This window comes from Ranitomeya imitator, chromosome 1 (assembly GCF_032444005.1).
Source record: "Ranitomeya imitator isolate aRanImi1 chromosome 1, aRanImi1.pri, whole genome shotgun sequence".
Lineage (NCBI taxonomy): Eukaryota > Metazoa > Chordata > Amphibia > Anura > Dendrobatidae > Ranitomeya > Ranitomeya imitator.
Genome location: NC_091282.1, coordinates 703,598,951 through 703,887,308, shown reverse-complemented (window position 1 = coordinate 703,887,308; position 288,358 = coordinate 703,598,951). Strand labels below are relative to the sequence as shown.

General features: G+C 45.6%; 1 protein-coding gene and 1 pseudogene across 1 annotated transcript; one reads left to right on the top strand and one right to left on the bottom strand.

Annotated features, from left to right (window-relative positions):
• Positions 1-69,017: 69,017 nt before the first annotated feature.
• On the bottom strand, positions 69,018-219,775 carry LOC138643049 (carbohydrate sulfotransferase 9-like). Its single transcript, XM_069731764.1, has 3 exons — positions 219,694-219,775; positions 158,486-158,630; positions 69,018-72,266 (listed from the first exon to the last, which is right to left on the bottom strand). The coding sequence occupies exons 2-3, from the start codon at positions 158,583-158,585 to the stop codon at positions 71,410-71,412; spliced, it is 957 nt and encodes a 318-aa protein (XP_069587865.1). The 5' UTR covers positions 158,586-158,630; positions 219,694-219,775; the 3' UTR covers positions 69,018-71,409.
• Positions 103,521-105,055, top strand: LOC138657530 (posterior protein-like; annotated as a pseudogene).
• Positions 219,776-288,358: the final 68,583 nt, after the last annotated feature.

Below are 288,358 nucleotides of genomic sequence, written 5' to 3'. Positions count from 1 at the left end.
TGGTTTCGTACCTTCCGGGCTCTAAAAATGTGAAGGCGGATGCCCTGTCTAGGAGTTTTGTGCCCGATTCTCCGGCTTTGTCTGAGCCGGCAGGTATTCTCAAAGAGGGGGTAATTTTGTCTGCCATCTCCCCTGATTTGCGGCGGGTGCTGCAAAAATTTCAGGCTAATAGACCTGACCGTTGCCCAGCGGAGAAACTGTTTGTCCCTGATAGGTAGACGAATAAAGTTATCTCTGAGGTTCATTGTTCGGTGTTGGCTGGTCATCCTGGAATCTTTGGTACCAGAGATTTGGTGGCTAGATCTTTTTGGTGGCCGTCTCTGTCGCGGGATGTGCGTTCTTTTGTGCAGTCCTGTGGGATTTGTGCTCGGGCTAAGCCCTGCTGTTCTCGTGCCAGTGGGTTGCTTTTGCCCTTGCCGGTCCCGAAGAGGCCTTGGACACATATCTCTATGGATTTTATTTCGGATCTCCCCGTCTCTCAAAGAATGTCGGTCATTTGGGTGGTTTGTGATCGCTTCTCTAAGATGGTCCATTTGGTGCCCTTGTCTAGATTGCCTTCCTCCTCTGATTTGGTGCCATTGTTTTTTCAGCATGTGGTTCGTTTACATGGCATTCCGGAGAACATCGTTTCTGACAGAGGTTCCCAGTTTGTTTCGAGGTTTTGGCGAGCCTTTTGTGCTAGGATGGGCATTGATTTGTCTTTTTCCTCGGCTTTCCATCCTCAGACAAATGGCCAGACTGAACGAACCAATCAGACCTTGGAAACATATCTGAGATGTTTTGTTTCTGCTGATCAGGATGATTGGGTGTCCTTTTTGCCTTTGGCTGAGTTCGCCCTTAATAATCGGGCCAGCTCGGCTACTTTGGTTTCGCCGTTTTTCTGCAATTCCGGGTTCCATCCTCGTTTCTCTTCAGGGCAGGTTGAGTCTTCGGACTGTCCTGGTGTGGATACTGTGGTGGATAGGTTGCAGCAGATTTGGACTCATGTGGTGGACAATCTGACTTTGTCCCAGGAGAAGGCTCAACGTTTCGCTAACCGCAGGCGCTGTGTGGGTCCCCGACTTCGTGTTGGGGATTTGGTTTGGTTGTCATCTCGTTATATTCCTATGAAGGTTTCCTCTCCTAAATTTAAGCCTCGTTTTATTGGTCCATATAGGATTTCTGAGGTTCTTAATCCTGTGTCTTTTCGTTTGACTCTTCCTGCTTCTTTTTCCATCCATAACGTGTTCCATAGGGCATTGTTGCGGAGATACGTGGCACCTGTGGTTCCATCTATTGATCCTCCTGCTCCAGTTTTGGTTGAAGGGGAATTGGAGTATATTGTATAGAAGATTTTGGATTCTCGTGTTTCGAGATGGAAACTCCAGTATTTGGTTAAGTGGAAGGGTTATGGTCAGGAAGATAATTCCTGGGTCTTTGCCTCTGATGTCCATGCTGCCGATCTGGTTCGTGCCTTTCATGTGGCTCATCCTGGTCGGCCTGGGGGCTCTGGTGAGGGTTCGGTGACCCCTCCTCAAGGGGGGAGAAATGTTGTGAATTCTGTGGCCAAGCTCCCTCCTGTGGTCGTGAGTGTTACTGCGGCTGGTTCTGTCTATAAGCTTCCTTTGGTGGATGAGAGTGGTACTGCGGCTTCTGAGTTTCCTTCCTCAGGTGATGAGGTTAAGTCGTTAGGTGCTGCTCTATTTAACTCCACCTGGTGCTATGATCCTGGCCTCCAGTCAATGTTCTAGTATTGGTCTTGCTTCCTCCTGGATCGTTCCTGTGGTCTGTCTATCCTGCATAAGCTAAGTTCTGCTTATGCTATTTTTGTTTGCTATATTTTCTGTCCAGCTTGCTATATTGGTTTTTCTTGCTTGCTGGAAGCTCTGAGACGCAGAGGGAGCACCTCCGTACCGTTAGTCGGTGCGGAGGGTCTTTTTGCCCCTCTGCGTGGTTGTTTGTAGGTTTTTGTGTTGACCGCAAAGCTATCTTTCCTATCCTCGGTCTATTCAGTAAGTCGGGCCTCACTTTGCTAAATCTATTGCATCTCTGTGTTTGTATTTCATCTTTACTCGCAGTCATTATATGTGGGGGGCTGCCTTTTCCTTTGGGGAATTTCTCTGAGGCAAGGTAGGCTTATTTTTCTATCTTCAGGGCTAGTTAGTTTCTCAGGCTGTGCCGAGTTGCATAGGGAGCGTTAGGCGCAATCCACGGCTACCTCTAGTGTGGTGTGATAGGATTAGGGATTGCGGTCAGCAGAGTTTCCATGTCTCAGAGCTCGTCATATGTTTTTGGTAAATGTCAGGTCACTTGTGTGCTCTGAACTTCAAGGTCCATTGTGGTTCTGAATTACCTGTTCATAACAGTTAGTACAATAAACCTAATTTCAAGGCAGAAACATTACTGCGTCCAACAGTTATTAGATATATGAAACTGAAATAGCTGTTGCAAAAAAACCAATTTTTATAAAACATTAAGCTTAAGATTATTAGGGGTGCCCAAACTTTTTCATATAACTGTATATATATATATATATATATATATATATATATTTTAAAGTTGTTTTTATTTTTAGTGAGATTAGTTAAAAAGTATATTAAAATAAGGCTGGCTTCACACTTGCATAGGGCAGAGCTACAGAGGGCTGTGTAGTTCCTCCTTTAAGCCCCACCCACTTCCACACCTATTCCATTCAGCTACACCTACATTGGCATGCATCCTGCGTACCTATCTTTAACATTGGGTACACATGCATCGTTTTGACGCTGCGCTGACCGCAACAAAATAACACACACAAAGCGTCAAGCTATATAGAAGGGACCACCGCTATGAATAAGTACAAATATATACATTTCATAATGTCAACCAAAGAACACCACACAATGAAAATCACTTAAAACCTAAACTTAATCATGGTTTCCAGAATGGAAACACCCCCCTGGACATGAATGTGATAGGAAACGATATACAGATAAAAGTGTAACAGTAAGTGGTAAACTAGAACGACAATAATTCAAAAAACATATCCGTCATATACATAAACATATAGAGGCAATAGTATCAAAAGATAATATTTGGCATGAATCCTTAAAGCATAATTCACCTATCAATATACCACTACTGCATTGATCATACATGAATATAATGATATGGTACAGCTCGCAGCAAGATTGAGGATGAATGAAAAATATTTTTTACATAATATGCAGAAAAATTATTACTACTAATGAACTCCTGGATCATTACATGACCTGTGGACAAATTAATGAGTGATAGTTCAACTAGGTGAGCCCAGATCATGAGGTCAAATGATCCCTAAGGATGTAAGAAAAATATTATTTATGGGCAAAAATCGCCCACCAAAATCATATACCCAATCTGATCAAACATATGTATGCTGGTATGGCACAGCTCACAGTATGAAAGAACAAAGGTGCCTTACATAGTATATAAACCACATAACGCTGCTGATTAACACCTGGATCATTACATGCAGTGACGCTGCTACCATGAGGCGATTTGAGCTCTTTGGCTCAGGCGGCAGAAGAGAGGGGGCGGCAGATTCTGTAGTATTATACTCACCTGCTCCTGGCGCTGCGTGTTGTGAATTCTGTGGCTGAGTTCACTTCTGTGGTCACAAGTGGTATTGCAGTCTCTGGGCTTCCTCCCTCAGGTGTTTTGGTGAGCTCGTTGGCTGCCTTGCTATTTAGCTCCACCTGAGTCTGTCTTCCTTGCTCCTTGTCAATGTTCCAGTGTTGGATCTGAGCTACTGCATCTTTCCTTGGGCCTGCTGCTCTGCTAGATAAGTGCTTCTAGTTTGTTTTCTGTTTTTTCTGTCCAGCTTGCTATTAACTTTTGCTGGAAGCTCTGAGAAGCAAAGGGGTGCACCGCCGTGCTGTTAGTTCGGCACGGTGGGTCTTTTTGCCCCTTTGCGTGGTTTTCGTTTTAGGGTTTTTTGTAGACTGCATAGTTCTCTTTGCTATCCTCGCTCTGTCTAGAATATCGGGCCTCACTTTGCTGAATCTATTTCATTCCTACGTTTGTCTTTTCATCTTGCTAACAGTCATTATATGTGGGGGGCTGCCTATTCCTTTGGGGTATTTCTCTGAGGTAAGTCAGGCTTGTATTTCTATCTTCAGGCTAGTCAGCTCCTCAGGCAGTGCCGAGTTGCATAGGTAGTGATAGGCGCAATCCACTGCTGCTTATAGTTGTGTGAGGATAGATCAGGTACTGCAGTCTACAGAGATTCCACGTCTCAGAGCTCGTCCTATTGTTTTTGGTTATTGCCAGATCTCTGTATGTGCGCTGATTACTGCACGCTGTGTTGCCTGATTGCCAGCCATAACAGTACAAGGAGCCACACCAATGATTCCCAATAGAGGGAAAAAAGAAATCCTGACATCATTTTTTTTTAGCTCTGTCTTCAGTCTTTTTTTTCCCCTAGACATTAGAGTGCTTCAGGACACAGCTGTGGACATGGATATTCAGGCTCTGTGCTCCTCAATGGATAATCTCGTTGTAAATGTACAAAAGATTCAAGATACTATTGATCAGAAATCGATGCTAGAACCAAGAATTCCGATTCCTGATTTGTTTTTTGGTGACAGAACTAAGTTCCTGAGCTTCAGAAATAATTGTAAGCTATTTTTGGCCTTGAAACCTCATTCTTCTGGTAATCCTATTCAACAGGTTTTGATTATTATTTCTTTTTTGCGCGGCGACCCACAGGACTGGGCGTTTTCTCTTGCACCAGGAGATTCTGCATTGAGTAATGTTGATGCATTTTTCCAGGCGCTGGGATTGCTTTACGATGAGCCTAATTCAGTGGATCAGGCTGAGAAAAATCTGCTGGCTTTATGCCAGGGTCAGGATGATGTAGAAGTATATTGTCAGAAATTTAGGAAGTGGTCAGTACTCACTCTGTGGAATGAATCTGCACTGGCGGCTTTGTTCAGAAAGGGTCTCTCTGAAGCTCTTAAGGATGTCATGGTGGGATTTCCTATGCCTGCTGGTTTGAATGAGTCTATGTCCTTGGCCATTCAGATCGGTCGTCGCTTGCGCGAGCGTAAATCTGTGCACCATCTGGCGGTATTGTCTGAGAGTAAACCTGAGCCTATGCAGTGCGACAGGACTATGACTAAAGTAGAACGGCAAGAACACAGACGTCTGAACAGACTGTGTTTCTATTGTGGTGATTCTACTCATGCTATTTCTAATTGTCCTAAACGCACTAGGCGGTTCAATAGCTCTGCCGTTATTGGTACTGTACAGTCCAAATTCCTTTTGTCCATTACCTTAATGTGCTCTTTGTCATCGTATTCTGTCATGGCGTTTGTGGATTCAGGCGCTGCCCTGAATCTGATGGATTTGGATTATGCTAAACGTTGTGGATTTTTCTTGGAGCCTTTGCGGTGTCCTATTCCGTTGAGAGGAATTGATGCTACACCTTTGGCCAAGAATAAGCCTCAGTACTGGGCCCAGCTGACCATGTGCATGGCTCCTGCACATCAGGAAGTTATTCGCTTTCTGGTACTGCATAATTTGCATGATGTGGTCGTGTTGGGGTTGCCATGGCTACAAACCCATAATCCAGTATTGGATTGGAACTCTATGTCGGTAACCAGCTGGGGTTGTCAGGGAGTACATGGTGATGTTCCATTTTTGTCTATTTCGTCATCCATTCCTTCTGACATCCCAGAGTTCTTGTCGGACTTTCAGGATGTATTTGAAGAGTCCAAGTCTGATGCCCTACCTCCGCATAGGAATTGTGATTGTGCTATCGATTTGATTCCTGGTAGTAAATTCCCTAAGGGTCGTTTATTTAATTTGTCCGTACCTGAACACACCGCTATGCGCAGTTATGTGAAGGAGTCCCTGGAGAAGGGACATATTCGCCCATCGTCGTCACCATTGGGAGCAGGGTTCTTTTTTGTAGCCAAGAAGGATGGTTCGCTAAGACCGTGTATTGATTACCGCCTTCTTAATAAGATCACTGTTAAGTTTCAGTATCCCTTGCCATTGATTTCTGACTTGTTTGCTCGGATTAAGGGGGCTAGTTGGTTTACTAAGATTGATCTTCGTGGTGCGTATAATCTGGTGAGAATCAGGCAGGGAGATGAATGGAAAACGGCATTTAATACGCCCGAGGGCCATTTTGAGTATCTGGTGATGCCGTTCGGACTTGCCAATGCTCCATCTGTTTTTCAGTCTTTTATGCATGACATTTTCCGTGAGTATCTGGATAAATTCTTGATTGTTTACTTGGATGACATTTTGATCTTCTCAGATGATTGGGAGTCTCATGTGAAGCAAGTCAGAATGGTTTTCCAGGTACTGCGTGCTAATTCCTTGTTCGTGAAGGGATCAAAGTGTCTCTTCGGTGTGCAGAAAGTTTCATTTTTGGGGTTCATCTTTTCCCCTTCTACTATCGAGATGGATCCGGTTAAGGTTCAGGCCATCCAGGATTGGACTCAGCCGACATCTCTAAAAAGTCTGCAGAAATTCCTGGGCTTTGCTAATTTTTATCGTCGCTTCATCTGTAATTTTTCTAGCATTGCCAGACCATTGACCGATTTGACCAAGAAGGGTGCTGATTTGGTTAATTGGTCTTCTGCTGCCGTGGAAGCTTTTCAGGAGTTGAAGCGTCGTTTTTGCTGTGCCCCTGTGTTGTGTCAACCTGATGTTTCTCTTCCGTTCCAGGTCGAGGTTGATGCTTCTGAGATTGGTGCAGGGGCGGTTTTGTCACAGAGAGGTTCTGGTGGCTCAGTGTTCAAACCATGTGCTTTCTTTTCCAGGAAATTTTCTGCTGCTGAGCGTAATTATGATGTGGGCAACCGAGAGTTGCTGGCCATGAAGTGGGCATTCGAGGAGTGGCGTCATTGGCTTGAGGGTGCTAAGCATCGCGTGGTGGTTTTGACTGATCATAAGAACCTTACTTATCTTGAGTCTGCCAAGCGCTTGAATCCTAGACAGGCCCGTTGGTCGTTATTTTTTGCTCGTTTTGATTTTGTGATTTCATACCTTCCGGGCTCTAAAAATGTGAAGGCGGATGCTCTGTCTAGGAGTTTTGTGCCCGACTCTCCGGGGTTATCTGAGCCGGCGAGTATCCTCAAGGAAGGAGTCATTGTGTCTGCCATCTCCCCTGATTTGCGGAGAGTGTTGCAGAAATTTCAGGCTAATAAACCTGATCGTTGTCCGGCCGAGAAACTGTTCGTCCCTGATAGGTGGACTAGTAAAGTTATCTCTGAACTTCATTGTTCGGTGCTGGCCGGTCATCCAGGAATCTTTGGTACCAGGGAGTTGGTTGCTAGATCCTTCTGGTGGCCATCTCTGTCACGGGATGTGCGTGCTTTTGTGCAGTCCTGTGGAATTTGTGCTAGGGCTAAGCCCTGCTGTTCACGTGCCAGTGGGTTGCTTTTGCCCTTGCCGGTCCCGAAGAGGCCTTGGACACATATTTCGATGGATTTCATTTCTGACCTTCCCGTTTCTCAAAAAATGTCGGTCATTTGGGTGGTCTGTGATCGCTTTTCTAAAATGGTCCATCTGGTGCCCTTGGTTAAATTGCCTTCCTCCTCTGATTTGGTGCCTTTGTTCTTCCAGCATGTGGTTCGTTTACATGGCATTCCTGAGAATATTGTTTCTGACAGAGGTTCCCAGTTTGTCTCGAGGTTCTGGCGAGCCTTTTGTGGTAGGATGGACATTGACCTATCTTTCTCCTCGGCCTTCCATCCTCAGACTAATGGCCAGACCGAACGAACCAATCAGACCTTGGAAACATATCTGAGATGTTTTGTTTCCGCTGACCAGGATGATTGGGTGTCATTTTTGCCGTTGGCTGAGTTCGCCCTTAATAATCGGGCCAGCTCAGCTACCTTGGTCTCTCCATTTTTCTGCAATTCTGGGTTCCATCCTCGTTTCTCTTCAGGACAGGTTGAGTCTTCGGACTGTCCTGGTGTGGATTCTGTGGTGGACAGGTTGCAGCAGATCTGGACTCAGGTAGTGGGCAATTTGACCTTGTCCCAGGAGAAGGCTCAGCTTTTCGCTAATCGCAGACGCCGTGTGGGACCCTGACTTCGTGTTGGGGATCTGGTTTGGTTATCTTCTCGTCATATTCCTATGAAGGTTTCCTCTCCTAAATTTAAACCTCGTTTTATTGGTCCGTATAGGATTTCTGAGATTCTCAATCCGGTGTCTTTTCGTCTGATCCTCCCAGACTCCTTTTCCATACATAATGTATTCCATAGGTCGTTGTTGAGGACATACGTGGCACCTATGGTTCCATCTGTGGAGCCTCCTGCCCCTGTTTTGGTGGAGGGGGAATTGGAGTATATTGTGGAGAAGATTTTGGATTCTCGTGTCTCTAGACGGAAACTCCAGTATCTGGTCAAATGGAAGGGTTATGCTCAGGAAGATAATTCCTGGGTTTTTGCCTCTGATGTCCATGCCCCAGATCTTGTTCGTGCCTTTCATGTGGCTCATCCTGGTCAGCCTGGGGGTTCTGGTGAGGGTTCGGTGACCCCTCCTCAAGGGGGGGGTACTGTTGTGAATTCTGTGGCTGAGTTCACTTCTGTGGTCACAAGTGGTATTGCAGTCTCTGGGCTTCCTCCCTCAGGTGTTTTGGTGAGCTCGTTGGCTGCCTTGCTATTTAGCTCCACCTGAGTCTGTCTTCCTTGCTCCTTGTCAATGTTCCAGTGTTGGATCTGAGCTACTGCATCTTTCCTTGGGCCTGCTGCTCTGCTAGATAAGTGCTTCTAGTTTGTTTTCTGTTTTTTCTGTCCAGCTTGCTATTAACTTTTGCTGGAAGCTCTGAGAAGCAAAGGGGTGCACCGCCGTGCTGTTAGTTCGGCACGGTGGGTCTTTTTGCCCCTTTGCGTGGTTTTCGTTTTAGGGTTTTTTGTAGACTGCATAGTTCTCTTTGCTATCCTCGCTCTGTCTAGAATATCGGGCCTCACTTTGCTGAATCTATTTCATTCCTACGTTTGTCTTTTCATCTTGCTAACAGTCATTATATGTGGGGGGCTGCCTATTCCTTTGGGGTATTTCTCTGAGGTAAGTCAGGCTTGTATTTCTATCTTCAGGCTAGTCAGCTCCTCAGGCAGTGCCGAGTTGCATAGGTAGTGATAGGCGCAATCCACTGCTGCTTATAGTTGTGTGAGGATAGATCAGGTACTGCAGTCTACAGAGATTCCACGTCTCAGAGCTCGTCCTATTGTTTTTGGTTATTGCCAGATCTCTGTATGTGCGCTGATTACTGCACGCTGTGTTGCCTGATTGCCAGCCATAACAGCTGCGTCCCTGCTTCTTCCAGCGCTGCAGATTCTTCCTGTGCTGAGCGGTCACATGGTACCACTGATTACAGAAATGAATATGCGGCTCCACCTCCCATAGGGGTGGAGCCGCATATTCATTTCTGTAATGATCGGTAACTGTGACCGCTCAGCACAGGAAGAAGATGCAGCGGTGGAAGAAGCAGGGACGCAGCGCCAGGAGCAGGTGAGTATACGGGGAGGGGGAGTGCAGCGCTGCGCGATATTTACCTGCTCCTCGCTCCGGTGCGGCTCCGTCTTCAGCATCCTCTGGCAGTGACGTTCAGGTCAGAAGGCGCGGTGACATAGTCAGTGCGCGCTGTTGTGAATTCCGCTCTTGGGTTCCCTCCGGTGGTTGAAGATGGGAATGCAGTTGTCTTTGAGTCTCAGTCCTGGCCAGGTGTATCTGATAATTACAATTCAGACTGGGATATGTAGGTGTGCAGGATCCTTTAGCCCTTGCCAGTTGCCAATGTTCCTTGTGAAGTGATGGATCACTTTCTGGCTTCTCCTGCCTACTGCCAAATTCAGCAAAGATAAGTGTTTGGTTCTTTGTATCAGTGGCACACTGCTGTGTGCTTGTTTCAGTTTTATTCCTGCTCTGATTGTAGGATTCACTGGAGTTGCAGATTTACGCTCCTACATCTATTAGTTAGATGTAGGAAGTTTTTGTAATTTCTGCTGTGGATGTTGTTTGAAGGGTTTTATACTGACCGCACAGAACTCTGTTCTATCCTGTCCTATCTAGCTAGTGTGGCCTCCTGTGCTAAATTCTGTTTTCTGCCTGTGTATGTTTTTTCCTCTCCGACTCACTGCCAATATTTGTGGGGGGCTGTCTATCCTTTGGGGATTTTCTCTGAGGCAAGATAGTATTCCTCTTTCCATCTTTAGGGGTAATTAGTCCTCCGGCTGTGACGAGGTGTCTAGGTGTGTTAGGTACACTCCACGGCTACTTCTAGTTGCGGTGTTAAGTTCAGGATTGCGGTCAGTACAGTGGCCACCATCTCCAGTGAAAGTTTTCATGCAGCTCTAAAGTCACCGGATCATAACAGCACGCCCTCTGCTGAACGTCAGTGCCGAAGACGGAGCCGCACGAGGAGCAGGTAAAAGTGCCGGGGTCCTGAGCGAAGAGAGGTGAGTAAGTAATTTTTGGAGCGTCTTATGGGACCCTTCATGAACTGTATGGAGCATTATATGGGGCTCCTGATTCAATATGGATATTCAAAAACACTTAACCTACTGATGTCTCAATTAATTTTACTTTTATTGGTATCTATTTTTACTTTTGAAATTTACCGGTAGCTGCTGCATTTTCCACCCTAGGCTTATACTCGAGTCATTAAGTTTTCCCAGTTTTTTGTGGCAAAATTAGGGGGGTCGGTTTATACTACTCGGGTCGGCTTATACTCGAGTATATACGGTAACTGGATTTGCGCTGCTAGGTTTTTTTGTTTTTTTTTATAAAACTCCGGGGTCAAGTGCCCGCCCCCCCTCCTCCCTCCCTCCTTCCCGCCCCCCCTCCTCCCTCCCTCCTTCCCGCCCCCCCTCCAGCAGGGACTGTGTGGGGGGTGCCATTTTTCCGTTCGCCTCAGGCAGCAGAGAGGCTAGGTTCACCCCTGATTACATGACAGAGATATAACCCACAGGGAGATTAATGAATGATGATATAACCCATAAGGAGATTAATGAATGATGATTTACCTAAGTGAGCAAAAATAGAAGGGGACAAATAGACTAAAGAAGTCACACAAAATATATAGATATTATATGTGGGTGACAATCATCCACCCAGATCACATGTACACTCTGTCCCAAGGGACTACCAGGCTCTGTACATGAACAATTTACGATACAGGTGATTTCATGCCCCCTGGACCTCTGGGTGATAGGTATCATGGTCATGCTCTCTGGGCTTTGCTAATCTCAGCATTCCCTGTGCTATTGTACGGTATCTTGGCTCAAGATATCTTGGTATCTTGGAGCGATCTAATAACCATGTATAAGTATATAAGGGGACAATACAAATATCTAGCTGAGGATCTGTTTATACCAAGGAAGGTGACGGGCACAAGGGGGCATTCTTTGCGTCTGGAGGAGAGAAGGTTTTTCCACCAACATAGAAGAGGATTCTTTACTGTTAGGGCAGTGAGAATCTGGAATTGCTTGCCTGAGGAGTTGGTGATGGCGAACTCAGTCGAGGGGTTCAAGAGAGGCCTGGATGTCTTCCTGGAGCAGAACAATATTGTATCATACAATTATTAGGTTCTGTAGAAGGACGTAGATCTGGGGATTTATTATGATGGAATATAGGCTGAACTGGATGGACAAATGTCTTTTTTCGGCCTTACTAACTATGTTACTATGTTACTATGTTACCTGCATCGTAAGTCACCTTTGTTCTTTCATACTGTGAGCTGTGCCATACTAGCATACATATGTTTGATCAGATTGGGTATATGATTTTGTTGGGCGATTTTTGCCCATAAATAATATTTTTCTTATATCCTTAGGGATCATTTGACCTCATGATCTGGGCTCACCTAGTTGAACTATCACTCATTAATTTGTTCACAGGTCATGTAATGATTCAGGAGTTAATTAGTAGTAATATTTTTTCTGCATATTATGTAAAAAATATTTTTCATTCATCCTCAATCTTGCTGCGAGCTGTACCATATCATTATATTCATGTATGATCAATGCAGTAGTGGTATCTTGATAGGTGAATTATGCTTTGAGGATTCATGCCAAACATTATCTTGTGATACTATTACCTCTATATGTTTATGTATATGACGGATATGTTTTTTAAATTATCGTTCTAGTTTACCACTTACTGTTACACTTTTATCTGTATATCGTTTCCTATCACATTCATGTCCAGGGGGGTGGTTTCCATTTTGGAACCCATGATTAAGTTTAGGTTTTAAGTGATTTTAATTGTGTGGTGTTCTTTGGTTGACATAATAAAATGTATATATTTGTACTTATTCATAGCGGTGGTCCCTTCTATATAGCTTGACGCTTTGTGTGTGTTTTTCTGTACTCTTATATGTCAGGCTCAGGGTTGACCCCCTTTTTTTGCTGCTATTATGCCTTGATGATGCCCTCCATTCTCTCTTGACCGCAACAAAATGCAACATGTTGCGTTCGGCGCAGTGTCAAAACAACGCATGCTGAGGCTTCATCAGCCTAAGAAAGGTGAAGAATAAGATAGAGGGGACAGGAATTTACAGGTGAAATTTGCAGAATACGGTAATTTTTATAACATTCAAAAATTGCACAATGGCATATTGCTAGGACATGATGGCATATTATCGAAAAAAAAAAAATTCCTTGATTTAAAGTGCATAAATAAAAAGGTGTAATACAGATTGAAGTAAAGGTACTTATAATCAATTGTATCCATTGCACAATCCTACTGTAATAAAGCAATATTTGATTTTTATAAAATGAGTATATGCATTTGGTAAACAATAATATTTGTCCTTTTCCCCATTGAGCTATGTGCCCACGTTGCAGAAATGCTGCGGAATTGTCCGCAGCATTTTCGCAACTCCTTGCCGCGGGTAAAACGCATGCGGAATTTGCATTTGTTTTCCAGCAAAACACAAGCGTTTTTAGCTTGCAAAATGCTAGCGTTTTCCAAGCGATGCTTCAAATTTGATTAACAGATTGGTCACACTTGTCAAGCATAGTGCTTGACAAGTGTGACCATCTTTTTACTATTGATGCTGCATATGCAGCATCAGTAGTAAAAGAATTTTAAAAATAATAAAAAAACTAAAAAAATATAATTATTCTCACCTTCCGATCTCCTCAGCGGCGCTCCCGGTACATTCTGCTCCCAGGGATGCTTTGCGCGATAGACCTTTGTGACGTCACAGTCGTGTGACCGCGACGTCATCGCAGGTGATTCGTGCAATGCATCCCTGGGAACGGAAGCTGCCGCGTGCACCGCTGAGAGATGGGAGGACTTCCGGGGCCATCAGAAGGTAAGTATATCCCTATTTTTTATTTTAATTCTTTTTTTTTTTTTTTACAGAAAAATGGTTCCCAAGGGCCTGGATGAGCGCTCACTTTATGCATGGTGGGCATAGCCACATGCCTAAAGTGAGCACTTCAATGCAATCCTGTGGCTGCGGAATCGCTGGAAAAATCTGCATCATGGGCACAGCAACTGTGGAATTCCATAGGATTGCATGGGAATGTAGTTTTTAAGCATTTTTATGCCTTTCTGCTGCGGCAAAAAACGCAGCAGAAATGCATAAAAAACGCAATGAGGGCACACAGCCTTATAGCTTTTCAAAAAGAAGAAATGGCTTTGTTTAAAATGTGGAGCAAAAAATGTACAAGGTGCTAATGCAGTGCATTTGGTTGTGACTGAACAGATCAGGGTCAGATCTGGCTCCAAGAGGCAGACATATAACAGACCTTATAATATGTGCAGGCAGTATTAGAAGCCCACATTCATTGGTAGTTTTAGAGTATGAAGAAAAAAAGAGAGAAAAAGAAAAACTTGGGGAGAGAAATTGAAAAACTGAAGTTATTACCTGAGTATCAAGCAATTGGTGGTAGTAATATAATTCGGTCCCTCTGCGGGGCGTAAATAAAACTGTAAGGCCAGTCTCACACATCCAGATAATTCCGGTACCGGAAAAATCGGTACCGCAATTATCTGTGTCCGTGTGCCGCTGCGTTTCTGTGGTACATCAGTGTGGCACACGGGCAGCACACGTGTGCCGCCTGTGTGCCCACTGGGTACCACACGCACCGTGCCGGAGACAGCGCTAAAGTTTAGCGCTGTCCCCTGCATCGTGCTGAAGCCCCATTCATATCTTCTGTGCAGCACCGTTTGCTGTAAAGAAGATATGAATAATCCATTTTTTTAGTGGTTTTTCTTTCGTGTTTAAAATAAAGCTCCATGTCCCCACCCCCTGTGCGCCCTCGACCCCCATCCCCCCCCCCCCCCCCCCGTTCTGAAAATACTCACCCAGCTCCCTCGTTGGCTGTCGCTGCTTCCTGTTCTGGCCGCATCTTCTCCTGCATACGGTCACGTGGGGCCGCCGATTTCAGTCATGAATATGCGGCTCCACCTCCCATAGGGGTGGAGCCGCATATTCATTACTGTAAATGAGGCCGGTTTCACGCATCAGTGGCTCCGGTACGTGAGGTGACAGTTTCCTCACGTACCGGAGCCACTGACACACGTAGACACATTAAAGTCAATGCATCTGTGCAGATGTCATTGATTTTTTGCGTACCGTGTCTCCGTGTGCCAAACACGGAGACATGTCAGTGTTCGTGGGAGCGCACGTATTACACGGACCCATTAAAGTCAATGGGTCCATGTAAAACACGTACCGCACACGGACGTTGTCCATGTGCAGTCCGTGTGCCGTGCAGGAGACAGTGCTACATTAAGCGCTGTCCCCCTCACTAGTGCTGAAGCTGCGATTCATATCTTCCCTGCAGCAGCGTTTGCTGCAGGGAAGAAATGAATATTAGTGTGTAAAAGGCAGATCCAGGTCCCCACCCTGTGGGATCCCTCGCCGCAGCGTCCTCTCCTGGCCGCATCGTCTCCTGTATGCGGTCACGTGGGGTCGCCGATTACAATCATGAATATGCGGCTCCACCTCCCAAAGGGGTGGAGCCGCATATTCAGTACTGTAAATGAGCGGCCCCACGTGACCGCATACAGGAGACGATGCGACCAGGAGAGGACGCTGCGGCGAGGGATCCGGAAGCTAGGTGAGTATTTTAATCACAGCGGGGGGGGGGGGAGGGGGGGAGCGCACAGGGGGTGGGAGGGCGGGGCCCTGGATCTGTATTTTACACACTAATATTCATATCTTCCCTGCTGCAGGGAAGATATGAATGGGGATTCTGTTATGTATGCTAATGACAGGTGTTATGAAGGCAATCCAGAAACACAGTGTGCTTAGCGATCAGAGCGCACACAGTGATCTGACAAATACCCAAAAATACAAGAACGAGCTCTGAGACGTGGAAACTCTGTAGACTGCACACCTGATCCTATCCTAAACACAACTAAAAGCGGCTGTGGATTGCGCCTAACAACTACCTAGGCAACTCGGCACAGCCTAAGAAACTAGCTAGCCTGAAGATAGAAAAATAGGCCTGACTTGCGCCAGAGAAATTCCCCAAAGGAAAAGGCAGCCCCCCACATATAATGACTGTGAGTAAGATGAAAAGACAAAACGTAGGGATGAAATAGATTCAGCAAAGTGGGGCCCGATATTCTAGGACAGAGCGAGGACAGTAAAGCGAACTTTGCAGTCTACAAAAAACCCTAAAGCAGAACCACGCAAAGGGGGCAAAAAAAACCCACCGTGCCGAACTAACCGCACGGCGGTACACCCTTTGCGTCCCAGAGCTTCCAGCAAAACAAAAGACAAGCTGGACAGAAAAAAAGCAACAAAAAAGCAAAAGCACTTAGCTATACAGAGCAGCAGGTCACAGGAACAATCAGGAGAAGCTCAGATCCAACACTGAAACATTGACAAGGAGCAAGGATAGCAGCATCAGGCGGAGTTAAGTAATGAAGCAGTTAACGAGCTCACCAGAACACCTGAGGGAGGAAGCTCAGAAGCTGCAGTACCACTTGTGACCACAGGAGTAAATTCAGCCACAGAATTCACAACAGTACCCCCCCCCCCTTGAGGAGGGGTCACCGAACCCTCACCAGAGCCCCCAGGCCGACCAGGATGAGCCGCATGAAAGGCACGAACAAGATCGGAAGCATGAACATCAGAGGCAAAAACCCAGGAATTATCTTCCTGAGCATAACCCTTCCATTTAACCAGATACTGGAGTTTCCGTCTAGAAACACGAGAATCCAAAATCTTCTCCACAATATACTCCAATTCCCCCTCCACCAAAACCGGGGCAGGAGGCTCAACAGATGGAACCATAGGTGCCACGTATCTCCGCAACAACGACCTATGGAATACATTATGTATGGAAAAGAAGTCTGGGAGGGTCAAACGAAAAGACACAGGATTGAGAACCTCAGAAATCCTATACGGACCAATAAAACGAGGTTTAAATTTAGGAGAGGAAACCTTCATAGGAATATGACGAGAAGATAACCAAACCAGATCCCCAACACGAAGTCGGGGACCCACACGGCGTCTGCGATTAGCGAAAAGTTGAGCTTTCTCCTGGGACAAGATCAAATTGTCCACTACCTGAGTCCAGATCTGCTGCAACCTATCCACCACAGAATCCACACCAGGACAGTCCGAAGACTCAACCTGTCCTGAAGAGAAACGAGGATGGAACCTAGAATTGCAGAAAAATGGAGAAACCAAGGTAGCCGAGCTGGCCCGATTATTAAGGGCGAACTCAGCCAACGGCAAAAAGGACACCCAATCATCCTGGTCTGCAGAAACAAAACATCTCAGATATGTTTCCAAGGTCTGATTGGTTTGTTCGGTCTGGCCATTAGTCTGAGGATGGAAAGCCGAGGAAAAGGATAGGTCAATGCCCATCCTACCACAAAAGGCTCGCCAAAACCTTGAAACAAACTGGGAACCTCTGTCAGAAACAATATTCTCAGGAATGCCATGCAACCGAACCACATGCTGAAAGAACAAAGGTACCAAATCAGAGGAGGAAGGCAATTTAGCCAAGGGCACCAGATGGACCATTTTAGAAAAGCGATCACAGACCACCCAAATGACTGACATCTTTTGAGAAACGGGAAGGTCAGAAATGAAATCCATCGAAATATGTGTCCAAGGCCTCTTTGGGACCGGCAAGGGCAAAAGCAACCCACTGGCACGAGAACAGCAGGGCTTAGCCCTAGCACAAATCCCACAGGACTGCACAAAAGTACGTACATCCCGTGACAGAGATGGCCACCAGAAGGATCTAGCCACTAACTCTCTGGTACCAAAGATTCCAGGATGACCAGCCAACACCGAACAATGAAGTTCAGAGATAAGTTTATTAGTCCACCTATCAGGGACGAACAGTTTCTCTGCTGGACAACGATCAGGTTTATTCGCCTGAAATTTTTGCAGCACCCGCCGCAAATCAGGGGAGATGGCAGACACAATGACTCCTTCCTTGAGGATACCCGCTGGCTCAGATAAACCCGGAGAGTCGGGCACAAAACTCCTAGACAGAGCATCCGCCTTCACATTTTTAGAGCCCGGAAGGTACGAAATCACAAAGTCGAAGCGGGCAAAAAATAACGACCAACGGGCCTGTCTAGGATTCAAGCGCTTGGCAGACTCGAGATAAGTCAAGTTCTTATGATCAGTCAATACCACCACGCGATGCTTAGCTCCTTCAAGCCAATGACGCCACTCCTCGAATGCCCACTTCATGGCCAGCAACTCTCGATTGCCCACATCATAATTACGCTCAGCGGGCGAAAACTTCCTGGAAAAGAAAGCACATGGTTTCATCACTGAGCAATCAGAACCTCTCTGTGACAAAACCGCCCCTGCTCCAATCTCAGAAGCATCAACCTCGACCTGGAACGGAAGAGAAACATCTGGCTGACACAACACAGGGGCAGAACAAAAACGACGCTTCAACTCCTGAAAAGCTTCCACAGCAGCAGAAGACCAATTAACCAAATCAGCACCCTTCTTGGTCAAATCGGTCAATGGTTTGGCAATGCTAGAAAAATTACAGATGAAGCGACAATAAAAATTAGCAAAGCCCAGGAACTTTTGCAGACTTTTCAGAGATGTCGGCTGAATCCAATCCTGGATGGCTTGGACCTTAACTGGATCCATCTCGATAGTAGAAGGGGTAAAGATGAACCCCAAAAATGAAACTTTCTGCACACCGAAGAGACACTTTGATCCCTTCACAAACAAAGAGTTAGCACGCAGGACCTGAAAAACCATTCTGACCTGCTTCACATGAGACTCCCAATCATCTGAGAAGATCAAAATGTCATCCAAGTAAACAATCAGGAATTTATCCAGATACTCACGGAAGATGTCATGCATAAAACACTGAAACACAGATGGAGCATTGGCAAGTCCGAACGGCATCACTAGATACTCAAAATGACCCTTGGGCGTATTGAATGCAGTTTTCCATTCATCTCCTTGCCTGATTCTCACCAGATTATACGCACCACGAAGATCTATCTTAGTGAACCAATTAGCCCCCTTAATCTGAGCAAACAAGTCAGATAACAATGGCAAGGGATACTGAAATTTAACAGTGATCTTATTAAGAAGGCGGTAATCAATACACGGTCTCAGCGAACCATCCTTCTTGGCTACAAAGAAGAACCCTGCTCCCAGTGGTGATGACGATGGGCGAATATGTCCCTTCTCCAGGGATTCCTTCACATAACTGCGCATAGCGGCGTGTTCGGGCACGGATAAATTAAATAATCGACCTTTAGGGAATTTACTACCAGGAATCAAATTGATAGCACAATCACAATCCCTATGCGGAGGTAGAGCATCGGACCTGGACTCTTCAAATACATCCTGATAATCAGACAAGAACTCTGGGACCTCAGAAGGGGTGGATGACGAAATCGACAAAAATGGAACATCACCATGTACCCCCTGACAACCCCAGCTGGATACCGACATGGAATTCCAATCCAATACTGGATTATGGGTTTGTAGCCATGGCAACCCCAACACGACCACATCATGCAGATTATGCAACACCAGAAAGCGAATAACTTCCTGATGTGCAGGAGCCATGCACATGGTCAGCTGGGCCCAGTATTGAGGTTTATTCTTGGCCAAAGGTGTAGCATCAATTCCTCTCAATGGAATAGGACACCGCAAAGGCTCCAAGAAAAACCCACAACGTTTAGCATAATCCAAATCCATCAGATTCAGGGCAGCGCCCGAATCCACAAACGCCATGACAGAAAACGACGACAAAGAGCATATCAAGGTAATGGACAGAAGGAATTTGGACTGTACAGTACCAATGACGGCAGACCTAGCGGACCGCTTAGTGCGCTTAGGACAATCAGAAATAGCATGAGTGGAATCACCACAGTAGAAACACAGACCATTCAGACGTCTGTATTCCTGCCGTTCAACTCTAGTCATAGTCCTATCGCACTGCATAGGCTCAGGTTTAACCTCAGGCAGTACCGCCAAATGGTGCACAGATTTACGCTCGCGCAAGCGTCGACCGATCTGAATGGCCAAAGACAAAGACTCATTCAAACCAGCAGGCATAGGAAATCCCACCATGACATCCTTAAGAGCCTCAGAGAGACCCTTTCTGAACAAAGCTGCCAGCGCAGATTCATTCCACTGAGTGAGTACTGACCATTTCCTAAATTTCTGACAATATACTTCTATATCATCCTGACCCTGGCACAAAGCCAGCAAATTTTTCTCAGCCTGATCCACTGAATTAGGCTCATCGTACAGCAATCCGAGCGCCAGGAAAAACGCATCGACACTACTCAATGCAGGGTCTCCTGGCGCAAGAGAAAATGCCCAGTCTTGAGGGTCGCCGCGCAAAAAAGAAATAATAATCAAAACCTGTTGAATAGGATTACCAGAAGAATGAGGTTTCAAGGCCAGAAATAGCTTACAATTATTTTTGAAACTTAGAAACTTAGTTCTATCTCCAAAAAACAAATCAGGAATAGGAATTCTTGGTTCTAACATAGATTTCTGATCAATAGTATCTTGAATTTTTTGTACATTTATAACGAGATTAGACCCTGAATATCCATGTCCACACCTGTGTCCAGAATCACCCAAATGTCTAGGGGAAAAAAAAAAAAAAGTGAACACAGAGCAGAGAAAAAAAAAAAAAAAATGATGTCAGAACTTTTTCTTTCCCTCTATTGAGAATCATTAGTTAGGCTCCTTGTACTGTTATGTATGCTAATGACAGGTGTTATGAAGGCAATCCAGAAACACAGTGTGCTTAGCGATCAGAGCGCACACAGTGATCTGACAAATACCCAAAAATACAAGAACGAGCTCTGAGACGTGGAAACTCTGTAGACTGCACACCTGATCCTATCCTAAACACAACTAAAAGCGGCTGTGGATTGCGCCTAACAACTACCTAGGCAACTCGGCACAGCCTAAGAAACTAGCTAGCCTGAAGATAGAAAAATAGGCCTGACTTGCCCCAGAGAAATTCCCCAAAGGAAAAGGCAGCCCCCCACATATAATGACTGTGAGTAAGATGAAAAGACAAAACGTAGGGATGAAATAGATTCAGCAAAGTGGGGCCCGATATTCTAGGACAGAGCGAGGACAGTAAAGCGAACTTTGCAGTCTACAAAAAACCCTAAAGCAGAACCACGCAAAGGGGGCAAAAAAAACCCACCGTGCCGAACTAACCGCACGGCGGTACACCCTTTGCGTCCCAGAGCTTCCAGCAAAACAAAAGACAAGCTGGACAGAAAAAAAGCAACAAAAAAGCAAAAGCACTTAGCTATACAGAGCAGCAGGTCACAGGAACAATCAGGAGAAGCTCAGATCCAACACTGAAACATTGACAAGGAGCAAGGATAGCAGCATCAGGCGGAGTTAAGTAATGAAGCAGTTAACGAGCTCACCAGAACACCTGAGGGAGGAAGCTCAGAAGCTGCAGTACCACTTGTGACCACAGGAGTGAATTCAGCCACAGAATTCACAACAGGATTCCCCATTAGCGCTGTCTCCGGCACGGTGCATGTGGTACCCAGTGGGCAAACGGGCGACACGTGTGCCACGTGTGCACACGGACACGGATAACTCCAGTACCGTTTTTGTACGGTACTGGAATTATCTGGACGTGTGAAACCGGCCTAAGGCGGTATGTACATGGTCATATATCCACTCGGTATAAACTCCGAGCTGTAAAAAGTTGTGATATGGCATGCATAAAAGTGTGTGTGGTCCTCTGCCACTTCTGTATGTTTCTGATTTATTGTCTGTAAGAAAAAAAAAATGTTTCAGTGTTATGTTCCATCTGGTCCAGAATTATATGGACAGTGACAGAATCTTTGTGATTTGGGCTCTGCATTACACTATTTTTTATCTAAATTAAACAAATGAGATGCAATTGAAGTGTAGACTTTGAGGTTAGTTAAGGGGGTCAAACAAAAATATCTTGTGAGACGTTTATGAACTGCAACCATTTTTCTTCAAAATTCAGAGGCTCAAAATTAATTGGACAAATTAACTTTTCCATAAACATAATTTTCATTTTTAATACTTTGTAGAAAATTCTTTGCAGGCAATGACTGCCTGAAGTCTGGAAGCCATGAACATCCCAAACACTGGGTTTCCTTCTTTGTGATGATTTGCCAGGCCTTTACTGCAGCTGACTTCAGTTGTTGCTTGTCTGTGGGGCTTTCTGCCTTAAAGGGCCTCTGTCACCCCCTCCAGCCGTTATAAACTAAAAGAGCCACCTTGTGCAGCAGTAGTGCTGCATTCTAACAAGGTGGCTCTTTTAGTTTTTGGTGCATTTATTCCCAAAATAAAGCGTTTTATAACTTCTCCAAAATTCCTGTCTTTAGACAGGGAGGCAGGTCTTAACCCCCTGCTTGAAACGCCACACTGCCGTCACTCAAAGCTTCAGGGGCCCCGGGCGCCGCCCCCTCCGCTCTGTTTTCCCATGAAATCCGGCGCCTGCGCTGTTTAGTACTGGCTGGTGCAGGCGCAGTCTGCAAGACTGGATGTGACGTCAGACGGCCAGAGCTCACTGCGCCTGCACCAGCCAGTACTAAACAGCGCAGGCGCCGGATTTCATGGGAAAACAGCGCGGAGGGGGGTAGCGCCCCTGAAGATTTGAGTGACGGCAGTGTGGCGTTTCAAGCAGGGGGGTTAAGACCCGCCTCCCTGTCTAAAATGAAAAACACCAAAAAAGGACACATTCAAGAAAAAACACCAAAAACAGGCAAAGATGCTTACCTGTCTAAATAGGCCTCAATACAAATGCACAAGCAGGGTGCTGCGGACCCAAACAAAATAGCAAATGCACAGGTGCAATACCTAATGAAACAGCCAGCCTTCAATAAGGGTTTGGCCGTGTGGTACACCAATGCACTAAGATAAAATACTCTGTATGTGGCGTGTTCACACAAGGAATACAAAGCATCTGGCTACAGCCTATTAATAACGCCCTATGGCGGGCTGCCCAGTGCTAAAATGCATGAATAGAGGCCACAGTGTACAGAACAATTTGGGCCCAGCTGCACCCTGCAAAAAATATACGTGCAAAAAAACCAAACATATAAATATATGTAAGGTATTAGTTGATATTAGGGCTATAATATGGAAGCTGGCAACCCACGCCAAGGGTCCTTACGTATTGCCAGTCCTACTCTAACATGAAAAACACCAAAAAAGGACATATTCAAGAAAAAACACCAAAAACAGGCAAAGATGCTTACCTGTCTAAATAGGCCTCAATACAAATGCACAAGCAGGGTGCAGCGGACCCAAACAAAATAGCATGGCCCGCCCATTCCCCAGACCTGAATCCGATTGAACACATCTGGGACATCATGTCTCGCACCATCCACCAATGTCACGTTGCACCACAGACTGTCCAGGAGTTGCCAGATGCGATAGTCCAGGTCTGGGAGGAGATTCCTCAGGAGACCATCTGCCGCCTCATCAGGAGCATACCCAGGCATTTTAGGGAGGTCATACCGGCACATGGAGGCCACACACACTACTGAGCATAATTTCCTTTTCTTGAGGCATTTCCACTGAAGTTGGATCAGCCTGTAACTTCATTTTCCACTTTGATTTTGAGCATGAATCCAACTCCAGACCTCCATGGGATATTAGTTGTGATTTAGGTTGATAATTTTTAGGTTTTATTGTTTTCAACACATTCCACTATGTAATGAATAAAGATTTACAACTGGAATATTTCATTCAGTGATACCTAGGATGTGGAATTTTAGTGTTCCCTTTATTTTTTTGAGCAGTGTATATCTAGCTCCAGGTATCAGTGGCTAGCAATTTTTTTTTTCAGCATTATTACAAAGCAATCCACATTTGCCTGTTGAAAATGCAGACTACTGCCAGATAAATGGCACTATATAAATATATAATAATTTTATTATTATTATTATTATTATTATCATTGCGCTAAATATTTTAAAATTTTAATCCTCCAAATAACTTTTTTTGCAGTGTCATAGCCTACTTCTTGACACATTTTGGTGGGCCCCCCAAAAAATCCAGGCCACATATTTAAGGCTACGTTCACATTTGCGTTGTTCGGCGACGCAACGCACAACGCATGCAAAACGCATTGTTTTGTGATGCATGCATCCATTTTTAGCATGATTTTTGGCGCAAAAAAAATGCAACATGCAGCGTCCTCTGCGGCCTGACGCTTGCGCCAAAAAAGACGCATGCGTCACAAAACGCAACACAACGCATGTCCATGCACCCCCCATGTTAAATATAGGGGCGTATATAGCGATGCCCAAATATTTGAGCAGCCACGGTCACATGAAGGCCTACGGTGGGAAAGTGTCATAAAAGGTGGATGATAATGAAACACAATTGCCAGAAAGTCAGGAGGAGGACCAGGGTGCGGATGTGGAAGACGAGGTGGTGGATGATATAGTAACTGATCCAACCTGGCAGGAGGACATGCAGAGCGAGGACAGCAGCACACATGGGGAAGGAGGCATAGCACCTCAACAGGCAGGAAAAAGCAGTGTGGTGGCCGCAGATAGAAGGCGTGCATCCGTTCCCCGTAACACCAACATGACAGATGTTGTCATTTCAACTTTTAGGTCTTCTAGAGTCTGGTTGATTTTTAAAGACTTTGCCGATAACCCCAAACAGGCCATTTGCACCAACTGCCATGCCTGCATCAGCAGGGGTAGCAAACCAGCCTTACCACCACCAGCATGATCAGGCACATGGCAGCAAAGCACCCTACTTTGTGGGCCGAACCCCAGGCTCCAGGAACAGTGTCTGCTGGTGACACCACTGCTTCTTCCAATGTTTTGCGTGCAAGCCAATCCCCTGTCCTTGGTGCATGCGAAGATGCCTCATGCCCTGCACCTGTCGCTGCCCACAGTCAACTAGCACCATCACCAAGCACTTCAACATCTTTGTCCCAGCGCAGCCTTCATTTATCCATACCCCAGTCATTGGAACGCAAGCAGAAATACACAGCCAACGCCCCACAGGCCACAGTGCTAAATTAACACATTTCTCATCTGCTTGCGGTTGAAATGTTGCCTTTTAGGCTTGTGGAGATGGAAGCTTTCATCAACCTGATGGCAGCGGCTATCCTAACGTACTTGGTCCCCAGTCACCACTATTTCTTCCGGTGTGCCATACCGGCATTACACCAGCACGTGTCCCACAACATTACCCGTGCCCTCAACAATGCTGTTACTGAGAAAGTCCACCTAACCACGGACACGTGGACAAGTGCTTGTGGGCAGGGAGGGTACACCTCACTGATGCACACTGAGTTAACATAGTGGAAGCCGGGACCCAGTTGGACCTTGGGATGGAACACGCCCTTCCAATGCCGAGAATTGCGGGCCCTACATCAGCCAGGGTTGCCCCCACAGTCTACAGCTCCTGCACCTCCTCCTCCTCCTCTTCAGCCTCCATCTCTGAAATGAGCACATCAGTCACAAGCTGGAAGCACTGCAGCACTGCCTCAGCCAAGCGGCAACAGGCTGTGCTGAAGCTAATCTGCTTAGGTGACAAATCGCACAATGCTGAAGAGTTGTGGACTGCTCTGAAAGAGCAGTTAGATTTGTGGCTGACACCGCTAAACCTACAGCCAGGCATGGTCATGTGTGACAATGGCTGGAACTTGGTGGCGGCTCTGAAGCGAGGTGAACTCACACACATACCATGGCCCATGTGCATAACCTCGTCGTTCAGCGGCTTCTCAAAAGCTACCCGAAGCTGCCAGGTCTGCTTGTGATAGTACGCCACCTGTGTGCCCATTTTAGAAAGTCAGCTACAGCTTCAGCCGCCCTTGTCGTGCTTCAGCAGCGTTTGCAGCTTCTGGCTGACCGACTGGTGTGTGAATTCCCCACATGTTGGAACTCTACACTGCATATGTTGGAAAGGATTTGTGAGCAGAAGAGGGCAGTTGTTGACTACCAGTATCAACAAGGCCGTCGTTATTCAGTTCAGACTCCACACATAAGACCTCAGGAGTGGACATGGATGTCAGACATATGTACCATCCTACAAAACTTTGAGGACTCCACCAAGATGGTGAGCGTCAATGACGCAATAATTAGCATCACCATCCCACTTCTCTGCATTCTGAAATGCTCTCTGCTCACAATGAAAGGGGATGCATTGCAGGCGGAGCATGAGGACATGGAGCAAGGAACCATACAGGGTGATTAGACACAGCTCAGCCTCATGTCATTCCAACTTGGATTGGTAGACAAGGAGGAAGAGGAGGAGGAAGAACAGGAGCTACTTTCATGCGCTATAGACGGAGCTGCAAGCACAACTGTCATACCGTCTGTTCAGCATGCATGGCCTGAGGAAAAGGAGGAGGAGGAGCTGGAGGAGGAGGACAGCATGGTCAGTCGTGAGGACACGGAAGTCTTGCCTTTTAGCAGTCTGGCACGCATGACTGACTTTATGTTGCGCTGCCTTTCCCGTGACCCTCGCATTATGAACATTTTCAGTGGCACTCATTACTGGTTGGTGACACTTCTAGACCCACGCTACAAGGAGAACTTTTAATCTCTTATTCCAGAGGCTGACAGGTCTACTAAAATGGTGCAGTACCCGAGGGTAGGGTTGAGTGAAACGGGTCGAAAATATTCAAAAGTCGCCGACTTTTGGCAAGGTCGGGTTTCATGAAACCCGACCCCTGTGTGGGGTCGGCCATGAAGTCGGCGATCTTTTGAATCTAGAATCGGAATTCCGATACCGATTCCCGATATGTTTAAGATATCGGGAATTGGTATCGGAATTCAGATTTAAGTGTAAAATAAAGAATTAAAATAAAAAATATCGCAATACTTACCCTCTGACGCGCCCTGGTACTAACCGGGAACCTTCCTTCCTTAGAATCAGCCTTCCAGGACCTTGCGGTGACGTCGCGGCTTGTGATTGGCCGCGTGGCCGCCCATGTGACCGCTCGCGCGACCAATCACAAGCCGCAACGTCACCGCGACGTCACCGAAGGTCCTGGAAGGGCTGATTCTTAGGAAGGAAGGCTGCCGGAAAGAAGCAGGGCGCGTCCGAGGGTGAGTATATTCCTATTCCTATTAGGTATATACTCACCCTCGGACGCGCCCTGCTTCTTTCCGACAGCCTTCCTTCCTAAGAATCAGCCCTTCCAGGACCTTCGGTGACGTCGCGGCTTGTGATTGGTCGCGCGAGCGGTCACATGGACGGCCGCGCGGCCAATCACAAGCCGCGACGTCACCGCGACGTCACCGCAAGGTCCTGGAAGGCTGATTCTAAGGAAGGAAGGTTCCCGGTTAGTACCAGGGTGCGTCAGAGGGTAAGTATTGCGATATTTTTTATTTTAATTCTTTATTTTACACTAAAATATGGATCGCAGGGCCTGAAGGAGAGTTTCCGCTCCTTCAGACCCTGGGAACCATGGAAACCCAATGCACTGCATTGGGTTTCGAGTTTCGGCCGACCCCGACCCCGACTTTTTTATAGGATCGGCCGATTTCACTCGACCCGACTTTTGAAAAAGTCGGGTTTCGTGAAACCCGACCCGATCCTATAAAAGTAAAGGTCGCTCAACCCTACCCGAGGGTACTAACAGGTAATCTGGGCGTATTGTGGACTAGAACAGTCTTCTAGATTTCTATAATACCATCAACAACGTTAGATCAGAGCTATCATACACACTATCATACCATCATGATGAAATCAATTTTTTAGACACCAAAATACTTAAAGACACCCAGGGCCTACTTAACACGGACATGTAATCCAAATCCACTGACTGCAACAGCCTCCTCCTATACAATAGCTGCCACCCCAAATCCACCAAGAACAGCCTTCCCAGATCACAATTCAAAAGGGTGACCAGAATTGTATCCAATTCAATCAGTAGAGCAACTAGACTAGACTGCAAGAGATGGCTGACAAATTTAGAGTTTGCAACTATCCTATAGAACTCCTAAACATTGAAACTGTCAAAGTACTAAATGAGACTGATGATGCCACCATATCCACCTACAAAACTCCAAGACTTCCTTTGTCCACAACCATAACCCCACAATGCGTAGGATTTGTCTGGACAAAAGAACACGGGCACTTTCCCATGTTTAAATTGCATGAGCTGTTCTAACATCATAAAGGGCAATGAGGTGGTTCATCCCCGCACCAGCAAATCATACCCCATTAAAGATTATTATACATGCGAAACGAATTTTGTGGTTTATATTGTCAAATGCTCATGCGGGCTACTATACGTGGGTGAGACAACCCAGGCTTTTAGAGATCGCATTTCCAGCCATAAATCCACCATTAGGTGTGAGAAAGTATGGCTACCATTACCAGCACATTTTAAAGAAGCCAAACATAGTGTAGCCCAGCTTAGATTTCAAGTTATTGAAAAGGTCCCCAGACCTAGAAAGGGCAGAAATCATGGATTCAAGCTTCAGGAGGCTAATTTGCATATTCCAGGTGCCTTCTGGGAGAAGCGAAGTCTCCCTAAGCTAGAAGATCGTTGGGTACAGCCGGGACCAGCTGCTTCGAAAGCAGCACCAAACCAGGGATTCAAGCTTCAGGAGGCTAATTTGCATATTCCAGGTGCCTTCTGGGAGAAGCGAAGTCTCCCTAAGCTAGAAGATCGTTGGGTACAGCCGGGACCAGCTGCTTCGAAAGCAGCACCAAACCAGGGATTCAAGCTTCAGGAGGCTAATTTGCATATTCCAGGTGCCTTCTGGGAGAAGCGAAGTCTCCCTAAGCTAGAAGATCGTTGGGTACAGCCGGGACCAGCTGCTTCGAAAGCAGCACCAAACCAGGGATTCAAGCTTCAGGAGGCTAATTTGCATATTCCAGGTGCCTTCTGGGAGAAGCGAAGTCTCCCTAAGCTAGAAGATCGTTGGGTACAGCCGGGACCAGCTGCTTCGAAAGCAGCACCAAACCAGGGATTCAAGCTTCAGGAGGCTAATTTGCATATTCCAGGTGCCTTCTGGGAGAAGCGAAGTCTCCCTAAGCTAGAAGATCGTTGGGTACAGCCGGGACCAGCTGCTTCGAAAGCAGCACCAAACCAGGGATTCAAGCTTCAGGAGGCTAATTTGCATATTCCAGGTGCCTTCTGGGAGAAGCGAAGTCTCCCTAAGCTAGAAGATCGTTGGGTACAGCCGGGACCAGCTGCTTCGAAAGCAGCACCAAACCAGGGATTCAAGCTTCAGGAGGCTAATTTGCATATTCCAGGTGCCTTCTGGGAGAAGCGAAGTCTCCCTAAGCTAGAAGATCGTTGGGTACAGCCGGGACCAGCTGCTTCGAAAGCAGCACCAAACCAGGGATTCAAGCTTCAGGAGGCTAATTTGCATATTCCAGGTGCCTTCTGGGAGAAGCGAAGTCTCCCTAAGCTAGAAGATCGTTGGGTACAGCCGGGACCAGCTGCTTCGAAAGCAGCACCAAACCAGGGATTCAAGCTTCAGGAGGCTAATTTGCATATTCCAGGTGCCTTCTGGGAGAAGCGAAGTCTCCCTAAGCTAGAAGATCGTTGGGTACAGCCCGGACCAGCTGCTTCGAAAGCAGCACCAAACCAGGGATTCAAGCTTCAGGAGGCTAATTTGCATATTCCAGGTGCCTTCTGGGAGAAGCGAAGTCTCCCTAAGCTAGAAGATCGTTGGGTACAGCCGGGACCAGCTGCTTCGAAAGCAGCACCAAACCAGGGATTCAAGCTTCAGGAGGCTAATTTGCATATTCCAGGTGCCTTCTGGGAGAAGCGAAGTCTCCCTAAGCTAGAAGATCGTTGGGTACAGCCGGGACCAGCTGCTTCGAAAGCAGCACCAAACCAGGGATTCAAGCTTCAGGAGGCTAATTTGCATATTCCAGGTGCCTTCTGGGAGAAGCGAAGTCTCCCTAAGATAGAAGATCGTTGGGTACAGCCGGGACCAGCTGCTTCGAAAGCAGCACCAAACCAGGGATTCAAGCTTCAGGAGGCTAATTTGCATATTCCAGGTGCCTTCTGGGAGAAGCGAAGTCTCCCTAAGCTAGAAGATCGTTGGGTACAGCCGGGACCAGCTGCTTCGAAAGCAGCACCAAACCAGGGATTCAAGCTTCAGGAGGCTAATTTGCATATTCCAGGTGCCTTCTGGGAGAAGCGAAGTCTCCCTAAGCTAGAAGATCGTTGGGTACAGCCGGGACCAGCTGCTTCGAAAGCAGCACCAAACCAGGGATTCAAGCTTCAGGAGGCTAATTTGCATATTCCAGGTGCCTTCTGGGAGAAGCGAAGTCTCCCTAAGCTAGAAGATCGTTGGGTACAGCCGGGACCAGCTGCTTCGAAAGCAGCACCAAACCAGGGATTCAAGCTTCAGGAGGCTAATTTGCATATTCCAGGTGCCTTCTGGGAGAAGCGAAGTCTCCCTAAGCTAGAAGATCGTTGGGTACAGCCGGGACCAGCTGCTTCGAAAGCAGCACCAAACCAGGGATTCAAGCTTCAGGAGGCTAATTTGCATATTCCAGGTGCCTTCTGGGAGAAGCGAAGTCTCCCTAAGCTAGAAGATCGTTGGGTACAGCCGGGACCAGCTGCTTCGAAAGCAGCACCAAACCAGGGATTCAAGCTTCAGGAGGCTAATTTGCATATTCCAGGTGCCTTCTGGGAGAAGCGAAGTCTCCCTAAGCTAGAAGATCGTTGTGTACAGCCGGGACCAGCTGCTTCGAAAGCAGCACCAAACCAGGGATTCAAGCTTCAGGAGGCTAATTTGCATATTCCAGGTGCCTTCTGGGAGAAGCGAAGTCTCCCTAAGCTAGAAGATCGTTGGGTACAGCCGGGACCAGCTGCTTCGAAAGCAGCACCAAACCAGGGATTCAAGCTTCAGGAGGCTAATTTGCATATTCCAGGTGCCTTCTGGGAGAAGCGAAGTCTCCCTAAGCTAGAAGATCGTTGGGTACAGCCGGGACCAGCTGCTTCGAAAGCAGCACCAAACCAGGGATTCAAGCTTCAGGAGGCTAATTTGCATATTCCAGGTGCCTTCTGGGAGAAGCGAAGTCTCCCTAAGCTAGAAGATCGTTGGGTACAGCCGGGACCAGCTGCTTCGAAAGCAGCACCAAACCAGGGATTCAAGCTTCAGGAGGCTAATTTGCATATTCCAGGTGCCTTCTGGGAGAAGCGAAGTCTCCCTAAGCTAGAAGATCGTTGGGTACAGCCGGGACCAGCTGCTTCGAAAGCAGCACCAAACCAGGGATTCAAGCTTCAGGAGGCTAATTTGCATATTCCAGGTGCCTTCTGGGAGAAGCGAAGTCTCCCTAAGCTAGAAGATCGTTGGGTACAGCCGGGACCAGCTGCTTCGAAAGCATCACCAAACCAGGGATTCAAGCTTCAGGAGGCTAATTTGCATATTCCAGGTGCCTTCTGGGAGAAGCGAAGTCTCCCTAAGCTAGAAGATCGTTGGGTACAGCCGGGACCAGCTGCTTCGAAAGCAGCACCAAACCAGGGATTCAAGCTTCAGGAGGCTAATTTGCATATTCCAGGTGCCTTCTGGGAGAAGCGAAGTCTCCCTAAGCTAGAAGATCGTTGGGTACAGCCGGGACCAGCTGCTTCGAAAGCATCACCAAACCAGGGATTCAAGCTTCAGGAGGCTAATTTGCATATTCCAGGTGCCTTCTGGGAGAAGCGAAGTCTCCCTAAGCTAGAAGATCGTTGGGTACAGCCGGGACCAGCTGCTTCGAAAGCATCACCAAACCAGGGATTCAAGCTTCAGGAGGCTAATTTGCATATTCCAGGTGCCTTCTGGGAGAAGCGAAGTCTCCCTAAGCTAGAAGATCGTTGGGTACAGCCGGGACCAGCTGCTTCGAAAGCATCACCAAACCAGGGATTCAAGCTTCAGGAGGCTAATTTGCATATTCCAGGTGCCTTCTGGGAGAAGCGAAGTCTCCCTAAGCTAGAAGATCGTTGGGTACAGCCGGGACCAGCTGCTTCGAAAGCATCACCAAACCAGGGATTCAAGCTTCAGGAGGCTAATTTGCATATTCCAGGTGCCTTCTGGGAGAAGCGAAGTCTCCCTAAGCTAGAAGATCGTTGGGTACAGCCGGGACCAGCTGCTTCGAAAGCATCACCAAACCAGGGATTCAAGCTTCAGGAGGCTAATTTGCATATTCCAGGTGCCTTCTGGGAGAAGCGAAGTCTCCCTAAGCTAGAAGATCGTTGGGTACAGCCGGGACCAGCTGCTTCGAAAGCATCACCAAACCAGGGATTCAAGCTTCAGGAGGCTAATTTGCATATTCCAGGTGCCTTCTGGGAGAAGCGAAGTCTCCCTAAGCTAGAAGATCGTTGGGTACAGCCGGGACCAGCTGCTTCGAAAGCATCACCAAACCAGGGATTCAAGCTTCAGGAGGCTAATTTGCATATTCCAGGTGCCTTCTGGGAGAAGCGAAGTCTCCCTAAGCTAGAAGATCGTTGGGTACAGCCGGGACCAGCTGCTTCGAAAGCAGCACCAAACCAGGGATTCAAGCTTCAGGAGGCTAATTTGCATATTCCAGGTGCCTTCTGGGAGAAGCGAAGTCTCCCTAAGCTAGAAGATCGTTGGGTACAGCCGGGACCAGCTGCTTCGAAAGCAGCACCAAACCAGGGATTCAAGCTTCAGGAGGCTAATTTGCATATTCCAGGTGCCTTCTGGGAGAAGCGAAGTCTCCCTAAGCTAGAAGATCGTTGGGTACAGCCGGGACCAGCTGCTTCGAAAGCAGCACCAAACCAGGGATTCAAGCTTCAGGAGGCTAATTTGCATATTCCAGGTGCCTTCTGGGAGAAGCGAAGTCTCCCTAAGCTAGAAGATCGTTGGGTACAGCCGGGACCAGCTGCTTCGAAAGCATCACCAAACCAGGGATTCAAGCTTCAGGAGGCTAATTTGCATATTCCAGGTGCCTTCTGGGAGAAGCGAAGTCTCCCTAAGCTAGAAGATCGTTGGGTACAGCCGGGACCAGCTGCTTCGAAAGCATCACCAAACCAGGGATTCAAGCTTCAGGAGGCTAATTTGCATATTCCAGGTGCCTTCTGGGAGAAGCGAAGTCTCCCTAAGCTAGAAGATCGTTGGGTACAGCCGGGACCAGCTGCTTCGAAAGCATCACCAAACCAGGGATTCAAGCTTCAGGAGGCTAATTTGCATATTCCAGGTGCCTTCTGGGAGAAGCGAAGTCTCCCTAAGCTAGAAGATCGTTGGGTACAGCCGGGACCAGCTGCTTCGAAAGCATCACCAAACCAGGGATTCAAGCTTCAGGAGGCTAATTTGCATATTCCAGGTGCCTTCTGGGAGAAGCGAAGTCTCCCTAAGCTAGAAGATCGTTGGGTACAGCCGGGACCAGCTGCTTCGAAAGCATCACCAAACCAGGGATTCAAGCTTCAGGAGGCTAATTTGCATATTCCAGGTGCCTTCTGGGAGAAGCGAAGTCTCCCTAAGCTAGAAGATCGTTGGGTACAGCCGGGACCAGCTGCTTCGAAAGCATCACCAAACCAGGGATTCAAGCTTCAGGAGGCTAATTTGCATATTCCAGGTGCCTTCTGGGAGAAGCGAAGTCTCCCTAAGCTAGAAGATCGTTGGGTACAGCCGGGACCAGCTGCTTCGAAAGCATCACCAAACCAGGGATTCAAGCTTCAGGAGGCTAATTTGCATATTCCAGGTGCCTTCTGGGAGAAGCGAAGTCTCCCTAAGCTAGAAGATCGTTGGGTACAGCCGGGACCAGCTGCTTCGAAAGCATCACCAAACCAGGGATTCAAGCTTCAGGAGGCTAATTTGCATATTCCAGGTGCCTTCTGGGAGAAGCGAAGTCTCCCTAAGCTAGAAGATCGTTGGGTACAGCCGGGACCAGCTGCTTCGAAAGCATCACCAAACCAGGGATTCAAGCTTCAGGAGGCTAATTTGCATATTCCAGGTGCCTTCTGGGAGAAGCGAAGTCTCCCTAAGCTAGAAGATCGTTGGGTACAGCCGGGACCAGCTGCTTCGAAAGCATCACCAAACCAGGGATTCAAGCTTCAGGAGGCTAATTTGCATATTCCAGGTGCCTTCTGGGAGAAGCGAAGTCTCCCTAAGCTAGAAGATCGTTGGGTACAGCCGGGACCAGCTGCTTCGAAAGCATCACCAAACCAGGGATTCAAGCTTCAGGAGGCTAATTTGCATATTCCAGGTGCCTTCTGGGAGAAGCGAAGTCTCCCTAAGCTAGAAGATCGTTGGGTACAGCCGGGACCAGCTGCTTCGAAAGCATCACCAAACCAGGGATTCAAGCTTCAGGAGGCTAATTTGCATATTCCAGGTGCCTTCTGGGAGAAGCGAAGTCTCCCTAAGCTAGAAGATCGTTGGGTACAGCCGGGACCAGCTGCTTCGAAAGCATCACCAAACCAGGGATTCAAGCTTCAGGAGGCTAATTTGCATATTCCAGGTGCCTTCTGGGAGAAGCGAAGTCTCCCTAAGCTAGAAGATCGTTGGGTACAGCCGGGACCAGCTGCTTCGAAAGCATCACCAAACCAGGGATTCAAGCTTCAGGAGGCTAATTTGCATATTCCAGGTGCCTTCTGGGAGAAGCGAAGTCTCCCTAAGCTAGAAGATCGTTGGGTACAGCCGGGACCAGCTGCTTCGAAAGCATCACCAAACCAGGGATTCAAGCTTCAGGAGGCTTTTGCCTGTAGGACATTATTGCAAGAGAGCTTGGCTGAGTAGATTACACAAGAAGGAAAACACACAGCAAGTCAGCAGGATCTAGGAGCAACATGGCAGATGTGACAACCTACATGGTGAGCTGCAGCATGTGCTACATGTTCACAGATCGACCAGAAGAAGAATCCAATTTCACCTGTCAGAAGTGTAGACTAGTGGCCCTTTTAGAAGAAAAGGTGCGGGGTCTGGAAGAAAGAATAGCAACTTTGAAACTCATCAAAGAGAATGAAGACTTTCTAGACAGAACAGAAGCATCTCTACTGGTCACAGAAGGTGCAAAAAGTGTCAGAGAACCTCCAAAAGCAGATGAGTGGAAGCATGTGACCAAAAGAAGCAAGAAGACCATGGAGAAATCACCAACCACACAACTGAAGAACCGATATCAAATCTTTGTAGAGGATGAAGATGGCACACCTAAGAATGAAGCAATACCAGCAAGCAAAAAAGAAAAGGGCACACAGCAACAAGTGACAGCAAAAAGTACAGCCAAGAAGCAACGAAGAGTGGTGGTGGTGGGAGACTCACTACTGAGAGGCACCGAAGCAGCCATCTGCAGACCGGACATAACTGCAAGAGAAGTATGCTGCCTTCCAGGTGCGATGATCAAGGATGTGACCGATAGGATACCAAAGCTCTTCAGCTCCAAGGACGTCCACCCATTTCTTCTGATACATGTTGGCACCAATGACACGGCAAGGAAGGACCTACCGACAATCTGCAAGGACTTTGAAGAGTTGGGGAAGAAAGTAAAGGAACTGGATGCACAGGTAGTTTTTTCTTCTATCCTTCCAGTAGACGGGCATGGCACCAGGAGATGGAACAGGATCCTTGATGCAAACAACTGGCTAAGACGATGGTGCAGACAACAAGGATTTGGATTCCTGGACCACGGTGTGAATTACTGGTATGATGGACTCCTCGCCAGAGACGGACTACACCTCAACAAACCTGGGAAACACACATTCGCCAGAAGACTCGCTACACTCATCAGGAGGGCGTTAAACTAGAAGAAGAGGGGACGGGAAGAAAAACATTAGACTCGAACAAAGACGACCCAGGAAAACATACTCAGAAGGGAGGTAAGAACATTTCTAAAACAATCCACAGTGAGGAGATTGGAACAAAACAAAATCCTCTAAACTGCATGCTCGCAAACGCCAGAAGCCTGACAAACAAGATGGAAGAACTAGAAGCAGAAATATCTACAGGTAACTTTGACATAGTGGGAATAACCGAGACATGGTTAGATGAAAGCTATGACTGGGCAGTTAACTTACAGGGTTACAGTCTGTTTAGAAAGGATCGTAAAAATCGGAGAGGAGGAGGGGTTTGTCTCTATGTAAAGTCTTGTCTAAAGTCCACTTTAAGGGAGGATATTAGCGAAGGGAATGAGGATGTCGAGTCCATATGGGTTGAAATTCATGGAGGGAAAAATGGTAACAAAATTCTCATTGGGGTCTGTTACAAACCCCCAAATATTACAGAAAGCATGGAAAGTCTACTTCTAAAGCAGATAGATGAAGCTGCAACCCATAATGAGGTCCTGGTTATGGGGGACTTTAACTACCCGGATATTAACTGGGAAACAGAAACCTGTGAAACCCATAAAGGCAACAGGTTTCTGCTAATAACCAAGAAAAATTATCTTTCACAATTGGTGCAGAATCCAACCAGAGGAGCAGCACTTTTAGACCTAATACTATCTAATAGACCTGACAGAATAACAAATCTGCAGGTGGTTGGGCATTTAGGAAATAGCGACCACAATATTGTGCAGTTTCACCTGTCTTTCACTAGGGGGACTTGTCAGGGAGTCACAAAAACATTGAACTTTAGGAAGGCAAAGTTTGAACAGCTTAGAGATGCCCTTAATCTGGTAGATTGGGACAATATCCTCAGAAATGAGAATACAGATAATAAATGGGAAATGTTTAAGAACATCCTAAATAGGCAGTGTAAGCGGTTTATACCTTGTGGGAATAAAAGGACTAGAAATAGGAAAAACCCAATGTGGCTAAACAAAGAAGTAAGACAGGCAATTAACAGTAAAAAGAAAGCATTTGCACTACTAAAGCAGGATGGCACCATTGAAGCTCTAAAAAACTATAGGGAGAAAAATACTTCTCCCTATAGTTCTCCCTATAGTTCTCCCTAAAAAAAATCTAAAAAACTAATTAAAGCTGCCAAAAAGGAAACAGAGAAGCACATTGCTAAGGAGAGTAAAACTAATCCCAAACTGTTCTTCAACTATATCAATAGTAAAAGAATAAAAACTGAAAATGTAGGCCCCTTAAAAAATAGTGAGGAAAGAATGGTTGTAGATGACGAGGAAAAAGCTAACATATTAAACACCTTCTTCTCCACGGTATTCACGGTGGAAAATGAAATGCTAGGTGAAATCCCAAGAAACAATGAAAACCCTATATTAAGGGTCACCAATCTAACCCAAGAAGAGGTGCGAAACCGGCTAAATAAGATTAAAATAGATAAATCTCCGGGTCCGGATGGCATACACCCACGAGTACTAAGAGAACTAAGTAATGTAATAGATAAACCATTATTTCTTATTTTTAGTGACTCTATAGCGACAGGGTCTGTTCCGCAGGACTGGCGCATAGCAAATGTGGTGCCAATATTGAAAAAGGGCTCTAAAAGTGAACCTGGAAATTATAGGCCAGTAAGTCTAACCTCTATTGTTGGTAAAATATTTGAAGGGTTTCTGAGGGATGTTATTCTGGATTATCTCAATCAGAATAACTGTTTAACTCCATATCAGCATGGGTTTATGAGAAATCGCTCCTGTCAAACCAATCTAATCAGTTTTTATGAAGAGGTAAGCTATAGACTGGACCACGGTGAGTCATTGGACGTGGTATATCTCGATTTTTCCAAAGCGTTTGATACCGTGCCGCACAAGAGGTTGGTACACAAAATGAGAATGCTTGGTCTGGGGGAAAATGTGTGTAAATGGGTTAGTAACTGGCTTAGTGATAGAAAGCAGAGGGTGGTTATAAATGGTATAGTCTCTAACTGGGTCGCTGTGACCAGTGGGGTACCGCAGGGGTCAGTATTGGGACCTGTTCTCTTCAACATATTCATTAATGATCTGGTAGAAGGTTTACACAGTAAAATATCGATATTTGCAGATGATACAAAACTATGTAAAGCAGTTAATACAAGAGAAGATAGTATTCTGCTACAGATGGATCTGGATAAGTTGGAAACTTGGGCTGAAAGGTGGCAGATGAGGTTTAACAATGATAAATAAAGGTTATACACATGGGAAGAGGGAATCAATATCACCATTACACACTGAACGGGAAACCACTGGGTAAATCTGACAGGGAGAAGGACTTGGGGATCCTAGTTAATGATAAACTTACCTGGAGCAGCCAGTGCCAGGCAGCAGCTGCCAAGGCAAACAGGATCATGGGGTGCATTAAAAGAGGTCTGGATACACATGATGAGAGCATTATACTGCCTCTGTACAAATCCCTAGTTAGACCGCACATGGAGTACTGTGTCCAGTTTTGGGCACCAGTGCTCAGGAAGGATATAATGGAACTAGAGAGAGTACAAAGGAGGGCAACAAAATTAATAAAGGGGATGGGAGAACTACAATACCCAGATAGATTAGCGAAATTAGGATTATTTAGTCTGGAAAAAAGACGACTGAGGGGCGATCTAATAACCATGTATAAGTATATAAGGGGACAATACAAATATCTCGCTGAGGATCTGTTTATACCAAGGAAGGTGACGGGCACAAGGGGGCATTCTTTGCGTCTGGAGGAGAGAAGGTTTTTCCACCAACATAGAAGAGGATTCTTTACTGTTAGGGCAGTGAGAATCTGGAATTGCTTGCCTGAGGAGGTGGTGATGGCGAACTCAGTCGAGGGGTTCAAGAGAGGCCTGGATGTCTTCCTGGAGCAGAACAATATTGTATCATACAATTATTAGGTTCTGTAGAAGGACGTAGATCTGGGTTTTTATTATGATGGAATATAGGCTGAACTGGATGGACAAATGTCTTTTTTCGGCCTTACGAACTATGTTACTATGTTACTATGTATGTCTAGCTGTTAAAACAGCGTGAAACTTACTGGATCTACTGTTATGATCTGGTGGTCAGGACAATAATGGACCTGGTGGTTAAGAGCACACGGAATGACCTGATAGTTACTGATAATAAGGACGAGCTCTGGGACGTGGGAACTCTGCTGACCGCAATCCCTAAACCTATCAAACACACTAGAAATAGCCGTGGATTGCGCCTAACGCTCCCTATGCAACTCGGCACAGCCTAAGAAACTAGCTAGCCCTGAAGATAGAAAAATAAAGCCTACCTTGCCTCAGAGAAATTCCCCAAAGGAAAAGGCAGCCCCCCACATATAATGACTGTGAGTAAAGATGAAAATACAAACACAGAGATGAAATAGATTTAGCAAAGTGAGGCCCGACTTACTGAACAGACTGAGGATAGGAAAGGTTACTTTGCGGTCAGCACAAAAACCTACAAAAAGACCACGCAGAGGGCGCAAAAAGACCCTCCGCACCGACTCACGGTGCGGAGGCGCTCCCTCTGCGTCCCAGAGCTTCCAGCAAGCAAGACAACAAATTAAATAGCAAGCTGGACAGAAAAATAGCAAACCAAAGAAATACAAGCTGGAACTTAGCTTCTGATGGGAAGACAGGTCACAAGAACGATCCAGGAGTGAACAGACCAATACTGGAACATTGACAGGTGGCATGGAGCAAAGATCTAAGTGGAGTAAAATAGAGCAGCAGCTAACGAATTAACCCCGTCACCTGTGAAACTCAGAAACACCCACCAGAGGAAGTCCATGGACAGAACCAGCCGAAGTACCATTCATGACCACAGGAGGGAGCCCGACAACAGAATTCACAACAGTACCCCCCCCTTGAGGAGGGGTCACTGAACCCTCACCAGAGCCCCCAGGCCGACCAGGATGAGCCAAATGAAAGGCACGAACCAGATCGGCAGCATGAACATCAGAGGCAAAAACCCAGGAATTATCTTCATAACCATAACCCTTCCACTTGACCAGGTACTGGAGTTTCCGTCTCGAAACACGAGAATCCAAAATCTTCTCCACCACATACTCCAACTCCCCCTCAACTAACACCGGGGCAGGAGGATCAACGGATGGAACCACAGGCGCCACGTATCTCCGCAATAACCACCTATGGAACACATTATGGATGGCAAAAGAAGCAGGAAGGGCCAAACGAAATGACACAGGATTGATAACCTCAGAAATCTTATATGGACCAATGAAACGAGGCTTAAATTTAGGAGAAGAAACCTTCATAGGAACATAACGAGACGACAACCAAACCAAATCCCCAACACGAAGTCGGGGACCCACACAGCGCCGGCGGTTAGCGAAACGTTGAGCCTTCTCCTGGGACAATGTCAAATTGTCCACCACATGAGTCCAAATCTGCTGCAACCTATCCACCACAGTATCTACACCAGGACAGTCTGAAGACTCAACCTGCCCTGAAGAGAAACGAGGATGGAAACCAGGATTGCAAAAAAACGGCGAAACCAAAGTGGCCGAGCTGGCCCGATTATTAAGGGCGAACTCAGCCAACGGCAAAAAGGACACCCAATCATCCTGATCAGCAGAAACAAAGCATCTCAGATATGTTTCCAAAGTTTGATTAGTTCGTTCGGTTTGGCCATTTGTCTGAGGATGGAAAGCCGGGGAAAAAGACAAATCAATGCCCATCCTAGCACAAAAGGATCGCCAAAACCTTGAAACAAACTGGGAACCTCTGTCAGAAATGATGTTCTCCGGGATACCATGTAAACGAACCACATGCTGGAAAAATAATGGCACCAAATCAGAGGAGGAAGGCAATTTAGACAAAGGTACCAAATGGACCATCTTAGAAAAGCGATCACAAACCACCCAAATGACCAACATCTTTTGAGAGACGGGGAGATCCTAAATAAAATCCATAGAAATATGCGTCCAGGGCCTCTTCGGGACCGGCAAGGGCAAAAGCAACCCACTGGCACGAGAACAGCAGGGCTTAGCCCGAGCACAAGTCCCACAGGACTGCACAAAAGAACGCACATCCCGCGACAAAGACGGCCACCAGAAGGATCTAGCCACCAAATCTCTGGTACCAAAAATTCCAGGATGCCCAGCCAACACTGAACAATGAATCTCAGAGATAACTCTACTAGTCCATCTATCAGGGACAAACAGTTTCTCCGCTGGGCAACGGTCAGGTCTATCAGCCTGAAATTTTTGCAGCACCTGCCGCAAATCAGGGGAGATGGCAGTCAAAATTACCCCCTCTTTGAGAATACCCGCCGGCTCAGGAACACCCGGAGAGTCAGGCACAAAACTCCTTGACAGGGCCTCAGCCTTCACATTCTTAGAGCCCGGAAGGTACGAAACCACAAAATCAAAACGGGAGAAAAATAGCGACCATCGAGCCTGTCTCGGATTCAACCGTTTGGCAGACTTAAGATAAGTCAAATTCTTGTGATCTGTCAAGACCACCACGCGATGCTTGGCTCCTTCCAGCCAATGACGCCACTCCTCGAATGCCCACTTCATGGCCAACAATTCACGATTACCAACATCATAGTTACGCTCAGCAGGCGAAAACTTTCTAGAAAAGAAAGCACATGGCTTCATCACCGAGCCCTCAGAACTTCTTTGCGACAAAACAGCCCCTGCTCCAATCTCAGAAGCATCAACCTCAACCTGAAACGGAAGCGAAACATCTGGCTGGCACAACACAGGGGCAGAAGAAAAACGACGCTTCAACTCCTGAAAAGCCTCTACAGCCGCAGAAGACCAATTGACCACATCAGCACCCTTCTTGGTCAAATCAGTCAACGGTTTAGCAACAGTAGAAAAATTAGCAATGAAGCGCCGATAAAATTTAGCAAAGCCCAGGAACTTTTGCAGGCTCTTCACAGATGTCGGCTGAGTCCAATCGTAAATGGCCTGGACTTTAACAGGGTCCATCTCGATAGTAGAAGGGGAAAAAATGAACCCCAAAAATGAAACCTTCTGAACTCCAAAGAGACACTTTGACCCCTTCACAAACAAGGAAATCGCACGAAGGACCTGGAACACCATTCTGACCTGCTTCACATGAGACTCCCAATCATCCGAAAAGACCAAAATATCATCCAAATACACAATCAGGAATTTATCCAGGTACTCTCGGAAGATGTCATGCATAAAGGACTGAAATACTGATGGAGCATTGGAAAGCCCGAATGGCATAACCAGGTACTCAAAATGGCCCTCGGGCGTATTAAATGCTGTTTTCCATTCATCGCCTTGTTTAATACGCACAAGATTATACGCCCCTCGAAGATCTATCTTGGTGAACCAACTAGCCCCTTTAATACGAGCAAACAAATCAGACAGCAACGGCAAAGGATACTGAAATTTGACTGTAATTTTATTAAGAAGGCGGTAATCAATACAAGGTCTCAAAGAACCATCCTTCTTGGCCACAAAAAAGAACCCTGCTCCTAACGGTGATGACGACGGGCGAATATGGCCTTTCTCCAAGGATTCCTTTATATAACTCCGCATAGCGGCGTGTTCTGGCACAGATAAATTGAACAATCGGCCCTTAGGAAACTTACTACCAGGAATCAAATTAATTGCACAATCGCAATCCCTATGAGGAGGTAGGGCACTGGCTTTGGGCTCATCAAATACATCCCGATAATCCGACAAAAACTCTGGAACTTCAGAAGGAGTGGAAGACGAAATAGACAAAAATGGAACATCACCATGTACCCCCTGGCAACCCCAGCTGGACACAGACATAGATTTCCAGTCCAATACTGGATTATAAACCTGTGGCCATGGCAACCCCAAAACGACCACATCATGCAGATTATGCAACACCAGAAAGCGGATATCCTCCTGATGTGCAGGAGTCATCACAGTGGGCAGCACGGTGGCGCAGTGGTTAGCACTACAGCCTTGCAGCGCTGGGGTCCTGGGTTCTAATCCCACCCAGGACAACATCTTCAAAGAGTTTGTATGTTCTCTCCGTGTTTGCGTGGGTTTCCTCCGGGCACTCCGGTTTCCTCCCACATTCCAAAGACATACTGATAGGAATTCTAGATTGTGAGCCCAATCGGGGACAGTGATGATAATGTGTGCAAACTGTAAAGCGCTGCGGAATATGTTATGTTAAGATTATTTATTATTAATTGGGTCCAATACTGAGGCTTATTCTTGGCCAAAGGCGTAGCATCAATTCCTCTCAATGGAATAGGATACTGCAAGGGCTCCAAGAAAAAACCACAGCGCCTAGCATACTCCAAGTCCATCAAATTCAGGGCAGCGCCTGAATCCACAAATGCCATAACAGAATAGGATGACAAAGAGCAAATCAGAGTAACAGACAATAGAAATTTAGACTGTACCGTACCAATGGTGGCAGACCTAGCGAACCGCTTAGTGCGCTTAGGACAATCGGAGATAGCATGAGTGGAATCACCACAGTAAAAACATAGCCCATTCCGACGTCTGTGTTCTTGCCGTTCAGCTCTGGTCAAAGTCCTATCACATTGCATAGGCTCAGGCCCATGCTCAGATAGTACCGCCAAATGGTGCACAGCTTTATGCTCACGCAAGCGTCGATCGATCTGAATGGCCAAGGACATAGACTCATTCAGACCAGCAGGCATGGGAAACCCCACCATGACATCCTTAAGGGCTTCAGAGAGACCCGTTCTGAAGATTGCTGCCAGGGCACATTCATTCCACTGAGTGAGCACAGACCACTTTCTAAACTTCTGACAATATATCTCCGCTTCATCCTGACCCTGACACAGAGCCAGCAAGATTTTCTCTGCCTGATCCACTGAATTAGGTTCGTCATAAAGCAATCCAAGCGCCAGGAAAAATGCATCAACATCACGCAATGCCGGATCTCCTGGCGCAAGGGAAAATGCCCAGTCTTGAGGGTCACCACGTAACAAAGAAATAATGATCTTTACTTGTTGAACAGGGTCACCTGAGGAGCGAGGTTTCAAGGCAAGAAACAATTTACAATTATTTTTGAAATTCAAGAACTTAGATCTATCACCAAAAAACAAATCAGGAATTGGAATCCTAGGCTCTGACATCGGATTCTGAACCACAAAATCTTGAATGTTTTGTATCCTTGTAGTGAGATTATCCATCCAAGAGGACAGACCTTGAATGTCCATGTCCACACCAGTGTCCCGAACCACCCAGAGGCAAAGGGGAAAACAGAGACAAAACACACTGCAAAGAAAAAAAAATGGTCTCAGAACTTCTCTTATCCCTCTATTGAGATGCATTAGTACTTTGGGCCACCTGTACTGTTATGACCTGGTGGTCAGGACAATAATGGACCTGGTGGTTAAGAGCACACAGAATGACCTGATAGTTACTGATAATAAGGACGAGCTCTGGGACGTGGGAACTCTGCTGACCGCAATCCCTAAACCTATCAAACACACTAGAAATAGCCGTGGATTGCGCCTAACGCTCCCTATGCAACTCGGCACAGCCTAAGAAACTAGCTAGCCCTGAAGATAGAAAAATAAAGCCTACCTTGCCTCAGAGAAATTCCCCAAAGGAAAAGGCAGCCCCCCACATATAATGACTGTGAGTAAAGATGAAAATACAAACACAGAGATTAAATAGATTTAGCAAAGTGAGGCCCGACTTACGGAACAGACCGAGGATAGGAAAGGTTACTTTGCGGTCAGCACAAAAACCTACAAAAAGACCACGCAGAGGGCGCAAAAAGACCCTCCGCACCGACTCACGGTGCAGAGGCGCTCCCTCTGCGTCCCAGAGCTTCCAGCAAGCAAGACAACAAATTAAATAGCAAGCTGGACAGAAAAATAGCAAACCAAAGAAATACAAGCTGGAACTTAGCTTCTGATGGGAAGAAATGTTCTACCAATCTGTAGTGGCAAGTGCCATCTTTTTTGCAATCACGTGCTGGGGTAGTAGTGTGCGGGCCTCTGATGCTAATAAGCTGAATAAGATTATCAAGAAGGCAAGTTCTGCTGTGGGCTGTAATCTGGACTCTTTTGGGGAGGTAGTGGAGAGAAGAACTCTGAAAAAGTGTATGGCAATTATGAACAATAATGCACATCCATTATATGAGCTATTCATGAGACAGAAGAGCACCTTCAGTAACCGGTTAATACTTCTGAGGTGTAAGAAGGAAAAATATAGGAAATCGTTTGTGCCAACTGCCATGGGGATGTACAACAATAACATTAGGGTTAAAGCACCAAGGTGATAGTCTACTTATTTCTCTACATTTCAGTTCACTCATTGTGTATGTCCTATTCTAATGTATAATGTTCTTCTGTCAACAAACTGTCATGTCAACTATGTAATTCCTTTATGATTTTTATGATTTAAGTTGTGCTGCTGTGATACCATAATTTCCCACGGGATCAATAAAGTGTATCGTATCGTATCGTATCGTAAGACAGGTCACAAGAACGATCCAGGAGTGAACAGACCAATACTGGAACATTGACAGGTGGCATGGAGCAAAGATCCAAGTGGAGTAAAATAGAGCAGCAGCTAACGAATTAACCCCGTCACCTGTGAAACTCAGAAACACCCACAAGAGGAAGTCCATGGACAGAACCAGCCGAAGTACCATTCATGACCACAGGAGGGAGCCCGACAACAGAATTCACAACAATCTACACCCTTGATACCCTGTACCCTAAAAGATTAAACCGGGAAATAGATTGGCTAACGTAAATTTGATTTTCTTTCCCTTAGGTGACTTGACTTGTTGCACATGTAGTCACGGCACTTTTTGCATACTCAAGATGGTAAGACTCATACCCCTCACTAGGTTCTCATTAGTTCCCTAATTATTTATTTTCATTTTTATATTTATTTTTATTTTCATTTCTCATTCTTTATTTTTTATTTCTACGTTTATTTTCAATTCTATTTTTTTTTTCAAATCTCCCCCCTTCAGTTTTGGACTACTACTTTATTTGCCTATTTATTAACTGATTTGTTTTCATGTGATTATTTCCCTTTCTGTTATTGTATTTAATAAAATTACATCCTCTTCTTCCATCCTCATATTATTAATCTATCCGGATTCTCCCTTATCATTTTATGGCATGTTTTTATACTATATCAACCTCTGATTATGTGTATCCATGTGAAGGGCTCTATATAATTGCATGCCACATAAGTCATTGCACAGCGTACATACACTCTATCTGTAGATATCTTGACTCACTGCGCAGGCGCCCAACTCTACCCCTTTCACATGACCATCTTCATGTCATCTTTATGACAACACACTAACACACTTTTCATAGACGCACCGTCAGTGGATAAACAAACCCAGTCACATGATCAGCCAGGGCCTTTTATGGCAGCGCAGCCTTCACTGCCCTAGTTACCCCGCGCTCACACACGTGTACCAGCGTCTCCTACTTGTCCACCAATGCCGGCTCCTGCAGCTGCGTCTTTCACTCACTCCTGGGGTACAACTGTACCTGTATCTACAACTGTGCTACCGCCATTGGATGTGAGCAGACTAAAGGTACCTTCACACTAAGCGACGCTGCAGCGATACCGACAATGATGTTGATCGCTGCAGTGTCGCTGTTTGGTCGCTGGAGAGCTGTCACACAGACAGCTCTCCAGTGACCAACGATCCCGAGGTCCCCGGTAACCAGGGTAAACATCAGGTTACTAAGCGCAGGGCCGCGCTTAGTAACCCGATGTTTACCATGGTTACCATCGTAAAAGTAAAAAAACAAACACTACATACTTACCTTCCGCTGTCTGTCCCCGGCGCTCTGCTTTCCTGCACTGACTGTGAGCACAGCGGCCGGAAAGCAGAGCGGTGACGTCACCGCTCTGCTTTCCGGCTGGCCGACGCTGACACAGGATGCAGGAGGAGTGCAGAGAAGCAGAGCGCCGGGGACAGACAGCAGAAGGTAAGTATGTAGTGTTTGTTTTTTTTACTTTTACGCTGGTAACCAGGGTAAACATCGGGTTACTGAGCGCGGCCCTGCGCTTAGTAACCCGATGTTTACCCTGGTTACCAGTGAAGACATCGCTGAATCGGCGTCACACACGTCGATTCAGCGATGTCTGCAAGGAGTCCAGCAACGAAATAAAGTTCTGGACTTTCTGCAGCGACCAACGACATCACAGCAGGATCCTGATCGCTGCTGTGTGTCAAACTGAACGATATCGCTAGCCAGGACGCTGCAACGTCACGGATCGCTAGCGATATCGTTGTGAAGTTGTTTAGTGTGAAGGTACCTTAATACCCTAAAAGATAAGTAATCCTGCATTTTCATACTTATATAGACTAATTGTATCTGTTAATCTCTTCCACATATATATACTTCAGTTGGCCCCCCAACCTATATGACAGCGCCGCCCTGTTTATCTGAATCTGCCTCAGACACAATATACGTGGCAGCATTTCCTAAATAGCCATTGGTGTCGGCTTCTGCTACAACGCTATCCAGCTGTGTCATGGGAACAATCATGTCTGCATGCACAACTTTACCACTTACGGAAGTGAGCCAACCATATTTTAAACATAATTATCCCTATACTTTCCGATGGGTCCGCATTCATTATATATTTTCTTTTTTTTAGCTACATTCTTCTAGACATATATAATCAGTGTGGCATCATTTTTGACCCTTGTGCATAACCTCCCCCATTTTGGTAAATATAACCCCTTTTTTTCCCTTTTTGTTTCCTTTTTTTCTTTTTCACCCTTTTCTCTTATCAGCTACTTCTCATCTCCCCTGGTAAACATTGTGGTTTTTGTATATAATAAACTACATTCTTCTCCGGCATCCACTCTATTACATCCTAAACTCACTCATTACAGTGGATCACCGGTTATTGACCTAGGCATGTTTAAAACGTTATCTCACTGTTCTTTATCAATTTCAGCAGGACTTTGTCTATTCACTCTTTCTCCGACCATCCACATTGACATTTCGTGTTCTGATCTAGAGAACACGGGGGTACCATACATACTCGAGTATAAGCCGTCCCGAGTATAAGCCGACCCCCCTAATTTTGCCACAAAAACTGGGAAAACTTATTGACTCGAGTATAAGCCTAGGGTGGAAATGCAGCAGCTACCGGTGAATTTCAAAAATAAAAATAGATGCTCCATACCGTTCATTATTGCCCCATAAGATGCTCCATATAAAGCTGTGCCACATATAATGCTGCATACTGTTCATTATTGCCCCATAGATGCTCCATATAAAGCTGTGCCACATATAATGCTCCATACTGTTCATTATTGCCCCATAGAAGCTCCATATAAAGCTGTGCCACATATAATGCTCCATACTGTTCATTATGGCCCCATAGAAGCTCCATATAAAGCTGTGCCACATATAATGTTCTGCACCGTTCATTATGGCCCCATATAAAGCTGTGCCACATATATTGCTCCATACTGTTCATTATGGCCCCATAGATGCTCCACATAAAGCTGTGCCATATATAATGCTCTGCACCGTTCATTATGGCCCCATAGATGCTCCATATAAAGCTGTGCCCCATATATAATGCTCTGCACCGTTCATTATGGCCCCATAGATGCTCCATATAAAGCTGTGCCCCATATAGAATGCTCTGCACTGTTCATTATGACCCCATAGATGCTCCAGATAAAGCTGTGCCATATATAATGTTCTGCACCGTTCATTATGGCACCATAGATCATCCAGATAAAGCTGTGCCATATATAATGCTCCTGCTGCAATAAAAAAAAAAATCACATACTCACCTCTCTTCGCTCAATACGCCGGCACTTTCAATATTTACCTGCTCCTCGTGCGGCTCCGTCTCCAGCACTGACGGTCAGCAGAGGGCGTGCACTGACTACGTCACCGCGCCCTCTGACCTGAGCGTCACAGCCAGAGGACGCTGGAGACGGAGCCGCACCGGAATAAGGAGCAGGTAAATATCGCGCAGCGCTCCCCTCCCCGTATACTTACCTGCTCCTGGCACGGTCCCTGCAGTCCCTGCTTCTCCTGGCGCTGCATCTTCTTCCTGTATTGAGCGGTCACAGTTACTGATCATTACAGTAATGAATATGCGGCTCCACCTCTATGGGAGGTGGAGCCGCATATTCATTACTGTAATAAGCAGTACCATGTGACTGCTCAGTACAGGAAGAATCTTCAGCGCTGGAAGAAGCAGGGACGCGCAGGGACCACGCCAGCAGTAGGTAAGTATAACTAGACAGCCCCCGCTCCCCCTCCCCTGCCGACCCCCAGGTATGACTCTAGTATATGCCAAGAGGGGGACTTTCAGCCCCCAAAAATGGGCTGAAAATCTCGGCTTATACTCGAGTATATACGGTAATTGAGACATCAGTAGTTTAAGTGTTTTTAAATATCCATATTGAATCAGGAGCCCCATAAAATGCTCCATACAGTTCATGATGGCCCCATAAGATGCTCCATACAAAATACGCCCAATATAATGCATCATACAGTTTATGATGGGCTCCATAAGATGCTTCATATTAAAATATGCCCCATATAATGCTGCACAAATGCTGATTATGGCCCCATAAGATGCTCCATAGACACATTTGCCCCGTATAATGCTCCACAAATGTGGATTATGGCCAGAGATATTTGCCCCATATAATGCTGCACATGGCCCCATACAGATATTTGCCCCATATAGTGCTGCACATAGCCCCATAAGATGCTCCATACAGATATTTGCCCCATATAATGGTGCACATGGCCCCATACAGATATTTGCCTCATATAATGCTGCACATAGCCCCATAAGATGCTCCATACAGATAATTGCCCCATTTAGTGCTGCACATGGCCTTATAAGATGCTCCATACAGATAATTGCCCCATATAACGCTGCACATGGCCCCATAAGATGCTCCATAGAGATATTTGCCCCCATGTAATGCTGCACATGGCCCCATAAGATGCTCCATACAGATATTTGCCCCATATGCTGTTGCTGCGATTAAAAAAATAAAAAATCACATACTCACCTCTCAGGCCCCCGGCACTTGCTATATTCACCTGCTCCCCGTTCCACTGCCTACCGCCGCTGTGTCTTCTCCGTCCTGTGCACTGACGTACAGGCAGATGGCGGCACGCACTAATCGCGTCATCATGCCCTTTGACCTGAGCGTCACTGCAGAGGATGTGGAAGACACAGCAGCGCCGATGGTGGAAGCAGCATTCGCAAGTGCGGCACTGTGCGCAACTAGTGCACTAAATCTTTTATTTAGTTTTTCCATGGCACCACAAGTGTGGATCCGAGAAGTAGTGGGTCTAGAGGGACTCTAACCCCGTGTCCTGTGACCCAACACTAGCATTCTTTCTGCGATATTGCGGCTCTGTGACGCAACTTGGTCCATCTCAAATTCATGCTGGGTGACGTTAACCCGTGTGTCTTCTTACTATACCACCATATACTGTCCGCCAATACCGAGCAGCAGGTAAAATCTCTGCACAGTAGACCCCGGACTGCGAACACACCTTATAGCTTCCTTTATATTATTTGGTGCGTTCCGCCAGCCCTAATAGAGGGTCAACGTATTCCGTGATGCAACAGTCACTCTAATTTTTTGCAAGGGTGTTTATGATGTCCGTAAATAAGTAAAAAAAAAAATATGTGTACCTTCCAGGGGGAAATGTTTGTCAGCCCTTACACTTAGTCTATGGGCATTACAAGTATAGGAGACCTATAGGGTGAGTATATTCCTATTAGGTATATACTCACCCTCGGACGCGCCCTGCTTCTTTCCGGCAGCCTTCCTTCCTAAGAATCAGCGCTTCCAGGACCTTCGGTGACGTCGCGGTGACGTCACGGCTTCTGATTGGTCGCGCGAGCGGTCACATGGGCGTCGCGCGACCAATCACAAGCCGCGACGTCACCGCGACGTCACCGCAAGGTCCTGGAAGCGCTGATTCGAAGGAAGGAAGGTTCCCGGTTAGTACCAGGGCACGTCAGAGGGTAAGTATAGCGATATTTTTTATTTTTATTCTTTATTTTACACTTAAATATGGATCGCAGGGCCTGAAGGAGAGTTTCCGCTCCTTCAGACCCTGGGAACCATTGGAAACCCAATGCACTGCATTGGGCTTCGAGTTTCGGCCGACCCCGACCCCGACTTTTTTATAGGATCGGCCGATTTCACTCGACCCGACTTTTGAAAAAGTCGGGTTTCGTGAAACCCGACCCGATCCTATAAAAGTAAAAGTCGCTCAACACTACTGATCATTACTAAAAAAAAACAAAAACACAATAGTAAGTGACATTATACACAAGAACTCTATTCACTGTCAGTGTACAGGTAATACAGTGATCACCAATGATATTATACACAGAAGCTCTGTACATAGTATACAGTGTCAGTGTACAGGTAATACCATGATCACTGGTGACATTATACACAGGAGCTCTGTATATAGTGTACAGGTAATACAGTGATCACCAGTAACATTATACACAGGACCTCTGTATACAGTGTCAGTGTACAGATAATATAGTGATCACAGGTGACATTATACACATGAGCTGTGTACAGAGTATGCAGTGTATAGTGTCAGTGTACAGTTAAAATACTGACTCACCAGTGACATTTCTAGCTGAAATCTTTCATCTTTGCTTTTCTTTTCATGCAGCGCAGACCACCATCACTTCTTCCAGCCAGGACTCATCTCTGCATAAAATAACACAGTTATCCAGAGCACTTCTTCCAGAGCACATTCCCCTCTTTTTCCCTTTCTTCTACACTACACATATGAATTCAGAGGTGCACCCACAATCAATATATTGGTTATTATGCAACTCACCATTCCAAATATAAATTATAATCAACCACTGAGCCCCTTCTAGCTATAGATAGCCACTTTCCCCACCTAATAAATATATAAATTAATTAGCATCTATACTCTTTCCCCCAATTCATTACCAGTCACTGCATACTCAATGCCCCCCACTACGTAGCTCCTGCTCCCCCGACCAATTTTATTTACATGCCCCTTCCACCCCAATTCATTGTCATGTCTTCTCTCTCCCACACTTTATTCATTATCAACAGCTCTACCCTCACATTCAATACATCATTTACTCCCCCACCCTCAAAATTCATCATTATTTGCTCTCTCCCGATCATCATTTGCTCTCCCCATCCCCACTTCAATTCAAGTTCTGTCCCTCTTCCCTCACTCTCAATTCATCATTTGCAGTGTCCCGTCCTCCTCCCCCACTTCATTATGTGCAGTCTCCCTTTAACCCCCCTCCCCACATCATGTGCAGTCCCCCTTTATCCCCCCTCCCAACATTATCATGTGCAGTCCCCCTTTAACCCACTCCCCACATCATCATGTGCAGTCCCCCTTTAACCCCTTTCTGACATCGGACGTACTATCCCGTCGAGGTGGGGTGGGCCCCCATGACCATGGACGGGATAGTACATCCAGCGCGATCGGCGGCGCTCACGGGGGGAGCGCCGCCGATCGCGGCCGGGTGTCAGCTGCCTATCGCAGCTGACATCCGGCACTATGTGCCAGGAGCGGTCACGGACCGCCCCCGGCACATTAACCCCTGGCACACCGCGATCAAAGATGATCGCGATGTGCCGGCGGTGCAGGGAAGCATCGCGCAGGGAGGGGGCTCCCTGCGGGCTTCCCTGAGCCCCCCGCAGCAACGCGATGTGATCGCATTGCTGCGAGGGTCTTACCTCCCTCCCTGCCTGTTCCAGACCCGGATCCAAGATGGCCGCGGATCCGGGTCCTGCAGGGAGGGAGGTGGCTTGACAGAGCCTGCTCAGAGCAGGCACTGTGACGCAGGCTGCACTGCTATCAGATCGGTGATCTGACAGAGTGCTGTGCAAACTGTCAGATCACCGATCTGTGATGGCCCCCCCTGGGACAAAGTAAAAAAGTAAAAAAACATAAAAAAATGATATAAATGAGGTGTCGCTGTAATCGTACTGACCCGAAGAATAAAACTGCTTTATCAATTTTACCAAACGCGGAACGGTATAAACGCCTCCCCCAAAAGAAATTCATGAATAGCTGGTTTTTGGTCATTCTGCCTCACAAAAATCGGAATAAAAAGCGATCAAAAAATGTCACGGGCCCGAAAATGTTACCAATAAAAACGTCAACTCGTCCCGCAAAAAACAAGACCTCACATGACTCTGTGGACCAAAATATGGAAAAATTATAGCTCTCAAAATGTGGTAACGCCAAAAATATTTTTTGCAATAAAAAGCGTCTTTCAGTGTGTGACGGCTGCCAATCATAAAAATCCGCTAAATAACCCGCTATAAAAGTAAATCAAACCCCCCTTCATCACCCCCTTAGTTAGGGAAAAATTAAAAAAATGTATTTATTTCCATTTTCCCATTAGGGTTAGGGTTAGGGCTAGGGTTAGGGCTAGGGCTAGGGTTAGGGCTAGGGTTAGGGCTAGGGTTAGGGCTAGGGTTAGGGTTAGGGCTAGGGTTAGGGTTAGGGTTAGGGCTAGGGTTAGGGCTAGGGTTACGGCTACAGTTTGGGTTGGGGCTAAAGTTAGGGTTCGGGTTGGGGCTAAAGTTACAGTTAGGGTTTAGATTACATTTACAGTTGGGAATAGGGTTGGGATTAGGGTTAGGGGTGTGTCAGGGTTAGAGGTGTGGTTAGGGTTACTGTTGGGATTAGGGTTAGGGGTGTGTTTGGATTAGGGTTTCAGTTATAATTGTGGGGTTTCCACTGTTTAGGCACATCAGGGGCTCTCCAAACGCGACATGGCGTCCGATCTCAATTCCAGCCAATTCTGCGTTGAAAAAGTAAAACAGTGCTTCTTCCCTTCCGAGCTCTCCCGTGTGCCCAAACAGGGGTTTACCCCAACATATGGGGTATCAGCGTACTCAGGACAAATAGGACAACAACTTTTGGGGTCCAATTTCTCCTGTTACCCTTGGGAAAATACAAAACTGGGGGCTAAAAAATAATTTTTGTGGGAAAAAAAGATTTTTTATTTTCACGGCTCTGCGTTATAAACTGTAGTGAAACACTTGGGGGTTCAAAGTTCTCACAACACATCTAGAAAATACAAAACTGGGGGCTAAAAAATAATTTTTGTGGGAAAAAATTTTTGTTTTATTTTTACGTCTCTCCATTATAAACTTCTGTGAAGCCCTTGGTGGGTCAAAGCGCTCAGCACGCATCTAAATAAGTTCCTAAGGGGGTCTACTTTCCAAAATGGTGTCACTTGTGGGGGGTTTCTACTGTTTAGGTACATCAGGGGCTCTGCAAACGCAATGTGACACCTGCAGACCATTCCATCTAAGTCTGCATTCAAATGGCACTCCTTCCCTTCCGAGCCCTCCCATGTGCCCAAACAGTGGTTCCCCCCACATATGGTGTATCATCGCACTCAGGACAAATTGGGCAACAAATTTTGGGGTCCAATTTCTCCTGTTACCCTCGGGAAAATACAAAACAGGGGCTAAAAAAATAATTTTTGTGGGAAAAAAATTTTGTTTTATTTTTACGGCTCTGCATTATAAACTTCTGTGAAGCACTTGGTGGGTCAAAGTGCTCACCACACCTCTAGATAAGTTCCTTAGGGGGTCTACTTTCCAAAATGGTGTCACTTGTGGGGGTTTCAATGTTTAGGCACATCAGTGGCTCTTCAAACGCAACATGGCGTCCCATCTCAATTCCTGTCAATTTTGCATTGAAAAGTCAAACGGCGCTCCTTCCCTTCCGAGCTCTCCCATCCGCCCAAACAGTGGTTTACCCCCACATATGGGCTATCAGCGTACTCAGGACAAATTGTACAACTTTTGGGGTCCAATTTCTTCTCTTACCCTTGGGAAAATAAAAAATTGGGGGCAAAAAGATAATTTTTGTGAAAAAATATGATTTTTTATTTTTACGGTTCTACATTATAAACTTCTGTGAAGCACTTGGTGGGTCAAAGTGCTCACAACACCTCTAGATAAGTTCCTTAGGGGGTCTACTTTCCAAAATGGTGTCACTTGTGGGGGGTTTCAATGTTTAGGCACATCAGGGGCTCTCCAAACGAAACATGGCGTCCCATCTCAATTCCAGTCAATTTTGCATTGAAAAGTCAAATGGCGCTCCTTCGCTTCCGAGCTCTGTCATGCGCCCAAACAGTGGTTTACCCCCACATGTGGGGTATTGGCGTACTCAGGACAAATTGTACAACAATGTTTGGGGTCCATTTTCTCCTGTTACCCTTGGTAAAATAAAACAAATTGGAGCTGAATTAATTTTTTTGTGAAAAAAAGTTAAATGTTCATTTTTATTTAAACATTCAAAAAATTTCTGTGAAGCACCAGAAGGGTTAATAAACTTCTTGAATATGGTTTTGAGCACCTTGAGGGGTGTAGTTTTTAGAATGGTGTCACACTTGGGTATTTTCTATCATATAGACCCCTCAAAATGACTTCAAATGAGATGTGGTCCCTAAAAAAAAATGGTGTTGTAGAAATGAGAAATTGCTGGTCAACTTTTAACCCTTATAACTCCCTAACAAAAAAAATTTTTGGTTCCAAAATTGTGCTGATGTAAAGTAGACATGTGGGAAATGTTACTTATTAAGTATTTTGTGTGACATATCTCTGTGATTTAATTGCATAAAAATTCAAAGTTGGAAAATTGCAAAATTTTCATAATTTTCGCCAAATTTCCGTTTTTTTCACAAATAAATGCTGGTACTATCAAAGAATTTTTACCATTGTCATGAAGTACAATATGTCACGAGAAAACAATGTCAGAATCACTGGGATCCGTTGAAGCGTTCCAGAGTTATAACCTCATAAAGGGACAGTGGTCAGAATTGTAAAAATTGGCCCGGTCATTAACGTGCAAACCACCCTTGGGGGTAAAGGGGTTAACCTCCCTACCCACATCATCATGTGCAATGCCCTTTATCCCCCAATCATCATGTGCAGTCCTCCTTACTCTTTCCCCTGTCATCATGTGCAATTCCTCCTCCTCTCCTCACCCATTTAATTCATTTTGTACAGAAAACAAAAAAGTTTTGTATACTTACCTCACAGTCGCTCTGCAGTAGCGCAGCTCTGACAAAGACAGAGGGAGCAGGAGCTGCGCTGGCAAGGGAAGATGGCAATGCTCAGCTTTGGGAAAGCTCCCAGGCCCCAGCATAGGCTAACAGTATGGCAGTACCAAATTCCTAATAATGGGAACTTTGGTTTCATGTGACCATCCAGGACATCTGTTCAATGGGTTATTGGGGTGCGTGTAACTTTGGTGCAGGGCAGGCCTTGCATTCAATGCATATGCTAACAGTATGACAGTACCAAATGAAAAAAATGGGAACTTTGGTTTCATGTGGCCATCCAGTACGTGGGCTCAAAGGCTTATTGGGGTGCGTGTTACTTTGATAAGGGCAGGCCTTGCATTTAATGCATAGGGAAACACTATGGGAGACTCACTTTCTTATAATGGGAACATTTTTCAGGAGGCCCTCTTGTACGTCTCGTGAAAGAGGTATTGGGGTGTGTTCTAATTTTTGGCAGCTCAGCCACTCACTGCACAGGCAATATCAGTATAGGAGACCCACAGTGTAATAATGGCCCTTTAAGAATATTAATGCTACTGATGCCACTATAAAAATAGGCTTTGTCACTTTAAGAGTCCCTCCTTCAGAAATGAAACAGGATGTGTCAGATGATGTGTCACACATCACATGGCCAGCTAAGGTTGTTCAATGTTACAATGACATTTCCCAGTGAATACATTTGTATTGGTTGAAAGCAATGCAAAAGTTGAAAAACGCATCAAAAACACTACATGTGAACATAGAGCCCCATAGACTTACATTGGGCTCGTTGTTCTTCTTCCCATCATTCTGGTACAGGTTGTTCTTTGTTTTATCTGTCCAAGGAATGCTTTTCCAGAACTGAGCTGGCTTCTTTAGATGTTTTTTTTTTTTTTTTTTAGCAAAGTCTATTCTGTATTACCTATTCTTAAGGCGATTAATGGTTTGCACCTTGTGGTGAACCCTCTGTATTTGCTCTCATTAAGTCCTTTCTTTAAAGTTCCAGCGACAGACATCCAAAATCAGGTTATTGAGTAGACGTTAAAAACTTCATTTTATTTCAATGCCTTTAAAACATGCTGTTAAAATAGTGAGTGATGGATTACGCGTTTTGAACGAAAGTGTTCTTAACCCCTTCCCGAAATGCGCCATACTAGTACTGCTCTGCGGGAACTGAGTTCCCGAAAAACCGCAGTACTAGTACGGTGGCATGATCGCGCGGTCTCACAGTGAGCACCGCGGCGATCGCGTGCGGGCGTCAGCTGTATGTGACAGCTGACACCCCGCAGCAATGCCCATGATGTCAGTAGTGACAGCGACATAGAGGGGCATCGCTCTCCCACCGGAACAACGCAATGCAATCTGGAAGGAGTCCCCGGATCCAAAATGGCCATGGGGCTCCTTCCAGGTCCTTCGCTGAGGTGGAAAGCCTCCTGCATTGCCTGTCAGATCGCTGATCTGATGAAATATAGTGATGTCCCCCGCTGGGACAATGTTATAAAGTGTAAAAAAAAATAAAAAAATAGAACGTGTAAAAAAAATTAAAAATCCCCAAATAAAGAAAAAAAATATATATATTTTCCAATAAATCCATTTATTTATGTAAATAACAAAACAATAAAAGTACACATATTTGGTATCGCTGCGTCCGTAACGACCCGCTCTATAAAACTATCCCACTAGTTAACCCCTTCAGTGAACACTGCTAAAAATAAAATAAAAAGCGAGGCAAAAACAATGCTTTATCATCATACTGCCGAACAAAAAGTGCAATAAAATGTGATCAAAAAGACGGATATAAATAACCATGGTACCACTGAAAATGTCATCTTGTCTCGCAAAAAACAGCTGCCATACAGCATCATCAGCAGAAAAATAAAAAAGTTTTAGCTCTCAGAATAAAGCGATGCAAGAACAATTATTTTTTCTATAGTTTTTATTGTGTAAAAGCGCAAAACATAAAAAAATGATATAAATGAGGTATCGATGTAATCGTACTAACCCGAAGAATAAAGCTGCTTTATCAATTTTACCTCAGGCGGAACTGTATAAATGCTGTTATGACCTGGTGGTCAGGACAATAATGGACCTGGTGGTTAAGAGCACACGGAATGACCTGATAGTTACTGATAATTAAGGACGAGCTCTTGAACAATCGGCCCTTAGGAAACTTACTACCAGGAATCAAATTAATTGCACAATCGCAATCCCTATGAGGAGGTAGGGCACTGGCTTTGGGCTCATCAAATACATCCCGATAATCCGACAAAAACTCTGGAACTTCAGAAGGAGTGGAAGACGAAATAGACAAAAATGGAACATCACCATGTACCCCCTGGCAACCCCAGCTGGACACAGACATAGATTTCCAGTCCAATACTGGATTATGAACCTGTAGCCATGGCAACCCCAAAACGACCACATCATGCAGATTATGCAACACCAGAAAGCGGATATCCTCCTGATGTGCAGGAGCCATGCACATGGTCAATTGGGTCCAGTACTGAGGCTTATTCTTGGCCAAAGGCGTAGCATCAATTCCTCTCAATGGAATAGGATACTGCAAGAGCTCCAAGAAAAAACCACAGCGCCTAGCATACTCCAAGTCCATCAAATTCAGGGCAGCGCCTGAATCCACAAATGCCATAACAGAATAGGATGACAAAGAGCAAATCAGAGTAACAGACAATAGAAATTTAGACTGTACCGTACCAATGGTGACAGACCTAGCGAACCGCTTAGTGCGCTTAGGACAATCGGAGATAGCATGAGTGGAATCACCACAGTAAAAACATAGCCCATTCCGACATCTGTGTTCTTGCCGTTCAGCTCTGGTCAAAGTCCTATCACATTGCATAGGCTCAGGCCCATGCTCAGATAGTACCGCCAAATGGTGCACAGCTTTACGCTCACGCAAGCGTCGATCGATCTGAATGGCCAAGGACATAGACTCATTCAGACCAGCAGGCATGGGAAACCCCACCATGACATCCTTAAGGGCTTCAGAGAGACCCTTTCTGAAGATTGCTGCCAGGGCACATTCATTCCACTGAGTGAGCACAGACCACTTTCTAAACTTCTGACAATATATCTCCGCTTCATCCTGACCCTGACACAGAGCCAGCAAGATTTTCTCTGCCTGATCCACTGAATTAGGTTCGTCATAAAGCAATCCAAGCGCCAGGAAAAACGCATCAACATCACGCAATGCCGGATCTCCTGGCGCCAGGGAAAATGCCCAGTCTTGAGGGTCACCACGTAACAAAGAAATAATGATCTTTACTTGTTGAACAGGGTCACCTGAGGAGCGAGGTTTCAAGGCAAGAAACAATTTACAATTATTTTTGAAATTCAAGAACTTAGATCTATCACCAAAAAACAAATCAGGAATTGGAATCCTAGGCTCTGACATCGGATTCTGAACCACAAAATCTTGAATGTTTTGTACCCTTGTAGTGAGATTATCCATCCAAGAGGACAGACCTTGAATGTCCATGTTTACACCAGTGTCCTGAACCACCCAGAGGTAAAGGGGAAAACAGAGACAAAACACACTGCAGAGAAAAAAAAATGGTCTCAGAACTTATCCCTCTATTGAGATGCATTAGTACTTTGGGCCACCTGTACTGTTATGACCTGGTGGTCAGGACAATAATGGACCTGGTGGTTAAGAGCACACGGAATGACCTGATAGTTACTGATAATTAAGGACGAGCTCTGGGACGTGGGAACTCTGCTGACCGCAATCCCTAATCCTATCAAACACACTAGAAATAGCCGTGGATTGCGCCTAACGCTCCCTATGCAACTCGGCACAGCCTAAGGAACTAGCTAGCCCTGAAGATAGAAAAATAAAGCCTACCTTGCCTCAGAGAAATTCCCCAAAGGAAAAGGCAGCCCCCCACATATAATGACTGTGAGTAAAGATGAAAATACAAACACAGAGATGAAATAGATTTAGCAAAGTGAGGCCCGACTTACTGAACAGACCGAGGATAGGAAAGGTTACTTTGCGGTCAGCACAAAAACCTACAAAAAGACCACGCAGAGGGCGCAAAAAGACCCTCCGCACCGACTCACGGTGCGGAGGCGCTCACTCTGCGTCCCAGAGCTTCCAGCAAGCAAGACAACAATAAAAATAGCAAGCTGGACAAAAAAATAGCAAACCAAAGAAATACAAGCTGGAACTTAGCTTCTGCTGGGAAGACAGGTCACAAGAACGATCCAGGAGTGAACTAGACCAATACTGGAACATTGACAGGTGGCATGGAGCAAAGATCTAAGTGGAGTTAAATAGATCAGCCAGCTAACGAATTAACCTCGTCACCTGTGGAAGGAAACTTAGAAACACCCACCAGAGGAAGTCCATGGACAGAACCAGCTGAAGTACCATTCATGACCACAGGAGGGAGCCCGACAACAGAATTCACAACAGTACCCCCCCTTGAGAAGGGGTCACCGAACCCTCACCAGAGCCCCCCGGCCGACCAGGATGAGCCAAATGAAAGGCACGAACCAGATCGGCAGCATGAACATCAGAGGCAAAAACCCAGGAATTATCTTCCTGACCATAACCTTTCCACTTGACTAGGTACTGGAGTTTCCGTCTCGAAACACGAGAATCCAAAATCTTCTCCACCACATACTCCAACTCCCCCTCAACCAACACCGGGGCAGGAGGATCAACGGATGGAACCACAGGCGCCACGTATCTCCGCAATAACGACCTATGGAACACATTATGGATGGCAAAAGAAGCAGGAAGGGCCAAACGAAATGAATCAAAGTGCTCACCACACATCTAGATTACTTCCTTAGGGGGTCTACTTTCCAAAATGGTGTCACTTGTGGGGGTTTCCACTGTTTAGGCACATCAGGGGCTCTCCAAACACGACATGGTGTCCGATCTCAATTCCAGCCAATTATGCATTGAAAAGTCAAACGGCCCTCCTTCCCTTCCGAGCTCTGCCATGCGCCCAAACAGTGGTTTACCCCCACACACGGGGTTTCAGCGTACTCAGGACAAACTGCACAACAACTTTTGTGGTCCAATTTGTCCTGTTACCCTTGGTAAAATAAAACAAATTGGATCTGAAGTAAAAATTTTGTGAAAAAAGTTAAAATTTTCAATTTTTTTTAAACATTCCAAAAATTCCTGTGAAGCACCTGAAGGGTTAATAAACTTTTTGAATGTGGTTTTGAGTACCTTGAGGGGTGCAGTTTTTAGAATGGTGTCACTTTTGGGCATTTTCTGTCATATAGACCCCTCAAAGTGACTTCAAGTGTGAGGTGGTCCCAAAAAAAATGGTTTTGCAAATTTTGATGTAAAAATGAGAAATCGCTGGTCAACTTTTAACCCTTATAACTTCCTAACAAAAAAATTATGTTTCCAAAATTCTGCTAATGTAAAGCAGACATGTGGGTAATGTTATTTATTAACTATTTTGTATGATATGACTCTCTAATTTAAGGGCATAAAAACTAAAGGTTTAAAAATTGCAACATTTTTGCCAAATTTCTATTTTTTCACAAATAAAAGCAAGTCAAATCAAAGAAATTTTACCACTGTCATAAAGTACAATATGTCACGAGAAAATAATCTCAGAATTACCAGGATCCGTTGAAGCGTTTCAGAGTTATGACCTCATAAAGTGACAGTGGTCAGAATTGAAAAAAATGGCCTGATCAGGAAGTTGAAAACAGGCTTCGGGGTGAAGGGGTTAATCATAACCATATCTGTGATCAGTGAAAAAGCATAGCTAAATAAAAATGGAGGAAAAGGAAATTGGGTGAGCAATTAGTCATGTGAGACAATTATGCTAATGACACAAAACACTAAAACAAAAAAAGCATAATATCATAAATGTAAAAACATGAGTTCAATTCTAATACATAATATCCGTTCTCTTATTCAGTCCAGAAGGAACTCTGGAATTAAACTTGAAAATGAATTGCGCTTCTTTAAAATGCAATACTTTGTCTCTCTCACTGCCTCGATCAACTGATGAGCCGCCTATCTGGTTCATATAAATGCTGGAAACGCCAGTGTGGCTTATGTTGATATATGGACAATTCAAATGAAATCAAAGCCACAGGACTAGAATTGCAGAACATATATATGATGCCACAAATACCACAACAAGAAGTTTATAAGGAGCTTCTTATCATTTTTCATCTGTCCACAAAGGTTGTCTGAACTTTTTTCATGTTCATGCATTAGAGCAGTGCTCCCCAACTCCGGTCCTCAAGAGCCACCAACAGGTCATGTTTTCAGGATTTCCTTAGTATTGCACTGGTGATATTTGCATTACCTGGAAAGGCAATAATTCCATCACCTGTGCAATACTAAGGAAATCCTGAAAACATGACCTGTTGGTGGCTCTTGAGGACCGGAGTTGGGGAGCACTGCATTAGAGGAAGTTCTTATCAGTGATTATGCTTTTGCACTGATCACAGATATGGTTATTATGATTAAGAACACTTTCGTTGGAAACACGTAATCCTTCACTCACTATTTTAACAGCATGTTTTTAACCCATTACTTGCCAAATTAAAATTTTTACAAGTACGGGTTTTGCAGAAAAGGGCGTCCCAACATTCAATAAAAAATGACAATGACATGGGGGCGTGGCTAGCAGCTGAAGGAGCAGGATGTGTTTCCATTGAGCTCCTCTGCTGGCTGCAATTATCCAGCTGAATCTGTGGCTTTAATAGCCCATTCATTGGACCTGAGGGCTTTGTCCACCTCCTTGCTGGCCCAGAGGACTTCTCCGCCTCATCTGACCCACAGATTGGTGTTTGATCGCACTTTCGGTCTGAGGCCTGCACGTGGACTTGAGGCCTGCTGGAGGAGTGCCCTTCTTCCCGTTAGTGGGCTGCATGCAGCGCCAAGCCTGGGGACCCTGCCGGACTAACCTACGGTGGAATCCCCCGTCACCCTTTGCACTTGAGGTCCTGGCTTATCGTTTGGAACGTCCTGCGGTGTCTGGAGGACCGGGACACGGTGCCGGGAGGAGGTAAGAAGACCGGCGGGAGGCGCGCATCCTGCGGCTTCTCTGGCAGCACTTCCCGCAAAACCCTTCACCCGCCGAGACTGCCGCGGCCCTGTCGCATCCTTCGCTGGGGTCACGCTTTGCCACAGGTGACTTAAGTGTGGGTGAGCAGCTTACCTGTGCGCCGCCTCCCTGGGCCGGAGCTGGGTCCTGGCTAAAGATGGCCTAGCGGAGACTTGAGGCCACCTTCTTCTTCTCTGCCTCCTCTTTTCCCGCCACACACCGCCATCTTAGATCTTTAAAGCAGGACCACTGGCGCTCGCGACCTACGGGTGAAGAGGACTTGTTTTCTCGGATCGAGTGCTTACCCCCTGCTATCCCATACCCAAGACAATAACAAGTATAACGTTTTCTGCCTGCCCGTACTCCCTGCTGCTCCATACCCGGCAAAAACAGACACTCCACCATCCTATCCCATTGTGTGATGCGAGACTACCTGCTGTGCTTATTATATATCTCCAATTGACCACTAACTATAACATAAGGGATTTACAGTGTCCTGCTCATCTGCCTTACAAAACTTTACATCCCTAACTTACTGCCAGAGAGACGCTTTTTCAGTTTATTGCAATAAACCGCCTCATATAATATCGAGCATGAAAATCCCTCTGTTGAACAGGCCTAAAACAAAAGGAACCACTACATGGTACTCCTCTGCCACCTAGTGGTAACATAAGATTCTCACTCTGACAGAATGCTTAATGCATTGTAACACCTATATCATCATTTAGGAACCGTGCTTTTGTTAACCAACCACCTAACCCTATATCCAGACATTTGGTGGTAGCCTCCACCATTAACATGCTCACCTAGCTCTTCTCTTCTCATATGCACGAGTGGTGATCTTATTAGTACACGCTATAATTATAAATGATGGTTAAAACAAGTAAAGAGCGTGTTGAAAGCTTGGACACAGCCCTTTACCAAGGCAAGCAGAGTGAGATGGACAAGTTTTTGAAACATAAATCTGCACCGACCCGGGCTACCCCCCAAAATTCTCACTCAAACACAGGCACAGAGGAACGCGACAACGACTCTGACTCGAGTGATGAAGCTACAGGTAGTGACCTTGTCCAATCCGATTCAGGCAAACTCTCTAGATCTTTCCTGAAGAAATCCTTAGCCCAAGCCATGAAACCACTGATTGCTGAAATATCTGGTATGAGAGCAGATTTACTACAAATTGGTAACAGGGTGGAGTCACTTGAGACGTCCCAAACCTCACTGATTGCCCACTCTAATCACATGAAAGATCACTTAGATTTCTATAGAGCACAACTAAATACTTCACTTCTTGCCCTGGAAGACCAGGAGAATCGGAGCTGCAGGAAAAATATAAGAATAAAGGGTATACCTGAGAGTGCCTCCACAGAAATATTGGAAAAGTCAAAAAAGAGATCTTTGCTTTACTACTCCCACAGGAGAGATGCAATCAGATTGTTATAGAAAGAGTGCACAGGTCCCTCAGACCCAAACCAAAATCTGCCGATCCTCCAAGGGATGTGATATGTGGCTTATTGAACTATCTTGATACCTTCGCTATCCTATCAGCTTCTAGAGACACCAAGTCTATCTCTTATGAGGGGGCACCTATTCAGATATACCAGGATATAGCTCCGTCAACTCTAGCAAAGTGAAGGATCCTTAAACCTCTTCTGGATGTTCTGCACTCCAATAAAATACTCTATAAATGGCTGTTCCCGTTTTGCTTGACGGTACATGGAGGTGGAAAACAGGTTACTGTTAGGAGCCCGGGAGATCTGCCCAGAGTGTGGGATACCTTCAATTTAGCTGAAATGGACATTCCCTCGTGGTTGCCCTTAGATATGGACCAACACTCACCCTCTCCTCTTCATGCATTCACTGGTGGTCAGGGCGATTGGTCACCGGTGAAGAGGCACCTGTCCCCTAAACGGGAAAAGCGGAACGAAGAAGAAACCGCCCACCTGAGTTGGTTCAGTATCTCTTGGATACGTCACATGACTCGTGGCCTTATGAGTTCTTACTCACCTGAAATATATGATGGCTCTGTTCTATTCAATATGTTATCTGCTTGTTTGATATTGCTTGATAATATTTTTTCCTCATAATTCACAGACTGCCACTTGTGCATTTGTTATGATTCTGCCTATCTGCAATGGGAGGAAGTTCTGACCCCCTGCCTCTGCAGCGGATAGGTATTTTCTTTGTATATATAAGTTGTATTGCTTTTTTGGTTATTGTTAATATTACTGTCTTCATTGACTTGTTGGTATGGAAAACATACAAAAATCTTTTCACCTTGTTACTTGTACAGCATGAGAAGGGATGACACTCCAGCCACCATAGTAGTGGCTTCTTACAATGTCAAGGGCATAAGATCACCATGAAAGAGAGGTCAAATCATGAATCTCTTGCACTCTAAAAAATCCCATATTGTCTTTCTACAAGAGACACATTTTAAGAGAGATAGAGTCCCGGACATGTCTAGATCTCGCTACCCAACTTGGTTCCACAGCACAGGGGGTTCCAGAGGAGTGAGCATAGCTATAAAAAAAAAAGTACCCTTTGTCCCATACGATAGCCTATCAGATTCAGAGGGTAGATATATTATGCTAAAAGGCCTCTTGGCAAACACTAAAGTCACCTTATGTAATCTTTACGCACCAAATAGGGATCAGGTTAGCTGGTTATGTAAAACGCTAAACACGTTAAAATTGTTCTCTGAAGGTCTTTTAATAGTGGGAGGGGATTTCAACATATCTCTTAACCCATTCTTAGACACATCCTCTGGCAACTCTGCTATCTCCCAAAAAACTCTGAAAAAACTACACCTCTCCCTACAAGCCCTAAATCTATTGATCCCTGGAGAACTCTTTTTCCTTCCCGCAAAGACTATACTTTTTTCTCTCATCCACATAACAGTTACCATAGGATTGACTATTTGCTAATACAATGATCAAACCTCTCATTGGTAAAATCTGCAGAGATTGACATAATTTCCCTCTCGGACCATGCCCCCATTTTCCTTGAGTTGTCCATCTTGAGTTACCCGCTAGGTCTTGGACACTGAACGAGACCTTGCTAGATTCTAGCTTTCAGCTTACAAAGTTATCAGACACTCTTGACCTTTACTTCCAAGAAAACATACAATCAGGCCCACCCATACCTATGGTGTGGGAGTCGCATAAAGCGGTAATAAGAGGGGAGCTCATTGCGTTGGGTTCACATTTAAAGAAAGAGAGGTTGAAACAGACATTACCTATCTTACACCAGATCAACTCTCTTGAAAAGATACACAAAAGGTCTCAGGCAAATGGGACCCAAGAAGAATTGATAACCCTTAGGAATGACCTGAAAAATCTACTGAATATCCAATCGGCTAAAATCTATATGAGGAGCAAACAGGTTCTATCTCCATGGCAATAGAAGCAGCAAACTTATATCTTCTTTGCTCAAGAAACACAAAGATAAGACGTTTATCACACAACTTAAAACCGAGAACGGCTCTTTATTGTCAGAGACTGCTGAAATTGCCAGAGAGTTTAGGTCCTTTTATGAGAATCTCTACAACTTAAGCCCACCAGATCTTGTCCGGGACCCTGTGTCAGCTATCGAGAAAATCAATGAGTTCTTGACTCCTTTAAAACTTCCCAAAATAACTAAAGAGGGTCACCCCTTGTTGACATCCCCCGTTACCTCCAAGGAGATTTTGGACACCCTCTCTACTATCCCCAACCGCAAAGCCCGGGCCCAGACGGTCTCCCTATCATTTATTATAAAAAACTTATAAAACCTTTATTACCCCATTTGGTCACCTTATTTAACTCTTATCATCAAGTTCAACCTATACCTAAACAATCTTTAGAAGCTTTTATTACTGTTCTACCGAAGGAGGGAAAGGACCTTAACCTATGTTCCAGTTATAGGCCAATATCGTTACTCAACGCGGACATTAAACTGTGGGCAAAAATTTTAGCGGGAAGGCTTAGTAACATTTTACCCAAATTGATCCACTCAGACCAGGTGGGTTTTGTTAAGGGTAGGGAAGGCAAGGACAACTCGACCAAAATCATACAAGCTACGATGTTTGCTAAGAGCCGCAGTGTCCCCTTGGTTCTCCTGTCAACAGACGCTGAGAAAGCATTTGACAGGGTGAGCTGGAGATATATGGAAAAAGTTTTAATTAAATTTGGTTTTCCAGAGCAATGTATTTCAGTAATTCTCTCTCTCTATTCCCAACCTACAGTTAGAGTTCGGATTAACGGCACCCTGTCTGATAGCTTTAATATTAATAATGGGACTAGACAGGGTTGCCCGCTATCCCCGTCACTGTTCATACTAGTAATAGAGACGCTGATACAGAGTATTAGACAAGGGGAAGGGATAGAGGGATTGAAAATTGGCTCTGTGGTACTAAAAACACTAGCTTTTGCAGATGATTTGCTCTTCCTCATCTCTAACCCGTTCCAGGCCTTCCCGATTATTCTCAAGATATTTAATCAATTTAGCCTTCTCTCAAATTTTAAAATTAATACGGGGAAATCCAAAGCCCTTAATATCACTCTTTCGAGATCCCAAATAACTACTCTCAGCACCCAGATCCCTTTTTCATGGGCTAAGTCCTCCATTAAATATTTAGGGAAAACCTATAGATCTCTTCCAAGCTAACTACCCTCCATTATTAAAGAGGATTGAGGCTTTGATGAAGTCCTATGGCTTGCCCACGCTATCTTGGATGGGACGTATTAATGTATTCAAGGCATATATTATGCCAATAATACTATATACTATGAATATGGTTCCTATCCGGATACCTTTGACCTACTTTAAGGGACTAAAATCAGCTATTTCTAAATTCAGTCGAAAGTCGAAACCGGCCAGATTACCCTATAAATCAATATCTTATCCCATCTACTCGGGGGGGCTGGGAGTCCCTGATCCTTACATCTACTACAGAGCTGTACATCTTAGCAGATGGCTGAAGGTGATATTATGTTGGAAGGGGGAAGATGGAGACAGCGTCGACCTGGCTCTGCTGGGCCCTCGAGGCATCCCCTACCTTTGGTCCGGAGCTAAGCCGCAAGCCGCTTTTAGGCTAGATGAGGTGACCCTAACAACCTTGACATTAGACACCTTCCCTTCTACGCTGACACCTATTTGCTCTATACCATTTTTGATTGATCCAACTTTTAGGGACCCATATAAATTATGGACGAATCTACCTAAAGAAACCCTAAATGGATTTTATAATAATAAAATTCTCCAGAATGGGACATGGCCTTCAGGCGCACCGGCCCAACCTAAAAATTTCCTTCAAATACTTCATGTCAATTGAACTGTCTCACAGTTTATACAGAAATACCCGACCAGGTCAAATTGGTCTTGGTTGGATGTTTTAACCAAATTTCCGTTTCCACGACTTAACATTATATCCCATATATATTCCCATCTCTCCGCCCCTCCCTTTCCAAATAAACCCTCATTTATATATTCATGGGAATTGGAGCTTGGGATCTCCTTCTCAGAAGATCAAATTTCTAGGATGTTATCTAGTGCTAGAGGTTTTTCTAGGTGTATACTTTTGCAGGAGAATGCATATAAAATCCTGACTAGATGGCACTTAACCCCAGCAAAACTCTTCCAGAGAGGCATCGCTGATAATGAGACCTGCTGGAGATGCCAAAACTCGTTAGGTCATCACACACATATAAAAAGAAAGAACCTGGCACTCAACTTAATGCTCGTGAGATTTTAATGGTAGTAGTAGTAGTAGTAGTAGTCTGAGTAGTAGTCTGAGACAAGCGGGGATTCCGTGTCTGGACACAAGCACAGCACCTATCAGCGTGAATAAGTCCAGTCTGTGTGCCTAAACCTATCTGCGCGAATACTGGACGCAGACCATGCTGTGCCTTATATGACACTACAGTCATTCACTTTTTCATCATAGTACGTAACTGATGAAGGTCCAGATATAGGACCAAAACGTTTTTGGGCTACTACCATTAAAATCTCACGAGCATTAAGTCGAGTGCTAGGTTCTTTCTTTTAGTATCACATGGTGTGGGAACCTACCTGGGCACCACCAGTAGTAGTGCACACGGCTTTATCTTTGAAATCACACACATATATTCTGGGGCTGCCCCAAAATAAGAAACTTCTAGGAGAGTATTGGTTCCATTCTCAAGAAATTGAATTTAATTAAGTCAAACCTACGGGCGGCGGAGGCTCTCCTCTCCTGCCCGTCCTCTAACTATTTACCAAGGAAACATGGCCTTTTCCCTCTCCTAGTAGGTGCCGCTAAACACCTGATTGTGTTACATTGGGGGGACACATCTCCCCCCACTGTATGGGAATGGTATATTAAAGTAGATCAAATCTTACGCCTCGAAGAGTTGTCAAGTTGGGAGGTCTCTAACCATGACTCACATTTGTCCACATGGGCTCCCTGGAAAAAATTTCGGGAAGACAGTGTTCTTAATTGCCCTTAGCATCTTGTTTTACTAGAAAGTTATTCATGCAACATCGATATACCTAATTTCAACAGTATGTAACCATGCCAATAACTATTTTCTGTTTATGTATTTACATGTTATCTTCCCTCTTTCTTGTCCCCTTCCCCCCTTTCCTCGACCCTTCCTCTTCCTTTTTTCCTGCTTCCCTCCAACCCCCATCTTCCCCAACCCTTTACCTTCCCCCCTTCCCTTAATTTTCTGCCTCAATGTCTTTTTGCGCCTGATAATGCTGTTATCACATGTAAAACAGACAAGAGAAAATTCACTTTATTGTTGTAATGTTTATTGTTCCTTTTATAAATAAAGACTTAAAAAAAATGACAATGACGTGATTTCCTATTTTGAAAACATTCATTTTACAAACACAACACAAAAAATTGGACCTAATTATTACAATTATAAAATCTTAGTTGCTAGAAGCTAAAAATTAGGTGTCCCAAAAAAAGGACATTGGTAGATAATGGGAGTCCACTCAATAATCTGATTTTTTATGTCTGTTGCTGGAACGTTTTTTCTTTGATATGCAAAGTATTGTCTGTTGCCACTGTATTGTATTTAGGGAAAGTGAAATACCCCAGGTCAGCCACTAGATGGGGGCACAGAGACTATAGTTTAGCACATAGTACAGTAGGCATAAGGGAACAGGGCATAGCTAGTTATATATAGGAGGGGCACGGTGGGATAAGATGTAGCACACTTCCTGGTGTAGTTAGTTGGGGCCGGGTGCCCGTGTATCTCATATGGGCTGGCTAGCCCAGGGCAACATCGCGCCACGCAACGCTCAAGGAGAATGAGACCCAGCCTATAGCATCCAGGAGTCGGTTCTCATCTGAAGGAACAACAGCAACAGTGCTAGCTGATACAATATTACTGGGACTGTATTTGCTAAGGAGGCTAAACCGTATGGGCAGGTCGCTCATCATGTGGCAGATTTTTGCGTGGGCAGTGGTCCTTAGATCCGGTGCAAAGCGGCTGAGGACACCCCCACATAATGCAAGGAGTCTGGACAGAGAAGACGTTGAGGGACCGAAAGGTATGGTTTATCCTGGGAACAAGCTTAGTGAGAGGGAGAAAATGAAAGGGACAGAAAGAATGTCACCTGTTATGAAGCCTGAGGATGATACTGGAAATGTCTTGGATGTGCTGAGTAAATCCTGTTGATGTTGAAATAAAGCCAGACTGTGTCTCTGTTATTGCGAAACTGCCTGCAATGAGCCCAATACAACTCAGGGGGACCCTGATGGAGCAGAGATACAGTACCCAGGTACGCAGAGGAAGAGACATTACTGTATAGAGAGAGGGGGCCAGGGTGTGATACAGGGATTGCTCTTGGCCATGGCTACCTCCCTGGCCCCATCTCACATATATACACCGTATATTTTATTTAGACAATTAACTCTTTCTTTGTTCTTGCATAAGTTATTTGTTCAAGTTATAGCTAGCCTTTTTTGAAGTAGGTTTCTTCCCGGGTATCAAAGATGATAAAATGGTTGCAGTAAAACATTTCGCTAATTTGCTGCATAACAAAAAAAGCCGTACATTAACTTGTCAAAGATATTACATTGATAGGGTAATGGTATGTTCACACTTAGCCTTTATGCAGTTAATTGTTAAGTACAACACGCAGTGTTTTACAGTACCAGAATAATCACTGAGATATCTGAAATTTCATGCACACACAGCTTTTATTCTGTGCTGCTTTTTTGCCAAGAAGCAGTATGTCAATTCTTTTATCAGTTTAAAACACTGCAAAAACGCTTAAAGTAAAAAAAAGGCACTAAAAAAAGACATGTATTAGTATGCGGCATTTTTCCGCTTACCATTCTGGTTTTGGGTGCAGAAATAAAAAACATTGCAAAAACTCGTGTGAACATACCCTTAGCTTGTTAATGACAGCCAATACGTCTCTTAACTGACCTGAGATATAAGAGAATATCATCCCCATGCAGGTGACAATCCAGCAGTTGTCGGCTGTACACTATAGCTGACAACTTACTGTATCAGCCACGCTCAGTGTTTGCACCGTCCAAATCTGTTTAACCCCTTAAATGCTGCTATCAATAGTGATTACATCATTATAAATAGTAAACAGAGTGTGGGGGCTTCCTCTTTACCCAAACTGGTGCCCTCAGATCATGATTTTGTGGTCCTGATGTTTCCTATGGCAATTCACGACCAAATAGCGGTCTGTCGGCTCTAGTAATCTGTTCTGAAGTTAGAGGCATTTAGTTGGTAAAAATACACATTTTCATTTCTGTCTTACCACTTTGCATTAATTCCTGTAAAGCACCTGAAGGGTTAATAAACTACCTGACAGCAGTTTTTGATATGTCAGGGGGTGCTGTTTTGAAAATGGTATCACGTTTGGGGGTTTCCCAGTATATAGGACCCCTAAAGTCACTTCAAACATGGATAAGTCCCCCAAAAAATAAATTTTGTAAATTTCCTTGAAAAAATTTAAAATTGCTGCTACATTTCCTAAAATGCTAACAAAATAAAATAACATTTTACAAATGATGCTGATGTAAAGCCGACATGAGGGAAATGTAATTTATTAATGGTTTGCTGTGGTATGACCATCTGGATTAAAGGGATAATCATTCAAATCACTGGGATTTGTTGAAGCGTTGCAGAGTTCTTACCACATAAAGTGACACTGGTCAGATTTCAAAAATTTGGCTCCGTCACTAAGGGGTTTAGGAGTTTAGAAATAGTAGTCTGACTATAACCAAATATGGAGAAATCAAGGCTGTAAACGCTGAGAAATTTCCTAAAGAGTATAGGAGGAAGCATTTCCAGGTAACTTATGCTTATGTCTTCATTTGTACGGGACTCATTAGAGTGATGTTTCATTGTGGGGTATTTCAAATTTTTGGGAGCCCTTATAATTTTCAAAACAAAATCTGCATCATCTGCTAAAGTTTCAAACTTGCCAATGAAATCATATTGGATATTGCATGGCTCACATAGTTGATACATTGGCTTCCAGTGAGTGTCTCTATAGTAAGGTTTTTCTTTAGTGATGTAGTTGGCAAACTGTTCAAAAGTAATGTTTGTTTTAGATTGAATCCCAAGTGATTTTTTGATCAGATTTGCAATGGTTTTACTGTAGTAAACATCATCTTTGTGAAGGAACTTGTCTCTGTAGGCTGAAACGACTCTCTCTAGGGGATCTCGAGTGAACATCACTTTAGTATAATTTGCTAGAAACTCTTTCTGACGAGATGGAGGATATGAGCTTAACTTTTTGAGTTGTTTTGAGGTGTGAACTTGGTAATGATGGAGTTCATAAAGAGTGCGGCCAAGTGATTCATTCAGTAATAGTATTATTCTCTTCCAATTAGAGCAGCCCACCTTGGGAACCTCACAGTATATAAACCGATGGCGGTGTTCCACATATAGCTGAGCTGCAACTTTACGGTTTAGTACAAAGGATGAGGTGGAGAGATTTTTGCTCTTGCAGACAGATCTTACAACAGCCTTCCTGCTTTCCTGAGCCTCCACAACTGAATATTGTGGATTATCTGCAAAAAAAATCAAAATAGTTAACACTCATGGTATACGTACATATTCCAACTTCATCATATAAGGCACTGATCACAAGTGTGTTTAAAGGAGTGGAGAAGCTTTCAACACTTCCCCTTGAAGATCTTGTGGTTATATGATGCATTGCCATGTTTTAAATGTTGTTTTGTCTGTTTTGTGGCCTGCAACAATTGGTTAGCTACAGACAGGGTTAACTGTCGTGGTCAGCTATGGGGGAAGGAGTTGCATGGGCAAAAGAAACTCCATTCCTGTTAGGCAGATAGGGAAGAGTGGTAAAAGTAGACAGACCTATGGTCCTAATGTTAGCAGATCTGCATTGAAACGGGTGTTGTGTTCGAAGAAGGGGGACAATACTCAGATAGCACATCTGAAGTAAGCAAGGATTAAGTGGCAGAAAAATTCCTTATCTCAGGCCAGATGTGAGTGTCATAGAGGTGAAGATGGCCAGGCTGGGACACGTGTTCTTCTACGGGGAGAAACTGATAATCCAATGGCAGAATAACGAGTGTGTCACCCTCATCAAATTGACTTTTAGAATAGCAGTAAGGAGATGTAGAGATGCACCTCAGCCGAGGAGATTCTCACACAAAGGGAAGATGGAAATTCCTATGGTCCTTTGCTGGTCTAATGTAACTTGTATCAAAAGTAGTGTACCACCACGTGGTCTTTAAGTGTTGTGCCTGCTGTCTGCTGTATATACTCCTCAGCAGTTTGTTCAATTAAAACAAAATGTATTTTTTCACTCTGGTCTCTCTCATTTATCACTACTTCATCAGATCCTGGTCTTCCATATCAAGCGGCATGATGCAGTCTGCAGTGGTTTATCGTTAAAATAGCAGCACACACTGCCAAGTTCCTTATTTTCCTGTAGCGATTCGTGGATGCGACCCTAAGATGGCCATGTGTCCAACTGGGCAAATTCCTGGAGTGCGGCAACACAGATCTAAAAAGTTACCCTCCAGCCCTGTTTTTTGGCTACAGACCCTTTAAATCTTGACCGCCAGGCATTTAAATTCTGTGCATGTAGACAGTGAATGTGCACACATACATTTACAACTTTTCTGAGGGACTAAAAGGGCTAATCCCAGCATCAGAACATTTTTATGTGGGCAAAGTTCACGCTGTGCTCTGTCTCCGACATCCCAAACTTCCTCAGTGTCCCCAGTGTGTACATGGAATCTTCTCCTCTGTGCGCCCACTCTGGACACGCTATCATTTTCCCACATCTCCAGGATCTGAGGGAATCCTGGCTGAGATGGAACCTCTATTAGTGTATGCAGCAGCCAAAGCCCCGGATATGATGTACAGTGGGGAAAATAAAAGTTTTCCTACCTACAAAGAATGGAGAGGTCTGTAATTTTTTTATCATAGGTACACTTCAAGAGTGAGAGACAGAATCTTAAAAAAAAATCAAAAAAATCACATTGTATGATTTTTACATAATTAATTTCCATTTTATTGCATGAAATAAGTAAAAATATATATAACTATTTGGAAAAGAATACATAGTAACATAGTAACATAGTAACATAGTTAGTAAGGCCGAAAAAAGACATTTGTCCATCCAGTTCAGCCTATATTCCATCATAATAAATACCCAGATCTACGTCCTTCTACAGAACCTAATAATTGTATGATACAATATTGTTCTGCTCCAGGAAGACATCCAGGCCTCTCTTGAACCCCTCGACTGAGTTCGCCATCACCACCTCCTCAGGCAAGCAATTCCAGATTCTCACTGCCCTAACAGTAAAGAATCCTCTTCTATGTTGGTGGAAAAACCTTCTCTCCTCCAGACGCAAAGAATGCCCCCTTGTGCCCGTCACCTTCCTTGGTATAAACAGATCCCCAGCGAGATATTTGTATTGTCCCCTTATATACTTATACATGGTTATTAGATCGCCCCTCAGTCGTCTTTTTTCTAGACTAAATAATCCTAATTTCGCTAATCTATCTGGGTATTGTAGTTCTCCCATCCCCTTTATTAATTTTGTTGCCCTCCTTTGTACTCTCTCTAGTTCCATTATATCCTTCCTGAGCACCGCTGCCCAAAACTGGACACAGTACTCCATGTGCGGTCTAACTAGGGATTTGTACAGAGGCAGTATAATGCTCTCATCATGTGTATCTTTTGTTTACAATTACAGAGGTCAGACATTTCCTGTAGTTCTTGACCAAATATGCACACACAGCAGCAGGGATTTTGTCCCACTCCTCCATACAGATCTTGTTCTGACCATTTATGAGCAGCAGGATAAATATTCATAGCGTAATACCAGTTAAAACCTTTAGAGGTCAGTAGTTGCCCATATATCCTTTTTCTGTATGCATTAGTATCATACCTCCCAACTTTTGAAGATGGGAAAGAGGGACAAAGTTTGCGGTGCGCAATGTGCGCCGCGGTAAATTTGAGGCCACGCCTCTGACCACACCCATTCATAACTAGTCACACCCATATCCACGTCCCAACCACACCCATTTAGCACTGCTGATCACACTGTTTCATAAAGAATAATTATAAACAAAAAAATATGGCCACACAGTGCTCAATACTGTATAATGGCCACACATGATGCTCAATACTGTATAATGGCCACACATGATGCTCCATACTGTATAATGGCCACACATGATGCTCCATACTGTATAATGGCCGCACATGATGCTCCATACTCTATAATGGCCACACATGATGCTCCATACTGTATAATGGCCACACATGATGCTCAATACTGTATAATGGCCGCACATGATGCTCCATACTGTATAATGGCCACACATGATGCTCCATACTGTATAATGACTGCACATGAAGCTCCATACTGTATATGGGCTGCACATGATGCTCCATACTGTATAATGACCGCACATGATGCTCCATACTGTATAATGTCCACACATGATGCTCCATACTGTGTAATGGCCACACAGTGCTCCATACTGTATAATGGCCACACATGATGCTCCATACTGTATAATGGCCACACATGATGCTCCATACTGTATAATGACTGCACATGATGCTCCATACTGTATAATGACTGCACATGATGCTCCATACTGTATAATGACCGCACATGATGCTCTATACTGTATAATGGCCACACATGATGCTTCATACTATATAATGGCCACACAGTGCTCCATACTGTATAATGGCCACACATGATGCTCAATACTGTATAATGGCCACACATGATGCTCCATACTGTATAATGGCTGCACATGATGCTCCATACTGTATAATGACTGCACATGATGCTCCATACTGTATATTGGCTGCACAAGATGCTCCATACTGCATAATGACTGCACATGATGCTCCATACTGTATAATGGCCACACATGATGCTCCATACTGTATAATGGCCACACAGTGCTCCATACTGTATAATAGCTGCACATGATGCTCCATACTGTATAATGACTGCACATGATGCTCCATACTGTATAATGGCCACTGTTGTGAATTCTGTTGTCAAGCTCCCTCCTGTGGTCATGGATGGTACTTCGGCTGTTTCTGTCCATGGGCTTCCTCTGGTGGGTGTGAGTGGAGCTGCGGCTTCTGAGTTTCCTTCTACAGGTGACGAGGTTAATTCGTTAGCTGGCTGATCTATTTAACTCCACCTAGATCATTGCTCCATGCCACCTGCCAATGTTCCAGTATTGGTCTAGCTCTCTCCTGGATCGTTCTTGTGACCTGTCTTCCCAGCTGAAGCTAAGTTACTGCTTGTTTTTCTCTGGTTTGCTATTTTTCTGTCCAGCTTGCTATTTTGATTTTGTCTTGCTTGCTGGAAGCTCTGAGACGCAGAGGGAGCGCCTCCGCACCGTGAGTCGGTGCGGAGGGTCTTTTTGCGCCCTCTGAGTGGTCTTTTTGTAGGTTTTTGTGCTGACCACAAAGTTACCTTTCCTATCCTCTGTCTGTTCAGTAAGTCGGGCCTCACTGTGCTAAATCTATTTCATCTCTGTGTTTGTAATTTTCATCTTTACTCACAGTCATTATATGTGGGGGGCTGCCTTTTCCTTTGGGGAATTTCTCTGAGGCAAGGTAGGCTTTATTTTTCTATCTCTAGGGCTAGCTGGTTTCTTAGGCTGTGTCGAGTTGCATAGGGAGCGTTAGGAGCAATCCACGGCTATTTCTAGTGTGTGTGATAGGATTAGGGATTGCGGTCAGCAGAGTTCCCACGTCTCAGAGCTCGTCCTATGTTATTAGTAACTATCAGGTCATTCCGTGTGCTCTTACCCACTAGGTCCATTATTGTCCTTACCACCAGGTCATAACAGTACAGGTGGCCCAAAGTATTAATGCATCTCAATAGAGGGATAAGAGAAGTTCTGAGACCATTTTTTTTTCTTTGCAGTGTGTTTTGTCTCTCTTTTCCCCTTTACCTCTGGGTGGTTCAGGATACAGGTGTAGATATGGACATTCAAGGTCTGTCCTCTTGTATGAATAATCTCACTGCAAGGGTACAAAACATTCAAGATTTTGTGGTTCAGAATCCGATGTTAGAGCCTAGGATTCCTATTCCTGATTTGTTTTTTGGGGATAGATCTAAGTTTCTGAATTTCAAAAATAATTGTAAATTGTTTCTTGCTTTGAAACCTCGCTCCTCAGGTGACCCTGTTCAACAAGTGAAAATCATTATTTCTATGTTACGTGGTGACCCTCAAGACTGGGCATTTTCCCTTGCGCCAGGAGATCCGGCATTGCGTGATGTTGATGCGTTTTTTCTGGCGCTCAGATTGCTTTATGATGAACCTAATTCAGTGGATCAGGCAGAGAAAATCTTGCTGGCTCTGTGTCAGGGTTAGGATGAGGTAGAAATATATTGTCAGAAGTTTAGGAAGTGGTCTGTACTCACTCAGTGGAATAAATGTGCCCTGGCAGCAATTTTCAGAAAGGGTCTCTCTGAAGCCCTTAAGGATGTCATGGTGGGATTTCCCATGCCTGCTGGTCTGAATGAGTCTATGTCTTTGGCCATTCAGATCGATCGACGCTTGCGTGAGCGTAAAGCTGTGCACCATTTGGCGGTATTATCTGAGCATAGACCTGAGCCTATGCAATGTGATAGGACTTTGACCAGAGCTGAACGGCAAGAACACAGACGTCGGAATGGGCTGTGTTTTTACTGTGGTGATTCCACTCATGCTATCTCCGATTGTCCTAAGCGCACTAAGCGTTTCGCTAGGTCTGCTACCATTGGTACGGTACAGTCGAAATTTCTTTTGTCCGTTACTCTGATTTGCTCTTTGTCATCCTATTCTGTTATGGCATTTGTGGATTAAGGCGCTGCCCTGAATTTGATGGACTTGGAGTTTGCTAGGCGCTGTGGTTTTTTCTTGGAGTCCTTGCAGTATCCTATTCCATTGAGAGGAATTGATGCTACGCCTTTGGCCAAGAATAAGCCTCAGTACTGGACCCAATTGACCATGTGCATGGCTCCTGCACATCAGGAGGATATTCGCTTTTTGGTGTTGCATAATCTGCATGATGTGGTCGTGTTGGGGTTGCCATGGCTACAAGTCCATAATCCAGTATTAGATTGGAAATCCATGTCTGTGTCCAGCTGTGGTTGTCAGGGGGTACATGGTGATGTTCCATTTTTGTCTATTTCGTCATCCACCCCTTCTGAAGTCCCGGAGTTTTTGTCGGATTACCGGGATGTATTTGATGAGCCCAAATCCAGGGCTCTACCTCCTCATAGGGATTGCAATTGTGCTATCAATTTGATTCCTGGTAGTAAGTTTCCTAAGGGCCGACTGTTCAATTTATCTGTGCCAGAGCACGCCGCTATGCGGAGTTATGTAAAGGAAGGAATCCTTGGAGAAGGGTCATATTTGCCCGTCGTCGTCACCATTGGGAGCAGGGTTCTTTTTTGTGGCCAAGAAGGATGGTTCTTTGAGACCTTGTATTGATTACCGCCTTCTTAATAAGATCACAGTCAAATTTCAGTACCTTTTGCCGCTGCTGTCGGATTTATTTGCTCGGATTAAGGGGGCTAGTTGGTTCACCAAGATAGATCTTCGTGATGCGTATAATCTTGTGCGTATTAAACAGGGCGATGAATGGAAAACTGCATTTAATATGCCCGAGGGCCATTTTGAGTACCTGGTTATGCCATTCGGGCTTTCCAATGCTCCATCAGTATTTCAGTCCTTTATGCATGACATCTTCCGAGAGTACCTGGATAAATTCCTGATTGTATATTTGGATGATATTTTGGTATTCTCAGATTATTGGGAGTCTCACGTGAAGCAGGTCAGAATGGTGTTCCAGGTCCTTCGTGCGAATTCTTTGTTTGTGAAGGGGTCAAAGTGTCTCTTTGGAGTTCAGAACGTTTCATTTTTGGGTTTCATTTTTTCTCCTTCTACTATCGAGATGGACCCTGTTAAAGTCCAGGCCATTTATGATTGGACTCAGCCGATATCTGTGAAGAGTCTGCAAAAGTTCCTGGGCTTTGCTAATTTTTATCGTCGCTTCATCAGTAATTTTTCTAGTGGTGCTAAACCGTTGACTGATTTGACCAAGAAGGGTGCTGATGTGGTCAATTGGTCTTCTGTGGCTGTGGAAGCTTTTCAGGAGTTGAAGCGTCGTTTTTCTTCTGCCCCTGTGTTGTGCCAGCCAGATGTTTCGCTTCCGTTTCAGGTCGAGGTTGATGCTTCTGAGATTGGAGCAGGGGCTGTTTTGTCGCAAAAAAGTTCTGATGGCTCGGTGATGAAACCATGTGCCTTCTTTTCTAGAAAGTTTTCGCCTGCTGAACGCAATTATGATGTTGGCAATCGAGAGTTGTTGGCCATGAAGTGGGCATTCGAGGAGTGGCGTCATTGGCTGGAAGGAGCCAAGCATCGCGTGGTGGTCTTGACGGATCACAAGAATTTGACTTATCTCGAGTCTGCCAAACGGTTGAATCCTAGACAGGCTCGTTGGTCGCTATTTTTCTCCCGTTTTGATTTTGTGGTTTCGTACCTTCCAGGCTCTAAGAATGTGAAGGCTTATGCCCTGTCAAGGAGTTTTGTGCCCGACTCTCTGGGTGATCCTGAGCCGGCGGGTATTCTCAAAGAGGGGGTAATTTTGTCTGCCATCTCCCCTGATTTGCGGCGGGTGCTGCAAAAATTTCAGGCTGATAGACCTGACCGTTGCCCAGCGGAGAAACTGTTTGTCCCTGATAAATGGACTAGTAGAGTTATCTCTGAGGTTCATTGTTCGGTGTTGGCTGGTCATCCTGGAATCTTTGGTACCAGAGATTTGGTGGCTAGATCCTTTTGATGGCCGTCTTTGTCGCGGGATGTGCGTTCTTTTGTGCAGTCCTGTGGGATTTGTGCTCGGGCTAAGCCCTGCTGTTCTCGTGCCAGTGGGTTGCTTTTGCACTTGCCGGTCCCGAAGAGGCCCTGGACGCATATCTCTATGGATTTTATTTCGGATCTCCCTGTCTCTCAAAAGATGTCAGTCATTTGGGTGGTCTGTGATCGCTTCTCTAAGATGGTCAATTTGGTACCCTTGTCTAAATTGCCTTCCTCCTCTGATTTGGTGCCATTGTTTTTCCAGCATGTGGTTCGTTTACATGGCTTTCCGGAGAACATCGTTTCGGACAGAGGTTCCGAGTTTGTTTCGAGGTTTTGGCGAGCCTTTTGTGCTAGGATGGGCATTGATTTGTCTTTTTCCTCGGCTTTCCATCCTCAGACAAATGGCCAAACCGAACGAACTAATCAGACTTTGGAAACATATCTGAGATGCTTTGTTTCTGCTGATCAGGATGATTGGGTGTCCTTTTTGCCTTTGGCTGAGTTCGCCCTTAATAATCGGGCCAGCTCGGCTACTTTGGTTTCGCCGTTTTTCTGCAATTCTGGTTTCCATCCTCGTTTCTCTTCAGGGCAGGTTGAGTCTTCGGACTGTCCTGGTGTAGATACTGTGGTGGATAGGTTGCAGCAGATTTGGACTCATGTGGTGGACAATTTGACATTGTCCCAGGAGAAGGCTCAACGTTTCGCTAACCGCCGGCGCTGTGTGGGTCCCCGACTTCGTGTTGGGGATTTGGTTTGGTTGTCATCTCGTTATGTTCCTATGAAGGTTTCCTCTCCTAAGTTTAAGCTTCGTTTCATTGGTCCGTATAAGATTTCTGAGGTTCTCAATCCTGTGTCGTTTCGTTTGACCCTTCCAGCTTCTTTTGCCATCCATAATGTATTCCATAGGTCATTGTTGCGGAGATACGTGGCGCCTGTGGTTCCATCCGTTGATCCTCCTGCCCCGGTGTTGGTTGAGGGGGAGTTGGAGTATGTGGTGGAGAAGATTTTGGATTCTCGTATTTCGAGACGGAAACTCCAGTACCTGGTCAAGTGGAAGGGTTATGGTCAGGAAGATAATTCCTGGGTCTTTGCCTCCGATGTTCATGCTGCCGATCTGGTTCGTGCCTTTCATTTGGCTCGTCCTGGTCGGCCTGGGGGCTCTGGAGAGGGTTCGGTGACCCCTCCTCAAGGGGGGGGTACTGTTGTGAATTCTGTTGTCAAGCTCCCTCCTGTGGTCATGGATGGTACTTCGGCTGGTTCTGTCCATGGGCTTCCTCTGGTGGGTGTGAGTGGAGCTGCGGCTTCTGAGTTTCCTTCTACAAGTGACGAGGTTAATTCGTTAGCTGGCTGCTCTATTTAACTCCACCTAGATCATTGCTCCATGCCACCTGCCAATGTTCCAGTATTGGTCTAGCTCTCTCCTGGATCGTTCTTGTGACCTGTCTTCCCAGCTGAAGCTAAGTTACTGCTTGTTTTTCTCTGGTTTGCTATTTTTCTGTCCAGATTGCTATTTTGATTTTGTCTTGCTTGCTGGAAGCTCTGAGACGCAGAGCCGTGAGTCGGTGCGGAGGGTCTTTTTGCGCCCTCTGCGTGGTCTTTTTGTAGGTTTTTGTGCTGACCACAAAGTTACCTTTCCTATCCTCTGTCTGTTCAGTAAGTTGGGCCTCACTGTGCTAAATCTATTTCATCTCTGTGTTTGTAATTTTCATCTTTACTCACAGTCATTATATGTGGGGGGCTGCCTTTTCCTTTGGGGAATTTCTCTGAGGCAAGGTAGGCTTTATTTTTCTATCTCTAGGGCTAGCTAGTTTCTTAGGCTGTGTCGAGTTGCATAGGGAGCGTTAGGAGCAATCCACGGCTATTTCTAGTGTGTGTGATAGGATTAGGGATTGCGGTCAGCAGAGTTCCCACGTCTCAGAGCTCGTCCTATATTATTAGTAACTATCAGGTCATTCCGTGTGCTCTTACCCACTAGGTCCATTATTGTCCTTACCACCAGGTCATAACAGGCCACACATGATGCTCCATACTGTATAATGGCCACACAGTGCTCCATACTGTATAATGGCTGCACATGATGCTCCATACTGTATAATGACTGCACATGATGCTCCATACTGTATAATGGCCACACATGATGCTCCATACTGTATAATGGCCACACAGTGCTCCATACTGTATAATGGCTGCACATGATGCTCCATACTGTATAATGACTGCACATGATGCTCCATACTGTATAATGGCGGTGGGCTCTGGGTCCCCTATCGCTGAGCATACCAGGTAATGCATGTTATTTTGCTCTGTTACATTTCTTTACCTGCTGGATATCGGGTCATAGTACCAGTGTCTGCTACATCTTTTGCCCATATTTATGGATTGATATCCTGAAATATTTTAATATGGTGTGCTTCGGCTGTGGGTGGTGCCTTGGGCCCTTTGCTCTATGTACTGCCACTTAGTGCTTCACCGTCATATCCGTGTCTCTCTGTACCTGTTTCTATGTATTGATTTTAACTTATATAAATAAAGGTAATATTTTTATGGGATTAATCTGCTTTTTGTGGTGATTAGGATAACTGTTATGTTTGCAGCTGTCCCTATATGGTCCTTGGCATACATACATGGGGTGGCTTATTCGGCTTCTATATATGTACTCCATGTAATAGACTATAATTTTTCCCTGTATGTAAAATGCAAGTTACAACTTTATTGCCTGATGCTCCATACTGCATAATGACTGCACATGATGCTCCATACTGTATAATGGCCACACATGATACTCCATACTGTATAATGGCCACACAGTGCTCCATACTGTATAATGGCTGCACATGATGCTCCATACTGTATAATGACTGCACATGATGCTCCATACTGTATAATGGCCACACATGATGCTCCAAACTGTATAACGGCCACACAGTGCTCCATACTGTATAATGGCTGCACATGATGCTCCATACTGTATAATGACTGCACATGATGCTCCATACTGTATAATGGCCACACATGATGCTCCATACTGTATAATGGCCACACAGTGCTCCATACTGTATAATGACTGCACATGATGCTCCATACTGTATAATGACCGCACATGATGCTCCATACTGTATAATGGCCACACATGATGCTCCATACTATATAATGGCCACACAGTGCTCCATACTGTATAATGGCCACACATGATGCTCAATACTGTATAATGGCCACAAATGATGCTCCATACTGTATAATGACTGCACATGATGCTCCACACTGTATAATGATAATGACCGCACATGATGCTCCATACTGTATAATGACTGCACATGATGCTCCATACTGTATAATGACTGCACATGATGCTCCATACTGTATAATGGCCACACATGATGCTCCATACTGTATAATGGCCACACAGTGCTCCATACTGTATAATGGCCACACAGTGCTCCATACTGTATAATGGCTGCACATGATGCTCCATACTGTATAATGACTGCACATGATGCTCCATACTGTATAATGGCTGCACATGATGCTCCATACTGTATAATGGCCGCACATGATGCTCCATACTGTATAATGGCCACACAGTGCTCTGTTATGACCTGGTGGTCAGGACAATAATGGACCTGGTGGTTAAGAGCACACGGAATGACCTGATAGTTAGTGATAATAAAGGACGAGCTCTAGGACGTGGGAACTCTGCTGACCGCAATCCCTAAACCTATCAACCACACTAGAAATAGCCGTGGATTGCGCCTAACGCTCCCTATGCAACTCGGCACAGCCTAAGAAACTAGCTAGCCCTGAAGATAGGAAAATAAAGCCTACCTTGCCTCAGAGAAATTCCCCAAAGGAAAAGGCAGCCCCCCACATATAATGACTGTGAGTAAAGATGAAAATACAAACACAGAGATGAAATAGATTAAGCATAGTGAGGCCCGACTTACTGAACAGACCGAGGATAGGAAAGGTTACTTTGCGGTCAGCACAAAAACCTACAAAAAGACCACGCAGAGGGCGCAAAAAGACCCTCCGCACCGACTCACGGTGCGGAGGCGCTCCCTCTGCGTCCCAGAGCTTCCAGCAAGCAAGACAACAAATTAAATAGCAAGCTGGACAGAAAAATAGCAAACCAAAGAAATACAAGCTGGAACTTAGCTTCTGATGGGAAGACAGGTCACAAGAACGATCCAGGAGTGAACTAGACCAATACTGGAACATTGACAGGTGGCGTGGAGCAAAGATCTAAGTGGAGTTAAATAGAGCAGCAGCTAACGAATTAACCTCGTCACCTGTGAAAGGAAACTCAGAAACACCCACCAGAGGAAGTCCATGGACAGAACCAGCCGAAGTAACATTCATGACCACAGGAGGGAGCCCGACAACAGAATTCACAACAGTACCCCCCCTTGAGGAGGGGTCACCGAACCCTCACCAGAGCCCCCAGGCCGACCAGGATGAGCCAAATGAAAGGCACGAACCAGATCGGCAGCATGAACATCAGAGGCAAAAACCCAGGAATTATCTTCCTGACCATAACCCTTCCACATGACCAGGTACTGGAGTTTCCGCCTCGAAACACGAGAATCCAAAATCTTCTCCACCACATACTCCAACTCCCCCTCAACTAACACCGGGGCAGGAAGATCAACGGATGGAACCACAGGCGCCACGTATCTCCGCAATAACGACCTATGGAACATATTATGGATGGCAAAAGAAGCAGGAAGGGCCAAACGAAATGACACAGGATTGATAACCTCAGAAATCTTATACGGACCAATGAAACGAGGCTTAAACTTTGGAGAGGAAACCTTCATAGGAACATAACGAGACGACAACCAAACCAAATCCCCAACACGAAGTCGGGGACCCACACAGCGCCGGCGGTTAGCGAAATGTTGAGCCTTCTCCTGGGACAATGTCAAATTGTCCACCACATGAGTCCAAATCTGATGCAACCTATCCACCACAGTATCTACACCAGGACAGTCTGAAGACTCAACCTGCCCTGAAGAGAAACGAGGATGGAAACCAGAATTGCAGAAAAACGGCGAAACCAAAGTAACCGAGCTGGCCCGATTATTAAGGGCGAACTCAGCCAACGGCAAAAAAGGACACCCAATCATCCTGATCAGCAGAAACAAAGCATCTCAGATATGTTTCCAAAGTCTGATTAGTTCGTTCGGTTTGGCCATTTGTCTGAGGATGGAAAGCCGAAGAAAAAGACAAATCAATGCCCATCCTAGCACAAAAGGATCGCCAAAACCTTGAAACAAACTGGGAACCTCTGTCAGAAACGATGTTCTCCGGGATACCATGTAAACGAACCACATGCTGGAAAAATAACGGCACCAAATCAGAGGAGGAAGGCAATTTAGACAAAGGTACCAAATGGACCATCTTAGAAAAGCGATCACAAACCACCCAAATGACCGACATCTTTTGAGAGACGGGGAGATCCGAAATAAAATCCATAGAAATATGCGTCCAGGGCCTCTTCGGGACCGGCAAGGGCAAAAGCAACCCACTGGCACGAGAACAGCAGGGCTTAGCCCGAGCACAAGTCCCACAGAACTGCACAAAAGAATGCACATCCCGCGACAAAGACGGCCACCAGAAGGATCTAGCCACCAAATCTCTGGTACCAAAGATTCCAGGATGCCCAGCCAACACTGAACAATGAATCTCAGAGATAACTCTACTAGTCCATCTATCAGGGACAAACAGTTTCTCCGCTGGGCAACGGTCAGGTCTATCAGCCTGAAATTTTTGCAGCACCCGCCGCAAATCAGGGGAGATGGCAGACAAAATTACCCCCTCTTTGAGAATACCCGCCGGCTCAGGAACACCCGGAGAGTCAGGCACAAAACTCCTTGACAGGGCATCAGCCTTCACATTCTTAGAGCCCGGAAGGTACGAAACCACAAAATCAAAACGGGAGAAAAATAACGACCATCGAGCCTGTCTCGGATGCAACCGTTTGGCAGACTCAAGATAAGTCAAATTCTTGTGATTTGTCAATACCACCACGCGATGCTTGGCTCCTTCCAGCCAATGACGCCACTCCTCGAATGCCCACTTCATGGCCAACAATTCACGATTACCAACATCATAGTTACGCTCAGCAGGCGAAAACTTTCTAGAAAAGAAAGCACATGGCTTCATCACCGAGCCATCAGAACTTCTTTGCGACAAAACAGCCCCTGCTCCAATCTCAGAAGCATCAACCTTAACCTGAAATGGAAGCGAAACATCTGGCTGGCACAACACAGGGGCAGAAGAAAAACGACGCTTTAACTCCTGAAAAGCCTCTACAGCCGCAGAAGACCAATTGACCACATCAGCACCCTTCATGGTCAAATCAGTCAACGGTTTAGCAACAGTAGAAAAATTAGCGATGAAGCGCCGATAAAAATTAGCAAAGCCCAGGAACTTTTGCAGGCTCTTCACAGATGTCGGCTGAGTCAAATCGTAAATGGCCTGGACTTTAACAGGGTCTATCTCGATAGTAGAAGGGGAAAAAATGAACCCCAAAAATGAAACCTTCTGAACTCCAAAGAGACACTTTGACCCCTTCACAAACAAGGAATTCGCACGAAGGACCTGGAACACCATTCTGACCTGCTTCACATGAGACTCCTAATCATCCGAAAAGACCAAAATATCATCCAAATACACAATCAGGAATTTATCCAGGTACTCTCGGAAGATGTCATGCATAAAGGACTGAAATACTGATGGAGCATTGGAAAGCCCGAATGGCATAACCTGGTACTCAAAATGGCCCTCGGGCGTATTAAATGCTGTTTTCCATTCATCGCCTTGTTTAATACGCACAAGATTATACGCCCCTCGAAGATCTATCTTGGTGAACCAACTAGCCCCTTTAATACGAGCAAACAAATCAGACAGCAACGGCAAAGGATACTGAAATTTGACTGTAATTTTATTAAGAAGGCAGTAATCAATACAAGGTCTCAAAGAACCATCCTTCTTGGCCACAAAAAAGAACCCTGCTCCTAACGGTGATGACGACGGGCGAATATGGCCTTTCTCCAAGGATTCCTTTATATAACTCCGCATAGCGGCGTGTTCTGGCACAGATAAATTGAACAATCGGCCCTTAGGAAACTTACTACCAGGAATCAAATTAATTGCACAATCGCAATCCCTATGAGGAGGTAGGGCACTGGCTTTGGGCTCATCAAATACATCCCGATAATCTGACAAAAACTCTGGAACTTCAGAAGGAGTGGAAGACGAAATAGACAAAAATGGAACATCACCATGTACCCCCTCGCAACCCCAGCTGGACACAGACATAGATTTCCAGTCCAATACTGGATTATGAACCTGTAGCCATGGCAACCCCAAAACTACCACATCATGCAGATTATGCAACACCAGAAAGCGGATATCCTCCTGATGGTCAATTGGGTCCAATACTGAGGCTTATTCTTGGCCAAAGGCGTAGCATCAATTCCTCTCAATGGAATAGGATACTGCAAGGGCTCCAAGAAAAAACCACAGCGCCTAGCATACTCCAAGTCCATCAAATTCAGGGCAGCGCCTTAATCCACAAATGCCATAACAGAATAGGATGACAAAGAGCAAATCAGAGTAACAGACAATAGAAATTTAGACTGTACCATACCAATGGTGGCAGACCTAGCGAACCGCTTAGTGCGCTTATGACAATCGGAGATAGCATGAGTGGATTCACCACAGTAAAAACACAGCCCATTCCGACGTCTGTGTTCTTGCCGTTCAGCTCTGGTCAAAGTCCTATCACATTGCATAGGCTCAGGCCCATGCTCAGATAGTACCGCCAAATGGTGCACAGCTTTACGCTCACGCAAGCGTCGATCGATCTGAATGGCCAAGGACATAGACTCATTCAGACCAGCAGGCATGGGAAACCCCACCATGACATCCTTAAGGGCTTCAGAGAGACCCTTTCTGAAGATTGCTGCCAGGGCACATTCATTCCGCTGAGTGAGCACAGACCACTTTCTAAACTTCTGACAATATATCTCCGCTTCATCCTGACCCTGACACAGAGCCAGCAAGATTTTCTCTGCCTGATCCACTGAATTAGGTTCGTCATAAAGCAATCCAAGCGCCAGGAAAAACGCATCAACATCACGCAATGTCGGATCTCCTGGCGCAAGGGAAAATGCCCAGTCTTGAGGGTCCCCATGTAACAAAGAAATAATGATCTTTACTTGTTGAACAGGGTCACCTGAGGAGCGAGGTTTCAAGGCAAGAAACAATTTACAATTATTTTTGAAATTCAAGAACTTAGATCTATCACCAAAAAACAAATCAGGAATAGGAATCTTAGGCTCTGACATCGGATTCTGAACCACAAAATCTTGAATGTTTTGTATCCTTGTAGTGAGATTATCCATCCAAGAGGACAGACCTTGAATGTCCATGTTTACACCAGTGTCCTGAAGCACCCAGAGGTAAAGGGGAAAATTGAGACAAAACACGCTGCAAAGAAAAAAAATGGTCTCAGAACTTCTCTTATCCCTCTATTGAGATGCATTAGTACTTTGGGCCACCTGTACTGTTATGACCTGGTGGTCAGGACAATAATGGACCTGGTGGTTAAGAGCACACGGAATGACCTGATAGTTACTGATAATAAAGGACGAGCTCTGGGACGTGGGAACTCTGCTGACCGCAATCCCTAAACCTATCAACCACACTAGAAATAGCCGTGGATTGCGCCTAACGCTCCCTATGCAACTCGGCACAGCCTAAGAAACTAGCTAGCCCTGAAGATAGGAAAATAAAGCCTACCTTGCCTCAGAGAAATTCCCCAAAGGAAAAGGCAGCCCCCCACATATAATGACTGTGAGTAAAGATGAAAATACAAACACAGAGATGAAATAGATTAAGCAAAGTGAGGCCCGACTTACTGAACAGACCGAGGATAGGAAAGGTTACTTTGCGGTCAGCACAAAAACCTACAAAAAGACCACGCAGAGGGCGCAAAAAGACCCTCCGCACCGACTCACGGTGCGGAGGCGCTCCCTCTGCGTCCCAGAGCTTCCAGCAAGCAAGACAACAAATTAAATAGCAAGCTGGACAGAAAAATAGCAAACCAAAGAAATACAAGCTGGAACTTAGATTCTGATGGGAAGACAGGTCACAAGAACGATCCAGGAGTGAACTAGACCAATACTGGAACATTGACAGGTGGCGTGGAGCTAAGATCTAAGTGGAGTTAAATAGAGCAGCAGCTAACGAATTAACCTCGTCACCTGTGAAAGGAAACTCAGAAACACCCACCAGAGGAAGTCCATGGACAGAACCAGCCGAAGTACCATTCATGACCACAGGAGGGAGCCCGACAACAGAATTCACAACAGTGCTCCATACTGTATAATGGCCACACAGTGCTCCATACTGTATAATGGCTGCACATGATGCTCCATACTGTATAATGACTACACATGATGCTCCATACTGTATAATGACCGCACATGATGCTCCATACTGTATAATGGCCACACATGATGCTCCATACTATATAATGGCTGCACATGATGCTCCATACTGTATAATGACTGCACATGATGCTCCACACTGTATAATGATAATGACCGCACATGATGCTCCATACTGTATAATGACTGCACATGATGCTCCATACTGTATAAAGGCCACACATGATGCTCCATGATGATCCAAAACACCACTCCAAATCTACTCAGGCATTCATGCAGAGGAACAATTACACTGTTCTGGAATGGCCATCCCAGTCCCCCAACCTGAATATCATTGAACATCTGTGGGATCATTTGAAAAGGGCTGTCCATGCTCGGCGACCATCAAACTTAACTGAACTGGAATTGTTTTGTAAAGAGGAATGGTCAAAAATACCTTCATTCAGGATCCAGGAACTCATTAAAAGCTACAGGAAGCAACTAGAGGCTGTTATTTTTGCAAAAGGAGGATCTACTAAATATTAATGTCACTTTTCTGGTGGGGTGCCCATACTTATGCACCTGTCAAATTTTGTTTGAATGCAGATTGCACATTTTCTGTTAGTACAATAAACATCATTTCAAGGCAGAAACATTACTGTGTCCAACAGTTATTAGAGACAGTATATGAAACTGAAATAGCTGTTGCAAAAAAAACAATTTTTATAAAACATTAAGCTTAAGATTAATAACTTTTTCATATAACTGTATCATATACAAGGGACAAATACCACTGCACCATGTCCAAACCACATATTACCACCACATATTGACCAAATAATAGCACATGCAAGGAACAAATGCTGCCATACCATGGCCAGACAACATATTACCACCACATAGTGACTGAATACTAAAATACTGATCAGTAATAAAAAAAACACACAATACTAATATCACCACAAGTGCCATTATACACAGGAGATCTGTACTTAGCATGGAGTGTCTGTTTACAGGTAATACAGTGATCACTGGTGGCATATACACAGGAGCTCTGTGTATAGTGTGTAGGTAACACAGTGATCACTGGTGACTAGTGTTGAGCGATACCTTCCGATATCCAGAAGTATCGGTATCTGATTGGATCGGCCGATATCCCAAAAATATCGGATATCGCCGATACCGATACCTGATACCTACGCAAGTCAATGGGACACAAATATCGGAATGTAAATAAGCCCTTTCTGTCCTTCTACATCCTGTTTAATAGCCAGTAAAGGCTACGCAGACAGCTGTGGGCTGATATTCATAGCAGGCTACAAATATTGGCCCCCGGCCGTCGGCTTTCCCCCTCTGGCGCAGAAAATTGCGCGGGAGTCCACGCCGTTTTTTTTTAAATTAAACGCTCATTAAGGTCTCTTTCACACTTGCGTCGGTACGGTTCCGTCGCTATGCGTCGGGCCGACGTACCGACGCACGTTGTGAAATTTGTGCATGATGTGGGCAGCGGATGCAGCTTTTCAACGCATCCGCTGCCCATTTTGAAGTCCGGGGAGGATGGGGCGGAGTTTTGGTCGCGCATGCGCGGTAGAAAATTGCGGATGCGACTGACAAAAAAAGTTTACTTGAACGTTTTTCGTGTCGACAGTCCGCCAAAACACGATGGATCCGTTGCACGACGGATGCAACGTGTGGCCATCCGTCGTGATCCGTCGCTAATACAAGTCTATGGGTAAAAAACGCATCCTGCGAGCACATTTGCAGGATCCGTTTTTTTCCCAAAACGACAGATTGCGATGGATTGCTAAAAACGCAAGTGTGAAAGTAGCCTTAGAAACATTGGCCTTTCTAATTATATATCTATGGATATATCTATCTATAGATATATTTATAGATAGAGAAAAAAAATAGAGAACAAACGCCAACCAGCACTCCTAATGTGAACACGTGCAATCTGCAAGCCGTATCATATAGATAAAAAAGAACACAGCAGCACATGTACATGAATCTAGGCCATGTGAAAACACAGACAAAGATTCAATATGAATTATACTTCTCAAAAATATTTTTTCACAAAAAAATTTTTTTTTCATAAAACGTACAGTTATAGATGAAATGAGGATTCTTACTGCATAAATTTCATGTGTTTCCCTCAACCACGGCAAGGTGATCTCCCTCTGATGGGTCCTACTCTACCATACATGCCACTCTTGGGCCACCAGGCTACAACTCTGGACAAAACATGTCACTCTGGGCTAAACCAACAATTTATGGGCAGGTAGAGTTAATTACCGCCACCTGCAAGGTCAATGGGAGGAGTGCCATGTTCGGCACGAGCTAGCGACGCGCCGGTGTTTCCTGGCGCGCAGCGGACGCTGCTTGCAGCGTCCGAGGCGCGCCCGCGGTCCGTTCCCCGCTCTCGCAGATCGGGGATCTGCGAGAGCGGGGACGTTACCGCGACCCCGGGACGCGGCCACATTAAAAACATTGCGTTAGCGCAACCCGCTAGCGCTAAACGGGTTGCGCTAACGCAATGTGACCCTAGCCTTAGCCCCTCTCTTCCCACTCCCATGTACCGGTGGGATATGGGGTAATAAGGGGTTAATGTCACCTTGCTATTGTAAGGTGACATTAAGCCGGGTTAATAACGGAGAGGCGTCAATAAGACGCCTATCCATTATTAATCCAATAGTAATAAAGGGTTAATAAAACACGCACACATTAGGAAAAAAGTATTTTAATATTCTTCATTTAACCACACTTACCATACTTCAGTGCCTGCAAAAAAACGTAAAATAATAAACCGTATACTACCTGTCCGCCGTAGTCCAGTTAATAATGAGTGTCCCACGACGATCTCCCCTATAGAACAGTGACATCGGGTGATGTCACTGCTCTATATAGGACCCTCAGTGACACACTGACAGGAGACAATGACTCCTGCAGTGCATCACTGAGGTTACTATAGTTCAAAGTCTCACTTTATGGCAATTGCTGCGTGGGAAAATTTCTCACACAGCAATGCCAAAAGTGAGACTAGGGACTATTTTTTTACAGCGGCGGAAGAATACAGTGCAGAAGGATACCTTCCTCCCGTCATTGGATTCCTGGAGCCCCTGGAGAGCGGTCGCATCAGCTGATGCTGCCGTTGTCCATGGGAGATCGTCGTGGGACACTCGTGGATTTCTGCGGATCAGGGAGTATATTGGTTGTTTGTTATTTTAATATTTTTTACAGATGACACTGGCTTCGGGGATCAAAATGACAAGTAATGGTGAGTATTTAATCTATGTTTAATGTACTGTATGTCTATATGTATGTATTGTATGTAATGTATGAATGTATTGTATGTAGTATGTATTAGTATGTATGTAGTATATAGTATGTATGTAGTATGTATGTATTATGTATGTAGTATGTATGTAGTATGTATATAGTATGTATGTAGTATGTGATATGTAGTATGTATGTAGTATGTATGTAGTATGTACAGTATGTAGTATGTATGTATTATGTATGTAGTATGTATGTAGTGTGTAGTATGTATGTATGTAGTAGGTATGTAGTAGGTATGTAGTGTGCATGTACAGTGGGGCAAAAAAGTATTTAGTCAGTCAGCAATAGTGCAAGTTCCACCACTTAAAAAGATGAGAGGCGTCTGTAATTTACATCATAGGTAGACCTCAACTATGGGAGACAAACTGAGAAAAAAAATCCAGAAAATCACATTGTCTGTTTTTTTAACATTTTATTTGCATATTATGGTGGAAAGTAAGTATTTGGTCAGAAACAAAATTTCATCTCAATACTTTGTAATATATCCTTTGTTGGCAATGACAGAGGTCAAACGTTTTCTGTAAGTCTTCACAAGGTTGCCACACACTGTTGTTGGTATGTTGGCCCATTCCTCCATGCAGATCTCCTCTAGAGCAGTGATGTTTTTGGCTTTTCGCTTGGCAACACGGACTTTCAACTCCCTCCAAAGGTTTTCTATAGGGTTGAGATCTGGAGACTGGCTAGGCCACTCCAGGACCTTGAAATGCTTCTTACGAAGCCACTCCTTCGTTGCCCTGGCGGTGTGCTTTGGATCATTGTCATGTTGAAAGACCCAGCCACGTTTCATCTTCAATGCCCTTGCTGATGGAAGGAGGTTTGCACTCAAAATCTCACGATACATGGCCCCATTCATTCTTTCATGTACCCGGATCAGTCGTTTGGTTTCATCAGACCATAGGACATTCTCCCAAAACTCCTCTGGATCATCCAAATGCTCTCTAGCAAACTTCAGACGGGCCCGGACATGTACTGGCTTAAGCAGTGGGACACGTCTGGCACTGCAGGATCTGAGTCCATGGTGGCGTAGTGTGTTACTTATGGTAGGCCTTGTTACATTGGTCCCAGCTCTCTGCAGTTCATTCACTAGGTCCCCCCGCGTGGTTCTGGGATTTTTGCTCACCGTTCTTGTGATAATTCTGACCCCATGGGGTGGGATTTTGCGTGGAGCCCCAGATCGAGGGAGATTACCAGTGGTCTTGTATGTCTTCCATTTTCTAATTATTGCTCCCACTGTTGATTTCTTCACTCCAAGCTGGTTGGCTATTGCAGATTCAGTCTTCCCAGCCTGGTGCAGGGCTACAATTTTGTTTCTGGTGTCCTTTGACAGCTCTTTGGTCTTCACCATAGTGGAGTTTGGAGTCAGACTGTTTGAGAGTGTGCACAGGTGTCTTTTTATACTGATAACAAGTTTAAACAGGTGCCATTACTACAGGTAATGAGTGGAGGAAAGAGGAGACTCTTAAAGAAGAAGTTACAGGTCTGTGAGAGCCAGAAATCTTGATTGTTTGTTTCTGACCAAATACTTATTTTCCACCATAATATGCAAATAAAATGTTAAAAAAACAGACAATGTGATTTTCTGGATTTTTTTTCTCAGTTTGTCTCCCATAGTTGAGGTCTACCTGTGATGTAAATTACAGACGTCTCTCATCTTTTTAAGTGGTGGAACTTGCACTATTGCTGACTGACTAAATACTTTTTTGCCCCACTGTATGTAGTATGTAGTATGTATGTAGTATGTATGTAGTATGTAGCATGTATGTAGTATGTATGTAGTATGTATGTATGTAGTATGTATGTATGTAGTATGTGTTGGAGAAATCACCACCAACATTTGGCACCCCAGTGGATCGTGGAAAAAACAGCATTTTACCAAGAACCGAGAAGTTCCCCACTGCTTTATCCAAGTGCATGAAAATATCCAATTTTAAGATCAGACAAGAAACCCCTTCTTCAAGGAAACAGACCCAAGGAGAATATCTTATCGGTGAACAAGTGACACGCTGGTTCGTGCAAACTGGAACACCTGAAATATTGACCAGAAGTTCTGTGATATTCTTTATCAGTGAGCGGACGCGCTTAATTGGTAAGCATACAGTCCTTTAATTAGATTTAATACATGCATTATATTTTATGTTTATTAATGTCTTTCTGTTAAGTTTAGGCCTATTGTTATGTCTTTATTTGTTTAAATGTTGTTAAATTGTTGCCGGTAAAGTAAAGGTACTGTCACATTTAGCGACGCTGCAGCGATCTAGACAACGATGCCAATCGCTGCAGCGTCGCTATGTGGTCGCTAGAGAGCTGTCACACAGACAGCTTTCCAGTGACCAACGATGCCGAAGTCCCCGGGTAACCAGGGTAAACATCGGGTTACTAAGCGCAGGGCCGCGCTTAGTAACCCGATGTTTACCCTGGTTACCAGTGTAAATGTAAAAGAAAACAAACACTACATACTTACATTCCGGTGTCTGTCCCCCGGCGTTCTGCTTCCCTGCACTGTGTAAGCGCCAGCCGTAAAGCAGAGCGGTGACGTCACCGCTGTGCTTTACAGCCAGCCGGCGCTCAGTCAGTGCAGGGAAGCAGAACGCCGGGGGACAGACACCGGAATGTACGGTAAGTATGTAGTGTTTGGTTTTTTTTACATTTACACTGGTAACCAGGGTAAACATCGGGTTACTAAGCGCGGCCCTCCGCTTAGTAACCCGATGTTTACCCTGGTTACCAGTGAAGACATCGCTGAATCGGCGTCACACACGCCGATTCAGCGATGTCAGCGGGTGATCCAGCGACGAAATAAAGTTCTGGCCTTTCTGCTCCGACCAACGATGTCACAGCAGAATCCTGATCGCTGCTGCGTGTCAAACACAACGATATCGCTATCCAGGATGCTGCAACGTTACGGATCGCTTTCGTTATCGTTCTAAAGTTGTTCAGTGTGAAGGTACCTTTAGGGTAGCACCCTGTTGATTGCGTTTCTCAAAAGATCTAGAGGATAAAACCAGACATCTCTGAGAAGAAAGTGAGTTAGAGGTTAAAATCTAAATCTCATGTTAAGGGGAAGTAGCCTTAAGATACTTTCACATTGAGCAACTTTAGAACGAGAACGATAGCGATCCGTGACGTTGCAGCGTCCTGGATAGCGATCTCGTTGTGTTTGACACGCAGCAGCGATCATGATCCCGCTGTGACATCGCTGGTCGTAGCTAGAAGTCCGGAACTTTATTTGGTCGTCAGGTTGGCGTGATTCGTCATGTTTGACAGCAAAAGCAACGATGCCTGCAATGTTTTTTCATGGAGCTGACAACCAGCGAGAACGATAAGTATGTCACTTGACATAGGGTATACCAGGGCCGGCGTCAGCACCCGGCGTACCGGGGCAAATGCCGGGGCCCTGAACCAATGGGGGGGCCCACTCATGGCCGGGATACCAGGGAGCCCGGGCTGCTCCTCCAGCAGCTTCGCCACTACTTGAGCTCAGCCGTCACTTAAATAAACATGGCCGCGCACAGTGCACTCTGCAGCAATGTCTCTGCTTCTGCTAGTAATGACGCGGCCGGGCGGACACACAAGCAAAGTTAAAGGCACAGTGTCTGCCTGACCGCATCATTAGTAACAGACACAGCTGCAGTGTGCACTGTGGGTGGCCATGTCTGTTTAAGTGACGGCCATCAATCAAGCAGCACTCCCTCCATATCTACATGCCAGAGGAGCCTGATGGGTGACAAGCCTGGGGGAGGTGAGTGAGGCTTGTGTGTTGTGTCTGTCTGTATGTCTGTGTATGCCTGTATGATGTGCATCTCTGTGTATATCAGTGTGTTTGACTGTACATATTTATGTATTTTTGTGAATTTGTCTTGAAATATATGTATGTAAATATCTGCGTATTGTATGTGTATATCTGTGTATTGTATTTGTGTGCATGTCTGCGTATTGCATGTGTATGTCTGCGTATTGTGTGTGTGTATGTCTGCTTATTGTGTGTGTGTGCGCATGTCTGCATATTGTGTGTGCATGTCTGCGTATTGTGTGTGTGTGTGCGCATGTCTGCATATTGTGTGTGAGGGCATGTCTGAGTGCTGTGTGTGTGCATGTCTGAGTACTGTATGTGTGTGCAGCATGTCTGCGTACTGTATGTGTATGTCTGCGTATTGTGTGTGTGTGTATGTCTGCGTACTGCGCGTGTGTGTGTGTGCGCATGTCTGCGTATTGTGTGTGTGCATGTCTGAGTGCTGCGTGTGTGTGTGCATGTCTGAGTACTGTACGTATGTGTGTGCAGCATGTGTGTGTGTATGTCTGCGTATTTGTGTGTGTGCATGTCTGCATATTGTGTGTGTGTGTGAGTGCGCATGTCTGCGTACTGTAGATGTGTGTGTGTATGTCTGCGTATTGTGTGTGTGCATATCTGCCTATGTGAAGGATGAGGGGGAAGGCTAGGCCCTGTGTAATATATCTATATTTCTCCTCCGTATCTGTGCATCATGAATCGTTGTATGTGGGCCCACTGAGACTCTTTTGCCCGGGGCCCACAAAATCCTGGAGCCGGCCCTGGGGTATACGTGAGTTCCGTGACCTGGAAAAAATTCCCCCGATCCCCTTAAACAGGTCCCATAACAACCTAAAGAATAAACTTCTATCGTACGCAAATCAACAGACTGAGACATATGTTGGATTTAATTGGCCACAGCAGCCATTTTACTAAAATAACAGATAACAGAACTTTTATAACAACCCAGAATAGGAGGGGCGGTCCTCGAAGCCCCAAAATTATAAACCTCAGCATCTCAAATTCCACAATGTTCAGCCCAGGATAAGTCTTACCCCCAGCCGTAAATTACCAGCTCAGGGATAGATAACAACCAATCCTGGTCCACCGAACCCACCCCCATGCCAGGGGCCCATAAATCCACCTCACGCAGAATAACCGGACCGCGCCTTGTTAAATTCTCTCATGGGGGTCCAGGACCTCTCAAGATCCCCCCCCATTGAACCACCATTTACCATTTCCACCGACTTTGAGGACCTCCACCCCCTCCAAACTGCAGTGACAATACCCTAACAGCATTCACAGAACAAAACAAATACATTTAGGCACCTCTTAAAACAGTACCCAAAAAAAACCCTTGCGGGCCGACTTCACACCCATTACTTTAACCAAAAAAGGGAGGGCGGGCGGGAGATTCCTCACTTGTCACGCAGGCACCTAAAATGGATGCCTGCATGAGGAGTGTGCCCCCTTTTATGTGCCCCCTCCCCGCAGTCCCCTAGTTCCACCCCCTACATTCAAAAGATGCCATTAAGCCACCCCTCGTATTCTGATTAACCCTTACCTCTGTACCCTATCTAAACTGCTCCAGCTCCCCAGGTCCCACGTAACCCCGTCATGGCGGCCTCCCCTTAAGTGCCGTGGGCCCCCCAGTACGGCCTTTCTTGACATAGGGTATACGTGAGTTCCGTGACCTGAAAAAAATTCCCCCGATCCCCTTAAACAGGCCCCATAACAACCTAAAGAATAAACTTCTATCGTACGCAAATCAACAGACTGAGACATATGTTGGATTTAATTGGCCACAGCAGCCATTTTATTAAAATAAGAGATAACAGAACTTTTATAACAACCCAGAATAGGAGGGGCGGTCCTCGAAGCCCCAAAGTTATAAACCTCAGCATCCCAAATTCCACAATGTTCAGCCCAGGATAAGTCTTACCCCCAGCCGTAAAGCACCAGCCCAGGGATAGATAACAACCAATCCTGGTCCACCGAACCCACCCCCTTGCCAGGGGCCCATAAATCCACCTCACGCGGGATAACCAAACCGTGCCTTGTTAAATTCTCTCATGGGGGGTCCAGGACCTCTCAAGATCCCCCCCATTGAACCACCAGTTACCATTTCCACCGACTTTGAGGACCTCCACCCCCACCAAGAACACGAATGACACCTTAGCCATTCATAACCTAACCGAAATGCCCCGAAGAAGGCCAAAGAAAAGGCTGCCCGGAACAAAACCACTTCCCATTCGGAAAACACACCTCCTACAACTCCCGACCAATGGCTGAAAGCACCTCATAAGACACGGGTCGCCGACCGTCCGAAGCCTTCCAGCCTTTCTTCCAACCCCGAACAACTTGCCGAACCAAAAAGGATTTTGTTATATTCTTACACCCCCTGCATTTAAGGTTGAAGGCTAGCCCCGCCAAAAACGTATTCAAACGTGTAACAGACCAACCTGCCTCCCAATAATGACCGAGGAACAACAACAAACCATACTCCTCCTCTATATCCTGATCCAAACTTGACATCCAGGATTCCCACAGGCTCCAAGCCTGATTATAATGAGACCAAGATGAGTCCGTGAGCGATTTGGTAAATAACTCCGTTACAGCCCTCGTGGCAGGTTCCACAATTCCACCGGACAATCCAGACCCGCGCTCTCCGCCTGGGGTGCCAAATCTCGGAAAAGCTGCCACTGAAATTGAGAAAGAGCAACATCTATTGGATCAGGCGCTAACAAGCCAACTTCAGATACAATCCATAAATTAAACTTAAGACCCAGGAAAACCAAGTGCTGCAAGACCTTCACTACTGCAGGCGTAGCCGCTGACAACGAGTTTACCGCCGTCACCGTTCCTACATGCTCACAATGAAAAGAAATCTTCAAGTTCCTCAATTTGTCGCCCCACAGGGCCAACGCAGCTACCCTGTGGAACAAATGCAGCAGTAGCCGGTTGTTTGTCAACCCTTCCTCCTTCCATTCTTCTGGCCAAGCCGCTGCTGACCAGCTACCACGAAAGAAAAGACCAAAGCCGCTCTTTTCGACAACATAAACCAAAATGCCCAAGGAGGTGGCATATGCAACAGGCTGAATCCACAGAGATCTGCCATTGTACTCGTCAAGAAAATCCGCCCACACCTTCAAATCATCCCAAAATTCTTTCTTTATCCTGATGAAATGCAAAGGGGACTTTACCCCTACTGTTGCCAAGGATAGGCGGTGGCAGAACGCTCGACCCATCGGTATGATCCTACATGCAAAGTTCAGTTTCCCTAACAACGATTGCAAACCGCGCAAATTTATCTTCTTCAAACCAATCGCATTAACCACATCCTGATGCAACACGGTAAGCTTATCTGCGGGTAGCCTACACTCCATTGCTACCGTGTCAATTTCAATGCCTAGGAAGCTCAATACTGTCACCGGGCCAACTGTTTTGTCCTCCGCTAAAGGCACCCCAAAGTTTTTTGCCACACTCTCCATTGTGTGCAACAAAATCGAGCAATCTGCTGATTCCTCTGGCCCTATAAACAGAAAGTCGTCTAGATAGTGCGAACATGAACGAATCCCAGACACATCTTTCACCACCCATTCTAGGAACGTGCTGAAGGCCTCAAAGTAAGCGCAGGAAATTGAGCAACCCATGGGAAGGCAACGATCAACAAAGAAGCCGCCATCCCAAAAACAACCCAATAAATGCAAATTGTCGGGATGAACTGGCAACAAACGAAAGGCCGCTTCGATGTCAGTCTTTGCCAGCTTAGCCCCCTTTCCGCATGCTCGAACCCACTCCATCGCTGAATCGAATGATAAGTACGACACCGAACTTAACTTGGGATCAATACCATCATTAACCGAAGATTCCTTCGGAAACGATAGGTGATGGATCAACCTAAATTTATTAGGTTCTTTCTTAGGGACCATGCCAAGAGGTGACACCCTCAGATTTGCAAACGGGGGGGGGGGGGGGGAGGGCGACATACGGGCCTGCCATTCTTCCCAGAGCAACTTCTTTATTCAACTTATCTGACACGACCTCCGGGAATTGTAACGCCGATTTCAAATTTTTTCTTTTTAAACTAACGTCCTGCTCAACATAAGGAATTTTGAAACCTTCCTTAAAACCGTCGTGCAATAAAACCGCAGCTGACATATCGGGGTATCTACTTAGAAAGGCCTCCATCACGACCCACTGCACCGGAGTCACCCCTTTTTTCAGCTGAATCTCCACCTTTTTGCCTGTTACCTCTGAAACATTTTGAGGGGCTACGCACCCCCCCGTACGATAAACACTCGTGCCTTAATTTACACTTGCTCCCGAATCTGCATACCCCATCATTGAAGGCGAAACACAGTCCCGTCTGCAAAGCCGCAGAGTGTCCTGACTGTCCCGAACTCCCGGCGCCCCAATGAAAAGGCTGGCTGGTCTGACCTAAACAGGACGGGACCACAACTCTCATCCACAACGCTATGTCCTTGTGATCCCACTTGATATTTGGCCTAAAAGCCTTCCGCTGACGAAACTGTTCGTCATAGCGTAGTCAACCCTGTCCCCCGTAGGTCCTGTAAGCCTCCCCTATGGCATCTAAATAACAGAATAACGCCGAGCAATTTTCCGGGGCATTCTCCCCGATTACGCTAGCCATAATAGCGAAAGCTTGTAGCCAATTTGAAAACGATCTGGGAATCAGTCTATATCTCCGCTTCTCCTCATCCTCTTTCTTAGAGTCCTCCCTTCTAGGTCTGTCCAAGTTAAATCTCTCTAGGGGTAATAGAGAAAATATTTCTATGTACTCCCCCTTCCAGATTTTTTCCCTAACTTCTTGTTTTAAGTGTGCCCCTAACGGGCCTTCAAAGCAGACATAAACCTCCCCCCTAGCCGCATCGTCCAGTTGGGACATCCTCCTTTTCCTTATCCCGCGAAGCTCCTTCACCTGACGCATCAATCCCTGACCCAGGCCCTAAGGATAACACCGGTGCCGCTCCACCATTCTCCCTTGATGAGCACCCACTGTTTGACGCACGACCCGCACTGCTGGACATCCCCATAATCTCAGTCAACTCTCTAGACCCCTCAAACGATCCCGTATTTCCCAACCAAGCTGCTGACCCCCTGCTAAGCCCGAACCCCCACAAGCCCGCTAGCTCCCCTAAACCTCTAAGGATTAAACCCATACCCCCACTAGCGACTCCCGAAGTAATATCAGTATTCCTAGCCTCAGGGGAAACTATGCCTGGCATATTAATCATAGGGAAAATGTTCTCACCTAGCTGCCTGGGTGCTCTGAGCCCAGCAGCCGAAGATCCAGCTCCCAGCCGAAGGTGTCCTGAATCCAGTCCGGCCTGATCCGCGATGATGACCGCCGAACTCCTGGCGGCCGTATCCGTGTGCTGGCGACCTGGCAATGCCGTCGACTTCCCTGGCGCTGCAGATGGGGAATAGGCCGAGCCAGCATCCTGCCGCCCGCTGGAAGATGTGTGGCTCCTTGCCACCGATACGTCCCTGGCATTGCCTCCCGAAGCAACGGAATGTCGCCTGCCAGAAACTGGAAAACCCTGGCCACCACCAGCAGAGGGCGCTGCTCCTGGAAAATCCTGGCCACCACCAGCAGAGGGCACAGCTCCTGGAAAATCCTGGCCACCACCAGCAGAGGGCGCTGCTCCTGAAAAATCCTGGCCACCACCAGCAGAGGGCGCTGATGCTCTGATAACGCCGGAGCTGTGCGCTGCTGAGGGCCACACACTGCTGGCAGAGCCGGCCGGCTGCCTCCCGCATTGTCCCCGCCGCTGAGGGGCCACCGCACCTGACCCCCGTCTACTCAGCTCTCGCTGCCTCCCTCGCTGAGCGGCGCCAGCAGACGTGCTGGCGGCCGCAGTTTTGGCTCCTGCTCCTGTCGCCCCTCGCCACCCGGTCACAGAAGGAGGGGAGGAAGGCTCCACCCCCCCGTGTAGGCCCCGCCGCTCTGGAGGATTCCTCCTGACGCTGCGCTGTGAGGTGGAGGGGCCAGCGCTGCTTACCGGAGGGTCCCCGGAGGGACTCCTGTTTCGGCGCCGGGCCCTTGGGATCACTTCGGGGCTTAGGCGCGCCGGAGGCCTGGTCCTTCGCGGCCGGGGCCCGTCCTGCTGTTCCTGGGAAGATGCCTCGGATGTACCCTGGAGGAGGCTGTTCACCGAAGCATTCAGCCAGTCGGTCCCCTGAGAGCTGCCTGCCGTCCGGAGATGCTGGAGGATCGCCTCAACATCCATGCTGGTTAGTGTAACGGCGATTCCTCACCTAAAATGGATGCCTGCGTGAGGAGCGTGCCCCCTTTTATGTGCCCCCTCCCCGCAGTCCCTTAGTTCCACCCCCTACATTCAAAAGATGCCATTAAGCCACCCCTCGTATTCTGATTAACCCTTACCTCTGTACCCCATCTAAACTGCTCCAACTCCCTAGGTCCCACGTAACCCCATCATGGCAACCTCCCCTTAAGTGCCATGGGCCCCCCAGTACGGCCTTTCTGGATCGCTCCTGCATCGTTCTGGTGTTGCTGTGTTTGACGTCTCCTAGCGACCTAAACAGCGACGCTGCAGCGATCGGCTCGTTGTCTATATCGCTGCAGCGTCGCTTAGTGTAACGGTACCCATATGCTTCAATAGGAGATCACTCTTGGCCTGGATCTTGGATCTGTATTTGATCAAGTGCATAAGATACTGTCAGCCAGATATTGGTAAAGTCACAAGACTCTAGTATTGGAGTGTGACTGCCTGAGGGAAGATTGTATTCAATCTGAGTCCCTGTTTAGTGAAGTGATATTCACTGGTTTCTGTGATGTGTTTAGTTAATTTGTAATTTCTGTTTGAAAAGTTGATTTGTTTATTTTTATTTGTCCTCTGTGAAAATAGTTAGAAATAATTAACCTCTGCTCAGTTTAATGCTTGTGCAGATGATGCATTGACACATCAGTTTAATGACCCAATGAAACAATGTGAAGGGCAGAGTGAGAACAAGATAACAAGAGTTGTCGAAAAAAGAAAGCAAAGAAAGCGAAATTAGCAAATGTATTGTGTATGTTGTTGAAAATGAAAGGAATTGCAGAACAAAAGGAATTGCACTGGTATTCAGAGAAAGCTCAATTAAGAGGTGAGGTGGACAAAATTGAACAGGAAGTCAGTATGGCTATTGCTAGTGCTGAAGATCATAGTTGTGAATGTGGAAATCTAAGGGATGAGGTAGACAATATGATTTACCAAAATTGTGAGTTAGAAGATAAGCTCGAGGAGTATAAGGAAATATGTAAACTTAGGGAACAGTGAATTGCTTTGCTAGAAGAAAAGGAAGCAAAGTATAACAATGTTAGGACAATACTTAGAAATCAGTTGCATGATGCTAATGTAAAACTGGAACTAAAAGAACACGATAATATGTCTTTGAAATCACAGAAAAGTACTAAAGTGAATAATCATTGCTGTAATCAAATGTGCAAATCTAATGACCAGGAAGAAAGAGACTGGAAAAGGGGGGAGGAGCAGCCTGTATGCACTGCTGATAGCCCTGAAGGTAACCCAAATCAGTGTTCCTCTCTCTTTACTCCTGAGTCAGGTAAATTGAGGCAAATGAGGGAGAATTCACTTATAAATAGCAGCAATCAAGTACATTGCACAACACTCACCATACAAGAAAAGACAAACCTATGCCAGATATTAGGGAAATTTGACACAAGCGCATCAGCCATTAGTCTCTCCAATAGGATAGATGCTAGTGACACAATACAATCTAGGTAATAGGGCTGCGTGTGCATTACTTCGGGTATGGCTCCCATCCCAACTCTGTGAAAAGTTGCAGCCTCCTGTAGGATATCACAAAGGATTGTCTGCAGATCTTGGATGCAATTGGGGAAATGCTAGTGACAGAATGGAAGAATTAAAGAGAGTCATGGGAGGACGAGATACAAGAGGTACTAATGCCTTAGAAAATGCAAAACTAAATAGAGGAGATGATCCAATTATTTTCTGCAGTGAATATTTGACATTATAGCGTTTTACCTATAACTGCCCTGACATGTCTCCTGGTGATAACAGTTTTCTATATTCAATGGCTAAAGGTACCGTCACATTAAGCGACGCTGCAGCGATCTAGACAACGATCCCGATCGCTGCAGCGTCGCTGTGTGGTCGCTGGAGAGCTGTCACACAGACAGCTCTCCAGCGACCAACGATGCCGGTCCCCTGGTAACCAGGGTAAACATCGGGTTACTAAGCGCAGGGCCGCGCTTAGTAACCCGATGTTTACCCTGGTTACCAGCGTAAACGTAAAAAAATACAAACACTACATACTTACATTCCGGTGTCTGTCCTCCGGCGCTGTGCTTTCCTGCACTGTCAGCGCCGGCCAGCCGTAAAGCAGAGCGGTGACGTCACCGCTGTGCTTTACGGCTGGCCGGCACTCACAGCCAGTGCAGGAAAGCAGAACGCCGGGGGACAGACACCGGAATGTAAGTATGTAGTGTTTTTTTTTTTAACGTTTACGCTGGTAACCAGGGTAAACATCGGGTTACTAAGCGCGGCCCTGCGCTTAGTAACCGATGTTTACCCTGGTTGCCAGTAAAGACATCGCTAAATCGGCGCCACACACGCCGATTCAGCAATGTCTGCGAGAGGTCTAGCGACGAAATAAAGTGCTGGACTTTCTGCTACGACCACGATGGCACAGCAGGATCCAGATCGCTGCTGCCTGTCAAACTGAACGATATCGCTAGCCAGGATGCTGCAACGTCACAGATCGCTAGCGATCAGTGTGACGGTACCTTAACAAATGCACCTTTGTTGACTATCCAACAAAAGTTGCCTTGAGGAATGCAAATTCCTATCAAGCCTTTGTAAATATATTGAACGAATGGATTCAGGACACGAGTCATGACAGCAAGCCCCAAAGGCGAATCTCAGATAGTCAAAAATGAAGGCAAAATAAGGTTTGTTGGGAAATGTTATAGATGTGCATACACAGGTGACACTATGAAAGAATGCAGAAGTAGTAAAAGAATTATCAATAATAGACCTTTTATTGATAGGAAGCAAAATCAAAAACAAGAACCAAATGCAAGTAATGGAAAGCATAGTCTTCCTGAAGTTACATTACATGGCCCACTTCTGGAAGAGCTGAGGAAGATTGGAAAGGCAATGTCAGGAAAGCCAGAGGAATAAAATATCCCACCTCCAACTAATCCTTATGTAAAACAATAGGGATGTCAGTCCCCAGTGTTGTCCCTAGTGAGTCAGCTTAGCAGGGACAAAGGCGGGAGACTCCTTATTCAGGGTACAGTAGGGGGCCATCTTACAAACATCTTAAGGTACCTTCACACATAACGATATTGTTAACGATATCGTTGCTTTTTGTGACGTAGCAACGATATCGTTAATGAAATCGTTATGTGTGACAGCGACCAACGATCAGGCCCCTGCTGGGAGATCGTTGGTCGCTGAATAAAGTCCAGAACTTTATTTCGTCGCTGGACTCCTGCTGACATCGCTGGATCGGCGTGTGTGACACCGATCCAGCGATGTCTTCACTGGTAACCAGGGTAAACATCGGGTAACTAAGCGCAGAGCCGCGCTTAGTAACCCGATGTTTACCCTGGTTACCATCCTAAAAGTAAAAAAAAACAAACAGTACATACTTACCTACAGCCGTCTGTCCTCCAGCGCTGTGCTCTGCACTCCTCCTGTACTGGCTGTGAGCGTCGGTCAGCCGGAAAGCAGAGCGGTGACGTCACCGCTCTGCTTTCCGGCCGCTGTGCTCACACAGACAGTACAGGAGGAGAGCAGAGCACAGCGCTGGAGGACAGACGGCTGTAGGTAAGTATGTACTGTTTGTTTTTTTTTACTTTTAGGATGGTAACCAGGGTAAACATCGGGTTACTAAGCGCAGCCCTGCGCTTAGTTACCCGATGTTTACCCTGGTTACCGACATCGTTGGTCGCTGGAGAGCGGTCTGTGTGACAGCTCTCCAGCGACCAAACAGCGACGCTGCAGCGATCCGGATTGTTGTCGGTATCGCTACAGCGTCGCTTAATGTGAAGGTACCTTTACTGAATACAGGTGCTGCTGTCAGTTTAACTAATCAGAATTTGAAGATAGATCCTAGTGGTAAACAGATTTTCCTGAGAGGTTTTGGAGGACAATTAGTATCTTCAGAGCAATCTTTGCCAGTAAAGGTACCGTCACACTAGACGATATCGCTAGCGATCCGTGACGTTGCAGCGCCCTCGCTAGCGATATCTTCCAGTGTGACAGGCAGCAGCGATCAGGCCCCTGCTGTGCTGTCGCTGGTCGGGGAAGAAAGTCCAGAACTTTATTTGGTCGCTGGACTCCCCGCAGACATCGCTGAATCGGCGTGTGTGACACCGATTCAGCGATGTCTTCACTGGTAACCAGGGTAAACATCGGGTAACTAAGCGCAGGGCCGCGCTTAGTAACCCGATGTTTACCCTGGTTACCATCCTAAAAGTAAAAAAAAACAAACACTACATACTTACCTACAGCCGTCTGTCCTCCAGCGCTGTGCTCTGCACTCCTCCTGCTCTGGCTGTGAGCGTCGGTCAGCCGGAAAGCAGAGCGGTGGCGTCACTGATCTGCTTTCCGGCCGCTGTGCTCACAGCCAGTACAGGAGGAGTGCAGAGCACAGCGCTGGAGAACAGACGGCTGTAGGTAAGTATGTAGCGTTTGTTTTTTTTTACTTTTAGGATGGTAACCAGGGTAAACATCGGGTTACTAAGCGCGGCCCTGCGCTTAGTTACCCGATGTTTACCCTGGTTACCAGCATCGTTGGTCGCTGGAGAGCTGTCTGTGTGACAGCTCTCCAGCGACCAAACAGCGACGCTGCAGCGATCCGGATCGTTGTCGGTATCGCTGCAGCGTCGCTAAGTGTGACGGTACCTTAAGGCTACGTTCACATTTGCGTTGTTGGGCGCAGCGTCGGCGACGCGATGCAACGCAGCCAACAACGCAAATACACAACGCAGCGTTTTGCAACGTATGCGTTGTCATAAGACCCTACAGATCAAGAATTTCGGCGCAGGGAAAACGCTACAAGAAGTGTCCTCTGTGCCCTGTCTTGTGCGTCTATATGATGGATGCGTCGTAAAACGCAGTACAACGCATACCGGCGCATGTCCATGTGCCCCCCATGTTAAAGATAGGGGCGCATGATGCATGCGTCGGTATGCATCGACGACGCTGCGCCCAGCAACGCAAATGTGAATGTAGCCTAACAATAAACCTAGGAAATCTATGTGTTGAGCATGGCTTATATCTTTCATCAACACATGAAGGTACCATTATTGGGTCAGATGTTATGAAGGAACATGGACTTATTGTGGATTTGTGCAACTGGATGTTGTGGAGAAGATCACGGTATAGAGGCTGTTTAAAGATGGTTACTGACAATTATGGTATTGATTCAATCAAAAGGGCAGAATCTTTAGATTCAGCTATGCTTTTGGGAACAGATGATGAAATATTGGCTGACATCTTGTGGCAGCATAACAATGTGTGGGCAAATTCAAAAACCCAATGTAGAAAAGTGTCTAACATGGTGGTGATGGTAGAGGGTCCTGATCTCCCTCCCCAGAGACAGTATAAAATACCACCAGAAGCAGTCCCATACATTAAGAGAATACTGGACGATTTACTAATTCAAAATGTCATCAGGGAATGCCAATCCACCAATAATGCACCCATATGGCCAGTTAAGAAACCAAATAATTGGCTGAGTCATCTACCTGCGATTCTAATGGCAATACTGGGAATGGATGCAAAGAGCACTGCAATCACCCCTTATCAACTAATGACTGGTAGAGTAATGAACCTTTGCCATCCTGCAGATCGCAAACTTAGTACTCCCATGAGAGAAAGTGCAGAGAAGGAAAAATTCCTGATAGTTACAGGACCAAGTACAAAAGAATTTAAATTTTGCAGCTGCTAATATGGCTCCAAAGGCAAAGGAAGAACCAGGCAAGCCACCAATAAAATTAAAACTAGGTGACAGGGTGATGGTAAAGAATTTTGTACCCAAATCTTCATGGGATGCAAATTGGATAGGACCTTATGTGGTAACTATGACACTGAGTGAACAAGTGGTAAAAGTTAAAAGAATAGATAAGAAAAGCGTCAAATGCATGAAAAGGAGATATATAGAAAAGTGGGTTCATGCAGATCAGTGTAAACGGATATAACTGATAAGAATTTGATGCCGCTCTTGTTCTTGTTTTTCAGGATCCTAAATGAAGAGTGTATTCAAAGATGGAAATTTCTGGATTCTGGATATGAGAATTGCAGCAATTTTGTTGACAATTGGAATCATCAATGCTATGGAATCAACTGACATTGAACACTCTGGAGATATCGATCAGGGTATATTACCCAACGAGGAATATGGGAATGTATTATTTACCGTATATACTCGAGTATAAGCCGAGATTTTCAGCCCAAAATTTTGGGCTGAAAGTGCCCCTCTCGGCTTATACTCGAGTCACGGTAGCGGTGGGGTCGGCGGGTGAGGGGGAGAGGGCGCTGAGGTATACTTACCTGACGCTCCCCCTGTCGTCCCACGGTCTTCTGTGCTGCAGCTTCTTCCCCTCTTCAGCGGTCACGTGGGACCGCTCATTAGAAAAATGAATAGGCGGCTCCACCTCCCATAGGGGTGGAGCCGCGTATTCATTTCTCTAATCAGCGGTGCCGGTGACCGCTGATAGAGAAAGAGGCTGCGGCACCGAAGACCAGCTGTGACAGGCAGAGGGAGCGTCAGGATCGCTGGGACTAGGTAAGTATGTAATATTCACCTGTCCGCGTTCCAGCCGCTGGGCGCCGCTCCATCTTCCCGGCGTCACTCCGCTCTCACTGTTCAGGTCAGAGGGCGCGATGACGCATATAGTGTGCGCGGCGCCCTCTGCCTGATCAGTCACTGCGCAGAGATGCCGGGACCGGACGCAGAGGAGCTGCAATCAAGAGAGGTGAGTATGGCATTTTTTTTTTTTTATTGCAGCAGCAGCAGCAATGGCAGAGCTTTCTATGGCACAGCTATGGGGCAGTACTGAACGGCACACAGCAGTATATGGCAGCTATGGGGCAGTACTGAACGGCACACAGCACTATATGGCAGCTATAGGGCAGTACTGAACGGCACACAGCAGTATATGGCAGCTATGGGGCAGTACTGAACGGCACACAGCACTATATGGCAGCTATGGGGCAGTACTGAACGGCACACAGCACTATATGGCAGCTATAGGGCAGTACTGAACGGCACACAGCAGTATATGGCAGCTATGGGGCAGTACTGAACGGCACACAGCACTATATGGCAGCTATGGGGCAATAATGAACGGTGCAGAGCACTATATGGCAAAGCTTTCTATGGCACATCTATGGGGCAATAATGAACAGTATGGAGCATTATATATGGCACAGCTTTATATGGAGCATCTTATGGGGCAATAATGAACGGTATAGAGCATCTATTTTTATTTTTGAAATTTACCAGTAGCTGCTGCATTTCCTACCCTAGGCTTATACTCGAGTCAATAAGTTTTCCCAGTTTTTTGTGGCAAAATTAGGGGGGTCGGCTTATACTCGGGTCAGCTTATACTCGAGTGTATACGGTACACACCCTGACATAACCATTGATGCAAATAGCGACTATAAAGACAATGGTGTTAAAAGTAGGACAGTAAGACTGATACCAGAGGGTAAAAAGGTACCTGGGAGATATTATCAGGGTACCAGCAATCAGTATAGTGTTGTCTTTTCTTTTGGGAGAGTCAATCATAGCTCTAGTACCCAGAGGTTAACATATATGGAAGGAGTACAAAATATAGATCCAGAATCACTACAGCCATTCATGAGGGATACAGTGTATGTAAATGAAACTGGATACTGGTTGGGGGAAGAGTCTAAGTTACCCAACAAATATGAGGAAAAGGGGATAGATTTGGGGTTTTTTAGTGGCAACTTAAAAGAAGGAGAATATTTATTTGTTTGTATGTGGTAAATATTGGCATAATAATATACTCCCAATGTTCAGGCCAAAAAGGATTACCCTCACATATTGTGAGGCATACATTGGAGATGCTACAGAGGTTGAGATGTCAGTTCAGCAAGGGCCAAATTTTATAATTGGTTCACTGTCTGAGCCATATATGCTATAGAGAAATGGTTGGTTATTGGGCATGTGGAACACCAGAAATAGAGATAGGTGAGATGCACATTATTGATGCCGCTCCAGATTAAATTCACCCATGTGTCACCATCAATGAATCTGACAGCAGTCAGCAGACATTGTACTTAGAACAGGAACACCCTTTACAGGTCAACCTAGATTCTACTCAAACAATTGCTAGTGACGTTCAATATGCGTTTGTCACTTGGCGAGTTAATATCTCCCTATGGCTGAGAAAAACCTACTACCCAATTTGTGCAGGATATACACTAAATCATGTACATGCCCTATATAGATGGTTTACTAATAAAAATGCAGGAAATCAGATAAAACACAATCACAAACTATTTAATTCAAAGAATGACAGAGGGCAAAGAGATACTTTCAGCACACTGTTGGGAGGATTAGGAAAAGGTATGGGTGTCATTAATGAAGTTGATATCAGTAGTTTAAGGACAAAAATAGCAAGAAAGGTTTTGAAATGCAAAGAGAAATCAATGATATAATTAATAATTTGCAACAAGATCATGTAAACACTTATATCGGAGTAGCAAAAGATTTCATCCAACATTTTAAAGAATTAATGGAAGATACGTTGGCAAGAAGTAGGAATATGTCCTAGGCTCTAGTCTCTACACAAGGACAAATGGAATTATCAACTAACATTAAGGTAGCAGTACAATCTATTTATGATGGACAATGGCCATTTGAGTGGTTGTCTCAAGCCACTACTGTGTTACCTGAACTCATGAGTTGTACACATTCAAAATGGTGGGTGAACGCATGGGTTGGGTGCAACAACTATGATTTTGAGAAATGCTATGCTTCTTCATTTATTCCATATACTAATTCACCTTTAGAGCTCATATATAAAGTTAATTCAAAAGGTATTTTAACTGGAGATTCTACATTACTACACCCTAGATTAGAACATCCTCAAGTAATTAGGAGAAATGGAAAGTGGAAACAGGTTGACACTTCTCTATGCATACAAAGGAACCATAATGTTCTATGTATGCCAGGACAGTTTAGGTTAATTGAAGACAAGTGCTGGAATAATTCATCCACTTGTATTCTAGATGGGGAATCAATCTCAAAAGACAAAGCACCAATCTTATATCTAGGGCATCAAAGAGCTTGTTTCTTTCTCCTAAGTACCGCCAATGTATCTATAACAACACAACATTGTTATGTAATGACATCTGTAGCATGGTGCACTCTTAGTGGAGTTACAAAAATCCAGACACCTAACTGGGATTATGTAATTCCTACTATTGCTAATCTGTCAATTGATCTGAAATACCACACTCCAGTTAATTTGCAAGCCTTAAGCCTAGGAATAGGGAAAGAACTCGGAGAATGGTTGGTAAAATTTAATAGGGATGAATATTTATTGATGAAGCTTAATCAAGAAAAGGCAAATGCCACAATTCTATTACATCATGACCAAAATGAACTAAAGGAAGTTACCCATCTGTTGGAAAATAATGCTAAGGGTTATTGGTGGGAGGTAATTTTTGGTCATTCAAATGCAGCAAATGGCATACTGAATTATTTAATCCACCCGATTGTTATATTGCTTATTGTTTCTGTAATTCTAATCCTTTTACAAGTCTATATGTGCTGTGTTACCCGTTACCTATATAGGAAAATTCTGAGTTTAACTGTGAAAGGACAAGCCAATGTCAAAATTGCATCATGTGATACAGATGTACAAATGCCCATTGAATTAAAAGAAATTGTAGTATGTGGGAACTGTGGCAGAAGAGGGCACAGTAAAAAAGGTTGTTTGATTCCAAAACGAAACCTATAGGTAAATCCTAGTACGAAATTGGTATCCTATCACAAATTATGAAATTGTTTGTTTTCTATATGATTTTTGTGTGATGTAATGATCCTATGTATACTTTGAAGTGTATTTTTTTCATGCCTCTTTCAATGTCCTAATAGAAATCAAGTTATAACAAAGTTAATTTTTTTTGGAGTGAATGTTGGCAGCTGGTGAGTGAATATGTCAAGAGTAGACTCCTTGCCCTAAGAAGAATCAACTACAGTGGTGAAGAGGATTCTGGATTTGTGGCCCTTTAACAGTTATATGTGTCCTTCAGACAAGGGGGGTATGTTGGAAGACAACATGGACAATGTGCGTACCATAGAAATATATTGAATTTATGAGTGCTGAATATGTTCAGGATTCTGTTGATGAGATAAACCAGACACAAGACTGTAAACCTATTAGGCGGTCAGGCCTGTGTTCTTTTTTGTGATGTCCTTTGTTTTAGTGATAAGGCAGATGGTGCATCTACCTACGAATTGAATATTGGCCCTAAAGGTACCTTCACACATAACGATTTTGTTAACGATATCGTTGCAACGTCACGCTTTTTGTGACGTAGCAACGATCCCGCTAACGATCTCGTTATGTGTGACAGCGGCCAACGATCAGGCCCCTGCTGGAAGATCGTTGGTCGCTGGGGAATGATCCGGACCTTTTTTTGGTCGCTGATCACCCGCTGTCATCGCTGGATCGGAGTGTGTGACGCCGATCCAGCGATGTGTTCACTTGTAACCAGGGTAAATATCGGGTTACTAAGCGCAGGGCCGCGCTTAGTAACCCGATATTTACCCTAGTTACCATTGTAAAAGTAAAAAAAAAAAAAAACAGTACATACTCACATTCCGATGTGTCACGTCCCCCGCCGTCAGCTTCCCTGCACTGACTGTCAGCGTGCCAGCCATAAAGCAGAGCACAGCGGTGACGTCACCGCTGTGCTCTGCTTTACGGCCGGTGCTGACACAGTCAGTGCGGGAAGCTGACGGCGGGGGACGTTACAGACATCGGAATGTGAGTATGTACTGGTTTTTTTTACTTTTACTTTTACAATGGTAACTAGGGTAAATATCGGGTTACTAAGCGCGGTACTGCACTTAATAACCCAATGTTTACCCTGGTTACCCGGGGACTTCAGCATCGTTGAAGACAGTTTCAACGATGCCGAAGTCTTTCCCCTGATCGTTGGTCGCTGGAGTGAGCTGTCTGTGTGACAGCTCCCCAGCGACCACACAACGACTAACCAACGATCACGGCCAGGTCGTATCGCTGGTCGTGATCGCTGGTAAGTCGTTTAGTGTAACGGTACTTTAAAGCCTAATGGAGGATACAGGTATACACTGTGGAAATCTTGAATGAATAGCCTCTATCCTGTTTGAGACCTATCATTATCTACATATGTACACAACTCCAGTGGGTTTCCATTATAAGCCAGTGGTCCTGAGATAAGGTACCTTCACACATAACGATATTGTTAACGATATCGTTGCAACGTCACTTTTTTGTGACGTAGCAACGATCCCGCTAACGATCTCGTTACATTTGACAGCGACCAACGATCAGGCCCCTGCTGGGAGATCGTTGGTCATGGGGAATGATCAGGACCTTTTTTTGGTCGGTGATCACCCGCTGTCATCGCTGGATCGGTGTGTGTGACGCTGATCCAGCGATGTGTTCACTTGTAACCAGGGTAAACATCGGGTTACTAAGCGCAGGGCCGTGCTTAGTAACCCGATATTTACCCTGGTTACCATTGTAAAAGTAAAAAAAAAAAAAAAAACAGTACATACTTACATTCTGATGTCTGTCACGTCCCCCAGCGTCAGCTTCCCTGCACTGACTGTGAGCGCCGTCCGGAAAGCAGAGCACAGCGGTGACATCACCGCTGTGCTCTGGCTCTGCTTTACGGCCGGCACTGACACAGTCAGTGCGGGAAGCTGACGGCGGGGGACGTGACACATCAGAATGTGAGTATGTAGTGTTTTTTTTTTAACTTTTACAATGGTAACCAGGGTAAATATCGGGTTACTAAGCGCGGCCCTGCCCTTAGTAACCCGATGTTTACCCTGGTTACCCGGGGACTTCGGCATCGTTGAAGACAGTTTCAACGATGCCGAAGTCTTTCCCCTGATCGTTGGTCGCTGGAGGGAGAGAGCTGTCTGTGTAACAGCTCCCCAGCGACCACACAACGACTTACCAACGATCATGGCCAGGTCGTATCGCTGGTCGTGATCGTTGGTAAATCGTTTAGTGTAACGGTACCTATAGACATCCTGCCTTCGGCCTATGGATATGTATATTGCTACACAATGACTGTGGTGTTTGGGTGATAAACCATTGTTCTTTGAATGGACATCTTGGAGCCATCCCAAATGGGGTTGCAGCATCCTACACAAGAACTTTCTTCCCAAATACTAGGATGCCATCTGCAGGAAGGTGATGATTACTGCAGCCAATGACAATGTTCAAATTGCCAATGACAATGTTCACATTGCCGGAAGATTATTGGACATTTGCCACAGAAGATACCAGAAGCAAGGGTGGAGTCATGGCTTGTATGTGGATGTTAAATATTGGTATAAATGGAGGAAGAATCAAGTCTCTCGCTCTCTCTCGCTCTCTCTCTCTCATTATTACCATGAAGAATCCTTCACACGCACAGAGCCCCAGCAGCCCGCACAGACCCCCGGCAGGCCTGTACAGACCCCCGGCTGGCCCACACAGTCCCCCAGCAGGCCCATACAGACCCCCGGCAGGCCCGCACAGACACCCGGCAGGCCCGCACAGATCCCCGGCAGCCCAAACAGAGCTCCGGCAGGCCCGCACAGACCCCCGGCAGCCCGCACAGAGCCCCGACAGGCCAGCACAGACCCCCGGCAGGCACGCACAGACCCCCGGCAGCCCACACAGACCCCCGGCAGGCCCGCACAGACCCCCCACGGTCACGCACAGACCCCACCCGCACACACACACGCAGTCTCTGATTCCGGTATCCGATATCGCAAAAGTATCGGAACTCGGTATCGGAATTCCGATACAGCGAATATCAGCCGATACCCGATATTTGCAGTATCGGAATGCTCAACACTACTGGTGACATTGTACACAGGATCGTTATATATAGTATGAAGTGTATAGTGTCAGTGTACAGGTAACACACTGACTCACCAGTGACGTCTCTAGGTGAAGCCCTTCATCTTTGCATTTCTTCTTCATCCAGCACAGACCGCCGTCACTTCTTCCAGCCAGGGCTCGTCTCTGAAGGAAATTACACAGTTATCTAGAGTTCCACTTGCAGAACACATAACTTTTTTTATTTCCCAAATTCTAAACAACACCAGATGAAGAAAAAAGGGGACAGTGTTGCGCTGCACAGTAACAGGACCGCCTCCCCCATTTTAAATACTATCCTCAAAAAATAAAATAAATAAGTAATAATATCCCCCATCCTGGTCCCGTGTGTCTCATTCCTGACTCCAGCCATATGTTCTCCTGCCTCCACGTGATCTCCCCATCCTGCCCCATCTGTCCCATGATCCTGCCCCATTTGTCCCATGATCTTGCCCCATGATCCTACCCCATCTGCCCCATGATCCTGCCCCATCTGTCTCCATCATATCCATCCTGCACCATGATTTTACACCATCTGTCTCTATCCTGCCCCATGACCCTGCACCATCTGTCTCCAGCCTGCCCCATCTGTCTTCAACCTGCACCATGTTTCCATCCTGCCCCTTGTGTCTCCATCCTGTCCCCTGTGTCTCCAATCCTACCCCATGTATCCATTTTACCCCTTGTCTACATTCTGAACCCGTATCTCCCATCCTGTCTCCATCCCGCCCCTGTGTCTTCCATCCTGCACCCATATCTCCCATCCTGCCCCTGTGTCTCCATTCTGGCCCATGTCTCCAATCCTGCCCCATGTCTCCAATCCTGTCCCCGTTTCTGCAATCCTGTACCTGTTTCTCCCATCCTGCCCCAGTATCTCCCATCCTGCCCATTTGTCTCCTTCCTACCGGTGAAGCATATTGCTTTAAAAAAAAATCCTGCCCCCTGTGTCTCCAATCCTGCTCCCTGTCTCCATTCTGCCTCCGTGTCTCCCATCCTGCCCAGTGTCTCCATTTTGCCCCTTGTCTACATTCTGCCCCTGTATCTGCCATCCTGTCTCCGTGTCTCCCATCCTGCCCCATGTCTCCCATCCTGCCCCTGTGTCTCTATTCTGCCCCGTGTCTCCAATCCTGCCCTGCATCTCCATTCTGCCCCATGTCTCCATTGTGCCCCGTATCTCTATCTTGCCCTGTGTCTCCATTTTGCCCCGTGTCTCCATTCTGCCCCGGTGTCTCCAATCCTGCCCCCATGTCTCCAATCCTTCCCCCTTGTCTCCATTCTGCCCCGTGTCTCCAATACTTCCCCCGTGTCTCCAATCCTGTCCCCGTGTCTCCAATCCTGTTCCCATTTCTCCCATCCTGCCCCAGTGTCTCCCATCCTGCCTCAGTGTCTCCCATCCTGCCTCAGTGTCTCCCATCCTGCCCCAGTGTCCCTGTGTCTCCATTCTGCCCTGGGCAGGATGGAGACACATGGTCCATTTGTCTCTATCCTACCGGTAAAACATTTTGCTTTAAAAAAAATCCTGCCCCCTGTGTCTCCAATCCTGCCCCCTGTCTCCATTCTGCCTCCGTGTCTCCCAACCTGCCTTGTGTCTCCATTTTGCCGCTTGTCTACATTCTGCCCCCGTATCTCCCATCCTGTCTCTGTGTCTCAATCCCGCCCCCTGTCTCCCATCCTTCCCCGTATCTCCATTCTGCCCCGTGTCTCCATTCTGCTCCGGTGTCTCCAATCCTGCCCTGTGTCTCCATTCTGACCCCGTGTCTCCAATCCTGACCCCGTGTCTCCAATCCTGACCCCGTGTCTCCATTCTGCCCCAGTGTCTCCCATCCTGCCCCAGTGTCTCCAATCCTGTCCCCGTGTCTTCATTCTGACCTCGTGTCTCCAATCCTGTGCCCTTGTCTCCAATCCTTTCCCTGTGTCTCCATTCTGACCACGTGTCTCTAATCCTGACCCCACGTCTCCAATCTACCCTCGTGTCTCCAATCCTGCCCCGTGTCTCCATTCTGACCCATGTCTCCAATCCTGACCCCGTGTCTCCAATCCTGTCCCTGTGTCTCCATTCTGCCCCTGTGTCTCCAATCCTGACCCCGTGTCTCCAATCCTGACCCCGTGTCTCCAATCCTGACCCCGTGTCTCCAATCCTGTCTCTGTGTCTACCTTCTGCCCCCATATCTCCCATGCTGTCTCCGTGTTTCCATCCCGGCCCCGTGCCTCCCATCCTGCCCTTGTGTCTCCAATCCTGCCCCGTATCTCCATTCTGCACCCGTGTCTCCATTCTGCCCCCGTGTCTCCAATCCTGTCCCGTGTCTCCATTCTGACCCCGTGTCTCCAATCCTGACCCTGTGTCTCCAATCAGGTGCCCGTGTCTCCATTCTGCCCCAGTGTCTCCCATCCTGCAAAAGTGTCTTCCATCCTGCCCCCGGGCAGGATGGAGACACATGGTCCATGTGTCTCCATCGTGTCGGTGAAACTTATTGCTTTAATAAAAAAAAAATTAAAAAAACAACCTTTTTCTCACCTTGCTGCGCTCCTGCGGCGATGATGATCCCTCCAGACATCTCAGCGCTCACTCGCCGGTGAATGAGAATGACGTCATATAGCCGGCGACATGCGCGCTGACATCCGATTGGCTGGCGGCTTTAACTATTGCCGTGCGGGCCAGGTCCCGGAAGGCAATAGAGTTTAACTGAACCTGAGTCTTGGATGCAGGTTCAGTTACTGAAGCATCAGGGTCCTGCCACAGGGGCCCGAAGGTCAGAAGAGACGGAGCCCGATGCGGGCCCCCTCTGGTTTTCGGGCCCCATATGCCAGTCAGGGCAGTAATGCTCTGATGGCGGCTCTGCCCACTTCACCAATGCATACGCCGCCCCGGTAAGCTATGTTCAGACTATAAGATGGACCCAATTTCGCATTACTTTTTATTTCCTATTTCCATTCTCTAAATTTGGGGTGCATCTTATAGTCTGAAAATATGGTAATAGTTGAATTATGCAAGGATAACCATATAGAGGGCCACACCTAAGGAAATATAAATGCTCAAAATGATCTAAAATAACCCAAATATTTTTAGACCTTCTTTTCCTGTCAAAAAAGCTGGGGTATTAACATTAATTAGGGACGTTTCTTTTCTCTTAATTCAGGAAATCACTGATACCAACGGACGGATTTCATATATTAAAAGGAACCTGTCAGGAGGATTGTGCACAGTAACGTACAGACAGTAGGTTAAACAGACTAATGGAAAACGTATATCAACACCAAAAAGGTACTCTAATATTAATCTCTTTCTGACCTCGGATGGGATAGTACGTCTGAGGTCAGATACCGCGCTTTGATGCAGGGCTCCGGCAGTGAGCCTGCATCAAAGCTGGGACAAGTCAGCTGTTTTGAACAGCTGAAATGTGCCCACAATAGCGGCGGGTGAAATCGCGATTCACCCGCTGCTATTAACTAGTTAAATGCCGCTGTCAAACGCTGACAACGGCATTTAACCGGCGCTTCCGGCCAGGCGGCCGGAAATGAGAGCATCGCCGACCCCCGTCACATGATCGGGGGTCAGCGATACTTCTGCATTGTAACCATAGAGGTCCTTGAGACCTCTATGGTTACTGATGCCGGCCTGCTGTGAGCGCCACCCTGTGGTCGGCGCTCATAGCACACCTGCATTTCTGCTGCATAGCAGCGATCTGATGATCGCTGCTATGTACCAGAGCCGATCGCGTTGTGCCAGCTTCTAGCCTCCCATGGAGGCAATTGAAGCATGGTAAAAGTAAAAAAAAAAGTTTAAAAAAAATGTGAAAAAAAAAATATATATAAAAGTTTAAATCACCCCCCTTTTGCCCCATTCAAAATAAATCAATAAAAAAAATCAAATATACACATATTTGGTATCGCCGCATTTAGAATTGCCCGGTCTATCAATAAAAAAAGGATTAACCTGATCGCTAAACGGCATAGCGAGAAAAAAATTTGAAACGCCAGAATTATGTTTTTTTGGTCGCCGTGACATTGCATTAAAATGCAATAATGGGTGATCAAAAAAAGTATCTGCACCAAAATGGTATCATTAAAACCTCCAGCCCTCACCCGACCCCAGATCATGAAAAATGGAGACGCTACGGGTATCGGAAAATGGCACAATTTTTTTTTTTTGTTAACAAAGTTTGGAATTTTTTTTCACCACTTAGATAAAAGAGAACCTAGCCATGTTTGATGTCTATGAACTCGTACTGACCTGTAAAATCATAATGACAGGTCAGTTTTAGCATTTAGTGAACCTAGTAAAAAAGCCAATCAAAAAACAAGTGTGGGATTGCACTTTTTTTGCAATTTTACCGCACTTGGAATTTTTTTCCTGTTTTCTACTACACGACATGGTAAAACCAATGATGTCGTTCAAAAGCACAACTTGTTTTGCAAAAAATAAGCCCTCATATGGCCATATTGACATAAAAATAAAAAAGTTATGGCTCTGGGAAGGAGGGGAGCGAAAAACGAACACGGAAAAACGGAAAATCCCAAGGTCATGAAGGGGTTAATGGGAGATTTTAAGATTATTCCGGATAAAAATTTAGATACTTCAGCAACATCCAGAGTTCATAGGTTAACCTTAAAAAATTGACAATAAAAGTATTAACTATACAACACATTTAGATGAGTGATGGGCGAGCACTAAAATGCTGTATGTAAGTCTATGAGAAACTTGAGTATTTTTCCCGCGGCCCCCCCAGCGGTCTGCAAAGGGACTAGAAATTGATGGGAACGGGAACAGTGCTCAAATGACATGGGGACCGCATGGGGAAGACCCCTGGAAGCATTTCTGACTCCCAGGTCACTGCTGTGAACAATGTTGTTAGAGTCTTATGACACTTTTACAGACTCAGAATAAAAATGGATTTTCCTGGGAATCATGTTTAGGAACATTTCTTTCCATGGTAATGATTTGTATATAAGGCAAAATAAATAACCAAAACCAAAAATGCTCCTCCACACCTTGGGCTATGTTCACACGTTTCAACCAAGACAAATGCATTAACTGGGAAATGTCATTTTAACATTTTACAACCTTATCTGGCCATGTGGTGTGTGACACATCATCAGACCCATCCTTTATCATTTAAGAAGGAGGGACTGGGAAAGTCAAAGTCTATTTCTATAGGGCCATCAGGCAGCCTTTACTTTTCTTAAAGGGCCAGCAGTTGGCCCTCACTATTCTCAGAGAGCCATCAGCCGGCTATGCTTTGTTGTTCCCATTTAAGGCTGCCGTCACACTATCAGTATTTGGTCAGTATTTTACATCAGTATTTGTAAGCCAAAACCAGGAGTGGAACAATTAGAGGAAAAGTATAATAGAAACATATGCACCAATTCTGCATTTATCACCCACTCCTGGTTTTGGCTTACACATACTGATGTAAAATACTGACCAAATACTGATAGTGTGACGGCAGCCTTATTAAACAGTGGGTCTCCTATCATGTTATTGCGTATGCAGTGGCACGGCTGCCAAAAATTTGGATGCACCCCAATACCCCTTTGAAGAGACGTACAGGAGGGCCTCCTGAAAACAATGTTAACATTATTAGGAAGTGGGTCTCCCATAGTGTTTGCCTATGCAGTGAATGCAATGGCTGCCAAAAATTTGGAGGCACTCCAATGCCCCTTGGAAGAGACGTAGAGGAGGGTCACATAAAAAAAAGTTCCCATTATAAAGGAGCGGGTCTCCAATACTTGTAATGCCCATGCGCTAAGTTTATGGGCTGACAAACATTTGTCCACGGTCACCCTGGTGATATGATGGTGGAGGTTGAGGAGGAGGACAACAGCAAATAGCCCAAATCAGGAAGCGTATACCCATGTGTGGGTGTGAGGAGGTGCATGGGAATAGACCTCCGAAAAAAAAGACACAGGATTTGACTTTATGTTACGCTGCTATCATTCGGTGGTGTTCAGAAGTCTGGCCCAATCCAGCCCTTATTTATTTTTATGAGTCAGCCTGTCAGTATTTTCAGCTGACAGGCAGATGTACTTTTCAGTTATAATTCCACCAGCGGCACTAAAAACCCATGCTGACAAAACGCTACAGGCAGGGCAGGCCAGGACCTCCAATGCATAGAGAGCCAGTTCATGCCACATGTCCAGCTTGGATACCCAATAATTTTAAGGCACAGAGGAATCACCGAGGACTTTGGTACGGTCAGCAAAGCACTCCCTCAGCATCTTCCCAAACTTTGCACTCCTTGTGAGAGTACCCTGTGCCTCAGGGTCACTGCGATGGGAGGGTCTGAGAAAACTCTCCCAGAACTTTGCCAGTGTTCCCCTGCCACTGCTGGATTGGAGTGTCTCCCTCACTTGTACTCCTTGGTTTTCCAACGACCCTGCAGGTCCCTGGCTTCCCCGGCGCTGGCAGCTTCTTCCTGTACTGAGCGGTCACATGATACCGCTCATTACAGTAATGAATATGCGGCTCCACCTCCCATAGAGCTATTCTTAAGCACAACATTGACGGTGCAGAACACCGAGTGCTTAATTTTATATTACCTAAGGTGGTGGATAGCACAGACTGAGTGGATTACCTGGAGCCGGGCAGTTGGGGGGGTCCTTGAAGTTGGTTACAAATTGGTCTGGGGGATCCATTGGGATATGGATTCCTCCTTTTGGTATTAAGTATGGTTCTGGATCTGGTGCAATGTGGAGGGTTGTTTCGGCAAGGGTTTGGTCGGATCCTCAGGAAGTTCAAGTGAACATTGGAACCCTGTGGTTATGGTTCTCCCGAGCCAGTGGGGTAACGGCTGGGAGTAATTGGTACATTTTATGTTCACTTTATGTTTGGTAATCGCCAGATCTTATGAGCTTCAAGGACTCCTCCCAGCGAGCTAAGGTTATTTATGCTTTGTTGGGTTATTGCATGTTTGTTTTAATAAAGGTGTGTATTATTAAAAAAAAAAAGCACTTATTTGTTTCTTTTTTAGTGGTTCCTTGAAGCTAATTATAATTTGGTCAGTAGGGGTAACCATCTCAGGTATGGACCCTCTGTTTAGGGGGGTATTCATCATAGTATGACCCCTTGTGTGGAGGAGTAAACATCTCGGGTATGGCCACTGTTTGGAGGGGTGTACATCATAGTATGACCCCCTGGTATGGAGGGATAACCATCTTGGGTATGGCCCCATGGTGTGGAGGAGTGACCATCGCGGTATGGCCCCCTGGTCTGCAGAAGCATTTATATCTTACAAGACCCTGTTATGGTAAAGTCCCTGTGGTCATGGCAATCATATTCTACATGCATACAAATTGGGTGTTGGACGAGGTCGTGAATAGTACCTGGACAGGTTATATGCCTGGGGTGTTTGACAAGGTCCTGAATTGTACCTGGACAGGTCATATGCCTGGGGTGTTGGACGAGGTCCTGAATAGTACCTGGACAGGTCATATGCCTGGGGTGTTGGACGAGGTCCTGAATAGCATCTGGACAGGTCATATACCTGGGGTGTTGGACTACGTCCTGAATAGCACCTGTACAGGTTATATGCCTGGGGTATTGGACTGACGTCCTGAATAGCACCTGGACAGGTCATATGCCTGGGGTGTTGGACGAGGTCCTGAATAGTACCTGTGACTTGAGAATGCTGAGGCACAGATTTTGACTGTTTATATTGACCAACTCCTATTTCTTTCAAGGTTGTTGTCTGGACAATGCAGTAATCTGGGGCATTAAACTGAAGAGCAATGTACTTAATATGGGTGCCCTGGAGTCAGTGGGAGTGACTAAGGGAAGCATCCCGATGCCCTTGAGCCAGTGGGAGCGCCTAAGGGTGAAGAAATCAAGTGCATTAACACGAAGGGCGATGTGCCTATTTCCAATGCCTTTGTCCCAGTTGGAGAGGGTTAATGGTATACGTTATCAAGTGCCTGTAAAGCAATTAACAATGGCATGGCAAGGTTATTAGTAATGCCTTTGTAGACTTTTCTGCTATAGGCTTATTTCATTTACTATGTCCAAATATTACAGAAATTATTTAAATTATTTAATGATCGGTTATAATGTCAATATTATATTGTGTATGGCTTTTAATTACTCTTTGTTTATAGTATCTTTCTCTTTATATACACTCATCACTTTTTGGGTAGTAATAGTAAGTGGGTTTAAGAATTGGTTACTGCACAGCCCAGCTACTGTATGTAATGGTGGTTTCTAGAACTAAAATCTGTGAATTAGTGAGTTATTAGAGCTGGCTACAATACATGCGGTATAATAGTTTTTGAGGCATCACAGATGTCATTATACAGGTAATACATACATGCTAGCCACCTTAGGGAGAGACCGAAAAGCCAACCAATTCCAGCCCTGTGCTGATGAGGGCCTAAAGCCCGAAACACGTGTCCACAGGTAGGAATTGGTTGGCTGTGTAAATTTAGAAACTAATCCGCAGCATTGCACGCTTGGCGATTCCAAGCGCTGTGGATTAGACAGGGGTGGAAAGAGATGATTTGCATAGCTCCGCCTACTGCAAAGGATTCTGGGTAAACCTGCTATTCTTTGTATTATGCTGCTTGCAAGTACTTTCCGTTTCAGGAAAGCATCCACTATTATACAGGTAGTCAGACTGTGGTTACCCCTTTGTTATGGTTTAGTTTCTGCATTCCCCATTATAGGATCCACATTGTAGTATGTTTAGCGGCTGGTATTTTGCTGTAGTTACCATATTATCGAGCAATAAAATTAATCTGTTGTAGTCCTGGAATTTTGTTCCTTATATGCACAGTCTTTCCATAGCATGCAGAACTGGTTGATTACTTTATTAGGCATGGGTGATGGGGGTCGAGTCCATTCAATGTGTCAAATGGCCTCGCTGGTGGCGGTTTAGGGGGGCCCACAGGAAAATAGAGGTGACAATGGGGGAGGGGACACACAGGAAAATAGAGGTTACACAGTGGGGGAGGGGGCCCACAGGAAAATAGAGGTGACACAGTGGGGGAGGGGGCCCACAGGAAAATAGAGGTGACACAGTGGGGGAGGGGGCCCACAGGAAAATAGAGGTAGCACAGTGGGGGAGGGGGCCCACAGGAAAATAGAGGTAGCACAGTGGGGGAGGGGGCCCACAGGAAAATAGAGGTAGCACAGTGGGGGAGGGGGCCCACAGGATATTGGGTGACACAGTGGGGGAGGGGGCCCACAGGAAAATAGAGGTGACACAGTGGGGGAGGAGGCCCACAGGAAAATAGAGGTGACAATGGGGGAGGGGACACACAGGAAAATAGAGGTGACACAGTGGGGGAGGGGGCCCACAGGAAAATAGAGGTGACACAGTGGGGGAGGGGGCCCACAGGAAAATAGAGGTAGCACAGTGGGGGAGGGGGCCCACAGGAAAATAGAGGTAGCACAGTGGGGGAGGGGGCCCACAGGAAAATAGAGGTAGCACAGTGGGGGAGGTGGCCCACAGGATATTGGGTGACACAGTGGGGGAGGGGGCCCACAGGAAAATAGAGGTGACACAGTGGGGGAGGGGGCCCACAGGAAAATAGAGGTAGCACAGTGGGTGAGGGGGCCCACAGGATATTGGGTGACACAGTGGTGAAGGGGGCCCACAGGAAAATAGAGGTGACACAGTGGGGGAGGGGGCCCACAGGAAAATAGAGGTGACACAGTGGGGGAGGGGGCCCACAGGAAAATAGAGGTGACACAGTGGGGGAGGGGGCCCACAGGAAAATAGAGGTAGCACAGTGGGGAAGGGGGCCCACAGGATATTGGGTGGCACAGTGGTGAAGGGGGTCCTCAGGTAACACCTTTACGACATCAGCCTTACATGTATGGCGCGTGTTAAATGCCAGTGTCAATCTCTGACAGCAGCATATAGCACATGCCAACATGCGTGCGCATCATTCTCTCACCCATTGGCGCCCATGATGTGATTGTGGGTCGCCGATGGGTTGTAATCAGTGGCGTAGGAAGGGGGGTGCGGGGGAGGCGGTCCGCCCCGGGCGGCACAATGCGGGGGGCGGCCGGCGCTGCAGGAGAAAGGAAAAAAAAAAAAAAAAAACCCTTTAAATCTTCGGGCGGCGCCGTCCGCCGCCACGACCAGGCTCCCCCCGCCCCTGGGCCCCCGCCCCCCGCTCTATACTCACCTCTCCTGGTTCCTGCGGCGCCGGCAGCTACAGCGTCCTCTGACTCTGCGACGTCTCAGAGCAGAGGGCGCGATGACGTCACTACTGTGCGCGCCGCTCTGCCTCTCTGTCCTGAGCGTCGCAGAGCCGGAGAGACGCTGACTGCACCGGACCTGCGCTAGGAACGGGAGAGGTGAGGATTTTACTTTTTTTTTTTTCTTTATGTCTGACTCTGGGGGCAATGCTGGAGACCATTGGGCAGATTGCTGGACACACCGGGGCAATACTGGAGACCATGGGGCAGATTGCTGGACACACTGGGGCAATACTGGAGACCATGGGGCAGATTGCTGGACACACTGGGGCAATACTGGAGACCATGGGGCAGATTGCTGGACACACTGGGGCAATACTGGAGACCATGGGGCAGATTGCTGGACACACTGGGGCAATACTGGAGACCATGGGGCAGAATGCTGGACACACTGGGGCAATACTGGAGACCATGGGGCAGAATGCTGGACACACCGGGGCAATACTGGAGACCATGGGGCAGATTGCTGGACACACTGGGGCAATACTGGAGACCATGGGGCAGAATGCTGGACACACCGGGGCAATACTGGAGACCATGGGGCAGATTGCTGGACACACTGGGGCAATACTGAAGACCATGGGGCAGAATGCTGGACACACTGGGGCAATACTGGAGACCATGGGGCAGAATGCTGGACACACTGGGGCAATACAGGAGACCATGGGGCAGATTGCTGGACACACTGGGGCAGATTGCTGGACACACTGGGGGTAATATGCTGGACACACTGGGGGTAATATGCTGGACACAATGGGGGTAATATGCTGGACACACTGGGGCAGATTGCTGGACAACATGGGGGTAATATGCTGGACACACTGGGGCAGATTGCTGGACACACTGGGGGCAGGACTTGGGGCATGATTGGAGACATGGGGCATGATTGGAGACACGGGGCAGGATTGGATCATGGGGCAGGACGGATACGATGGAGGCTGGTGGGGCAGGATGGGGAGATCATATGGGGCAGGATGGGGAGATCATATGGTGTAGAATGGATAGTCATGAGGGCAGGATACGAGAACATATGGCTGGAGCCAGGAATGAGATAAACGGGGCCAGGGTGGGGAATAGTGTTACCATAGGGGCTAATTAAGGGATATTATTACTGCAGTGATGTATTTATTTTATTTTTTGAGTATACTGTTTTAAATGGGGGGGCGGTACTGTTATTGTGCAGAGTGACACTATATCGCCTTTTTGTCTTCATGTGGTGTAATGTAGAAGTTGTGAAAAATTAAGTAATGTGTTCTGCAAGCGGAGCTCGAGATAACTGTGTTATTTCCTGCAGAAACGAGTCCTGGCTGGAAGGAATGATGGCGGTCTGTGCTGGATGAAAGATGAAGGACTTCACCTAGAGACGTCACTGGTGAGTCAGTGTTACCTATACACTGACACTATACACTGTATACTATATACAGAGGTCCTGTGTACAATGTCACCAGTGATCTCTGTATTACCTCTACACAGACACTGCATACTAAGTACAGATCTCCTGTGAATACTGGCACTTATGGTGATAGTATTGTGTTTTTGTTTTTTTATTACTGATCAGTATTGTAGTATTCAGTCACTATGTGGTGGTAATATGTGGTCTGAAAATGGTGTTGTGGTATTTGTCCCTTGTATGTAGTATTATTCGGTCACTATGTGGTCTGGTCACGGTGTGGTGGTATTAAGTCACAGGTTTGGCATGTGGGGGTGACACCATTAGGCCCAGTTTAAGTTCTACAAAACAGGAAAACCATTTTTGGTAACCTTTGTGTGTATTGAGCCGGGGGAGGGGGGGGGGCGCCAAACTCGGGAACAGCCCCGGGCGGCAAAAGCTCTAGCTACGCCTCTGGTTGTAATGACAGCCAGGGGTCTTCTTCCTGTGGCCAGGCTTTAAAGGAGACTGATTTCCGCTATCTGCAGTGATGCTGTGGCATCACTGTATATAATAGCACATGCGATCGGATGATCTCATCCTCATGTCCTCTAACGCTATCTGTACCAGTGAAAGGTAAAAACAAAATTTAAAAAATTCCTAAAAGTTAAAATCACCCCTTTTTATTCAATTGAAAATAAATATATTTAAAAAATAAAAAAAACAACACATATTTGGCATTGCTGGGTTCAGAAACGTCCGATCTATCAAAATATAAAAACAATTAACTCGATCAGTAAACACCGTAAACAGAAACAACTCAAGAATTCCACATGTCCTTTTTTCGGGTCGCCACAATTCCACAAAAAAAAAGCTATAACAAGTGATGAAAAAAATCACACCCATACCAAAATCATACTAATAAAAACAATGTCTCGCCCCCAACAGAAAGCTTCCCTGTGTGTAATAAAATACGCAGCAGTCGCCGTCTTCTGCCGCTGTGTCGTTGCTTCTGTCTTCTTCATTGCAGTGGAATATGGCCACCGGTAAGTATTTTACTACACACACTGGACCTACATTACTGTTCTCATGTGTGGTGTAGTACATAGAGATGTATGTATATATGTATATATATATATATATATATCTGTCAGCTCTCCCGTGTGGTGTAGTATATAGAGGATCTGTCAGCTCTCCTGTGTGGTGTAGTATATAGAGGATCTGTCAGCTCTCCTGTGTGGTGTAGTATATAGAGGATCTGTCAGCTCTCCCGTGTGGTGTAGAATATAGAGGATCTGTCAGCTCTCCTGTATGGTGTAGTATATAGAGGATCTGTCAGCTCTCCTGTGTGTTGTAGTATATAGTGGATCTGTCAGCTCTCCTGTATGGTGTAGTATATAGAGGATTTGTCAGTGGAATATGGCCACCGGTAAGTATTTTACTACACACACTGGACCTACATTACTGTTCTCATGTGTGGTGTAGTATATAGAGATGTATGTATATATGTATATATATATATATATATATATATGTCAGCTCTCCCGTGTGGTGTAGTATATAGAGGATCTGTCAGCTCTCCTGTATGGTGTAGTTTATAGAGGATCTGTCAGCTCTCCTGTATGGTGTTGTATATAGAGGATCTGTCAGCTCTCCCGTGTGGTGTAGTATATAGAGGATCTGTCAGCTCTCCTGTGTGATGTAGTATATAGAGGATCTGTCAGGTCTCCCGTGTAGTGTAGTATATAGAGGATCTGTCAGCTCTCTTGTGTGGTGTAGTATATAGAGGATCTGTCAGCTCTCCCGTGTGGTGCAGTATTTAGAGGATCTGTCAGCTCTCCCGTGTGGTGTAGTATATAGAGGATCTGTCAGCTCTCCTGTGTGATGTAGTATATAGAGGATCTGTCAGGTCTCCCGTGTAGTGTAGTATATAGAGGATCTGTCAGCTCTCTTGTGTGGTGTAGTATATAGAGGATCTGTCAGCTCTCCCATGTGGTGCAGTATATAGAGGATCTGTCAGCTCTCCCGTGTGGTGTAGTATATAGAGGATCTGTCAGCTCTCCCGTGTGGTGTAGTATATAGAGGATCTGTCAGCTCTCCTGTGTGATGTAGTATATAGAGGATCTGTCAGGTCTCCCGTGTAGTGTAGTATATAGAGGATCTGTCAGCTCTCTTGTGTGGTGTAGTATATAGAGGATCTGTCAGCTCTCCCGTGTGGTGCAGTATATAGAGGATCTGTCAGCTCTCCCGTGTGGTGTAGTATATAGAGGATCTGTCGGCTGTTCTGTGTGGTGTAGTATATAGAGGATCTGTCAGCTCTCCTGTGTGGTGTAGTATATAGAGGATCTGTCGGCTGTCCTGTGTGGTGTAGTATATAGAGGATCTGTCAGCTCTCCTGTGTGGTGTAGTATATAGAGGATCTGTCAGCTCTCCTGTGTGGTGTAGTATATAGAGGATCTGTCAGCTCTCCTGTGTGGTGTAGTATATAGAGGATCTGTCAGCTCTCCTGTATGGTGTTGTATATAGAGGATCTGTCAGCTCTCCTGTGTGGTGCAGTATATAGAGGATCTGTCAGCTCTCCTGTGTGGTGTAGTATATAGAGGATCTGTCAGCTCTCCTGTGTAGTATAGAGGATCTGTCAGCTCTCCCGTGTGGTGTAGTATATGGAAGATCTGTCAGCTCTCCTGTGTGGTGTAGTATATAGAGGATCTTTCAGCTCCCCTGTGTGGTGTAGTATATAGAGGATCTCTCAGCTCTCCTGTGTGGTGTAGTATACAGAGGATCTATCCTGTGTGGTGTAGTATATAGAGGATCTGTCAGCTGTCCTATGTGGTGTAGTATATAGAGGATCTGTCAACTCTCCTGTGTGATGTAGTATATAGAGGATCTGTCAGCTCTCCCGTGTGGTGTAGTATATAGAGGATCTATCCTGTGTGGTGTAGTATATAGAGAATCTGTCAGCTCTCCCGTGTGGTGTAGTATATAGGGGATCTGTCAGCTCTCTCCTGTGTGGTGTAGTATATAGAGGATCTGTCAGCTCTCCTATGTGGTGTAGTATATAGAGGATCTGTCAACTCTCCTGTGTGATGTAGTATATAGAGGATCTGTCAGCTCTCCCGTGTGGTGTAGTATATAGAGGATCTATCCTGTGTGGTGTAGTATATAGAGGATCTGTCAGCTCTCCCGTGTGGTGTAGTATATAGGGGATCTGTCAGCTCTCTCCTGTGTGGTGTAGTATATAGAGGATCTGTCAGCTCTCCTGTGTGATGTAGTATACAGAGGATCTATCCTGTGTGGTGTAGTATATAGAGGATCTGTCAGCTGTCCTATGTGGTGTAGAATATAGAGGATCTGTCAGCTGTCCTATGTGGTGTAGTATATAGAGGATCTGTCAGCTCTCCTGTGTGGTGTAGTATATAGAGGATCTGTCAGCTCTCCTGTGTGGTGTAGTATATAGGGGATCTGTCAGCTCTCCCATGTGGTGTAGTATATAGAGGATCTGTCAGCTCTCCCGTGTGGTGTAGTATATAGAGGATCTGTCAGCTCTCCTGTGTGGTGTACAATATAGAGGATCTGTCAGCTCTCCCATGTGGTGTAGTATATAGAGGATCTGTCAGCTCTCCCGTGTGGTGTAATATATAGAGGATCTGTCAGCTCTCCTGTGTGGTGTAGTATATAGAGGATCTGTCAGCTCTCCTGTGTAGTATAGAGGATCTGTCAGCTCTCCCGTGTGGTGTAGTATATGGAAGATCTGTCAGCTCTCCTGTTATGAAAGGTAATTCAGTACCACAATGGACATAGAGGTCAGCGCACATACAGTGACCTGGCAATAACCCAAAAAACAAGAACGAGCTCTGAGACGTGGGAACTCTGTTGACCGCAAACCCTAATCCTCTCCAACCACACTAAAGGCAGCCGTGGATTGCGCCTAACGCTCCCTATGCAACTCGGCACGGCCTGAGAAACTAGCTAGCCTGAAGATAGAAAATAAGCCTACCTTGCCTCAGAGAAATACCCCAAAGGAAAAGGCAGCCCCCACATATAATGACTGAGTTAAGATGAAAAGACAAACGTAGAGATGAAATAGATTTAGCAAAGTGAGGCCCAACTTTCTGAACAGAGCGAGGATAGGAAAGGTAACTTTGCGGTCAACACAAAACCCTACAAAAACCACGCAAAGGGGGCAAAAAGACCCTCCGTACCGAACTAACGGCACGGAGGTACACCCTCTGCGTCCCAGAGCTACCAGCAAGCAGAAAAAAAAAATTGACAAGCTGGACAGAAAAAAATCAGCAAAATAAACTGCAAAGAGGAACTTAGCTATGCAGAGCAGCAGGCCACAGGAACGATCCAGGAGGAAACAGGTCCAATACTAGAACATTGACTGGAGGCCAGCATCAAAGCACTAGGTGGAGTTAAATAGAGCAGCACCTAAAGACTTCACCACATCACCTGAGGAAGGAAACTCAGAAGCCGCAGTACCACTTTCCTCCACCAACGGAAGCTCACAGAGAGAACCAGCCGAAGTACCACTTGTGACCACAGGAGGGAGCTCTGCCACAGAATTCACAACACTCTCCCATGTGGTGTAGTATATAGAGGATCTGTCAGCTCTCCTGTGTGGTATAGAGGATCTGTCAGCTCTCCCGTGTGGTGTAGTATATGGAAGATCTGTCAGCTCTCCTGTATGGTGTAGTATATAGAGGATCTGTCAGCTCCCCTGTGTGGTGTAGTATATAGAGGATCTGTCAGCTCTCCTGTGTGGTGTAGTATACATAGGATCTGTCAGCTGTCCTATGTGGTGTAGTATATAGAGGATCTGTCAGCTCTCCTGTGTGATGTAGTATATAGAGGATCTATCCTGTGTGGTGTAGTATATAGAGGATCTATCCTGTGTGGTGTAGTATATAGAGGATCTGTCAGCTCTCCTGTGTGATGTAGTATATAGAGAATCAATCCTGTGTGGTGTAGTTTATAGAGGATATGTCAGCTCTCCTGTGTGATGTAGTATATAGAGGATCTATCCTGTGTGGTGTAGTATATAGAGGATCTGTCAGCTGTCCTATGTGGTGTAGTATATAGAGGATCTGTCAGCTGTCCTATGTGGTGTAGTATATAGAGGATCTGTCAGCTCTCCTGTGTGGTGTAGTATATAGAGGATCTGTCAGCTCTCCTGTGTGGTGTAGTATATAGAGGATCTGTCAGCTCTCCCATGTGGTGTAGTATATAGAGGATCTTTCAGCTCTCCCGTGTGGTGTAGTATATAGAGGATCTGTCAGCTCTCCTGTGTGGTGTAGTATATAGAGGATCTGTCAGCTCTCCCATGTGGTGTAGTACATAGAGGATCTGTCAGCTCTCCTGTGTGGTGTAGTATATAGAGGATCTGTCGGCTCTCCCATGTGGTGTAGTATATAGAGGATCTGTCAGCTTTCCTGTGTGGTATAGTATATAGAGGATCTGTCAGCTCTCCTGTGTGGTGTAGTATATAGAGGATCTATCCTGTGTGGTGTAGTATATAGAGGATCTATCCTGTGTGGTGTAGTATATAGAGGATCTGTCAGCTCTCCTGTGTGATGTAGTATATAGAGAATCAATCCTGTGTGGTGTAGTTTATAGAGGATATGTCAGCTCTCCTGTGTGATGTAGTATATAGAGGATCTATCCTGTGTGGTGTAGTATATAGAGGATCTGTCAGCTGTCCTATGTGGTGTAGTATATAGAGGATCTGTCAGCTGTCCTATGTGGTGTAGTATATAGAGGATCTGTCAGCTCTCCTGTGTGGTGTAGTATATAGAGGATCTGTCAGCTCTCCTGTGTGGTGTAGTATATAGAGGATCTGTCAGCTCTCCCATGTGGTGTAGTATATAGAGGATCTTTCAGCTCTCCCGTGTGGTGTAGTATATAGAGGATCTGTCAGCTCTCCTGTGTGGTGTAGTATATAGAGGATCTGTCAGCTCTCCCATGTGGTGTAGTACATAGAGGATCTGTCAGCTCTCCTGTGTGGTGTAGTATATAGAGGATCTGTCGGCTCTCCCATGTGGTGTAGTATATAGAGGATCTGTCAGCTTTCCTGTGTGGTATAGTATATAGAGGATCTGTCAGCTCTCCTGTGTGGTGTAGTATATAGAGGATCTGTCAGCTCTCCCATGTGGTGTAGTATATAGAGGATCTGTCAGCTCTCCTGTGTGGTGTTGTATATAGAGGATCTGTCGGCTGTCCTGTGTGGTGTAGTATATAGAGGATCTGTCAGCTCTCATGTGTGGTGTAGTATATAGAGGATCTGTCAGCTCTCCTGTGTGATGTAGTATATAGAGGATCTGTCAGCTCTCCTGTGTGATGTAGTATATAGAGGATCTATCCTGTGTGGTGTAGTATATAGAGGATCTGTCAGCTGTCCTATGTGGTGTAGTATATAGAGGATCTGTCAGCTCTCCTATGTGGTGTAGTATATAGAGGATCTGTCAACTCTCCTGTGTGATGTAGTATATAGAGGATCTGTCAGCTCTCCCGTGTGGTGTAGTATATAGAGGATCTATCCTGTGTGGTGTAGTATATAGAGGATCTGTCAGCTCTCCTGTGTGATGTAGTATACAGAGGATCTATCCTGTGTGGTGTAGTATATAGAGGATCTGTCAGCTGTCCTATGTGGTGTAGTATATAGAGGATCTGTCAGCTGTCCTATGTGCAGAGGCGTAGCTAGAGCTTTTGCCGCCCGGGGCTGTTCCCGAGTTTGGCGCCCCCCCCCCCCCCGGCTCAATACACACAAAGGTTACCAAAAACGGTTTTCCTGTTTTGTAGAACTTAAACTGGGCCTAATGGTGTCACCCCCACATGCCACACCTGTGACTTAATACCACCACACCATGACCAGGCCACATAGTGACCGAATAATACTACATACAAGGGACAAATACCACAACACCATTTCCAGACCACATATTACCACCACATAGTGACTGAATACTACAATACTGATCAGTAATAAAAAAAAAACCACAATACTATCACCATAAGTGCCAGTATTCACAGGAGATCTGTACTTAGTATGCAGTGTCTGTGTAGAGGTAATACAGAGATCACTGGTGACATTATACACAGGACCTCTATATAGTATACAGTGTATAGTGTCAGTGTATAGGTAACACTGACTCACCAGTGACGTCTCTAGGTGAAGTCCTTCATCTTTCATCCAGCACAGACCGCCATCATTCCTTCCAGCCAGGACTCGTTTCTGCAGGAAATAACACAGTTATCTCGAGCTCCGCTTGCAGAACACATTACTTAATTTTTCACAACTTCTACATTACATCACATGAAGAAAAAAAGGTGATATAGTGTCACTCTGCACAGTAACAGGACCGCCCCCCCCATTTAAAACAGTATACTCAAAAAATAAAATAAATACATCACTGCAGTAATAATATCCCTTAATTAGCCCCTATGGTAATAATATTCCCCACCCTGGCCCCGTTTCTCATTCCTGGCTCCAGCCATATGTTCTCGCATCCTGCCCTCATGAGTATCCATTCTACCCCATATGATCTCCACATCCTGCCCCACCAGCCTCCATCGTATCCGTCCTGCCCCATGATCCAATCCTGCCCCGTGTCTCCAATCATGCCCCGTATCTACATTCTGCCCATGCCTCAAGTCCTGCCCCCAGTGTGTCCAGCATATTACCCCCATGTTGTCCAGCAATCTGCCCCAGTGTGTCCAGCATATTACCCCCATGTTGTCCAGCAATCTGCCCCAGTGTGTCCAGCATATTACCCCCAGTGTGTCCAGCAATCTGCCCCAGTATGTCCAGCACTGCCCCCAGTGTGTCCAGCAATCTGCCCCAGTGTCCAGCCTTTCCCCAGTGTGTCCAGCAGTCTGCCCCAGTGTGTCCAGCATATTACCCCCAGTGTCCAGCATTGCCCCAGTGTGTCCAGCATATTACCCCCAGTGTGTCCAGCAATCTGCCCCAGTGTCCAGCATTGCCCCAGTGTGTCCAGAAGTCTGCCCCAGGGTCTCCAGCATTGCCTCAATGTGTCCAGAAATCTGCCCCAGGGTCTCCAGTATTGCCCCAGTGTGTCCAGCAATCTGCCCCATGGTCTCCTGTATTGCCCCAGTGTGTCCAGCATTCTGCCCCATGGTCTCCAGTATTGCCCCGGTGTATCCAGCAATCTGCCCCATGGTCTCCTGTATTGCCCCAGTGTGTCCAGCATTCTGCCCCATGGTCTCCAGTATTGCCCCGGTGTGTCCAGCAATCTGCCCCATGGTCTCCAGTATTGCCCCAGTATGTCCAGAAGACTGCCCAGGGTCTCCAGCATTGCCTCAATGTGTCCTGAAATCTGCCCCATGGTCTCCAGTATTCAGTGTGTCCAGCAATCTGCCCCATAGTCTCCTGTATTGCCCCAGTGTGTCCAGCATTCTGCCCCATGGTCTCCAGTATTTCCCCAGTGTGTCCAGCATTCTGCCCCATGGTCTCCAGTATTGCCCCAGTGTGTCCAGCAATCTGCCCCATGGTCTCCAGTATTTCCCCAGTGTGTCCAGCATTCTGCCCCATGGTCTCCAGTATTGCCCCAGTGTGTCCAGCAATCTGCCCCATGGTCTCCTGTATTGCCCCAGTGTGTCCAGCATTCTGCCACATGGTCTCCTGTATTGCCCCAGTGTGTCCAGCATTCTGCCCCATGGTCTCCAGTATTGCCCCAGTGTGTCCAGCAATCTGCCCCATGGTCTCCTGTATTGCCCCAGTGTGTCCAGCAATCTGCCCCATGGTCTCCTGTATTGCCCCAGTGTGTCCAGCAATCTGCCCCATAGTCTCCTGTATTGCCCCAGTGTGTCCAGCATTCTGCCCATGGTCTCCAGTATTTCCCCAGTGTGTCCAGCATTCTGCCCCATGGTCTCCAGTATTGCCCCAGTGTGTCCAGCAATCTGCCCCATGGTCTCCTGTATTGCCCCAGTGTGTCCAGCATTCTGCCACATGGTCTCCTGTATTGCCCCAGTGTGTCCAGCATTCTGCCCCATGGTCTCCAGTATTACCCCAGTGTGTCCAGCAATCTGCCCCATGGTCTCCTGTATTGCCCCAGTGTGTCCAGCAATCTGCCCCATGGTCTCCTGTATTGCCCCAGTGTGTCCAGCATTCTGCCCCATGGTCTCCAGTATTGCCCCAGTGTGTCCAGCAATCTGCCCCATGGTCTCCTGTATTGCCCCAGTGTGTCCAGCAATCTGCCCCATGGTCTCCTGTATTGCCCCAGTGTGTCCAGCATTCTGCCACATGGTCTCCTGTATTGCCCCAGTGTGTCCAGCAATCTGCCCCATGGTCTCCAGTATTGCCCCAGTGTGTCCAGCAATCTGCCACATTGTCTCCTATATTGCCCCAGTGTGTCCAGCATTCTGCCCCATGGTCTCCAGTATTGCCCCAGTGTGTCCAGCAATCTGCCCCATGGTCTCCTGTATTGCCCCAGTGTGTCCAGCAATCTGCCCCATGGTCTCCTGTATTGCCCCAGTGTGTCCAGCATTCTGCCACATGGTCTCCTGTATTGCCCCAGTGTGTCCAGCAATCTGCCCCATGGTCTCCTGTATTGCCCCAGTGTGTCCAGCATTCTGCCACATGGTCTCCTGTATTGCCCCAGTGTGTCCAGCATTCTGCCCCATGGTCTCCAGTATTGCCCCAGTGTGTCCAGCAATCTGCCCCATGGTCTCCTGTATTGCCCCAGTGTGTCCAGAAATCTGCCCCATGGTCTCCTGTATTGCCCCAGTGTGTCCAGCATTCTGCCACATGGTCTCCTGTATTGCCCCAGTGTGTCCAGCAATCTGCCCCATGGTCTCCAGTATTGCCCCAGTGTGTCCAGCAATCTGCCCCATAGTCTCCTGTATTGCCCCAGTGTGTCCAGCAATCTGCCCCATGGTCTCATGTATTGCCCCAGTGTGTCCAGCAATCTGCCCCATGGTCTCATGTATTGCCCCAGTGTGTCCAGCAATCTGCCCCATGGTCTCCTGTATTGCCCCAGTGTGTCCAGCAATCTGCCCCATAGTCTCCTGTACTGCCCCAGTGTGTCCAGCATTCTGCCCCATGGTCTCCAGCACTGCCCCAGTGTGTCCAGCAATCTGCCCCATGGTCTCCAGTATTGCCCCAGTGTGTCCAGCATTGCCCCAGCCCCAGACAGTCAGACATAAAGAAAAAAAAAAAAAAGTAAAATCCTCACCTCTCCCGTTCCTAGCGCAGGTCCGGTGCAGCCAGTCAGCGTCTCTCCGGCTCTGCGACGCTCAGGACAGAGAGGCAGAGCGGCGCGCACAGTAGTGACGTCATCGCGCCCTCTGCTCTGAGACGTCGCAGAGTCAGAGGACGCTGCAGCTGCCGGCGCCGCAGGAACCAGGAGAGGTGAGTATAGAGCGGGGGGCGGGGTCCGGTGGTGGGGGGAGCTGGCCCTGGTCGTGGCGGCGGACGGCGCCGCCCGAAGATTTAAAGGGGCGTCTTTTTTTTTTTTTTTTTCTTCTCCTGCAGCGCCGGCCGCCCCCCGCATTGTGCCGCCCGGGGCGGACCGCCCCCCCCGCACCCCCCTTCCTACGCCACTGCCTATGTGGTGTAGTATATAGAGGATCTGTCAGCTCTCCTGTGTGGTGTAGTATATAGAAGATCTGTCAGCTCTCCTGTGTGGTGCAGTATATAGAGGATCTGTCAGCTCTCCCGTGTGGTGTAGTATATAGAGGATCTGTCGGCTCTCCCATGTGGTGTAGTATATAGAGGATCTGTCAGCTCTCCCGTGTGGTGTAGTATATAGAGGATCTGTCAGCTCTCCTGTGTGGTGTAGTATATAGAGGATCTGTCAGCTCTCCTGTGTGGTGTAGTATATAGAGGATCTGTCAGCTCTCCCATGTGGTGTAGTATATAGAGGATCTGTCGGCTCTCCCGTGTGGTGTAGTATATAGAGGATCTGTCAGCTCTCCTGTGTGATGTATTATATAGAGGATCTGTCGGCTGTCCTGTGTGGTGTAGTATATAGAGGATCTGTCAGCTCTCATGTGTGGTGTAGTATATAGAGGATCTGTCAGCTCTCCCGTGTGGTGTAGTATACAGAGGATCTGTCAGCTGTCCTATGTGGTGTAGTATATAGAGGATCTGTCAGCTCTCCTGTGTGATGTAGTATATAGAGGATCTATCCTGTGTGGTGTAGTATATAGAGGATCTATCCTGTGTGGTGTAGTATATAGAGGATCTGTCAGCTCTCCTGTGTGATGTAGTATATAGAGGATCTATCCTGTGTGGTGTAATTTATAGAGGATATGTCAGCTCTCCTGTGTGATGTAGTATATAGAGGATCTATCCTGTGTGGTGTAGTATATAGAGGATCTGTCAGCTGTCCTATGTGGAGTAGTATATGGAAGATCTGTCAGCTCTCCTGTATGGTGTAGTATATAGAGGATCTGTCAGCTCCCCTGTGTGGTGTAGTATATAGAGGATCTGTCAGCTCTCCTGTGTGGTGTAGTATACAGAGGATCTGTCAGCTGTCCTATGTGGTGTAGTATATAGAGGATCTGTCAGCTCTCCTGTGTGATGTAGTATATAGAGGATCTATCCTGTGTGGTGTAGTATATAGAGGATCTATCCTGTGTGGTGTAGTATATAGAGGATCTGTCAGCTCTCCTGTGTGATGTAGTATATAGAGGATCTATCCTGTGTGGTGTAGTTTATAGAGGATATGTCAGCTCTCCTGTGTGATGTAGTATATAGAGGATCTATCCTGTGTGGTGTAGTATACAGAGGATCTGTCAGCTGTCCTATGTGGTGTAGTATATAGAGGATCTGTCAGCTGTCCTATGTGGTGTAGTATATAGAGGATCTGTCAGCTCTCCTGTGTGGTGTAGTATATAGAGGATCTGTCAGCTCTCCTGTGTGGTGTAGTATATAGAGGATCTGTCAGCTCTCCCATGTGGTGTAGTATATAGAGGATCTTTCAGCTCTCCCGTGTGGTGTAGTATATAGAGGATCTGTCAGCTCTCCTGTGTGGTGTAGTATATAGAGGATCTGTCGGCTCTCCTGTGTGGTGTAGTATATAGAGGATCTGTCAGCTCTCCCATGTGGTGTAGTACATAGAGGATCTGTCAGCTCTCCTGTGTGGTGTAGTATATAGAGGATCTGTCGGCTCTCCCATGTGGTGTAGTATATAGAGGATCTGTCAGCTTTCCTGTGTGGTATAGTATATAGAGGATCTGTCAGCTCTCCTGTGTGGTGTAGTATATAGAGGATCTGTCAGCTCTCCTGTGTGGTGTAGTATATAGAGGATCTGTCAGCTCTCCCGTGTGGTGTAGTATATAGAGGATCTATCCTGTGTGGTGTAGTATATAGAGGATCTGTCAGCTCTCCTGTGTGATGTAGTATATAGAGGATCTATCCTGTGTGGTGTAGTATATAGAGGATCTATCCTGTGTGGTGTAGTATATAGAGGATCTGTCAGCTCTCCTGTGTGATGTAGTATATAGAGGATCTATCCTGTGTGGTGTAGATTTAAAGGGGCGTCTTTTTTTTTTTTTTCTTCTCCTGCAGCGCCGGCCGCCCCCCGCATTGTGCCGCCCGGGGCGGACCGCCCCCCCGCACCCCCCTTCCTACGCCACTGCCTATGTGGTGTAGTATATAGAGGATCTGTCAGCTCTCCTGTGTGGTGTTGGAGGCGTCGCAGCTACAGCCACAAAATTTTGCACAGTCACACGTCTGGACCCTGAGAGCGTCATAGGCTACGTTGTGAGGTGAAATTTTAACTCCGCACTTTCCAATTCACCAAACTATATTTCTCCTATCTACATAATGGGGAAAAGTGAAAGGAAAAGTGTTGGAGGCAAATTGACAGCTGCCAGATGTGAACAAGGGGGACTTAAAGAATGAGAGCGGTGGCGCAAAAGAGTATATACCGTACAATTGCTAAGGTGGGGCCACGACATGGGATACTCACCACACACGGGGATATGAACACACACACAAAATGCGCCAAACACTACCACGTGCTTGAACACATATACCACCCTCAGCACACATTTCACCACACATACACCAACCTCGCCACATAAAAGTCGAAAGACAAAAGTCGCCGCTCAAAACTCGCCACGCGCAAATCTCGCCACATGCAAAAACTAGGCTCACGCAAAACTCGCCACAAGTGCAAAACTCACCTCATGGAAAACTCGCCACAGCAAAACTTGCACACGCGGAAAAATTGCCACATGCACAAAAGTTGCAACACATGCAAAAGTTGCCTCACACAAAACTTGCACATACTCAAAAGGCACCACACATAAAACTCGCCACACGCAAAACTCACCATGCGCAAAACTTGCTGCACACAACTTGCTACACTAACCTGTCACATGCAACTCGACACACAAAAAGTTGCTACACGCATGTTGCCACACAAAACTCATCTCACAAAAGTCACTACATGCATGTCGCCACACGCAACTCAACACACACAACTTGACAAACGAAACTCGCCCTAAAACACACACAGGTCTGGTATTATCCTTCAAAAATAAAAATCTGATTAATAAGCAGACAAACTACAAGAGCAACAAATGTACCATATAGGAAATACAGCAGCTGTCAGTCACATGACCTGTCTATTATGTGTATGTGTGAGCTAATATATACTGCCAGGGGGAGGGCTTCCTGTTGGCTGGGGATTTATCAGGCTGCCAATTTAGCTTACAAATACTGAGGTAAGAATACTGAGCAAATAACGTGTGAATGAGGTCTAATACAGGAGGAGATGACACACAGGTATATACTATATACAGGGGAGATGACACACAGATATATACTATATACAGGAGAGATGACACACAGGTATATACTATATAGAGGAGGAGATGACATACAGGTACATACTATATACAGGAGCAGATGACCTACAGCTATATACTATATACAGGAGGAGACAACATACAGGTATATACTATATACAGGAGGAGATGACACACAGATATATACTATATACAGGGGAGATGACACACAGGTATATACTATATACAGGAGGAGATGACATAGGTATATACTATATATAGAAGGAGATTACATACAGGTATATACTATATACAGGAGGAGATGACATAGGTATATACTATATATAGAAGGAGATTACATACAGGTATATACTATATATAGGAGGAGATGACATACAGGTATATACTATATACAGGGGAGATGACACACAGCAGGTATGTACTATATACAGGGGAGATGACATACAGGTATATACTATATACAGGAGATGACATGCAGGTGTATACTATATATAAGGGAGATGACAAACATGTATATACTGAGGTGAAAATGAGAGGTGTGCGGTGAAAATGAAAAGGTGTGAGTGCAAAATGAGAGAAGTGAGGGAAAATAGTGGAGTGATCGGAAAATGACAGATGTGAGGTCAAAATGACAAGTGTTAGGGGGAAATGAGAGGAGTGAGGGAGAAAATGAGAGGTGTGAGGGAGAAAATGAGAGATGTGAGGGGGAAAATGAAAGATGTGATTGGGAAAATGAGAGGCGTGATGGGAAAATAAGTGAGGTGCTATAACTAACCACAGATATTTACTATGCCCAGGCAACGCCGGGCTCTTCAGCTAGTATATATATATATATAATGTAGCCATAAATTTTTCCATAATCCCAGGTATCAAAAACTATAATTGCAAAGATAAATAAAAGATACATAAAAGGATATACGATAGCATACAGTAACTGGATAACACCACCCAGTCCTGGCTCTGGCTAGTGATAATGGACTTCTGAATCATATAAAAAAACAATAATTTTGTTGCTCATTTAGACCATCCGGCACAAGAGTTCGAAGTTTGAATATCCATTGACATTCTTTTTGAAGAAGAAGCTTACTGAGATTTCCACCACGTGGGTTACATCGCACTACCTCAAGGACACAAAATGACACTGCTTTGGTATCATTCAGATGAACAGACCTGACATGTTTCGCTAGGGGTGTATCCCTTTTATGCTTTATGTCGCCAAGGTGTTCACCAATATGCCTGCGTAGTTCCCTCTTGGTTTTCCCGATATAGTTAAGTGGACATGCACATGTGCCCATGTACACTACCCCCTCTGCAGAGGCATAGCTACGGGTTCAGCTCAGGGGGGGCGAAACATGTGAGTGGGCCCCTAACAGGCAGACATATCATTAGTCAGGGCCGGCTCCAGGTTTTTGAGGGCCCCGGGCGAAAGAGTCTCAGTGGGCTCCCCCTTTAACACATACCCCGATTCATGATCGCATATAAACACAGCCATGTAGTATATAACACTGCCCACGTAGTATATAGCAGCCCACGTAGCATATAGCAGCCCACATAGCATATAGCAGCCCATGTAGTATATAGCACAGCCCACGTAGTACATAGCAGCGCAGCCCATGTAGTATATAGCAGCCCACGTAGTATATAGCAGCGCAGCCCACGTAGTATATAGCAGCGCAGCCCACGTAGTATATAGCAGCGCAGCCCACATAGTATATAGCAGCGCAGCCGAGCCCACGTAGTATATAGGAGCGCAGCCGAGCCCACGTAGTATATAGCAGCGCAGCCCACGTAGTATATAGCAGCGCAGCCCACGTAGTATATAGCAGCGCAGCCCACGTAGTATATAGCAGCGCAGCCCACGTAGTATATAGCAGCGCAGCCCACATAGTATATAGCAGCGCAGCCCACGTAGTATATAGCAGCGCAAAAAAAAGGGAAGAAGCCAGCACTGCTTATGGTCAGAACGCAATAACTGAAGTGCAATTGCACATAAATTCTAACTGTATTTCAAATATGAGACATTTAGCAAACAATTGATCAATTCTTTGAGCTACCCCGCCCCTTCACGGCATTCTCATAATGGGGTAGTCCTAATCTACGTATTTTATTTACGTTGTGCCATTATGGCCTCCTGAATGTATAAAAAAAAAAAAAAAAAAAAAGGGAAAAAAAAAAAAGGACCACATTAAATGCAAACTGTACCTGGAGCATATAGCAGCGCAGCCCACGTAGTATATAGCAGCGCAGCCCACGTAGTATAGAGCAGCGCAGCCCACGTAGTATATAGCAGCGCAGCCCACATAGTATATAGCAGCGCAGCCCACGTAGTATATAGCAGCGCAGCCTATGTAGTATATAGCAGCGCAGCCCACGTAGTATATAGCAGCGCAGTGTTGTGAATTCTGTTGTCGAGCTCCCTCCTGTGGTCGTGAATGGTACTTCGGCGAGTTCTGTCTATGGGCTCCCTCTGGTGGCTATGAGTGAAGCTGCGGCTTCTGAGGTTCCTTACACAGGTGACGTGGTTTATCCTTTGGTTGGCTGCTCTATTTAACTCCTCTCAGATCGTTACTCCATGCCAGCGATCAATGTTTTTGCATTTGTTCAGTTCACTCCTGGATCTCTCTGGTGACCTGCCTTCTCCTGCAGAAGCTAAGTTCCTGATAGTCATTATGTGTTCACTGTTTTCTTGTCCAGTTGGTTATCATGATTTTGTCTTGCTAGCTGGAAGCTCTGGGATGCAGAGTGGTCCCTCCGCACCGTGAGTCGGTGCGGAGGTCTTTTTTGCACACTCTGCATGGTCTTTTGTAGGTTTTTGTGCTGATTGCAAAGTTACCTTTCCTATCCTCTATTTAGTAAGTCTGGCCTCCCTTTGCTGAAACTTGTTTCATTTCTGCGTTTGTGACTTTCATCTTTACTCACAGTCAATATATGTGGGGGGCTTCCTTTACCTTTGGGGAATTTCTCTGAGGCAAGGTAGGCTTTATTTTCTATCTCTAGGGCTAGATAGTTCTTAGGCTGTGACGAGGCGCCTAGGTCTGGTCAGGAGCGCTCCACGGCTATTTCTAGTGTGTGTGATAGGATTAGGGCTTGCGGTCAGCAGAGTTCCCACATTCCAGAGCTCGTCCTGTATGAGGTTTAACTATCAGGTCATTCCAGGTGCTCCTAACCACCAGGTCATAACAGTACAGCTGGCCCAAAGTATTAATGCATCTCAATAGAGGGATAAGAGAACTTCTGAGACCATTTTTTTTCTTTGCACTGTGTTTTGTTTTTCTTTTCCCCTAGACCTTTGGGTGGTTCAGGACACAGGTGTAGCTATGGACATTCAAGGTCTGACCTCTTGTGTGGATCATCTCACTGCAAGGGTACAAAACATTCAAGATTTTGTGGTTCAGAATCCTATGTTAGAGCCTAGAATTCCTATTCCTGACTTATTTTCTGGGGATAGATCTAGGTTCTTGAATTTCAAAAATAATTGTAAATTGTTTCTGGCTGTGAAACCCCGCTCCTCTGGTGACCCCGCTCAACAAGTAAAAATCATTATTTCTTTGTTGCTTGGTGACCCTCAAGACTGGGCATTTTCCCTTGCGCCAGGAGATCCTGCATTGCGTGATGTTGATGCGTTTTTTCTGGTGCTTGGATTGCTTTATGATGAACCAAATTCAGTGGATCAGGCAGAGAAAATTTTGCTGGCTTTGTGTCAGGGTCAGGATGAAGCGGAGGTGTACTGTCAGAAGTTTAGAAAGTGGTCTGTGCTTACTCAGTGGAATGAATGTGCCCTGGCAGCAATTTTCAGAAAGGGTCTTTCTGAAGCCCTTAAGGATGTCATGGTGGGATTTCCCACGCCTGCTGGTCTGAATGAGTCTATGTCTTTGGCCATTCAGATCGATCGGCGCATGCGTGAGCGCAAAGCTGTGCACCATCTGGCGGTGTTCTCTGAGCATAGGCCTGAGCCTATGCAGTGTGATAGGACTTTGACCAGAGCTGAAAGGCAAGAACACAGACGTCGGAATGGGCTGTGTTTTTACTGTGGTGAATCCACTCATGCTATCTCCGATTGTCCTAAGCGCACTAAGCGGTTCGCTAGGTCTGCCACCATTGGTACGGTACAGTCTAAATTTCTTTTACTCTGATTTGCTCTCTGTCGTCCTATTCTGTAATGGCATTTGTGGATTCATGCGCTGCCCTGAATTTGATGGACCTGGAGTTTGCCAGGCGTGGTTTTTTCTTGGAGCCCTTGCAGCATCCTATTCCATTGAGAGGAATTGATGCTACGCCTTTGGCCAAGAATAAGCCTCAGTACTGGACTCAATTGACCATGTGCATGGCTCCTGCACATCAGGAGGATATTCGCTTTTTGGTGTTACATAATCTGCATGATGTGGTCGTTTTGGGATTGCCATGGCTACAGGTCCATAATCCAGTGTTGGATTGGAAATCTATGTCTGTGTCCGGCTGGGGTTGTCAGGGGGTACATGGTGATTTTCCATTGCTGTCAATTTCGCCTTCCACTCCTTCTGAAGTCCCTGAGTTTTTATCAGATTACCGGGATGTATTTGAGGAGCCTAAATCCGGTGCCCTACCTCCTCATAGGGATTGCGACTGTGCTATTAATTTGATTCCTGGTAGTAAGTTCCCTAAGGGCCGTCTGTTTAATTTATCTGTGCCAGAGCACGCCGCTATGCGGAGTTATATAAAGGAATCCTTGGAGAAGGGTCATATTCGTCCGTCGTCGTCACCATTGGGAGCAGGGTTCTTTTTTGTGGCCAAGAAGGATGGTTCTTTGAGACCTTGTATTGATTACCGCCTCCTTAATAAGATCACAGTCAAATTTCAGTATCCTTTGCCGCTGCTGTCTGATTTGTTTGCTCGGATTAAGGGGGCTAGTTGGTTCACCAAGATATATCTACGTGGCGCGTATAATCTTGTGCGAATTAAACAGGGTGATGAATGGAAAACGGCATTTAATACGCCCGAGGGCCATTTTGAGTACCTGGTTATGCCATTCGGGCTTTCTAATGCTCCATCTGTGTTTCAGTCCTTTATGCATGACATCTTCCGAGAGTACCTGGATAGATTCATGATTGTATATTTGGATGACATTTTGGTCTTTTCGGATGATTGGGAGTCTCATGTGAAGCAGGTCAGAATGGTGTTCCAGGTCCTTCGTGCGAATTCCTTGTTTGTGAAGGGGTCAAAGTGTCTCTTTGGAGTTCAGAAGGTTTCATTTTTGGGTTTCATTTTTTCCCCTTCTACTATCAAGATGGACCCTGTTAAAGTTCAGGCCATTTACGATTGGACTCAGCCGACATCTGTGAAGAGCTTGCAGAAGTTCCTGGGCTTTGCTAATTTTTATCGTCGCTTCATCGCTAATTTTTCCAGTGTTGCTAAACCGTTGACTGATTTGACCAAGAAAGGTGCTGATGTGGTCAATTGGTCCTCTGCGGCTGTAGAGGCCTTTCAGGAGTTGAAGCGACATTTTGCTTCTGCCCCTGTGTTGTACCAGCCAGATGTTTCGCTCCCTTTTCAGGTTGAGGTTGATGCTTCTGAAATTGGAGCAGGGGCTGTTTTGTCGCAAAGAAGTTCTGATGGCTCGGTGATGAAACCCTGTGCCTTCTTTTCTAGAAAATTCTCGCCTGCTGAGCGCAATTATGATGTGGGCAATCGGGAGTTGTTGGCCATGAAGTGGGCATTCGAGGAGTGGTGACATTGGCTTGAAGGAGCTAAACATCGCGTGGTGGTCTTGACGGATCACAAGAATTCAACTTATCTCGAGTCTGCCAAATGGTTGAATCCTAGATAGGCTCGATGGTCGCTCTTTTTCTCCCGTTTTGATTTTGTGGTTTCATACCTTCCGGGATCTAAGAATGTGAAGGCTGACGCCCTGTCAAGGAGTTTTGTGCCTGACTCTCCGGGTGTTCCGGAGCCGGCGGGTATTCTTAAAGAAGGGGTAATTTTGTCTGCCACTTCCCCTGATTTGCGGCGTGTGCTGCAAAAGTTTCAGGCTGATAGACCTGACCGTTGTCCTACGGAGAAACTGTTTGTCCCTGATAGACGGACTAGTAGAGTTATCTCTGAGATTCATTGTTCAGTGTTGGCTGGTCATCCTGGAATCTTTGGTACCAGAGATTTGGTGGCTAGATCCTTTTGGTGGCCTTCTTTGTCACGGGATGTGCGTTCTTTTGTGCAGTCCTGTGGGACTTGTGCTCGGGCTAAGCCCTGCTGTTCTCGTGCCAGTGGGTTGCTTTTGCCCTTGCCGATTCCGAAGAGGCCCTGGACGCATATTTCCATGGATTTTATTTCAGATCTCCCTGTTTCTCAAAGGATGTCGGTCATTTGGGTGGTTTGTGATCGCTTCTCTAAGATGGTCCATTTGGTACGCTTATCTAAATTGCCTTCCTCCTCTGATTTGGTGCCATTGTTTTTCCAGCATGTGGTTCGTTTGCATGGCATTCCAGAGAACATCGTCTCGGACAGAGGTTCCCAGTTTGTTTCGAGGTTTTGGCGGTCCTTTTGCGCTAAGATGGGCATTGATTTGTCTTTTTCTTCGGCTTTCCATCCTCAGACTAATGGCCAAACCGAACGAACTAATCAGACTTTGGAGACATATCTGAGATGCTTTGTTTCTGCTGATCAGGATGATTGGGTGTCCTTCTTGCCTTTGGCTGAGTTCGCCCTCAATAATCGGGCCAGCTCGGCTACTTTAGTTTCTCCTTTTTTCTGTAATTCTGGTTTCCATCCTCGTTTCTCTTCAGGGCAGGTTGAGCTTTCGGACTGTCCTGGTGTGGATGCGGTGGTGGACAGGTTGCAGCGGATTTGGACTCATGTGGTGGACAATTTGACATTGTCCCAGGAGAAGGCTCAACGTTTCGCTAACCGCCGGCGTTGTGTTGGTCCCCGACTTCGTGTTGGGGATTTGGTTTGGTTGTCATCTCGTCACGTTCCTATGAAGGTTTCCTCTCCTAAGTTTAAGCCTCGTTTCATTGGGCCTTATAAGATTTCTGAGGTTCTTAATCCTGTGTCATTTCGTTTGGACCTTCCAGCTTCTTTTGCCATCCATAATGTGTTCCATAGGTCGTTGTTGCAGAGATACGTGGCTCCTGTGGTTCCCTCCGTTGATCCCCCTGCCCCGGTGTTGGTTGGGGGGGAGTTGGAGTATGTGGTGGAGAAGATTTTGGATTCTCGTGTTTCGAGACGGAAACTTCAGTACCTGGTCAAGTGGAAGGGTTATGGTCAGGAAGATAATTCCTGGGTTTTTGCCTCTGCTGTTCATGCTGCCGATCTAGTTCGTGCCTTTCATTTGGCTCATCCTGATCGGCCTGGGGGCTCTGGTGAGGGTTCGGTGACCCCTCCTCAAGGGGGGGGTACTGTTGTGAATTCTGTTGTCGAGCTCCCTCTTGTGGTCATGAATGGTACTTCGGCGAGTTCTGTCTATGGGCTCCCTCTGGTGGCTATGAGTGAAGCTGTGGCTTCTGAGGTTCCTTACACAGGTGACGTGGTTTATCCTTTGGTTGGCTGCTCTATTTAACTCCTCTCAGATCTTTACTCCATGCCAGCGATCAATGTTTTTGCATTTGTTCAGTTCACTCCTGGATCTCTCTGGTGACCTGCCTTCTCCTGCAGAAGCTAAGTTCCTGATAGTCATTATTTGTTCACTGTTTTCTTGTCCAGTTGGTTATCATGATTTTGTCTTGCTAGCTGGAAGCTCTGGGATGCAGAGTGGTCCCTCCGCACCGTGAGTCGGTGCGGAGGTCTTTTTTGCACACTCTGCATGGTCTTTTGTAGGTTTTTGTGCTGATTGCAAAGTTACCTTTCCTATCCTCTGTCTATTTAGTAAGTCTGGCCTCCCTTTGCTGAAACTTGTTTCATTTCTGCGTTTGTGACTTTCATCTTTACTCACAGTCAATATATGTGGGGGGCTTCCTTTACCTTTGGGGAATTTCTCTGAGGCAAGGTAGGCTTTATTTTCTATCTCTAGGGCTAGATAGTTCTTAGGCTGTGACGAGGCGCCTAGGTCTGGTCAGGAGCGCTCCACGGCTATTTCTAGTGTGTGTGATAGGATTAGGGCTTGCGGTCAGCAGAGTTCCCACATTCCAGAGCTCGTCCTGTATGAGGTTTAACTATCAGGTCATTCCAGGTGCTCCTAACTACCAGGTCATAAAAGCGCAGCCCACGTAGTATATAGCAGCGCAGCCCACATAGTATATAGCAGCGCAGCCCACGTAATATATAGCAGCGCAGCCGAGCCCACGCAGTATATAGCAGCGCAGCCCACGTAGTATATAGCAGCGCAGCCCACGTAGTATATAGCAGTGCCACTCACTCAGGCACTGGTAGGACTAGGAGCTCCTCCTGAATCTGCCTCATAACTTCAGCAGCACGGCAGCCAGCCAGGGGCGGAGAGCAGAGCAGAGAACTTGTTCTCTCCGCCCACAAACAATGTCACACTGGCTGCCTTCTCTTAACCCCTATGTGTGCCTGCCTGGCTGCACTCACTGAGTGAGAAGATGCTTGTGTCAGAGCTGGCACATAGGGGTTAAGAGAACGCAGCCAGCAGTGACTTTGTGGGCGGAGAGAGCACGTTATCTCCTGCTCTGCTCTCCCAGCTGTATCTCTGACAGCGTGAGTGGGCCCCCCTCTCTCCCCAGGGCCCCGGCATTTGCCCAGGTGCGCCAGGTGCTGACGCCGGCCCTGTCATTAGTGCAACCTGTGCGGCAGCACATGGGCCCAAGAGTTAAGGGGGCCCATTTCTACCTGTAAATAAGATGCAATTTTGTATTTTTAGAAGTTCTTGGGCTGCAAAGGGCCCATATATTGTTCTTGCACATGGGCCCTTTTCTGTCAGTGTCCACCTGTGGCCCTTAACCATGATTGTAACTACGGTGGGTATAGGGGAACCTCAGGAGATGACCGCACTGTTATTGCAAATAAATCTCTATACAATAACCAGCACTGATATTACCGCCATATGGTAATACCATATAGTGGTAGATACCAGTCCTGCATGACATAGAGAGATCACAGTACAGTTATAGATGGTGACTTACAGAGGGCGTTTTTTTCCGGTGGAGCCATTCACTTTTTCCATCTTTTCCACCTGGCCCAGACTGACAAACTGTGTATACTATTACTTCAACATTTTTCAGTCACCGCTCTGTGCATAGAAGAGTGGCAGCTGTAACTGATGCCCTGGGACAGACTGACAGCCGGTACAGCACTATCTGCCACCCAGTAGTTAGACTTCAATGCTTCGTAAGTGCCTACTTAATATTTAGGAGTCCCCCTACATACAGTAATACTGGCCCCAGCATCGCTGATGAGAGCAGGAGGTCATGTGACGATTTTCTTCTATTGAGAGAAGTCAAACTTGTCTAGTCAACATGTGCAAATAGCAAACGTGGTCGCACGACCGCCTGATCAAACCAGTGGTCTTGGGGTCTCATAACGGCAGGTGCACCCCATCATGATTTGGCAGTCTGTAGAGTGACTGTAGACAATTATCCCAAGCCTTTAATACCTTAAAGGGAACCTGTCACCCCCCCCAGGGCCTATTAAGGTAAAAGAGCCACCTTCTTCAGCACTAAGGCTGCATTCTGTGAAGGAGGCTCTTATGTTTTTTATCCCTTATAATAACGCTGAAATATTAACTTTTATAAATTGTGCGCCATACCTGTATTGAGTCCGAGGGGTACGCTTTCTCCCCCTGACTCGGCCGCTTCCCAGCCGTTCATCATCCCACCGAGCACCGCCTCCTTTCTGTCTTGTGCTGTCACCGGCGCTCTGCAATTATTTCTCGGGCACGCGCAGTGCGCGCTGCCCTGGAACTTATATCAAGTGATGTAAGTAGATTGCACCTGCGCACAGCACCAGATTCCCAGCCCCGCAATGTGAATAAATCATAACACACTGCGGGACGGGATCTCGGTCCTCCGCTACAAGCAGGCGCGATATCAGTACATCAGCTGATGTGAGTTCCAGGGCAGCGCACACGGCGCATGCCTGAAAAATGAGAGCCCAGCCCAGGCATCGGTGCCCGGTGGGATGATGGACGGCTGGGAGGCGGTTGTGTCCGGGGACAAAAGACGTACCCCCCAGACTCAATACAGGTATGGCACGCAATTTATAAAAGTGAATATTCCAACGTTATTAGGGATCAAAAACATAAGAGCCACCTTCACAGAATGCAGCCTTAGTGCTGCTGAAGGTGGCTGGCTCTATTACCTTAATAGGCCCTGGGGGGGGTGACAGGTTCCCTTTAATAATTTAATTATAAGCAATTTATTCTTATAACATAGAATGCAGCCCGTGGTTACTGTATTGTTATACTTGTTAGGGGGCAGACAGACGGACGTATTTCTCATGTGAGGATCGCATCGCAATCCTCGGACTGACCATCGGCTCTCCTGACCTGAGGCTGACAGTTGCATAGTAATTTATCACGCTGTCAAGCTTATGTCAGGAGAGGTGTCAGGGCCAGTCCGAGGATTGCAATGCGATCGTCGCATGAGTTATACAGTGTCTGTCTGAGCCCTTATGTTAATACTTATCCTTGTTATAGTAATATTAACCTTCTTTGCTATGCTTGTTTTACTAATACTTATAAAAGACCCAGCTCACAATAATAAAAAGCCCCTGACCTCCCCATCTTCAGCCCCCAAGACAGCAACTATTAGGGTATGTTTCCAAAGGGCGTATTGCTTGGGTTTTTGCTGGGGATTGGATGCTATGTACATCCGCAGCGTCGAAATCGCAGCTTCCAGATGTTACAGCATAGTGGAGGGGATTTTATGAAATCCCATCTCCACTATGCGTACATAGACGCAGGTGGCAGACCTGCGTAACCGGACATGTGGCGCGTCTTTCTAGACAGCAGCATGTCTATTTATCTTGTGGAGATGCTCCGTCTCCACAAGATAAATAAAACAGTCTATGAATAGGATGCGGTGATTCCACCTGTGCTCAATGAATATATGCGGAATCACCGCATGTACAACAGGGGGCAGCGCTTTGGGCGGAGTGGGGTATCTGCTGCGTCCAAAGTGCTGCCAATTCACCTCGAGGACACATACCCTCACATATGATGGAATATCTCATAACATTAAACAGTATAATAATAATCAGCGCCCCAGTGCCCCCTCACCCACGTCAGCCCTCACAATACCATCAAACTCTCCCATTCACCCCCAGTACCCTGTCCCACTCCCACAATACCACCATCCTCTCTCATTCACCCCCACAGTGCCCTGTCCACCTGCGCACCCACAATAACCCCCATCGTTTCACATTTACCCCACAGTGCCCTGTCCTCTCCCACTTCAGCCCCTACAATACCACAAGCCTCTCACATTCACCCCCACAGTGACCATGATATGCCTAAATCGAATTACTCTAATAAATTCCATCCCCACTTACTGATGACGTTTTCAGGCAGACAGTGAGGAGGAGAACCAGGAAGTGTCCAGATAGATGCAAGGAGGGCACTAGGATCCAGCGTGCCTCAGCCAAACCAAGCGTGCACACTGCACAGCCAGAAAGTAACTGCAGCTCCTGCTGCCAGCCAGGAAGAGATTCCTCCGGTGAGACCACATTGCACTCTGCATGGAGGGGGGTCTGCAGCCGGCATTGTGCTGCTCTCTCCCTGACACCTCAGACTCGGCAGTGGATCTCCCAGTGGGCCCCTTCAGGTGACTGGGCCCAGGGCAAAGGCCCCCTCTGTCCCCCCAGTAGCTACGCTACTGCCCCTCTGTCTTGCAGTTCGCAAAGTCTCTCATGGAATAGATCCTTTCTGATGTGGTACCCTTAAAGAACTTTACCCTTCTCACCCACAGACAGAACTTGCAGTCTCCACATCTAAAGGTACCACAAGGTTTACGGTCTAACCACGTACCAGGTGGTTTCGGTTTTTCATAGACTACGGACCAACCGGTCCTTGATGGATCTACCCTTTCTGTACGTGATCTTAGGAGTCGGTGAAATGAAATCTCTTAATTCGGGATCAGCTTTAAGAATCCCCCAATGTTTCCTGAGGATATTCTGTACCACACTAGATTTGTTGTCAAACATACCAATTATCCTTGGAACATCAGGCTCATCTATTTTAGGTGACGGATGCAGCAGGTCATGCCGACCACACCCTGCCGCATGTCTCCATGCTCTATTCAGAACCACTCCTGGATACCCCCTTTGGCAGAATCTACTTTTCAAATCATGGGCCTGTGAAATGAACTCCTGACTGTCAGAACAATTTCTCCTAGGCAGGAATTGGCCTTTGGGTATACCCCTGCGTAGAGTTCCCGGATGAAAACTATCCCATCTAAGGAGACTATTAGTGGATGTCGGTTTTCTGAATGTCTTAGTGGTGATTCCACCCCTACCATTCTTACTGATGTTGAGGTCAAGAAAATTAATGGAATCCTTATGTATCTCTGGCGTGAATCTCATGTTAATTTCATTCTTATTAATACATGTGATGAAACGATTAAATTCATCAATTGAACCGGTCCATAGAATGAACACATCGTCAATAAATCTTGACCAAAACAGAATATTTGGAAACCACCAGGCCTCCTTCACAAAATCATAGCCTCCCCCACCAGCCCAGGAAGAGGTTGGCATACGATGGGGCACAGGGACTCCCCATCGCGGTCCCCCTGAGCTGGTGGTAGGTCCTCCCATTAAAGAGAAAGCAGTTATGATTTAGAATATAAGTCAGTAGTTCAATGACCAAGTTATTGTGCGGGATACAGTGAGTAGCTCTAGTGTTGAGGAAGAATTTGACATGCCCAGGAAAGCAAACACACACACACAGGAAAACACACACATCCACAGATATAGGAAAACACACATACACACACATAGGAATTATCAAATAGACACAGGATAAAAACCAGGTATTATATATGGAGAGAAGTGGCTAAAATTAAAAAGATACACCCATAAGCTAATATCAATGAAAATACCGGTCACCAACTGTGTCGAGGCAATATAGTGAGATCACTAAAAGGACAAAAAGAACGTGCACCAAATATGGACTAAAAATCCGTAATAAAAATGATGATGGCAGGGAATAATATTTAAAAAAATGATTTTTATTATTATATATAGCAACAGCAATAAGAATAAAGAGATAAAACAACTGTGTATATGTATGTTTTTTACATTCATATGTATATGCACATATCACACACCATATAATTAGTGCAATATATAATTAGCACTTGGCAGGTCAAAAAATGTATATGCTCTGGATACCCCAGTGGACCGAATAAAAAGATATATATAATTATAAGTACCAAAAAAGAGAGACCATATGTCAAAAAATGATACCAAGAACAAATTATGTGAAACAAAAAATAAAAATATATAAAATATAAAAATTATATATATATGTGCATATGTGAATAAACCATATATAATATATATAAGTGATGTGTGTCACATAACAATGGAGGACTTGTGTAAAAGTACCTACAATAGGTGCTAAGGAAAAAATCTTGTGCAATAACTAAATAAAAGGCAGCTTATCATGCAAGCCGTGCTGCACCCACACCGAAAGGAAAGTGCTATTTGAACATATGATCCAGTCTGATCTGATGTCACTTACTTATAAAGCTGGGGAAAATGCTTCCAGGACCGCCAATGTGTGGTGATATGTACCCCGACGCGCGTTTCGGACCCAAGAAAAGTTCCTTCGTCAGGGGGTGTAATGAATCGTGACCGAGGGGCTTATATATTGGATAGAAATGCCGATATCGGCGTCCACAGCATGCACGGCGCATGCACCGCCCAGACAACCCGGAAGTCCCAGGTCCAGCAACATGTGACCGGACGCACATGATAGGACATGGCGTTTCCAAGGACACCGTGGCGCCACAGTCCGGACATCAGAGCGCCAGGCACGCATGCGCACTGCCGCAGGCCCGACATGGGCAGGAAAGTGTAACGATGTATAGTGCCCATCACAGAAGGAGCGCCTGCGCTAACACGGAGCGCCAGAGCGTCCAAACCACAACGCAAGGTAACCACCGCCACAGGGAGCGTAACCATGGCCACCAAACGTCGCAGCCCAAACAGAACGGCGCCGGGCGCGCACGCGCACTGCAAAACTGGGCTATGGAAAAAATGAAAGGTAGTAATAACATCTAGGCTCCAGTACTAGTGTCCACAAAATGTGCAGACACCCACAAATCTTCGTGAGCTCGTGCACAGCAAAAAGAGAGGGATGAGTGTTGTTATGAAATATATATAATATAATAATAATAATAAGGGAAAAAAATCGTGAGTGACAAAAGTGTATAAAAATAGGCCTAATTAGTAGAGGAGATATATATAAGAGTACTATTAATGATATCAGTACTAATAATAATAAAAATAGACTGGCTATGCTACTAGAAACAAATGCTAGTGTCCGCAGTGTGCACATCCCCTCAGACCATCACCGCAAAAAGCAGGATGGCGAGCGAGCACATGCACCACCGCAGGCACAACACTGGCGGGAGTAAAAAAAGGGGGAGGGAAAAAATACTAGAAAAAATAATAATAACAATCATGAAAAAAAGAAGAATATTATACGTATATGCATATATCAAATATATATAGAACGTATATAATAGCACAAAATTACATAGAGAAAAAATTTATACTATACGTTACAATGGTTTATAATATTGGCCTAGTGAAGCGTACCAATATATACAAAAAATGAGAAAAAAAATTGTATAATAGCAGAAAAAATATTATATATATATATATATATATATATATATATATATATATACATGGAAGGAGGACATTAATTATTTCACATAGGTTCATATATGTTTTCTTCCAGAGTGAGCATCCAAATGACAACATCCATGTGATGGAAGGAAGGAACTTACCTTGCGAGTGCCCGTGGCGTTGACCACCTGGGACCCCCATCTCTTTTTTGCAAATGTTTGCATTTTAAAGTGTTTCCAATAAATTGACTTTTTAGAAGATCCATGCTGGAGATTATTTTTTCTTTTTCATTGTAACGTATAGTATACATTTTTTCTCTATGTAATTTTGCGCTATTATATACGTTCTATATATATTTGATATATGCATATACGTATAATATTCTTCTTTTTTTCATCATTGTTATTATTATTTGTTCTAGTATTTTTTCCCTCCCCCTTTTTTTACTCCCGCCAGTGTTGTGCCTGCGGTGGTGCATGTGCTCGCTCGACATCCTGCTTTTTGCGGTGATGGTCTGAGGGGATGTGCACACTGCGGACACTAGCATTTGTTTCTAGTAGCATAGCCAGTCTATTTTTATTATTATTAGTACTGATATCATTAATAGTACTCATATATATCTCCTCTACTAATTAGGCCTATTTTTATACACTTTTGTCACTCACGATTTTTTTCCCTTATTATTATTATATTATATATACTGTATTTCATAACAACACTCATCCCTCTCTTTTTGATGTGCCCGAGCTCACGAAGCTTTGTGGGTGTCTGCACATTTTGTGGACACTAGTACTGGAGCCTAGATGTTATTACTACCTTTCATTTTTTCCATAGCCCAGTTTTGCGGTGCGCATGCGCGCCCGACGCCATTCTGTTTGGGCTGCGACGTTTGGTGGCTATGGTTACGCTCCCTGTGGCGGTGGTTACCTTGCGTTGTGGTTTGGACGCTCTGGCGCTCCGTGTTAGCGCAGGCGCTCCTTCTGTGATGGGCACTATACATCGTTACACTTTCCTGCCCATGTCGGGCCTGCGGCAGTGCGCATGCGTGCCCGGCGCTCTGATGTCCGGACTGTGGCGCCACGGTGTCCTTGGAAACGCCATGTCCTATCATGTGCGTCCGGTCACGTGGTACTGGGCCTGGGACTTCCGGGTTGTCTGGGCGGCGCATGCGCCGTGCATGCTGTGGACGCCGATATCGGCATTTCTATCCGATATATAAGCCCCTCGGTCACGATTCATTACACCCCCTGACAAAGGAACTTTTCTTGGGTCCGAAACGCGCGTCGGGGTACATATCACCACACATTGGCGGTCCTGGAAGCATTTTCCCCAGCTTTATAAGTAAGTGACATCAGATCAGACTGGATCATATGTTCAAATAGCACTTTCCTTTCGGTGTGGGTGCAGCACGGCTTGCATGATAAGCTGCCTTTTATTTAGTTATTGCACAAGATTTTTTCCTTAGCACCTATTGTAGGTACTTTTACACAAGTCCTCCATTGTTATGTGACACACATCACTTATATATATTATATATGGTTTATTCATATACGCACATATATATATAATTTTTATATTTTATATATTTTTATTTTTTGTTTCACATAATTTGTTCTTGGTATCATTTTTTGACATATGGTCTCTCTTTTTTGGTACTTATAATTATATATATCTTTTTATTCGGTCCACTGGGGTATCCAGAGCATATACATTTTTTGACCTGCCAAGTGCTAATTTTATATTGCACTAATTATATGGTGTGTGATATGTGCATATACATATGAATGTAAAAAACATACATATACACAGTTGTTTTATCTCTTTATTCTTATTGCTGTTGCTATATATAATAATAAAAATCATTTTTTTAAATATTGTTCCCTGCCATCATCATTTTTATTACGGATTTTTAGTCCATATTTGGTGCACGTTCTTTTTTACACACATAGGAAACAGCACATACCCAGAAAAAACACATATTCTAATCTGCCATGTTTAATTTAACTGCCCCTCTCCCCCCTGCTACTTAGCACAGCAAACGTTGAGATGGGCAGCTGGAAGGATACCTGAAATGTGCTGGGCAGTGGGCATACAAGGCAGCTACCTCTCATCTTGACCTGGGGTCGGTCCTGTGCTGCTGCTCTGCATGCTGCTGCTCCTCTGGGACATCAGAGACAGATTTGCACATGGAAGAGGAGTATGCTGCGTGCGATCACTATGTAAGTAAGGCTCCTTTCACACTAGCGTCGGAATCTCCCCGTCGCAATGCGTCGGGGAGAGATTCCGACGCTAGCGTTTGCTGCATTGCACAATGGGTACAGCGGATGCATTTTTCCGGCGCATCCGCTGCCCCATTGTAAGGTGCGGGGAGGTGGGGGCGGAGTTCCGGCCACGCAATCCGTCGCAAATGCGTCGTCAATACAAGTCTATGGGGAAAAAACGCATCCTGCAAGCACTTTTGCAGGATGCGTTTTTTCTGCAAAATGATGCATTGTGACGGATTGCAGAAAACGCTAGTGTGAAAGTGGCCTAACGCACCCTCCTTCTCTTCTTAGTTGTGTGCCAGGAGCTGCCCCCTCTCACCACTGCATGGACATTACTGAAGCCGGCCATGGCTCCAGCCACAGGTGAACGCTGCATGTCCTTTCCCCCTGGGCCTGCTCATCACATACTGCTGCAGCCTGCATTTCGGGGCGACTGGAGTGATGATACGACCGTGCACTACTGATGCGCTATGTACTAAAATAACTGCTGGTCCTCCAGCGGCCCTGTGCGGTTGCTTAGGCACCGCCCGGGGGCATATGCATTCCTGCCTCCCGGCCCAGCAAGGACCTGTAGGGGGAGGAACCCGCTGAAAAGAGGACGCACTGACTATATAGCTTATATATCAACCCATTCAGCTCCCCCTACTGTATGATATGGTGTCGGCAGGTTAGTTTGCATTTTCATGGTGACAGGTTCCCTTTAAGTGAATCTTTTTTCCTTTGTAGAGGGGAGTCCTTACCATCCATTCAACATAGAGATGAAACCAATCAGAACCTTTCCCCTTCTCTGACATAAAAAGCCACATGATTTACCTCTCTAGTATGTATTCTCTAGTTATCGGTGCAATAATTTCCTTTCCTGTTTTTTTTTATTACAAGAAACACTTCTTGATAAGACAAGAAACACTTACCATTTCGAAAATAACGTTTGACTTGTTTATAATGTAAAAAAAAGGCAAAAAAGGCAGAAGAGATGATAAGAAGAATTACTTTTTGTTGCAGTTTTCTCATATTGATGTGATGCTAAATATTCCAAAATGATGCCAGCGCTGAACCCTAAAATGATAGAAAAACATTTTAATTGAATGAGTAATAGTTAAAAAAAAAAGTTTTGCGTTTTCTTTCTGTGAAAATAATTTACAGGAAAAGTCAATATATTTTTTATAGACATTCAGTTTTTTGGTTTTTTAACTTTACATAACCAGGCTTCGGTTCAAGGATAAATAAAACGCAGCACAAGCCCAAATAATGCAACCCATCCGTTAGCATAACATGAGTCTTTTTTGGTGGGCTTTTTGAATACGATATTTTTCATTGCTTACTACGGTAATCTTTATTAGTTAATAATAATCTTTATTTTTATATAGCGCTAACATATTCCGCAGCGCTTTACAGTTTTGCACACATTATCAGTTGTAACTATCTGGTAGTAAACAAAACATGTATCTGATATTTATCTTATATTTGCAATTGTAATTACTAGTGATGAGCGAGCGTATCACTATGCTCGGTGAACTCTGTGAGCATCGAGTATTTCCGGGATTATTCGGCGGGAGCTCAGATCTCCGCCCTGCAATTCTGGCACTCTTTAGAGCGCCAATGACAATGCAGGGATTGGCTGCCATGCACTGTAATGCCACAGCCATCTTTGTTGTGGTACTATAGTGATTGACTAACCGCACAGCATCATCAGGTCTATAAGAGACCTGGCTCTGCTCGCCGCATTCTGCTCCTGAATTAAGTAGTGTAGGGAAAGCTGCTGCCAAGATAGGGTCAGAATAGTCCTTTTAATAGTTAGTGTGGGTCTGCTAGTGTTCAGTCCACAAATCCTGAGAAACCAACAGTCCTTTTACGGCTAATTTGGGGGTCCTGAGATTGCAGCACTTGGTAGGCAGGGGAGTCTATGTGCACATATCCACATCAGAGCAAGGCCTGCATGCACTGTATGTGAGTACATAGATCTCACTGTATACTTCAATAAGCTCCATTACTGTCTGCTGCTGCAGCTTATTTAATATATATCTGCAGTTATCTGTGGCCATTTTTTTTTGCAGCTTATACCTGCTCATTTTATTCTAAAGGAATCCATAGCCCCCTTTTTTCTACATTTATTTGCTTGGTCACGCTGCAGACTACAGCCAGGTCATTGTAATAGAAGAGCATGCAAATCTAATCTTTTTTTTTTTTGTCCCAGGCATCAGATGTGAGTGCACCAAAAAATCTGTCCTTTTTTTTTGTACAATCTAATATTTTGTAGAGTCTTACAACTTTTTGGACACCATTTTGCCGCCCCAAACATCTGTAGCTGGCTCCAAAATATTTAGCTACAGTTTTTTGATTTATCACTGTGAGTTTTACGCCACACGCATCACATATCATTGTGCAAAATATTTTTCAATTTTAGTACTCCTTTTTTTGTGTGTGTCATAGCCAACTTGTTGACACAATTTTGGTGTGCCCAAAAAAATCAAGGCCACATTAAGATCAGTCTGTTATCTCTGGCTGATGCCTGGTGTATCTGTGGTGGAAAAATATTTTCTTTTCAGGCATACGTTGCATAGTTCTGTCTGCTAGCCTTGTTCTACTCATTTTTTATTATTTTAAAAAATTCACAAAAAATAATTTAAAAAAATGAAACAGTCTGTTAGGTCAGGCTGAGGCCTGGTGTATCTGTGGTGGAAAAATCTTTAATTCGCAGACATACGTTGCATAGTTCTGTCTGCTAGCCTGGTTCTACTCATTTTTTATTATTTAAAAAAATTCACAAAAAACATTTAAAAAATGATACAGTCTGTTATGTCAGGCTGAGGCCTGGTGTATCTGTGGTGGAAAAATCTTTGCTTCTCAGGCATACCTTTTATAGTTCTGTCTGCTAGCCTTGTTCTACTCAATTTGTATTGTTTTCAAAAATTACCAACAAAGATAAAAAAAATTTATACCGTCTTTTATCTCCGTCAGATGCCTTATGTATCTGTGGTGTCCAAATCTTCGCTTTGCAGGCATACTGATCACATATAATTTTTCTCCAAAAAAATCCATTTGTATTGAGCTTTTCAAATATTTCAGTTGTCCCTTTAAAATGGGGAAGGCAAGGGGCAAGGGACGGGAAGGTGGACATGATGCTGGTGGTGCATGCAGAGGCCGTGGCCAAGCTGAAAGATGGCCACAGCAAAGACCCACATGTTTGCACTCTACCTTCCTGTCCCAGTTTGTGGGGGACCGCAGCACACCACTATTGAAGCCAGAGCAGTGTGAAATGGTTGTTGGTTGGATATTGATAATGCTTCCAGTCACTTAGCCACCACGTCTTCCACACGGTCAAGTCTGAGTAGCTATTATTGTGGACTGGATATTATTCACCCTGATCATCCTTCCTTTCACCATGCCGAGTGCCCTGAGACAACTGATCCCACACTTGGACACTCCAAAGAGCTGTTCAGTTTTCCCTTTAAAGATTCTGGACTCTCGGCCGGTCAACTTGAAGTGGGGCCAGATGAGATCGCATGTAGCAATGCCCAAACATTTGAACAGCCACGGTCACATGAAGGCGATGATGGGAAAGTGTCACAAGAGGTGGACAATGATGAGACACAATTGCCAGAAAGTCAGGAGGAGGAGCAGGGTGCGGATGTGGAAGATGAGGTGCTGGATGACATAGTGACTGACCCAACCTGGCAGGAGGACATGCAGAGCGAGGACAGCAGCACACATGGGGAAGGAAGCATAGCACCCCAACCAGCAAGCAGAAGCAAGGTGGTGGCCGCAGACAGAAGGTGTGCATCCATTCCCCGTAACACCAACATGACGGAAGTTGCGATTCCAACTGTTAGATATTCCCGAGTCTGGTTATTTTTTAAAGACTCTGCCGATAACCCCAAACAGGCCATTTGCAGCACTTGCCATGCCCGCATCAGCAGGGGTAGCAAAACTACCAGCCTGACCACCACCAGCATGATTAGGCACATGGCAGCAAAGCACCCACCTTTGTGGGTCGAACTCCAGGCTCCAGGAACACTGTCTGCAGGTGACAACACTGCTTCTTCCACGGTTTTGCGTAGAAGCCAATCCCCAGTTCACCGTGCCTGTGAAGATCCCTCGGGCCCTGCACAAGTTGTTGCCCACAGTCAACCAGCACCATCATTAAACCCATCCCTATCCTTTTCCAAGCCCGCCTTCAGTTGTCTATACCCCAGTCATTGAAACGCAAGCGGAAATACCCAGCCAATGCACCAAAGTCCACAGTATTTAATTCAAACATTTCTCGTCTGCTTGCGCTTGAAATGTTGCCTTTTAGGCTCTTTGAGACAAAAGCTTTCCACAGCCTGATGGCAGCGGCTGTTATGAACTGGTGGTTTAGGAGCAACATGGGACGAGCTCTGAAGGAGGTGGTACCTGTACTGACCGCAGTCCCTAAGCTCAACACAACACTAGAAGTAGCCGTGGGATGTTCCTGTCACTCCCTAGACACCTCGTCACAGCCTGAGAACTAACTACCCCTAAAGATAGAAACAGGAAAACTATCTTGCCTCAGAGAAAATCCCCAAAGGATAGATAGCCCCCCACAAGTAATGAATGTGAGTGGAGAGGGAAAAGACATACACAGAATGAAACCAGGATGAAGCACAGGAGGCCAGTCTAGCTAGATAGATAGGACAGGATAGAATACTGTGCGGTCAGTATTAAAAACTACAAAAATCCACACAGAGTTTACAAAAATCTCCACACCTGACTAAAGGTGTGGAGGGTAAATCTGCTTCCCAGAGCTTCCAGCTTAACTGAATTAATCCATACTGACAAGCTGGACAAAACATAGAATGCACAGAACGAATAAGTCCACAACATGTGGACAGAAAAGAGCAAAGCAAGGACTTATCTTTGCTGAACTGGTCAGGATATCAGGGAAATCCAAGCAGAGATGTGAATCCAACCAGGAACCATTGACAAGTGGCACTGGCTGAAGGGAAGAGCCAGGCATAAATAGCCGAGCAGAAAGACAGCTGCAGACTGCTAAATCCAAGGAGCAGCCATTCCACTTAAAACCACCGGAGGGAGCCCAAGAGCAGAACTCACAAAAGTGCCACTTACAACCACCGGAGGGAGCCCAAGAGCGGAATTCACAATAGGCGGCCATCCCAAGGTACTCGGTCCCAAGTAGCCACTATTTCTCCCAGTGTGCTGTACCGGCATTAAACCAGCATGTGTCCCACAACATTACCCATGCCCTCAACATTCAACAATGCTGCTACTGGAAAAGTCCACCTAATCACGGACACGTGGACAAGTGCTTGTGGGCAGGGATGGTACATCTCACTGACGGCACACTGGGTTAACATAGTGGAAGCCAGGACCCAGTCGGACCTTGGTATGGAACACATCCTCCCCACCCCAAGGATTGCGGGCCCTATGTCAATCAGGGTTGCCCCCACAGTCTACTGCTCCTGCACCTCCTCCTCCTCTTCAGCCTCCATCTCTGAAATGAACACATCAGTCAATTGCTGGAAGCACTGCTGCACTGCCTCAGCCAAGCAGCAACAGGTTGTGCTGAAGCTAATCTGCATAGGTGACAAACCGCACAATGCAGAAGAGTTGTGGACAGCGCTGAAAGAGCAGTCCGATCTTTGGATGACACTGCTGAACCAACAGCCAGGCGTGATTGTGTGTGACAATGGCTGGAACCTGGTGGCGGCTCTGAGGCAAGGTGAGCTCACACACATACCTTGCCTGGCCCATGTGCTTAACCTCGTGGTTCAATGTTTTCTGTAAAGCTAACTGGAGCTTCCAGATCTGCTTGTGAAAGTACGCCATCTGTGTGCCCATTTTATAAAGTCAGATACAGCTTCAGTCGCCCTTGCCGTGCTTCAGCAGCGTTTGCAGCTTCCGGCTCACCGACTGGTGTGTGATGTCCCCACTCATTTGAAATCTATATAAGAGGATCAACGCAGATCATGAGTAAGACTTCATAGTTGAAACCCGTTGATCCTCCCTACTGGTTTGCCAGGTGTTGGCTATGCAAAGACTTTTTTAAAGAACGATTTATCGCTTCAGTTGTCTAATAAAGTCTCGCAAAGTTTAAACCACCCCTGGCCTTCAGCTGGATAATTTCTCCTCTTATCTCCATTTGCTGTGGGCGCTCACCCCTATCCGTGCTGGGCGTTGGCAGGTCTGGAGATTCCTTCTAAGACCGGTAAGCTGACTACAATTTTTTTTTCCTTTATTATTCATTTCAAATCTACACTACATACGTTGGAAAGGATTTGTGACCAGAAGAGGGCAGTTGTTGACACCAGCATCAATAAGGCCGTCGATATTCAGTTCAGACTCCACACATAAGACCTCAGGAGTCGACATGGATGTCAGACACATGTACCATCCTCCTGAACTTTGAGGACTGCACCAAGATGGTGAGCGGCAATGATGCCATAATTAGCATCACCATCCCGCTTCTCAGCATTCTGAAAAGCTCTCTGCTCACAATTAAAGAAGATGCATTGCAGGCAGAGCACGATGACATGGAACAAGGAACTATAAAGGGTGATTACACTCAGCCCAGCCTCATGTCGTCGCAACATGGATTGGTAGACATTGAGGAGGAGGAAGACCAGGAGCTACTTTGATGCACTATAGACGGTACTACAAGCACAGCTGTCATACCATCTGTTCAGCGGGGATGGCCTGAGGACAGGGAGGGGGACAGCATGGTCAGTCGTCCTGTTTGGGAGGACACAGAACTCTTGCCTGTTAGCAGTCTGGCACGCATGGCTGACTTTATGTTGCGCTGCGTTTCCCGTGACCCTCGCATTATTAAAATTTTTGGTGACACTTCTAGACCCATGCTACAAGGAGAACTTTCAATCTCTTCTGCCAGTGGGAGACAGGTGTACAAAAATGTTGCTGTACTAGAAGGTCCTTGCAGCGGAATTACTGAAAAAATTCCCATGTGAGAACGCTGGCAGCAGATGTCAGAGTTTTTTGTACAACCAAGGAGTCTAAGCGAGTGAGACAGAAGTACTATCCAGCTCAGGCAGGGGAACAATGGCAAAGTTTTGGGACAGTTTTCTCAGACCCTTCCATCGTGCCGGCACAGAGGCAAAGGGTGTTGGCACAAGAAGTGCAATGTTTGGGAAGATGCTGAGGGAGTACCTTGCAGATCGTATAAACGTCCTCCGTGATTCCTCTGTGCCTTTTAATTATTGGGTATCCAAGCTGGACACGTGGCATGAACTGGCTCTCTTCGCCTTGGAGGTCTTGGCCTGCCATGCTGCTAGCATTCTGTCAGAGCGGATTTTTAGTGCCGCTGGTGGAATTATAACAGATAAGTGCATCCGCCTGTCAACTGACAATGCTAACAGGCTGACTCTTATAAAAATGAACAAGACTGGATTGGGCAAGACTTCTGTACACCACTGAATGAAACATCCAAAGATAACCTCAAATACATTGTCTTTTTTGCTGAGGTGTATTCTCATGCACCTCTTCCCAACCACACATGGCTATCCTCTTCCTGATTTGGTCTGTTTGGTGTTATCATCCTCTTTATCCTCATCATCCACAACCAGTACAACATCAGGGTGAACGTATTCCGTGATGCAAAAGTCGCTCAATTTTTGTGCAAGGGTGTTTTTATGATGCCTGTTACTAATTAGAAACCAAAACAAATGTTACTCCCAAGGGGAAACTGTCATCAAAATGAGATGTACGTATATTCTTCCCATTTATTCTTATATTTTCCAGTTTTACTATCTCTGGACCATCCTCTTATGACCTAGTGTATACCTCTAAAATAGAAAAATATTAAAATACTATTATATTACTTTTTTATTTATATCCCTGTCTCTGAGCTGTTGCTATGGACCAACATATCTCGTTGGACATATTCTGGCTTCATATCTATGAACCTGTGTTCGCCCCTCCCTTTTGTTTTTACTTTCATAGGTGGATTCACATCATTTATTTGTTTGATTTCAGTATGATTTATCTTTGTCTCCTCATTCTCCACCACTAGATCACCAGGGTTTACGTGTTCTGTGCTGCTGCAGGCAGTCCAATTTTGGGCAAGTGTGTCTATGATGCCCATAGTATATTTTTAAAAAAGGAATCCCCCATGGGGAAATGTTTGTCACCCCATGCACTGAGTGTATGGGCATTACAAGTCTAGGAGACCCGCTCCTTTACATTGGATCTAGTTTTTAATGAAGCCTTCATCAATGTCTCCTCATTCTCTGCCACTAGATCACCAGGGTTAACGTGTTCTGTGCTGCTACAGGCAGTCCAATTTTTGGCAAGGGTGTCTATGATGCCCATAGTATATTTTTTTAAAATGTACCCCCCATGGGGAAATGTTTTTCAGCCCAAGCACTTCATGTTTGGGCATTACAAGTCTAGGAGACCAGCTCCTTTACATTGGGCCTAGTTTTTTATAAGGCCTTCCTCCACATCTCATCATTCTCTGTTTCTAGAACACCATGGTGAATGCGTTGTATGCTGCTACAGCCATTCAATTTTTGTGTAAGGGTGTTTTTGTGATGCCCATTACCAATTTGAAGCCAAAACAAGTTTTATTCCCCCGGGGGAAAATGTCTTAAAAATGAGATGTACGTATATTCTTCCCATTTTATTTTTATATTTTCCATTTTTCATATCTCTGGACCATCCTCAAATGAGCTAATATATACCTCTACAATACAAAAATATTGAAATACTATTATATTATATTTTAATTTATATCCTTGTCTCTGAGCTGTTGCTAGGGACAAACATATCTCGTTGGACACATTCTGGCTTCATATCTATGAACCTGTGTTCGCCACTCCCTTTTGTTATTTTCTTTCATAGGTGTAGTCACATTTTTTATTTATTTGTTTGATTTCAGTGTGATTTATCTTTATGTCTCCTCATTCCACACCACTAGATCAACAGGGTTTACGTGTTCTGTGCTGCTACAGGCAGTCCAATTTTTGGCAAGGGTGTCTATGATGCCCATAAAATATTTTGAAAAACGGTACCCCCCATGGGGAAATGTTTGTCAGCCCAGGCACTTCGTGTATGGGTGTTACAAGTCTAGGAGACCCATTCTTTAACATTGTGCCTAGTTTTTAATTGTGCTAGTTGGGCAGGGGAGTCTATGTGCACAAATCCACATTACTGCAAGGCTTGCAGGCACTGTATGTGAGTCTATAGATCTCGCTGCATACAACAAAAAGCTCCATTACTGTTTGCTGCTGCATATTTTATAAATACCTAGCTGCAGTTATCCGTGGCAATTTTTTTTTTTAAGGTTATACCTGCTCATTTTATTATAAAGCAACCCAAAGCCCCCTTTTTTCTACATTTATTTGCTTGGTCACGCTGCAGACTACAGCCAGGTTATTGCAATACAAGAGCGTGAAAATATAATTTTGTAACTATTTTTTGGGGGCCCAGGCATCAGATGTGAGTGCGGCAAAAATCTGTCCTTTTTTGATACTATCTAATATTTTGTAGTGTCTTCCAACATTTTTGGACACCATTTTGCTGCCCCGAAAATCTGTAGCTGGCCCAAAAATATTTAGCTACAGTTGTTATATTTATCACTGTGAGTTGTACGCCACACGCATCGCACATCATTGCGCTAAATATCTTAAAATTTTAGTACTCCAATATTTTTTTGGGTGTCATAGCCAACTTTTTGACACAATTTTGGTGTGCCAAAAAAATCAAGGCAACATTTTGATTAGTTTGTTATCTCTGGCTGACACCTGGTGTATCAGTGGTGTCAAAATCCGTGTTTTGCAGGCATACATTGCATTGTTCTGTTTGCTAGCCTTTTTCTACTCAGTATATATTGTTTTCAAAAATTTAACGCGCCTGGTGTATCTGTGGTGTCAAAATCTTCGGTTCGCAGGCATACATTGCATTGTTCTGTCTGCTAGCCTTGGTCTACTCAGTATTTATTGTTTTAGAAAATTGCAAAAAAACCTTAAAGAAAATGTATAAAGTCTGTTATCTTTGTCAGATGCCTGGTGTATCTGTGGTGTCCAAATCTTGCTTTGCACACATTCGTTGTATTTTTCCTTTAAAAAATATTAAATATATATATATATATATATATATATATATATATATATATACAGTACATACCAAAAGTTTGGACCCACCTTCTCATTGAAAGAATTTTCTGTATTTTCATGATTATGAAAACTGTACAAATACATATAAGAAATAAACTTGGCACTCAATTTTTTGAAGAAGGATAAAGTTGTTTATTTCACTTCCTGACAAACAGATCAATTGCTGAACGTTTTCGGTCCAACATGGACCTTCCTCAGAGCAATATAGTTTATCTTGGAAGTATATAGTTAGCCAATTTGTCCTTCAAATAGCATAAGCGGTAGTTGATAAATTGCTGTAGTGCAATAAAGTGGCTGTATACTGTGATAATGATTTTTGCCGCTCCTGGGTGTGGTCTAGATATACTGTGCACGGTATACCTGCTGGCGTCCTATGTCGCTGTGGGGAGCACGCTATGTGTGTAAGATACACTGTGCACGTTACTGTTGCGGCGCTGTTGGCGTCCTATGTCGCTGGGGGAGCGTGCTTATATTCTTATATTTGTTGATACGGGTTGGAGATCCTACTTGAGCACCAGCATCCACCATCTACAGAGTGCCATTTATTCTACATTGAATTGATATGAAAACTGTACATTCACACTGAACGCATCAAAACTATGAATTAACACATGTGGAAATATATAGTTAAACAAAAAAGTATGAAACAACTGAAATTATGTCTTATATTCTAGGTTCTCCAAAGTATTCACCTTTTGCTTTGATGACGCTTTGCTTTGCACACTCTTGGCATTCTCTCGATGAGCTTCAAGAGGTAGTCACCTGGAATGGTTTTCATTTCACATGTGTCCCCTGTCAGGTTTAATAAGTGGGATTTCTTGCCTTATAAATGGGGTTGGGACCATCTGAATAGACTGTTAGAATTTGTATTATGGCAAGAAAAAAGCAGCTAAGTAAAGAAAAACGAGTGGCCATCATTACTTTAAGAAATGAAGGTCAGTTAGTCCGAAATATTGGGAAAACTTTGAAAGTGTCACAAGGGCAGTGGCAAAAACCATCAAGCGCTACAAAGAAACTGGTTCACATGAGGACCGCCCCAGGAAAGGAAGACCAAGAGTCACCTCTGCTTCTGAGGATAAGTTTATCCGAGTTACCAGCCTCAGAAATCGCAGGTTAACAGCAGCTCAGATTAGAAACCAGGTCAATGCCACACAGAGTTCTAGCAGCAGACACACATCTCTACAACAACTGTTAAGTGGAGACTTTGTGCAGCAGGCCTTCATGGTAAAATAGCTGCTAGGAAACCACTGCTAAGGACAGGCAACAAGCAGAAGAGACTTGTTTGGGCTAAAGAACAAAAGGAATGGACATTAGACCAGTGGAAATCTGTGCTTTGGTCTGATGAGTCCAAATTTGAGATCTTTGGTTCCAATCACCGTGTCTTTGTGCGATGTAGAAAAGGTGAACGGATGGACTCTACATGCCTGGTTCCCACTGTGATGCATGGAGGAGGAGGTGTGATGGTGTGGGGGTGCTTTGCTGTTGACACTGTTGGGGATTTATTCAAAATTGAAGGCATACTGAACCAGCATGGCTACCATAGCATCTTGCAGCTGCATGCTATTCCATCCGGTTTGCATTTAGTTGGACCATCATTTAGTTTTCAACAGGACAATGATCCCAAACACACCTCCAGGCTGTGTAAGGGCTATTTGACCAAGAAGGAGAGTGATGGAGTGCTACGCCAGATGACTTGGCCTCCAGAGTCACAAGACCTGAACCCAATCGAGATGGTTTGGGGTGAGCTGGACCGCAGAGTAAAGGCAAAAGGGCCAAAAAGTGCTAAGCATCTCTAGGAACTCCTTCAAGATTGTTGGAAGACCATTCCCGGTGACTACCTCTTGAAGCTCATCAAGAGAATGCCAAGAATGTGCAAAGCAGTCATCAAAGCAAAAGATGGCTACTTTGAAGAACCTAGAATATAAGACATAATTGCAATTGTTTCACACTTTTTTTGTTAATGAATGTGTTAATTCATAGTTTTGATGCCTTCAGTGTGAATGTACAATTTTCACAGTCATGAAAATACAGAAAAATCTTTAAATGAGAAGGTGTGTCCAAACTATTGGTCTGTACTGTATATATCTATATAACTCCGTCAGATGCTTGGTGTGTCTGTGGTCTCCAACTACTTGCTTTTCAGGCATACTGATCACCTATAATTTTTCTCCAAATAAATCCATTTGTATTGAGCTTTTCAAATATTTCAGTTGTCCATTTAAAATGAGCAAGGCAAGGGACGGGGAAGTGGACGTGATGCTGATGGTGCATGCAGAGGACGAGGCCGTGGTCAACCTGAAAGTGGGCTACAACAAAGACCCACATGTTCATGCTCTTCCTTCCTGTCCCAGTTTCTAGGGGACTGCAGCACACCACTATTGAAGCCAGAGCAATGTGAATTGGTTGTTGGTTGGATAGCGGATAATGCTTCCAGTCACTTAGCCACCACCACCACCATGTATTCCACACGGTCTTTCCATTTTTCCTATCTCTGGGCCATCCACTTATGACCTAGTTTATACCTCTTCAATCAAAAAATATTGAAATACTATTATATTTTTATTTATATCCCTGTCTCTGAGCTGTTGCTAGGGGCCAACATATCTCGTTGGACACATTCTGGTTTCATATGTATGAACCTGTGTTCGCCCCTCCTTTTTGTTATTTTCTTTCATAGGTTGATTCACATCTTTTATTCATTTTTTGGATTTCAGTATGATTGATCATTCATTGAGTCTCCTCATTCTCTGCCACTAGATCACCAGGGTTAACGGGTTCTGTGCTACTTCAGCCAGTCCAATTTTTGGCAAGGGTGTCTATGATGCCCATAATATGTTTTTAACAATTTTGCTCCCCCAGGGGGAAATGTTTGTCAGCCCATGCACTTAGTGTATGGGCATTACGAGTCTAGGAGACCCGCTCCTTTAAATTGGGCCAAGTTTTTAATGAGGCCTTCCTGAACGTCTCATCATCCACCGCCACTAGATCACCAGGGTTAACGTGTTCCGTACTGCTACAGCCAGTCTAATTTTTGGCAAGGATGTCTATTGTCTCTATTAAATATTTTTAACAATTTTACTCCCCCAGGGGGAAATGTTAGTGTATGGGCATTACGAGTCTAGGAGACCCACCCCTTTGTAATGGGACAGTTTTTTTTAGGAGGCCCTCCTCAATGTTTCTTCCAAGGGGGGATTGGGGTGCCTGCAAATTTGGGTCAAGGTGGACATTGCATTCAATGCATAAGGAAACTGTGTGGCAGGACCAACTGAAGACTGTGAAGTGGGTTTTCCTGTGGCCTTCCAGTATCTGGGTTCAAAGGCTTATTGGGGTGCATATGACTTGATAGCAGGGCAAGCCTTGCATTCGATGCAACTTTTTTTCAGGAGGCCCTCCTGTACCTTTCGTGAAAGGGTAATGGGTAATTCTTGGCAGCCCAGCCACTCACTGCATAGGCAATAACAGCATAGGAGACCCACTGTTCAATAATGGCCCTTAAGAATATTAATGCCGCCTGATGCCCCTCTAAAAATAGGCTTTGTGACTTTAAGAGTCCCTTCTTCAGAAATGAAACAAGATGTGTCTCCTTATGTGTCACACACTACATGGCCAGCTAGGGTTGTTATGTTACAATGACATTTCCCAGTGAATACATTTGTATTGGTTGAAAGCAATGTTAAAGTTGAAAAACGCATCAAAAACGCTGCGTGTGAACATAGCAAAAGTGGTGGAGGAACATTTTGGTGTGGGATTAATTATTTTGCCTTATATACAAGTCATTACCCTGGAAAGGATGTACCTTAACATATTTCCCACCTAAATCCAAATTGGTTTCGTTTTTCTATGTTTTTTTGGTTCCCGTGTCATTTGAGCAGTGTTTCCTTAATTTTCAGACGTTTTTAGAATTTAAAAGACCGCTTGGGGGTCGCGGTAAAAATACTTGGGTTTCCCATAGACTTACATTGGGCTCTTTGCTCGGGTCGAGTGCCCGAGTATTCCAATTTGCTCGACCTGAGCAATGAGCACTCGAGGATTTTAGTGCTCATCCATCACTAGTAATTACTTGTTTTGTATCTTATCTTTAGTGGACTTTAGTCATGCTGTGCCATAACTGCAAATGTAATTACTTTTTATGTAATTACTTGTTTTGTATCTCATCTTTAGTGGACTTTGGTCATGTTCTGTCATAACTGTTTAGTGAAAAGTTCACTACTGGGATAAGCAAAGTAGTTGTATGCCTCTCGCATTAATAGGCGTCTTTTTGTATCCCCCCCCCGCTTGGAGTTTTTTAGTTGTTCGATACCTGAAACTGATAGAGATGAAATATTGCTATTGTGATGTAAAATGAAATGTTTTGCAGCCATGGGTATATTTCAAGCAGCACTACCCTTATTTTTTATATCTCTAATGTGTGCTCTGATATGCGCATTTTAAGTTTTCTTGTAGTACATCCAACGTACATAAATTACATTTTTTTGGTCTGGATCAATACCCTTGGAGTCGTTATTTGATTTTAATTGTGTTTTTGTGTCTTTTCAGCTCTTTTAGTTTGTAGTAATGGAGGATGATGTTTGCTCTGGACGTGCCTGTCTCCCAAATGTGTTGGCTGCCGGTCACGCACAGCATGATGAAGATTTTCTATATCATCGGCTTGAAAACATCTTTCATAATACTTTATTGCATATTGTATGCCTTTAAATATTTTGATTGTTGATATGTGTTGATTTTTCTTTATATGCATTTAATATGGGTGGGGGGTTCCACATATACATGTTTTATGCCCTTATTTTTGACCATAAATAGCATGGCCGACATCGTGCCAGTGAGTAATGTTAACATTTAGGTTTTTCTTGTTCTAATCCTTTTTTTTCATTTCCCCTTTTTCCTCTTTTTTCTTCCCCCTTTTTCCCTTTTTTCTTTTGCATGTATAAATAGGCAACTCTATTTGATACAACATACATACATATATGCTGTGTGCCGCGCATGCTGTCGGTCCCTCCTGGTTGCCTCCACCCCCGATGGTGTCTTTACAGCGGTGATGCGTGTCATTGACGTCACTGGAACACTTGTTCTTCACATGAATCGCACCCGAGACACTGGAAGTGACAGATCAGCACCGGAAGTTCCGCCACCATGCGCTGATTACTCTACAAGCTCTTTTGATTTCAAACTTCTGATTGGTGAGACTTTCATGCTGGGGGATATTTAAAGCCTTCATTTAGCACAGAAATACTGCCCCCTGAGGAAGCGATAGCGAAATGTGCGTCGGGGCCTCGGCGCGACGCACAGGCATCTAAGACATGGATAAGAGGATTTGATTTGGCCTCATGTCAGCACTGACTGACTTGCATACAAATAGCCTCATTTGGACATACACTTCTGTGGGTCTTTTTTAATGGGATATGGAACTTTCGATGGATGATCTATGTGGTTTATATAAAGTCCCAGTTTACATTTATTAGTATATCCTGTGTGGCTTTTCCTACTTTCCATGCGTCTAAGATTAGGGCATTTGACACAGTTGTCATGTTATTTAGATTATATTGATCCCTGATCTAACCATCTTATGCCCGTGTGGTCGCACCATGGTTGCACTGTTATTCTCTGGTTTTAAACAGTGTGGGTTTTTTTCACTATATGTGTGGTGTAACCTGTTTTATAACAACTCTCTTGCCCTGATTTATTGTATTGAATAAAGTTCTTATTGCACTTTTGTACAAACAGGGTTGAGATTTAATTCTTTGTTATTTAGCATGCACACATATATCTGATTAATTAGCTAGAGATCTAAGCTCCCACATGTTTTTTATTGCTAATCATATTGTATAGTGTCTCTAAAATATGTTTTCCCCATTCTGTTCTGTAGTGTAGTGTAGTGTATTGACTAAAATTTCTAAAAAAAAATTGAAGTGCCTTCATAGTCATAGTGGAAATGCAGGTGTATAACGAGATGACATCGCAACATAGCCATGAATAGTCCCTTTGCCATGTTTTTTTAAATAGCACATCTCTTGAATCCTTCAAATACCGTGGCAATTTTTACACAAGGGGTTGTAGTAGAGAATCTGCCCACTCGCATAGGTGTTCATTAATGGAACCTATTCCTGATACTATGGGTCTCATTGGTGGAATTCCAGTGGTTTTATGTATCTTCGGTAAACATATATTATTGGCAAGACGGGATTTGATACAATCAAAGAGTCTGCTTGCTTTTTTTTGAGTACACCTAAGTTGAGTCCTTCTAGAATAATTTTCTCAATTTCTTCACAGAAGTTGGTTGTTGGATTGTAAGTTAATTTTTCATAGGTGGTTGCGTCTGACAGTAATTCCATCATTTTTTTTTTTATAATCTGCAGAATTCAGAACCACTACCATTCCGCCCTTATCACTTCTCTTGATGACTATATTGGTTATCTTTTTTAATTCTACTAGCGCAGCTGTTTGTTTGGCAGAGAGATTCTTTTTGTATAATTTGTATCCGCTTTGATGCTTCTCTTTTCAAGTTTCTTAGTTCTCTTTCTATAGTTTCTTGAAATGTGTCCATGCATTCCACCCTCGTTTGAATAGGGTAGAAGTAAAGATTTTTCACATTGAGGTATTGAGATTGATGAATTAATTTTACATCACTCTCTTCATTAGGAGACTTGGCTGCAATGAAACAAAGCAGTCATCAAAGCAAAAGGTGACTACTTTGAAGAACCTAGAATATAAGACATAATTTCAGTTGTTTCACACTTTTTTGTTAAGTATATAATTCCACATGTGTTAATTCATAGTTTTGATGCCTTCAGTGTGAATGCACAATTTTCATAGTCATGAAAATACAGAAAAATCTATAAATTAGAAGGTGTGTCCAAACTTTAGTTCTGGACTGTTTGTATCTATATATATAATTGTCTAAGGGTTTTTCTGTCTGTCTGTCTGTCTGTCTTTCTGTCTGTCTGTCCTGGAAATCCCGCGTCTCTGAATGGACGAGGCCGCCAGGCCTCGACCAATCAGCGACGGGCACAGTATCGACGTAGAAATCCCGCGTCTCTGATTGGTCGAGGCCCCCAGGCCTCGACCAATCAGCGACGGGCACAGTGACGATGATGTCATAAAGGACGTAGAAATCCCACGTTTCTGATTCAGCGACGGGCACAGTATCGACGTAGATGTCATAATGGTTGCCATGGCGATGATGATGTCATAAAGGTTGCCTCGACCAATTCCGTCTGTCTGTCTGTCTGTCTGTCTGTCTGTCCTGGAAATTCCGCGTCTCTGATTGGTCGAGGCCGCCAGGCCTCGACCAATCAGAGACCAGCACAGCATCGGCGTAGAAATCCCGCGTCTCTGATTGGTTGCCTCGACCAATCAGCGACGGGCACAGTCTGCCGCGAATTCTGGAATCATCATTGTCTATATACTACGGGGACATGCATTCTAGAATACCCGATGCGTTAGAATCGGGCCACAATCTAGTCTAGTGTATATATATATACTGTATATACGAGTGTATGTGTGTATCGACGATGATCTCAATGGTTGCCATGGCGACGATGATGTCATAAAGGTTGCCATGGCGAAGATGATGTCATAATGGTTGCCATGGTGATGATGATGTCATAATAGGTTGCAATAATGATGGATATGTCATAATGGCAGACATGGTGACGATGATGTCAGAATGGTTGACATGGCGAAGATGATGTAATAATGGGTATATGGGCACGGAAGTATGGGATGGAGGATGTGTGATGGTTATATGGGCACGGGACTATGGGATGGAGGATGTGTGATGGGTATATGGGCACGGGACTATGGGTTGGAGGATATGTATGATGGGAACATGGGCACGGGACTATGGGATGGAGGATGTGTGATGGATATATGGGCATGGGACTATGGGATGGAGGTTATGTATGATGGGTATATGGGCACGGGACTATAAGATGGAGGATATGTATGATGGGTATATGGGCACGGGACTATGGGATGGAGAATAATCATTATAATTTGTTATAACTAACCAGTTACCACTGTTGCAACGTTTCGGCTCAAATTAGCCTTTTTCAAGCTGTGGCAAGAAGGTTTGCTGTGTCTGTTAGTGTAGTGTCCAGAAGCTGGAGGTGCTACCAGGAGACAGGCCAGTACACCAGGAGATGTGGAGGAGGCCATAGGAGGGCAGCAACCCAGCAGCAGGACCGCTACCTCAGCCTTTGTGCAAGGAGGAACAGGTGGAACACTGCCAGAGCCATGCAAAATGACCTCCAGCAGGCCACAAATGTGCATGTGTCTGCACAAACTGTTAAAAACCGACTCCATGAGGATGGTCTGAGTGCCCGACATCCACAGATGGGGTTTGTGCTCACAGACCAACACCATGCAGGATGCTTGGCATTTGCCACACAACACCAGGATTAGCAAATTCGCCACAGACGCCCTGTGCTCTTCACAGATGAAAGCAGGTTCACACTGAGCACATGTGACAGACGTGACAGAGACTGCAGACACCATGGAGAGTGAACTGCTGCCTGCAACATCCTTCAGCATGACCGAATTGGCAGTGGGTCAGTTATGATGTGAGGTGGCATTTCTTTGGAGAGCCGCACAGAGCTCCATGTGCTCACCAGAGGTAGCCTGACTGCCATTAGGTACTGAGATGAGATCCTCAGACCCCTTGTGAGACCATATGCTGGTGCGGTTGGCCCTGGGTTCCTCCTAATACAGGACAATGCCAGACCTCATGTGGCTGGAATGTGTCAGCAGTTCCTGCAAGATGAAGTCATTGAAGCTATGGATTGGCCCACCCGTTCCCCAGACCTGAATCCGATTGAACACATCTGGGACATCATGTCTCACATCAGCCACCAACGTCACGTTGCTCCACAGACTGTCCAGGAGTTGGCGGATGGTTTAGCCCAGGTCTGGGAGGAGATCCCTCAGACCATCTGCTGCATCATCAGGAGCATGCCCAGGCATTGTAGGGAGGTCATACAGGCAGGTGGAGGTAATACACACACTACTGAGCATCAATTCCTTGTCTTGAGGCATTTCCACGGAAGTTGGATCAGCCTGTAACTTCATTTGTCACTTTTGAGCATCATTCCAACTCCAGACCTCCGTGGGATATTAGTTGTGATTTACGTTGATAATTTTTAAGTTTTATTGTTCTCAACACATTCCAATATGTAATGAATAAAGATTTACAACTGGAATATTTCATTCAGTGATATCTAGGATGTGGGATTTTAGGGGTTCCCTTTAATTTTTTTTCTGCAGTGTACATATCTACACAGGACCTCAAATATATATCTTTTCTATGTAGAGGTATATTTCTAATATAGGTAGTAATGAGAACTTTCAATCACCTTTACATCACAACTATAAAGCACTTTCATTCATTCTACATTTCAGACAGGATAAAAAGATAAAAGATAAATGCTAGCAATTCTGTAACCTCATTGCTGCTCCACACCAGTTAAGACCCATGCAAGGCAATAGGACAGCACCGGTACCTGACAGGACATGTACCGATATTACAAGTGTGATGTCGAGGATTCTAGGTCAAAAGACATTAAAAGGAGGTAAAAATAGTTTTTTATTCAGTCCCCCTTAACAGCACCACTATAGAGGGCATCTGCCCTTCAGGGACAGGAAACCTACAGATACAAAAGGATGACACCTCTCCCATCTTTTGGTTTCCTGTCCCTGACGGGGATGCTGTTCCTACAGATACCGGCCGGTAGGTTCAGGTAGCGGAGGGTCCCCTGCCTCGGCCAGTTCGGGGTTCCTGGAAGTGCCACGGTGGGTCCAGGGTGGACTGCACGACAGACGACAGTGAGCGCGTAGGTGGAGCGGTGTCCAGAGAATTATTGTCTCCAGAGAGCCAGCGCCGGAAGAGGTAAGTATGTCCCCTTGGATTTGTGCAGTTCCTGGCGTGCGCTGTCCGGCATGCTGCTGAGGCTCTGTGTGTCCGGGTTCCGGTGCCGTCCGGGGTCAGGTCAGTTGACGCAGCCGGGGCGGTCCAGGGACAGGATTTGGACTAGAGTAGGTGACGCATCCTGGGCGGGCCTCTGACGTGGTCGGCATCCTTAGCTGAAGTTGCCCTAGCGACGCGGCAAAGCCTGGGGATGCTGCCAAGTGCTGACTGGCTCGGTTGATAATGGCACCACGGTTGTGTGCGTGGCTGGGCCTTGGGACTGCGGCCGGGGTTGGGGGCACCGGGATCTAGGGCAGTAGCCAATGTCCCAGTATCCTGTGAGGATTGGGACAGCACGACACTGGGGGTGTGACAGTTCCAGGGGAGGAAGAGGCACCTGGGTCAGGACCTGCTGACCCAGATATCTGGGGGGGAGGCATACATAAAGATGGACACTGCACATGCACCTATGCTTCTGAGCCCATTGGTCACAATGGAACTAAGCGAGTAACACGAGCAGGAAAACCCTGCACAGCAGCATGGAGATACTGCTCAGAAGCCCCATACTGCCCGGCGAAAGACGCGTGACGATACGGGTAGTGGCCAGGTGAGTGGTCGATCGAGCCACAGGAGCTCTTGCAGAGTGGACGAGTCAGCAGCGTGAGCTGAGATATGCCCCCCTTATAATCCGGTACCTACTTACTGCAACACAGGTAATTGATCTTCGTGAATGTTCACTCGGTGATGCAGTCTGCCCCTTATTTTTCCTGTCCTGCCAGGGAAAGAAATGTACAGGGAAGTCAAGACACAAGGAATGTGCCTTCTGCAGATGCCCCTGACGGACTCTTGTCCGAAAAGATTGTCAGACCTGTGTCCAGCAAGTGGTGATGTTTTACCTTGCGGAGGGTAGAGCTATCAGCCACTAGAGTAGGGTACATTACCTCATGCTTATCCCCCACACACAGATAGCGGATGAGAAGCCCAACTTCGCTGCAAGCCTAAAGGAGAATATTAGAGCGGTAGTGAGGGAGTCCATGATGTCCTTATCCCAGGAAGAGATGTTATGATCTGGTGGTTTAGGAACAACATGAGACAAGCTCTGAAGGAGGTGGTATCTGTACTGACCGCAAACCCTGAACCTAGCATCGCAACTAAAAATAGCCGTGGGGGGTACCTGACGCTCCCTAGACCCCCTCGGCACAGCCTAAGATCTAACTTCCCCTAAAGATGGAAACAGGAAACCTATCTTGCCTCAGAGAAAATCCCCAAAGGAAAGATAGCCCCCCACAAATATTGACGGTGAGAGGAGGGGAAAATAACATACGCAGAAATGAAATCAGATTTTAGCATAGAAGGCCAGTCTAGCTTGATAGATAGGACAGGAAAGGATACTGTGCGGTCAGTATAAAAACTACAAAACAATCCACACAGAGTTTACAAAAATCTCCACACCTGACTAAAGGTGTGGAGGGTAAATCTGCTTCCCAGAGCTTCCAGCTAACAGAAATAATCCATACTGACAAGCTGGACAAATGTAGAATGCACAGAACAATAAGTCCACAACATGTGGACTGAAATGAGCAAAGCCAGAACTTATCTTTGCAGAACTTGTCAGGAAACCAGGAGAATCCAAACAGAGATGTGAATCCAGCCAGGAAACATTGACAAGTGGCACAGGCTGAAGAAAGAGCCAGACTTAAATAGCTGAGCAGAAGAGACGATAAGTGGAGGTAGCTGATGACAGCTAACTCCAAGGAGCAGCCATACCACTAGAAACCACAAGAGGGAGCCCAAGAGCAGAACTCACAAAAGTGCCACTTACAACCACCGGAGGGAGCCCAAGAGCGGAATTCACAACAGTACCCCCCCCTCTTGAGGAGGGGTCACCGAACCCTCACCAGAGCCCCCAGGCCGATCAGGACGAGCCAAGTGAAAAGCACGAACCAAATCGGTGGCATGGACATCGGAGGCAACAACCCAAGAATTATCCTCCTGGCCATAACCCTTCCACTTGACAAGATACTGAAGCCTCCGCCTCGAAAAACGAGAATCCAAAATCTTCTCAACCTCATATTCCAAGTCTCCCTCAACCAACACCGGGGCAGGAGGGTCAACCGAGGGAACAACGGGCACCACATATCTCCGCAACAAAGATCTATGGAAAACATTATGAATGGCAAAAGAGGCAGGAAGAGCCAAACGAAAAGACACCGGATTAATAATTTCAGAAATTTTATAAGGACCAATAAACCGAGGCTTAAACTTAGGAGAAGAAACCTTCATAGGAACATGACGAGAAGACAACCAAACCAAATCCCCCACACGAAGCCGGGGACCAACACGCCGACGGCGGTTAGCAAAACGTTGAGCCCTTTCCTGAGACAACGTCAAATTGTCCACCACATGAGTCCAAATCTGCTGCAGCCTGTCCACCACAGAATTAACACCAGGACAATCAGAAGGCTCAACCTGCCCAGAAGAAAAACGAGGATGAAAAGCCGAAGAAAAAGACAAATCAATGCCCATCCTAGCACAAAAGGCCCGCCAAAATCTAGAGACAAACTGAGAACCTCTGTCAGAAACAATATTCTCCGGAATGCCATGCAAACGAACCACATGCTGAAAAAATAATGGAACCAGATCTGAGGAGGAAGGCAACTTAGGCAAAGGTACCAGATGGACCATTTTAGAGAACCGGTCACAAACAACCCAGATAACAGACATCTTCTGGGAAACAGGAAGATCCGAAATAAAATCCATGGAAATATGCGTCCAGGGTCTCTCAGGGACCGGCAAAGGCAAAAGCAACCCACTAGCGCGGGAACAGCAAGGCTTGGCCCGGGCGCAAGTCCCACAGGACTGCACAAAAGCACGCACATCGCGAGACAAGGAAGGCCACCAAAAGGACCTAGCAACCAAATCTCTGGTACCAAAAATCCCAGGATGACCAGCCAACACTGGACAATGAACCTCAGAAATTACCTTACTTGTCCATCTAGCAGGAACAAACAGCTTCCCCACTGGACAGCGGTCAGGCCTATCAGCCTGAAATTCCTGAAGCACCCGCCGCAAATCAGGGGAGATCGCAGAAAGAATCACCCCCTCCTTAAGAATGCCAACCGGCTCCAGGACTCCAGGAGAATCAGGCGAAAAACTCCTAGAGAGGGCATCAGCCTTAACATTCTTAGATCCCGGAAGATACGAGACCACAAAATCAAAACGGGAGAAAAACAGGGTCCATCGAGCCTGTCTAGGATTCAGCCGCTTTGCCGACTCGAGGTAAATCAGATTCTTATGATCAGTCAGGACCACAACACGGTGTTTAGCTCCCTCAAGCCAATGTCGCCACTCCTCAAACGCCCATTTCATAGCCAACAACTCCCGATTGCCGACATCATAATTGCGTTCCGCAGGCGAAAACTTTCTGGAAAAAAAAGCACACGGTTTCATCAAAGAACCATCAGACTCCCTCTGAGACAAAACGGCCCCTGCCCCAATCTCAGAAGCGTCGACCTCAACCTGAAAAGGAAGAGAAACATCCGGTTGACGCAACACAGGGGCAGAAGTAAATCGGCGTTTAAGCTCCTGAAAGGCCTCAACAGCCTCAGTGGACCAATTCGTCACATCAGCGCCTTTCTTCGTCAAATCAGTAAGGGGCTTAACCACACTGGAAAAGTTGGCAATGAAACGGCGATAGAAATTAGCAAAGCCCAAAAATTTTTGAAGGCCCTTCACAGATGTGGGTTGGATCCAGTCATGAATAGCTTGGACCTTAACAGGATCCATTTCTATAGACGAGGGAGAAAAAATAAAACCCAAAAAAGAGACCTTCTGAACTCCGAATAGGCACTTAGACCCCTTCACAAATAAAGCATTATCACGAAGGATCTGGAACACCATCCTGACCTGCTTCACATGAGACTCCCAATCATTGGAAAAAATCAAAATATCATCCAAATATACGACCATGAATTTATCAAGATAATTGCGGAAAATATCATGCATGAAAGACTGGAACACAGATGGAGCATTAGAGAGCCCAAATGGCATCACAAGGTATTCAAAATGGCCTTCGGGCGTATTAAATGCAGTTTTCCATTCATCACCCTGTTTAATACGAACAAGATTATATGCCCCTCGGAGGTCAATCTTAGTAAACCAACTAGCCCCCTTAATCTGAGCAAACAAATCAGTAAGCAAAGGCAAGGGGTATTGGAATTTGACCGTGATCTTATTAAGAAGACGATAATCAATACAGGGTCTCAAGGAGCCATCCTTCTTAGCAACAAAAAAGAAACCCGCTCCCAATGGTGACGAAGAGGGCCGAATATGCCCTTTCTCCAAAGATTCCTTAACATAGCTCCGCATGGCGGCATGCTCTGGCACAGACAGATTGAAAAGTCGGCCCTTAGGGAACTTACAACCAGGAATCAAGTTAATAGCACAATCACAGTCCCTATGTGGAGGAAGGGAACTGGACTTGGGCTCATCAAATACATCCTGGAAATCCGACAAAAACTCAGGGACCTCAGAAGAGGGGGAAGAGGAAATTGACATCAAAGGGACGTCACTATGTACTCCTCGAAAACCCCAACTAGTCACAGACATAGTTTTCCAATCCAGCACCGGATTATGTTCCTGTAACCATGAAAATCCCAGTACAACAACATCATGCAGGTTATGCAACACCAGAAAACGGCAATCTTCCTGTTGTGCAGGAGCCATATACATAGTCATCTGTGTCCAGTACTGAGGTTTATCCTTGGCCAAGGGTGTAGCATCAATGCCCCTCAAAGGAATAGGGCTCTGCAAAGGCTGCAAGGAAAAACCACAGCGCCTAGCGAATTCTAAGTCCATTAAGTTCAGGGCAGCGCCTGAATCCACAAATGCCATGATAGAAAAGGACGACAATGAGCAAATCAGGGTCACAGATAAGAGAAATTTAGGCTGTATAGTACTAATGATAACAGCCCTAGCGACTCTCTTAGTACGCTTAGGGCAATCAGAGATAACATGAGCCGAATAACCACAGTAAAAACACAGCCTATTCTGACGTCTGAATTTCTGTCGTTCTATTCTAGTCAAAATCCTATCACATTGCATAGGTTCAGGACTTTGCTCAGAGGATACTGCCATATGGTGCACAGCTTTGCGCTCGCGCAGACGCCGATCAATCTGAATGGCTAGAGACATAGATTCGCTCAAACCGGCAGGCGTAGGAAAGCCCACCATAACATCTTTAAGGGTTTCAGAAAGACCTTTTCTGAAAATAGCAGCCAGAGCCTCCTCATTCCATTTAGTGAGCACAGACCATTTTCTAAATTTCTGGCAGTATAACTCTGCCGCTTCCTGACCTTGACACAAGGCCAACAGGGTTTTTTCTGCATGATCCACAGAATTAGGTTCGTCATACAATAATCCGAGCGCCTGAAAAAATGCATCTACATTCAATAATGCCGGATCCCCTGTTTCAAGAGAAAAAGCCCAGTCTTGAGGGTCACCACGCAGCAAGGATATGATGATTTTTACTTGCTGAATGGGATCACCAGAAGAACGGGGTTTCAAAGCAAAAAACAATTTGCAATTATTTTTAAAGTTCAAAAACTTGGATCTGTCCCCAAAAAACAAATCAGGAGTAGGAATTCTGGGCTCTAAAGCCGGAGTCTGGACAACATAGTCCTGGATACTCTGTACTCTTGCAGCAAGTTGATCTACACGAGAAAACAAACCCTGAACATCCATGCCAAAACATATATCCTGAACCACCCAGATATCAAGAGGAAAAAAAAAAAGACAAACCAAAGCACAGAAAAAAAAATGGTTCAGAACTTTCTTTTCCTTCTTTTGAGATGCATTTAATTCATTTTTGGCCACTTGTACTGTTATGATCTGGTGGTTTAGGAACAACATGAGACAAGCTCTGAAGGAGGTGGTATCTGTACTGACCGCAAACCCTGAACCTAGCAGCGCAACTAAAAATAGCCGTGGGGGGTACCTGACGCTCCCTAGACCCCTCGGCACAGCCTAAGATCTAACTTCCCCTAAAGATGGAAACAGGAAACCTATCTTGCCTCAGAGAAAATCCCCAAAGGAAAGATAGCCCCCCACAAATATTGACGGTGAGAGGAGGGGAAAATAACATACGCAGAAATGAAATCAGATTTTAGCATAGAAGGCCAGTCTAGCTTGATAGATAGGACAGGAAAGGATACTGTGCGGTCAGTATAAAAACTACAAAACAATCCACACAGAGTTTACAAAAATCTCCACACCTGACTAAAGGTGTGGAGGGTAAATCTGCTTCCCAGAGCTTCCAGCTAACAGAAATAATCCATACTGACAAGCTGGACAAATATAGAATGCACAGAACAATAAGTCCACAACATGTGGACTGAAATGAGCAAAGCCAGATCTTATCTTTGCAGAACTGGTCAGGAAACCAGGAGAATCCAAGCAGAGATGTGAATCCAGCCAGGAAACATTGACAAGTGGCACAGGCTGAAGAAAGAGCCAGACTTAAATAGCTGAGCAGAAGAGACGATAAGTGGAGGCAGCTGATGACAGCTAACTCCAAGGAGCAGCCATATCACTAGAAACCACAAGAGGGAGCCCAAGAGCAGAACTCACAAAAGTGCCACTTACAACCACCGGAGGGAGCCCAAGAGCGGAATTCACAACAGAGAGAGTTCCAAAGGGAAGGGGAAAATATGTAAAGCAAGCTATTCGGACTTCTCTATTGACTATATGAGGAACGAGGATTTCTCTGGATCATCTCCTTCATCTTCTTCCTCGGAAGAGGGCTCTGGATGCTTCTGTTTCCCCTTAGACCATGTGGACAAATTAGTAAAGGCGGTGAGAGACACTATGGGGATGGTAGAGTCCTGGTCGGAACGTTTTGTGCAGGACCTCATGCTTGGGGGATTAGATCAGAGGAAGCGTAGGTCCTTTCCCTTAAATGAGAAAATTCAGAGCCTGGTACACCTGGAATGGAAGAGGCTGGAAAAAAGGGGCTCCTTACCTCCGGCGTTTAAGAAAAGATACCCCTTTGAAGACCCTGTAGTAAATACTTGGGATAAAGCCTCAAAACTTGATGTGGTGGTGGCCAAGTCATCAAAGAAGTCCTTACTGCTCTTTGAGGACTTGTGGACCCTGAAGGACCCAGTGGATAGGAAGGCTGACACGTTCCTTAAGGAAGCATGGGAGATGTCGGCAGGAACCCTGTGGCCAGCAGTGGCATCCGCTTGTACGGCCAGGTCAATGATGGTCTGGCTGGACCAACTAGAGACTCAGTTGAAAGGAGGAGCCTCTCATGAGACTATCCTAAGTGCCTAACTTGTGATTCAGGGTGCCACATCTTTTTTGTCCTTTGCTTCAGCAGATTCAATCAGGATGGCAGCTAGAGCAGTGGTCTGTCCTAAAGCAGCTCAGAGGGCATTATGGCTAAATTGCTGGCCACGGAATATTCGGGCCAGGTCCAGACTTTGTTCTATCCCATGTGAGGGGGTGTACCTCTTTGGACCAGTCCTGGATGAGCATCTGGTGAAGGCAGGGGACGATAAAAAGAAAGAAATTCCCCAGTCTGTCAACCACTCCCTACCGGCATCCCTTCAGCAGATGCAGGTTCGGTTGTAGGAAGCCTTCCAGGGACCGAGCCAAGTGGGATGAGAGGAAGAAAAGAGGTATGGGGTTTATGTTTGGAGGCTCATCACGAGAGCAAAGAAGACGTCCCAATGACTGGCGGTTCCCATGGGGGTTAGAGTGTCTGCCTTCTACCCAGCCTTGTCACGAATTACCAATAGTGACTGAGTGCATAGTCTAATATTGTCTGGACTGAGATTAGGATTTTCTTATGTTCCGAGGGATAAGTTCATGGTAACCCCGGTCATCCCCCTCAGAGCAGGCTGCCCTAGAGGGGGAGGTCCTGGAACTATGTCATATGGAGGTCCTGATGGAGGTTCAGGGGTCGGAGAGGGGTAGCGGATTCTACTCCCCCCTATTTTTGGTTCGGAAACCAGGTGGTTCCTTCAGGACTATCATAAATCTTAGAGCCCTAAATGAGTTTTTGATAGTGTGCCCCTTCAAGATGGAATTGATTGGCTCGGCAATAAAAAAATTTGTGAAAACTGTTTTATGGCAGTCTTGGATCTAAAAGAAGCATACTACCATGTGCCTATTCACATAGATCATCAGCAGTTCCTCAGGGTGGTAGTAATCATGGGGGGCGCAGTTCGACATTTCCAGTTTAGAGCTCTTTCCTTTGGCCTTGACATTGCCCCTCATGTTTTTACAAAGGTAGTTGCTGAGGTCATGGCCCACCTGCATCAGACCAACAACCTAGTTATTCCCTGTTATGATACGGTGGTCTAGGAGCAACATGGAACGAGCTCTGAAGGAAGTGGTAACTGTACTGACCGCAGTCCGTAAGCTCAACACAACACTAGAAGTAGCCGTGGAATGCTCCTAACTCTCCCTAGGCATCTCGTCACAGCCTAAGAGCTAACTACCCCTAAAGAAAGAAGCAGGAAAACTATCTTGCCTCAGAGAAAATCCCCAAAGGATAGATTAGCCCCCCACAAATAATGACTGTGAGTGGAGAGGGAAAAGACATACACAGAATGAAACAAGGATGAGCACAGGAGGCCAGTCTAGCTAAATAGATAGGACAGGATGGAATACTGTGCCGTCAGTATAAAACACTACAAAAATCCACGCAGAATTTACAAAAAATCTCCACACCTGACTAAAGGTGTGGAGGGAAAATCTGCCTCCCAGAGCTTCCAGCAAGACAGAATAAATTCACACTGATAAGCTGGACAAACATAGAAAGCACAGAACGGATAAGTCCACAATCTGTGGACAGAAAAGAGCAAGCAAAAACTTAGCTTAGCTGAACTGGTTAGGATAACAGGGAACTCCAAAGAGATGTGAATCCAACCAGGAACCATTTACAAGTGGCACTGGCTGAAGAAAGAGCCAGACCTAAATAGCTGAGCAGAAGAGACGATAAGTGGAGGCAGCTGATGACAGCTAACTCCAAGGAGCAGCCATACCACTAGAAACCACAAGAGGGAGCCCAAGAGCAGAACTCACAAAAGTGCCACTTACAACCACCGGAGGGAGCCCAAGAGCGGAATTCACAACAATTCCCTACTTGAACGACTTTCTAATTATAGGCAGATCATTGTTTAGTTCAGGTAGAGAGGACAATGTCCGCTCTGGAACACTTTGGGTGGCTACCAAACATTAAAAATCTCGGTTACAACCCCTAAAGGTACAGCAATTCCTGGGGCTCATTCTAGACTCAGAAAGGCAGGAGTGTCGTCTACCACCTGACAAGCTGATTCACCTTCAACACCAGGTTTTGAGAGCATCAATCCCACAATGTCCCTTAGGTAGGCTATGTCCCTGTTGGGTTCTCTAGCCTCCTGCATCCCGGCGGTCTGGTGGGTGTAATTTCATACAAGGACCTTACAAAGTCTTAGTTAATGATAGGGCCATTAGGTGGTACCTGCAGGGACTGCTCACCTTGTCCCTGGCTTTGATACATTCCCTTAGGTAGTGGCTAGACCGGGGTAACCTGTCTAGGGGGGTTCCCTAGGAGAATCACATAACCCGAGTGATCATCACAGTTGCTAGCCCTACTGATGGGGGGGGCACATATGGGAGAGGTCATAGTCCAGGGCCTATGGGATCAACAGGTAGAGAGTTCATCTAACCTGAAGGAGCTAACAGCAGTAGAACTGGCAGTTAAAAGACTCCTTTTATACCTGCAGGGTCATCATGTAAGGATCCTCTCCGACAATTAGGTGGCAGTGGCCTACATCAACCACCAGGGTGGTACTCAATCCAAACCCTAATGGTAGTAACAGAACGGCTGTTTCAAATAGCAGAGAAGCATTTTTATATCTTTGACAGCACTGCACATAAAAGCAAAGGACAATATCAGGGCAGACTTTTTGAGTCGCAATTTACTAAGGCAGGGAGAATGGATGCTGAAAGATGCCATCTTCGACCAAATTGTGCGGATGCGGGGTTGGTCGGACATAGACCTCTTTGCCACCAGGAAAAGCAGGAAAGTGAAACGGTTCTGTTCTCTTGACCCTGGAGAGAGTCCTCTGGTGGTGGATGCCTTCTTGATAAAGTGGGTCTTCAACCTGAGTTATGTTTTTCTCCCTTAGCCCTTTTGCCACTAGTAAGCCAGGCCAAGGATTATAGTAATTGCCTCCTTTTGGCCCAGAAGGACGTGGTTCTAATGGCTAAGGACCATGTTGGTCTCCAATCCATGGATGCTACCGGAACATCCGGATCTCCTCCCCCAAGGTCCAGTCCACCACCTGACAGCGTGAAATTTGAAAGGACGTTACTGAGGGATAAAGAATTCTCCCCCACTTTAATAGCCACTCTCCTAAAAAGTAGGATGGCAATTATAACCATGATCTACGCCTGGACCTGGAGAACATTTCTAGCTACCTCAGAATTTAGAGCCTTGGATTTGGTGCAAATAGGTCAAATTCTGGAGATTGGTCTTTCCACTAGTACCCTTAAGGTGAAGGTGTCAGTCCTGGGGGCCTTATTTAGCTGCGACGTCCTAGTAATTATTGGGTCACCAGGTTTATTAAAGCGTCGAGCAGATCTAGGCCCATTCATAGAGAAAGGATTATACCATGGGACTTGAACTTGGAACTCACAGCCATGACTGAGCCCTCGTTTGAGCCCATTGTCTCTGTCTCGGCTAAAGTGCTCTCCCTCAAGGTAGCCTTCTTAGTCGCATTAACATCGGCACGGAGGGTGAGTGATAACCAGGCTCTTTCTAGACTCCCTCCATATACACAGTCCCTGGATGACAAGGTGGTGCTTAGGCCAAATCCAGCTTAGGCCTCTTTCACACATCAGTTTTTTGCCATCAGTCACAATCCATCAAATTTTGAAAAAAACGGATCAGTTGCAAATTGCGAAAAACTGATGCGACGGATCCATTTTTTGCCGGATCCAACTAGCTGATCCGGCTTTATTGGATCCTAAAAAAAAAAATCAGAGCATGCTCAGTTAAAAAAAATCTGAATCCGTCACCAGATTCCGTCATCTGACGGATCCGGTGCCATAGGCTTCCATTCTAGCAAACGATGGATGGCGACGGATCCATCGCTGTCCGTTTTTTCGACAGACACAAAAATCATTACTATATCCGTTGTCTCCGTCCGCCGGACAAAAATTTTCGACGGATCCGGCGAATGACGGATGAAACGTGAGGCCATCCGTCACAAATTGTCGCTAATACAAGTCTATGAGAAAAAAACAGATCCAGCGGCATCAGTCGCCGTTTCCATTTTTTTCTAAATTTGATGGATTGCGACTGATGGCAAAAAACTGATGTGTGAAAGTTGCCATACTTGCCCAAGGTAGCCTCCAGATTCCGCAAGTTGTAGAAGATAGTACTTCCTCCTTTCTTTCCCAATCCTACTAACCAGAAAGAAAGAAAGCTCCATACTTTAGATGTTAGGAGATGCCTGCTAGAGTACCTATCTGTCACTAGTCCTTGGAAGAAGGACAATGCCTTGTTTGTATCCTTCCAGGGCACCAGGAAGGGTCTTAGATAGTGATGAGCGAGTGTACTCGTTCCTCGGGTGGTCTCTGAGTATTTATAACTGCTCAGAGATTTAGTTTTTGTTGAGGCAGCTGCTTGATTTACAGCTGCTAGCCAACCTGAGTACATGTGGGGGTTGCCTGGTTGCTAGGGAATCCCCACATGTATTCAAGCTGTCTATGAGCTGTAAATCATGCAGCTGGGGCAAGGAAAACTAAATCTCTGAGCAGTTACAAATACTCGGAGACCACCCGAGCGTGCTCGGGAAAACCTGAGCAACGAGTGTACTCGCTCATCACTAGTCTTAGAGTGTCAAAGAGTACTTTAGCTAGGTGGATTAGGGAGGCCATTTCTAACATATGCATCGAGTGGCAAGCTGGCACTGAAGGGGCTAAGGGCGCATTCCACTCAAACCATGGCAACCTCATGGGAAGAGAGATCAGAAGTTTCCATCAACCAGATATACAAGGCAGCTACATGGTCTTCTCCCTCCACCTTTTATAATCATTATAGGTTGGATGTGGCAACTTACTCAGATTTCACCTGCGGTATAAGGGTGCTGCAGGCTGTGGTCCCTCCCTAAGGAAGTTATCACCTCTCTGTAATTCTCTTGAGGTGCTGTCATGGGGGACCGAATAAAGTCTTAGTTACTTACCTGTAACAATATTTTTCAGAGCCCATGACAGCACCCTTAGATTTCCTCCCTTCACGTATGGGTGTGCACTTCTTTCTCTTTTAAGTTTTCACGTGTGTGAAATTGTTCAGTGTATTGTAAATATTTTTGTCATTAACCATGGTGGTCCTCTCGAGCTCTGTAATCTAACTGATGCATGGGAGAGGTGCCGCCCTTTTGTATCTGTAGGTTTCCTGTACTTGAAGGGAGGATCCCCTCTCTTGTGGTGCTGTCATGGGCTCCGAAAAATACCATTACTGGTAAGTAAGTAAGTAAGTCTATCTTATTTTACACGAAAGAGTTTATATTTTTGGATTACCTTTCTTAGTTTGCCTTGCTCCAGGTGTTATGTTATTAACAGTGCTTGATTGATGTGTTAGAGGCAAAACTAGGTTTTCTGGCATCTGTGGCAATACTACAGTTTGATGTCCCCCTCTTATACACAGCATAAGTGGTTAGAATAATCGTCATGTGACCGCTCATATGAAACTTGCACATTTACAGTCACATGCCGATGAGCTGCTTTTCTCAATTCTCACAATGCTCAGTGAAATACTACAGCTCCTGATTCATTGAGAGAAATAGGAAGGAAAGCTAGTGTCCATAAGTTTGAAAATCACATGAGTGATCATGTGATGACAGCTAGAACTGGCAAGCAGAGCCAAATCCTGACACTAAGTGTATTACACACTGTTAGGTTTCGGAATGCGCCAGTGCTTAATTTTATAATTAAAGGAGTTGTCCAGGTGTGATGAATGTCTTTAGTTCAGTTATGTGACTGCAGGCAGACTTCTGAATCTTGACAGTGTCAGGACGCTCCAGTTTTGGTGGCGAGAGTGCGTTATGCATACTTCTGGCCCAATTCTGACTAAACGTGAATTGCCCTTAACTTTCCAAATGGCACAATTCTTTATTAACATGGCTATGTAATATTACAAGTTATGGATTGTTACATGTGTATAGGATCAGAGCTGATAAGAGCAGGTGTCATGCAGCTGCAGTACAGCGCAACCTTCACCAGGGGTAGCTTTATAGGGAATCGAGACTGCACACACTGAGCAGCAGAACAGATGCCACCTATTGGCAAGAGAGTAGTCAGAAAAGCCGAGTCAGGGCACAAGATAGCACGTCAGTACAAAAAGGATTTAAACAGAAAGGATAGTCAGGACGTAGCAAGAGATTAGTAAACCAGGATGGGCAAAATACGGTACAATAGGGACAAATCAAAACAGAGTCAATAGCCAAGCCAGGAGGTCAGAATCAGAGAATCAAGCAGAACAGACAAACGCAGGGAAAGGGCAGACAGAGGGAGATAACAGACACAGGACAAGTCAGGGTTCACAGCAGGACAAACCAAGGGCTTCCAGAGTCAGGTTCACCAGCCGAAGACAGAACTATAGCTGACACTGCCAGCAAGACTCATGGGAGCTAAATAGCAAACCAAAACCCAGAAAGAGGCAGAGCAAAGTTAACCCTTGACATGATCCGTCCAAAAAAAGGGCAGACACTAATAAACCCTGGAATGGATCATGACAACAGGAATACATCACCAGATCCATCGGTACAGAAATGCATCACAAGAACCACCATCAGTACAAAAATACATCACTAAAACCCTTATCAATACAGAAATACATCCCCAGAACAACCATCAGTACAAGAATACAGTTAGGGCCAGAAATATTTGGACAGTGACACAAGTTTTGTTATTTTAGCTGTTTACAAAAACATGTTCAGAAATACAATTATATATATAATATGGGCTGAAAGTGCACACTCCCAGCTGCAATATGATAGTTTCCACATCCAAATCGGAGAAAGGGTTTAGGAATCATAGCTCTGTAATGCATAGCGTCCTCTTTTTCAAGGGACCAAAAGTAATTGGACAATGGACTCTAAGGGCTGCAATTAACTCTGAAGGCGTCTCCCTCGTTAACCTGTAATCAATGAAGTAGTTAAAAGGTCAGGGGTGGATTCCAGGTGTGTGGTTTTGCATTTGGAAGCTGTTGCTGTGAGCAGACAACATGCGGTCAAAGGAACTCTCAATTGAGGTGAAGCAGAACATCCTGAGGCTGAAAAAAAAGAAAAAATCCATCAGAGAGATAGCAGACATGTTTGGAGTAGCAAAATCAACAGTTGGGTACATTCTGAGAAAAAAGGAATTGACTGGTGAGCTTGGGAACTCAAAAAGGCCTGGGCGTCCACGGATGACAACAGTGGTGGATGATCGCCGCATACTTAATTTGGTGAAGAAGAACCCGTTCACAACATCAACTGAAGTCCAGAACACTCTCAGTGAAGTAGGTGTATCTGTCTCTAAGTCAACAGTAACGAGAAGACTCCATGACAGTAAATACAAAGGGTTCACATCTAGATGCAAACCATTCATCAATACCAAAAATAGACAGGCCAGAGTTAAATTTGCAGAAAAACACCTCAAGAAGCCAGCTCAGTTCTGGAAAAGTATTCTATGGACAAATGAGACAAAGATCAACCTGTACCAGAATGATGGGAAGAAAAAAGTTTGGAGAAGAAAGGGAACGGCACATGATCCAAGGCACACCACATCCTCTGTAAAACATGGTGGAGGCAACGTGATGGCATGGGCATGCATGGCTTTCAATGGCACTGGGTCACTTGTGTTTATTGATGACATAAGAGCAGACAAGAGTAGCCGGATGAATTCTGAAGTGTACCGGGATATACTTTCAGCCCAGATTCAGCCAAATGCTGCAAAGTTGATTGGACGGCGCTTCATAGTACAGATGGACAATGACCCCAAGCATACAGCCAAAGCTACCCAGGAGTTCATGAGTGCCAAAAAGTGGAACATTCTGCAATGGCCAAGTCAATCTCCAGATCTAAAAACAATTGAGCATGCATTTCACTTGCTGAAATCCAGACTTAAGACGGAAAGACCCACAAACAAGCAAGACCTGAAGGCTGCGGCTGTAAAGGCCTGGCAAAGCATTAAGAAGGAGGAAACCCAGCGTTTGGTGATGTCCATGGGTTGCAGACTTAAGGCCGTGATTGCCTCCAAAGGATTTGCAACAAAATATTGAAAATAAAAATATTTTGTTTGGGTTATGTTTATTTGTCCAATTACTTTTGACCTCCTAAAATGTGGAGTGTTTGTAAAGAAATGTGTACAATTCCTACATTTTCTATCAGATATTTTTGTTCAACCCTTCAAATTAAACGTTACAATCTGCACTTGAATTCTGTTGTAGAGGTTTCATTTCAAATCCAATGTGGTGGCATGCAGAGCCCAACTCGCGAAAATTGTGTCACTGTCCAAATATTTCTGGCCCTAACTGTATATCTCCAGAAACACCATGGGTACAGGAATACAAATCACCATAAAAACCATTATATTAAAGGGAATCTGTCACTAGGATCAACCAACCTTAGCTTTATCTTCACAATAAAGGTTTCCTTGAAGTTGGGGCTGATTAGGACTGGCTGTCCACACAACGCCGACTTCAAGGACTGGAATACTTCCTCGGCTTGAGGATTCCACTGGACCATCACCGACTTCTTCCATTTTAACAGGTCCGTTAGGGGTGCTGATTTCCCAGAAAAATTGGGTATAAACTAGCTGTAGTACCCAATAATGCCAAGGAAGGTCCTCACCTGTTTGGTACTTAACGGATTGGGACAGTTTTGGATGGCCTCAATCTTGCTTACTTGGGGTTTGATAACACCGCGGCCAATCACGTAACCTATGTACCATTCTTCTGTGAGTCCTATCACGCATTTCTTTGGGTTTGCTGTTAACTCCATGATTCTGAGAGACTCCAGCACTGCTTGTACCTGGGAGAGGTGGGTATCCCATTTGGTACTAAAGATGACTATGTCATCCAAATAAGCTGACGCGTATTTCTAATGAGGTTCTAACACAATGTCCATCAGCCTCTGGAATGTGGCCGGAGCCCCATGTAACCCAAAAGGCAAGACACCATACTGATAGAGACTCTCTGGTGTGATAAAAGTGGTCTTTTCTTTTGCGGATGCCTTTAACGGGACCTGCCAGTAACCTTTGGTGAGATCGAGCATTGTGAAGTACTGGGCCTCCCCCAGGCTCTCAATTAGCTTGTCCACCCGGGGCATTGGATAAGGGTCAAACTTAGATACCTCTTTCAATTTCCTGAAGTCATTACAAAAACGAAAAGACCCATCTGGCTTTGGAATCAACACAATGGGGCTAGCCTGCTCACTCCGAGATTCCTCAATGACTCCTAACTGGAGCAGTTGCTTCACTTCAGCTGCAATGGCTTGCCTCCGGGCTTCTGGCACCCGGTATGGCTTCATCCATACTCTTACCTAGGGTTCGGTGACTATATCACTCTGAATCACCGAGGTCTGCCCCGGCAGCTCTGAGAATACATCTGCATTATGTTGTACCAGAGTCGGCACCTCCCGTCGCTGCTGTTTGGTGATCGCATCGTAATTTTAACTTGACCCCGGCTGTGTCTTAGGCCAGTGCCACTGGGTTCCCCAGTGGTACAATCGGAGTCGCCTCTGTGACCAAACACTCCCTGTCCTTCCAGGCTTTTAGTAGGTTGACATGGTACAGTTGCTTGGGTTTCCTTTTTCTGGGTTGGTACACCCTATAATTCACTTCTCCCACCTTCCGCTGTATCTCATAAGGCCCCTGCCACTTGACCATGAGCTTACTCTCTGGGGTGGGCACTAGCACCCACACCCGGTCTCCTTCTTTAAAGGCCCTGATCGTGGCTCTTTTATTGTACGTGCAGCTCTGCGCAGCCTGGTCATCCATTAGCTGCTCTTTTACTATGGGCTGTACTGCCGCAATCCGGTCCTGTATGCTTGCCACATGCTCAATTACACTTGGATGCGGAGTGGGCTCCTGTTCCCACATCTTAGCTACATAGAGCAGTCCTCTCGGATGCCTGCCATACAACAGCTCAAACGGAGAAAAACCTGTGGAAGCCTGTGGTACCTGTCAGATAGCGAACATTAGGTGGGACATGTTGTTGCCCTAATCCCTCCCATCCTTGCCTACCACCTTTTTGAGCATGGCTTTATAAAACCTCTCCACCAACCCGTCGGTTTGAAGATGGTACACCGAAGTATGTAGCAGTTTAATGCAAAGAAGCTAACATAGCTCCCTGGTCATCTTGGACATAAAAGGAGTCCCGTGATCTGTAAGGATCTCCAAAACAGGGCAAATAGTTAGCGGGCTATTAGCTTGGCCGATGCATGCCGGAGAGGTATCGCCTCTGGGTACCGGTTGGCGTAGTCCACTATGACCAAAATATGTTGATGGCCTTGGGCAGATTTCACTAAGGGGCTGATTCTGACACCTGACACTAAGTGCCAGCACTTTAACCCCCGAAATGCAGCAATTGAACACGATAGCAGCATTCCTGAAGCCGGCAGAGGTCTGACAACCCCTCTGCCTTTGGATCGGAGATCTTGTGGCGTGACACAGGGTCCCAATCATTGCCATGGTGACCTGATGTCGTCATGATGACATCCGGGTCACCAGACCTAGCAAATGCCGGGATGCTGCTTCATCTCCATGCTGTAGAAGCGATCAGCCTGCAAAAAAATGATTGTCCCATATTGGGACAAAGTAAAAAAAGTTAGAAAAAGTAAAAGAAAGTTTTAAATAATTGTAAAAATATTTAAAAAAAATCTAAAATAATAATATAAAAATCAAATGATATTGTATCTCTAAATAGATATTTGAATGAAAAAAAAACAATAAAAAGTACACATATTTAGTATCGTCGCGTCTGCAACTATCCGAACTATAAAACTGTCCCACTAATTAACCCCTTTAGTGAACACAATAAAAAATATAAATAACAAACAAGGCAAAAAACAACTGATTTATCATCATAACGCCAAACAAAAAGTGGAATAAAACGCAATCAAAATGACGGATATAAATAATCATAGTACCGCTGAAAACGTCATTTTGTCCGACAAAAAAAAGCCATCATACAGCTCCATCAGTGGAAAAATAAAAAAGTTATAGCTCTCACAAAAGGTGATGCAAAATAATTACTTTTTCTATAAAAAAAATAGTTGTTATTGTATAAAAGCGCCAAAACATAAAAAATACGATATAAATGAGGCATTGCTGTAATCGTACTGACCCAAAAAATAAAACTGCCTTATCAATTTTACCACACACTGAACAGCATATCCTCTCCTACCCAAAATAAATTCCTGAATTGCTGGTTTTTGTTAATTCTGCCTCACAAAAATCAGAATAGAATGTAATCAAAATATGTCATGTGCCCAAAAATGGTACCAATAAAAAAGTCAACTGGTCCCGCAAAAAAACAAGCCATCACATGACTCTGTGGGCCAAAATATGGAAAAATTATAGCTCTCAAAATATGGTGATGCAAAAACTATTTTTTGCAATAAAAAGAATATTTTTGTGTGTGACAGCAACCAAACATAAAAACCTGGTATCGCTGTAATCGCACCGACCCGAAGAGTAAAGTCACCTAATCACTTATACCGTACGAGGAACGGTGTAAAAAATAAATAAAACCAATTGTTCACCTACTATTCATTTTTTCATTCTGCCTCCCAAAGATCGCAGTAAGGCTCGACGCACATTTATCCTGCGCTCTGCGTTGAGCGCTTACACCAGGGTTTCCGTGTAAATCTTTGAAATATGGGATTTAGACGGAAACTCTGATGGAAGATTTCCGATAATGAGGCAAATGGAGGAACTGTGGGTGCCCAAATAGTAGTTTTCTCCCTCATATGGGGTATCGGTGTATTCAGGAGAAATTGCACATCAATTTGTATGGTGCAATTTCTCCTGTTACCCTTATGAAAATGCAGTATTTTGTGCTAAAACATATCTGAGAGGAAGATTTTTTTGTAATTTTTATTGCTCAACGTTAAAAACTTCTGCAAAGCTCCTGAGGGTTCAATATGCGCACCTTACATCAGATCCCTGAAGGGTCTAGTTTACAAAATGGTGTCACTTGTGGGGGATTTTCACTGTTTAGGCACATCAGAGGCTCTCAAACAGGACATTGTGTTCGCCAATTGTTGCAACAAATTTTGCGTTCAAAAAGTCAAATGGCGCTCCTTCCCTTCCAAGCACTGCCGTGCACCCAAATAGTGTTTTTCTCCCTCATATGGGGTATCGGCGTACTCAGGAGAAATTGCGCAACAAATTTTGGGGTCTGCTTTTTCCTGTTACCCTTGTCAAAATAAAAAAAAAAAAATCTATCTGAAGTAAATTTTTTGTGAAAAAACGGTTAATGCGCATTTTTTTTCCACATTCCAAAAATTCCTGTGAAACACCTCTATTGGTACCATTTTCGGGCATGGGACATTTTTTGATCGCTTTTTATTACGATTTTTGTGAGGTAGAATGCACAAAAACCAGCTATTCATGAATTTCTTTTGGGGGGGGCGCTTATACCATTCCGCGTTTGGTAAAATTGATAAAGCAGTTTTATTCTTCGGGTCAGAACGATTACAGAGATACCTCATTTATTTCATTTTTTTATGTTTTGGCGCTTGTATACGATAAAAACTATTTTATATAACAAATTATTATTTTTGCATCGCTTTATTCTGAGGACTATAACTTTTTTATTTTTTCGTTGATGATGCTGTATCGCAGCTCGTTTTTTGCGGTACAATATGACGGTTTCAGTGGTCTCCTGGTTATTTATATATGTCTTTTTGATCGCGTGTTATTCCACTTTTTGTTTGGTGGTATGATAATAAAGCGTCGTTTTTTGCCTCGTTGCTTTTTTTTATCACGGTGTTCACTGAAGGGGTTAACTAGTGGGACAGTTTTATAGGTCGGGTAGTTACGGACGCGGTGATACTAAATATGTGTACTTTTGTTGTTTTTTTATTTAGACAAAGAAATGTATTTATTGGAAGAATTTTTTTTTTTTCTTTATTTAGTAATTTTTTTTACATATGTAAATGTTTTTTTTTTTAACTTTTTTACATTGCCCCAGGGGGGACATCACAATATATTATCAGATCGCTGATCTGACACTTTGCAGTGAACTGTGTCAGATCAGCGATCTGACAGGCACTGCAGGGAGGCTTGCCGGCACCTGCTCTGAGCTGGTGCAGGACCCGGAAGGCCCCCACTGCCATTTTGGATCCGGGGCCTTCAGGGAGGAGGAGGTAGGAGACCCTCGGAACAACGCGATCTCATCGCGTTGCTTCGAGGGTCCCAGGGAAGAACGCAGGGAGCCCCGTCCCTGTGCGATCCTTCCCTATACTGCCGGAACGCTGCAATCATCTTTGATCGCAGTGTGCCGGGGGTTAATGTGCCGGGACTGTTCCTGGGCCCTGGCACATAGTGCCGGATGTCAGCTGCGATAGTCAGCTGACACCCGGCCGCGATCAGCCCCCCGTAAGCGCGGCTGATTGCGCTGGACGTACTATTCCATCCATGGGAAGTAGGGCCCATTCCACATGGACGGAATAGTACGTCCAATGGTAAAAAGGGGTTAAAAATAGCAGTGAGATTATAATGCTCATGAAGAAAAATATTTTCCCAAAGCTGTGCAGCTGAATAAATAACTGCTACTGCACAAAATATGACTACCAGACTATCTTTGTTATGGTACATGCTCTTGGAGCGCCCCCAAGGGTGATGGGGTACTCGGTACCGGGTCCTTCGGTTCTCAAGGGGGATGTCAGGGTGGCTGACCCGGTCCGTGGCCCTCGGGAGGTCCGTTAATAAAAGGGAAAGGTCTTTAAAGGGGAAATGTTCATGACGCCACCTGTGGTATTCGAGCAGGGTGACCGACGCTGCTTAGGGGTCTGCTGGGGTGATGGAATGGCAGCTAGATGGTATACCTTCCCACAGGTGAAGTATATCCCCAGGGCTTCCCAGTGTGTGGATAGTGGAAGGTGAGAGGCGCAGTGAAGAACAAGAACAGAAGGTTGCAGTCTCTTTACTTTTACTGAAGGCTTCAGCATCCACAGTCCAGAGCACCAGATCACAGGGCAGGCAGAGTTCGGCTGGTCTGAAGGCAAATCCAGAGTCCCCTTATCCAGGTGGAAATCAGTAGCGCCTGAGTGTTGTAGTACCTTACTGCTGAGCCTCTCATAAGGTCCTCACAACTGTTGTAGATGTTATAGATGTTATGTCTTTCTCTCTGTCCCCCAGATGGATAAGAACAAACCCGTATGACTGATGGCCTAAGTCTTTTTACAGGGACTCTAGCACGCCCCGGCCCCCCCAAGAGGCCACCTTGCCTCCTGGGTATAGGGTGGATCAGTAACTTGAAATTAACTGTCTTGCCGGTCTCTGGAGCAAGGTATAAAGGACTGTTGCTCCCTCGGTGTTCCAGCTACCAGATCCTGCTCCTCAGAAGGAGGCAGCCTGTGCTGGGCAGAACTCCTTCTGGTTTCCACTCCTTTTACTATGACTTCGTTTCTCACCCTCTACAATACAGTTCTCTGTTCGTGTCTCATTCTTAGGATGCTGCCGCACGTAGGGCAGGCGCAGCTCCGTGGCCTTCTGTCTAGGACCCTGACAGGATCCCACCCCTGTCAGGGACCAACTCTGCCAGCAACTCCTCGATGTTCCTCCTTCTTCTCTGTCTGCCTGACAGGAACTGACTAACTTCCTATCCAGGCCACCAGTTTTACCTAATTGTGAAGAGTGCTCTAATAAATAGGAGCATTGCTCCCCCTGGTGGACTGGAGTGTGAAATGTGTTGCATTGTTTGTGATACCTGGTAAAGAGATCTCCTTTATTGCCTTCAAACGCAACATCACTCCCCCCTAGAGCAGCATGATATTACTGCAATGACCAGGACCCTGGGGCGCTGCACTCTCTCCACACTGTGTCCCCCTATACTTCATAGTTTCTATTGAGTCACCCCCTCCTCCACATCTCACACTCCTTCCTCCTCTGCATAATGTTTCCTACCTGCTGTGCCCTCTGTCACACTCGCGCCCAGACTGGTTGGCGCGGTGGTGCGGGGGTGAGGCCCCACTGTCCCACAGACCAGACTACCCTGGAAGGGGCATAACTAAGTAGCTTCCTTGGTGTTTGCTGGAGCCTCTGATGGTGAGGTCAGGCTTGTGCGGCAGGAAGCTACCAGGTACCACTCCAGGGTGGTGTCTGGCTGTGGCTGCTGATCCCACCGGGGAACGGAACATAGACAGGCAAGCGGGCACGGCTGGCACTCTGGCATTCAGGCGGGCACGGCTGGGACACAGGCAGGAGGACGGGAACAACAGAGACACTGGCAGGTGGGCACGGCTGGCTCTCTGGTAGGCAGGCAGGTATGGCTGACTCTCTGGCAGGACAGGCGGACAAGGCTGGTACACTGGAAGGACCGGTAGGGACCGGTCTGCAGGCAGTTATGTAAAACACGTAAGAACCTGTTCAGACAGGAGAGTATATGAGAACAGGTAAATACCGCAAGGAGCGGAGCAAAGCAGAAGCACAGGAGGAGGAGCCAAGAGCAGGAGGCGGAGTCAAGTACAGAAACGCAGGAGGTGGAGCCAAGAGCAGGGGCGGAGCCAAGTACAGAAATGCAGGAGGCGGGGCCAAGAGCAGGAGGCGGGACCAAGTACAGAAACACAGGAGGTGGAGCCAAGAGCAGGAGGCGGGGTCAAGTACAGAAACGCAGGAGGCGGAGCCAAGAGCAGGAGGCTGAGCCAAGTATAGAAATGCAGGAGGCAGAGCCAAGAGAAGGAGGCGGAGCCAAGTGCAGAAATGCAGGAGGAGGAGCCAAGAGCAGGAGACGTAGAAACGGAGCAAGGTAGAACCGCAAGGAGCGGAGCCACAGAGCGAAGTCACAGAGTGCAGAGACATGAGCAGGGCAAAGCCACAGAGTGCAGAGTCGAGAGCAGAGCAAAGCATGCCACAGAGTGCAGAGCCGAGAGCAGAGCAAGACGCAGAGTGCAGAGCCGAGAGTGGAGCAAAGCAAGACACAGGGTGCAGAGCCAAGACCAGAACAAGACACAGAATGCAGAGCCAAGAGCAGAGCAAAGCAAGACACAGGGTGCAGAGGCAAGAGCAGAGCAAAGCAAGACACAGAGTGCAGAGCCGAGAGCAGAGCAGAGCAAGACACAGGGTGCAGAGCCAAGAGCAGAGCAAAGCGAGACACAGGGTGCAGAGCCAAGAGCAGAGCAAAGCAAGACACAGAGTTCAGAGCTGAGAGCGGAGCAAAGCAAGACACATGGTGCAGAGCTGAGAGCAGAGCAAGACACAGACTGCAGAGCCAAGAGCAGAGCAAAGCAAGACACAAGGTGCAGAGCCAAGAGCAGAGCAGAGCAAGACACAGGGTGCAAAGCCAAGAGCAGAGCAAGCAAGACACAGAGTGCAGAGCCGAGAGCAGAGCAAGACACAGAGTGCAGAGCCGAGAGCGGAGCAAAGCAAGACACAGGGTGCAGAGCCAAGAGCAGAGCAAAGCAAGATACAGAGTTCAGAGCCAAGAGCAGTGCAGAGCAAACCAAGACAGGGATATAAACGGACACAGGCACAGGACTAGACTAAGACAGAGTCAGGAATGGGACAAGGCACAGAGACAAAGACACAGGCCAAAGGTACAGCACCCCACTGGGTGGCGGACACAGGACACAGGCCAGGGTACAAAGTCCCACTGGGTGGCTACACAAGGACACAGGCCAGGGTACGAAGCCCCACTGGGTGGAAAACACAGGACACAGACCAGGGTACAATGCCCCACTGGGTGGTGGACACAAGAGTCACAGAGACAGGACCTGGCTCCTCAGCAGCTAAGAACTGACTGAGGGAGTAAGTTGCACAGGCCCCCACCAATGGGTGGGGAAGTCTTAAATACAGGAAGCCTCATGGCAATTGGCTGGGGACACCTTAACAAGATGCACACAGTCTCAATAGGACACAGGAACTGCCGGCGCTGCCCCCCTATGGACACAGACAGAGCATGCACAGATCAAGCAGTAGACATGAGGCACACAGCATGGAGCTGGCAGCAGAGAGAACTCACAGCATGGACCAGAGATGTGGGTGAGTTTGTGTGAGTTTGTGTGAAAGCAGAGACACAGAGTGCAGAGCCAAGAGCAGAGCACAGCAAGACACAAGGTGCAGAGCCAAGAGCAGAGCAGAGCAAGACACAGGGTGCAAAGCCAAGAGCAGAGCAAGCAAGACACAGAGTGCAGAGCTGAGAGCAGAGCAAGACACAGAGTGCAGAGCCGAGAGTAGAGCAAAGCAAGACACAGGGTTCAGAGCCAAGAGCAGTGCAGAGCAAACCAAGACAGGGATATAAACGGACACAGGCACAGGACTAGACTAAGGCTGGTTTCACACTTGCGTTTTATAACGCAGCGTTTTAAACGCAAATGCATTTGGTGCAAAAATGCGTTTAAGCGCATTTAAACGCAGGTTTTTTAAGCGCATGCGTTTTTTGCGTTTAAATGCGTTTTGACGCATTTAGACGCGTTTAAACGCGTTTTTTTCCTGCGTTTGCGTTTTTGAAACGCATGATGAGAACTGTGTGACAGCTGCCAATCATCAAAATCAACCAGAAAACCCACCATAAACATAAATACTTAGGGTTAGGGTTAGGGTTAGGACCCCTAGTAACCCTAGGGATCCTAACCCTAACCCAAACTCTAACCCTAACCCTAACCCTAGGGATCCTAACCCTAACACAAACCCTAACCCTAGGGATCCTAACCCTAACCCTAACACAAACCCTAACCCTAACCCTAGAGATCCTAACCCTAACCCTAACACAAACTCTAACCCTAACCCTAACACAAACCCTAACCCTAGGGATCCTAACCCTAACCCTAACACAAACCCTAACCCTAACACAAACTCTAACCCTAACCCAAACTCTAACCCAAACTCTAACACAAACTCTAACACAAACTCTAGCACAAACCCTAACACAAACCCTAACCCTAACCCAAACTCTAACCCTAACCCTAACCCTAGGGATCCTAACCCTAGCACAAACCCTAACCCTAACCCTAGAGATCCTAACCCTAACACAAACTCTAACCCTAACCCTAACACAAACCCTAACCCTAACCCTAGAGATCCTAACCCTAACCCTAACACAAACTCTAACCCTAACACAAACCCTAACCCTAACCCTAGGGATCCTAACCCTAACACAAACCCTAACCCTAACCCTAGGGATCCTAACCCTAACAAGAACCCTAACCCTAACCCTAGGGATCCTAACCCTAACCCTAACACAAACTCTAACCCTAACACAAACCCTAACCCTAACCCTAGGGATCCTAACCCTAACACAAACTCTAACCCTAACCTTAACACAAACCCTAACCCTAACCCTAGGGATCCTAACCCTAACCCTAACACAAACCCTAACCCTAACCCTAGAGATCCTAACCCTTACCCTAACACAAACTCTAACCCTAACCCTAACACAAACCCTAACCCTAACCCTAGGGATCCTAACCCTAACACAAACCCTAACCCTAACCCTAGGGATCCTAACCCTAACCCTAACACGAACCCTAACCCTAACCCTAGGGATCCTAACCCTAACCCTAACACAAACTCTAACCCTAACACAAACCCTAACCCTAACCCTAGGGATCCTAACCCTAACCCTAACCCTAACACAAAGTCTAACCCTAACACAAACCCTAACCCTAACCCTAGGGATCCTAACCCTAACTCTAACACAAACCCTAACCCTAACACAAACTCTAACCCTAACCCTAAAACACAGACTCTAACCCTAGGGATCATAACCCTAACACAAACCCTAACTCTAACCATAACCCTAACCCTAAGGGATTAGGGTTAGGGTTAGGATCCCTAGGGTTAGGGTTAGGAATCCTAGGGTTAGGGTTAAGGCTAGGGTTAGGGTTAGGGCTAGCGTTAGGGTTACAGTTTGGGTTAGGATTTGTGTTAGAGTTTGTGTTAGAGTTTGTGTTAGAGTTTGTGTTAGAGTTTGTGTTACAGTTTGTGTTACAGTTTGTGTTTTAGGGTTAGGGTTAGGGTTTGTGTTAGGGTTAGGATTAGGATCCCTAGGGTTAGGGTTAGGGCTAGGGTTAGGGTTAGGGTTTGTGTTAGGGTTAGACTTTGTGTTAGGGTTAGGGTTAGGGTTAGGATCCCTAGGGTTAGGGTTAGGGTTAGGGTTTGTGTTAGAGTTTGTGTTAGAGTTTGTGTTAGAGTTTGTGTTAGAGTTTGTGATACAGTTTGTGTTACAGTTTGTGTTTTAGGGTTAGGGTTTGTGTTAGGGTTAGGGTTAGGATCCCTAGGGTTAGGGTTAGAGTTTGTGTTAGAGTTTGTGTTACAGTTTGTGTTACAGTTTGTGTTTTAGGGTTAGGGTTTGTGTTAGGGTTAGGGTTAGGATCCCTAGGGTTAGGGCTAGGGTTAGGGTTAGGGCTAGGGTTAGGGTTAGGGTTTGTGTTAGGGTTAGGGTTAGGATCCCTAGGGTTAGGGTTAGGGTTTGTGTTAGGGTTTGTGTTAGAGTTTGTGTTAGAGTTTGTGTTACAGTTTGTGTTACAGTTTGTGTTACAGTTTGTGTTACAGTTTGTGTTTTAGGGTTAGGGTTAGGGTTAGGGTTTGTGTTAGGATTAGGGTTAGGATCCCTAGGGTTAAGGTTAGGGTTAGGGTTAGAGTTTGTGTTACAGTTTGTGTTACAGTTTGTGTTACAGTTTGTGTTACAGTTTGTGTTTTAGTGTTAGGGTTAGGGTTAGAGTTTGTGTTAGGGTTAGGGTTAGGATCCCTAGGGTTAGGGTTAGGGCTAGGGTTAGGGTTAGGGTTAGGGCTAGGGTTAGGGTTAGGGTTTGTGTTAGGGTTAGGGTTAGGATCCCTAGGGTTAGGGTTAGGGTCAAGGTTAGAGTTTGTGTTACAGTTTGTGTTAGAGTTTGTGTTAGAATTTGTGTTACAGTTTGTGTTAGAGTTTGTGTTAGAGTTTGTGTTACAGTTTGTGTTACAGTTTGTGTTACAGTTTGTTTTACAGTTTGTGTTACAGTTTGGGTTAGAGTTTGTGTTTTAGGGTTAGGGTTGGGGGATGGCTTATAAGTGTGTATTCTTGTGTTTTTCTATAAAAACGCATGCAAACCCATGTGCTTAAAAACGCATGCGTTTACATAGACATCAATGGGGTTTTTTACCGCGAAAAAACGCATGCTTTTTTTGCGGCAAAAAAAACGCCGCTAAACGCCGCTAAAATTACTACATGTTGCATTTCTGCAACAAAACGCATGCAGTGAAAAAACGCATGCATTGGAAAAACGCGTCAAAACGCATGAAAAAAACGCATGCGTTTTTAATGTTAAGTATATGGGAAAAAACGCATGCGTTTTTTTGCGTTTTTTACCGCAAAAACGCAAAAAAAAAACGCAAATGTGAAACCACCCTAAGAGAGAGTCAGGAATGGGACAAGGCACAGAGACAAAGACACAGGCCAAAGGTACAGCACCCCACTGGGTGGCGGACACAGGACACAGGCCAGGGTACAAAGTCCCACTGGGTGGCTACACAAGGACACAGGCCAGGGTACGAAGCCCCACTGGATGGCAAACACAGGACACAGGCCAGGGTATAACGCCCCACTGGGTGGAAAACACAGGACACAGACCAGGGTACAATGCCCCACTGGGTGGTGGACACAAGAGTCACAGAGACAGGACCTGGCTCCTCAGCAGCTAAGAACTGACTGAGGGAGTAAGTTGCACAGGCCCCCACCAATGGGTGGGGAAGTCTTAAATACAGGAAGCCTCATGGCAATTGGCTGGGGACACCTTAACAAGATGCACACAGTCTCAATAAGACACAGGAACTGCCGGCGCTGCCCCACTATGCACACAGACAGAGCATGCACAGATCAAGCAGTAGACATGAGGCACACAGCATGGAGCTGGCAGCAGAGAGAACTCACAGCATGGACCAGAGATGTGGGTGAGTTTGTGTGAGTTTGTGTGAAAGCAGGTGGGGGATGGGAGGCCAAGCAGTGATGCCAACAGGGTTGTTACACCCTCACACTGCTTTCCCATGCTGCTGCTGCTTTTCTATATTGACCCCCTTCATACATTTTTTCTAACATGTCCCCTCACTTTTTCTCTCACCATACTTTTCTCCCCAATACTGTTTCTTCACACATTCCCCCTGCTCACCATACTGTCTCCTAACACATCTTCCCAGCTCCCTTATTGTCTCCTCACACATTTCCCTCTCCATTCTTTCTTATTAAACTCCTCTCCCATTCCTTATACTGTCCCCTCTCAATAAAGTATATTACGATAAATATTTGGCTTCTTTAGCCCCATTGGAGCGCTTAGAAAAAATTGGAGCACTGAGTCCTGAAATTAATAAAAAGGTATACATTTATTTGACATATACTCGTACAAAAAAACATAATAACATAAATCAAAAAAATATAATTGTAAAACAGTACTAGAGACACAAAGCAGCAAGATCAGGTGGAAAGTGGCACAAGTGTTCCAGTTATAATGAGCAAATATACACTAAAGTGCTTAGTGCATATTTCCAATGGGAGTAAGTACGGTGGATATTATTGTATCATCGCCTTAGTGCGTATAAAGGACCTGGGTCATTCCGGGGTCCCCCACTCATATCCCCTGCTGTTTCGAAGTTCCTGCCTGGCTCATCTTTTCCGGGCTTTCTTGCTGTGAGTGTTTTTGCTGGTACATTTGGCCATTTCTGGCCATTACTTCTTTAGTGGTTTATATTGGTCATCATTATCAATCCTATTTGACTGACCTGCTACTCACAGTGCTCATAGAAACCCCCTAAAACCTGGGTTTATACTTACATTTACATTCATTGTAAGTGCTCTGTGCTGGTTCTCCAACACTGAGTTTTTTCCTCCTTATTTGGTCCCATTTAGGGCATACTAGGGATCGTCCAAATTTTGACATGTCCTGATTATTGATATCCCAGGGTGCATTGGATAAATATTTAATAGGAGCTATATTGCGTCAGGGTTATAAGATTGCATTGCACTTATTGTATTGTTTATTGCAGTGGGTTTGTGTGGTTGTTCTCACATGTTTATACTTGTGTTTGTTTTCTGTTTCTGTAATTGTGGGTCAATAAAATTATTATATTTTATTATTTTGGGGTAGTGTACATGCCTTACACGGGTGCTTTTCTTCTTTTTGGCATCATTAGTGCGTATAAAGAACCTGGATCTAAAGTCCCCCATATCTCACCACTTTTCTGCCTGACTGGGCATCTGAGTCCACTACAAGTCCCCACTTGTGCCTTGGGGAAGCAAACACCAATATACCGTACATAGCAGCAATATACAGTTTTAATTCGGACATTAAGAAGAATGGAAAATGTGTGAAATTACAACAACACAAGCAATGCAAGACACAATGTTCACACAACACATTGTTTCCTTCCTACAGCATGTGATCTTAACATAAATCAATAAAAATCTATTTTGAGTTTATTATTGATTCTCAATTAATGAGTGACATGGTTTTAGTTGTTTATATGCGTGGTATGTTTACGTTTAATGATTTGTGCTTAATAATTATAATAATTTATTGACGTTTATAAATTAAATCAACAATAGTACACTTGTCTTGGGGACCAGGCAGAATATTATTCATTTTGCTTCCATTCTGTGTAGACAGATTGTACCTAGGGAGGTCACGTTATTGAATCATCTTGTTGCGCAAAAATAAAAGACTTTCTGTCAGGCCGGCATCACACTAAATGTATGGAAAATTGGTCCGGGTTTTTCTGCCGAGAGTCACATGAGTGTTCTCCGTATGGTCATCCGTGTGTAATGCGCTTGCAATGCGATTTTCTCCAACCCAAGTATCCGTATGATATGCGTATGGCTTTACAATACGAGAAAATGTGCAGTGATGTGAGCTGCCCCATGGATTAAGGCTTCTTTCACACTAGCGTCGGGCCCGGCCCGTCGCAGTGCGTCGGGCCGAGGTTACCGACGCTAGCATTGCCTCCGCCGCACAACGGGTGCAGCGGATGCTGCTTTTCAGCGCATCCGCTGCCCCATTGTGACGTGCGGGGAGGTGGGGGAGGAGTTCCGGCCGCGCATGCGCGGTCGGAAAAGACGGTCCGTCGGCTGCAAAAAATGTTACATGGAACGTTTTTTGCGGCCGACGGTCAGCCGAAAAACGGCGCAACCGTCGCGCGACGTGTGGCAATCTGTCGCAATGCGTCATAGTAACATAGTAACATAGTAACATAGTTAGTAAGGCCGAAAAAAGACATTTGTCCATCCAGTTCAGCCTATATTCCATCATAATAAATCCCCAGATCTACGTCCTTCTACAGAACCTAATTGTATGATACAATATTGTTCTGCTACAGGAAGACATCCAGGCCTCTCTTGAACCCCTCGACTGAGTTCGCCATCACCACCTCCTCAGGCAAGCAATTCCAGATTCTCACTGCCCTAACAGTAAAGAATCCTCTTCTATGTTGGTGGAAAAACCTTCTCTCCTCCAGACGCAAAGAATGCCCCCTTGTGCCCGTCACCTTCCTTGGTATAAACAGATCCTCAGCGAGATATTTGTATTGTCCCCTTATATACTTATACATGGTTATTAGATCGCCTCTCAGTCGTCTTTTTTCTAGACTAAATAATCCTAATTTCGCTAATCTATCTGGGTATTGTAGTTCTCCCATCCCCTTTATTAATTTTGTTGCCCTCCTTTGTACTCTCTCTAGTTCCATTATATCCTTCCTGAGCACCGGTGCCCAAAACTGGACACAGTACTCCATGTGCGGTCTAACTAGGGATTTGTACAGAGGCAGTATAATGCTCTCATCATGTGTATCCAGACCTCTTTTAATGCACCCCATGATCCTGTTTGCCTTGGCAGCTGCTGCCTGGCACTGGCTGCTCCAGGTAAGTTTATCATTAACTAGGATCCGTCGCGTAATGTTAGTCAATGGAGAAAAAACGCATCCTGCAAACACTTTTGCAGGATGCGTTTTTTCTGCAAAACGACGCATTGTGACGGATTGCAGTTAACGCTAGTGTGAAAGTAGCCTAACACTGGTCCGAATGCTATGTGATGTTTTAGCACTCGCCCGTATTCTATGGTAGTGTGACGCCGGCCTTAAGAAAACTATCTCCGTATGTATTAACACTATTTTACATCCTGATTTAGTGCTACATAATCCAAGATTGAAGGGTGCCAAGGAGTCTATCTGTTCTATTGTTACCTATTGTCTTTTAGCATGAAAATGACAGTCTATAAGGTATATTAAAATAAAGTTTTAAGGGAGGGTCACTTCCCTAGATGTTGTACAGTTCTATTCTTGATTTGGACCAACCCCATATCACTTGATTATTGTGGGCAGTAGAAAGAACGAAGATGATAAGGGTGGTTTGAAAAATATACAACAGATCAGGACATCACGTAGTGATACAGAAGTGTTGAGGGCTTCTATTTTTCTATAACTTATTTTGAAAGTACTTAGCCAACTATACTTCTTTGCTTTCTTACTTAACTGATGGGAAAGAAATACAGGATATAGAGGTTTCCCCTATTACTGCATACCTTCTATGATTTATTATAAGGGAGATTTACTCAGCTAAAACATTGTAGTATCATATGGTATCTACTTTTTTAAAATATTGGGAACCCACTGTTTTTGTGATCACCCACAGAACCATTCTGTGAGGCACTAGGTAGGTTTGATGGCTCCTGAACGTAAACCAGGATCTTCTCATTTAATAACAGAGATTTACAATTCCAGATTGAGAAAATAAAGAATTGAAACATAAAAGGGCCGATTCATCAAGACTTGAATAGCGCACGCTCGCACTACGCTAGTCTTGCTGGAGTAGAAGGTGCCAAATTAATTAAGAGGCACATGTAACTTAATTAATTAAGCACCTCTTCTGATAGGTGTGCACCTCCATATGCAATGCCAGAAGTGCTATTCTACTTATGACTGGAGTATCATTTCTGGCATGCAAAACGTGAGTTCTTTGATAGGGGGTGAATGACACATACCCTAATAATCCTGGCTGCTCCCAGCATCGCTGGAAAAAATCTAAAACATTTGTATTTTATTCTTTATCCGTTCTGGATCTACTCCCCACCAAAAAACGTGAAAGAAATGTGAAGCTGCACAAAAATACCATTGTTTGAAATGGCTAAATAAGTTTAACGCACAAGCCCTGCTTACATAGTGATATTGAGCTTAATAAACTTCTAAGGATTGATAGAAAGGTTATCAAGAAACCTCTGTTTACCTGATAAAAAAGTTATCTTAAGTTATTGTTTTGTAGTATATAAATCTGGGCTAAGTAAATTCAGGTCATACCTGTAAATGATTTATTTTTATTTTTTTTTAATTTGTCTGTAAAACAACTTAAAGAAAAAAAAAGCAAATCGTTTCATGAACTAGTCTCAAATGAAAAGTCACTAATTGAGAGATATTCATGCCAAAAAATGGCAAAAATGCAATGATAAACTGGGCCCTTAATTTGTAACGTACTCTAAACATTAAAGCTATGGTTTCAGCATGTAATATTCTATAAAAGTGACAGTTTCCAAAAAACTGTTTATTTTTAACCGTATCAAAAAGCATAGTCAAGTGCAAAAATAAATAAATAATCAGCTGTACTATTTTATTCACAATGTGAGACAAAGGGCTATGTTTGTAACTGATTGCCATACAGTGCCTTGCGAAAGTATTCGGCCTCTGGAACTTTTCAACCTTTTCCCACTTATCATGCTTCAAACATAAAGATACCAAATGTAAATTTTTGGTGAAGAATCAACAACAAGTGGAACACAATTGTGAAGTTGAACGAAATGTATTGGTTATTTTAAGTTTTCTTGAAATTCAAAAACTGAAAAGTGGGGCTTGCGATATTATTCGGCCCCTTTAACATAATACTTTGTTGCACCACCTTTTGCTGCGATTACAGCTGCCAGTCACTTGGGGTATGTCTCTATCAGTTTTGTACATCGAGAGACTGAAATTCTTGCCCATTCTTCCTTGGCAAACAGCTCGAGCTCAGTGAGGTTTGATGGAGATCGTTTGTGAACAGCAGTATTCAGCTCTTTCCACAGATTCTCGATTGGATTGAGGTCTGGATTTTGACTTGGCCATTTTAACACCTGGATACGTTTATTTGTGAACCATTCCATTGTAGATTTTTCTTTATGTTTGGGATCATTGTCTTGTTGGAAGACAAATCTCCGTCCCAGTCTCAGGTCTTTTGCAGACTCCAACAGGTTTTCTTCAAGAATCGTCCTGTATTTGGCTCCATCCATCTACCCATCAATTTTAACCATCTTCCCTGTTCCTGCTGAAGAAAAGCAGGCCCAAACCATGATGCTGCCACCACCATGTTTGTCAGTGGGGATGGTGTGTTCAGGGTGAAGGGCTATGTTGCCTTTACGCCAAACATATAGTTTGGCATTGCTGCCAACAAGTTTGATTTTGGTTTCATCTGACCAGAGCACCTTCTTCCACATGTTTGGTGTGTCTCCCAGGTGGCTTGTTGCAAACTTTAAACTACACTTTTTATGGATATCTTTGAGAAATGGCTTTCTTCTTGCCACTCTTCCATAAAGGCCAGATTCGTGCATTGTATGACTGATTGTTGTCCTACGGACAGACTGTCCCACCTCAGCTGTAGATCTCTGCAGTTCATCCAGAGTGATCATGGACCTCTTGGCTGCATCTCCGATCAGTCTTCTCCATGTTTGAGATGAAAGTTTAGAGGGACGGCCAGGTCTTGGTAGATTTGCAGTGGTATGATACTCCTTCCATTTCAATATGATCGCTTGCACAGTGCTCCTTGGGATGTTTAAAGTTTTGGAAATCATTTTGTATTCAAATCTGACTCAATGTGCACAGAGCTGCTGATTTTAGAATAATTTGGAGAATTTCTGCACAGTTTCTGCTACAAAACTTACTAAACAAACTCTGCATCCACATCATTACTAAGCGGAAACTTTATGTTTTTGAAGAGGATTAGGAGAACCTCTTCTCAGTTTTTGCTCCAAAACCTTCTAAAAAAAACTCTTTAGTAACATATCCACTGAGTGGAAACTCAACGTTTTCGAGGAGTTTTAAAATTTGCAGAGTTTGATGGTCAGTGGATGACACTCTGGAGCTTCCAAGGAAAGCCAGAGGGGTGGTTGAGAGGAGGTGTGGTATAGTGTTAACTGACCTAGTTGAGCAGCTTGGTAATATTTGGTTAGATTGGGGACTTCCAGGACTTCTTTCAAGCAATGGCAATACAATATGTCCCTGGTGAATCTGGGAAGACCACCTTTCCAGACAAAAGTGATGATTAGACATTGGGTTATATTATGGTAATGGGATGGAACAGGTATTGGTAAAATACAGAATAAGTAGAATATTTTAGGGAGTAAAGTCATTTTAAGTGCACGCATACGACCTAACCAAGGAAGATGCAGCTTTCCCCCCATTTAGAGCAGCGTACGAAATTTACAAAGCTTTAGGGGGTAGTTTGCGGAAAAGAGGGAATCTATATTAGTGGTTAATTTCACACCTAAATAATCAAGGTGGATTGTGGACCATGGAAAATGGATGTCTTGCTTAAGCTGTGAGATTGTAGCAGCAGAAAGAGATATTCAAAGCATGCAATTTTGAGTGGTTAATTTGTAGGCCGGAGATTTGTGCAAAGTTTTGCAGGGTTTGAACCAGAGAAGGCAGTGAGTTTTAAGGGGTGGTAAGAAGGAGCACAACATCATCTGCAAACAGTTTGTGGGGAGTTGACGCAATTTCTATACCTTGACTTTGGGGGTTGTGGCAGAGGCAAATTTCTAGTGGCTCAACTGCAAGTAGGAATAGTAACTGGGATAGAGGGCACCGCACCCTTGATTAGTCACAAAGAGAAAAGGAGTTTGTAGCCAGCTCACCGGTAAATCACCGCAGGTGCACGGAACTCCGCTGCAGGAAGACGATCCAATCATCAGAGAAAAGAAAAAAAAAAAGGTGAATTCCAGCTCCTTAAAACATGACGTTTATTGTATCCAAATAAAAAATCCAAATGTCCATGGTGTGCAACCTCCCACCGGTAAGTGCCTGGGATGACAGAGATAAACGGCTACGCGTTTCGATCGGAGTGATCTTTATCAAAGCCATACCTGGATCAGGCAGCTTCTCCTACTTATAAGGAGGCTCACCCAACCAGATCATTCATTTGAGTCACATGGCAATTTGACAGGTCCTTTCATCTAAAATCATAATTATAATGCGGATGAAACTATCAAATTTGATATAAAGCAGTACATCAATTGTAATTCTTGCAATGTGGTATACAAAATCAAATGTATAGAGTGTAACCTGTCGTATGTGGGCTGTACGTCCAGAAAATTGAAAACACGCATTAGGGAACACTTATATGACATAGGTAACACTCAGAATAATGACAGGAATATATCAGCAGCATCCAAACATTTTGTTAGGCACCATGCACGCAGCACTGTCACTCTTCAGGTTCAGGGCATAGAACGGGTTAATACCCCTAGTCGGGGTGGTGACATTAGACGCCGGCTTCTCACACGAGAAGCATATTGGATTTTCCAATTGAACACCTGTGTCCCAACAGGATTGAATAAAAGACATGAAGTTATGTTACATTATTGCTGAATGTGATTTTAATCCTTTATTTTTGTTATGTTGTTACATATAGAACAATGATTTTAGATGAAAGGACCTGTCAAATTGCCATGTGACTCAAATGAATGATCTGGTTGGGTGAGCCTCCTTATAAGTAGGAGAAGCTGCCTGATCCAGGTATGGCTTTGATAAAGATCACTCCGATCGAAACGCGTAGCCGTTTATCTCTGTCATCCCAGGCACTTACCGGTGGGAGGTTGCACACCATGGACATTTGGATTTTTTATTTGGATACAATAAACGTCATGTTTTAAGGAGCTGGAATTCACCTTTTTTTTTTTCTTTTCTCTGACCCTTGATTAGTACCTCTTTTGATTGGAAAATTTGCAGAGGAAATTCCGTTATAGCGGACTTAGGCTGTGAGGCAGCTGTATAGGGCGTAAATCCATGAGAGAAATTGATCAGGGAAGTTCCATTTCCCCAACACCACAAAAAGGTAGGTTCATGAGACAGAGTCAAAGTCCTTTCTAATGTCAAGTGATAAAAGCATGCTTGTCAGGTTTCGTTGCTTACAGTGATGCAGAATATGAGAGACCCCTAGTATGTTGTCGGACACTTGCCTATAGGGTGCAAAGTCAACCTGATCTTTCTATATAATGGATCCCAATGCAGAGTTTGCTAAAAGTTTGAGGTCTATATGGGTCAGATATGGGTCTATAGTTTGACCATGATGAGTGGTCTGAGTTTGGCTTGGGTATCAGGGATATAGCTCCTGTTCAGGATGCTACCCCTGACTTTAGTCTGTCTCTCACAGAGCTGAAATAGTGAGATGGGAAAGAAGTATTAGTGTGTATTTCTTGTAGTAGAGGGCTGAGAAACCTTCTGCGCCTGGTTTTATTTTAATTGACTGATAGCTGTATCCAGTTTGGTAGGAGATATGGCCTGATTCAGGAGACTAAGGAAGGTGGGGTTGAGGGCTGGGAGAGAAATAGAGTTAGGAAAAGCAGCCAGCGTTTGTGAGTTGTCAAGGGAGGATCGATCCATAGTTATTCAAGCTGTTGTTGAAATAAGAGGGTGATCTGTTGTGGGATGTAAAGCCGTTGTCGGTACATAGTCGTATCGGGGTATGTGGCCAGGGAGACATTTTACAAGTCGGGCAAGGTTGGAATTTCTTTTGTTATTGAAGGCGCAGAAGCACTGCTGGGACCATTGTAGGGATCAATCCGCATTCTCAGAAAGACGGAGATCTAGCTTGGTGCATGCAATGCAGATTAGCAAAGAAATTATTTTAATTTCTTCCGTCCATTGCCTTACAGCAACTCTGGGTAGATGGCCACCATGAGCTACCCCAGTCTACAATATCCCAACCCAGAACCGCTAGTTTCACTGCCCCTGTACCAGGTGATACCCACTGTCTATGAACTTTTGGTTGGCCCACAGCTTTTGTATCTCCTGCTGGTAAAGTCTGCAGTCACAGCCTATGTTTCTCCAGATGATGAACACGATGACCGTAGCATGTACAGTACAGACCAAAAGTTTGGACACACCTTCTCATTTAAAGATTTTTCTTTATTTTAATGAGTATGAAAATTGTACATTCACACTGAAGGCATCAAAGCTATGAATTAACACATGTGGAATTATATACTTAACAAAAAAGTGTGAAACAACTGAAATTATGTCTTATATTCTAGGATCTTCAAAGTAGCCACCTTTTGCTTTGATGACTGCTTTGCATACTCTTGACATTCTCTTGATGAGCTTCAAGAGGTAGTCACCGGGAATGGTCTTCCAACAATCTTGAAGGAGTTCCCAGAGATGCTTAGCACTTGTTGGCCCTTTTGCCTTCACTCTGCGGTCCAGCTCACCCCAAACCATCTTGATTGGGTTCAGGTCTGGTGACTGTGGAGGCCAGGTCATCCGGCGTAGCACCCCATCACTCTCCTTCTTGGTCAAATAGTACTTACACAGCCTGAAGGTGTGTTTGGGGTCATTGTCCTGTTGAAAAATAAATGATGGTCCAACTAAGCGCAAACCGGATGGAATAGTATGCCGCTGCAAGATGCTGTGGTAGCCATGCTGGTTCAGTATGCCTTCAATTTTGAATAAATCCCCAACAGTGTCATCGGCAAAGCACCCCCACATCATCACACCTCCTCCTCCATGCTTCATGGTGGGAACCAGGCATGTAGAGTCCATCCGTTCACCTTTTCTGCGTTGCACAAAGACACAGTGGTTGGAACCAAAGATCTCAAATTTGGACTCATCAGACCAAAACACAGATTTCCACTGATCTAATGTCTATTCCTTGTATTCTTAAGCTCAAACAAGTCTTTTCTGCTTGTTGCCTGTCCTTTGCAGTGGTTTCCCAGCAGCTATTTTACCATGAAGGCCTGCTGCACAAAGTCTCCTCTTAACAGTTGTTGTAGAGATGTGTCTGCTGCTAGAACTCTGTGTGGCATCGGTCTCCAATCTGAGCTGTGTTAACCTGCAATTTTCTGAGGCTGGTGACTCAGATAAACTTATCCTCAGAAGCAGAGGTGACTCTTGGTCTTCCTTTCCTGGGGCGGTCCTTATGTGAACCAGTTTCTTTGTAGCGCTTGATAGTTTTTGCCACTGCACTTGGGGACACTTTCAAAGTTTTCCAAATTTTTCGGTCTAATTGACTGTTTTTATTTACTTAGCTGCCTTTCTCTTGCCTTGATACAAATTCTAACAGTCTATTCAGTAGGACTATCAGCTGGGTATTCACCAAACTTCTGCACAACACAACTGATCCCAACCCCATTTTTAAGGCAAGAAATCCCACTTATTAAACCTGACAGGTCACACCTGTGAAGTGAAAACCATTCCCGGTGACTACCTCTTGAAGTTCATCAAGAGAATGCCAAGAGTATGAAAAGCAGTCATCAAAGCAAAAGGTGGCTACTTTGAAGAACCTAGAATATAAGGCATAATTTCAGTTATTTCACACTTTTTTGTTAAGTATACAATTTCACATGTGTTAATTCATAGTTTTGATGTCATCAGTTTGAATGTACAATTTTCATAGTCCAGAAAATACAGAAAAATCTTTAAATGAGAAGGTGTGTCCAAACTTTTGGTCTGTACTGTATATCTAGATTAAGCTGGCAAAAACAACCCCATTTGCTCGTCAGTATCCTAAATACCCCAAGCTGTTCCCCAGAATTGAGCTTGGCTCTTGGAACCCCCTCCGACCAAAGCTAACTGTGAATTGGTGGAAGTACTTTCTTGAAGCCAAGCCCCTTACCTGCGACTGCATATGAGATCCCCTGTGGTGACGACTGGCTCTACTATCCCCATCAACATAATGGGACTAGTGACAGGGAGAACCATGGCTTAATTGAGGCAACTGAGGCACTAATGACAGAAATGGAATTATTGCTTTACTCGATTACCAATCTCTTGTTTGGCTTTATGTATACATAAGATCCAGACTTCCTCTACCTACTGTCACTGAATGGAAACATCTATTCCTGAGGCTGAACACTTTCCAGGTGAGATTTGTGGACCTTAAACTGATGAACAATCAAATCTCTAATAAAAAACAACAATAAGACTTGTTCTAGTACGTGCCTAAGATGACTGCTTTCTTCCCGGCATCCCACTATATACCTCTTTTCTCTGCTATCCCTTCCCCTACAGTACCTCCTCCCACATTAGAGATCACAATAGTCTCCCCAATTAGATTAACCTTTTCCGTAACCCCTCCATTATTAACTTTCTCACTTAAATTTCCACCCCAACCCTGTCATGTTGGCCTCCCTGTTATGGCAAGGCCCAGTATGGCCTCACTTGATAATTGACATACCGTAGTTGGATCGCATATTGTGGCTTCACCTCTGACATATAGCTATTGGAATCACTATTTCTGGTAAGACCGTTTATCTTACATCCTCTCAGGCTACGGAGGAGGTTGTAGGTTAGGCACGTTTGACAAAGCCACTGGCAAAATACTGGAAGGGTCATGTTTCTCTGAGGCCATTAACTTTAGTGATTTGAAAACCAGAAGTTGTGCTCCAGCACACTAAATGTTGAGAGAGGTTAAGCAGCCAATTTAAAAGGGCTGTTTTTTGAGGGGTTTTTTTTAGAACAACCATAGACATGTGAGAGGTTGTTCTCCATATCAATATCTCTTTCGTTGTTATATTTATTTTTTTTTTGGGGGGGGCAATAATGAACAATTAGCACCTGCGCACTTTGTATTGAGGTCTGTGCAATTTTCTTGTCTGCCATATCCAACATTATAGGTTACTGTGCATAACAATAACTTACTATTAACACTGGTGTTGAGAAGAAGACTGGGTTGTGGGTGCTGACAAGGCACCGGTTCTGGAACTGCTGAGACCGGGCCTACTGATCAAGGGGGGAAGGAGATGGGGAATGGAGCGTACCCTTTTCCTGTGTAGAAGGGGCATGGTGAGACAGGAGAAGTTAAGAAGATTAGCGCGGGAAGAGAGAGGTTGTTCCCACCAGATAGAGGTGACAGTGAGGACCAGCGCAGTGCGACGAATAAGGATAGGCCGAGCAACAGCGATAAAGGTCGGGTGCAGTAAGGACCCTGAGACTACGTCGGGCGTGCAGAGGAGTGCACGCTGAGTGGAGCACTGCCGTGGACTACTCTTGGCTGCGCAGCAGCATAACGGACTAGGGACTCAGTGCAGGAGACCGGTGACTGCCCACTGCCACCAGAAGGAGAACGATTTGTTAGGCGGGAAAGCCAGAAGAACTCGGCACTGGCCTCAGCCTGCAGTCAGCCACCCAACCCAGGAGAAGAGACAGGCACCCGAGCCACGCTAAGTGAAATTGACACTCTCTACAATAGCCCATTGCAATCATGTTCTCTGCAGCTTAATATATTATATGCCTCTTTGTATAATATTTGTGTTATTTACTGTTTTTAGATTGTGTTAGTGCCTTCTGTGCCACCAGATGTCCATATACATTAAAATAAAGGTATTTTTTATTACGATAATCTACTTGTATTGTACCTTTTGACCATTTCTCTGAGAGGGGGGGTTGGTTTCAGTGGTCCCAGTCAGATGTCATATAGATGTACTGCTATGTGTGAATTGAAGCAAATGTAATTATTTCTATACCTATATGGCATATGCTTTTGTCCTTACATAAATTGGTTTAATGGTTTTTCCTAAGGCTGAAGGTAGATAAAAGTTCTTTGAGTTATACATATAACCTAACATGTTGATCCAGAGGAAGGCAAGATGGTCATTGCCCCATATTCGGGGAAAATGCCTTCCTGACTCCAAATACTGCAAACAGACTAGTTCCCTAGATCAATGTCCCATCACATAATCTAGTACCAACAACTTGTAGTAGCATGTTTAAGAAAAACATCCTGATATTGAGGTTTTTTTAAAAAAAAAAAAACATGGTAGACTATGGACAATGTTGGAGATATACTAAGGCTACTTTCAGATGATAATCTTTTGGCGCTGTATATTTTTGCTCCGTCAAAGTGGATATGATTTTTTAAAAATCTCACTCCCACTGTTCTTTTTGCTCCGTGTAAACTGAACTTCGGTTTCAAATCTGGAGCATGTCAGTTTCTCTTGTGGGTATGCTGACTTTTCTGTGTGGATTTTCCAGATAGACTTGCATTAGATGTGTAAATCTGCAGGTAAAAAATGCATGTGCGGTTTTTGTGTGCTTCTGTTGCGGAAAGGCATGTAATCAACGCTTAAGTATATCCATATGATTTTGTCAAAAGCCAAATACCAAGAAGTGTCAAAAACAAAGCCGCTTTATTTCAAGCATGACACACCAAAAAGACAAAAAAACCTCAACATCAAAAATGCAATACAAATGCATGTTAAAAGACGCCACAAAAACACAACGAAAAAATGCAAGTAAACTAATTTAAATAATGGTTGCAGAAATTCTGCAACATCAAAAACTCACCAAAAGCTCATTAAGAGAACATAGCCTAAGGGAAATCCTCCCACCCATTCAATTCAGTGTGAATAGACCCTTATAGATTGACATTTGGCAATATAATAAAATATCAATAATCCCTTCCAAAGGATCAAATCACACTTGTACTACCCAATATTACAAACTGTATTAAAAGAAAAAAAAAATCAACAAAAGCCTTGAAAATTCAAGAAAAAAAGATCTAATGAAACTACCACATTTTCTAATTTTTTTTTGTTATGTAGTTTTTATTTTTTAATTTTTAACACAATGTTCTCATGTAAATGTAGTAACAGGACTGTCCTCAACTCCTTGCAATTAACATGTAGCTCTCTCTGCATATTATAGTATGTATAGTATTGCTTACCTTCTTTATTCTTTAACACAGCCTGTTCTTTGATGTAAAAGCTTGATTACCTGCACAGCCGAAACAACGGCAGTCATCTGCTGTTCTCCACCTTATGCAGTTAGGGTATATCTCCAGGTAGAGCCACACCTCTCGGAGAGATGAATTGATTTCATTATTTAAAGCACTGCTCGCTGTGCTGACAGTACTATTGTGAAAGGAATAGATATCTGCTCTAAGGGCTCATTTCCACTTGAGAGAAAAAAAAGGTCCGTTTTATGGACCGAAAAAACGGAGATAAATCATGCGATTGTCATGCAAGTGTCATGCGAGTGTCATGCGATTTTTTTTATCGTAACATCCGTATGACATCCGTATGACATCCGTATTGCTGTCCGATTTTTACGCACCGGTGACCTTTGAAAAGCCAGCAAATCAGTGCGGTGTACAGTAAAATCACACTGACAGATTAGAATAGAAAAGATAGAATAGATATATACACATAGAATCTACTATATAATTGTCTAAGTGTCACTTCCGTCTTTCAGTCTGTCTGTCTTTCTGTCTGTCTGTCTTTCTATTGGTCTGTCTGCCTATGCAGCATCAATACTAAAAAGGTCTAATGTTAAAAATAATAAAAAAGATAAAATATAGTTATATACTCACCCTCCGTCGGCCCCTCGGATCCAGAACAGGCCTTTCACGCTCCTTGCGACGCCCCGGTGACCGCTCCATGCATTGCGGTCTCGCGAGATGATGCACTCTTGGGACTGGAGCACGCGAGGAGTATCGGTAAATGCCTGGGCTGGATCCAGGGGCCAACGGAAGGTGAGTATATCACTATTTTTTATTTTAATTCTTTTTTTTTTTTAACAGGGATATGATGCCCACATTGCTATATACTACATGGGCTGTGCAATATACTATGTGGGCTGTGCAACATACTACATGGGCTGTGCAATATACTATGTGACTGTGCTATATGCTACGTGGGCTGTGCTATATAGTCCGTGGGCTGTGCAATATACTATGTGGCTGTGCAATATACTACGTGGCTGTGCAATATACTACGTGGATGTGCTATATACTACGTGAGCTGTGCAATATACTACGTGGGCTGTGCAATATACTACGTGGGCTGTGCAATATACTGCGTGGCTGTGCAATATACTACGTGGCTGTGCAATATACTACATGACTGTGCAATGCACTACGTGGCTGTGCTATATACTATGTGGGCTGTTATATACTACGTATGCTGTGCTATATATTACGTGGGCTGTGCAATATACTACGTGGGCTGTGTTATACACTACATGGGCTGTTATACACTACGTGGGCTGTGTTATATACTGCATGCGTGGGCTTTTATATACTATGTGAGCTGTGTTATATGCTATGTGGGCTGTTATACACTCCATGGGCTGTGCTATATACTCCGTGGGCTGTGTTATATACTACGTGGCTGTGCTATATACTCCATGGGCTGTGTTAAATACTATGTGGCTGTGCTATATACTCCATGGGCTGTGCTATATACTATGTGGCTGTGCTATATACTACGTGGCTGTGCTATGTACTACGTGGCTGTGCTATTTACTACGTTGGCTGTTATATACTACGTGGCTGTGCTATATACTATGTGGCCAGCCACGAACAATCAGCGACAGGCGCAGTCCGGCCACGAATTGGCACGGGATTTGAACCACGCTTCGCTAATTCACCCCTGATGAAGTCACTTAGGTGACGATATGCGTTGGGTGGGCTATTTTGGAGCTGACTTTCCCTCTTTTCGCCTCAAACCCCTCAGCCCTATGCAGTATGTGAGCTGGCCTATTAGGAACTATTTGCTGGGTATGTGTTTTTTTTTTTCCCTGATTAACCCTTTGGGGTCTTTTTGCTCAACCATGCTGTGTATCTATTGAGATTCCTATCCAGATTTGGTGCCAAACTGTTATTTGTGCTTTTGGGTTACTTAGCTACGTGTGTTCTTGATGCCCATTATATTAGCACCATAACTGCACTTTATACTATATTATATTGTTTACATTATTTATATCTATATTGGGTACCAATCCATAATCAATAGGCTGTTTGGAGGTAAAATATGATTTATTGATGTTTGTGGCGCATTATACGATTCTTTGAGGTTATTGGGTGAGAGATTGTCCTCTTCCATTGGCAAGATTTCATCCTTGTACACTGCCCTTGTTCTTGGGTGTATTTTTGTATTCATGTTTTTAGATGTTTTTAAAATTCCAGTTGTGTGGTTAAGACATTAACCCCTTCCCGACCTTTGACGCCACGTAGGCTTCATGAAAGTCGGTGCCATTCCGACCCATGACGCCTATGCGGCGTCATGGAAAGATCGCGTCCCTGCAGATCGGGTGAAAGGGTTAACTCCCATTTCACCCGATCTGCAGGGACAGGGGGAGTGGTAGTTTAGCCCAGGGGGGGGTGGCTTCACCCCCTCGTGGCTACGATCGCTCTGATTGGCTGTTGAAAGTGAAACTGCCAATCAGAGCGATTTGTAATATTTCACCCATTATAACGGGTGAAATATTACAATCCAGCCATGGCCGATGCTGAAATATCATCGGCCATGGCTGGAAATACTAGTGTGCCCCCACCCCACCCCTCCGATCGCCCCCCCACCCCCCCGATCTGGCCGGTACACTGCTCCGGCTCCCCTCCGTCCAGTGCTCCGCTCCCCCCCGTGCTCGTGTCCGCTCCCCCCGTGCTCCAATCACCCCCCCGTGCTCCAATCACCCCCCCTGCACTCCGATCCACCCCCCCGTGCTCCGTTCCACCCCCCCGTGCTCCATTCCAGCCCCCCCCCCGTGCTCCGTTCCACGCCCCCCGCGCTCCGTTCCACCCCTCCCGCGCTCCGATTCCCCCCCCCGTGCTCCGATCCCCCCCCCCGTGGTCCCCCCCCACCCTATCATACTTACCGATCCAGCCGTGGTCCCGTCCGTCTTCTCCCGGGCGCCGCCATCTTCCAAAATGGCGGGCGCATGCGCAGTGCGCCCGCCGAATCTGCCGGCCGGCAGATTCGTTCCAAAGTGCATTTTGATCACTGAGATATAATCTATCTCAGTGATCAAAATAAAAAAAATAATAAATGACCCCCCCCCTTTGTCACCCCCATAGGTAGGGACAATAAAAAAATAAAGAAATTTTTTTTTTCCACTAATGTTAGAATAGGGTTAGGGTTAGGGGTAGGGTTAGGGTTAGGGGTAGGGTTAGGGTTAGGGTTAGGGCTAGGGGTAGGGGTAGGGTTAGGGTTAGGGTTAGGGGTAGGGTTAGGGGTAGGGGTAGGGTTAGGGGTAGGGTTAGGGGTAGGGTTAGGGTTAGGGGTAGGGTTAGGGCTAGGGTTAGGGTTAGGAATGTGCACACGTATTCTGGTCCTCTGCGGATTTTTCCGCTGCGGATTTGATAAATCCGCAGTGCTAAACCGCTGCGGATTTATGGCGGATTTACCGCGTTTTTTTCTGCGCATTTCACTGCGGTTTTACAATTGCGATTTTCTATTGGAGCAGTTGTAAAACCGCTGCGGAATCCGCACAAAGAAGTGACATGCTGCGGAATGTAAACCGCTGCGTTTCCGTGCAGTTTTTCCGCAGCATGTGTACAGCGATTTTTGTTTCCCATAGGTTTACATTGAACTGTACACTCATGGGAAACTGCTGCGGATCCGCAGCGTGTGCACATACCTTTAGAATTAGGCTATGTGCACACGGTGCGGATTTGGCTGCGGATCCGCAGCAGTGTTCCATCAGGTTTACAGTACCATGTAAACATATGAAAAACCAAATCCGCTGTGCCCATGGTGCGGAAAATACCGCGCGGGAACGCTGCGTTGTATTTTCCGCAGCATGTCAATTCTTTGTGCGGATTCCGCAGCGTTTTACACCTGTTCCTCAATAGGAATCCGCAGGTGAAATCCGCACAAAAAACACTGGAAATCCGCGGAAAATCCGCAGGTAAAACACAGTGCCTTTTACCCGCAGATTTTTCAAAAATGGTGCGGAAATATCTCACACGAATCCGCAACGTGGGCACATAGCCTTAGGGTTAGGGTTGGAATTAGGGTTGTGGTTAGGGTTAGGGGTGTGTTGGGGTTAGTGTTGTGGTTAGGGGTGTGTTGGGGTTAGGGTTGTGATTAGGATTATGGCTACAGTTGGGATTAGGGTTAGGGGTGTGTTGGGGTTAGTGTTGGAGTTAGAATTGAGGGGTTACCACTGTTTAGGCACATCAGGGGTCTCCAAACGCAACATGGCGCCACCATTGATTCCAGCCAATCTCGTATTCAAAAAGTCAAATGGTGCTCCCTCACTTCCGAGCCCTGACGTGTGCCCAAACAGTGGTTTACCCCCACATATGGGGTACTAGTGATGGGACTTCGGGGTTTTTTTTGGGAATCGGCTCTTTCGGCTCGGCTCAGCAAGAAGAGTCGGCTCTTTCGGCTCTTGAATCGGCTCTTCAGTAATCTCACCAAAACAATGACACAAAACCTTCTAGTTAACAGATTAACATTGTTTATATTATTTTTCATTATAAGAACATCAAACAAATGCAAAAAATGTGCAAAACAGCAGTATAACTTAACAGTGAAACATTTTTAGAAGGTCATTAGGACAAATTGGCATTAAGAAACACTAAGTGCCTCAGTTTGGACGGGCTGATCCGGTTTCTTCTCTCTGTGATTATCTGCCCTGTTTTGGAGAAAATTCTCTCTGAAGGGACTGATGTTGCTACTGAACACAGGGCAGGATGCCAATAAAGGCATCTTTCACACTAGCGTCGGGCTCGGCCCGTCGCAGTGCGTCGGGCCGAGGTTACCGACGCTAGCGTTGTCTCCGCCGCACAACGGGTGCAGCGGATGCTGCTTTTCAGTGCATCCGCTGCCCCATTGTGAGGTGCAGGGAGGTGGGGGCGGAGTTCTGGCCGTGCATGCGCGGTCGGAAAGACGATCCGTCGGCTGCAAAAAACGTTACATGGAACGTTTTTTGCGGCCGACGGTCTGCCACAACACGGCGCAACCGTCGCGCGACAGTTGCGACGTGTGGCAATCCGTTGCGTAATGTTAGTCAATGCAGAAAAAACGCATCCTGCAAACACTTTTGCAGGATGCGTTTTTTCTGCAAAATGACGCATTGTGATGGATTGCAGTTAACGCTAGTGTGAAAGTAGCCAAAGATGTAAGAAGACAGTGCATGAGGACAAGTGAAACTTGAGCTGTGACTGGCTGCTCTGTGGTCACATGTTCTGCCTTCATTTACATCCTGCTTCTGTATTGGCCGGGTGAATGAGATAACACTGAGCACTGCTGCCGACTCCTCTCCTACAGGACTTTCAGCAGCAGCTTTCCTCTCTCCCCCTCCAGCACACAGTCTCTCCTGGCTCCTCTCCTCCCCCTCCACCACCAGGCTGAGGGAAGGGAGGAGAGCAGAGAGCCACTAGATAACAAGCGGCTCACTGATAGGTACCGGCTCATATCGTTCACAGTGAAGAGCCGGCTCTTTGAGTCGGCTCGTTCATGAACGTCACATCACTATGGGGTACCAGCATACTCAGGACAAACTGCGCAACAATTACTGGGGTCCAATTTCTCCTGTTACCCTTGTGAATCTAAAAAAATGCTTGCTAAAACATAATTTTTGAGGAAAGAAAAATGATTTTTTATTTTCACGGCTCTGCGTTGTAAACGTCTGTGAAGCACTTGGGGGTTCAAAGTGCTCACCACATATCTAGATAAGTTCCTTGGGGGGTCTAGTTTCTAAAATGGGGTCACTTGTGGGGGGTCTCTACTGTTTAGGCACACCAGGGGCTCTGCAAACGCAACGTGACACCCGCAGACCATTCCATCAAAGTCTGCATTTCAAAAGTCACTACTTCCCTTCTGAGCCCCGACGTGTGCCCAAACAGTGGTTTACCCCCACATATGGGGTATCAGCGTACTCAGGAGAAACTGGACAACAACTTTTGGGGTCCAATTTCTCCTGTAACCCTTGGGAAAATAAAAAATTCTGGGCTAAATAATTATTTTTGAGGAAAGAAAACGTATTTATTATTTTCACGGCTCTGCATTATAAACTTCTATGAAGCACTTGGGGGTTCAAAGTGCTCACCACACATCTAGATAAGTTCCTTTCAGGGTCTAGTTTCCAAAATGGGGTCACTTGTGGGGGGTTTCTACTGTTTAGGCACATCAGGGGCTCTGCAAACGCAACGTGACGCCCGCAGAGCATTCCATCAAAGTCTGCATTTCAAAACGTCACTACTTCAATTCCAAGCCCCGGCATGTGCCCAAACAGTAGTTTACCCCCACATATGGGGTATCACCGTACTCAGGAGAAACTGGACAACAACTTTTGGGGTCAAATTTCTCCTGTTACCCTTGGGAAAATTAAAAAATTCTGGGCTAAATAATTATTTTTGAGGAAAGAAAACGTATTTATTATTTTCACGGCTCTGCATTATAAACTTCTATGAAGCACTTGGGGGTTCAAAGTGCTCACCACACATCTAGATAAGTTCCTTTGGGGGTCTAGTTTCCAAAATGGGGTCACTTGTGGGGGGTTTCTACTGTTAAGCCACATCAGGGGCTCTGCAAACGCAACGTGACGCCCACAGAGCATTCCATCAAAGTCTGCATTTCAAAACGTCACTACTTCACTTCCGAGCCCCGGCATGTGCCCAAACAGTGATTTACCCCCACATATGGGGTATCAGCGTACTCAGGAGAAACTGGACAACAACTTTTGGGGTCAAATTTCTCCTGTTACCCTTGGGAAAATAAAAAATTGCAGGCTAAAAGATCGTTTTTGAGAAAATAATTTTTTTTTTTATTTTCATGGCTCTGCGTTATAAACTTCTGTGAAGCACTTGGGGGTTCAAAGTCCTCACCACACATCTAGATAAGTTCCTTTGGGGGTCTAGTTTCCAAAATGGTGTCATTTCTGGGGGATCTCCAATGTTTAAGCACACAGGGGCTCTCCAAACGTGACATAGTGTCCGCTAATGATTGGAGCTAATTTTCCATTTAAAAAGCCAAATGGCGTGCCATCCCTTCCGAGCCCTGCCGTGCGCCCAAACAGTGGTTTACCCCCACATATGGGGTATCAGCGTACTCAGGACAAACTGGACAACAATATTTGGGGTCCAATTTCTCCCATTATCCTTGGCAAAATAGGAAATTCCAGGCTAAAAAATCATTTTTGAGGAAAGAAAAATTATTTTTTATTTTCATGGCTCTGCGTTATAAACTTCTGTGAAGCACCTGGGGGTTTAAAGTGCTCAATATGCATCCAGATAAGTTCCTTGGGGGGTCTAGTTTCCAAAATGGGGTCACTTGTGGGGGAGCTCCAATGTTTAGGCACACAGGGGGCTCTCCAAACGCGACATGGTGTCCGCTAACAATTGGAGCTAATTTTCCATTCAAAAAGTCAAATGGCGCGCCTTCCCTTCCGAGCCCTGCCGTGTGCCCAAACAGTGGTTTACCCCCACATATGAGGTATCGGCGTACTCGGGAGAAATTGCCCAACAAATTTTATGATCCATTTTATCCTACTGCCCATGTGAAAATGAAAAAATTGAGGCGAAAATAATTTATTTGTGAAAAAAAAGTACTTTTTCATTTTTACAGATCAATTTGTGAAGCACCTGAGGGTTTAAAGTGCTCACTAGGCATCTAAATAAGTTCCTTGGGGGGTCTAGTTTCCAAAATGGGGTCACTTGTGGGGGAGCGCCAATGTTTAGGCACACAGGAGCTATCCAAACGCGACATGGTGTCCGCTAACGATGGAAATAATTTTTCATTCAAAAAGTCAAATGGCGCTCCTTCCCTTCCGAGCCTTACCATGTGCCCAAACAGTGGTTTACCCCCACATGTGAGGTATTGGTGTACTCAGGAGAAATTGCCCAACACATTTTAGGATCCATTTTATCCTGTTGCTCATGTGAAAATGAAAAAATTGAGGCTAAAAGAATTTTTTGTGAAAAAAAAGTACTTTTTCATTTTTACGGATCAATTTGTGAAGCACCTGGGGGTTCAAAGTGCTCACTATGCATCTAGATAAGTTCCTTGGGGCGTCTAGTTTCCAAAATGGGGTCATTTGTGGGGGAGCTCCAATTTTTAGGCACACGGGGGCTCTCCAAACGTGACATGGTGTCCGCTAAAGAGTGGAGCCAATTTTTGATTCAAAAAGTCAAATGGCGCTCCTTCCCTTCCAAGCCCTGCCGTGCGCCCAAACAGTGGTTTACCCCCACATATGAGGTATCAGCGTACTCAGGACAAATTGTACAACAACTTTCGTGGTTCAGTTTCTCCTTTTACCATTGGGAAAATAAAAAAATTGTTGCTAAAAGATAATTTTTGTGACTAAAAAGTTAAATGTTCATTTTTTCCTTCCATGTTGCTTCTGCTGCTGTGAAGCACCTGAAGGGTTAATAAACTTCTTGAATGTGGTTTTGAGTACCTTGAGGGGTGCAGTTTTTAGAATGGTGTCACTTTTGGGTATTTTCAGCCATATAGACCCCTCAAACTGACTTCAAATGTGAGGTGGTCCCTAAAAAAAATGGTTTTGTAAATTTCGTTGTAAAAATGACAAATCGCTGGTCAAATTTTAACCCTTATAACTTCCTAACAAAAAAAAATTTTGTTTCCAAAATTGTGCTGATGTAAAGTAAACATGTGGGAAATGTTATTTATTAACTATTTTGTGTCACATATCTCTCTGGTTTAACAGAATAAAAATTCAAAATGTGAAAATTGCGAAATTTTCAAAATTTTCGCCAAATTTCCGTGTTTATCACAAATAAATGCAGAATTTATTGACCTAAATTTACCACTAACATGAAGCCCAATATGTCACGAAAAAACAATCTCAGAACCGCTAGGATCCGTTGAAGCGTTCCTGAGTTATTACCTCATAAAGGGACACTGGTCAGAATTGCAAAAAACGGCAAGGTCTTTAAGGTCAAAATAGGCTGGGTCTTGAAGGGGTTAAATAAAACGTTATATGTTTATATACTATATACTGTCTTGGTGATCCCTGCGTTTGTGCATGTTTCTTTTCTCTTTTTTTGTATAGTCTGTGTTTTGACATGCTGCAGGTTGAGCACATTAGACATTATTGTTGATGGTGCCCTCTATATTTAAATGGTCTACGCTTCGCTAATTTGTCGCGGTTGGCGGAATCCTGTGTATTCAATGTATTATTCTAAAATCTTCATAAATAAACTACATATATATTCTAGAATACCCGATGCATTAGAATCGGGCTACCATATAGTAGGTATATATATATATGTCAGTGAGACATATATATATATATACAGTGGGGCAAAAAAGTATTTAGTCAGTCAGCAATAGTGCAAGTTCCACCACTTAAAAAGATGAGAGGGGTCTGTAATTTACATCATAGGTAGACCTCAACTATGGGAGACAAACTGAGAAAAAAAATCCATAAAATCACATTGTCTGTTTTTTTTAACATTTTATTTGCATATTATGGTGGAAAATAAGTATTTGGTCAGAAACAAAATTTCATCTCAATACTTTGTTATATATCCTTTGTTGGCAATGACAGAGGTCAAACGTTTTCTGTTAGTCTTCACAAGGTTGCCACACACTGTTGTTGGTATGTTGGCCCATTCCTCCATGCAGATCTCTTCTAGAGCAGTGATGTTTTTGGCTTTTCGCTTGGCAACACGGACTTTCAACTCCCTCCAAAGGTTTTCTATAGGGTTGAGATCTGGAGACTGGCTAGGCCACTCCAGGACCTTGAAATGCTTCTTACGAAGCCACTCCTTCGTTGCCCTGGTGGTGTGCTTTGGATCACTGTCATGTTGAAAGACCCAGCCACGTTTCATCTTCAATGCCCTTGCTGATGGAAGGAGGTTTGCACTCAAAATCTCACGATACATGGCCCCATTCATTCTTTCATGTACCCCGATCAGTCGTCCTGGCCCCTTTGCAGAGAAACAGCCCCAAAGCATGATGTTTCCACCACCATGCTTTACAGTAGGTATGGTGTTTGATGGATGCAACTCAGTATTCTTTTTCCTCCAAACACGACAAGTTGTGTTTCTACCAAACAGTTCCAGTTTGGTTTCATCAGACCATAGGACATTCTCCCAAAACTCCTCTGGATCATCCAAATGCTCTCTAGCAAACTTCAGACGGGCCCGGACATGTACTGGCTTAAGCAGTGGGACACGTCTGGCACTGCAGGATCTGAGTCCATGGTGGCGTAGTGTGTTACTTATGGTAGGCCTTGTTACATTGGTCCCAGCTCTCTGCAGTTCATTCACTAGGTCCCCCCGCGTGGTTCTGGGATTTTTGCTCACTGTTCTTGTGATCATTCTGACCCCACGGGGTGGGATTTTGCGTGGAGCCCCAGATCGAGGGAGATTATCAGTGGTCTTGTATGTCTTCCATTTTCTAATTATTGCTCCCACTGTTGATTTCTTCACTCCAAGCTGGTTGGCTATTGCAGATTCAGTCTTCCCAGCCTGGTGCAGGGCTACAATTTTGTTTCTGGTGTCCTTTGACAGCTCTTTGGTCTTCACCATAGTGGAGTTTGGAGTCACACTGTTTGAGGGTGTGCACAGGTGTCTTTTTATACTGATAACAAGTTTAAACAGGTGCCATTACTACAGGTAATGAGTGGAGGAAAGAGGAGACTCTTAAAGAAGAAGTTACAGGTCTGTGAGAGCCAGAAATCTTGATGGTTTGTTTCTGACCAAATACTTATTTTCCACCATAATATGCAAATAAATTGTTAAAAAAACAGACAATGTGATTTTCTGGATTTTTATTTCTCAGTTTGTCTCCCACAGTTGAGGTCTACCTATGATGTAAATTACAGACGCCTCTCATCTTTTTAAGTGGTGGAACTTGCACTATTGCTGACTGACTAAATACTTTTTTGCCCCACTGTATATATATATATATATATATATATATATATATATATATATATTTAATACAGAGATAGATAGCAGAATAGCCAGTAATTCAATTGCCGGCTTTTGCTATCTCCTTCCCAAACCTGACAGGATATGAGACATGGTTTACATACAGTAAACCATTTCATATCCCTTATTTTATTACATATTCCTGACTACTAATGTAAGAAGTGTCTTTGTGTAAAATTTGGTGTCTCTAGCTGTTAAAATAAAGGGTTAAATCACGGAAAAAATTGGTGTGGGCTCCCGCGCAATTTTCTCCGCCAGAGTGGTAAAGCCAGTGACTGAGGACAGACATTAATAGCTGTTATGAACTGGTGGTTTAGGAGCAACATGGGACGAGCTCTGAAGGAGGTGGTATCTGTACTGACCGCAAACCCTGAACCTAGCAGCGCAACTAGAAATAGCCGTGGGGGGTACCTGACACTCCCTAGACCCCTCGGCACAGCCTAAGATCTAACTTCCCCTAAAGACAGAAACAGGAAACATAGTAACATAGTAACATAGTTAGTAAGGCCGAAAAAAGACATTTGTCCATCCAGTTCAGCCTATATTCCATCATAATAAATCCCCAGATCTACGTCCTTCTACAGAACCTAATAATTGTATGATACAATATTGTTCTGCTCCAGGAAGACATCCAGGCCTCTCTTGAACCCCTTGACTGAGTTCGCCATCACCACCTCCTCAGGCAAGCAATTCCAGATTCTCACTGCCCTATCTTGCCTCAGAGAAAATCCCCAAAGGAAAGATATCCCTCCACAAATATTGACGGTGAGAGGAGGGGAAAATAACATACGCAGAAATGAAATCAGATTTTAGCATAGGAGGCCATACTAGCTAGATAGATAGGACAGGACAGGATACTGTGTGGTCAGTATTAAAAACTACAAAAATTCCACACAGAGTTTACAAAAATCTCCACACCTGACTAAAGGTGTGGAGGGTAAATCTGCTTCCCAGAGCTTCCAGCTAACAGAATTAATCCATACTGACAAGCTGGACAAAACATAGAATGCACAGAACAATTAAGTCCACAACATGTGGACAGAAATGAGCAAAGCAAGGACTTATCTTTGCTGAACTGGTCAGGATATCAGGGAAATCCAAGCAGAGATGTGAATCCAACCAGGAACCATTGACAAGTGGCACTGGCTGAAGGGAAGAGCCAGGCATAAAAGCCGAGCAGAAAGACAATTAGTGGAAGCAGCTGCAGACTGCTAAATCCAAGGAGCAGCCATTCCACTTAAAACCACCGGAGGGAGCCCAAGAGCAGAACTCACAAAAAAGCCACTTACAACCACCGGAGGGAGCCCAAGAGCGGAATTCACAGCAAATAGCCTAGAGAGGGACCATGGATATTGCCCCTCCTCGGCTAAGAACATCTGCCCCCAGCCACCCCAGAAAAGGCACATCTGTAAGATGCGCCTATTCTGGCACTTGGCCACTCTCTTCCCACTCCCGAGTAGCGGTGGGATATGGGGTAATAAAGGGTTAATGTCACCTTGCTATTGTAAGGTGACATTAAGCCAGGTTAATAATGGAGAGGCGTCAATAAGACACCTATCCATTGTTAATCCTATGTTCATAAAGGGTTAATAAAACACACACATAAAGAAAAAAGTATTTTCTTGAAGTAAAGACACAGGGTGTTGTAATAGTTTATTATACTCTCAATCCAAATGACGACCCTCTTTCTGTAAAAAAGGAAAAATAAAAAAACAAACAATATCCCATACTTTTCTGCCATTACAGTTATGTCCCACGCTGTAAATCCATCAGACGGGGTTAAATAATTTTACAGCCAGGAGCCTACTAATGCAGCTGTGCTCCTGCCTGTAAAAAGTGGGGAATGAATGTAATGCAGGGGAACGTAGCTACCTAGACTTGCGGTGCTGCGCCCTCTGCTGGCATAAACTCATATGAACTCTAGCGTGAGAAAATATTCAGAAAAATTCCCACGCTAGAGTTCATATGAGGTTATACCAGCAGGGGGCGAAGCACCACAAGTCTAGGTAGCTACATTCCCCTGCTTCCATTCATCCCCCAGCTTTTACAGGCAGGAGCACAGCTGCATTATTTGTAAAATTATTTAACCCCTTCAGATGGATTTACAGCGTGGGACAAGACTGAACGACGGAAGGTATGGGATATTGTTGATTTTTTATTTTAACTTTGTTTCAGGTGACAAGGGTCTTCAATTGGATTGAGAGTATATTAAACTATTACAACACCCTGTGTCTTTATTTCATTAAAATACTTTTTTCCTAATGTGTGTGTGTTTTATTAACCATTTACTAGTATTGGATTAATAATGGAGAGGTGTCTTATTGACACCTCTCCATTATTAACCAGGCTTAATGTCACCTTACATTAGCAAGGTGACATTAACCCTTTATTACCCCATATCCCACGGCTACTCGGAAGTGGGAAGAGAGAGGCTAAGTGCCGGAAAAGGCGCATCTTACAGATGTCAGTGTGATTTTACTGTACACCGCGCTGAATTACCGGCTTTTCAAAGAACACCGAAGTGTAAAAATCGGACAGCACTCGCATGGTGCGAGTGCTGCGTGATTTTTCCCCCGCACCCATTGACTTGCATTGGCGAGTCTCATCCGAGACTCGCAGGAAATCGCAGCATGCTATGATTTTTTTTCTCAGTCCGATTTCGGCTGAGAAAAAAATCGCAAATGAGATGTCACCTATTGAATAACATTGGTCCGAGAGCAATCCGATTTTTTATTGGATTGCACTCGTCCGTTTTCCTCACAAGTGGGTATGAGCCTTAACTCTACGTTCCCATGATGAGCTTTTGGTGTGTTTCAATGCTGCAGTATTTACAGTTAGGTCCATATATATTTGGACAGAGACAACATTTTTCTAATTTTGGTTATAGACATTAACACAATGAATTTTAGACAAAACAATTCAGATGCAGTTGAAGTTCAGACTTTCAGCTTTCATTTGAGGGTATCCACATTGGATGAAGGGTTTAGGAGTTTCAGCTCCTTAACATGTGCCACCCTGTTTTTAAAGGGACCAAAAGTAATTGGACAATTGACTCCAAGGCTATTTCATGGACAGGTGTGGGCAATCACTTCGTTATGTCATTCTCAATTAAGCAGATAAAAGGCCTGGAGTTGATTTGAGGTGTGGTGCTTGCATTTGGAAGGTTTTGCTGTGAAGTAAACATGCGGTCAAAGGAGCCCTGCATGCAGGTGGCACAAGCCATCCTTAAGCTATGAAAACAGAAAAAACCCATCCGAGAAATTGCTACAATATTAGGAGTGGCAAAATCTACAGTCTGGTACATCCTGAGAAAGAAAGAAAACACTGGGAACTCATCAATGCAAAAGACAAGTGGTGGACGATCGCAGAATAATCTCCATGGTGAAGAGAAACCCCTTCACAACAGCCAACCAAGTGAATAACACTCTCCAGGAGGTAGGCGTATCAATATCCAAATCTACCATAAAGAGAAGACTGCATGAAAGTAAATACAGATGGTTCACTGCACGGTGCAAGCCACTCATAAGCATCAAGAATAAAAAGGCTAGACTTGACTTTGCTAAAAAAACATCTAAAAAAGCCAGCACAGTTCTGGAAGAACATTCTTTGGACAGATGAAACCAAGATCAACCTGTACCAGAATGATGGAAAGAGAAAAGTATGGCGAAGGCGTGGTACAGCTCATGATCCAAAACATACCACATCATCTGTAAAACACGGTGTGATGGCTTGGGCATGCATGGCTGCCAGTGGCACTGGGTCACTAGTGTTTATTGATGATGTGACACAGGACAGAAGCAGCCGAATGAATTCTGAGGTATTCAGAGCCATACTGTGTGCTCACATCCAGCCAAATGCAGCCAAACTCCTGGTCGTCGTTTCATACTACAGATGGACAATGACCCAAAACATAAAGCCAAAGCAACCCAGGAGTTTATTAAAGCAAAGAAGTGGAATATTCTTGAATGGCCAAGTCAGTCACCTGATCTCAACCCAATTGAGCATGCATTTCACTTGTTAAAGACTAAACTTCAGACACAAAGGCCCACAAACAAACAGCAACTGAAAACCACCGCAGTGAAGGCCTGGCAGAGCATCAAAATGGAGGAAACACAGCGTCTGGTGATGTCCATGAGTTCAAGACTTCAGGCTGTCATTGCCAACAAAGGGTTTTCAACCAAGTACTAGAAATGAAAATTTTATTTAAAATTATTTAATCTGTCTAATTATTTTTGGCCCCTTTAAAAACAGGGTGTCATATGTTAAGGAGCTGAAACTCCTAAACCCTTCATCCAATTTTATTGTGGATACCCTCAAATGAAAGCTGAAAGTCTGAACTTCAACTGCATCAGAATTGTTTTGTTTAAAATTCATTGTGGTAATGTCTATAACCAAAATTAGAAAAATGTTGTCTCTGTCCAAATATATATGGACCTAGCTGTAAGTAATTAAATAAATTAGGTTACTTGCGTTTTTTCATTGTGTTTTTGAGTGCATTTTTTACATGCATTTTTTAAGTATTTCTGCCTCGGAGATGCATTTAAAACGTGTAAGAGATTTTCTGCATCTAATGCAAATCAAAGGGAAAAATCTGAACACAAAACTCAGCGAGCCAGCAAGAGAAATTGACATGTTGCAGATTTGAAACTCGCACCACAGGTCAGTTTATGCCGAGTGGGGGGAAAAAAAAGCATAATGGGCATGAGATGCTTATAAATCCAATCCGTTTTGTGTTCCTTTAGAGATAAACGGTACATCCACTTATGGAAAAAAAAACAAATTCTTTATTTCTGATCCATTAAAACATATCCTGCTAGTCTATTAGACCTTCTTTGATGCGTTTCTAGCACTAACTGTGCCATTAGTCATAGACTAAGTCTTGGATCAGGAATATATATTATACTGCAAGTCGGCAGTAGAAACAGATCCCACACACAGTGTGAAGTCTCGAAAAATGTAAAGGTGGTGAGTTAAAAAAAATCCTTTTCAATATTTTGCTGGAACTGTAATTGACAATGTGTTTTTGTTGCAGAAAAAATATGCAGTGTCAAAAACTCACCTAAAGTTCATCGTGGGCACACAGCCTAACTTTGGTTAAAAAAAAAGTGTCGCAAGTGAGTGAATCGTGTTGTATCCAGTTTTAGAAAAGGAATGAGACTTGAAAAGTGACCTAATTGCAACTGAACTTAGGAATGCGAAATATGTCATTCGATAGGGGGTGTAAAGCTAGACAAAAGGGTCAAAGGCTATGTGCGCACCTTGCGGATTTGCTTGTGCACAATTCTGTGCGGTTTGTGCCTCTCTTGGCAGATAACGCAGTTGAAAATCCGCGTGATTTTCATGCAGATTTTCTTGTGTTTTTTTGTAAATCCATAGAGCTAAATAAAGATATATTATTAAAAAAAAATTTGCAATGTCATTATTTGGTTCAACCTCTTCAGCCAGATACCATAATTAATATGACAGACAGACACACAGTTTATTTTTCAAAAAATGTAAAAAAAATAGTGTGGGCTCCCTCATAATTTTAATAACCAGCAGAGGGAAACCCATTGACTGAGGGCAGATGTTAATATTCTGGGAAGGAGCCAAAAGTCATAAAGCTTCCCATGCTATTAATATCAGCTCACACCTGATTGCTTACCCTTTACTGGCTAGTTTACAGGGGCACCTCAGAAAAAAATTGACATGGGGCCCCCCCATAAAATCGAACCAGCAAAGGATAGGCAGTCAGCTGCGGACTGATATTAATAGCCTAGGAAGGTGCCATGGATATTGGCACCCCCAGGCTAAAAACATCAGCTCTTAGCTGCCCCAGAAATGGTGCATATTATAGAAGCACCAATTCTGGCACTTAGCCTCACTCTTTTCACTTGCCCTGTAGCAGTGGCAAGTGGGGTTCATATTTGTGGGGTTGATGTGACCCTTGTATTGTCAGGTGACATCAAGCCCACAGGTTAGTAATGGAGAGGCGTCTATAAGATACCTATCCATTACTAACCCCATAGTTGCATGGTAAATAAAGACACAGCTAGAATTAAGTCCTTTATTTGAAATAATCACACAGACTCCTTTATTGAATCTTAATTTACCATACTTACTGAACGCCTATTCCTCGTTTCCTGCAACAAAAATAAAATAATAAACCAACATATAATACTCCATGTCTGCCGTAGTCCATTACTATGTGTCCCATGACGATCTCGCGTGTAGAACAGTCACATCGGCAGATGTGACCACTCTACCTGGCCTCCGGCGATACACTGTGGGAGCAATTATCTCTAGTTAGTGTATCACTGAGAGTTCACCGCAGTTCATCAGCTCCTGAGCTCTCACTTACGGCACCGCTGCCTGAGAATTTTCTCATGCATTGGTGCCGCAAGTGAGAGCATGGGAGCTGATCAGCTGATGAACTCCGGTGAACTCTCACGCCGGCTTAGTGATTCACTGCGGGAGCGATTACCTCCTGTCGGTGTGTCGCCGGAGGCTGGGTAGAGCGGTCACATCTCCAATGTGACTGTTCTACATGTAAGATCACTGTGTGACCCTCAGTATTAAATGGATTACGGAGGAAACATAAGTATATGTTGGTTTATTATCTTTGATTGCCTGGAGGAGACACGGGCGTCAGGGATTAGGTGTTTGGTGAGTATGTATAATGTATGTAATTATGTAAATGTTTTTACTTTTTTTTTTTACAATTGAACACAGGTGCTGGATGATGGGACTACTCTCCCATCATTGACTCATGCTGTCACTTTTATATATGACAGCAGACATAGCCAGATGGGAGTAGTCCCATCAGACGATGCCTGGGCACACACACCCCGACCACACAGACAGACAGAGACACAGACAGACAAACAAAGACATAGACAGACAGAAACACAGACAGACAGAGAGACACACAGACAGAGACACACAGAGACACCCAGACAGAGAGAGACACACAGACAGAGAGAGAGACACAGTCACACAGACGCAGAGAGACACAGACACACAGACAGAGAGGGACAAACACATTCTCCGCCCACACACATATTCTCCACCCACACACTCTTCCTCCTTCTGATTTTATTTTCTTTCTGCAGCATTTTTGGTACGCAAATCCGCAAACCTTTTTACACCTGTAGGCTGGCAGCGGATTTAACTGACTCGATGGAAGTCAATTGGTGCAAAAATGCTGCAGTTCTGCAAAAAAAATTAACCTGCTGCAGAAAATAAAACGCTGCAAATCAGAACGGAATTTTCTGCAGCATGTGCACACCAATTCTGGATTCCCATTGATTAACTTTTCTTGAGCAATCTTTTGCAGATTTGGTGCAATTCCGCGCAGAAAAAACACTCCAGATGCGCAAGAAATCCGCAACACGTGCACATAGCCTAAAAGCGCTGTCACATTTCCAGACTGTCCAATGTACGTTTGTACTTGTCTAAATAAGGGATCTGAAAGTCCGCCAGGTAAATGGGCCACCCATAAACAAAATTCCAAGCTGACTGATTTCATTCTTTGTAGGAAGAAATTACTTTTCAGTGATGTCATTTTTTTTTCTATACGACTTTTTAATCACATTTTATTGCAATTTTTGTGTGTAAAGCTACATTTTTTTTAGAATTTTAATTTTTCAGCGTTCATTATATGGGTTTTGGTACAGTTTTATAGTTCGGTCATTCTAGATGCGTCCTTTTTTGTTATTTTGATTTTTACATAAAACAGCATTTCTCTAGTCACTTTCGACGACAGCAGTATCGGAGGATGTCTCCCTGCCCTAATGGGGGACAGGAAACACAAAGAGATTAAATACCCCTCCCCTTCCTACAACCACCACTGTTTTTCCTGTCCCCTATGGGGAATGAAGAGGTCCGGGATAGTATTGTCGTGGCTAGCGATCAGGAACACTTCTTACCTTTCTATGCCAGGCAGCTGAGGTCGGGGCTCCGCTCTCCTCCGGTGGCTGCTCCCGTCTCCACAGCTCATGTGCGACTCGGGACCCCCTGTCCCGCCTTTCCTGTGCCTCCTCGTGGGGTAAAGTAGGGCAGTGACATGCAGCCGGGGTCCTCCTGTAGCTCCCTGGCATCTTCCTCCCTCTTTGCTGCTGGATCCAGCGTCGCGCGTGCATCGGAAGTGAAGTCGGCCCAAACTTCCGGTTTGTTCCTGTGCATTCTACATTGGAGCGCACGCGTGCGCCAGCTGACATTTTCCGGAGCAGGCAGTGATTGGGGCGTCTTCTTTGGGGTTCCCCCCTTCAGACCACAAGGAGGAGGAGCACTCAGCTATCGCTGAGACCTCGATCCTTTAAAATCCTGGTCTGGGGATGCCTCCAGGCAAGGCCTATTTGTCTGTGTCTGTCTGTGACTGTTGACAGACTGACCTATGGATGGCGACAAACCCTTACACTCTGCTTCTGCAGAGCCCAGCATTCACCCTCCTACTGTAAGTAGCGAATGTGGTCCGTTTCTGTCCAGGGTATAACCTTATGGTGACGTAGTATACATTTCTCTCTCTTTTAGAGAGACAAGGTCCCTGCCCCTAAAAAGGATAAGGTGCCCAGCCGCAAATGTGAAATATGTGCCTCCAGACTTCCTTCTGCATATAAGAAGAAACTGTGCCAGCCTTGCACGGATGACGCCTTACGTACCGAACAGCCCTCTCTCCTGGACAGCATAAAGACCCTTATACCCTCATAAAACAAGAGATTCAATCATCGCTGACTACCCTTTCCCAAACCCGATACCACAACCACCTCCTCCTAACAAGAGGAAAATGTCTCCCGTGGAATCGGACTCTGACTCTGGCAAGATTCGTACATCTGGTTTGGAGACATTTGGGAGAATGAGGGTTTCACTTCCACTCCCACTCCCGATAATAAAAAATACCTTTTCTCTTCCGATGATATGGAAGAGCTGATTGGTATGGTGAGAGGCACCGTGGGGATGGAGGAGGAGGAAGTGAAACAGTCCGTACAAGACAAAATGTTCGGGGGGGGGGGGGGGAGGCTAAAACCTAGGGACCAAAAAGGGTTTCCCATACACGAAAATATTGAGAACCTTATCCTTCATGAATGGGGCCTCCCTGAAAAAGGACTTGGTGTCCCCTCAAAGTTAATAAGCCGCTTCCCGCTGGAAGGGAATTGTTCCTTATGGGAAATCCGCAAGGTAGATGTGCAGGTGTCCAGGGTCACTAAAAGGACAGCTCTTCCTTTCGAAGACTCTTCCCAGCTAAAGGATCCCATGGATCACAAAATCGAGAGCTTGTTAAGGAAATCCTGGGACACATCCACTAATCTGCTAAAAATGAATGTGGCCTCTACGTGCGTCGCCAGGTCTTTTTTCCGCTGGCTTCACATGTTAGAAAATCACCTTAACCAGGGGACTTCTAGGGAGGAGATATTGGACTCTCTTCCCCTACTCCAGAAAGCAACGGGATTCCTAGTGGATGTGCAGCGCCCCAGGGTCCTGGTCATTGCAGTAATACCATTCTCCTCTAGGGGGAGTGATATTACTTTTGGAGGCAAAGAAGGACAACTGCATCCAGGTATCACACATGATGATCCATACTGTATAATGATCACACATGATGCTCTATACTGTATAATGGTCACACATGATGCTCAATACTGTATAATGGCCCTAAATGATGCTCCATACTGTATAATGACCCCACATGATGCTCCATACTGTATAATGACCCCACATGATGCTCAATACTGTATAATTCCCCCCTCCCATTTTGTATGCATGGCTCATCTCCCTCCCATCCCATATGCATGGCTCATATTCCCCCATCTCCTCCTGTATGCACGGCTCATATCCCCCCTCCTGTATGCATGGCTCATATTCCACCCCTCCTGTATGATGGCTCATATCCCCCCCTCCTGTATGCATGGCTCATAATCCCCCCCTGTATGCATGGCTCATAATTCCCCCCCACCTCCTGTATGCATGGCTCATATTCCACCCCCTCCTGTATGCATGGCTCATAATCCCCCCCCTCCTGTATGCATGGCTCATAATCCACCACCACCCCCTCCTGTATGCATGGCTCATATTCCACCACCACCACCCCCTCCTGTATGCATGGCAAATAATTCCCCCCTGTATGTATGGCTAATATCCCCCCCTCCTGTATGCATGGCTCATAATTCCCCCCTGTATGCATGGCTCATATCTCCCCCTCCTGTATGCATGGCTAATATTCCCCCTCCTCCTGTATGCATGGCTCATAATTCCCCCCAACCTCTTGTATGCATGGTTCATATTCCCCCTCGTATACATGGCTCATCTCTCCACCCTCCCGCTCCTTCTCCCATGTTGCATGGCTCGGCGTACCGTCCTCCTTCATCCCCCCGTCCCCTGTCCCTCATACTCACCTGTCCGTCCTACACCGCGCGGCCGCGCCAACATCCCTCTGGCCCTGTCCCGACTCCCGACGCAGCACCTTCTTCCTGAGTGAGCGGTCAGGTGGTACCGCTCATTAAGGTCATGAATATGCACATATTCATGACCTTAATGAGCGGTACCACGTGACCGCTCACTCAGGACGCTACAGACGCTGAGACCAGGCATTGCTGGAGCAGGGTATCATCTTCCAGGAGGGTGGGTGGGAGGCAGGCAGGCGGGGGCGGGGGGGGCTTTCGGTTGGGATGTGACCAAGGACTTTAAAAAAAAAAAAACTTGCTCAGGTGCCGCCCCCCGCATCGTCTCCGCCCTAGGCACGTGCCCTCAAGTGCCTAGTGGCAAATACGGCCCTGACTATCACTACGAATAGCATTATCCTTCGGTTAGATCCCTCCTTTATGCCTAAAGTAGTCTCAGACTTCCATAGAGGTCAGGGTATTGTGCTGCCCTCATTCTGTCCAAATCCCTCCAATGCAAAGGAGGAAGTCTTCCACACCCTGGATGTTCGCAGGGTGGTCCTCTTTTACCTCTAGCAAACTAAAAGTTGGAGGATTGACCAGAACCTATCTATTCAGTTCTCAGGATGGAATAAAGGCAAAAAGGTGGCTAAAAGTATGATTGCTAACTGGATCAAGCAAGCCATCTGCCGAGCATATACAGTAGAGACCAAAAGTTTGGACACACCTCATTTAAAGATTTTTCTGTATTTTCATGCCTATGAAAATTGTACATTCACACAAACTATGTATTGACACATGTGGAATTATATACTTAACAAAAAGTGTGAAACAACTGAAATTATGTCTTATATTCTAGGTTCTTCAAAGTAGCTACCTTTTGCTTTGATGACTGCTTTGCACACTCTTGGCATTCTCTTGATGAGCTTCAAGAGGTATTCACTGGGAACGGTCTTCCAATAATCTTGAAGGAGTTCCCAGAGATGCTTAGCACTTGTTGGCCCTTTTGCCTTCACTCTGCGGTCCAGCTCACCCCAAACCATCTCGATTGGGTTCAGGTCTGGTGACTGTGGAGGCCAGGTCATCCAGCGTTGCACCCCATCACTCTCCTTCTTGGCCAAATAGGCCTTACACAGCCTGGAGGTGTGTTTGGGGTCATTGTCCTGTTGAAAAATAAATGATGGTCCAACTAAACGCAAACTGGATGGAATAGCATGCCGCTGCAAGATGCTGTGGTAGCCATGCTGGTTCAGTATGCCTTCAATTTTGAATAAATCCCCAACAGTGTCAGCAGCAAAGCACCCCCACACCATCACACCTCCTCCTCCATGCTTCATGGTGGGAACCAGGCATATAGAGTCACCTTTTCTGCATCGCACAAAGACACGGTGGTTGGAAGCAAAGATTTCAAATTTGGACTCATCAGACCAAAGCACAGATTTCCAGAGGTTTAATGTCCATTCCTTGTCTTCTTTAGCTCAAACAAGTCTCTTCTGCTTGATGCTTGTCCTTAGCAGTGGTTTCCTAACGGCTATTTTACCATGAAGACCTGCTGCACAAAGTCTCCTCTTAAGAGTTGTTGTAGAGATGTGTCTACTAGGGTTGAGCGACCTTTACTTTTATAGGATCGGGTCGGATTTCACGAAACCCGACTTTTTCAAAAGTCGGGTCGAGTGAAATCGGCCGATCCTATAAAAAAGTCGGGGTCGGGGTCGGCCGAAACTCGAAACCCAATGCAGTGCATTGGGTTTCCAATGGTTCCCAGGGTCTGAAGGAGAGGAAACTCTCCTTCAGGCCGTGTGATCCATATTTAAGTGTAAAATAAAGAATAAAAATAAAAAATATCGCTATACTTACCCTCTGACGTGCCCTGGTACTAACCGGGAACCTTCCTTCCTTCGAATCAGCGCTTTCAGGACCTTGCGGTGATGTCGCGGTGACGTCGCGGCTTGTGATTGGTCGCGTGACCGCCCATGTGACCGCCGCGCGACCAATCAGAAGCCGTGACGTCACCGCGACGTCACCGAAGGTCCTGGAAGCGCTGATTCTTAGGAAGGAAGGCTGCCGGAAAGAAGCAGGGCGCGTCCGAGGGTGAGTATATTCCTATTAGGTAGCGCTGATTCGAAGGAAGGAAGGTTCCCGGTTAGTACCAGGGCGCGTCAGAGGGTAAGTATAGCGATATTTTTTATTTTTATTCTTTATTTTACACTTAAATCTGAATTCCGATACCAATTCCCGATATCTTAAACATATCGGGAATCGGTATCGGAATTCCGATTCCAGATTCAGAAGATCGCCGACTTCAAGGCCGACCCCACACAGGGGTCGGGTCGGGTCTCATGAAACCCGACTTTGCTAAAAGTCGGCGACTTCTGAAAGTGGCCGACCCGTTTCGCTCAACCCTAGTGTCTACTGCTAGAACTCTGTGCGGCATTGACCTGGTCTCTAATCTGGGCTGCTGTTAACCTGCGATTTCTGACGCTGGTGACTCGGATAAACTTATCTTCAGAAGCAGAGGTGACCCTTGGTCTTCCTTTCCTGGGGAGGTCCTCATGCTAGCCAGTTTCTTTGTAGCTGCTTTTTTCTTGCCATAATACAAATTCAAACAGTCTATTCAGTAGGACTATCAGCTGTGTATCCACCAGACTTCTGCACAACACAACTGATGGTCCCAACCCCATTTATAAGACAAGAAATCCCACTTCCCCTGTGAAGTGAAAACCATTCCCGGTGACTTCCTCTTAAAGCTCATCAAGAGAATGCCAAGAGTGTGCAAAGCAGTCATCAAAGCAAAAGGTGGCTACTTTGAAGAACCTAGAATATAAGACATAATTTCAGTTGTTTCACACTTTTTTGTTAAGTATATAATTCCACATGTGTTAATTCATAGTTTTGATACCTTCAGTGTGATGTACAATTTTCATAGTCATGAAAATACAAAAAAATCTTTAAATGAGAAGGTGTGTCCAAACTTTTGGTCTGCACTGTACATCACAGAATTTTTCACCTCCTGTATCACTGAAAGCCCACTCTACTTGTTCTGTATCAATGTCATAGGCAGAAAGAGGGAACTCATCCTCTGAGCAGATATGCAGAGCCGCCACCTGGTCGTCAGTCCATATATTCACCAGGCATTACAGACTAATTTAAAATAGGGACTTGTCTTTTGGCAGACGAGTTCTGCAGGCTGTTGTCCCTCCCTAAGAAATTAGTTGTTGGTATTACTCCGATACTGCGATTGTGGAAGGTGACTTGAGAAAATAGAATTAGACTTACCGGTAATTCGTTTTTTTAGGAACCTTCTACAACAGCACTAATTTCCCTCCCTATCTGATATTCCTATTGGATGATTCCTGCACTTGAGTAGTAACTATAGATGCTACTGGATCATTCCCAGACACAGGGCCATGGGTTCTCGGTACCGGGCCTCTCTGGTTCGGTTCTGAGGCTGTCACGGTGGCTAGACCCGGTCCGCGACCCTGCTAAGGGGCGTCCAATAGAGGTGGTGCAGTCTGTCAGGGGTTCGTGACGCCACCTGTGGTGTTCGGTCAGGGTGACCGGCGCTGCTGTGGGGTCCGCTGGGGTGATGGAATTGCAGCTGGATGGTATACCTTCCCACAGGTGAAGTATGTCCCCAGGGCTTCCCAGTAAGGTGGATAGTGATGGTGTGAGGTGCAGGCAATAACGAGGACACAAGGTTGCAGTCTCTTTAACTCTTTACTGAAGACTTCAAGATCCTCAATCCAGAGCACGTTTAACAGGGCTATCAGAGACAGGCCGGTCTGATGGGCACTTCCAGAGTTTCCCTCGCAGATGGAAATCGTTGCCCACCCTAGCGCCTGTGTGTTGTAGTTCTACCCTGCTGAGCATTCGGAATAGTCCTCACAACTGCTGTTCTCGTTCGTTCTCTACAGCTCTCTCTCTCTCGTTAGTTCCAGATGTTGCTAGTTTCTCGTCCCCCAGTATGTTTTGGCTAGGACGCACCCGTATGACGGGAAGGCTTGGAGGTCTTCCGGGACCCTAGAGACGCCCCTCTCCCAATGTTGCCCCCTATGTCTTCTTAGGAAATTTAAGGTAGACAGCCAACCTATAATTAACTGTCCTGCGGAGTTTGAAGTAAGGCCTGAAGTCAGTTACTCCCGCGGTGTTCCAGCCACCGGCTACGCGCCTCAGTAGGATGTTGCCTCGGTCTCACGGCACGACTCCTACTGGTACTCCTTTTTGCTAGATCTCGTTTACACTGTTCCACAATATCCTTCCTTTCTTGTCTCTTTCTTAGGCTACCGCCGCAAGGAGGTGCAGGCGCGGTTCCGTAACGTTCTGTTCTGTTCGCTAGGTACCTGCCAGGTTCCCACGCCTGACAGGGGCCCCCCTGTCTCTTCTCCCTGCAACACCCCCTGCCATGGGATGTTGCCTGAATCCAACCCAGTCAGCTTCTGACTAACTTCCTATCCAACCCCTTGTTTTACCAGTGTGAGGAGGGGCCCAATAAATAAAGCCTTTTGCTCCCCCTAGTGGCCGGAGTGTGAAGTGTAATGTGTGCTGGTGATACCTGGTCAGGAGAATTCCTTCAGTGCCATCAGACGTACCATCACTCCCCTTAGTGGCAGAGTGTCATACTGCAATGACCAGATCTCTGGGGCGCTGCACTTTCCCCCGGTTAAATCCAGTACTCCTGGACTGGGAAGAAGAACAACAATACATAGCAGCAAAAGACATACAAAATTTTTGAAATGCTAAAACAAGTAAATAGAACAATGCTTCCCTTTATGGGAGGTGAGGACACTTGAACGTTACAAACAAAATTAAATATTTTTAAATAACATATTGACTATAAATAACTCTCAGTACCCAGCCGGGTATTCTACCAAGTGCAAACTTTTGAACAATAAGTTAACTTTTCCTTTAAGGGCGTATACGCTGAACCCACTAAAGGCCTACTATAAAATGCTATATAAATAACTCAACTTTCCTTTCCTTTCCAACTTCCCCAATGCAGGACCGCCTAGCTCCTTGGCCGGGTCTACTGTCATTGTACCGACCATCTTTCTACAGTTCTCAGGAGGACTCTCTCTCTAACCCCTACGGGTTCACTTTCAAGCTTTCCTGTCCTCAATCTCTATCAACATTATCAAACTTTCTAAATTTCAACATTATTAACGTTTCAACTTTTATTAAGGCAATCATGTAAACATTCCCTTTAAGAGGGACCCAAGTCTCTAGAAAGTAGTGCAGATTCTCTCTGTCTGCAAGTCCACTGAAAGCAAGACCTTCTGGGTTATGTCCAGAAGCATTATCTTCGCAAAGTCTTCTTTCACTTGTAAAATCAGTAGGGAGCACCTTTAAGAAGGTGCAAACTATATACAAAGCAGTATTGGATTCATTCACTGTTCATGATCCAGCAGTCTTTTAAACAATGATGAACTTGTGCAAAAATAGAAAAAGAACTATAAACAATAGGGATCCCGGGTAAACAAAGGGACCCCTTTTAGGAATAACCCTGGACGGGTTTTAAGCAGCAGCAAGAAACAGTTAACTATTTACAGTTGTCGGGGTTTCGAGGTTTGTTACTGTAAGGGTACCGTCACACTGAAACGACGCTGCAGCGATACGAAAACGATGTCGATCGCTGCAGCGTCGCTGTTTGGTCGCTGGAGAGCTGTCACACAGACAGCTCTCCAGCGACCAACGATCCCGAAGTCCCGTGGTAACCAGGGTAAACATCGAGTTACTAAGCGCAGGGCCGCGCTTAGTAGCCCGATGTTTACCCTGGTTACCAGCGTAAACGTAAAAAAAACCAAACACTACATAGGCTAGGTTCACACTAGCGTTGCGCCGCCCTGCGTCGGCGACGCAACGCGCGACGCACGTAAAAACGCGCGCAAACGCGTGCGTCGTTTTTGACGAAAATCGGACGCACAGAAAATGCTACAATGTAGCGTTTTCTTGCGTCCGACGCTAGCGTCGGAAACGACGCACGTGGCGAAAAACGCCACCAAAACGACGCACGCGTCCCCTATGTTAAACATAGGGGCGCGTCGCCGCTGCGTCGCCGCTGCGTCGCCGGCGCGTCGCCGGCGCAACAGCGACGCACATTGGCGGAACGCCAATGTGAACGTAGCCATACTTACATTCCGTGTCTGTCCACCGGCGCTCTGCTTTCCTGCACTGACAGTGAGCGGCCAGCCGGAAAGCAGAGCGGTGACATCACCGCTGTGTTTTCCGGCTGGCCGGCGCTGACACAGGATGCAGGAGGAGTGCAGAGAAGCACAGCGCCGGGGACAGACAGCAGAAGGTAAGTATGTAGTGTTTTTTTTTTTTACGTTTACGCTGGTAACCAGGGTAAACATCGGGTTACTAAGTGCGGCCCTGCGCTTAGTAACCCGATGTTAACCCTGGTTACCAGTGAAGACATCGCTGAATCGGCGTCACACACGCCGATTCAGCGATGTCAGCGGGAGATCCAGCGACGAAAGAAAGTTTCAAATGATCTGCTACGACGTACGATTCTCAGCAGGGTCCCTGATCGCAGTAGCGTGTCAGACACAGCAAGATCGTAAGGATATCGCTGGAACGTCACAGATCGTGCCGTCCTAGCGATCAAAGTGCCACTGTGTGACGGTACCCTAACTCAGGGGGTAGCACCGGTCAGAGTAGCCCAGCTGGATACTGGCGGCTACCAGGTGCCACATAAGGGGCTCCCTCACTCCAGATAGGGATCTTATGGCTTTGCATATCTCTTTTCTCTTCCGATGCGGTATCAATGTCACTAATCGGTTTTTCAGGTATAATCTGGGTTCGAATATCAGTTTTGGTAGTAGGAGCAGTATTAGGATTTGTCAGTTCAGAGTTAGTCTGAGTCATGGCAGCAGGTGGCGCTGCTACGGGGCCTACCAGTAGGTCTTTTGTCACTGGGGCAGGGTCGTTCTTCATACCTGCTTCAGATGTGGTCCCTCCAGTGCCGGCCTGCTCCGTCTCCGCTGGGATCTGGAACGCTGACTGTGGGGCCTTGCGCTGTGGCGTTGTCATCTCTGCTTGCAGTATCTCGCTTTTCGGCACGGCCTTGCTTTCTGGCTTCGGAGCGCTGGAACTTCTTCCTTGCTCCGGACCAGACGAGGCTGCCGACAGACGTATGGTGAGGCCCCCGGTGACTATCTCCTTCCACCCGGCCTCAGTGCTCAGCTGCGTCCGCCGGAGTCGATCGCTGAGCTCATCCACTCCAGCCTGCAGGAAGTCGGGGCCAACAGGTGACGCCTGGCCGCGGTATCTCTCTGGGTAGCTGGGGGAGTCCTCGGCTCCGACCCCACGCTCCGGTCCCGGGCGGCTTGTCATGGCGTCCTCCACGTGGGTCACTTCTTCTCCCTCCTTGTCCTTTTCCCGCTCTCTCCTTTGTGGGCGGTTTTGTTTTCTTTGTCTCCGCCCTCCACTGAGGATCAGGAGGCGGATCTCGGCTGCTGACGGACACGTCCTCAACGTACAGAAATATTTAGACTGGGCGGCCATTACTTTTCACGCTCTTCAGCTTGCTCATGCTCACTTCCACGCCCTTCTTCTTCTCCTGCGCTCCTCGTGGCGCAGCAATGGCGGCGGTTTTGGGGGGAATCTGGCGGCAGATAGCAATACACAGTCTTTGCAATAAATCACAGTTCCAAGGCACACATGACCTGCTTCTCAGGCTTAAGTAGGATCCTGTTCGTGACGCCAAGTTGGATCGCCCCCAGACACAGGGCCACGGGTTCTCGGTACCGGGCCTCTCTGGTTCGGTTCTGAGGCTGTCACGGTTGGCTAGACCCGTTCCGCGACCCTGCTAAGGGGCGTCCAATAAAGGTGGTGCAGTCTGTCAGGGGTTCGTGACGCCACCTGTGGTGTTCGGTCAGGGTGACTGACGCTGCTGCGGGGTCCGCTGGGGTGATGGAATTGCAGCTGGATGGTATACCTTCCCACAGGTGAAGTATGTCCCCAGGGCTTCCCAGTAAGGTGGATAGTGATGGTGTGAGGTGCAGGCAATAACGAGGACACAAGGTTGCAGTCTCTTTACCTCTTTACTGAAGACTTCAAGATCCTCAATCCAGAGCACGTTTAACAGGGCTATCAGAGACAGGCCAGTCTGATGGGCACTTCCAGAGTTTCCCTCGCAGATGGAAATCGTTGCCCACCACTAGCGCCTGTGTGTTGTAGTTCTACCCTGCTGAGCATTCGGAATAGTCCTTGCAACTGATGTTCTCGTTCGTTCTCTACAGCTCTCTCTCTCTCGTTAGTTCCAGATGTTGCTAGTTTCTCGTCCCCCAGTATGTTTTGGCTAGGACGCACCCGTATGACGGGAAGGCTTGGAGGTCTTCCGGGACCCTAGAGACGCCCCTCTCCCAATGTTGCCCCCTATGTCTTCTTAGGAAATTTAAGGTAGACAGCCAACCTATAATTAACTGTCCTGCGGAGTTTGAAGTAAGGCCTGAAGTCAGTTACTCTCGCGGTGTTCCAGCCACCGGCTACGCGCCTCAGTAGGATGTTGCCTCGGTCTCATGGCACGACTCCTACTGGTACTCCTTTTTGCTAGATCTCGTTTACACTGTTCCACAATATCCTTCCTTTCTTGTCTCTTTCTTAGGCTACCGCCGCAAGGAGGTGCAGGCGCGGTTCCGTAACGTTCTGTTCTGTTCGCTAGGCACCTGCCAGGTTCCCACGCCTGACAGGGACCCCCCTGTGTCTTCTCCCTGCAACACCACCTGCCATGGGATGTTGCCTGAATCCAACCCAGTCAGCTTCTGACTAACTTCCTATCCAACCCCTAGTTTTACCAGTGTGAGGAGGGGCCCAATAAATAAAGCCTTTTGCTCCGCCTAGTGGCCGGAGTGTGAAGTGTAATGTGTGCTGGTGATACCTGGTCAGGAGAATTCCTTCAGTGCCATCAGACGTACCATCACTCCCCTTAGTGGCAGAGTGTCATACTGCCACGACCAGATCTCTGGGGCGCTGCACTACTGTGTCCAGGAAAAACACTGGTGGTTGTAGTAAAGGGAGGGGTATTTAACCTCTTTGTGTTCCCTGACCCCATTAGGGCGGGGAGACATCCTCCGATACTGCTGTCGTGGAAGGTTCCTAGAAACCGAATTACCGGTAAATCTAATTCTATTTTTTGTTGCTCCCGTGATCAGTCTTCCCAGAGGAATTACAAAGTGAAAGGCAAATAAGGCTGTTCCAAAAGGTGGAAAGGGCAAAAATATTCTTTTTTTCCCACCACTAGCAAACTCCTGACAAGTAATGACTGCTCTCCTGTCCGGGGTCAATATCAGGCTTCCTCACTCAGTGGCAATCTGTCTCCACAAACGAGTAGGTCCTCCATACCACTCAGGATGGTTTGAAACTAGAATTCTAGAGTTTTCCCCTTCAATGCCTTACTACATTCCCTACACCTTCCAGACTTCATACTGTTAAATCTTCAAGGTCTGCTTCAAGTAAAGGTGATCTCTTAAGTACCCCTACAGGAAATAGGCAGGGGCCAAATTCTCGCCTCTTCCTGGTCGAGAAGCCTTCAGGGAAGCACAGAGTGATCAATCTGAAAGCCCTGAATCAAGTGATCACAGATGATTCACAATGGAATCTATCAAATCAGAAATCCCGCTCATTGGAAAGAATTGGGTAATGGATGCAATAGATCTGAAGGATGCCTATTACCACGTGCCAATCCACCGAGATCATCAGAGGTTCCTCAGATTTGTAGTTTTCCATGGTCACCAGGTTCGCCATTTCCAATTCAATGACCTCCCATTCAGCATTTCATCAGCAGCGCAACTATTCGCCAGGATTGTGACAGAAGCCGTAATCTTCATCCGTCATCAGGGGATTTGCATCATTCCGCATCTAGACTACTTCCTCATCGTCGCACCATCTATTCCTCATCTAAATTTAATGTGGTAAAAACCTTGGAAATCCTGGAATCCCTGGGCTGGATCCCAAATCTGGAGAAGTCGGATCTTCATCCTTCACCAAGGAAGAAATTCTTGGGAATCCTACTGGATTTGGGGAGAAGAGCATCCTTCTTGCCCAGAGATCATCAACTCTATCTGTTTCAGAGGATTTCCAAGTTCAGAGACCAACGGGCTCCTACCCTGAGTGACTCAATATCTATCCTAGGATCACTGACATCATGCATCTAGGCTCAAGCCAATACACAAGTCCTCCAAACTCATATTCTCTCGTTTTGGGACAGGCATCAAAATTCTATGACCAGGAGAGTTCCCCTTCCCATTCATGTGATGTCTTCCCTTGCATGGTGGCTAAACTACAAGAACCTTTAGCCGGGGGGTCAGTTGGGATCAGCTTCCCCTGAAGATACTCACTTCAGACGCCAGTCAGAGGGGCTGGGGCGCTGTGGTAAAGAAAACCCACTTCCAAGGGGTTATGGTCCCCAGACATCAAATCCAGTTCCTCAAACCTCAGAGAACTGAAGGTGGTAGAGAAAGCATTGAAAGCCACATCTGCCCTTTGTCCAAGGTCATAACGTACGTGATGATTCCGACAATATGACCACGGTGGCCTACCTCTGCCACCACAGAGGCACTAAGTACATCAGATTGAAATCAATCGCTACAAGAATTTTTTCCTGGCCAGAGAAACCTCTTTTGTCCATCACAGCAGTCCATCTGAAGGGGTCTGCCAATGCCCAAGCAGACTTCCTCAGCAGAAAGGACGTCCATCCAAGGGAATGGTGCTTCAACCAAGCAGTCTTTCTATTCCTTGTATCAAGATGGGAGGTTCTGAATGTAGATCTATTTGCCCGTGGCCAGAATGCAAAGGTGAAGAAGTTCTTCTCCCTGAATCCCACGGACGGGGCATGGGAAATGGATGCCTTTTCTCACCCTTGGAGGTACGACCTGGCCTATGCCTTCCCTCCAATCCTGATTTTAAGCCAGGATGTCAAAGAAGATACGGTCCGATCAGGTCACCATGATTCTAAACGCTCCCATGTGGCCGGGAAGAAGTTGGTGCAGCGCTTTGATGGACATAGCCCAGGAAGCTCCACTACTTATATACCAGAAAGACAACCTTCTTCACCAGGGTCCCTTGCTACATCCGGACCTTCGCAGGTTGAACCTTGCGGCCTGGCTAATGAAGCCAGAACCTAAAGAGCTAAAGGCCCTTCAAAGGAAGTGATACAAACTCTCCAGAAGAGTAGGAAGCCAGTGAACAACGCCATTTATGGCAAGGCTTGGAAAAAATTCTAGTCCAGGTGTGCTCTAAATATTCCTGATCACTTTCATCCTAACATTGCTCGAATTTTGGATTTTCTTCAAAAGGGGCTTGATCTAGGTCTTGCATCTAGTACTCTAAAGGTACAGATGTCGGCTCTTAGCTCCTTCTTTGACCAAAACTTAGCTAGTCATCGGTGGATAAAGTGTTTCATGACCTCAGCAGCTAGAATCCGGCCTAGACTTCTTAACCGGATTCTCCCCTGGGATTTAAATCTGGTACTTAACAGTTTAACCACAGACCAATTTGAAATCTTATCATCTACGAGTTGAAAGAACCTCACCCTTAAGATGGTCTTTCTGGTAGAAATTACTTCCGCTAGACATGTAGAAAAGCTGCAGGCCCTATCTATACAAGAGCCCTACTTAACGGTTACAGTCTCGGACTTTCATAGAGGTCAGGATATTGTGCTACCCTCATTCTGCCCCAAACCTTCCAATATGAAAGCCTTTCACACCCTAGATGTTCGTAGGGTGGTTCTCTACTACTTCCAACAAACCGAAGGTTGGAGGATTGACCAAAACTTATTCATTCAGCCCTCAGGAGGGAATAAGGGCAAGAAGGCGGCTAAGAATATGATTGCCAATTGGATCAAACAAGCTCTCTGTCTCGCATACTCATCACAGAATTTATTTCATCCTGCATCACTGAAGGCTCATTCTACACCTTCAGTATCAGCATCGTGGGCAGAGAGGGGGGACACCTACTGAGCAGATATGCAGAACCGCCACCTGGTCTTCTGTCCATACGTTTACCAGACGCTACAGACTAATACAGTTTTAATAGGGATTTAACATTCGACAGACGAGTGCTGCAGGCTCCAGAAATTAATTGTTGGTATTACTCCGATATTGCTGTCATGGAAGGTGACTAGAGAAAATAGAATTAGTATTACCGGTAATTCGATTTCTAGGAACCTTTCACAACAGCATTAATTTCCCTCCCTGTCCGATGTTCTTATTGGAGGATTCCTGCACTTTGGTGGTAACTATTCATGTTAGTGTGTCCGGAAAAACATTGGTGGTTGTAGGAAGGTGGGTGGTATTTAACCTCTGTGTTTCCTGTCCCCATTAGGGCGGGGAGACATCTTCCGATACTGCTGTCGTGGAAGGTTCCTAGTAACTGAATTACCGGTAAAACTAATTTTATTTTTTAGTGACAATATAGTTTTCTATTATTTTCATACTTTGTTTAGATTTTTATTTTTTACTTGACTTTATTTAGAAATGTTTTTTTTTTTTTGGGGGGGGGGGTATGAAGAGGGAGACCCCTTCCTCAAATAACCTTCTAAATACTGCTGTCACTATTGACAGTCGTCTCTGAAGGCATAAATGGCCCGTGATTGGTGCCAATACGATCATGGCTCTGCCTCTATATCAGCTGACAAGTCAATCACTGATGATGGCTTCAGCTGTACTTGTGAGTCGGTGCCATCATCATGCTGTACATATAAGGAAGATGTCGGGTGGAAGTTAAAATGAATCCTCCCTTCCATATTTAGCTACAATCAACGATGCAGAAGCATGGCAATGAGACGCCTCCGCTTCAATGTGCGACTCTCTGATACTTTTGCGTGATGTCATTTAAGGTGCACCAGCAATAGGCAAGAACCTTGGTGAGAAGGCAACAACTGTTGGCCCAATTATTAGAAAATGGAAGAAACACAAGATGACTGTCAATCTTCCTCGGTCTGGCGATCCATGCAAGATCTCGCCTCGTGGATTAAGGATAATTCTGAGAAGTGTCACTCAGGAATCAACCCAAAACTACATGGGAGGATGTGGTCAATGACCTGAAGAGAGCTGGACCCAAAGTCTCAAACATTAGGCCGACATCACACTCAACGTAGGGAAATACGGTCCGTTTTTTACGGCCGTAATACGCAGAAAAAATCCAGAAATAGTGATCCGTATGTAATCCGTTGCCTAGGTGTGGTCGCGTATTTTGCGCATGTAATGATGCGTATGTGATCCTTATGACATCCATAATGCATTTTTTTCCACGCAACCTGACAAAATGGACATTTAATGGTTTTGGAGCCTGAAATTAATTTAAATCAGCATCAACAACCCTATTTAAGGCCTCTACAACAGGTGGCACCCTCCCATATGGACATTTTGTGGTTGTGCATCTGTTGATGTGTTTTGGTAACATTTGCACCATGTCTGATCTACTGCACTTCACCCCAACTAAGTGGGTTTTGTTTAACTGGGTCTTGTCACATCAGTTTGGCCAGCCATACCCTGTGATTGTAGATCCGCGAAGGAGGAGAAGAAGAATGTGGGTGCATCCTCTTTTGACCCAACGCCTCACTAAAGGCCATTTTCAGAGGCTCTATACAGCTCTGCGTGCACAGCCTGATAAGTTTTACCTATACTGTCGAATGACAATACCAACATTTGATATCTTGTTGGAGACAGTACGTTCAGGACGTATCAGGACACCAGGATGCGAAAAAGCATATCCGCAGAGGAGCATCTTCTCCTTACCTTACGGTATGTATTCAACATCCTCACATACTGTATGTTGATGATGTTTTTTTTTCAGGGTTGTTTGCTAGCAGCTATTTTAAAATATAAGTGTTACTTAGGACCAAACCACAATAAAAATATGTATTTGTCCATTAATTTCATTGATATTCCTGTTTTTTTTTTAGTAAACAACATACTTGCGCTTTATCATGTTTTCTCTAAACTATTGTTACCTAGCTAATAAGATTTTTCGTGTCCTTTCAGCTTCCTGTCAACTGGATTGTCTTATGCGGGACTACACCTGGAGTTTCTCATTGGTCGCTCCATGATTTCTGGCATTGTGTGCTCAACATGTTGTGAAATATGGTTGAAACTACATGAACTTGTCATGCCTGAGCCAAAAATGGCTGATTTGCTCAAAATAGCCCGTGGGTTCAATGACACTTGTGACTTCCCACACTGCATTGGAGCCCTGGATGGGAAACATATCAAGGTGCGTAAGCCGCCGAACTCTGGCTCCCAATTCTACAATTATAAGCAGTTTTTCTCTGTAGTTCTGTTAGCTGTAGTTGACAGTAACTACAGGTTTATAATTGTAGACATTGGGGCCTATGGGCGAACAGGAGACTCAAGGGTCTTCAATTCGTCCATTATGGGTCAGCGGCTACGTGAAAACCAGTTAGACCTCCCACCACCACAACAACTCCCAGGCTCCAATTCTGAAGCAGTGCCATATGTTCTTGTGGGAGATGAGGCCTTCTGTTGTGAATTCCGCTCTTGGGCTCCCTCCGGTGGTTGTAAGTGGCACTTTTCTGAGTTCTGCTCTTGGGCTCCCTCTTGTGGTTTCTAGTGGTATGGCTGCTCCTTGGAGTTAGCTGTCATCAGCTGCCTCCACTTATTGTCCGCTATTTAAGTCTGGCTCTTTCTTCAGCCTGTGCCACTTGTCTATGTTCCTGGCTGGATTCACATCTCTGCTTGGATTCTCCTGGTTTCCTAACCAGTTCTGCAAAGATAAGTTCTGGCTTTGCTCATTTCAGTCCACATGTTGTGGACTTATTGTTCTGTGCATTCTATTTTTGTCCAGCTTGTCAGTATGGATTTTTTCTGTTAGCTGGAAGCTCTGGGAAGCAGATTTACCCTCCACACCTTTAGTCAGGTGTGGAGATTTTGTAAACTCTGTGTGGATTGTTTTGTAGTTTTTATACTGACCGCACAGTATCATTTCCTGTCCTATCTATCAAGCTAGACTGGCCTCCTATGCTAAAATCTGATTTCATTTCTGCGTATGTTATTTTCCCCTCCTCTCACTGTCAATATTTGTGGGGGGCTATCTTTCCTTTGGGGATTTTCTCTGAGGCAAGATAGGTTTCCTGTTTCCATCTTTAGGGGAAGTTAGATCTTAGGCTGTGCCGAGGGGTCTAGTGTTGTGAATTCTGTTGTCGGGCTCCCTCCTGTGGTCATGAATGGTACTTCGGCTGGTTCTGTCCATGGACTTCCTCTGGTGGGTGTTTCTGAGTTTCCTTCCTCAGGTGACGAGGTTAATTCGTTAGCTGGCTGCTCTATTTAACTCCACTTAGATCTTTGCTCCAGGCCACCTGTCATTGTTCCAGTATTGGTTTAGTTCACTCCTGGATCGTTCTTGTGTCCTGTCTTCCCAGCAGAAGCTAAGTTCCAGCTTGTATTTCTTTGGTTTGCTATTTTTCTGTCCAGCTTGCTATTTTTATTGTTGTCTTGCTTGCTGGAAGCTCTGGGACGCAGAGGGAGCGCCTCCGCACCGTGAGTCGGTGCGGAGGGTCTTTTTGCGCCCTCTGCGTGGTCTTTTTGTAGGTTTTTGTGCTGACCGCAAAGTAACCTTTCCTATCCTCGGTCTGTTCAGTAAGTCGGGCCTCACTTTGCTAAATCTATTTCATCTCTGTGTTTGTATTTTCATCTTACTCACAGTCATTATATGTGGGGGGCTGCCTTTTCCTTTGGGGAATTTCTCTGAGGCAAGGTAGGCTTTATTTTTCTATCATCAGGGCTAGCTAGTTTCTTAGGCTGTGCCGAGTTGCATAGGGAGCGTTAGGCGCAATCCACGTCTATTTCTAGTGTGTTTGATAGGATTAGGGATTGCGGTCAGCAGAGTTCCCACGTCCCAGAGCTCGTCCTTATTATCAGCAACTATCAGGTCATTTTGTGTGCTCTTAACCACCAGGTCCATTATTGTCCTGACCACCAGGTCATAACAGTACAGGTGGCCCAAAGTACTAATGCATCTCAAAAGAGGGATAAGAGAAGTTCTGAGATCATTTTTTTTTCTTTGCAGTGTGTTTTGTCTCTTTTTTCTCCTTTACCTCTGGGTGGTTCAGGAAACTGGTGTAAACGTGGACATTCAAGGTCTGTCCTCTTGGATGGATAATCTCACTACAAGGGTACAAAACGTTCAAGATTTTGTGGTTCAGAATCCGATGTCAGAGCCTAGGATTCCAATTCCTGATTTGTTTTTTGGTGATAGATCTAAGTTCTTGAATTTCAAAAATAATTGTAAATTGTTTCTTGCCTTGAAACCTCGCTCCTCAGGTGACCCTGTTCAACAAGTAAAGATCATTATTTCTTTGTTACGTGGTGACCCTCAAGACTGGGCATTTTCCCTTGCGCCAGGAGATCCGGCATTGCGTGATGTTGATGCGTTTTTCCTGGCGCTTGGATTGCTTTATGACGAACCTAATTCAGTGGATCAGGCAGAGAAAATCTTGCTGGCTCTGTGTCAGGGTCAGGATGAGGTAGAGATATATTGTCAGAAGTTTAGGAAGTGGTCTGTACTCACTCAGTGGAATGAATGTGCCCTGGCAGCAATCTTCAGAAAGGGTCTCTCTGAAGCCCTTAAGGATGTCATGGTGGGGTTTCCCATGCCTGCTAGTCTGAATGAGTCTATGTCCTTGGCCATTCAGATCGATCGACGCTTGCGTGAGCGTAAAGCTGTGCACCATTTGGCGGTACTATCTGAGCATGGGCCTGAGCCTATGCAATGTGATAGGACTTTGACCAGAGCTGAACGGCAAGAACACAGACATCGGAATGGGCTATGTTTCTACTGTGGTGATTCCACTCATGCTATCTCCGTTTGTCCTAAGCGCACTAAGCGGTTCGCTAGGTCTGCCGCCATTGGTACGGTACAGTCTAAATTTCTATTGTCTGTTACTCTGATTTGCTCTTTATCGTCCTATTCTGTTATGGCATTTGTGGATTCAGGCGCTGCCCTGAATTTGATGGACTTGGAGTATGCTAGGCGCTGTGGTTTTTTCTTGGAGCCCTTGCAGTATCCTATTCCATTGGGAGGAATTGATGCTACGCCTTTGGCCAAGAATAAGCCTCAGTACTGGACCCAATTGACCATGTGCATGGCTCCTGCACATCAGGAGGATATCCGCTTTCTGGTGTTGCATAATCTGCATGATGTGGTCGTTTTGAGGTTGCCATGGCTACAGGTTCATAATCCAGTATTGGACTGGAAATCTATGTCTGTGTCCAGCTGGGGTTGCCAGGGGGTACATGGTGATGTTCCATTTTTGTCTATTTCGTCATCCACCCCTTCTGAAGTTCCAGAGTTTTTGTCGGATTATCGGGATGTATTTGATGAGCCCAAAGCCAGTGCCCTACCTCCTCATAGGGATTGTGATTGTGCAATTGATTTGATTCCTGGTAGTAAGTTTCCTAAGGGCCGATTGTTCAATTTATCTGTGCCAGAACACGCCGCTATGCGGAGTTATATAAAGGAATCCTTGGAGAAAGGCCATATTCGCCCGTCGTCATCACCGTTAGGAGCAGGGTTCTTTTTTGTGGCCAAGAAGGATGGTTCTTTGAGACCTTGTATTGATTAGCGCCTTCTTAATAAAATTACAGTCAAATTTCAGTACCCCTTGCCGTTGCTATCTGATTTGTTTGCTCGTATTAAAGGGACTTTTTGGTTCACCAAGATAGATCTTCAAGGGGCGTATAATCTTGTGCGTATTAAACAAGGCGATGAATGGAAAACAGCATTTAATACGCCCGAGGGCCATTTTGAGTACCTGGTTATGCCATTCGGGCTTTCCAATGCTCCATCAGTATTTCAGTCCTTTATGCATGACATCTTCCGAGAGTACCTGGATAAATTCCTGATTGTGTATTTGGATGATATTTTGGTCTTTTCGGATGATTGGGAGTCTCATGTGAAGCAGGTCAGAATGGTGTTCCAGGTCCTTCGTGCGAATTCCTTGTTTGTGAAGGGGTCAAAGTGTCTCTTTGGAGTTCAGAAGGTTTCATTTTTGGGGTTCATTTTTTCCCCTTCTACTATCGAGATGGACCCTGTTAAAGTCCAGGCCATTTACGATTGGACTCAGCCGACATCTGTGAAGAGCCTGCAAAAGTTCCTGGGCTTTGCTAAATTTTATCGGCGCTTCATCGCTAATTTTTCTACTGTTGCTAAACCGTTGACTGATTTGACCAAGAAGGGTGCTGATGTGGTCAATTGGTCTTCTGCAGCTGTAGAGGCTTTTCAGGAGTTGAAGCGTCGTTTTTCTTCTGCCCCTGTGTTGTGCCAGCCAGATGTTTCGCTCCCGTTTCAGGTTGAAGTTGATGCTTCTGAGATTGGAGCAGGGGCTGTTTTGTCGCAAAGAAGTTCTGATGGCTCGGTGATGAAGCCATGTGCTTTCTTTTCTAGAAAGTTTTCGCCTGCTGAGCGTAACTATGATGTTGGTAATCGTGAGTTGTTGGCCATGAAGTGGGCATTCGAGGAGTGGCGTCATTGGCTGGAAGGAGCCAAGCATCACGTGGTGGTCTTGACAGATCACAAGAATTTGACTTATCTTGAGTCTGCCAAACGGTTGAATCTGAGACAGGCTCGATGGTCGTTATTTTTCTCCCGTTTTGATTTTGTGGTTTCGTACCTTCCGGGCTCTAAGAATGTGAAGGCTGATGCCCTGTCAAGGAGTTTTGTGCCTGACTCTCCGGGTGTTCCTGAGCCGGCGGGTATTCTCAAAGAGGGGGTAATTTTGTCTGCCATCTCCCCTGATTTGCAGCGGGTGCTGCAAAAATTTCAGGCTGATAGACCTGACCGTTGCCCAGCGGAGAAACTGTTTGTCCCTGATAGATGGACTAGTAGAGTTATCTCTGAGATTCATTGTTCAGTGTTGGCTGGGCATCCTGGAATCTTTGGTACCAGAAATTTGGTGGCTAGATCCTTCTGGTGGCCGTCTTTGTCACGGGATGTGCGTTCTTTTGTGCAGTCCTGTGGGACTTGTGCTCGGGCTAAGCCCTGCTGTTCTCGTGCCAGTGGGTTGCTTTTGCCCTTGCCGGTCCCGAAGAGGCCCTGGACGCATATTTCTATGGATTTTATTTCGGATCTCCCCGTCTCTCAAAAGATGTCGGTCATTTGGGTGGTTTGTTATTGCTTTTCTAAGATGGTCCATTTGGTACCTTTGTCTAAATTGCTTTCCTCCTCTGATTTGGTGCCATTGTTTTTCCAGCATGTGGTTTGTTTACATGGTATCCCGGAGAACATCGTTTCTGACAGAGGTTCCCAGTTTGTTTCGAGGTTTTGGCGATCCTTTTGTGCTAGGATGGGCATTGATTTGTCTTTTTCCTCGGCTTTCCATCCTCAGACAAATGGCCAAACCGAACGAACTAATCAAACTTTGGAAACATATCTGAGATGGTTTGTTTCTGCTGATCAGGATGATTGGGTGTCCTTTTTGCCGTTGGCTGAGTTCGCCATTAATAATCGGGCCAGCTCGGCTACTTTGGTTTCGCCGTTTTTCTGCAATTCTGGTTTCCATCCTCGTTTCTCTTCAGGGCAGGTTGAGTCTTCGGACTGTCCTGGTGTAGATACTGTGGTGGATAGGTTGCAGCAGATTTGGACTCATGTGGTGGACAATTTGACATTGTCCCAGGAGAAGGCTCAACGTTTCGCTAACCGCCGGCGCTGTGTTGGTCCCCGACTTTGTGTTGGGGATTTTGTTTGGTTGTCGTCTCGTTATGTTCCTATGAAGGTTTCCTCTCCTAAGTTTAAGCCTCGTTTCATTGGTCCGTATAAGATTTCTGAGGTTATCAATCCTGTGTCATTTCGTTTGGCCCTTCCTGCTTCTTTTGCCATCCATAATGTGTTCCATAGGTCGTTATTGCGGAGATACGTGGCGCCTGTGGTTCCATCCGTTGATCCTCCTGCCCCGGTGTTGGTTGTGGGGGAGTTGGAGTATGTTGTGGAGAAGATTTTGGATTCTCGTGTTTCGAGACGGAAACTCCAGTACCTGGTCAAGTGGAAGGGTTATGGTCAGGAAGATAATTCCTGGGAGTTTTTGCCTCTGATGTTCATGCTGCCGATCTGGTTCGTGCCTTTCATTTGGCTCATCCTGGTCGGCCTGGGGGCTATGGTGAGGGTTTCTGAGTTTCCTTCCTCAGGTGACGAGGTTAATTCGTTAGCTGGCTGCTCTATTTAACTCCACTTAGATCTTTGCTCCAGGCCACCTGTCAATGTTCCAGTATTGGTTTAGTTCACTCCTGGATCGTTCTTGTGTCCTGTCTTCCCAGCAGAAGCTAAGTTCCAGCTTGTATTTCTTTGGTTTGCTATTTTTCTGTCCAGCTTGCAATTTTTATTGCTGTCTTGCTTGCTAGAAGCACTGGGACGCAGAGGGAGCGCCTCTGCACCGTGAGTCGGTGCGGAGGGTCTTTTTGCGCCCTCTGCGTGGTCTTTTTGTAGGTTTTTGTGCTGACCGCAAAGTAACCTTTCCTATCCTCGGTCTGTTCAGTAAGTCGGGCCTCACTTTGCTAAATCTATTTCATCTCTGTGTTTGTATTTTCATCTTACTCACAGTCATTATATGTGGGGGGCTGCCTTTTCCTTTGGGGAATTTCTCTGAGGCAAGGTAGGCTTTATTTTTCTATCATCAGGGCTAGCTAGTTTCTTAGGCTGTGCCGAGTTGCATAGGGAGCGTTAGGCGCAATCCACGGCTATTTCTAGTGTGTTTGATAGGATTAGGGATTGTGGTCAGCAGAGTTCCCACGTCCCAGAGCTCGTCCTTATTATCAGCAACTATCAGGTCATTTCGTGTGCTCTTAACCACCAGGTCCATTATTGTCCTGACCACCAGGTCATAACAGTCTAGGGAGCGTCAGGTACCCCCCACGGCTATTTTTAGTTGCACTGCTAGGTTCAGGGTTTGTGGTCAGTACAGATACCACCTCCTTCAGAGCTTGTCTCATGTTGTTCCTAAACCACCAGATCATAACAGTACAAGTGGCTAAAAATGAATTAAATGTATCTTAAAAGAAGGAAAAGAAAGTTCTGAACCATTTTTTTTTCTGTGCTTTGGTTTGTCTTTTTTTTTTCCTCTTGATATCTGGGTGGTTCATGATATATGTTTTGGCATAGATGTTCAGGGTTTGTTTTCTCGTGTGGATCAACTTGCTGCAAGAGTACAGAATATCCAGGACTATGTTGTCCAGACTCCGGCTTTAGAGCCCAGAATTCCTACTTCTGATTTGTTTTTTGGGGACAGATCCAAGTTTTTGAACTTTAAAAATAACTGCAAATTGTTTTTTGCTTTGAAACCCCGTTCTTCTGGTGATCCCATTCAGCAGGTGAAAATCATCATATCCTTGCTGCGTGGTGATCCTCAAGACTGGGCTTTTTCTCTTGAAACAGGGGATCCGGCATTATTGAATGTAGATGTATTTTTTCAAGCGCTCGGATTATGACGAACCTAATTCTGTGGTGGACAGGCTGCAGCAGATTTGGACTCATGTGGTGGACAATTTGACGTTGTTTCAGGAAAGGGCTCAACGTTTTGCTAACCGCCGTCGGCGTGTTGGTCCCCGGCTTTGTGTGGGGGATTTGGTTTGGTTGTCTTCTCGTCATGTTCCTATGAAGGTTTCTTCTCCTAAGTTTAAGCCTCGGTTTATTGGTCCTTATAAAATTTCTGAAATTATTAATACAGTGTCTTTTCGTTTGGCTCTTCCTGCCTCTTTTGCCATTCATGATGTTTTCCATAGATCTTTGTTGCGGAGATATGTGGTGCCCGTTGTTCCCTCGGTTGACCCTCCTGCCCCGGTGTTGGTTGAGGGAGAGTTGGAATATGAGGTTGAGAAGATTTTGGATTCTCGTTTTTCGAGGCGGAGGCTTCAGTATCTTGTCAAGTGGAAGGGTTATGGCCAGGAGGATAATTCTTGGGTTGTTGCCTCCGATGTCCATGCTACCGATTTGGTTCGTGCTTTTCACTTGGCTCGTCCTGATCGGCCTGGGGGCTCTGGTGAGGGTTCGGTGACCCCTCCTCAAGGGGGGGTACTGTTGTGAATTCCGCTCTTGGGCTCCCTCCAGTGGTTGTAAGTGGCACTTTTGTGAGTTCTGCTCTTGGGTTCCCTCTTGTGGTTTCTAGTGGTATGGCTGCTCCTTGGAGTTAGCTGTCATCAGCTGCCTCCACTTATTGTCCGCTATTTAAGTTTGGCTCTTTCTTCAGCCTGTGCCACTTGTCTATGTTCCTGGCTGGATTCACATCTCTGCTTGGATTCTCCTGGTTTCCTAACCAGCTCTGCAAAGATAAGTTCTGGCTTTGCTCATTTCAGTCCACATGTTGTGGACTTATTGTTCTGTGCATTCTATATTTGTCCAGCTTGTCAGTATGGATTTTTTCTGTTAGCTGGAAGCTCTGGGAAGCAGATTTACCCTCCACACCTTTAGTCAGGTGTGGAGATTTTGTAAACTCTGTGTGGATTGTTTTGTAGTTTTTATACTGACCGCACAGTATCCTTTCCTGTCCTATCTATCAAGCTAGACTGGCCTCCTATGCTAAAATCTGATTTCATTTCTGCGTATGTTATTTTTCCCTCCTCTCACCGTCAATATTTGTGGGGGGCTATCTTTCCTTTGGGGATTTTCTCTGAGGCAAGATAGGTTTCCTGTTTCCATCTTTAGGGGAAGTTAGATCTTAGGCTGTGCCGAGGGGTCTAGGGAGCGTCAGGTACCCCCCACAGCTATTTTTAGTTGCGCTGCTAGGTTCAGGGTTTGCGGTCAGTACAGATACCACCTCCTTCAGAGCTTGTCTCATGTTGTTCCTAAACCACCAGATCATAACAGCCTTCCAATTGACAAGGAATGTCATGAGGCCTTATCCCAGGCGCAACCTGTATCACCAGCGGCGTGTTTTTAATTTGAGGCTTTCCAGGGCATGTAGACTGGTGGAGTGTGCCTTTGGGGTTCTGTGTGCCAAATGGCGTCTCCTCCAGTCTGCCAATCAGCTGAGTGAGGCTACTATTAATGAAGTTATTAAAGCGTGTGTTGTTTTGCACAATTTTACTAGACTTCATGATTGCCAGTCATCTGTTTTTGGTGAAGAAATGTTGCCCAATGAGAGTAGGCCTACACCACATGGCCCTCATCCGCGCCGTCCCCTTTCTGGAATAAAAGTGAGAGATATTTTCACAAATTATTTTGTTTCTCCTCAGAATGCTACTCCCTGGCAAGATTATGCTGTTTCTCAGTTGTGATTTCCTTAGTTTCCAAATATATTATCACCATAAAATATTTTATGCCTACCGAAACTGTACTCTGTGTGTTGTATTTACTTAATTACCAGATGGTTATGAACAGAGCATATGTGTGTGATGTAAGAATGATTGTCCCACAAACGTCAATTTGCTTTTGACAACATTTTTTACTTATACCAAAAGCCTTTTGGTCTTAACTTTTAACCATATTTGTTTCATATGGGTTTTTTTTCTGTAAACCACAACAGAACAAAGTGCAATTACAGCACAAAGTTAACCAAAACATGGTTAGACGTAACACATATAAACAAAAACAACTTTTGGTTACAAATTGCGGTAAGTTGGTGGAGGTGATGGCAGCAGCTCTGGGTCCTGCTCAGGTGGCCTTTGTTGGGCCAATTGTCCTTCACCCTGTGTGGATGCTGTGTGTGGTGGATCCAAATACAGGGCTTGGTCATATTGGCCAGTTGGGTATTGGCCATAATGGATTTGTCTCTGGCCCTCATGCTGCTGAACATATTGGCTGAACTCATAGCCACCCCCAATATGGCCATGTCGTCCAAATCCAGGTTGGGACCAGCCTACAGCACTGGGTCTGGAAAAGTGGCCATATTGGGAAGGTTGGTTGTAGGCTGCCATATGGTACGGTGATGGCCTTGGTTGATTTTGGGTGGGGAGGGGTTGAGGTGTAGGCACACGTGGAGAAGGTGCTTCAAATCCTGATTGACTATGCACCTGTTGAGTTCGTGGAAGGCGCAAGAGGTTATGTGCTGAAAGCTGCCTTCTCTCAATAAATTCCAAAACCTCGTAGGAGTCATTTGGGGAGGTGCATAAATCAATCAGGATTTGAATACATCCTCTCACACGTAGCCTCACCTCACGGGGAAGGAGACGAAGGTACCGGGCAAGGCTGCAAGCAAAGGCCTCCTCACCATCATCCGTGGCTGCCCTGGCGAAATAATTGAGGACCCCAGCATCCACATCCCTCCTACTGACTTGCAGCTCTCTCCTTCTGTGGCCTCTGCGTAAAGGGCCAGCTGCCTGTGGGGAAGACACCAGTGGGACAGTAGGGCTGCTGTGTCCTTGCTCTTCCTGGCTTACGGGATCATGTGCTGTTGATGGTGGTGGGTCTGCATCTTGGACACTTGTTGCTGTCTCTTGGGATGCAGAAGCCGATGGTCCAGGAAGGATGGATGTAGAAGAGGCCAAAGATGGGCCTGACACCTCTTCTTCGACACCAACCGGATCTATGACCACCTCCGAGTCCGACCCGGTCTCCCTCTCAGTGAGGTTGGACTGTGTTCTGTTATGAAAAAAACAAAATTAATATCCCTAATTAATAGTTGATTCATTTGCTAACATAAGTTTATTATACATCTGTGACCTTGTCTCCCGGTACTTACCTACACGCAACCTACGATCCTCACAAGACCTCCTTCTCTACTCCCCTCTTATCTCCTCTTCCCAAAATCATATACAAGATTTATCTCGTGTATCACCCCTACTCTGGAACCTTCTACCACAACACATCAGACTCTCGCTTACCATCGAAACCTTCAAAAAGAGCCTGAAGACCCACCTCTTCCGACAAGCATATAACCTACAGTAACCACCCATCAACCAAACCACGGCATGACCAGCTCTACCCTCGCCTACTGTATTCTCACCCATCCCTTGTAGATTGTGATTCTTCGCGGGCAGGGTCCTCTCTCCTCCTGTATTGTTTAAGATTATTGTACTTGTTTTTCTTATGTATACCCCTCATTACATGTAAAGTGCCATGTTGTGATGTTTTTACTTACGGTCTTAGATCGATACTGGGATCCAAAAAGGAAAGCCGATCATAGTATATGTATTTTCGCTTTTTGGTTGGAACTGCTGACCCACTTCTTGCCCGCTGCGGCCTTTCCAGGCGATATTGGTCCCTGATGCTGCGCCATCATGTTATACCATGTCATTGCAGTGGAAGATGTTAACAAAAATTCTATAAGCTCATTCTGCACATTGCTTAAAACAGTTGGCATTGATTGATCATATTTTAACGATGCTAATAAAAAGCCTTCTTAACCCCTTTACGCCCAAGGGTGGTTTGCATGTTAATGACCGGGCCAATTTTTACAATTCTGACCACTGTCCCTTTATGAGGTTATAACTCTGAAATGCTTCAACAGATCCCAGTGATTCTGACACTGTTTTCCCGTGACATATTCTACTTCATGATAGTGGTAAAATTTCTTTGATATTACCTGCATTTATTTGTGAAAAAAACGGAAATTTGGTGAAAATTATGAAAATTTCGCAATTTTCCATCTTTGAATTTTTATGCAATTAAATCACAGAGATATGTCACACAAAATACTTAATAAGTAACATTTTCCACATGTCTACTTTACATCAGCACAATTTTGGAACCAAAATTTTTTTGTGTTAGGGAGTTATAAGGGTTAAAAGTTGACCAGCAATTTCTCATTTTTACAACACCATTTTTTTTAGGGACCACATCTCATTTGAAGTCATTTTGAGGGGTCTATATGATAGAAAATACCCAAGTGTGAAACCATTCTAAAAACTGCACCCCTCAAGGTGCTCAAAACCATATTCAAGAAGTTTATTAACCCTTCTGGTGCTTCACAGGAATTTTTGGAATGTTTAAATAAAAATGAACATTTAACTTTTTTTCACAAAAAATTTACTTCAGCTCCAATTTGTTTTATTTTACCAAGGGTAACAGGAGAAAATGGACACCAAAAATTGTTTTACAATTTGTCCTGAGTACACCGAGACCCCATATGTGGGGGTAAACAACTGTTTGGGCGCATGACAGAGCTCGGAAGCGAAGGAGCGCCATTTGACTTTTCAATGCAAAATTTACTGGAATCGAGATGGGACACCATCTTGCGTTTGGAGAGCCACTGATGTGCCTAAACATTGAAACCCCCCACAAGTGACACCATTTTGGAAAGTAGACCCCCTAAGGAACTTATCTAGAGGTGTGGTGAGCACTTCGACACACCAAGTGCTTCACAGAAGTTTATAATGCAGAACCGTAAAAATAAAAAATCATATTTTTTCACAAAATTATATTTTCGCCCCCAATTTTTTATTTTCCCAAGGGTAAGAGAAGAAATTGAACCCCAAAAGTTGTTGTACAATTTGTCCTGAGTACGCTGATACCCCATATGTGGGGGTAAACCACTGTTTGGGTGCATGGGAGGGCTCGGAAAGGAAGGAGCGCCGTTTGACTTTTCAATGCAAAATTGACAGGAATTGAGATGGGACGCCATGTTGCATTTGGAGAGCCACTGATGTGCCTAAACATTGAAACCCCCTACAAGTGACACCATTTTGGAAAGTAGACCCCCTAAGGAACTTATCTAGATGTGTGGTGAGCGCTTTGACCCACCAAGGGCTTCACAGAAGTTGATAATGCAGAGCTGCAAAAATAAAACAAAATTTTTTTTCCCACAATAATTATTTTTAGCCCCAAGTTTTGTATTTTCCCGAGAGTAACAGGAGAAATTGGACCCCAAAAGTTGTTGTCCAATTTGTCCTGAGTGCGCTGATACCCCATATGTGGGGGGAAACCACAGTTTAGATGCATGGGAGGGCTTGGAAGGGAGGGAGCGCCATTTGGAATGCAGACTTAGATGGAATGGTCTGCAGGCGTCACATTGCGTTTGCAGATCCCCTAATGTACCTAAACAGTAGAAACCCCCCACAAGTGACACCATTTTGGAAAGTAGACCCCCTATGGAACTCATCTAGATGTGTTGTGAGAGCTTTGATCCCCCAAGTGTTTCACTACAGTTTGTAACGCAGAGTGTTGTGAATTCTGTGGCAGAGCTCCCTCCTGTGGTCACAAGTGGTACTTCGGCTGATTCTCTCTGTGAGCTTCTGTTGGTGGAGGGAAGTGGTACTGCGGCTTCTGAGTTTCCTCCCTCAGGTGATCTGGTGAGGTCGTTAGGTGCTTCTCTACTTAACTCCACCTAATGCTTTGATCCTGGCTTCCTGTCAATGTTCCAGTGTTGGACTTGCTTTTCCATGGATCATTCCTGTGGCCTGCTGCTCTGCATAGCTAAGTTCTTCTTTGCTATTTGTTTGCTATTTTTTCTGTCCAGCTTGTCTATTTTGTTGCTGGAAGCTCTGGGACGCAGAGGGTGTACCTCCGTGCCGTTGGTTCGGTATGGAGGGTCTTTTTGCCCCCTTTGCGTGGTTTTCTTTAGGGTTTTGTGTAGACCGCAAAGTTACCTTTTCTGTCCTCGATCTGTTGAGAAAGTCGGGCCTCACTTTGCTGAATCTATTTCATCTCTACGTTTGTCTTTTCATCTTAACTCACAGTCATTATATGTGGGGGGCTGCCTTTTCCTTTGGGGTATTTCTCTGAGGCAAGGTAGGCTTATTTTCTATCTTCAGGCTAGTTAGTTTCTCAGGCTGTGCCGAGTTGCCTAGGCAGAGTTAGGCGCAATCCACGGCTGCCTCTAGTGTTGTTTGGAGAGGATTAGGGATTGCGGTCTGCAGAGTTCCCACGTCTCAGAGCTCGTTCTATGATTTTGGGTTATTGTTAGATCACTGTATGTGCTCTGACCGCTATGTCCATTGTAGTACTGAATTGCCTTTCATAACAGTACAGGAAGCCAAAAGTACTAATGATTCTCAATAGAGGGAAAAAAGAAGTTCTGAGACCATTTTTTTTTCTTTGCACTGTGTTTTGCCTTTTTTTTCCCCTAGACATTTGGGTGGTTCAGTACACAGGTGTAGCGATGGACATTAGAAGTCTGTCTTCATTTGTGGATCAGCTCTCGGCAAGAGTACAAAAGATTCAAGACACTATTGATCAGAAAGCTATGTTGGAACCAAGAATTCCTATTCCTGATTTGTTTTTTGGAGATAGAACTAAGTTTCTGAGTTTCAAAAATAATTGTAAATTATTTCTGGCCTTGAAACCTCGCTCCTCTGGTGATCCAGTTCAACAGGTTTTGATTGTTATTTCTTTTTTGCGCGGCGACCCTCAGGACTGGGCATTTTCTCTTGCGCCGGGAGATCCTGCATTGAGTAATATCGATGCGTTTTTCCTGGCGCTCGGATTGCTGTACGATGAACCTAATTTAGTGGATCAGGCAGAGAAAAATTTGCTGGCTCTTTGTCAGGGTCAGGATGAGATAGAGGTATATTGTCAGAAATTTAGAAAGTGGTCCGTGCTCACTCAATGGAATGAATCTGCGCTGGCAACTATGTTCAGAAAGGGTCTCTCTGAAGCCCTTAAGGATGTCATGGTGGGATTTCCTATGCCTGCTGGTTTGAATGAGTCTATGTCTTTGGCCATTCAGATCGGTCGACGCTTGCGTGAGCGTAAATCTGTGCACCATTTGGCGGTATTACCTGAGCTTAAACCTGAGCCTATGCAGTGCGATAGGACTTTGACCTGAGTTAAACGGCAAGAACACAGACGTCTGAATGGGCTGTGTTTCTACTGTGGTGATTCCACTCATGCTATCTCTGATTGTCCTAAGCGCACTAAGCGGTTCGCTAGGTCTGCCACCATTGGTACGGTACAGTCAAAATTCCTTCTGTCTGTTACCTTGATCTGCTCTTTGTCATCGTATTCTGTCATGGCATTTGTGGATTCAGGCGCTGCCCTGAATTTGATGGACTTGGAGTATGCTAAGTGTTATCGGTTTCTCTTAGAGCCCTTGCAGTGTCCTATTCCATTGAGAGGAATTGATGCCACGCCTTTGGCCAAGAATAAGCCTCAATACTGGACCCAGCTGACCATGTGCATGGCTCCTGCACATCAGGAGGTTATTCGCTTTCTGGTGTTGCATAATCTGCATGATGTGGTCGTGTTGGGGTTGCCATGGCTACAAGCCCATAATCCAGTATTAGATTGGAAATTCATGTCGGTGTCCAGCTGGGGTTGTCAGGGGGTACATGGTGATGTTCCATTTCTGTCAATTTCGTCATCCACCCCTTCTGAGGTTCCAGAGTTCTTGTCTGATTACCGGGATGTATTTGATGAGCCCAAGTCCGATGCCCTACCTCCGCATAGGGATTGTGATTGTGCTATCAATTTGATTCCTGGTAGTAAATTCCCAAAAGATCGACTGTTTAATTTATCCGTGCCTGAGCACGCCGCTATGCGCAGTTATGTGAAGGAATCCCTGGAGAAGGGGCATATTCGCCCGTCATCGTCACCATTAGGAGCAGGGTTCTTTTTTGTAGCCAAGAAGGATGGTTCGCTGAGACCTTGTATAGATTACCGCCTTCTAAATAAGATCACGGTTACATTTCAGTACCCCTTGCCATTGTTATCTGATTTGTTTGCTCGGATTAAGGGGGCTAGTTGGTTCACCAAGGTAGATTTTCGTGGTGCGTATAATCTGGTGCGAATCAGGCGAGGAGATGAATGGAAAACTGCATTTAATACGCCCGAGGGTCATTTTGAGTATCTAGTGATGCAATTCGGACTTGCCAATACTCAATCAGTGTTTCAGTCCTTTATGCATGACATCTTCCGAGAGTACCTGGATAAATTCCTGATTGTGTACTTGGATGACATTTTGATCTTCTCGGATGATTGGGAGTCTCATGTGAAGCAGGTCAGAACAGTTTTTCAGGTCCTGCGTGCTAATTCTTTGTTTGTGAAGGGATCAAAGTGTCTCTTTGGTGTGCAGAAGGTTTCATTTTTGGGGTTCATCTTTTCCCCTTCTACTATCGAGATGGATCCTGTTAAGGTCCAAGCCATCCATGATTGGACTCAGCCGACATCTCTGAAAAGTCTGCAAAAGTTCCTGGGCTTTGCTAATTTTTATCGTCGCTTCATCTGCAATTTTTCTAGTATTGCCAAACCATTGACCGATTTGACCAAGAAGGGTGCTGATTTGGTCAATTGGTCTTCTGCTGCTGTGGAAGCTTTTCAAGACTTGAAGCGTCGTTTTTCTTCTGCCCCTGTGTTGTGTCAACCAGATGTTTCTCTTCCGTTCCAGGTCGTGGTTGATGCTTCTGAGATTGTAGCAGGGGCTGTTTTGTCGCAGAGAGGTTCTGATTGCTCAGTGATGAAACCATGCGCTTTTTTTTCCAGGAAGTTTTCGCCTGCTGAGCGAAATTATGATGTGGGCAACCGAGAGTTGCTGGCCATGAAGTGGGCATTCGAGGAGTGGCGTCATTGGCTTGAAGGAGCTAAGCATCGCGTGGTGGTATTGACTGATCATAAGAACTTGACTTATCTTGAGTCTGCTAAGCGGTTGAATCCTAGACAGGCTCGTTGGTCGCTGTTTTTTGCCCATTTTGACTTTGTGATTTCGTACCTTCCGGGCTCTAAAAATGTGAAGGCGGATGCTCTGTCTAGGAGTTTTGTGCCCGACTCTCCGGGATTGTCTGAGCCGGCGGGTATCCTCAAGGAAGGAGTAATTGTGTCTGCCATCTCCCCTGATTTGCGGCGGGTGCTGCAAAAATTTCAGGCTAATAAACCTGATCGTTGTCCAGATGAGAGACTGTTTGTCCCTGATAGGTGGACCAATAAAGTTATCTCTGAGGTTCATTGTTCGGTGTTGGCTGGTCATCCTGGAATCTTTGGTACCAGAGAGTTGATGGCTAGATCCTTTTGGTGGCCGTCTCTGTCGCGGGATGTGCGGGTTTTTGTGCAGTCCTGTGGGATTTGTGCTCGGGCTAAGCCCTGCTGTTCTCGTGCCAGTGGGTTGCTTTTGCCCTTGCCGGTCCCGAAGAGGCCTTGGACACATATCTCTATGGATTTTATTTCTGATCTTCCCGTTTCTCAAAAGATGTCAGTCATTTGGGTGGTCTGTGATCGCTTTTCTAAGATGGTCCATCTGGTACCCTTGTCTAAATTGCCTTCCTCCTCTGATTTGGTGCCATTGTTCTTCCAGCATGTGGTTCGTTTACATGGCATTCCAGAGAATATCGTTTCTGACAGAGGTTCCCAGTTTGTTTCAAGGTTTTGGCGAGCCTTTTGTGGTAGGATGGGCATTGACTTGTCTTTTTCCTCGGCTTTCCATCCTCAGACTAATGGCCAGACCGAACGAACCAATCAGACCTTGGAAACATATCTGAGATGCTTTGTTTCTGCCGATCAGGATGACTGGGTGTCCTTTTTGCCTTTGGCTGAGTTCGCCCTTAATAATCGGGCCAGCTCGGCTACCTTGGTTTCGCCATTTTTCTGCAATTCTGGTTTCCATCCTCGTTTCTCTTCAGGGCAGGTTGAGTCTTCGGACTGTCCTGGTGTGGATACTGTGGTGGACAGGTTGCAGCAGATTTGGACTCATGTAGTGGACAATTTGACCTTGTCCCAGGAGAAGGCTCAACGTTTCGCTAATCGCAGACGCCGTGTGGGTCCCCGACTTCGTGTTGGGGATCTGGTTTGGTTATCTTCTCGTCATATTCCTATGAAGGTTTCCTCTCTTAAGTTTAAACCTCGTTTCATTGGTCCGTATAGGATTTCGGAGGTTCTTAATCCTGTGTCTTTTCGTCTGACCCTTCCAGATTCTTTTTCCATACATAACGTATTCCATAGGTCATTGTTGCGGAGATACGTGGCACCTATGGTTCCATCTGTTGATCCTCCTGCCCCGGTTTTGGTGGAGGGGGAATTGGAGTATATTGTGGAGAAGATTTTGGATTCTCGTGTTTCTAGATGGAAACTCCAGTATCTGGTTAAATGGAAGGGTTATGCTCAGGAAGATAATTCCTGGGTTTTTGCCTCCTGTGTCCATGTTCCCGATCTTGTTCGTGCCTTTCATGTGGCTCATCCTGGTCGGCCTGGGGGCTCTGGTGAGGGTTCGGTGACCCCTCCTCAAGGGGGGGGTACTGTTGTGAATTCTGTGGCAGAGCTCCCTCCTGTGGTCACAAGTGGTACTTCGGCTGATTCTCTCTGTGAGCTTCTGTTGGTGGAGGGAAGTGGTACTGCGGCTTCTGAGTTTCCTCCCTCAGGTGATCTGGTGAGGTCGTTAGGTGCTTCTCTACTTAACTCCACCTAATGCTTTGATCCTGGCTTCCTGTCAATGTTCCAGTGTTGGACTTGCTTTTCCCTGGATCATTCCTGTGGCCTGCTGCTCTGCATAGCTAAGTTCTTCTTTGCTATTTGTTTGCTATTTTTTCTGTCCAGCTTGTCTATTTTGTTGCTGGAAGCTCTGGGATGCAGAGGGTGTACCTCCGTGCCGTTGGTTCGGTAGGGAGGGTCTTTTTGCCCCCTTTGCGTGGTTTTCTTTAGGGTTTTGTGTAGACCGCAAAGTTACCTTTTCTGTCCTCGATCTGTTGAGAAAGTCGGGCCTCACTTTGCTGAATCTATTTCATCTCTACGTTTGTCTTTTCATCTTAACTCACAGTCATTATATGTGGGGGGCTGCCTTTTCCTTTGGGGTATTTCTCTGAGGCAAGGTAGGCTTATTTTCTATCTTCAGGCTAGTTAGTTTCTCAGGCTGTGCCGAGTTGCCTAGGCAGAGTTAGGCGCAATCCACGGCTGCCTCTAGTGTTGTTTGGAGAGGATTAGGGATTGCGGTTTGCAGAGTTCCCACGTCTCAGAGCTCGTTCTATGATTTTGGGTTATTGTTAGATCACTGTATGTGCTCTGACCGCTATGTCCATTGTAGTACTGAATTGCCTTTCATAACAGCAGAGCCGTGAAATTAAAAAATCTTTTTTTTCCCACAAAAATTATTTTTTAGCCCCCAGTTTTGTATTTTCCCAAGGGTAACAGGAGAAATTGGACCGTAAAAGTTGTTGTCCTATTTGTCCTGAGTATGCTGATACCCCATATGTTGGGGTAAACCCCTGTTTGGGCACACGGGAGAGCTCGGAAGGGAAGGAGCACTGTTTTACTTTTTCAATGCAGAATTGGCTGGAATTGAGATCGGACACCATGTCGCGTTTGGAGAGCCCCTGATGTGCCTAAACAGTGGAAACCCCCCAATTATAACTGAAACCGTAATCCAAACACACCCCTAACCCTAACCCCAACGGTAACCCTAACCACACCTCTAACCCAGACACACCCCTAACCCTAATCCCAACCCTATTCCCAACCGTAAATGTAATCCAAACCCTAACCCTAACTTTAGCCCCAACCCTAACCCTAACTTTAGCCCCAACCCTAACTCTAGCCTTAACCCTAGCCCTAATCCTAGCCCTAACCCTAGACCTAACCCTAGCCCTAACCCTAACCCTAGCCCTAACCCTAATGGGAAAATGGAAATAAATATATTTTTTAAATTTTTCCCTAACTAAGGGGGCTGATGAAGGGGGGTTTGATTTACTTTTATAGCGGGTTTTTTAGCGGATTTTTATGATTGGCAGCCGTCACACACTGAAAGATGCTTTTTATTGGAAAAAATATTTTTTGCATTACCACATTTTGAGAGCTATAATTTTTCTATATTTTGGTCCACAGAGTCATGTGAGGTCTTGTTTTTTGCGGGACGAGTTGATGTTTTTATTGGTAATGTTTTCGGGCACGTGACATTTTTTCATCGCTTTTTTTTCCGATTTTTGTGAGGCAGAATGACCAAAAACCAGCTATTTTTGAATTTCTTTTGGGGGAGGTGTTTATACCGTTCCGCGTTTGGTAAAATGGATAAAGCAGTTTTATTCTTCGGGTCAGTACGATTACAGCGATACCTCATTTATATAATTTTTTATGTTTTGGCGCTTTTATACGATAAAAACTATTTTATAGAAAAAATAATTATTTTGGAATCGCTTTATTCTCAGGACTATAACTTTTTTATTTTTTTGCTGATGATGCTGTTTGGTCGCTCGTTTTTTGCGGGACAAGATGACGTTTTCAGCGGTACCATGGTTATTTATATATGTCTTTTTGATCGCGTGTTATTCCACTTTTTGTTCGGCGGTAAGATAATAAAGCGTTGTTTTTTGCCTCATTTTTTTTTTTTCTTACAGTGTTTAATGAAGGGGTTAACTAGTGGGCCAGTTTTATAGGTCGGGCCGTTACGGACGCGGCGATACTAAATATGTGTACTTTTATTGTTTTTTTTTATTTAGATAAAGAAATGTATTTATGGGAATAATATATATATTTTTTTTTCATTATTTAGGAATTTAAAATAAATTTTTTTTTACACATTTGGAAATTTTTTTTAACTTTTTTACTTTGTCCCGGGGGGACATCACAGATCACTGATCTGACAGTTTGCACAGCACTCTGTCAGATCAGTGATCTGACTTACAGGGCTGCAGGCTTACCAAGCGCCCGCTCTGAGCAGGCACTTGGTAAGCCACCTCCCTCCCTGCAGGACCCGGATGCTGTGGCCATCTTGGATCCGGGCCTGCTGCAGGGAGGGGAGTAAGGAGACCCTCGCAGCAACACGATCACATCATGTTGCTGCGGGGGTCTCAGGGAAGCCCACAGGGAGCCCCCTCCCTGCACGATGCTTCCCTGTACCGCCGCCGGCACACTGCGATCATGTTTGATCGCGGTGTGTCGGGGGTTAATGTGCCAGTGGTGGTCCGTGACCACTCCTGGCACATAGTGCCGGATGTCAGCTGTGATAGGCAGCTGACACCCGGCCTCGATCGGCCACGCTCCCCCCGTGAGCGCGGCCGATCGCGTATGACGTACTATCCCGTCGGTGGTCATACGGGCCCACCCCACCTCGACGGGATAGTACGTCATATGGCAGAAAGGGGTTAAATGAATTTCCTAAAGTTTAAATTGCTTAAAACAACAATTACATTATACACAATAAAATGAAACAACACAAGGACAGGGTCCACTCCCCTCTGTACCAGTCTGGCGTTCACAAAAATAGTACCCAACGCAACATCTATATTATCTATGTACAGGGCCGCCATCAGGGCATTACAGCCATTACATGTGTAAGGGGCCCGGTGAGGAGAGGCAAGGAGGGAGGGCCCGGACTGACCAGACATGCAGTCAGCATGTCTCATACACTTTGGGCCCCACCTCTTTTCCTGCTGGTTTGGAGGCATTATGAGGTGATTGCATCGCTCCTGTCTGATGTGGCCACACTCACTGCAGCAGACGCTGCACAAGGACCTGGGCTTTTGCTCTGTGCAGAGCTCGGTGCCACCTCCAGCAGAGGCTCCGCCTCCATCATCTCTCACCCTCACCTAGTCCAGAACATAACAGCAGCAGTGACCGGAGCTCTGCAGGAAGAGATTGAAGCCAGGAAAGGTCAGCAATTCTGTGCTGCTGCCTCCTAGTGGCTCCAGAACTAGGGCTGCAGGAGGGACCCCGGGGCCCCACAATTCCTGTGGGATCAAGCTGCCGGCAGGGCCCCACACTACACTGTCCCTCCATAACACTAGTGCTAGGAAACTGCTGTGTAGGAAGTCTCCCTGTACTCATCACTTGCAGTTGGGACCGGGGGAGGGGGTGACCAAGAGTCTGCACTGGAAGAGGAAGCAGCCGCTCTTATTATAGTCTCCTGCTGTGCTGGGGGCTCCTCCTACTGACGTCTGCCCTGGCTGTCTGCTGGCCTGGGATAATGGTGCAGGTGGTGAAGGCCCTGCAGGATAGGTAAGTATATATAATATTGTGCGTATGATACTATGTGTATATAGTGTATGTAATATATAGTGTAGTGTGCAGTGTATGTATTTTCTTGTTTGTAAATAAGTGTATGGATATACTGGAGATGATCCTTGTATATGTAATAGCGTATCTGCAGTATATAGTGTAGTTAATGAATAGCGTACAGTGTGTGTGTGTATATATATATATATGTATGTGTATATATATATATATATATGATCCTTGTATCTGTAGTATATATTGTACGTAATGTACAGTGTGTGTGTATGTGTATGTATATATATTATAGTTCTATCAGTGTAGAGATGCCATGTCTACAGAGGAGTGCTGCACTCTGTACCCTAATACCAGCACACAATGCATGTGTGTATTTTTATGAATTATCTTTAATAACACACCTCACCTATAATGCGTGAGAAGACGTCATATACTGGTATACTGTATGTATATATGTGGATGCTTTCCTGAAACGGAAAGTACTTGCAAGCAGCATAATACAAAGAATAGCAGGTTTACCCAGAATCCTTTGCAGTAGGCGGAGCTATGCAAATCATCTCTTTCCACCCCTGTCTAATCCACAGCGCTTGGAACCGCCAAGCGTGCAATGCTGCGGATTAGTTTCTAAATTTACACAGCCAACCAATTCCTACCTGTGGACACGTGTTTCGGGCTTTAGGCCCTCATCAGCACAGGGCTGGAATTGGTTGGCTGTATGGAGTGGGGCTCGGTGAGCAAGCGATACATACATGCTAGCCACCTTAGGGAGAGACCCAAGTTGGGCTAAATGTAGCCCTGTGCTGATGAGGGCCTAAAGCCCGAAACACGTGTCCACAGGTAGGAATTGGTTGGCTGTGTAAATTTAGAAACTAATCCGCAGCATTGCACGCTTGGCGGTTCCAAGCGCTGTGGACTAGACAGGGGTGGAAAGAGATGATTTGCATAGCTCCGCCCACTGCAAATGATTCTGGGTAAACCTGCTATTCTTTGTATTATGCTGCTTGCAAGTACTTTCCGTTTCAGGAAAGCATCCACTATGTATTTCCTTTAAGTAGAGGGCTTTTCGGTCTCTTTCGTCCCGCTACATTTAGCCCAACTTGGGTCTCTCCCTAAGGTGGCTAGCATGTATGTATCGCTTGCTCACCGAGCCCCACTCCATACAGCCAACCAATTCCAGCCCTGTGCTGATGAGGGCCTAAAGCCCGAAACACGTGTCCACAGGTAGAAATTGGTTGGCTGTGTAAATTTAGAAACTAATCCGCAGCATTGCACGCTTGGCGGTTCCAAGCGCTGTGGATTAGACAGGGGTGGAAAGAGATGATTTGCATAGCTCCGCCTACTGCAAAGGATTCTGGGTAAACCTGCTATTCTTTGTATTATGCTGCTTGCAAGTACTTTCCGTTTCAGGAAAGCATCCACTATGTATTTCCTTTAAGTAGAGGGCTTTTCGGTCTCTTTCGTCCCGCTACATTTAGCCCAACTTGGGTCTCTCCCTAAGGTGGCTAGCATGTATGTATCGCTTGCTCACCGAGCCCCACTCCATACAGCCAACCAATTCCAGCCCTGTGCTGATGAGGGCCTAAAGCCCGAAACACGTGTCCACAGGTAGGAATTGGTTGGCTGTGTAAATTTAGAAACTAATCCGCAGCATTGCACGCTTGGCGGTTCCAAGCGCTGTGGATTAAACAGGGGTGGAAAGAGATGATTTGCATAGCTCCGCCTACTGCAAAGGATTCTGGGTAAACCTGCTATTCTTTGTATTATGCTGCTTGCAAGTACTTTCCGTTTCAGGAAAGCATCCACTATGTATTTCCTTTAAGTAGAGGGCTTTTCGGTCTCTTTCGTGCCGCTACATTTAGCCCAACTTGGGTCTCTCCCTAAGGTGGCTAGCATGTATGTATCGCTTGCTCACCGAGCCCCACTCCATACAGCCAACCAATAACAGCCCTGTGCTGATGAGGGCCTAAAGCCCGAAACACGTGTCCACAGGTAGGAATTGGTTGGCTGTGTAAATTTAGAAACTAATCCGCAGCATTGCACGCTTGGCGGTTCCAAGCGCTGTGGATTAGACAGGGGTGGAAAGAGATGATTTGCATAGCTCCGCCTACTGCAAAGGATTCTGGGTAAACCTGCTATTCTTTGTATTATGCTGCTTGCAAGTACTTTCCGTTTCAGGAAAGCATCCACTATGTATTTCCTTTAAGTAGAGGGCTTTTCGGTCTCTTTCGTCCCGCTACATTTAGCCCAACTTGGGTCTCTCCCTAAGGTGGCTAGCATGTATGTATCGCTTGCTCACCGAGCCCCACTCCATACAGCCAACCAATTCCAGCCCTGTGCTGATGAGGGCCTAAAGCCCGAAACACGTGTCCACAGGTAGGAATTGGTTGGCTGTGTAAATTTAGAAACTAATCCGCAGCATTGCACGCTTGGCGGTTCCAAGCGCTGTGGACTAGACAGGGGTGGAAAGAGATGATTTGCATAGCTCCGCCCACTGCAAATGATTCTGGGTAAACCTACTATTCTTTGTATTATGCTGCTTGCAAGTACTTTCCGTTTCAGGAAAGCATCCACTATGTATTTCCTTTAAGTAGAGGGCTTTTCGGTCTCTTTCGTCCCGCTACATTTAGCCCAACTTGGGTCTCTCCCTAAGGTGGCTAGCATGTATGTATCGCTTGCTCACCGAGCCCCACTCCATACAGCCAACCAATTCCAGCCCTGTGCTGATGAGGGCCTAAAGCCCGAAACACGTGTCCACAGGTAGGAATTGGTTGGCTGTGTAAATTTAGAAACTAATCCGCAGCATTGCACGCTTGGCGGTTCCAAGCGCTGTGGATTAGACAGGGGTGGAAAGAGATGATTTGCATAGCTCCGCCTACTGCAAAGGATTCTGGGTAAACCTGCTATTCTTTGTATTATGCTGCTTGCAAGTACTTTCCGTTTCAGGAAAGCATCCACTATGTATTTCCTTTAAGTAGAGGGCTTTTCGGTCTCTTTCGTCCCGCTACATTTAGCCCAACTTGGGTCTCTCCCTAAGGTGGCTAGCATGTATGTATCGCTTGCTCACCAAGCCCCACTCCATACAGCCAACCAATTCCAGCCCTGTGCTGATGAGGGCCTAAAGCCCGAAACACGTGTCCACAGGTAGGAATTGGTTGGCTGTGTAAATTTAGAAACTAATCCGCAGCATTGCACGCTTGGCGGTTCCAAGCGCTGTGGACTAGACAGGGGTGGAAAGAGATGATTTGCATAGCTCCGCCCACTGCAAAGGATTCTGGGTAAACCTGCTATTCTTTGTATTATGCTGCTTGCAAGTACTTTCCGTTTCAGGAAAGCATCCATTATGTATTTTCTTTAAGTAGAGGGCTTTTCGGTCTCTTTCGTCCCGCTACATTTAGCCCAACTTGGGTCTCTCCCTAAGGTGGCTAGCATGTATGTATCGCTTGCTCACCGAGCCCCACTCCATACAGCCAACCAATTCCAGCCCTGTGCTGATGAGGGCCTAAAGCCCGAAACACGTGTCCACAGGTAGGAATTGGTTGGCTGTGTAAATTTAGAAACTAATCCGCAGCATTGCACGCTTGGCGGTTCCAAGCGCTGTGGATTAGACAGGGGTGGAAAGAGATGATTTGCATAGCTCCGCCTACTGCAAAGGATTCTGGGTAAACCTGCTATTCTTTGTATTATGCTGCTTGCAAGTACTTTCCGTTTCAGGAAAGCATCCACTATGTATTTCCTTTAAGTAGAGGGCTTTTCGGTCTCTTTCGTCCCGCTACGTTTAGCCCAACTTGGGTCTCTCCCTAAGGTGGCTAGCATGTATGTATATATGTGAGCATTTTACAGGGCCGCCATCAGGGCATGACGGCCGTGACTGGTGTATCGGGCCCGGTGGGCAGAGTGGGCCCGCATCAGGCCCCGTCTCAGCTCACCGGGCCCCTACCGGCAGCCGCAGGCTAACCGGGCCCTTAGCGCCAATGCTGCAGCTGTTCAAAGCTATTGACGTGCGGGTGCGGGCCCGCACGTCAATAGTTAACAGCCGCCAGCCAATCTGAGGCTGGCAGCTGACGTCAGCCGCAGCGTGCGTGCATGTCGCCGGCGTCTGACGTCATTGTCAGTCGCCGACGAGTGCACGCTGCAGCTGCGTGGAGACAGAGAACTTCGCCCGCCGCAGGAGCACGGCCAGGTAAGAACTTTTTTTTTTTTTTTCCTTGAGAGCGGAGATCCGGGGGGCCCAGGGAAGAACGCTGGACAGAGATGGGGCAGAGTGCTGGACAGAGATGGGGCAGAGTGCTGGACAGAGATGGGGCAGAGTGCTGGACAGAGATGGGGCAGAGTGCTGGACAGAGATGGGGCAGAGTGCTGAACAGAGATGGGGCAGAGTGCTGGACAGAGATGGGGCAGAGTGCTGGACAGAGATGGGGCAGGATTGGAAACAGATGGGGCAGAGTGCTGGACACAGATGGGGCAGAGTGCTGGACACAGATGGGGCAGGATTGGAAACAGATGGGTCAGGATTGGAAACAGATGGGGCAGAGTGCTGGACAGAGATGGGGCAGAGTGCTGGACAGAGATGGGGCAGAGTGCTGGACACAGATGGGGCAGAGTGCTGGACACAGATGGGGCAGAGTGCTGGACACAGATGGGGCAGGATTGGAAACAGATGGGTCAGGATTGGAAACAAATGGGGCAGAGTGCTGGACAGAGATGGGGCAGAGTGCTGGACAGAGATGGGGCAGAGTGCTGGACAGAGATGGGGCAGAGTGCTGGACAGAGATGGGGCAGAGTGCTGGACAGAGATGGGGCAAAGTGCTGGACAGAGATGGGGCAGAGTGCTGGACAGAGATGGGGCAGAGTGCTGGACACAGATGGGGCAGAGTGCTGGACACAGATGGGGCAGAGTGCTGGACACAGATGGGGCAGGATTGGAAACAGATGGGGCAGAGTGCTAGACACAGATGGGACAGGATTGGACACCGATGGGGCAGAGTGCTGGACACAGATGGGGCAGGATTGGAAACAGATGGGGCAGAGTGCTGGACACAGATGGGGCAGAGTGCTGGACACAGATGGGGCAGAGTGCTGGACACAGATGGGGCAGGATTGGAAACAGATGGGGCAGAGTGCTGGACACAGATGGGGCAGGATTGGACACATGGGGCAGAGTGCTGGACACAGATGGGGCAGGATTGGAAACAGATGGGGCAGGATTGGAAACAGATGGGGCAGAGTGCTGGACACAGATGGGGCAGAATGCTGGACACAGATGGGGCAGAGTGCTGGACACAGATGGGGCAGGATTGGAAACAGATGGGGCAGAATGGAGACAGATGGGGCAGGATTGGAGACAGATGGGGCAGGATGGATACGATGGAGACAGATGGGGCAGGATGGGGAGATCATATGGGGCAGGATGGGAGAACATATGGCTGACGCCAGGAATGAGACACACGGGGGCTAGGATGGCGAATATTACCATAGGAGCTAATTAAGGGATATTATTATTGCAGTGATGCATTTATTTTATTTTTTGAGTATACTGTTTTAAATGGGGGGGCGGTCCTGTTACTGTGAAGAGTGATACTGTGTTGCGTTCTTCATGTGGTGTAATGTAAAGGCTGGGAAAATTAAGTAATGTGTTCTACAAGCAGAACTCGAGATAACTGTGTTATTTCCTGCAGAGACGAGTCCTGGCTGGATGAAGTGATGGCGGTCTGTGCTGGATGAAAGATGAAGGACTTCACCTAGAGACGTCACTGGTGAGTCAGCGTTACCTATACACTGACACTATACACTGTATACTATATACAGAGGTCCTGTGTACAATGTCACCAGTGATCACTGTATTACCTATACATTATATACAGAGCTCCTGTGTACAATGTCACCGGTGATCACTGTATTACCTCTACACAGACACTGCATACTAAGTACAGATCTCCTGTGTATAATGGCACTGATGGTGATAGTATTGTGGGTTTTTTTTTTTATTACTGATCAGTATTGTAGTATTCAGTCATTGGTGGTAATATGCGGTCTGGTCATGGTGTAGCGGTATTTGTTCCTTGTATTTTATATTATTCGATCACTGTGGTGGTAATATGTGGTCTGGTCATAGTGCTGTGGTATTTGTTCCTTGTATGTGATATTATTGGTCATTTTAAAAATTGAAAAATAAATAAAAATATACCTAAATTGTATTGCATATTTTAACAAATATTTAATAGGTTACAGCAGAGTAGGGCCCGACCAAAAGTGTCTACCGTGTTATGGTGGCGGCTTAAAAAATCTTTTGGCCAAAACAAAAGCTGCCGGCTATATGTGTGATCTGATGATGGGAACTGTCAATGTGTGATAGGTGAGAAGTGGAGATTTTCCAAGAGAGAGCGGTGGGACTGTGGACAGTTCGAGGGGTGGAGCCTGGAGGCGGGGCTGGGGTGGAGCCTGGGCGGAGTTTCAAGGGGGCCCCGAAAATTTTGCCAGTATGGGGCCCCGAAATTTCTAGTGGCAGCCCTGTCTATGTACGTAAACCCTTTCTCATGTTCAGCATCTTTGTTTTTGCTAAAAAATCCCAAACAAAAAAACCAGACTAAGCCAAAAAAAAAATCTGCATGAAATCATATTGGTAAAGCATTTTTCAAGGTTAATTAATGTCGCAACATTATCCTTCAAACCTCATCCTTCAAACATGCATCAATCACACCTATCCTCAAAACACCCTCCCTCGACCCATCCTCCGTGTCCAGCTATCGCCCGATATCCCTTCTCCCTTTTGCCTCAAAACTACTGGAACAGCATGTCCATCTTGAACTGTCCTCCCACTTCTCCTCCTGCTCCCTCTTTGACCAGTTACAATCTGGCTTCCGAACACATCACTCAACTGAAACTGCCCTAACTAAAGTGACCAACGACCTACTAACCGCCAAGAGCAAGCGACACTACTCTGTCCTCCTCCTCCTCGACCTGTCTTCAGCCTTTGACACTGTGGACCACTCCCTTCTGCTACAGATCCTCTCATCTCTTGGCATCACAGACTTGGCCCTATCCTGGATCTCATCATATCTAACAGATCGGACATTCAGTGTCTCCCTCTCCCACACCACCTCCTCATCTCGCCCCCTGTCTGTCGGTGTTCCCCAAGGCTCAGTTCTAGGACCCCTACTCTTCTCCATCTACACCTTCGGCCTGGGACAGCTCATAGAATCCCATGGTTTACAATATCATCTCTACGCTGATGACACGCAGATCTACCTATCTGGACCCGACCTCACTTCCTTACTGACCAAAATCCCGCAATGTCTGTCTGCTATTTCATCCTTCTTTTCTGCTCGTTTTCTAAAACTGAACATGGACAAAACAGAATTTATCATCTTTCCCCCACCTCACTCTACCCCTCCACCCGACCTATCCATCAATGTCAATGGCTGCTCACTTTCCCCGGTCCCGCACGCTCGGTGCCTCGGGGTGATCCTTGACTCTACCCTCTCTTTCAAGCCACATATCCAAGCCCTTGCCTCTTCTTGCCGATTCCAACTCAAAAACATTTCCCGGATCCGTACATTCCTTGACCATGAAACCACAAAAACACTAGTGCATGCCCTTATCATCTCCCGCCTTGACTACTGCAACCTCCTACTCTCTGGCCTCCCTTCTAGCACTCTTGCACCCCTCCAATCCATCTTAAACTCTGCTGCCCGACTAATCCACCTGTCTCCCCGTTATTCCCCAGCCTCCCCTCTCTGCCAGGCCCTTCACTGGCTTCCTATTGCCCAGAGGCTACAGTTCAAAACACTAACAATGACATACAAAGCCATTCACAATCTGACTCCTCCATACATCTGTGACATGGTCTCCCGCTACCTACCTACACGCAACCTTCGATCATCTCATGATCTCCTACTCTACTCCTCTCCCATCTCTTCCTCCCACAACCGCATCCAAGACTTCTCCCGTGCTTCCCCCATACTCTGGAACTCTCTACCCCAACACATCAGGCTCTCACCTTCCTACGGAAACCTTCAAAAGGAACCTGAAGACCCACCTCTTCCGACAAGCCTACAACCTGCAGTGATCCCCAGTCTACTGAAGCGCCACATGACCAGCTCTACCCTCACCTAGTGTATCCTCACCCATCCCCTGTAGACTGTGAGCCCTCGCGGGCAGGGTCCTCTCTCCTCCTGTACTTGTGTGTGCCTTGTTTTACTCATGTTTATTGTACTTGTCTATATTTGCCCCATTCACATGTAAAGCGCCATGGAATAAATGGCGCTATAAAAATGAATAATAATAATAATAATAACATGAGTGTACTTACAAAGTTGTGTCTGCTCCGCACTTGTGCGTTGCTCATAATCTGGGAATAGGATCCCACAGATGGTCCTCCAAGCTGCCTCTTTCCTGGCCCGGTTGGAATAGTTTGGACCCGCTGTCCCATATTTCAGGCCTTTCTTGGACCAGGATGAGGAGCATATCCACATTAATGATGGAAGCCATGCTGCTTGCAACTCCGTGGAGGCGAGTGCCAGACTTCCGGGATGTCTGTCTGGCTTTTTCAGCTAATTAGCATGTCTGAGCTTCCTGATTGAGGGCTTGGCACATTTCCTGGCACCTGGAGATGTCTGGCGTATTTCTCGCAAGTCACACTGCTGGTCCGTGTGTAATCCGTATTTTTCTCGCCCCCATAGACTTTCATTGGCGTATGTTTTGCGCAATACGGTGACAAACGCAGCTTGCTGCGATTTTCTACGGCTGTACAAGACGGTATAATACAGATACGTAAAATACGGCAGATAGGAGCTGGGCCATAGAGAATCATTGTACCGTGTGCAATCCGTATTTTCTGCGCCTCTCATACGTCCGTAAAACTCGCTAGTGTGACGCCGGCCTTACAATTAGTAACACACTATGCTGTCCTGCATTAAAATCCTGCAGAGCACACAAGGTTCCCCTGCTCACGCCAGCATATGTCCACACATGTTTGAGGTTTGCCAATGACCATCTGGATGATCCAGAGAAGGCATGGAAGAAGGTGATGTGGTCAGATGAGACCAAAATAGAACTTTTTAGTGTAAACCACCATTGGGTTTTCAATATCATAATGGTGAGGGTCTGCCACCCAGGATCTCCACTTATCACCTGTTAGTTACTGCAGCAGTGGCTGGATATTAACCCCTTTCTGACATTAGATGTACTATCCCGTCGAGGTGACCCGAGCCCATATGACCATCGACGGGATAGTACGTCATATGCGTTCAGCTGCTCTCACGGTGGGAGCGTGGCCGGGTGTCAGCTGATTATCATAGCGGACATCTGGCACTATGTGCCAGGAGCAGACACGGACCGCTCCCGGCACATTAACCCCCGAAACACTGCGATCAAACATGATTGCAGCGTTCCGGTGGCATAGGGAAGCATCGCGCAGGGAGAGGGTTCCCTGCATGCTTCCCTGAGACCCTCAAAACAACGCGATGTGATCTCGTTGTTCCCAGCCTCTCCTTCATTCTCCTCCCTGCAGGCCCCAGATCCAGATCCGGGTCCTGCAGGGATGTGGCTTCTCAGCGCCTGCTGAGAGCAGGCGCCTGCAAGCCTCCTGCACTGCCTGTCAGATCGCTGATCTGACACCGTATTGTGCAAAGTGTCAGATCAGCGATCTGACAATATATAGTGATGTCCCACACTGGGAAAATGTAAAAAAAAAAAAATCACACTATATAAAAAAAATATATTTTTTAATTCCTAAATAAAGAAAAAAATAAATATTGTTCCAATAAATACATTTCTTTATGTAAATAAAAAAACAATAGAAGTACACATATTTAGTATCGCCGCGTCCGTAAGGACGACCAGACATATAAAACTGTCCCACTAGTTAACCCCTTCAGTGAACAACTTAAAAAAAAAATATGAAAAACGAGGCAAAAAACAATGCTTTATTATACCGTTGAACAAAAAGTGGAATATAAATAAACATGGTACCTCTGAAAATGTCATCTTGTCCCGCAAAAAACGAGCCGCCATACAGCGTCATCAGCGGAGAAAAAAAAAAGTTATAGCACTCAGAATAAAACGATGCAAAAATAATTATTTTTTATATAAAATAGTTTTTATTGTGTAAAAGCACCAAAACATAAAAAAAAATATAAATGATATATCTCTTTAATCGTACTAACCCAAAGAATAAAACTGCTTTATCAATTTTACCAAACGCGGAACGGTATACTAGTGACATTATACACAGGAGCTCTGTACACAGTATATAGTATAAGTGTACAAGTAACACACTGACTCACGAGTGACGTTTGTAGATGAAGTCTTTCATCTTCATCCAGTGCAGACCGTCATCACTTCTTCCAGCAAGAACTCGTCTCTGCAGAAAATAACAGTTCTCTATAGCTTATCGCTTACAGAGCACATTCCCCACTATTTTCTCCGACTTCTATACTGTCAGATCAAAAAAAAAAAGACATAGTGCCACCCTGCACAGTAGCAGGACCCCTTTTTGTTCTCCCCCATAGAAGACAGTAACCTAAAAAGTAAATTACAGCAGCAATAATGTCCCCTGATTGGCTCCTACAGTAATTATGTCCCCACTTGCCCCCATAAATCAATTGTTGCTCATTCTGGTCTCCATACAGTAATTGTCACCCCTTTATTTAATGTCCCCATCCTGGACCCCAATGTCCACTTTAATAAGTAAGGTCCCTATCCTGGGTCCCTTCCAGTAATAATGTCCTCATCCTGTGTCCACTTTAATCACGTCCCCTCCCTGGGCCCCTATGTCCGCCCCTATGGCCACTACCTTGCCCAATCAAGAGGTGATTTTTCTCACCTTCTTGCGCTCCCCAGCGTCCTCTTGTGGTTTCATATTCAGCATGGTTGTTAAAATGACTGCCGACTGCCGCTGTGATGGGGCGTTCTGCTCCAACAGTCTGCATGCTGACGTCACCTAGCAGTAACATTGAAAGGCCGCAGGCCTATCAAAGGCTGCAAGAGTCATCTAACAAAACTGCTATGTGACGTCAACTCATGGCCTGCACAGAGCAGAGCGCCCTGTCACAGCAGCAACTGGTGTTCATCTTGATGTGCGTTGTCACCAGGGTTAGCTCCAGGTTTTCGTGGGCCTCGAGCGACAGCGCATCAATGGGCTCCTTTAACACATGCCACGATTCCTGATGCACAGCTAAAAAAAATACAGGTATAGTACAATATATGGGAACCACATAATCCTCCATACAGTATTATGGGCAACTATATAGTCCACCATACAGTATTATGGGCACCTCATAGTCCACCATACAGTATTATGGGCACCTCATAGTCCGCCATACAGTATTATGGGCCCTATATAATCCTCCTCCATGCAGCATATTATGGACCCCCCTGCTCCTCTATGCAGCACATTATGGGCCCCCTGCTCCTCCATGCAGCACACTATGGGCCCCCTGTTCCTCCATGCAGCGTATTATGGGGCCCATGCAGGGTCGGACTGGGCCACCGGAAAACCGAAGGATTTTCTGGTGGGCCCAGGCCCTGACACCTAGGGCTGCCTAGGACCCCCGCTGCTCTAGGGGCCCCCAGCCAGTGGGGTGTCACTAATAGCGGCACACCACGCAACTGCT

Bases quoted from the DNA above. Each gene is read 5' to 3' on its own strand.
- LOC138643049 (XM_069731764.1), bottom strand. From the start codon at position 158,585: ATGAGAAAACTGCAACAAAAAGTAATTCTTCTTATCATCTCTTCTGCC. The intron at 72,267-158,485 runs GTAAGTGTTTCT...TTTTTTTTGCAG, and splicing joins CAAACGTTATTTTCGAAATG to ATAATCCACAATATTCAGTT.